Here is a 274553-nt window from a genome sequence, read left to right as displayed (position 1 = left end):
CAATATTTTGTTTTTAAGACAAGACATCACTATATCAGACTCAGTCACTGTCACACATGTGTCTCAGAAAGCTGTAGATCTCTCATTTATGGCAGCATGACCTGCTTTGTATATACTTTTATTGGTCCTTTGGTCAGCTTTCAGTAAGTAAAGCACATTTCAGGACAGGAGTCAGTAGAACTTTTCTGTTTTTGTACAGTTCATCCTTGCAAGTGCATTGTCTAATAATAATGACAACCTTAAACTATTTTATCTATACACTTTGCTGTACGTTTTCAGTCAATATAATTTTATATATTGAGTCAATATATAATTTTTTAGAATTTAAGTATCTGTTAGTCAGATATTTTTGCTATGTTTTTGTACAGTTCAATTTACCATTTTGCACTAGTGTTCTATTTAAAAAAAAATAGTGTAAGGACAGGAGTCAATAGAATTCTTACTGTTTTTGTACAGATTGGTCTGATGTATGTCACCCAGATTTCCATAAAATGACAGGTGAATAAAGTAATGACTTTAATCTATACACCTTTCTGTCAGTATTCATATAATATTCCAAAATATGTTAAAATACAAGGATAGCAGTCAAACAAATTTTTGTCCTTTTTCGGTTATCTCTAGCTTAAAGGTGAACTAAGTAACTTTTTTTACCTTAACTGAACAGCTACAACAGGAGTCATTGGAATGGTTATATTACTTATTTCGGGTTGAATGGTGGTCGTTTCGCACCCCCCTGGTGCCCTTGAGCGGAAAATTCGCACTTGTAACTTTGAGACGGCGGGCCGCCGGCCGCCGCATCAGGAAGTATCGCGTGATATCAGGTCTCGCGATGTAAACAATTGCTTTACGGCCAAAAGAAATCTGCTCAAATACTGTCATTATTGCGCTCCCTCACACTGTCCCGAACCCGAAGGAAGAAGACGTTTTAAAGAATGTCCCATCTGCTTTGATGTCGTTGATCTACTAGCCTCTGGTGTCTGAGAATCGCCAACGAGGTTTTACAACAGTGTTGTCAAATATCTATTCCGAAGCTGTGGGGGGAGCTCTAGAGAGAAACCTGCGAGCAAAAAGCGAGAATACAGCGAAGAAATCCCGAAGCTACTGAGTGCTGCTTTAAGTTACAAGTGCTCTTCTGTAGCTTCCGTATTATCATCATCCATGTTCATTAAAGACTTTGTTATTTCTGCATCAGCATTAGGATCTGTCATAATTCCTGTCTTGTGTTCCCCTTGTCTTGTGTGGACTTTTGTCATTTCCTTTCCTGTGCCATGTTTTGTAGTCCTTTGTAGTTTTTCTTGTTTATTAGTCTTCCCAGGTGTTTCTGTTTAACCACGGCCCCTTGTTATCTTGTTTAGCTTGTTTGCCTGTGTATTTATGCCCTGTGTCTAGTTCAGTCCTTGTGAATTCTTGATGTTGTATGTTCCCTAGTCTGATTTTGTCAAGTTTTGAGTTTATTTAATAAAGTGTGTTGCATGTGGATCCTGCTTCCTCCTATGTTTCAACCGCATCGTTACAGAAGAACTCACCAAAGATGGATCCAGCAGTCACCCTGGTCCGACTATGCCAAGGGACTCACTCACTCGAGGACCACACTTCTAAGACTTTTTGATCATTGCAAACATCACTGACCTCCCTGACTTTGCTTTGATGTTTTTTGTTTTTTTCTATGGACTCAACAACCAGGTACAATCCAAACTCATCCATCACGGAGGGTCCTCGAGGGTCACTGAGTGAGTTCCTGGTAAGCGGCTCAACTTTTACTGTGGGTTTGGTGGACGAGGAGTCCCGCAACCCCACAGTGCCCGCCAAATCTGAGTCTCTCCACTTCATGCCTCCCAAGTCTGAGTCTCCTTACGTCATGTCTGCCAAGTCTGAGTATCTTCAAGTCATGCCTGCTCACACACCATGTCTGCGGTGCCTGTGTCTTCGGACAAGATGGCTGCCGTGCCAGAGTCAGCTCTGGAAGATGCAGCGCTGATGTTAGTGGCCACAGCTATTTTGTGTATGTGGGCAACATACACATCAGCTACAACCCGTGAGCCCTCGGTCGAGTTGGCCACCACCACGCCAGAGTCTCGTTCCAAGATGGCCGCCGCCACGCCAGAGTCTTCAGCAGAGATGGCTGACCACGCCTTAACCTGAGCCCTCAGCAGAGATGGCCGTCGCCACGCCTGAACCTGAGCCCTCAGCAGAGATGGCCACCATTGCCAGGTCCTGTTCCATTCCCCTGCATGGGCCTGGCCCTCCATCCCTCCCCCCGGACCGCCTCTGCTCCACCACCCTCCTGGACTGTTTCTTGAGGAGCGTCTGGAATCCGCTCCTTAAGTGGGGAGCTCTGTTATAATTCCTGTCTTGTGTTCCCCTTGTCTTGTGTGGACTTTTGTCATTTCCTTTCCTGTGCCATGTTTTGTAGTCCTTTGTAGTTTTTCTTGTTTATAAGTCTTCCCAGGTGTTTCTGTTTAACCATGCCCCCTTGTTGTCTTGTTTAGCTTGTTTAAAGGGGTCATGACATGGTTTTTTCTTTTCTTTTATTGTGTTCCCTTAGGTGCAATTATAGTATTACTATAGTTTTTTGGACAAAAAAACGTTTAAAATTGAGTGATTTATGACCTTTTCCCACCCTGTTTCTCATGCTCTGATTCAAACAGTCTGTTTTGAGGGTGTTTCCCCTTTAAGAGTTCAGTGTTAACACCCACTGTTATGATTGGATAACGTCAGTGCCTATGCATCAATTGTTAACGCCCCCTTGTCAAAACGTGCGGATTTTGCGGAGCTGTGTTTACCGTTACCATAGTAACGGGTGATGTGTGCGAGGCGATGGAGATTGCAATGATGTTTGAGTCGGAATCAGAGGAAATGAACCATCAACACAACTAAGAATGTATCTGCCCGTCCACATAGAAAGTGTGAAACTATTTTGTCAGTTTAACAGCATACATCTTTAAATAGCCTAAGGGGCATGAACATGACGGTCATAAAACAATAAGTAGGCTAAAAAACACAGTGATTATTCATAATGAATTAAACTGCAATTAACGTTTTAAAAAAGTTTTAAGTTTTAAATAGCCTACATTATTTACAGTTTGCGTCGTCGTTGTGTAGCCCAGAATAGTCCACACGGCCTTATCTTGTACAAAAGTTTTCTGGCAAAGCCAGCATCAAACTGCGATTGTTCTCAACTGTCACTCATCCTTGAAATGTGGAGAACACACACTTAAATTAACACTGTCGTGACTGGGACGTCCGCGAAAAATAAACTGCATCCATCTTCCCCTGACGTCTGGATCTTTCAGCAGCGTATATTATTCAAACATGTTGTTTGTCCACAGCCAGGAACAGCACATCTGCGTGACATCGCAATCTTCTTGTAAACAGACCCACTCGCTGCATGTCGACTGAACACATGTGAAGCGCGTGACAGATGCGATGATGAAATGAGGCGTAGTTATCTTGCGCTTGAAGCGTAGTTGTCTACGCTAGAGGCGGTCATATGCAAACGACTGCTACGTCACTTCGTACCGTGACGTCACTTCATACCATGGATCCAGAACGAGCTGTATTTAGAGCTTGATTAAATAAATGATTCGTTTATAATGGGGAGGACGTCTTAAGCTATGAAACTTGCAGGATGTTTTAATGGTACAAAGACCTCTTATATGCCAAAAGATCAAGGCAAATTTGGTTTCTCATGTCATGACCCCTTTAAGCCCTGTGTCTAGTTCAGTCTTTGAGTTCTTGATGTTGTATGTTGGTTGTCCTGTTCCCTAGTCTGAGTCAAATTTTGTCAAGTTTTGAGTTTATTTAATAAAGTGTGTTGCACATGGATCCTGCTTCCTCCTATGTTTCAACTGCATCGTTACAGGATCACTTCATTCATGCATGTGACAGATAGCAGTCAATAAAATTTTGCTGTGTATTTTGTACAGATTCTCCTGATGCTACAGCTGTTGCCAAATGTTTGGGACGAGACATAAATTGTGTTTGGCAAAGTTTTTCTGGTGTCGATTTACATTGTTTCTAGATTATTGTGCAGAGTGATCATATGCATTTAAAATAACTGAAAAAAGCTTAATAGCCCTGTACACAAAGTGAGGCCAAGATTGTGGACAAAAGGCCTGGGCTGTGTTTCCCAAAAAGCATTGTAAGCCTAAATTGATTGTAGAGACCATTGGTGGCTATTGATTTACGATCAACTTAGGCTTACAACGCTTTTGGGAAATGCAGCCCTAGTGTCAAGAAGGGCAGCAAAGAAGCCACTTCTCTCCAAGAAAACATCAAGGGCTGACTAAAATTCAGCAGAAGACTAGTGCAAAGTTATTGTTTTTTGAGACAATGTTTGACTGTTTGAGACATCTGGAAAAATTAATTGTCCAGAGAAGAAAAGGGTGATACAAAGCTGATAATCAATTTGGAAATACAACAGAAATGTTAATATTATAAAAAGCTTGTCCAAAATAGAGCTACTTCCACTTTTCAGATCTACTGCATTTAATTTTTTTTTTTTTTTTTTTACAGAGGAAACCTGTTAAGTGTTAAGATGCATTCACTGGTATGCATGTGTCTCAGAAAGCTGTAGCTCTCTAATCTATGACAGAATGATGAACCTGCTTTATATCCTTTTATTGGTCCTTTGGTCAGCTTTCAGTAAGTGGATCACAAATGTATTGCCTTTTAATGATAAGTGCATAATCTAATGACTTTGATCTTAAATCTATTTATTTTAATAGCTTTTTTATTGCCAATGTGTGTACAGCTTGTAACGTACTTAAAAAAAAAAACTTAAACGAGACTTTCCCAGACTTCCTAGGTTGTCTACGAAAGCCTGTAAACTGATTTTTATTTAAAGGACTCGGGACGTTTTTACTGGGAAAATCAAATAGATGTGACGTTAATGCATTCTCCCGAGAGCATCTCTTCCATTCTATGACACATGAAATTAATGCTTATACAATGTGTTCAGGATAATGCAGAAAGAGCTATTCTGTACTGTAATGTCAATGTGTCATGCTGAGAAAAGGGATTAATTTAAACTATTGTCTCACATTGCTAGATCTATGGTCTATAGTCTCACATTTATAATCAAACTATCGTAACACTGTAATTTTAATGACCTCATCTGTCGACATGATGCCGGTGAACTGCAGAGCTTTTGCAAACACATCCACACAGCTACGATCAAATGCTTTCTTAACTGCTCTGTCATTTTTGTTGCATTTATTTTGTTATTGAGAGGAAAGCATGCAACACATACAGTATTTACATATTCATCTAAATGTCTCTCTCAGCAGCGTGGAGATGTTCGTTAACAGTATACCGCTGCAAAGTTATTTGCAACTTCTTTTTACTTCTATGCAAAGAAGTCACATTCAGTCTTTTGTAAGTAACGAATGCACGAGTCGAGTGTGAGAACGAGCAATAAGTTGCAGCTGCAGTTCACTTAATGACCACTGGTATAGATAATAACAAAGGTTTCTAAATTCTACATATAGCCCCTTTAAAACTTTTTTTTTAAAATTAACTAAAGGTGAAATAAAATTTTAAATAAGCTGCATACATACATTTACATTTGGCAGCTGCTTTTATCCAAAGCATTTCAAGGTACACATTTACATTCTTATCAGTTCTTGCTTTCCCTGGGAATTGAACCCATAACCTTGGCGTTGCAAACACCAATGCGCTACTGTTTGAGCTACAGGAAAGTGCCTAAACAGTGTCTAATAATGATGTCTGGACCAAGACATTTAGCTACAGTTGATGAGCACATATATTTTTAGTGAAAACATTATCATACCTTATCATAGATAAACACAGATCCACAAATACACAGGGGAATCCAGACACATGTGCAACAATTTAACACATGCACCGGATGAATGCACAGGGTTTTTTTTCTTACTATACAATCAACAAATATGCAAAAATCATTAAGTAATTTAATGCACAAATAAATGCTGAGCCAGTTATATTCAGATGTCTGTCTTAAGTCTCATAAAAAAGAAAATCACAAGAGGTTTAGGAACGTTTTTTGCACCACAGATATGAAACTATTACATTTTTCTTGATTTGAACCCTTGAGTGCTGTCTTTTAGTGTGTCTGATTGTGACTGTGTCATTTTTCATATATTCAGATAGTACCAGCTCCTTCCTTATCTACAACGAGGACCACAACAAATGTGTGTATGCCGCGAGTGCTACTGTAGTGCTGACTGCGCCATGCGACGCATCTTTCACAGATCAGCATTTCCAATGGATTTCCTCTTCACGAATCATCAGCCTCGCTTTTAGTCTCTGCTTGGAGGCCGAGAAGATCGAAGACAGGTCCAAAGTTATCCTTCTGCCCTGCAATGAATCTAACCCCGGACAAACCTGGGAATGTAAAGATGAGACCTTGTTTGGATTGAAGGGACATCCACTGCACTTGAACTATGGAAATGATAAGCAAAATGTGATGCTGTTTAATGGAACAGGTGTTTGGAGTCGCTGGCTGATTTATGGGACTGACAAAGATTTGTGTTCTCGTGGATATCAAGGTATGACCAAAACAGCCATTAAGACCTTTATAATAATGGCTGCAAAATGTTAAATTAATTTCCAATATGCCTATTATGAATTTCATTTCTTTATGTTCTGCAGAGATGGCTAGTGATCCAAATGGGAAACCATGCTATTTCCCTTTTAAGTTTAATGGAGATGTGTATGCTGAGTGCACTGTGTGGATGGCAGCTAAAATGACTAGCTAAAATGAATAGCTAAAATTGGAAGAAAAAAAAAATCTGTTTAATATTCACATCAGTAGCCCAATCAGCACTTTAGGATACACATATTATTTCTGAATCACCTGACTATCATTTCTGCAATTTCATTGGTTTAGATTAGGAAACCTGAATGTAGCAGTAGCAGTGATGATACTTGCCTTTAATCAAAGTACTTAGTAAAAATATACCATTAAACACATATTTAAAATCAATAGTCTTTATGCCGTTTTTAACGTTAATTCATGCTGGTGTGTTTTATTTCAGATGCCCCTGTGCCCAACATCACAGTGTATGGGCAGATGCAGGACAGAGAGCACGTGATAGTGATGTGTTCATTTGGCTGGAGGTTCACTAAGAGCTCTTTCCAGCTGTCAGTGGCGGGTGAACACAACTACACACTGAAGAACCCACTGTGTTATTCAGATAAAAAGTGTGTGTTTGATGTGAAAGTGAGTCCACCTGTTTCCTTCACCTGTGTGCATGAGATTAATTCTGCGGTGAACCGTCAGAGTGAGACTTACACAGATCATCATGAGGAAGGAGTATCTTTATTCTACATCTGCTTTACCTCCTGCATTGCTATTGGTCTCGTCATCATGACTGTGGCAATGATCGTGACCACCATCAGGAGCAAATAAAGGTGGTGTGTTAACCAGTTAGTGACAGTCAGATCAAAATCTATAAATTAAAATAATGAAAATGCATACATGTATAAATGCATATGTGCTGAGAGCATATCTAAATGCTTTGTTATGCAATTAAATTTATTTCCTTAAAAGAAGCTCAAAGTTTAACATGCAGGTTTTGCTTTTCTGAGCTGAAGATGCAAGTTTCTCTTCCTCAATCTTATTTCTGATGACAATAATGGCATTACATATGCCTACAGATCTCAATATAGTTCCCTGCATGCGTTTCTACAGTTGGTGTGAGATTCATTTTGACATGCAATGCTATTAAGGTGTTCGGAAAGAAGTACTTTAAGTTCCTCCTTGTGTTCACTTCTTTGTCTGGTATTGTTTGTGTTTAGCACACTGTCTTGCATTGTTGGCTTTTTTGTTAGTACTTGTTTAATAAACCTTGGATTTATCTTCGTCTTCTGTGGATATCAGTGTTACAAGAACATTGTGAGATACAAATTAGGGATGGGCAAATGAAGCCTCATGAAGCACTGAGGCTTTCCCCTGAATGTTTCGGGAAAAGATTCAAAGCATCAAGAGTGTCAAAAAACAGCGCCTTCTTGTGGCAGGTAAAATTTATAGCAGCCATGTTTATGCGCAGTTGAGTGCGCAGCGCCGTTGTTTTATCCATTATGCACAAATAAAGTCTGACCACGCTAAATGTTCAGTTTTCGGATAATATAATTCACATATTAAAGTGTGGCAATAAATTAAATGCAACAATTATATATGTTTGTATAACAAACCAAGAATATAAATTTAAATTAATATTATGCTACATTATGATGACTGTTATATTAAGACTTTACATCATTTAAAATATATTTTAGAATCTACTTTCCTCATTTGTAGATCATTTAAATAAAAATGTCTGCGAAATTAATTCGTGTTTTTCTGCTGTTTTCTTACAGCTGTAGCTTCTGACTAGATCCAGTAGGGGGCAGAAGTGGTTTACTACTGCTGAGTGGCGTAATTGCCTTAAAGGGATAGTTCACCCACAAATGAAAATTCTGACATTAATTACTCAGCTTCTGTTAATGTCTGCTGAATCTGATCAATGGTTAAATGTGAATAAAAGCCTAATGCTGGGTACACACCAAAAGATTTTTGACATCTTATAAGATTTTCAAAATGTGACAGACCACAAACATGAGGACAAAAAATCCTAGATTTAAGCGTTTTGCTCCTATAGTGTGTGGTGTGCCATGATGTGACAAAGACAGCACACCACACACAAACAGATTTTCAACCAGGGTCTCGACTATGAACACAGGAAATCTCGCAAAATATCGTGAGACTTCAGAATAAGCATGACGGACAACATGCAGGAAGAAATTGCGATAGTGTTTGGAATGATTTTCACAGAAAATTCACGTGAAAAAACCATTGTACCTACCATTGTATATAACCTTTTATACAGAAATATATTCATTCTTTATTGTCTTTATTTATTCTTTATTAGATTTATTGTCTCTTTAGAAAAAGTTATTTAATCCCTCTATAGAACCTCACTGAACCCTTAACACTCAGCTTCTTTTTTTTTTTTTTTTTTTGGATTTTAAGAATTACAATTACAGTCAGGGGGGTACAAAGAGTAAAGCCGATAAACAAACATAAAAAGACATTCATAAACAGTGACAAACTTAAAAGTTAAACAAAAATTTGAAAATGTTTACAGATTGAAACGCACTTTGCAGCTTTCTTATTTTTCAAACCCAATTGTGTTTAGGTATTGTAAAATTTCTGCACTTAAAATGAAAAACAAAGGCTTGTTTCCTCGAAATTTACACTTATGAATACTAAATCTTAACATTAAGCTTCCTGCAAGTGTGTGTGTGTGTGTGTGTGAGAGAGAGAGAATGACCGTGTCTTCCATCATCTCGCTTTCTGATTGGATATTGTTTTGTTTCACGTGCTAATCTCCAGAGCGTGCGCGCGTTTGTCCTCGGGGTTCCCCCCACACATCAGGATTTCTGATCGTAAATATTAAACGTTTAATATTTACGATTCACGATCGGAGCGGCTCCGACGTTCTTCCGAGCAGGTTCGGACACTCTAATACACCTCACACCAAGGGAAAATCTGATAAAATAATCTGTTAAACCATCAAGATAATCGGGACATAGCTAGGATTGTCGGAAGGGGGGAAATCGGCCCAAAATCAGCCCGATTATCTTTTGGTGTGTACCCAGCATAAATTAAATAAATTAAATAATATAGGCCTAGGCCTGGTTTCACAGACAAGGCTTAGATTAAGCCAGGATTAGGTCTTAGTTTAATTAAGACATTTAAGTAGCTTTTATAAAAAACGTGCCTTAAAAAAAAAAAACATTACTGATGTGCATCTTTAGACAAAACAATGGCACTGACATGTTTTAAGATATGTCAGAGCAAGTTTCTTTCAGTAAAGACAGCTCAAACAGAGTCAAAGTGTCAGTTGCATAGACTGTCAATAGAGGGACAGAAAGCTCTTCATTTGTGTTCCGAAGATGAACGAAAGACTTGCAGGTTTGGAACGACATGAGGGTGAGTAATTAATGACAGGTTTTTTTTTTATTTTTTATTTTTTTATCTAGATTTGAAAGCATTAGATCCCACCCTCCCTTCAGAGCGTCTCCAAAGCCACGCCTCCTTCAAAACACATGAACAGAGCAGAGTCTGCAAAGTGTCATGAGAGATGGCGTTAAATTAACTCATGTCTCAAAGCACATAACATTACAATAATAATGAACGTAAGCGACTTAAAGAGCTTGGACTTGTACCACCTGTTTCACCAATTGTGCTCACCTAATCCTTGTGTGCTCTGGTCGCTTTATATTGTGCCTCTTTCTGTCATGTCTTGGTTTCATTTTGTGTGCTTTGTGGTGTATTCTTGTTTGCTTGCCTGTGTGTGTATGGGTGATTGGGTGTGTGTGTGTGGGTGGGTAAAAATAGTTCTTGTTCTAGAATTTGAACTTGATCATTTCTAGCTGTAGTGTAGGCTATCCTTTGGCTTTTTTCCTTCAAGTCTTGTTCTATGTAGATTTGAAAGATTGATTTTCCCCATTATTGTTGAATCACGGAAGCTACACCAGTTACTTTTGCCAAGAGATTTCTTATTTTTTTACATGTGTCAGCATAGGAGAGAAACAGGCATAGAAGAATAAGGCTACATGAGAGGTGGTCTTCATTCCAGATTTCTCTGTTCCCCATTTCTCTATTCCCTCACCCCATCATGCCAGCTGTACATGGTTTCTCTGTGTTTCTCCTCCCTCACGCCTCAGTTTCTCCTTCCTCTCACCCCTTCATGCCTTTATGTTTCTCTGAGTCAGTACAGTAAGGATTGAGCTTATATACACAACTCTGTGACTTACAACTTCCTTGTAAGGTATCAAAACATGTTGCTTATGTTTGAAAATGGAATGACCTCATGCTTACACATGGTACAATCCACTTTGCATATTAAGAAACTATCACTAGGTGTATACATTCATGGTACATTTGCATCAGGTGAAACATTCCTTTCCTTGTAAAGAACATGCCAACTGTACACATTTGAAGTATCATCATCAGTGGAACATCTCTGCTCAGTGAACATGTTGCCATTGCTCACATACACAAAATATAGCTCATCCCAGATCTCTGCTCAGCACACATGTACAACTTACTCTGACTTCACAAAATACATTATGAAATTATGAAAATGAATAAAGAAAAATAATACTTAAAAATAACATTAAACAATAACATTTTAGTCTTCAAGTTAGTTTTTGGATTTTATTTCTACTCTAGATTATAATTTCCAGAATCTAGTTTAGTTCCCTGTAAGTTTGTTCTTGTTTTATTTTTTGACTGCAAGTTCCAGTCATTTTATTCCTAGTTTTCTTTTCTTTTGCTTCTCTAGTCATTGTTCTGTTTCAGTGTTTATTTTTAATTTGCCTATTTAATTACTCTCTTGTGCCTTGCCTTGCCTTGTTCATTGTGAGTCTTGTGTTCGTTCCTACCTTGTGTCATGAGATTTCCTGGCCACTGACCCTCGCTGCCTGGCAGATAGACTGTGGGAGCAGACTGATCCTCAGGTGTCAAGCCTCTGGTTCTGGGAGCTTCTGCCTGGTAGCAAGACTGGTGCTACATTGAAGAGATCAGTTTCTCTGTTTCCTTGTGTTCCTGCTTGTCTTCCTCACCATCATCCCACCTGGTGCTGGCTCTTCCTCTGCAGTCCTCAAGCTCGTTGTCACCCCAGGACTGGTCTCAGTGGTCATCCTCCCTGCCTGTCATCGCGTCGTCTGCCCTGCCATATTGTTTGAACGGTTTCACGCCTCACTCTCCTTGTGGTGCCCTGTCTACAGTCTTGTCAATAAAACATCACTGCTCATTCTGCGTCTGGGTCCTCTCTGTTGCAGAACCTGACATAATTATGACATGGCGTGAATGCAGCATAAGCTTGTTGTTGTTGCTTGCTGCTTGCTAGCGGCGCTCTGTGACTGTCTGTCATGTCTAAAACTCTGCATAGCCACATCATGGAACATGCTGACGACGTGATGTTTGCGCGAGTGGACCGAATGCAACAATTGGACGAAAATGGTCCTGAGACTTCCACAGAAAATATATGTAGATTTTTATACATATACATACATTTTATATTTTTATTTATTTAGACCACTTCTATTATTAATTGCTATCAGGATATGAAGAGAGTTTCAACCGGTATAACAAAATGTGTTTACCTTTTTGCCAACCTTTTTGCCTACCCTACCTTTAAGCAATCCTAAATAACATGCGACATGAAATGTTGGTAACGCTTTAGATTACAGCCCGGAAAGTACTGCGTAATTAAAATGAAAGTACAGTGTAACTTTCGGTAATTACAGTGTACCTATAAAGTACTTACGTGTAAGTATAGGGGAACAATATGTAAAGTCTTGGGAATAAAGGTGTAACAACCAGGAAAATACTGCGTTATTAAAACGAAATTACAGTGTAACTTTCGGTAATTACAGTGTACCTATAAAGTGCGTACGTGTAAGTATAGGGGAATAATATGTAAAGTTTTGGGAATAAATGGGTAACAACCAGGAAAATAACAAATTATTTAGGCAAATTATTTAGACTGTAAGTATTCCATGTAGTAACAGGGTAAGTATGACATTGCGGGCTGTAAATTAAAGTGGTGTTTCTTACCCTCTTGTTTCATGTAGTTACAGGGTAAGTATGACATTGCGGGCTGTAAATTAAAGTGGTGCTTCTTACCCTCTTGTTTCATGTAGTTACAGGGTAAGTACAATAAAAAAACACATGTACACACACAATCTGACATCACTTGGAAAACCTTTATTTGAAAAACAACTTATTTCAAAACAGATTTACAACATAATACACTTCTTATTTATTTAATTTATTTAATTTATTATCATTTTTTTTAAATCAACTTTTCATTTCAAATTCTAAAGTCCTGACAGAAAGTAGCATGTTTTGTCCTTTTTTGTTTCTCTTGCATGGCTTCCTCCTCCTCTTGGTCCTCCTCTTTTTCTATCGTTCCACTGATTATTAGCCTAATCTTAAGGAGTCTTTTTCTATTCTGTATTATGTATTAAAAGAAAATACAGTACACCCAGAAATGTTCTCATAATTTACTCATCTTTTCGCTACCGACCAACTTTCACCAGCGAGTGCATGAGAGTCGGCTTCATAGGGGCGGCTTGAATGGGTTTCGCGTTTGGTGAAGCTTTAAGCGTTCATTGCATTCTCGCGGGAGTTTGATGTGAAACGTGCACGAGAACTGGTGTCTCTGTTCTTCTGCATGGTTTGTTTTTCATTATTATTATCTGTTATTGTTTGTATTTTGTTGTGAGCAATAATAAAAACATAAAAAAATAATAATAATTCAACATTGGTTTTTCGGTGCGCTTACGTCACGCTTTAAGCCTCTGTTATACTCCAGTTTGGACGCGTACACGACAGCTGCGCAGCTCGGACGCGGACAGCTTGTATTTATACTTTCTCTCAACCCTCTCATGAACGCGCAGGTGACAGTTGGTCGGAAGCGATAGTCTACAGTTTAAAAATGTAAAATATTTGGTATTTTTCTTACAAACGCTTATCGTTTCACTTCAGAAGAAGAGGAACAAGAGGAGGAGGAAACCAAGCAAGAGAAACAAAGTGCTGTAAATCCGTTTTGAAATAAGTTGTTTTTCAAATAAAGTTTTCCGAGTGATATCAGATTGTGTGTGTACATGTGTTTTTATTGTACTTACCCTGTAACTACATGAAACAAGAGGGTAAGAAGCCCCACTTTAATTTACAGCCCGCAATGTCATACTTACCCTGTAACTACACGGAACAAGAGGGTAAGAAACACCACTTTAATTTACAGCCCGCAATGTCATACTTACCCTGTAACTACACGGAACAAGAGGGTAAGAAACACCACTTTAATTTACAGCCCGCAATGTCATACTTACCCTGTAACTACATGGAACAAGAGTATATTTTCCCAGCATTTAAAAAAAAAAAAGTTGCAATAGTTTTACTTGCCTTGAAACTTAATCAGTGCACCTTTGCAATAATAACAAATTAGCCTACTTTATAAATGCACTGATATGTACCCCGTGATTTAAAAAAAGCCTTTATGTATTTTTGTACACTATTATTACAAAAAGGTGCAGTGTATGTACTCGCTAAATTGCTCCCAAAAGTAAGATTCTAAAATACTTAGTCTAAATAATTTGCCTAAATAATTTGTTATTTTCCTGGTTGTTACCCCTTTATTCCCAAAACTTTACATATTATTCCCCTATACTTACACGTACGCACTTTATAGGTACACTGTAATTACCGAAAGTTACACTGTAATTTCGTTTTAATAACGCAGTATTTTCCTGGTTGTTACACCTTTATTCCCAAGACTTTACATATTGTTCCCCTATACTTACACATAAGTACTTTATAGGTACACTGTAATTACCGAAAGTTACACTGTACTTTCATTTTAATTACGCAGTACTTTCCGGGCTGTAATCTAAAGCGTTACCGAAATGTTTCTTGCTTATATATATATATATATATATATATATATATATATATTTTTTTTTTTTTTTTTTATTGTACTATGTTCAGACTTTATTTAAAAAGCACATTGTTTTAGATTTTTCTTTCAGACAAAGGTGTGAAGGCCTCAAACTAAAATATCTTAGAAGTTGAGAAATGCAGACTTGATTGGTGTCATCTTTATACACTTTAGATTAGGGTCCAATTCTCAATATAAACTAACTATTGTAAGCCCGTCTATAGGTCCAATGGCTGTTTCCAAAAGGACGGGTGAAGGTTTCTGCGCATTACTATCTTTCCTTAAAAGATAGTTGAAATACATTTTCTCATATGTATTACCTCGTTATTTCATCTGACTCCATAAATGAAAAAGGTTTTAATAATATCTGAGTATAATTAAATGTGGCTGAATATTTGATTATTCAATTCAACTCTTTACTTTATATTTTACCAGTTCAGATTAGGAAACTATGTCGCTTTGAGGTCCTCACGCTGGCCGTTTATAACACGGGTCTCAAAATCAAAAACTCGCTTGTTTCGGGTCACTAAACAGAGGTAATTGACTAATAACTTAGACGGTAGCATTCATGCTTGGTTCCTATACACCCTTGGTTCCTATACATTTGAATTAAAGTAACGTTTTATTCAGACAGAGGTCATGGCCACTACTTCAGATATAAGCCGATGTACCAATGTACTTCTCTGATAGTAGCTTTGGCTTGGTCATGCCATGGTTTCCCACGTACACTTGACTAAAGTAACATTACATTAAACAGAGGTAAGACTCACCCTATTTAGGCTGGTAATCATAATTGTATAACTATAACTATGTATATGTATATGTATATGTATATATATATATATATATATATATATATATATATACACACACACACACACACACATATTGAACAGCTGAATTTATAAACATGAAATACAATTTATACTGCATATTTTATACAGTATATTTTTATACTGTATAAAATATGCAGTTGCAGTATAAATTTTATTTCATGTTTATGAATTCAGCTGTTCAAAGTACAATATGTTTGTTTTATTGAAGATCAAACCTCCTACACTCTTAAAAATAAATGTTCTAAAGGGGGGTTTTCACAGCGATGCCATAGATAGAAGTACAGTTCCCTTTCGAGAGTACTCTTGTGTTGCGTAAGTCTTAGCTTACGCTACAGGAAAACCCCTTTTCTCGAGAAGATTGAAGCCAAAAATTATCCTTTAATTTTTCTTTAATTTAAAACGCACTTGCTGCAGCAAGCAGACCTAAGCGAGACGGCTCACACGCTTATTGGCTGCTCTGCGGCAACTGCTGCAACCAATATGTCAATGAAAGCGCGACTTACGTCACAGCACGCGCTCTTCATCCAGTACCTAGCGGCGTCATTCAAAGCTGGCAATGTCACTCCTCTCAAAATGTTTCAGAGGATTCTGGGCCGCATGGCCTCGGCTTCAGCAGTGCTTCAGCTGGGTCTGCTACAAATGCGCCCCCTCCAGTACTGGCTGAAGTCCAGAGTCCCGTCTTGCGCGTGGACCTCGGGTCACTTTCGTCTCAGGGTAACCCAGGGCTGTATCGAAGCCCTGGAACCTTGGAAGGCAGCCGACTGGTACAAGTCAGGTGTCAACATGGGGACTGTCTCAAAGCTACTAAAAGTAGTCTCAACAGATGCTTCCAACCTCGGTTGGGGTGCCCTGTACGAGGGCAGGCCAACTTCCGGCCTTTGGTCAGGCCCGGAGAAATGCCTACACATAAACTGTCTAGAGATGAGAGCGATCAAGCTAGCACTGGAGTTTTTTCTCCCATACTTGAAGGGTCACCACGTCTTAGTCTGATCGGACAACATGTCAGTGGTGTCCTACATAAACCGCCAGGGCGGTATCAGATCTCGGAGCCTGTACACCATGGCCAAACGCCTTCTCGTTTGGGCTCAGCTCAACCTGCGCTGGAGTTTTTTCTCCCATACTTGAAGGGTCACCACCACGTCTTAGTCTGATCAGACAACATGTCAGTGGTGTTCTACATAAACCGCCAGGGCGGTATCAGATCTCAGAGCCTGTACACCATGGCCAAACGCCTTCTCGTTTGGGCTCAGCACAACCTGCGCTCGCTGAGAGCAGCGCACGTGCCAGGCATTCTGAACCTGGGTCCAGACATGCTATCCAGGGGCAACGTTCCCCCAGGGGAATGGTCCCTTCACCCTCAGGTGGTTCAGTTGGTATATGGAGCACCTTCGGCAGGGCAGAGGTCGACCTCTTCGCCTCAGAAGACAACGCTCATTGCCCAACATACTTCACGAAGAGCAGGGATGCGCTGGCCCACGACTGGCCCAGTCACCCGCTCTATGCGTTCCCACCAATCTCGTTGTTACCACAGGTTATCAAACGGATCAGGGAGAGCAAGTGTGCTGTGCTCCTAGTAGCTCCGCTTTGGAGGAACCAAGTGTGGTTCCCGGAGCTGATGCAGCTACTGGGGACAGCCCCGTGGCCAATCCCAGAGAGGAGGGACCTCCTCTCTCAGGCCAAGGGGACGCTCTGGCATCCCCATCCCGAGCTGTGGGCCCTGCATGTATGAGCCCTCAACGGGTACCCGTTTACCTCCCAAAAGGAGTGTTAAACACTATCACAGAGGCTAGAGCGCCCTCTACTAGGCGGCTATACGCCTTGAAATGGTCAGTGTTCTCTAGCTGGTGCTCAGCACAGAACATGGAACCACAATGCTGTGGAGTAACGGAGGTACTCTCCTTCTTCCAAGAGCTTTTGGATGCGGGTAGATCCCCCTCCAGGCTCAAAGTATACGTGTCGGCCATAGAGGCGTCTCTAGTGCCTGTGTCTGGTCAGTCACTGAGGAAAAACTACCTAGTCGTCCGTTTCCTCAGAGAGGCTAGGAGGTTAAACCTCCTTCATTTCAGTCAATGAAACCAAAGGGCAACCTCGTGTGCCACGGCTTAATATAGCCATGAGCCACGCCCATTTTGGCGGGCACGATTGGTTCGCACGTCACAGCTGCCTCTCCATAGGTTGCAGCAGTTGCCGCAGAGCAGCCAATAAGCGCGCTAGCCGTCTTGCTTAGGTCTGCTTGCTGCAGCAAGTGTGTTTTAAATTAAAGAAAAATTAAAGGATAATTTTTGGCTTCAATCTTCACGAGAAAAGGGGTTTTCCCGTAGCGTAAGCTAAGACTTACGCAACACTCATTCCCTCATCTCAGGGAACCGAGGTTACGTTAGTAACCGAGGCGTTTTCTACCATCTTGCTGAAAACGTTTCTTTAGTTATTCGGCAGACCTGCAGCCTGAACCACTGTACCCTTACACAGTTCAGACTAACTGTTAACACGCACAAAATACTGATGTGATGAGAAAATCTAATCATACATGTATATCTATGTTCTTTCATGACAGTTACTTTCCAACAATGACTACGTTGATATTATTTAGACTATGTATAAATAACATGGTGATTTCTGAAGAGGTGGAAAAATTATCAAATGACAATTGATTTGTAATTCAAGAAAATCTTTTATTTCTTTTTGAATGATGTTCATTAATATGGTTATTATAATAAATAATCAGGTAACACTTTACAATAAGGTTTTATTAGTTAACATTAGATAACTACTTTAGTTAATATTAACTAACAATGAACAATACTAATACATTATTAAAATCAAAAGTTGTATTTGTTACCATGTTAACATGCACTGTGAACTAACATGAACAAACAATGAATGACTGTATTTCTATTAACTAACATTAACATAGTTTAACCAATACTGTAATAAACGAATTGCTTATAGTTCGTGGTAGTTAATACATTAACTAATGTTAGCAAATGAGAACTTTTTGTAAAGTGTTATCAATAATTGTATTAATATCCTTGCCACCGCGTTTTGAGTAATTATTTTGATTTATATAGATCAGGGGTGTTTAGTTCATTTGAATTAACTGTGTGGTGAATTGTAAAATTATTCAATTATTATTTTTTTATTTTACAATGATGTTATCATATATACATAATTATTAACATTCAATCTTCTTCATCTTAAAAAAAAAACGTCATATACACTGGGAAAATAACGGGAACCCATTTTTACTCAAAAGCCCAACTAATGTTTATTCTGGTCTTATTCCTCTTTTTGTTGAAAGCCTTTTCTGCACAAGAGGGGTTTTTTTTGTGGAAGTTCGCCTTTTAGGCGAAAGCTCTGTAATGCGCTCTGCCATCTTGTTTTTATGCAGTGTAAGCAAAAAGTAAGCTAGTAAACTAGCAGTCTCCTTATAAAGGCCAACAGTTTCAAAGGGGCAGGGTTTATGCAGTCTGGAAAAGTATGGAATTTGACTTGAGTAATTTCCAGGTCTGTATAAGTACGGAAACATTTTTGTTTCCAGACTATGGAACTATTGCCCCTATTCAGTTTTATATACGTATATGCAGGTTTCTTCTCATCATGTAAGCGCATGTTAACACTTTTTTTTTTTTAAAGAGGGAAAAAAAAGATAAAAATATTTAGAGATGACTGTATAATTTACCATATAATGTTGAAAATAATGTTGTATGAACCGCAAAATATGGTCTGAAAAATCTAGAGAGGTTTGAAAATTTGAGTCTGAAAAGGTATGAAATGGAAAATGTATAGGAACCCTGAAGAGAGGGTACAGAGCAAATAGTTGTTTGCTGATTCTATAAGTACATTTACAGTCATATGAAAAAGAAAGGACACCCTTTAGAATTTGATGGTTTTACGTATCAGAACATAATAAAAATCATCTGGTCGTTAGCAGGTCTTAAAATGAAGTAAATACAACCTCAGATGAACAACACATGACATATTACACCGTTATGTAACAAAAACTAGGCCAAAATGGAGAAGCCATGGATGACAAACTAAGTAAAGCCTATGTTTCAATTGCTTGTAGAGCCACCCTTAACAAGCAATAATTTGAGGGAATCGTTTTATATATGACTTCATCATCGTATCAGTCTCTCGCATCATTGTGGAGGAATTTTGGCCCGCTCTTCTTTACAACGTTGCTTCAGTTCATTGAGGTTTGCAGGCATTTGTTTATCTCTCAGGTAAATTTCAGTCAGGTTGAAGACTGGACTTTGAGTGGGCCAGTACAACCTTACAGCTTGTTTCAAAGCAGTTTAACAGTGATTATAGAAAAATAATGCAACAAAGTTTGTTTCTGCTGTACAGCAGCTCTAGAAGAAAATAGTGTTATTGTCCAGCTTAATTAATTTCAGTGTTGATTCATTTCCTTTGTAAAAATCATTCGTTATTAATTTAGTTCATTGATCTAGTCGGCAGTTCTGGAGAAAACAGTGATGTCATCGCCCAGCTCAGTTCTCATACAATGTTGTCAATGCAGGCAGATCAATAATATTGTTGAATATTAAGTGTCCCCAACTAAGCAAGCCAAAAGCCAAAGGCGACGGTGGCAAGGAACCAAACCTCAGGTGACCAAATAGAAAAAAAAACCTTGGGAGAAACCAGGCTCAGTCCGGGGTCGGTTCACCTCTGGCCAACGAGCGAACAGTGTATGATTATGATTCAGGCAGCTTAACAGGTCAGAAGTCAGATTGGATCGGAACATTCAGAATATTTATCCAGTTCCATCTGGTTGAAGATTTGAGTCATTATGCCGGTATGGAGACGGGTTTGTTGAGGATCAGTGCCGATGGCTGTCGTGTTGTCTCAATCATCTCATTTAACGACATTTGTAATTCCCTGTGATTGGAACAATTGATAAATTCACCAACTTGCCAACATGAAAGGAAATGAGCAAATCATCTTTGATCGATGTTATTTTAACTAATATACCCCATGTTTTCTCTGCAATTTTTTGTAATGATATTAGCGACCATTGTGCAATATCCTGTGTGAGAAATTCTAAGATTCTTAAGAGTTCACCCAGATTTATATTTAAACAATTATTATATATTTTTTTATTTTGTTTCAATTATACCTGATGTCGTTGATGCTTTTGACTATTTTAAATCTATTTTTCTAGAAATCTGTGATAAACATAGCCTAGAAATCTAGACGCACCCTAGCGGCAGCAAAATGTATTTGCAGCCAGGGCAGTCTAGCAACTCTCCATAGACTTTCGAGCTGCAAAAACCTAAATTGGGTCAGGCCAATAACGTCGCGTATAGAGTATGCGGGGGGGGGCTTAACATATGACGACAGAGTTGCGACAGTTCCCTGGCTGCTACTTGAAAACAAAGAATGACGGCTGCTCATCGGCTTTGGCCGCGACTCTGGAGGACTTGGAGTTAAGTTTTTCTTTGAGAAAAGAGCAAAGAACGGCACTTAAGTCATTCTTAAAAAAAGGAAGATGTGTTCGGCAAAAGCTGAATCTATCAACTAGCTCCGCTGGTGGGAAAAATGCTCTGGTTGGTTGAAGCGCTGTCCTATTGCGTGCAGAGGGAATTTGAAAGACAGCTGTTTATCCCGCCCCTCGGATTGAGCGTGTCTATGGTGAGTTGCCAGACCAAACATCTTGATGTAGGTCTGGCTTGCCAGGCTATGATAAACATGCACCTTTACGTAGATTTCGGGTGAGTGGAAGGAAAAATACTTGGTTCAATGAATCCATCTCTAAACTTATTAAGAAAAGAAATGTGGCTTGGTCCAAATCAAAGAAAACAAATAGTGATGAGGACCGGTCCCACTATAGATTATTAAGGAATAAGTGTACAAAATCGATAAAAAGTTCTAAAAGTCAGTATTATCTTAATCTGATTAACATAAACATGAATGATCCTTATAAATTTAGGAAATTAACGAAATCTCTTGTAGGGTCAAATAAATGTACTAAACTTCCAAATGCTTTAAAAGTGAACCAAAGATGAATTACAGACAAGGTTAATATTGATGAAGGGTGTGGATTTTGGAATAAACTGCTGCTTCAATGTGTTATGAGTGATTATAATCAATAAGGTATTAATCAATATTTTTCCTTCTAAATATCACATGAGTTGAATGACTTCTCTAGGATTGTGAGATTTTTCTTTGTCATAGAAGTTACCAGTGTGATTACTGAAATGTTCTTTTCATGTATTCTTTAATGTCTGTATTTGATATCTGAATGCAGTAACAGTGCTCGCTTATTTAGTCCGGCTTCCAGAAATGAAATAGGGACTTGTTTTGTGTTTGAGAAAGGTCTTCAACGTGTTAAAACATATAGGGGTCACTGAAGCCAATAGTTGAAGGGACCATTTCTTTGTTAAAGCCTTACTTTCCAGTTAGAGGAACCGCTGGCATTATTGGAGATTGACTGAGTGATTGTTCTGGACATGATGGCTCCCAGCAACCCAAATCTGAGACCTGGAAGGTCACGACGTGCCTAACTTCAGGATACGAGTGTCATGTATATGTGCGGAAAATTACTATGTTTATCTATTTCTTAGCCAATCAGAAACTGCAACCTGAAGCAAGGACGTAGCTTAGACCTTGGTGTAGGGTATAACTGCTGTGATCTTTGTAACTGTAAGCGGGGCGGCCTACAACTCCTGTGTGAGTCTTGAAGCTGACTTCTGCTGATGAAACTGCAAACTATCTTCAGTAAAACTTTTCTTCAATTTATTATAATTCTGACTCCGGGTCTTCTTTCGAACATCTGGTCCTTGGGTCCTATACTGTTACCCCCTAACCCCCTAGGGATTTTATGCTTACGTTGGAAGAACTATAGCACCAGACCATATGGGACTAAATTAGAAGTATAAGTTTTGCCGCAAAGCCTGCCTCAGGCTTCCTTTTGAGACTGTCTCTGGTTCACTTCAGTTTTAAGGAGAAAATACTCAGCAATGGTGTTGATTTATGAATTTACACATGGTCTGTCTTAAAGCATATTGAAAACAACACATAGACATATAAACAACATTAAAAACTTGATTTTCACTGAAGGGGGTCTCCATATACACACAGAATGGTGTTAATTTAACAACGAAGATTTTGCTGTGTATAAAGTTAATGTTTGTCATAATAGCCACTTCTGCTTTTCACTCCTACTCTATTTTTCTTGGTAACACTTAATAGACTTCCTCTGTATTAAAACCCAGTCTCTGCCCCGCATGTGTCTCAGAAAGCTGTAGCTCTCTAACCTATGACAGCATGAACCTGCTTTATAACCTTTTATTGGTCCTTTGGTCAGCGTTCAGTAAGTGGATCACATTTCTCTGCCTCAGATTTTGTGTATATCAACTGTGTAAGGATAGGAGTCAATATAATTTTTGCTGTGTTTTTGTACAGATGCGTCTGATGCATGGGACCCAGATTACCATATAACAACAGGTGCATTAACTTTAATCTACACACTTTTCAGTTATTTGTTTTTATTCTACATGGATAGCATCAATATAATTTTGCTGTATGTTTGTACAGCTCCTCCTGATGCACGTCATACTACTACTACTTCAGTGACAGGTGCGTCATCCGATCTAATCACAGCTCCTCCTGATGCACGTCATACTACTACTACTTCAGTGACAGGTGCGTCATCCGATCTAATCACTTTAATCTGTTAGTCTTCATTTTCAAAATACTTTAAAGGATATGAGTCAATATAATTTATGTTTTTGTACCCATTCACCGGTCAATGGTACAACAGTTTACCCTTCAATGGCATCGTCTACTGACTTTAATCCATTCAATTTACTGTCAGTGTTCTTTTTTAAGAAAAATATTTTAAAGTGCAATTTAAAACTTGAGACGAACCATGACTGAAATATTTGCCTTCACTCTTAAAAAAAAGGTACCAAAGCTGTCACTGGGGCGGTATCTTTTAGGAACTAATATGCACCCTTTAGGTACAAATGTATAATTTTTGAAAAAGGACTGCCCCAGTGACAGCTTTTGTACCTTTTTTCTGGGTGGCACTGACTGACATACACTAAGCTGAGCTCATAATGTTCATGAAGCACCTTTTTTTTTTAAATCATAAAATTATCTGAGCTGTAAAAAAAAAAAAAAAAAAATCAGGGCAGCTCTAATACCTATATGCAATTTTGGAGGGAACATATGGAGAGCATTAAAAATAATAAAATATAAATATAAGATTAGTAATTTATTACATCTTTATCAAAATTGTTTTTTTTGTTTGTGCAAAAACGTTTACATTTTTACAAGTATACAAAGTTTATGATAGTTAAAAATGTTTCATTGTGACTTATTGAATACTGTTTCCAGTTCCAAGTCTCTAGTCGGTTTAATCTCAATAGCTGTTTATGAGCACTATTCATGTTTAGCACACCTTTAAAGCGGTCATGTACTGAATTTGTTTTATACATTATTTTAACAAATTCCGTTAGAATAAAATCTGAACCATGACCGCTGTTGAGTACTGCTAGGACGGGGAACTGTGACTCTGGATCGGTCCCATTGAAGCCACTGACTTATGTCAGCCATACGGCACTCATTCCTTCAGAATGGCGGAATGGGCATTTGTTTGTTCCCATTCGAAAGGGAAAGTCTTGGGTTACGAATGTAACCATGGTTCCCTGAGAAGGTGAACGAGACACTGCGTCCCATTGCCATGCTTCAGGCATGCCTGCCCACGTCTCCTTCAGACAAGAAAAGGATAACATGTACTACAGGTGCCCTATTTATACTCTACTCACACCAGTAGTGACATCATAGGCTGTTGCTGGCCAATGTAATTGTAGTGTTTTGAAACATGCTTTAGACACTGGACATGCCAGAAGCATTCCCCATTAGCGTCCTAGACGTAGTCTCGTTCCCCTTCTCAGGGAACCATGGTTGCATTCATAACCTGTTTTTATAGCACAGTGGGATCAAGGAAAATTCATCAAGGAAAGTTTTCATGACACTTAAGCTAAACTTCTGAAAAGTATATATTTTTTATTTTTGCATCTTTATATCTATATATTATTTTTGCACTTTAAAGTATACTACTATGTTCCTATGTAGGCTATTCATTTTTGTACTTGAAATAAACCTTAAAGTAGATTTGAAGTAAATTCCTATGCACACTACCAGTGGACTACACAAAAATTCACATACCTGTGACTACAGTTTTCTTTATAAATAAATATTTTCATTTTTCAAACAATGCAAGTTTATAAGACAGTATATAAAACTGTGAAAAAAGTATGTAATAGGCTACTCAATCAAAAGAGAAAACACAACTACAAGCCAAGTATACAGTACTTAGAAAATTTAATTATACTTTGAAAACAGTTTGTAGCCCTGCAAGGAACGAAAACAAAACTGAGAAAGGAATGAAATTTTAACAGGAACATAAAAATAAAATCAAGTTTAATCGTTCTGAACAGAAACACTTTTTTGACCGGGCAATAATGTTAAATTATCATTATATTTAATATTTTAAGTCTAGTTTTTTTTAGTTGATTAAGTTTACAAAGTATGTAATGTGTTGCCTTTAGTGTCTGATATCATTTTCCATACATTCAGAAACCAGCTCCTTCCTTATCTACAACGAGGACCACAACAAATGTCTGTCAGTCGTGAGTGCTAATGTAGAGGCTGCACCATGTGATGAATCATCTAAGGCACAGCATTTCCGATGGATTTCCTCTTCACGAATCATCAGCCTCTCTTATAGTCTCTGCTTGGGGGCCGAGAAGATCGAAAACGGCGCCAAAATTATCCTTCTGCCCTGCAATGAATCTAACCCCAGACAAACCTGGGAATGTAAAGATGAGAACTTGTTTGGATTGAAGGGACATCCACTGCACTTGAACTATGGAAATAATACGAAAAATATGATGCTGTTTAATGGAACAGGTGTTTGGAGTCGCTGGCTGATTTATGGGACCGAAGAAAATTTGTGTTCTCATGGATATCAAGGTACGACCAAAAGTCCACCTAACAGATATTTGGACAACCATTAAGCCCTTTATAATGATAAAATGTAACATTCATATTTAATGTCTATTGTGAATTTCCCTGTGTGATGTTAGCATTTGTTAAACTAGGTGACAGACTTCAGTGTCCTTATTGTCATTTTAGTTGTTTAGATCAAATTCTTAAACCATTCTAAATTAAAATTAAACCCTTAATTTCATTTGTTTATGTTCCACAGAGATATCTAGTATAGGTGGTAATTCATTTGGGAAACCATGCCATTTCCCTTTTAAGTTTGGTGACAAGTGGTACGCTGAGTGCACTGTGGATGGCAGGGAAGATGGTCTGCTGTGGTGTTCCACAGAAAAAAATTACAACATCGCTGGAAAGTGGGGCTTCTGCCCCCCAAAAAGTAAGACAACACAGCTATATTCACTAAAGAAACATTTCCATTTTAATGACTACACTGAAAAATGTTATGTGCTATTTACTTAAAAATATCATGTGTAATTTTTTTTATTCTACAAGGATTGCATCAATATAATTTTGCTGTATGTTTGTACAGCTTCTCCTGATGCATGGCATACTACTACTACTTCAGTGACAGGTGCGTCATCCGATTTAATCACTTTAATCTGTCAGTTTTCATTTTCAAAATACTTTAAAGGATATGAGTCAATATAATTTATGTTTTTGTACCCATTCACCGGTCAATGGTACAACAGTTTACCCTTCAATGTCTACTGACTTTAATCTATACCATTTACTGTCAGTGTTCTTTTTTAAGAAAAATATTTTAAAGTCTTAAAAATTGAGACGAACCATGACTGAAATATTTGCCTGCACTCTCAATAAAAGGTAATAAAGCTGTCACTGGGGCGGTATCTATTAAAATCTAATATGTACGGAGCCCCTAAAGGGATGTGGTGGTGGAAAAAATTTAGGATGGGATAATTATATATTTTTTTCAAATCTTTTGCGTTCCCACGCAAAATTTTTGTGTTCCCTCGCAAAGTTATTTGCACTCCCACGCAAAACCTGTTGTGACCTCGGTTGATGAATTGCCATTTAATTCACTTTCGTGTTGGTTTCAAGAGAGAGACAGGGAGGTTGCCGCTTGGATTTTACTTCATGAAAGTTGCATAGATACAGATTTTTTGGCTTTAAAATTTGTGTGGTAACCGTTTTATAAAAGCAATAAGGTACTCTAGGCAAGTGCTGTATCGTGAATGAGTCACGGATGAAGGGGTTACTCCGCTTTGCGTCATGCCTAACAACACCGTTCAGCCGTGACTTATGCACAATACAGCACAGCCTCTCGTACCTTATTGCTTACATATATATTAAATATATATGTATATATATTATATATATGTATATATATTATATATACACACACAATTAAACACCATGTTGTATTGTATTGTTGTATATAAAAGATTAAGTGCTATGCATAGGCTGTATTGGCTGATTAGAGGGCAAATACCAGACTGTCACTCTTATTGGCTCCTTAAATACATAAAACATTAGCCTTTATAAACATTGTGGTTTTTTTTTAATAATGAAAACACTACTAATTTAAAGAACCAGTTCTTTATTTATCCTTCCACTGCAAACAAGCAGAGGTCATTTAATGCTATATTCAAATATCATTAATTTGTGTATTGGGTGAAATAGAAAACATGCTTTAATGTTCAAAAAGTACATTATTTTTCATTTATTGTACATTATTGTACATTTCCGTCGACCCAGTGCGTTGTGATAGGCCGAGCACCTCAAGCAGTACACAAGCCACGGTTCAGCTGCACTTGACAAACACCGCCAGTTTGAGAAGACAGCATAATGCATCTATGTTTGTCATGTTGTTTTCACCACAAATTATAAGCAGAGAACAGAGGATCCTGTTTGTAAGCATAAATCCATCTCTGCACTTTAGATCGCAAGAACAACAAACAATATTCATTAGGCCTACTCTACACACTGCACAAAACTCTGCATTTGAACAGTCAATAGCAAATACTTTAACAAATAATAAAACATACTTACAGGGTCTGATTCAGAAACGCCAGATTGCCCTAGCAAAGTTGGAATTGTTATTTTAGCCTTTGTGCACAGCCGGCCTTGTACTCTCTCACAGGTTTAGGAAACTGTCCACCGTAAAACATTTTTTTGGTTGTACTGTTCTGGAATATTGTTGCTTTTGCATAGAAACACAGCGTCTTACGGTATGGCGATGACAACACTACTACTACAACTGAAGCCACACCTTCTTTCTTTGCGTATACAAATATTTCCACATAGTGACGTATGTGTCACATGTCTGTGGTGTATGTTTGGACTTTCGGTTTGTGTTTTGATTTGTTCCTGTTTTCCTTTGTTCTTTTCCCGCTACTCCTTCGTTTCCATGGTCACGGTCATTATCAGTTCAGTTTTATCACCTGTTTAGTCATCATCATCATCATCATATGCATATCTCTGTCGAACCGTTACTCCGATGGATTTCAAACTCGACAGCTGTCTGGGCACGAGTAAGTGCAGTGCCAAGTTTGACGTTGTTTGGATGAGAAATGCAAAAGATATCATTAAATATATGGTAAAAGAAGCACTTAGAAGGTTGTGGTTTAAAAATAAACATTCTGACATAATCACTCTGTCAGCTACAATGTTTACTTCTGAATATTATAGTATAAACGTGATAAATCCATTTTGATTAATCTTAATAAAAAAATGTGTTTTCTTTACCAAGAAAGTGGCAAGATGAAAACCACTATTTTCTGTTTCAAACTTTCACATAGCATCTTTAGGTTAATAACATAAATAATTCAAATCCAGATTTAGATTTTCAAAGATTTATTATAAAAACTGATTATTTTTTCCCAAAAATGCAATTAATCCATTGAATCAATATAAAAGTTATTTTTCATATTGAAACTGTTGAAAATACACAACAAAGTAAGTTGATCCACATATGACAGCCTCTGAACTCGGTCAATACTAATCTTATATACAGGCACGAACTGGACTAAACATAGGCTAACGTTACATTCAATCAGCCATCGCTAAGAAATACCTCCTGAACTTTTTTGACGTAAAATGGCTTGGTCCTGCTCGGTTTTCGTTGACTTTGAGTAGGCTACAAGAATTTAAAGTTTTTTAAAAGATCCCCTGGGGTTAACGTGTCAGCATTCAACAGAAGTTTGACGCTGTCATGTGAGAACAAGCAACAGTCGGCATTTCTCTTCCTCCCGCGTGCCTCATCTTCTTAATCTCCTCACGTAAATGATTAGATTTCGATGGCTTACGTTTCTTCCCTGCAGCAGAAATCACCACAGGTTCATCAATGCCGTCAAATGTATTTTTTTTTTGTTTGTTTGTTTGTTGATCAAAAAGTACAAAGTAGATAATAAAACTAGGAGTCCGGGTGTATTCAAAGCGCCGCCGTTACTGTTTACAATGCGTGGAATGGTGCGCTGTGAATGGTTGAGCGGATTTATCGCATTCTGCAGAGAAAGGAGACTGGCGTTTGTCGCGGTTTGGAAAGAAAGTGAGAAAACATGACAGAATAACACGGCGGGCGGTGTGTGTGTGGCGAGCTGTAGGCTACCTAACGGGAAAGGTGCAAAAAATAAAGAAGCGCCGACGCAAAAAATATGACGTCGACGTAGGGATGCGCGGTATATCGGTACTGCAAAAATACCGGTATATATTATATTTCAAACGGTACAATATCATAATTTTGCTCACTTCGGTATTTGATGCGCTGCTGTTTCGAAGTTCACTGCTAGGCGGCAGTGCGCTACCCAAACTGACGCGGGTCACGCAAAACCGGCAAACGGTGACAACGGAGGAACACGATGGATCAAACAGATGAAACTCATTCTACACGCCCGAAATGAATAAATAAAGAGAGCAATAGGAGTGAAATATGACATTACTTTGCCTACAAAAGTAATGAGAAAGGTGAAGCAACAGACCTCAATGCACCACTGTACAAACGCTGCTTTAAATATTAGCCACGGGAGGCAACACATCAAATCTGGCTAACGTTGACCACTTGTCACTTGATCATCCTGACTTGTTCAAAGAGTTCAGAGATCGACACGTGAGTCCGTCATTCAACTGATTTAATTTAGACTTTTATTCACAGCGCACACAGAGCTTATCAATTAAATATGACACGGTAAACACGAAAGCTCAAATGTGCTTTCATGACACGCTAGAACCAATGAAGTTTAGTTCTCATAATTTTTTTGCACTTTCAAACAATCATATATTAATTGAATTTGAATGAATAAAGAGATTAGTGATAGTAAAATGAAAGGCATATCTATCACTGCTGCTGTAGCGACCGACTGAGGAATCAGCTGAGAGAGAGTAATATAGTAATATGGATATTACTAATATGAATGTTAGAGTAACACTTTACATTTAAGCTACATTTGTCAACATTCATTAGGTAACCTGACCTGACAGTATTATAGCATTTATTAATCTAGAATAGATCAATCCGTAATTATTATTTAAATATACTAATACATGTTTAGCATGTTAACATTACTTTATGCATTAAACTAATATGAACCCAAACCAAACAGTAATCAAACCAAGATGAATAAATGCTATAAATGCTGATAATTCTCTGTTGATGCATGACAGCTAATGGTTTACATTTCATTTCATTATTCTATTATTATTCTATATTAATCAATTATTATAGATAATAGATATTAACCTATTTTAATTGTATCATTTCAGGTGTCCTTTTCTTTTTTTTCTTTTTTTTTTTAAATCAAAATTTAACCTACTGTAAGTTCCCTGACTGTTTTTTATTTATTAAATTTTTTTGTAAACATTTTGATAACTTTTTGTTTGCACATTCGGTGCAGCAGAGTTTCAAGCAGTGTTTTTTAATAAAACTGTTTCAATTCACTTAATATTTGAGGCTGGTTATTTGTCACCCGTGGTATCGATTTAGTATCGATACCGAGGTATTAGGTTCTGGTACCGTACCGAAACCAAAATTGTGGTATCGAGCCATCCCTACGTCGACGTAATTTTGACGTCGAAGCGTCGACATCATCGACGCCCCGCTACAGCTCTAGTGTTGCTACCTTCCTTCATCCTCGTCTGCCTTCCTGCAACCACCTGTGACAGAACCACCTTCGTGGTGAACTTAGTTCGTCGAGCCGCCACTAGCCCCCTCAATGATGAAACCCTCAAGCTGCTTTTCTGGATCGGGGCCAATTTCCGCCAAGCCATCGACCTCCCAAACATCGATGGACTGAAATGGAGGGAAGCCATCAGCAGGTGTTTGGTAAGCGTCTCGATCCAGAGAACAACCATCATCACTGGCAGCCGCCGAGACCACCCTTCCAGTGTCTCGTCCCGCCGAGACCACCCTTCCAGAGTCTCGTCCCGCCGAGACCACCCTTCCAGAGTCTCGTCCCGCCCTTCCAGAGTCTCGTCCCGCCCTTCCAGAGTCTCGTCCCGCCCTTCCAGAGTCTCGTCCCGCCCTTCCAGAGTCTCATCCCGCCGAGACCACCCTTCCAGAGTCTCGTCCCACCTAGACCACCATTCCAGAGTCTCATCCCACCGAGACCACCCTTCCAGAGTCTTGTCCTGCCGAGACCACCCTTATAGAGCTTCTTCACGTCATGCCTGTCAAGCCTTCGGCAAAGATGGCTGCCACCTGAGCCCTCTGCAAAGATGGCTGCTGCCTGAGCCTTGAGCCAGGATGTCTGCCACCACGTCAAGACCTGTTCCTGTCCCTAGACCTGTTCCTGCCCCAAGAACTGTTCATGTTCCTAGACCTGCATCTGTCCCCGAGTCTGCGTCTGTCAGTCTTCGTCTGATCTCCGTTATATTTAGTGTTGCTACCTGTTCTGATGTCCTGTGTTTAATTACATTAAACCTTCGTTTTTGAAAATGCATCCTCATCTCCGTCTGCCTTCCTGCAACCACCCGTGACCGTATGTGAGAGAGAATTCAATCAAAGCGTTTTAGCTCTGGATCTGCCTTCTCTTTTAGATAGAAAGTACATTTTTATGGGAGACTTTGAGCTTTGTAACTTTGCAAATCTTATACATGCACAAACAGCTAAAACAATAGACTGAACAGGTTTTCTGCGTCTGTCCCCGAGCCTGCGTCTGATTTTTAAGTTCTGTCAGACTTCGTCCGATCTCCGTTATATTTTGTGTTGCTACCTGTTCTGCTGTCCTGTGTTTAATTACATTAAACCTTCGTCTTTGAAAATGTATCCTCGTCTCTGTCTGCCTTCCTGCAACCACTCGTGACAGTATTATATGTGAGGGAGAATTCAATCAAAGCATTTTAGCTCTGCATCTGCCTTCTCTTTTAGATAGAAAGAACATTTTTATGGGAGACTTTGAGCTTTGTAACTTTGCAAATCTTATACATGCACAAACAGCTAAAACGATCAACTGAACAGGGGTAAAATGAAATTCCAAATATGTGACTAGTGATATACTCAGGAGTGCACATAACTGGTGAGCACGCGTGGTAAAAATAAACAATGCACAGTAGAAAATGTGGAGGGAAGTGCTTTTGAGTACTAACTTTTTTGGGGACAGGAACACGTTTACTTGCTGAAGTAGAATTTTTCTCCATCTCTGGTAAGATAGCAATTATAAGCCTAGTTATTAAACATCTTTCTAGTTCGTTTTATCTAGGGCACTATGATTTCCGTGATGCAGACAGAATCCAGTAATAAAACGGAATTTACTGTATAATGTAGAATTTCACAGAATTTTCAAATTGTTGATGAATAAATAAAATAATAAAAAACTTTGAGATATCAATCTGCATATGCAAGGGACATAGGTTATGCTCATCTTTGGTAGCTCATTTGAAGGTATCTTGAGTAAATAGGCTCTATATTTAATAAAGCACATACAAAAGACCTGAACCAGAAGCAATGCAATCTGTTTTGCAGAATACAGAAGTTAAGATGTGCTTAAAGTCCCTGTAAAGGCAATTCTAAAAAAAAAAATCTAAACACATTAGAAATGTTAGAAATGTTTTGCTAAAACATATTACAAAGACTGTGAACTGTGAAGTACTGAATTGTGGAGTTAGACCGTTAAACAGTTTTTCACCATTGCTGTGTTCCGGATTTTTTGGGCGGGGCTAAAACGGGGGCTCGATGACGCACTGGAGCCCCTGACGCTGGCCCCTCCCCTAACAATATAAATAGAGCACATTCACATCAATTTGCCGATCGCGAGTTACTGGCAGCAGTACTGTTAGTTACTACCATAGATATCATATAAAGGCTTTATATGATATCTATGGTTACTACAGCCTACAGTTTGCTACTATGCCTCGTCACAGAAATGCATATAACCTGGATGCGATCACGTACAAAACAGATCGGTGTCCTTATTTAAATTTCCGAAAAACTAACGTATCACATCAACAAGAGGTGGACTAATTTTGTGAAGAGCCACCTTGGAGAGCTGAGGATCACCGCCAAAACCCGCCTCTGTAGTGATCATTTTACACAGGATAGTTTTATAAACTTTCTCCGGAGACAACTGGGATTCACTGATAATCCGCTGTTACTGGTGAATGGGGCCGAGCCGACTATCTCCCGCCTCGGTGTTCATACTCCCGTCGCGCCAACAACTGGTGCCATCGTTGGCAGTGCGTGCCCACCAATGAGTATAAGTTGCCTTGTGTGCTTATGTTATAATTATAGTAGGTAGTCCAGGCTCGAACATGAACATGTACATGTAACACAATTAAGATGCTAGGAGCATCCATTCCGGCTGTAGCGGTGATGACAGACAGTTGAGTGTGGCGACGGTAGCTTTCCCGTGAGTGGGAATGGTTTCAGTGCAGCCAGCGGACACGCCCCCAGCGTTTGAGAGCAGAGACTCCTGCTCATTTTTTCAAGATTTTGATAGCTTATTTTATGTACTTGCCGGCTTTTTTTATCATGCAAATTTGGCTGGGTGGCTAATAACACATTTTTCTGTGGTGTGACAAACTCAGAACACATACTTAATTTTGACTTTACAGGGACTTTAACCCCTATTCATTGGCTGATGGTGCAAAAGTTCATAAAAGGCTGCATCGCACCACACTTATAGGCACTTGGGGCTATACATTTTTAATTTAAAGTACTTTTTGGCATGATTGTGTTTATACTATACTATACACTAACAGTTAATGACAAGAAAATGAAATATAACATAACATAATAAACAAAATCTCACCAGAATTTCTTACTTCAGTGGACGATCAGTCTCGGCCTGTTGTTCCCATTGTGTTGTGACGCAGCATCTAATTTTTTTAGCTTATTAAGTTTACACAGGTTGTAATGTGTTGCATTTTACAGTGTCTGATATAATTTTCCATACATTCAGAAACCAGCTCCTTCCTTATCTACAACGAGGACCACAACAAATGTGTGACAGTCGTGAGCGCTAATGTAGAGGCTGCACCATGTGATGAATCATCTAAGGCACAGCATTTCCGATGGATTTCCTCTTCACGAATCATCAGCCTCTCTAATAGTCTCTGCTTGGGGGCCGAGAAGATCGAAAACTGGACCAAAATTATCCTTCTGCCCTGCAATGAATCTAACCCCAGACAAACCTGGGAATGTAAAGATGAGAACTTGTTTGGATTGAAGGGACATCCACTACACTTGAACTATGGAAATAATACGAAAAATGTGATGCTGTTTAATGGAACAGGTGTTTGGAGTCGCTGGCTGATTTATGGGACCGAAGAAAATTTGTGTTCTCGTGGATATCAAGGTATGACAACCAAACATCCACCTAACAGATATTTGGACAACCATTAAGCCCTTTATAATGATAAAATGTAACATTCATATTTAATGTCTATTGTGAATTTCCCTGTGTGATGTTAGCATTTGTTAAACTAGGTGACAGATTTCAGTGTCCTTATTGTCATTTTAGTTGTTTAGATCAAATTCTTAAACCGTTTTAAATTAAACTTAAACCCTTAATTTCATTTATGTTCCACAGAGATATCTAGTATAGGTGGTAATTCATGTGGGAAACCATGCCATTTCCCTTTTAAGTTTGGTGACAAGTGGTACGCTGAGTGCACTGTGGATGGCAGGGAAGATGGTCTGCTGTGGTGTTCCACAGAAAAAGATTTCAACATCGCTGAAAAGTGGGGCTTCTGCCCCCCAAAAAGTAAGACAACACAGCTATATTCACTAAAGAAACATTTCCATTTTAATGACTACACTGTGAAAAATGGTATGTGCTATTTACTTAAAAATATCATGTGTAATACTTTTAATATGATTTTTTGGAGTAGTTTGTTTAATGCACTGGCATTAGCAAAGCTTACTTGACTACACTTAGCAAAACATAGAATATGCTTTATATAATATGAGTTATATAATAAAAGGGCAGGCTCTCCTACATTACTACCACATTCTAAATTAAACAAATGAAAAAAAAATTAAAAAAAAAATTAAAACGCTCGAAGCACTGAGAAAACATTTTGTTCTGGTGGCTGGCAGGAAGTCTGGCCCAGTGCAACCAGCCCAGTATAGCAACAGCTCACTTCTGATGAGTGGAAGAGGAGTTTAAAAAAGCTGCCAGGCGGCAGCACACTTGACAAATCAGCGGTGATCTTAAGCTCAAAAGGAAAACATCGAAAAGCATAGGCTACACAAATATAATTAAACACAATGAAAAAGAAAGATAATAAACTTTTTATTTTTTTATTTTTTTATTTCACGATACTGGAATTTCTAACTGATACAGTACCTCAATACCTTAAAATATCAATATTCACTACCATTTTCACTACCACAGGGGAAACGTCAGGGTTCTGTCACGTATGTCTAGTTCATTTCTTGGTTTTGTGACAGAGCTCTGACACTCCTGTTTTGTCTGAGCTCGAAATAGAAACCGCGCAAGCTCTTGTCTGTGCCTTGTTTCATGTGCCGGACGTGGTGTTTGGATCCCAGCACTTCGGTCTAGTTTGGCTTCGTTTCTGTCGGGATTCGGACTTTGCGTGTTTGTATTCTGTTGTGAGCGCACAGGATGAGCTTACGCTCGTTCTCGTGCGCTCTGTCTTGTGTGAGCGTGCGGTTTAGAGTTCGCTCAGGCCTTACGCTCTTCTGTCCGTGTGTGTTGTTTTGTTTTGTGTAGCACGCAGTTCGTGTTTACATCAGCCACGTGCTTTCATGTCATGTATTGTCTTGTACTGTGTAGCACGCAGCTTGTGTTTTACACTAGCTGTGTGCTTTCATGTTGTCATGTTTTGTGTTCTCATTACCTGCGTGTGTTTATGTCTCGTTTTGTGTGAGCACAAATTATGATTGTGATTTGCTTTACTGGCCATGTGCTTGTAATCAAATAGTCTTCACTGTAAAAATCAAATACAGATTAATGTGAGTGTGAGTGATTTTCTCTTTGTCTTTTGTTCTTTGATTAAAGGTAGGGTAGGCAATTTCAGAGAGGCTAGCAATAGCAAGCTAGTTTTGAAAGCATGAGTCTGCAAAGCATTACGAGATGAGAGACGGTGTTAAATTACCTCTTGTCTCAAAGCATATAACATTATAATAATAATGAACGTAAACAACTTACAGAGCTCTTACTTGTACCACCTGACAACTGCAGATTCATTTCAGCGCTGATAGTGTTGCCATAGAAATGCATAAATCCAAGTAGGAGGACGTGAACAGCTCCGGGTAGAACGTCACGGGTTGCCATCTTGTAATTACGGTTACGACATGGCGTGAAATAATCTGTTTTGGTTCAGGATGAACTGTAAAAGATGGCTGTTATTTGTTTTTGGCGCTCAGTGACTGTCTGTCTACAACTCTGCATAGCCTTATGTAACGCACTGATGATGTGTGATGTCTGCGCGAGCAGGTGTGTGGAGGTATGGAAAAACATAGGTTGACAGGCAGGTACTGTAGGACATCCTACCAACTACCATTGCATTCGGATCGAATTGAATGATTGGAGAGAAAAAAATTGGTCCTAAGACTTCCATTGAAGATATATGTACATGCCTACATGTTTTAATATTTAGACCACTTCTATTATTGATTGCTATCAGATGTGAAGAGAGTTTCAACCAGTATAAAAAAAATTGCAAACCCAAACTTTTACATGAGAAATGGCAGCAGGTTTATTAGGCTGCTGTCATTTTAAGAGCTTATGCACAGATCCAATATACCATTACACAACATGCAATTTCTCATACTATTACGTTCCAAAACTGACTGTGTTCACCTGAGTACTTGCCAAAACGGGCCATTTGACATCATTTTGAGTGTATTTGACAGTTCAAGCTAAAAAATAAAAAATATGTTACCTTCTCCCACCCGCTACATTCATGTTTTGTCCCACCCCCACCCGCAAAAGCCAACATAAAAGTATAAATAGATTTTTTTCCGTACCTCCATGAAATACTTTCAAGTTAGCCTACATGTCGCCACCACCTACACATCAGCATAAATGCTCCCGATACATTATTTGTTATTAAAGCAATAACATTCACAAACCACTGTTAATTTAACATAAAAGCAAATTTGGCATGACAGAACGCGCGTAAAGTGCGCTCCCTTAATAATTCCTTAAAAGCTGACATCTCAGTTCATTGCGATCTCACAAATCTCTGTTATTATCAATGAAGCTGACTGCACAATGAATCTTTCCCAATATCTACAATTTGTTTGTTATAATTAGAGGATTTGCCAGCATGCAGAATTCAGCTCTGAACAAAAAGTCTGTTTTAAGCGGTGAGGGGATTTTATCTTAAATGCATCTGACTGGCCATTGCGTTCAAGAAATCATCACATATGTCTGTGATTGGCTACATTGTTCAACGTTGTAAACATGTTATAAATAGAAACTCTGGCCTGTAAATCGTTTCTATTTCATTTTGGTTGTTCTTGTTGCTTTTGTGCAACAGATGAATTACAGTTTATTAGTTTTTAGATATGAGTCCCGTGAATCGTTTTATTCTCCCGCAACCCGCATACACACGAGCACCTTTCCGCCTGCACTCGGCCATGGGGATGGGCGATACCACGTTTTCGATGCGATACCGATACTTTCAAGGCCAGTATCGCCGATACCAATACGATACCTCTAAACTGAACTTTTACATTTAAATTTTTTTTTAATTATTGAATTACTAAAAAGTTAAATGGCTAATGATACCCACTTAACATTATATTTAAAAGGCATTTTAACATACAATACACCTTAATTGGAACTTATTTAGAACTTTGGAACTTTTAACATTCAATTTAAAATTATTTAATTGCATAAACTATGTAGGCTACAATTTCAATTAGGGCTGCTCGATCATGGGAAAAATCATAATCACGATTATTTTGGTCAATATTGAAATCACGATTATGTAACACGATTATTTCACATGACTGGGAACGTGTTGCATTTATTAAAAAGACACGGTAACACTTTACAATAATGTTAATTAGTTAACATTAGTTAATGTATTAACTAACATGAACTAACAATGAGAAAAACATTTGTTACAGTATTTATTAATCTTGTTTAATGCTAGTTAATAAAAATACAGCTGTTCATTGTTTGTTCATGTTAGTTTACAGTGCATTAACTAATGTTAACAAATACAACCTTTCATTTTAATAACGTATTGGTAAATGGTGAAATTAATATTAACTAAGATGCTGTAGAATTATTGTTCAGTATTAGTTAAATTTTAACAAAGGAAGTTAGTTATAATGCTAATTAATGAACCTTATTGTAAAGTGTTACCAAAGACACCTTTCAACAATTCTTAAAAATCGAAATGTGAACATTGATTGTACTTTTTGACCTATTAAAATAAATAATGTAACAGATAATACTTCAATGAGTATTTTAATAATTCCCGCAGGTCTACCACTTATAATGCGGGAAATTCCCCACAAACATTGATTCACTTTAGCATGTAGATTGTATGAATATCTTAAATGAATCCACACAGATTATAAAATCAAATCAATAATTTTAAAACTTTCTCCGAGACGCAATTTCACAAACCGCGTGAGTGTTCAGCGGCGCTGCGTCTCCTCTCTCTCTCTCTGCCTCTCTGAATGTGCTGGACAAAAGCAAGCGTCGAAACTACACTTTCGCGTTTATGAGTCGGGACATGATGGAATTGTCACTTGTACAATCGGGCCAGCATTGCATCGTAACTAAAGTTTATCATTTTCACTTCTTTTTAAGTCTTATCAGTTTAAACATTCAAGCTGAGAGAGTTTACGGCATCGGGAGGGGCGGATGTGCGCGTGCGCGCGTCATTCAGAACACAAGACAAAATAAGAGCGTTCTTTTAAAACAGAAAATGGCAAAATAATCGTTTTTACTCGATTATACTAATTTGGTGATCGTTGGGAGCAAAAATCGAAATTGAAATTGAAATTCAATTAATTGCACAGCCCTAATTTCAATTTGTTTATTGTGAAATAACTCAAACATATTATGTTTTTCTGTGTTATGTTAAGCATTGTTCTGTGCGTTTCCCAAAAGCATTAATGGTTTCTTATGATACTTTTGGGAAACGCAGCCCTGTTTGAATGCAGTCAGCAATGTGTGTGAATGCTCTCTGTGATTGATTGGTTCTGACTTGCAGCTTTTGCATGTGTTCAGATGAGCAGGAAAATAGTTCTACTACACAATTATTCACTAACATAGGTTAGTGATTTTTATTTGAGTATCGATACATTTGATACTCGATGTCAGTATCGGTATATCAATGGGCTACTTCATATCGATATGCCCATCCCTACTCGGCCATCAAATCTAGTCCCACGCCGCACTCTGTTGCGTTGGGTCCTGCGGTATTCCTGCGGGAGTACATGCCATTTATATAGAATGATGGGTGAGCGCGAAAAACTGTGGGAATGAGTAAAATTATAACCAATACTCGCAACCCAGTGCCGAAATTTAGAACCTAACACCAACACTATTCAACTGGAGTGAATGAGACGAGTGAATAAGATATTATATATATATATATATATATATATATATAATATTTTTAGTTTCATCTCTCAGTTTGATGAACAAAAAATTAATAAGCATGATGTGTGTTTTATTTCAGATGCCCCAGTGCCCAGCATCGCAGTGTATGGGCACATGCAGGACAGAGAGCACGTGATAGTGATGTGTTCATTTGGCTGGAGGTTCACTAAGAGTTCTTTCCAGCTGTCAGTGGCGGGTGAACACAACTACACACTGAAGTACCCACTGTGTTATTCAGATGAAGAGTGTGTGTTTGATGTGAAAGTGAGTCCACCTGTTTCCTTCACCTGTGTGCATAAGATTAATTCTGCGGTGAACCATCAGAGTGAGACGTACACCTACAGCCCATCTGGTAAAGCATACTATAACATTAATGTATTCTAATTCTAATGCTCTGTTTTGCTGACATGTTGAATTTTGATCAATGTCAATTTAATCGAAACACTTTAAAAAAAAAGTGGTTTAATACAGTGGTGTACAAGTACTGGCTCATTATTTCATGTTCTGTAATTTATTAATATTATTAAATAATTTATTAATTAATTTAATGTTCATGTTTCGTTAATTGTAAAAAGTAAACAAATTGCTGTGTTTCTCTGTTTTACTGAAGCTCAAGCCACCAACATGAACACAACATATAACCAGACACAGAGTAAGTCAGCAGATTTGTTGTTTGATGCTTCTTAATTTTGATTACTGATTTATTTATTTTTTTAATGAATGAAGGTATGGATAATTTCTTTCTTATTAGTTATAGTTTAGATAAGCAATTACATTTTTCTAATGGTTTAGTGGTTATAAATACAGCTTTTCAAAATTGTAAAAAGTTAAAAATACAACTTTGTATGTGTATCTTATAAATCTTATAGAAACTCAAACCCCCAACATGACATGAGCGTTTGAGCTTCTATTGGATATATGAAAATATTACAAGACACAGAGAGTAATAAAGGCTCGTTCACACCAAGGACGATAACTATAAAGATAGTTCTAAAAATCGTGTGTGTGTGTGTGTGTGTGTGTGTATTTATTTATAGGGGATAGTGCTAGGAAGAAGTGGATCAACATTCGAGATGCCTATCATCCAGTTTCGCTACTTTGAAACCGCAACGCGCGCGAATAGAATAAAAAGATCGTTATCGTTATCGCTAATTTAGTTATCATTATAGCTATCGTTCTTGGTGTGAACGGGCCTTAAGTCAGTGGATTTACAGTGTTTTATTAATGTATTATTTTGGTTATTAAAGTAACAGCTTATTTATTAATTTATTTCAATTTAAAATGAAAAATTACCAGCACTATATGTTTCAAAGACATGCCCCACTTATTGTTTATTAGCATTCCTAAATTACAGTGAGACCTACAGTTGTAATCATAATTATTCAACCCCCATTGCAAATCAGGTTTATAGGCAAAACTTACAGACTTTCAGCTGTTTGCAATGAACAAATCAAACAAAAACAATTGAAATAGCTTAACACAACAAATGTTTCAAGTTGTTTCCCCAAATTCAACAGAAAATGCAACTTTTAATGACTTTTTAATGAGAGCCTTTGGGGCAGATTTCAGACTGCCCCGCTTATTTATTTATTTACCTCACGTAAACCTTCCTCCAGACCAAGATGATATTAGTCCGCTTCAGTTGTGTATTTTAGTCTGCATCAGGTTAGTAACTAGTTGGCATGTCTGTAGTAGCGCATCAAATAAATGAACGTATAAATCCTTTAGTTTAAACATGCAGTAAATAGCCTTCATATAGTACAGTTGTGTTTTTTTTATGTTTGTTCTGAGAATAAACATGACTTTATAACGCAAGGATGTTAGACCTCTGCCAAAAGTGCTTTTTGTTCAGCGATCAGAATATAAAACTTCCAAAATGTTTATCATAAACTAGTGTTAAGACCCAGAATCTGCCCTACCAAACTTAACGGTCAGGAGCCACTACTGATATTTAGTCAATCTGGAAAAACATATCTTGTGCCCTGTATGTCTCAAAGCCTGTGAGTGTAATTGTATTTTTTTTCTGTACATACATGTTGCTTGTGTTTGCTTTCAGATATTGTTGAAGATCAGCATGAGAAAGGAGTCTCTTTATTCTACATGGGCTTTTTCTCCTGCATTGCTGTTGGTCTCGTCATCATGACTGTGGCAATGATCATCAGGAGCAAAGCTAAAAGTATGTGTGTTCCATCCAATTCACTCATCTTCATGTCTAATATTCATAGCTTTGTGTTTTGCCACATTGTTTTGCATTTGTTTCAACAGGTTCAGTGATTGAATGATAATACTATCTAGATGTACAAGAAGACGTCAGAGTTTCATAAGAGGAAAGAAGAGGCAACCAATCAATTAATCGATTCAGATTAATCAAATCATTTTCTGCATGCTGAACTGTAATACTCTTAAGTAAAAGTAAAAGTAAAAAATTACTATAATTTAAAAGTAAAATACCTATCATATTAATTTGATCTACATCTTATTTTAAACAAATTTTTTCTTTTTTCTTTTACTGAATTCATAACCATGAATTAAATCTCTATTCTCTACTGTTCTGCAATTACACTATCACTGGCTTTTTATTATTCTGGTTCACTTTTGAAGGTCTGTATTGAAAATATTTGTGGCTTTGGCCTTTAACTTTTTTCTCATTTGTAAGTAATTTAGAAGTGTGTGCAAAATGAATAAATAAGTTTTGCATACTATGCATTTTACATAAATATATATTTTATGTTCTTATGTGTTTCTTTACATATTTACATTTTACATGCTTTTTACTACAGTATGTCTTGTAATAATAATAATTATTATAATAATATTACTACTACTACTAGGCTACTACTACAAAATTCTGAAAAAAACTTAGTCACTTGCATTTTTGATTATACTGCACAATAAAAAAAGGTACTGCCAAATACCGAAATTGTGAATTGTCATTATTTTGTTCAGCCAGACATTATTTACCCATTGATCTGATTTTTCAGATTGCAGTAGAAAATTTTCACCATCTTTACCATGCAAAATCACAAGCACACTCACACTCTCTCTCTCGCTCTCTCTCCAGAGTAACAGTGAAGCTCCTCCCTCTCTCTCTCTCTCTCTGCTGGTGTTCAGTGGCAGCCTATCTCTTCACTGCAGAGGCAGCTACATTCTCTCTTATTTCTGCCAAGCAACACATGCAGCAACAAAGAATCACAAACGGCAGTTGTGCAGTAATACTAATGTAATGCGGTCACAGGTGTATGTTTGAGTAATTTACAAGGACTTTAATGATACAAGATAAAGAACAGCGATGTTTGATGGTGGAAAGACTTTGTGAACACCCAAATGATGTGCTGCACTTTGACAACAAAACTCCACAAATAACAAATAACTACAGACTCCTATGAAATAAACAGATCATGCTTTGCCTTTTCAACCAAGCTTATCAAAACTCCACTTAATGAAAACCACCACCTATTTTGTTTCAACATTTTAGTCTCAGTTATTTATATTATCTGAGTTTTTCCGTTTTACTTCACAGAAGCTGTTAGCGTGTCGTTGGTTGCTTGGTAACAGACCTGAGAGTTGATTACCGAACTCGATGGAGGGGTTTAAAGTCCAACTAAAATCAAAATTGACCCTATTTACTTTGTTAGCGCATATTACTAGTCTTGTGGTGAAAAATTAATCTGTGCAAGTTAATACACAGAAAAAAAATTGTTTGCCGTCATAATCTTTAATCAAAGTCTTAAAAGTTACTTCCGGTCTGGAATGGCGTTCCTTCTCTGATGATGTAGGTTTGACGGCTTGGGTTGGGAAACGCTTAACCACTCCCCTCAAAGTCTGTTATGAGCAGAGATGGAGAGGAGGAGCGCTAGAGTAAAACCCTGCCCTCTGTTCAATATTCCTTTTCGCTGGGAAATACGTCACAACACTGGAGAAAAGTCGTTTGCATCTTCCGGTTCACGCGGACTTTAAGATCTCCAAACTACAGATAAGATGATATTTTGTTAGATAGGATAAGAATCCTAAATCAACATAAGATTTGCTACTGTAATACAAATTTTTGAAAAATTCTAAATTAACTTATCAGATCTTGACTTAAGAAAGTTTCTAGGACCACATGTCTGTGCTTCAATATAACGGACTCAAGTATTCTTACTGATAGCCCTAATTATATTACATGATTACTTTTAGGAAATAAAAAGTTAATTTGAGATTTTCTATTACATTTTACGTGAGGCAGTTTTATAACTGTGTATTGCAGCAACTTTATTTTCATATTAGGATGAATTGCGTACCATTCCTTATTTGTATGTTTAGGTAAAAATGTCTTCTAAATGAATTAATATAAAAATAAATGCTTCACTACTGCTGTAGCTTTAATTTCTTTCTACATCAGAGGGCAGCAGCTGTATATTATATTACACAAATGTTTTTTACATTTAGATCATAACGATAACTTGCATGAATTACTAGAGAATGTGAATTGCAGGTAAGCCTGTCGCGATAGTCAAATCAATTAATCGCACGAAAAAAAAAAATGAGTTCCATAATTTTTCCGGCCGCGATAATTCCATTTGCATGCTTGTTTGTTTTCCTCGTCTCTCTCTCTCTCTACCTAAGAGACTGGATGACCACTCTCGGTTCCTTCGCGTATATGAGGAGTAAACTCTCTTGTCAGTTGCATGGTCTTTGTGTGGGGAGGCGCCGCGCGGCGCTTGTCAGTCACATGGTCTTTGTATGGGAAAGCGCCGGCGGGACTGCTTGCGGCGACTGCCGGGAGAGAGAGAGAAGACGCTAGTTGTGAGTTGGAGAAAAAAAAAGAAGATGGAATTGGTTTCAAAGCTAAACGCGACAGCGAGCCCGATCTCATGAAAATGCGTATCTATACCACGAATGTTAGTTTGTGAGTTTTTCAGTGCGTAGCATATACGCGCAATAAAGTGCGTCTCCATCTTCCCGACAGTACACAATCACTCGGGCGTTTAGTCGACAAAGTAACAGGAGGACAGTGCAAAATGGTGTGATATGGCCTGTTGAGGCTTTTTTTTTGTTGTTTACAAAGGTCCTAACTGGCAGTTTTGCCTGTTATGGAATGTATCACTATTTATGTCTGAGCCTAATGTTTAATATTTTTTGAAGTGCAATTTTGTTTACATCCATTGTTTTCGGTATTTATTCAAGTGAATTTTCTTTGTTAACAGACACTGAGAGTCCATTGCTTTTATTGTTTTTGGTTGTTTTGTTCATTTTTTGTGGATATTTAAAATGTTTTCCGTATTCAGTGTTTAATATTCTTTAGAAATAAAAGTTTATAGATCTTTGAAAAGGTGTACCTGCATTATTATGCCATATCATTATATTAGATGAAAATGGTCTCAGAACGACAATATTATCGTTTATCGCAATAATTTCTTGGACAATTTATCGTCCAGAAAAATTTGTTATCGTGACAGGCCTAATTGCAAGTTAATTACAATTGATGATACATGAACTAATACATACATACAAAATATGTCGCAAAAAAAAAATGGATGTTGTATTTCAGGAACAGGGAAATGAATATGACAAATAGTCCATTTATATATAATTATCCATAGGAGACTCATTTGAATTCTCTACTATGCTTCACTATATAGTTCTAGATAACATCAGAATATTCTAAAGAATATCAAGATGTCAATCTAAAAAAAAAAAAATAAAAAAAAAAGTGTGACGACATCATACCACAACAGTTACACCAAGCCCCAAACCATAAGCTATGTGTACAGACACGTGTTGAAGTGTTGCAAAGTTAATCAATGCAGTGCCACTGGAAACAATGATAATGGCCACTTCCTGAGCTCACAATTTGTGCAATAGGCGTTTTACTTCTTCAAAATGTAAATATTTGTGTGAGTGGTTTCTTTCCTTAACATTTTGATACAAGAATATTTGGTATATATGTAACTGTACTATTTAATTTCTTTATGAAAACTTTTGCTACATTATAACTTAGGCCTCTTTTCTGAAAAACTACTTTTTTGGAAATAAAGTGAAGTAAAAACCCAAACTCAGCTACTGCACAACATCCTTGGAAGCACAAAGTTCTTTCTGTTGCTGTTTAGCTGCTTAGCCTTACATAAAACATGAGAATTTTGTGAATGCATTATATAGAATAAGTAAATAAATTATCTATACTTTCACAAGTTGAATGAATTTCCAAGGTTTCTTTTATTCAGAGAAATGTGCTATTTTGTATAAACCCTATTATGGTTTAACAGCAAATTCTGCCTGTGAGTATTAAATCATTTGATTCGTAATTTATATTTTTGATATTGAATGAGAATTATATTAGATTGTTTAAATTGTGTCTTGATCAAGATGTTCAGTTTTTCACCAGCATCTTGCTGTGTGTTATTTTCAGATGTCCCAGTGTCCACTATTACAGTTTACTAACAGATGGAAGACAGAAGGACCTTTGTAATGGTTATGTGTGTGTCTGGAATGATGTGTATGCTGTTACTTCCTGGTTGTCAGTGGAAAGTGATCATAACCATACATTGAATAAAAAAGCATGTATTTTCAATGAATCGTGTGTGTTTGTGGTAAAAGTGATCATGCAGTGATCATGACCACCAGTGGTGTAGTGGTAAAAAAAGAGGTGGGTAAACTATAAATTTTGGTGGACCACGACGTGGTCACCCGGTAAGGTGGGCCACTGCCTACTGGTATATGTGTATCCTGATGACATCGCTATAGGCTATTATTTGATGGTACTACCAAGGGTATCACTGGTTGTTCCCTCATCATAGGTCACACAATCAGTATTCAATTCATACATTGATCTAAGTTCTTGTTAAAGAGACTCAAAAAGGAATAATATGGTTGAAATCTATAAAGTTTACTAAATGAGAAAACAGAGAAAACAAAAATATTTAAGAGAGATCGAGAGGGAGGCTTATATCCAGGGCTTCCAATGCAATGCACTTGTAGCCTACATATGATTAGGGATTTGGGATTATTTTCATAGTTGATTAATCTGTTGAATATTTCCTCGATTAATTGATTAGTTGTTTGGTCTATCAGAAAAATGTGGATCAGTGTTTCCCTGTAGAGGGAAAGTCTTTAACCTGGTGCAGGCTTGATTCCCTCTGAATCTCTTGTACAGTTGGGTTTTGACATGCTCCCTACATTAAACCAGCTGCCTGTAATGAATAAAAATATAAACTTATAAATATAAAAATATATTTTTTTAAAAATCGCTTTTTTTGCATCGTTTTAATGATTTCCTGTTGCGGCTGCGATCAAGTTTCATTCTCGCGCAGCTTGTTTAGTAACTTCAGGAGCGTGTGTTTTCTGCTATGTATGTGCGCCATTCTCTTTGTTCCGTGTGTGTGTGTGTGTCGCGCGCTGCGCTCTCTGCTCCGTGTTTGCGCGCTGCGCGTTCTGCTCTGTAGTTAACGGCCCAAATGCTCGAATCGTGCCGATCGGCAATCACGCACTGGGAAAGCAAAGTCCGCTCAAATAATGTGAAATTTAGAGGTGGATAAACGCAATGTAGAGGTGGATAAACGCAGGTGGAGGTGGGCAAACGCTATTTACAAATTTTGGGAGGTGCGTAAACGGCGTTTACGTGCGTTTAGCCTCCACTACATCCCTGATGACCACCATCAGGAGCAAAGCTAAAGGTGTGTGTTTCACAGTAACTTTACAGTCTACAGAATTCCTCATTATGAATACAGCAAATATCAAATCCTCATATTTTTTACAACAAAACTATAGAAGACAAGTCATGGTCCTTTAGGATGACCTGTATGTGTTCAAGATTGACAAGAACTGCAAGAATTGACAGTATACACACTAAAGCCCTATAGGTGGTTTGCAGTCACGTGATTGTGATGACGCGCGAAATTCAGATGGAGGGCAGGAAGTGAAGAGCGGAATGGGCGAGATGGAGGAAAGTCCGTACTGGACTACTTTTGACGCTATTACAAGAGAAATATACAACAAAAAAAATCTAAACATATGTTGGACGTGATCCTTACGTTATGAAGAGGAGCTGTTTCAACTGAATTGAAAGATTTTTCCTGTAACGTTACGAATTTGTCTTCAGTTACAGGGGTAACTTACAAACTCAAAGAAAAGAAGAAACAATTACTTTGACTTTACAAAGTTCAGAAACTGGTACGTTACACAAACATAGCCACATAAGTTAATTCACCTTTGACAAAGTGATCACTGCACACACAGGCATTTTCCGACGTAGGTTTGCAAGCCATTTTTTCCCGGCGTTTTTCGGTCAATTTCTTGCCTTTTTCCCCCTTATGAACAACAACTTTTGGTACTCGATAAAAACTCCTCGTGGTTTCATCGATTTGAGCAACCATAAACGACGCAAAACATAGGCATTTTGAGTTTGTTATAGTGGTTCTAAATGTAGCAAATCACTTCCTGCCCTCCATCTGCATTTCGCGCCATGGCAACGCAGTGAGGTGACGTCATATGCAAACAAGCTATTCGCACGGGATTAGTATTACCTAGGGACCTCCAGTAATTTGTAATAATCGCAGAGGTCGTCTGTGATTTTTATCCCGTGCGAATCTGCCATGTCTGTAAAAATGTCTGTAAAAATTCCCCCGAAAATTACCTACCGTATTTCGGCCAATACAGGGGTCCTCTGATAATACCAGTCCCGTGCGAATCCCCATGTCTGTGATTTGGGCCGTTTTTCTGTGAGCCTATCGTTTCCTAAAGAACGTAATAACCATTGTGGGCCGTTTAACAGTCCATTTTACGTCTGTATTAAAACTATATTAACAATAAAATCTCTCGATATGCTCTACTCCAATCCGATTATAGTTTTTCTCCAATAAAAACTATGAAGTGCTGCAAAAGAGAAAACAAACTACAGTAAAGACGTGATCCGGAAGCTCAACTCGGACCGTTGTCATGGAAACGTCAAATTAAGCAGCATTTTGGCGCAACATGGAAGCTCTTTTGGAAAGTTTGGACGCTTTTTGTGGTAGTGTAATTTAGTAGTCTGTATCGTGGAGCATTTCTTTGTCTCACACGGCCTCTAAAGACGTCCATCCTGTAAGTATCTCAAGAAAATCAAAGTGTGAAAGAGTAAAAATGATATAAAATGAAAAACCAAATAAAATGAATAGAAAAACAAGCCTATCGCGACGTTTCGGTATTTATAATACCTTCTTCAGGCAGGCTTGTTGTAAATATGGACAAAGAATAAAAGAAAAAGAAGATATATTATATATTTATACAATAATATGATATTCTATAATATATAATATATTTCTCTAATAAATTGGTTTTAAATAAGTTCTTTTTTTGAATTGCAATACTGCAGCGCGATCTTCGTTTCAGCACGTTCAGCTAGTGAAGTGTGAATGGGTGGGCGCACGCTGTAAAGTCCGTAAACTCAAGGGAATTACGAACATTTATTTGCCCGTGTGAATGAGCCACCAAAAACACAGACGTCAGGGGGTAATTTCTTAATTACAGAGGTCCAGGGGTAATACTAATCCCGTGCGAATAGGGCTTAAGAGACTAACCCTGAATATGTTTCAGTTCAAAATGGCGGGCGGCGGCTTGGCAGGAGCCGCAGGTGTGCTCACCAAACTTTTATGTCTGTTTTCATCCGCACCGTCTCAAGTGGCTGAAAAATGCTATGATCGTAACCATATTACAAAAAACAAGTACCGGTATGTACCGAGGACTGAGGACTTAATACAGCGATCCGCCTTTTTGGTCTACATTATAGTGTTGCTGATCCTTTCTGTCCGCGGCTGTGAGATCAATCAGTTGATCTCACGAGACACCGCACTACTACCAACACAACCTGTTATACACAATGAATGGAGCCGATTTACCGATTTATACACGGCAATAGGCTACTACGGGATGGAAGAGCAACAGCACCATGTGAGCAAACCAACACTGCGAGTGATAGATCTAAAGTTCCACGCTCTTACAGAAAGCTGCTCACGTACCTGTTCGCTACACTTCTCCTTGCTGGCGATGTCCAGCTGAACCCAGGACTCGTCGTGGTGCAAGATCTACCCCCGTCCCCCGGCGAGCACGCTCGTAACTCCAGGTAATGCCGACCAACAGAGACACTCACATGGAAACCCGGCGGTTACAAAACACTTCAACATCGGCCTCTTCCAAACTGTTCAGCACTCCAAAATTATTTGGGACCCACGCGCAAAGCCGAGGGGCCTCATCGGAGGTCACCTTAACATTCGTAGTGTAAGAGTAAAAATGGAACAACTAGGAAAAACTTTTTACTGACTCAAATTTGGACTATTTCTGTCTGTCTGAAACATGGTTATCCAAATCGTCACCCGTAGCCTCGTTCACAATGCCTGGCTACAAGGTTTTCAGAAAGGACAGAAACAAGGGAAGAGGCGGCGGGCTACTTATGTATGTGAGAGATAATATTAGATGTGAACAAATTGATCTAACATGTGTAAATGAACTTGAATGTATTGCCATTACTATTACTCTCTCTCAGCAAATGTCATTTAATGTGATTGGCGTGTATAGACCACTGTCATATGATGTCACGTTTTATGAAAATTTTAAGAACCTGCTTAAATTATTGGACACAAAGAATGAATGTATAGTTCTGGGCGATTTAAATTGGGCTGAAAAAGCAACTAGAAAAAAGTTAAAAGCACTTACAGACAAGTTCGAACTGACTCAATTAATAGATGGACCCACACGAATAACAAACGTCTCAAAAACACAAATTGATCTCATTTTCAGTAACAAACCAGAGAGAATTATAAAATCTTATAATCTTCTCACTGGTTTGTCAGATCATAACATGACTCTTATTGCAAGGAAATTAACAAAAAAACAGATTATTTACCAACGAGAGAGAATCAAAAACTCCTATGGAATAAGGAAACATGACATGAATGCACTCAAGGAAGAACTAAGTCAAACTGACTGGAGAGATGTTTTACTCACAGATGATATAGATGCCTCCTGTGAGTCCTTCATTGGTACAATAAATAGACTTAAAGAAAAATATGCAAAAACTTTTAAAAATAGACGGAGTAAGGGCAACCTACCATGGTTTAATGACCATTTGTGGGACCTGATGAAAAACCATGACTTTGCCTTGAGTTGAAAGTAGCTCTGAAGTCTAAATTAATTACTGACAGACAAATTTTTACAAACCTTCGTAATAAAGTAGTCAATGAACTAAGGAAAGCAAAAAAGGCAAAGTTCTTTATAGACATTATTAAAGACGGAAAAGGAAATAGTAAATTGATATGGAGCAACATAAATAAACTAATAAAGAAAGACAACAAGCAAAATCAGGGAAATGGACATGAGTTGAAAATTAATGGAATTTTAAATAATGATCCCAGTGAAATAGCTTCTGCATTTAATACTTATTTTACCGCATCAGTGCAGAATTTATCTGACACTTTTGGTGCAAGAATTAAAAATATAGCAACACCAGATTATAATAAGACCATTTTTAAGATAACTGAAGTTCCTGAAAATAAAATTTGTAAGACACTAAGCACTTTAAAGTTCTCAAAGGCAAAAGATACATTCAAGTGGGATTCAATATTGCTAAAGAACAATATTCACTCCCTCAGCACCCCCATTACACACCTAGTTAATTTATCGATAAAGCAATCAATTTTTCCAACTGCCTGGAAAAATGCAGTGTTAGTTCCGATTTTCAAGGCAGGGGAACCTACTGATGTAGCTAACTATAGACCCATCAGCATTTTGCCGGTGGCATCAAAGATTGCAGAAAAAGTGGTAACTGAGCAGCAGTTAACCGACCTTCTAAATTCTGGACAAATACTTCATCCAATGCAATTTGGTTTTAGGAAAAAATACTCGACCGAAATGGCTACCTGCTATTTTGTTGAAAAAAATCAAATCAAAATTAGACAGTGGGAGTGCTGTAGGAGCTGTTTTTCTGGATTTAAAAAAAGCTTATACAGTAAATCATAATGTTCTTCTCTATAAGTTGTCAAACTTTAATTTTTCTGATGATGCTATGAAATGGATGGAGTCCTATCTCACCATGAGAAGACAAAGCACCAGAGTTGGGAACAAAATGTCATCATTCAGTAACTGTTCTGTTGGCGTCCCGCAAGGCTCAGTCTTAGGCCCTTTGTTATTCAGTCTATATGTTAACGACCTACCACTAGCATGTCCTGAAGTTGACACCCAAATGTATGCAGATGACACGGTCATTCTGGCACATGGAAGAGACAGATATGAAGTGGCAACCAAATTAACAGCAGCAATGGCAAAAATTGCCATCTGGCTCTCTGAGTCTTGCATGACACTTAACGTCAGTAAAACTGCGTGTATGTATTTTTATATAAGGAAAAATGAAAATCAGCCAGATGTCGTTGTAAATGGGGAAAAAATCCAGATTGTGTCACACTTTAAATATCTGGGAGTTACTCTTGATTCACAGTTGTCTTTTAAGAAACATATATAGCAGGTTTGTAATACTGTTAAATTTAATTTAAGAAATTTTAGACACATTCGTAATCAGTTACCTCTAGATGCTGCCAAATTGTACATGCACTCAATGATTTTCTCACATTTTACATACTGCATCACAAGCTGGTCACAAACCGGAAAAACAATACTTGCTCCTCTACAAACGCTATATAAACAAACTCTCAAAGTATTAGACAAAAAGCCATCAGGTTATCACTACTGCAATATCATTCAAAAGCACAAACTCTTGACTTTTGAAAATGTTATGCGCTTTGCCAATGTTTGTTTAGTGTACAGAGTAATTAATAATCTGGCTGCGCCCCCATTAGAGGAGTTCATATCATTGCTCTCAGTCGGAGAACAACCAGGGCGACCAGTAGAGGTCACTGTGCCGTACAGCACAGACGTACTGAGTTTGGCAGATCAGCCTTCTCTATCAGAGCCTCTAAGTACTGGAACTCAGTCCCAAACGAGATTAGAGACATCAGTACATTTACTTATTTTAAATATAAAATTATGGCTAAAATCTATACAATCATGTACCCATTAATCAAACTCAAAAAACTCATTTTTTGTCGTATCCTAACACTGCATTGTTGTGTCTATTAATATTGCACTTTATTTTGTTCTGTTGTTTTGTTTTATTGTGTTTTTAATAATGTGAAACTTTGTTGTTGTCTGAAAGGCTACAGTACTTGCGTGATGATGTTTTATGGTATATTTATATGTGTTTGTTGGATTAATTGTATGTTACCTCTTCCTGCCCAGGGACTACAGATGAAATTTAGCTTGTAGCTAATTCTGGTATGGCTGAGTGCCTTGCACTGTCCCTGTTAAATAAACAAACAAAAAAAACAAAAAAACAGGTCCTACCATGACATTTACCAAAGACAATGAGAATGCATAAAGAAATGTGCAACTTTCTGAAAGAAGAACAGTCGAGAAGGCAAAAGAAACAAACCAAGAATATAAATTTTAATTAATATTATGCTACATTATGAGGACTGTTACATTAAGACTTTACATCATTTAAAATATATTTTAAAATCTACTTTCCTCATTTGTAGATCATTTAACCCTCTGGGGTCTGAGGTGTTTTCTGGGTCCTGGAGGTGTTCTGACATTTGTGCTTATTTCTGTTACTTGTGACATTTTCATGGCTAAAGTCTGATTACACTGTATTCAGCACAAACTCTGCTACAATAATATATCAGCAGCATGTATGTAAAAGTTTGTAGTTTTGAGATAATGACATTTATGCGTGGTTTGTGAAAATACAAAAAAAAATTTGTCACTGAAATAAGGTCATGAAACCCCTACTGATTATTTCTTCACAAGATTTTTGAAAATTGTATCACGTAGCCTAGAATATTTGCTCCAAAACTATGTGAAAATCATCCTGACTGCTCATTCAGAGAAGACAATATATTGATTTAAAATTTCTAAGACGTGTTTTGTGTGAGAAAGCTTTATGCGAAAGGGGCGTGATCACCTCATTAATATGTAAGCTTTTCACACCTGAGAAAGACAAAGACACTCCCCTAATGGCCCTATTAGGAGCTATCAGGCCCTATCATTCTGAACATTGCCTTAAAGCAGGGGTCGCCAACTGGTGGACTCTGGTCCAAATCCGGACCGCGAAGCCTTTTGACAAATTGAAATAAATAAATAAATGCCGCTATTTTCTGATAAAATCACAATTATTACAGGCACATCAAAGTCAGCTCAGTAGAGCCATTTGGGTCTTACAGCGCAACGGGTTGCTATGGTTGCTACTATATTTACTATGCTCACTGTTGCTACGTTCAGACGCGTAGTCATGCTTGCAGTGAAGAGAGCAGAGAGCGCGCAGATAGATGAAACTTTCAGCGAGTGAAAAACACAGACAGATAAAAACTTTCAGTAAGTGAAAAACAATGGCATTTTCAAAAATTAGTAAAGTTGACGCTGAAAACCGAGTTTTCCAAGATGAATGGGTGGAAAAACATGCATTTATTCTTCATGCATCAAGCTGTACGAGGCCTGTGTGTCTCATTTGCTCTGAGTCGCAGTTGATAATGGCCACTTCCTGACCTCACAATTTGTGCAATAGGCGTTTTACTTCTTCAAAATGTAAATATTTGTGTGAGTGGTTTCTTTCCTTTTACATTTTGATACAAGAATATTTGGTATATATTTAACTGTACTATTTAATTTCTTTATGATAACTTTTGCTACATTATAACATAGGCCTTGTTTATGAAAAACTACTTTTTTGGAAATAAAGGGAAGTAAAAACCCAAACCCAGCTACTGCACAACATCCTTGGAAGCACAAAGTTCTTTCTTTTGCTGTGTAGCTGCTCAGCCTTACATAAAACATGAGAATTTTGGGAATGCATTATATAAAATAAGTAAATAAATAATGTGTAATGCACAAGTTGAATGAATTTCCAAGGTTTCTTTTATCCAGAGAAATGTGCTATTTTGTATAAACCCTATTATGGTTTAACAGCAAATTCTGCCTGTGAGTATTAAATCATTTGATTCGTAATTTATATTTTTGATATTGAATGAGAATTATACATGTGAACAGAAATGTAACGTGGAAAAATACGCATTTATTCTTCATGCATCGAGCTGTATGAAGCCTGTGTGTCTGAGTCTGTCGCGGTTGTCAAAAGAGGAAACATTAAATGTCATTACGAAGCTAAACATAGACACTTTGAAGAAACTTATCCTCAGCAGTCCGAGGGTAAGGGCACGGAAAATAAATGAGCTCAAAGCCCAGTATGAGCGAGCGATCTACACGGGTCCTCTCTCACTCATTCACTGCCCAACAACAAGCATTTGAGTGTTCACTGAGAATACAGTGGATTTTAGGTAAACATAGCAAGCCCTTTACAAATGGTGAAATAGTAAAGGAGTGCATGGAGGCTGCATGTGAAACACTTTTAGATGGAAAAGAAAGACATGAACTGAGAGAAAAAATTAAATAAACCCCAATTTCAGCTGCAACAGCCACAAGAAGAGCTTAAATGTTAGCAGAGGATGTGGTCACAACTTGATGCTGCTATTCAGACTGCACATTGCATAGCTTTGGTAGTTGATGAATCGGCTGATATTAATGACAATGCTCAGCTTGTGGTGTACATCAGATTTTACCATGCAGAGAAGAAAGATTTCATTGAGGACATCTTAGGTGTCACAGCACTTACAACACACACACCAAAAAAAAACCCACTTTAGTTTTCCTTTTAAGTTGTTATAATGTTCAGTGCAGATTTTGACATGAAGGCATTTTGCACAGTTTTCCTTTATCATATTTCTGTTTATATATGTCTGCTTATACATATGAAAAGACATGTTTATCCATAACATTATTTTTTGTTAAAAAAAAAAAAAAAAAATTGTATCTACACTCATTTCTTTAGTCTGGTAAAACCCATTAATTCATATTTTTAGGTATATAATTGTCCGGCCATCAATTCATATTTTTAGGTATATAATTGTCCGGACCTCGGCTGGTGAGGAGTTCATTTACTGAACCTCAAGCAATTTTAGTTGAAGACCCCTGCCTTAAAGGAACACTCCACCGTTTTTTTAAATATGGCTTATTCACCTTCTTTCCTACATTTAGATAGGTGGGCAAATGCATTTTTGTCTCAGTGCATGCATTGTTTTAGTTTGACAGGGTCGGCGCTAGCTTAGCTTAATGAATGGAATCCTTTGTTGCCAGCTAGCATGTCCTGAGTAAAAATGATTTAAAAAAAACACCTAATTACTTCTTGTGGCCTGCGTATTCACAACGAGTACAAATAGCGATGCAGATTAACACTAGGCGATTTCCTAGGCAGATATTGACTTGGGACTATATTAGGGGGAAGCACAGGCGAAGCACTGCTACTTGGGCGCAGAGATATCACGCAACACATGAAATCCCACAACTTGTGAATACAGGTATAATATGGGTCGATCTATACACGCGTCATGTTTAAAATAATCACTTACTCTGTGGACAGCTGTCCATTTGGTCCATTCGGCGTGGGGCGTTTTTTCCAGTTCACTTTATCACACCGGAAAAAATTAAATCGAGTACAGCAGGATGGATCAACGCCGTGAAATCCTAGGTAGCTGTGACACAACTGCGGGCACACTCATCTTGATCTCATACGTTGAGCCTGGTCATCGATGGCAGTAACTTGTCCCACTCGCCACAGCACAGACACTATTTCAGTCGGCATAGATTGCCATATTCCCCCACATTCACACCACCAGTTTGTGTTGGCTCTCAACCTCATGTCCTCAGGCTGTTGAGCGATCGCAACCTCCTCCTCCTGTCGTTTTATTTCCAAAGCACGCAGCTCATCTTCTGAAAACTCTGGTTCATAGAGGTATGGCTCTGGATCTTGACTGTCTGAGAAGTCCCCCTCTTCGTCTCTCACAAAATCAGCCATGTTCATCGCCATTCATGTACTGTAGGAAAAATAGCCAGATACCGCCGACCTTGTCAAACTAAAACAATGCATGCACTGAGACAAAAATGCATTGTCCACCTATCTAAATGTAGGAAAGAAGGTGAATAAGCCTTATTTCAAAAAACGGCTGAGTGTTCCTTTAAAGGGATAGTTCACCCAAAAATTTTAATTGTCATTAATTACTCAGCTTCTGTTTATGTCCGCTGATCAATGGTTAAATGTAAATAAAATATGTGTGTGTAGGAGAGAAACAGGCATAGAAGAATAAGGCTAAGGTGGTCTTCATTCTAGATTTCTTTGTTCCCCATTTCTCTATTCCCTCACCCCATCATGCCAGCTGTACATGGTTTCTCTGTGTTTCTCCTCCCTCATGCCTCAGTTTCTCCTTCCTCTCACCCCGTCATGCCTTTGTTTCCCTGAGTCAGTACAGTAAGGATTGAGCTTATATACACCACTCTGGGACTTGCAACTTCCTTGTAAGGTAGCAAAACATGTTGCTTATGTTTAAAATGGAATGTATACCTCATGCTTACCCATACAGAAAAAAAAAATTTGAAATATATTTTAAAGTGTTAAAAATATATTTGGCATATATTCCAAATACATTGAAATATATTTGCATTGTTGTTCACATATATTTATCATTTTTAAATATATTCTGAAATATAACAAAAATATATGATGTTAAGTGTGAAATATTACATTTATAACATGTAAAATGTAAACAAATGTAAAACAATGTAAAATATATGACAAAATATATGGTCATAAAATGTTTAGCTTGCTAAAGAAGGGTCGAAAATGTATTTTGATCATAGAAATTCCTCTACCTTTTCCCCTATACACAACAGTAGGCTACCATATTTCACTACTGTATTATGACACACAGCTATAATAAATACTGTACTTACATTTAAATGACTGCAATGTAAAATGACAGATAGTTGCTTTCCTAGGACTATTAGGCCATATTAGGTGGCACGTACCTACCACTAAGTGCAATTATTAGATTTATTGTTGTTTTATTGACATCTTTCCTGAAGTCATTTAAATACTGAAAATATGCACAATATTTATGATGCAAGTATAAAAGTGGCACTCCAACAGTGAAGTACACTTAAACAATAGATAGAACTCAGTGTCTAACACTGCATACACACTATTAAATAACTGTATTCAATTCTGTAAAAATAGGGGGAAAAACTCTGCATTCTGTGTGTTATGCAGTGCTCAAGCAAGTGGTAAAATATTTAACAATGTACTTATGTTAAAATCGCAAACATTTTAAATTAAAACTTAAAATGGACAAAAACAGCCGACTCCCATGCCTTTTCTTTTGCATTTAAATTTTAATACAAATAAATCTTGCATGTCACAAATAACTTGTTTTTCCACCTCCACGAATGAGACGAGTGTTGTTCATTATGTCGCCTTGTTGAGGTAAATTGTAGTTTTCCTTGCTTTACCCCGGTGACCCGGTCTTAAAGTAAAAAGACGACTGTGAAAAAAAAAAGAAGTATTTAATTAAATACATTTACTGTATGGTGAGATTACTACATTTTATTTAATTAAACGCATTTATGGTGAGATTATTATATTTTCATGTCAATCTGTGTTCATTTTGACCACGAACCATGCGCTGTCACTTTAATTTAGCGCGTGCAGCACGACTCGGTGTGGAAACGATCGCTGCACTGCTGTATACGCACCGCACCTGGAATGCATTGCCGGACCGCATCCGCGTGCAGTGTGAAAGCTCTAACCTGTTAACATGGGTACGGAAAAAAAATACGCACTGCATACGGAGTATGTGTGAAACGGGCGTTAGGGTTTGATGAAACAGGTTGGAGCAAAACACAGGTGTCACAAAGGCCTCTGACACGCATAGCCTAGACTTTTAGGGCAGAAAAATGAAGAAGTATTCAGAAGAAGCCAATCAGTTCAAACACAATAGGATTTCCTTGCTTTACCCCGGTCTTAAAGTAAAAAGATGACAGTGAAAAATAGTAGTATTTTAATTAAATACATTTAAAAATTAAAATAAAATTTATTCTATTTTATTTTATTAAATGCATTTATGGTGAGATTATTATATTTTCATGTCAATCTGTGTTCATTTTGACCACGAACTATGCGCTGTCACTTTAATTCAGCGCGTACAGCACGACTCTGTGCGGAAACGATCGCTGCACTGCTGTATACGACAATTCACCATGACGTCACAACAGTAATAGACGTTCTTCCGGGTGGCAAAAGCCGAAGCGTTCCTATGGCAACGCTAGTAAATTACTTGGAAGGGAGGCCCACCATCGACAATAAAAATTTAATAAAAATAAAAAATGTATTTAAATATAATGCATTTTTTTATCATAATAACAACTGTGTTTAACCCTCTGATGGTCTATTTATGTCTACACTTGAGGTTTTTGGGGTCTCTAGAGACCCCAGACAATAACATTTAATTTTGTAACAAGATAATAGTTTTTTTTTTTACAAATGTAATTTTATTCTGTTTGTTAATGTTTTTACTCAACATTTGTTCAGTTTTTGGAGAATTTATGATATTTTTTTAATTTCTATAAATAAATAAATAAATAAATAAATAAATATTTAAATAGCCTTTTTACAAAAAAACAGCATTTGATGTAAAATTCACTTTATAAAAGACCCAGATTTCTAACTTTCATTCATGGGGATAACATGGATAATTTTAAATGGTTTAATGTAACATTTTTGCCCATTTTTGGGAAAATGCAGTTTTAAAATAAAAAATAATAATTTTAACCACTATATGGCTATAGAGCTCCAGTATATGCTATTTGCTATTAGACTACCTGAAATATATCTTTTCACAAGTTGGATTCAGTTGGATTCATATCTAAATATTATAAAAATCACAATTATAACAAAAATAAAATATTTTTGTCAAAGTTTAGCATTTTTTTGTACCAAAAAAAAACCAGTTTTTCAATAATGTTACATTATGATTAGAACCAAACCTGAACAAAATGTTACAAAGAGAAATGTTGGAGTCTTAAGATTTTATCATTTATTTCAATCATTTATTTTTCATCTAATTCTAGATTCTAGACACACACACAATTGTGTGTGTGTGTGTGTGTGTGTGTGTGTGTGTGTGTGTGTGTGTGTGTGTGTGTGTGTCTGAGAGATAAAGAGAGAGAGAGAGTGTGTGAGTACACATTGTCGATGTGCCAGTGTCACCACACCACTTTATATTTGTAGTGGTTCTGCATTTTGGATGATTTTATTTGACAAATTATAGCCTTACAAATGTTCCTGTGTGTGTGTATGCGTGTATGTGTGTGTGTGTGCGTGTATGTGTGTGTGTGTTTACATTTTCAATGTGTCAGTGTCACCAATTTATTTTTGTGGTGGTACTGCATTTTGGATAATTTTATTTGACAAATTATAGCCTTACAAATGTTCCTGTGTGTGTGTGTGTGTGTGTGTGTGTGTGTGTGTGTGTGTGTGTGAGAGAGAGAGAGAGAGTGTGTGAGTACACATTGTCGGTGTCAGTGTCACCACTTTATATTTGTGTTGGTTCTGCATTTTGGATGATTTTATTTGACAAATTATAGCCTTACAAAAGTGTGTGTGTGTGTGTGTGTGTGTGTGTGTGTACATTTTCAATGTGTCAGTGTCACCAATTTATTTTTGTGGTGGTACTGCATTTTGGATGATTTTATTTTACAAATGATAAGAGAACAGTTTTATTAGTCTCAAAAATGTATTCATCTATATGTGTGTGTGTGTGTGTGTGTGTGTGTGTGTGTGTGTGTGTGTGTGTGTGTGTGTGTGTGTGTACACGCGTGTTGTGAGCAATATAATTTAGCATTGTGGATGTTTTTTGCATTGGTGGAAGTGTGCCACTTAATTTGTGCCATTTCTGTCGATGTGTTCTGCGTTGTTTCTGATTTTGATGATGAATTTTGTCTATTTTGATTGCGACGAGTGTCACAATTTTTGTCACGCTAACATAAAAACAGATATCATTCCAATTTAATTTTTTTTTTTGTAGATCTAGAAAGTGTTGAGAGCCGTAGAAGGTTTCATACCATTTGGACAAAGGGAACATTTTTTTTAATTTGAGTAAAAGTCATTTGGGGTCCCAAAAGACCCCATAAACCATCAGAGGGTTAATGATATAAGTAAAAAATATAATAAATATGTAATATAGTAGGCCTACACATAATTAGCAAAATACTCTCTATAGCTCTTTTTTTCTAGCCAAAATAACGTGCTATATAGCCTATCATGGACATTAAATGGCTTTCCTGAGGTAAATGTTATGTGACAATTGTTCTCCAGCTGTTATATTGACCTTTGCGCGGTTGAAAAACACTGACTGGTCGATATTATGTATGAGGAATATACATTTCGGTGTGATGGGTGAAAAAAATGTATGTGTGGCGTCAGAGCGAGTGAAAAGTGACAATTGCGTGAGTCTCACGGTGAATGCGTGAGAGTGGGCAGCCCTCTTTTACTTCAGGCAGTGACTGGCAATGAGTCTCTTCATCAAAAGAGACAAGTTTACTAATATTAGTCTCGAATTTCCCCGGCGGAAGATAAATGCTCTTCTGTGATTTTGTAGATGGACCGTTTTGAGAATACACGAAGCAGAGTTGAAGGGCAAGCAGGGTTGGCAGCAGAAATGTAAACGTTGGATGAATCATATCATTTAGGGGATTTCCTACTTTTGACGACACGACGTCCACTCGCTATAACCTCCTCACCCACAGGAAATCGATGAAACCCCTACACCTTTTGCTGTATATCTGGCAGCGCAACCCCAAACACAACACGTTTTCATCATCGTTTCAACTTTGATCAACAACAATGTTTTTAACTATGTAACTGTTGCAGTCGCCGGCTGGATCTCTTCAGTTAGTCAGTGGAAGCCGCTCGCGTTCTGCCACCCGGAAGTTACTCGGTGCCTATCGTTTACAAACATTCTGAAAAGGCCTATATGCACCGCACCTGGAACGCATTGCCGGACCGCATCCGCATGCAGTGTGAAAGCTCTAACCTGTTAACATGGGTGCAGAAAAAAAATACGCACCGCATACGCACTGCAAACGGAGTATGTGTGAAACGGGCGTAACTATCAGTGAAGATTCAAGATAGACTTTGCTGTAAAAAACACATAAGATTTCAATTGGATCACTAATCATTCACATGGGCCACTGGTGCTTGGACCCCGATGATTGACGCTTGCAGCTATACTTATATTGTATATAGGCCTACCTTATATAAATATTACTTTTACATGCATTTGATGATAGGTAGACTTGCAGATCACCTAAAATTAGGGAGCATTCCTGTGAGTGTTAGGACAGTTTTCTTAAGGGTGAAGTCTTCGTCTATCCACTGGGCAGTGGGCTCAACATGCTAACAGGACTCACGCTTGATGTCCAAATGTCCGTGGTGAAGCTAATGTGACTAGCGCCTGCGAGGAGCTTTTCAATGTGACTGGCAACAACACTATGGAGCTCAGGTAAGGCCACATCAGAAAAGTAGCGCCGGCTAGGCATAGCACACCACGGCTCTAGGTACATCATTAGCCTGCTGAAGCCAACGTCTTCCACCACGCTGAACGGCTGGTTATCAAGAGCAATAAATTCAGTTATTTTGTCGTTAAGCTCTTTTACCTTTGGGTGGTTGCTGCTGTATTTTCTAGCTTTGTCAAAGGACTTAAGCAGAGGCTGCTGTTGGGTTTTTGCCGGCATTTTTTCCTTCTTACTTTTCAAAACGTCTTGGTGCTGCTCAGGATGACGGCTCTTAAGATGCGTAATCATATTTGTAGTGTTGAAAGAGTGTTGTTTTACACCTCCTTGCATTACTTGTGCTTTACAAATACTGCAAATAGCAAGTTTGTTATCTGTTTGACAGATCTCGAAATGCCTCCACACAGCTGACATGTTGGAAGTTTAAGTTGCTGGCGCTCATGCTACGTTCACGGTCGTCACGTGCGCATAGGAACCACGCCCCCCCCCCCCCTATCGGCTAGGCTCATCGGCAGAAATATTCATATCTGCCGATGCCGATGATGGTCCTTTTAAGCTTTTATCAGCCGATACCGATGTTGTGCCGATATCATTGTGCATCCCTACCTAAAATATATTCAGTGGATGACTAAAGTACACACATGGCATTGCTGATGTCCAAACAGAATAAGCTTTACTTTCAATTTAAATACTTTTAATCCTGTGTGATTTTAAAGTTAAGTGATCTTAAAATGACAGACTTATAAGGAGTTCTAGTTTGCATTTATTACAGTTTTATGACAATTGTGTGTGGTATATGTGATACCAGGGCAAATGTCACTGTCTAAAAACTGTGATCTTGTGGTTGTGTGTACGGAGCTGCATGTCCAGATCACCACAAAGAACAAATGTGCACGCAAGCATCTATAAACGGTGTAAAAATGAAGAGCTATATCCAGATATTGTGTAAAAATATTTCAATGATAAAATGATACTGTTTGCTGCCTTAATACATCTTAAAATTAGCCTGATTTTAGAAACCCAGCAGCAATGGAAATAGAAAATTAATGTTTGTCTTGAGAGGCACTTCTGCTTTGCCTCATCTACTCTGCCTTTCTTTTGTTAAGACAAAGAGGAAGTCAGTGTCAGACTCAGTTACTGTCACTCAGAAAGCTGTAGATCTCAAATCTATGACAGCATGAATCTGCTTTATCTCCTTTTATTGGTCCTTTGGTCTGCTTTCAGTAAGTGCATCAAATTTCTTTGCTTAAGATTTTGTCTCTATCTACTGTAAGGTTTGGAGTTAATAACATTTTTGCTGTGTTTTTGCACCGAAATAACCGTATGACAGGTGCATCATATAATGACTTTAATCTATACATGTTTCTGTCAGTAAAATATATCAAAATATTTTAGAATACAAGGATAGCAGTCAATATGTTATTATTATTAAAAAAACCCGCATGTGTCTCAGAAAGCTGTAGCTCTCTAATCTATGACAGCATGAACCTGCTTTATATCCTTTTATTGGTCCTTTGGTCAGCGTTCAGTAAGTGGATCACATTTCTCTGCCTCAGATTTTGTGTATATCAACTATGTGTAAGGATAGGAGTCAATATAATTGTTGCTGTGTTTTTCTACAGATGCGTCTGATGCATGGGATTACAATATAACAACAGGTGCATTAACTTTAATCTCTACACTTTTCAGTTATTTTTTTTATTCTACAAGGATTGCATCAATATAATTTTGCTGTATGTTTGTACAGATTCTCCTGATGGACATCATAATGCTACTACTAATACTTCAGTGACAGGTGCGTCATCCAATCGAATCACTTTAATCTGTCAGTCTTCATTTTCGAAATACTTTAAAGGATATGAGTCAATATAATTTGTGTTTTTGAACCCATTCACGGTCAATGGTACAACAGTTTACCCTTCAATGGCATCGTCTACTGACTTTAATCTATACAATTTACTGTCAGTGTTCTTTTTTAAGAAAAATATTTTAAAGTGCATTTAAAACTTGAGATGAACCATGACTGAAATATTTGCCTGCACTCTTAAAAGGTACCAAAGCTGTCACTGGGGCGGTATCTTTTAGGAACTAATATGCACCCTTTAGGTACAAATGTATACTTTTTGAAAAAGGACTGCCCCAGTGACAGCTTTTGTACCTTTTTCTGGGTGGCACTGACTGACATACACTAAGCTGAGCTCATAATGTTTATGAAGCACCTTTTTTTTTTAATCATAAAATTATCTGAGCTGTAAAAAAAAAAATATTTCAGGGCATCAATAATACCCATATGCAATTTCGGAGGGAACATATGGAGAGCATTAAAAATAATAAAATATAAATATAAGATTAATCTTATCAAATCAAATCTTAATCAAAAACTTTACACTATCCACATTATTGCCCGAGCGCGTTTGACCCCCAAAGTCTGATTCGTTTGACTAGTGTGATTGCTCCGTACCGTACCCGGGCACGGTTAGAAGGTGGAAGCTTGGAAGAGGTGGGCCAGAGAACGGTTCAGTTGGGTTCGGGCGCATGTAGTGTGATCGCTAACAGCAACTACTTTTGTGTGCAGCAGCTGTGTGCTCCTGTCATCATTACAACAGCAACATCTTCTATTACTATTTGGATAGTACACTTTTCAATTGATTCGAGTATATTTAGGTTTTTAACAGGTCTGGTTCTCACTTTCTTGATGAACAGGAATTGTAGTTTGTGAGTAAAGCTGCAAATTCCTCCATCAAAGTCAGCTGCCTCTGTAATAATCTTCTGATATGTGCAGCACAATCAAGTGAAAATCACTGTGTGGCATAAATAATAAATCTATCAGGCAGTCTATTAGCGAAAGCACTACTGAGAGTGCTGGAGCCTAGAGACCAAATCATATTATAGGTTTTGCAATGGTTGTAGCCTTAGCTGGCAGCTCCCATTGGTCATTTAGGATGAGCATTGAGTAGAACCTTCCCGTTTTTGGGCAAGGTCCTCCGCTCCCTGTAATGTTTTTTTTTTAAAGTGTCTGCAGATATTATTGGCAATCCTGTTGAGTCGATTTTTTGAGTCTATCCACTAATGCAGGGGTGTCAAACTCATTTTCACTGAGGGCCACTTCAGCATTATGGCTGCCCTCAAAGGGCCGGTTGTAACTGTAAGACTTTTAAAATGTTAATATATTGTCTCTTTATTTGATTATTACTTATTTAAGTTACAAATATTGTATATGCATTTGCAGGGGTGTTTCTAGGTTTTAAAAACATCAGGGGATGAGCCCGAAACATCAGGGGCTGGGTAATAATGATTTGATACAGAGAATAATGTATATTTTATATATGCAGGGGCAAACTGGCTAAAAAAAATTCAGCCCTGGCACTGTAGCCACACCAGCACACATTACCACACAGTCATGCGTATTCAAATGTGAGGTAGTTATAAAATTTGGATTTCTCGGACCTACATGTGCATTTTAAGGTGTTTAAAGGCCAAACATTTTAATTTGGATAACAATAGCTTTAAAAGCATGTCAGTGGGCAGTAGCATAAATTATTTGTCAAGATAACAGATTCTTAAAAATGAGAATGAGGATAAATGTTGCAATGAATGATCCACACTACAAAATGGAAATGCAGAATGTTTCTGCTTATTGTTGACAATACACAATCACATATTCCAAACAGGAATGGCTTTAAATGAGAAATCTTTCAAGGATTATTTTGCACAGATGTTACATTTCAATCAAACACCAGTGCAATCTTTTTGTGTCCAGAGGCAAATGAGCAATTTATATTAACATTAAAGATTGGTTTCAGCAACTTGTTTCTTTCCTGAGTTAATCGATGTTTTTGCCACTAATCAGTTTAAAGTTCAATTGTTCACTCATAAAGACAGTCACTTGTCGCCACCTACTGGGCTTAATGATGCAAGTGGCGCAAACACAGACAAGCGGAGTGATACAAATGGTGAAAAGGCTAATACTGGTACCTATATTAAAATAATAAAAAATATCAATATATTATTCTTCAATCAGTTCTATGTTCTAACTACCGGTTATAGCTAAAGTTTTTGAATTTATGGTAAATGATCAAATTAAAGAATATCTAATTAGTCATAATATTTTAAACGCATTTCCGTCAGGTTTTAGAGCGGGCCATAGTTCGACAAGTACTACACCTGTTACTAATGATTTAATCATTGCTCTCGATTAAAGACAGTACCGTGCTGCCTTTTTTGTTGATTTGACAAAAGCATTTGAATAAGTGGATCATACCATACTGTTACAGAGGCTTAAAAGTCTAGGTTTCGGCCTCGAGTTAGTTTAAAAACTATTTATCTGATGGAACAACTCAATTTCAATGTTGCTGTAGTAGATAATTACACCTCATCCGTGTAAACTGTGAAGAAGGGTGTTACAAGGTTCTTAACTGGCACCACTTCTTTTTTCTATTTATATAATGAATTATGAATAAAATCTGCAAAGTTAAATTTTTATGCTGACGATACAATTATTTATTCAACTGCATCCTCTGTCTCAAGTTATTGAAATGCTTCAGGGGCCGGTTGCATAAACTGCTTATGGCGCTTTTCCACTGCATGATACGGCTCGGTTCGGCTCGGTACGGTTCGACTCGGCACGGAACGGTTCGGCTCGCTTCGCTTTTCCACTGTGCGGTACGACTCGGCTCGGTACGGTTCGGTTCGCTTTAGCTCAGTTGCTTTTCCACTGCAGTTAGTACCGCTTCAAAGTGGGTGGGACTGATCGTTATAGTTGCCGTCTCTACTGCCATGACATCATCATATTAAATGCGAATTTTTCATTCCGGGTTTCCCCATCCGCTCCTCGGCAACCAACGTCTGCACGTTGCAGAACGTCTGCACCTCGTCCAATGACCACGATTCAGCCATTTCTTTTTTTTAAGTTTATACTATTTTTTTGAAGCAAATACTTTTAAAACAGGCGCTACAGCGTTGGCTGTTGTCTACTGGCTATTTAAATCTAGCGGGTTTAGTGTCTCGTGTTGTAAATACAATGACGCTGGTAGTGATGATTCTGTCTGACCAATCAGTGATCTGCAGTGTTTCCACGTCACATTTTAGTATCGGTACGGTACGCTTGGAACCTCAACAGAGGTGGTACCATTTAAAGCGAGCCGAAGCGAGCCGTACCGTACCGTACCATGCAGTGGAAATGCGTCATAAGTGAGCCGTACTGAACCGAGCCGTACCGTACCATGCAGTGGAAAAGCGCCAAAGCGTGCCGTACCGAACCGAGCCGTACCGTACCATGCAGTGGAAAAGCGCCAAAGCGTGCCGTACCGAACCGAGCCGTACCGTACCATGCAGTGGAAAAGCGCCATTAGACTAGTCGTAAAGATTAGTCGTAAAGATTAGTCATCACTTTTTTTTTTATTAAAATTGTTCATACTGTTTTAAGTCAATTATGTACACTGGCCTAATTTGATACTAAAAAGTAAGACTGATTGCTCCTTGACTAACTGCTAGTTGGTCATATTAGCATTTAAGTCTTAACATAATGGCTAGGCCTAATGTTTATGCAACCGGCCCCAGGATCCTTTCTATACTTTTCTAGCCTGGGTGCCAGCCCGAACCCCGCCCACAATATTTTTTGGTCGGGAAGTTCGGTCTGGACTCGCTCCGTTGAGGAGCTATTATGCCCGAACAAAAATTGTTCGGACCAATCAAATTGTCAGGGCGGGCTTTATACGATGATGGACAGATAAGCAACGGTAACGTCATCATCCACGTCATCAACGAGCGCTTGGGTTGAATTCAAATGACTGCCGCTGAAGAATTGAGATTTCACGAGTTCACGCTTACAAATAAGTCAGATAGAATAAATGCATATTTGGCGTGCTGTCTGAGGAGAGGCTTCGGGCTCGGTATTCGGCCTGAACCCAAAGTACTCCCCCCGTATTCCTGGCTGTGGAAGAACAAGCCAAGAGTGAGTGCAGGGATGCTGAAAACTGTCATGTTAGGTGAGTTGACCGAGTGAATAAATATATGCTTTCCTCTCATGCTGATAGACGGTTGATTGGATTGATTATTTGAATGTGCTCCTCCTGAAATTTGTTTATAAAACATCATGTGTAGATTCCGCCATCGCGTCTGTTATAGAAGATATCGACAGCGCATTAATTTTAAAAGAGGAACAGAGAACCGCGATCGGAAACATGAATGAAAAACATACGTCACTTACTCCGTTGCTCTGATTGGTTGTAGGTCTATCCAATTGAGTGCAGAGGAATTTTTTTTCCTGGTTCGGTTGAAACACGCCCCATAATCAAAGCTCAATGGAGAAGTATCAGACTCACATTCTGACTAGAATTGAGTATGACGACGTCAGGCTAATACTTTTCAGCTTACTTTACTAAAACTGAAATTAGTTTTAAATGTAAACAAAACAAAGTATATTATTTTTACACGCAGCTGTTTTATGATCACTGCTCTTTCTATTTTACTATGGATGATCTGCATATAGAAAGAGTAACAACTTACAAGTATTTAGGAATATGGCTTGATGAGAAGTTGGCCTTTGATTCTCATTCTGATTACTTGGTAAAAAAGACTTCAACCAAGATTGGGTTTTCTTTTTCGGCGAAAAAAATATGCAGAGTACTTTTTTACTCATTTTAGACTATGGTGATGTTATTTATATGCATGCTTATTTATATTTATGTATTAACCCTTAATCACTCCTAAAAAAGGACAACACTTAAGGTCTTTGGGGTCATTTTGACCCCAAACTTTTAAAGAGCGATTGCGTAAGGAAATATACATTTTTTTATATGGAAAACTATATATTTTTTTTATTTACTTCTCAACTATACATTTATGCTGTGTTTTTGTGGAAATTTTGAAGTTTTTTACCTATTTACTGCACAATTACATAACTAGGCCATAAATTGGCTCATGAAAAATTATTTTTTAAAGAAAGAAAATCACTTAAATGATGATCTTAATTAAATCTAAATAGTTTTTGGACATTGCTCTAAGTGTTAGGGATAGAATACTGACATCTGCTGGTTTGTGGAAAAACTTTAGACATTATAATTAAAGAAAGAAAGTGCAATGACCACATATATCCAATAGAGGGCCATAGAGACTCATTCATTTTCACTTCATTGTTCTTGATGCTTCAACTTCTCCTCACAACTTTATGATATATATTTTGTGAATATTTATTTAAACATTTTGAAATACATAAAAAATATGTAGTTTTGTCAGAGTTAGAATTTGTTGTTTTCTGATATATTTTGAATTATCTGCTTTTGCAAATTATTATACATACATTTGCAGAAACATTACAAGTCACCACTATGACATGACTGTAATGTGTGTGTGTGTGTGTGTGTGTGTGTGTGTGTGTGTGTGTGTGTGTGTGTGTGTGTGTGTGTGTGTGTGTGTGTGTGTGTGTGTGTGTGTGTGTGTGTGTGTGTGTGTGTGTGTGTACAAGCTCCATGTTGCATATGTGACATTTTTCAGATTTATGCCAGTTTAGTTGATTTTATTTGCCAATTTCTATAAAAATGCTCTCTGTTCCAGTGACATACATGTGTGTGTTTGTGTGTGTGTATGAGATTGAAAGTTCGTTCCACTTTGGGTTTATGCTCTAGGACCAGACCTTCATTTAAATGTAATTTTTTTTTAGATTTATGCCAGTCTTGTTTATTTTAATTGCCACTTTCTGTGAAAATGCTCTCTGTTGCAGTCACATACATCTGTGTGTTTGTGTGTGTGTGTGTGTATGTGTGTGTATGAGACAGAAAGTTCGTTCTACTTTTTATTTATGCTCTAGGACCAGACCTTGGTTTATTTGTAGAATTTTTCAGATTTATAATGGATTTACTGTTATTTTTTTGACAAACAAAATTAAAAAAAAGTAATTTTTTTCATTTTCCCATTCATTTTCAATGTGGGGTCATTTTGACCCCAAAGACCTTAAAAGGTAAAAAAAAATTGACTTTGATTGCGTTCGTTGTGTTGTACGACGCGAGGGAGCTTCAAAGAGCTCTGAATTATGGCTTTGCAAATATTGCATTTTGCGGTCTTGCTCTGCGGTGTTTCCAGTGTTAAGTATTTCCACACAGCGGACGTTGTTGGCTAGCCACAAACTGCGGAATGGATTTCCTGAGCGGGGGCGTGTCTCATATCTCTGTCTCATTGAGCTGCGCCTCCGTTCAGAAAATCCATTCCGCAGTTTGCAGTCAGCTAGCAGACTCGCCCGCGGGAATCACTCACTTTTGGAGTCATTTCAGCAGACAACGTTAAAGCGCAGACATGACTCATGGATAGGGGTGGGCGATATCTCGATATTTACGATATATCGAGATTTTTTTTTAACTCGATATGGATTTTGACATATCGTATATATCGATATATTGTTTATATTTAATTCTGATTTCGCCACTTTGCTTGTTTGCCTTCTCTGTGCTGTGCTCGCCCCCGCCCTCCTCTGCTTTTGTTCCCCCTCCCCTCGCGTGTTGTCTCCTATTTTTTTACTGTCTATGGTTGTCTCATTCAAGTTAAATGATTCAACCAACCAAGTCCCCCGAGTCCGGTCACGCACATGATCAATCTTTCCCCGCCTAGCGAGTGCTTGAAGTGCGTCAGAAACAGCGCGCGCGCGATCAGTTGTTGTTCGTAATTTGTTGTGTAGCGTCGCCTCTCGCCGCATTGCTTTTGTTTTAGGGCGCTTAACACACTCACACTTAACATGCTCCCCTGTAGAAACGGGCCTGGCAGCTCGCGCCAGGTCTAGACACGGTGAAAGTTTCCTGATTGTGACGGATGGCCGAATTTTGGAAACGTTTGAATTATTTTGTTATTTCAACAGAACGAATAGAGAGTATTCGCAACGCAACGGATTGAAGCGCGCGTCGAGTGAAGACAATGCAGTGTGTGCGCGAGCCACACGAGTAAACACTGTATCTGCGCCACTGATCGCAGTGGCAACGAGCACTTTGATCACTTGATAAAAAAAAAACACATTTCAGCGCTAGTATCTTATTTAAAAAACGAACGAAATGAATGCTCTGCCAGTTAACTGGAGATGTTTTATTTAGAGAATTTGTAGAATTGGTACATTCAGGACGGAGGGGGAGACGGGGGAGCTTTACAGGGGGTATGACTTATCTAAATGAGATGTAAATGAGCCCTATTGTCATTCCCAGAAGGGTGAGAACTTGCCAATCTTTAGAAGCAGATTTCTACCATTTCAGTTTTTTTGAGTGCCTACCTTCAAATGGCCACAACTTCTCCAAATATTATCAGATTTCCATGTGTTACACATCGTTGGAAAGCTTGAATACTACACTTTCAGAATATGTGAATAACTCAAAATGCCCCAGAACCGACTTGTGTCCCTACTTTCCGTGACTGGTCACATATTTGTGTATTATTAGAAGGTTTACTCATGTGAAATGAGTAAAGGGTTATATGTAACATATGACAATCTTTTGTTATTCGTGAATGTTTATATGTAATGTGTGGCAACCTTCATTATTCTAATTTATTATTTGTATTATTTGTTAACCTTTTTTTTTTTTTTTTTTAATGTGGAGTGTTTTTATGTTCTAAAAAAGCAATAAAAAATAAGTATAAAATTTTTTTATCTAATAACCTTAATCTATTTAATATACACACTTTTCTGTAATTATTCTTTATTCTGTATTCAGTTAGTACAATTTTATATAATCTGCATATTATTTTATATATTCAGTCAATATATAATTTTTATACATTTTAAAATAATATCTGTCAGTCAATAAATTTATTTTTACTGTTTTTTTTTCCCTGTGACATCCGATGCATGGCGTATTACAGGTTACCCATCAACACCAGGTGCCTCATATAATGACTATTTTCTGAACATAAAATCATCTGTGCTGATCAATAATGTAATAGATTTGGTCTCTTTTTATATTTAGGAGCATCTTCAAAGCCCTGTGCTGGGTACTGGTACAATAAACCATGTTATTGGGCCACTAGTAAGTGTGCAGATAATAATATTCATATATTATCTTATACTTTACATTCAGCTGTTCAAAACGTTTCTCTGTTTCATTGCAGCTCAACCCAGCGACACGAGCCCACCGCATTACCAGACACAGAGTAAGTCCGCAGATTTGCACTCTTGCACTGATGCATAATTTTGGGTATCAAAGTAAGATGACTTATTTACTGTATATATTTTTTTATGTGAAATGAATGAACATTACTAAAGCACCATATTGGTACATCACAGGTAGATCTCATTTCCTTCTTATTAGTTATATTTAGTTTCTAAATTTTCCTAATGGTTTAAATGGTCGTAAATTCTGCTCTTCAAACTGTAAAAATAAAAATAAATAAAACTGTGTGACTCTCTTTATCTTAATTAAGCTCAAAACCCCTACAAGAGGAGACTGTATTACCAGACGCCAAGTAACTCAGCAGGTGATGTATTGATGAATAATTTTGGCTATTAAAGAAAGAACTGTATTTTATATTGTTCTAGAAAAAAATACAAGCATTATAAGAATACATTTTACAATAACTCCACAAATGCAGCCGGTCTGGTTAATGTTCAGTTAGGCCTATCTTGAATTAATCAATGCAAGTTTTTAGTCTTTTGTTTCTGCACCAGCATTCTCAACCATCTTTTTATATATATATTAGGGATGCTCATTTCGATTAATTTTCCCGACCGACAACCGGCACTCTTTAATCGATTATTAACCGTTAACTGATAAGATTCAAAATAAAAATGACGCGTATCTGTGACCCTTTAAAAAAATAGTTTTTTTTTTTTTTTTTAAAGGGTTTATTTTTACGTGCAAACAGCAGCATACAGAACAGATCAACAACAGAACCTGGATTCAGTTTAAATTTTCACGCACCTGCAGCATTTCTGACAGTGAGAGAAAAACAGAACAAAATAATACAAATAAAAAACAAAATAGGCCTACACTAAATATATTTTTTAAACTTAAATAATTAACAAATTAAGATGACAAAAAGAAAACACTGAATCCGTTTGAACAAAGCTTTCAAAAACCGGATTTTTTTTAATAAAAATAGCAGCCCTACACCAACACCTTGTCTAATTTTTATTTAAAAAAAGCAACATATCAATCAACGTGATGTGGGGTCAGTCTGGAGCGCAGCCTGTTGACAGTCAAACGCGAAGTGTATATTCGCATCGCGTTATTTACTCGCTCTAGATTACTCGCGGGATGTTTTTCTTGTTTTTCGCGTCACTCGCGAATAAAAATATACCGCGCAAAGGAGTGTGTCATCATCATCAACAACAACACAATTTCTTTCTGCCATAATTTTTCCGTCATGTCTGAAATAAATGATATTGCTGCTCTGTACTTGTTGTGGAAGTCCCAAATACGGAGGAAAGCCAAACGCCGACGTGTCTGGGACTGGGTTCACATCACCATCCAGAGGCGCACTCAACTCGGTGAATTTCACCTCTTCACGCAAATTTTCTGCTCGAGTTGAAATTTTTCAACTTGTCTTGCGTGGAAGACGCGATTGAGGCCATTATCGAGCTTTCGCGGCAAACGCGTCGCCCAATTCGCGTCATTCGCGTCTTTGCATTGACTTTGTATGCAATCTACTCGCGCAAATAATTAAATTCGCGTTTGGTGTGAACACGCCATTAGACCCGCGGCTGAAAACACCCTCTCCTATGGGACGGATCGATGTCCCGGGAATACACAGGTAACGTCTCGCTAGAGACGTGTGTGGTTGCGCGTGTCTACGCGCTCCGTGAGTTAATAAATATAAGCTATATAGTATTTTATTTTTCAACCATGCAGCAAAAAAAAAAAAAAAAAAAAAAAGCTTTAAAAAAAAAACGTTTTAAACCGTTTAACTGATAGTATTAATCGGTCAAAATTTTTACTTTCGGTTAACGGTTAAACGGTCAATATGAGCATCCCTAATATATATATATATATATATATATATATATATATATATATATATATATATATATATATATATATATATACATACACACACACACACACACACATGTATGCAGTAGAATTTTTTAAACATTATTATTTTAAACCGTTCATCTTGACTGTCAGTTTAGAGAACAGTTTTGAATTAATAAGCATGTCAATGTTATTTCAGATGCCCCAGTGCCCAACATCACAGTGTTTGGGCAGATGCAGGACAGAGAGCACGTGATAGTGATGTGTTCATTTGGCAGGAGGTTCATTGAGAGCTCTTTCCAGCTGTCAGTGGCACACAACTACAGACTGAAGAACCCACTGTGTTATTCAAATGAAAAGTGTGTGTTTGAAGTGAAAGTGAGTCCACCTGTTTCCTTCACCTGTGTGCATGAGATTAATTCTGCGGTGAACCGTCAGAGTGAGACGTACACCTACAGCCCATCTGGTAAGACATACTGTGAATACACTACAAATTACATTTTCAAAAGTACTGTAATCTTAATGCGGTTATGATGGCATGTTAGATTTTTGCACCTTAACATATGTCAATGTACCTAAACACTTTAAAATTATAGATTTTTCCTGTAGAGTGTTTAATGAGGTTTCCAATGGATTAATGGCAGTAAAACAGTGGCATATTAGTACTGTTGCATTATGTCATGTTCAGTAATTGTAAAAAGTACATTTAAGCTCAGCCCAGTGACACGAGCACAACGTATTACCAGACGCAGAGCAAGTCAGCATTATTGATTTTTAATTTTTGATTTTTAAAATTTCTATTTAATACTAATAAACTTTACCAGCCATATGGTCGCATTGAAGGTATGTATAATTTAATTTAATGGCATTTAGTTAACCCTAAAGAAAAATAAATATACTAAAATGTATTTGAAACTTTATACTAAGTATACAAATACATTTATATTTATGTACATAATATCCTGCAATTGCACTTTTAATATACTAAATTGAAATGCTAAAAGTCTGCTTAATTGGAATAACTAATTTTGTACTCATGTACTTTAGTTATCCGGAAATAGTGCTGAGGTCCAACTAAAGCTATACTTAAGTTTATTTGATTTTGCTACAGTGGAACTATTGCAAATATACTTTAGGTACACTTTAAATATCTTGCATTTAAAGAATTAGGCTATATTATACAGTGATCATACTATCCTTAATAACAGTGATATATTAAAACACATTTTAGGCTTAATTTTAGGAAATGTGCATTGTGCAATAAAGAAGTACTCTAAATAAAGTTAATTATATTTATATCAGTGTCAAGCGAATGAAGTGATATGTCAGTAAATATGTTAATGGATTTGTAGTAGGCTATACTTAGTATGAAATAAATGTATTTTAAATACATTTTCGTATAGGTTTTTTTCACTAGGGAAGTCACTTAAATTTTTCTTGTAACAGTTTAATGGCTATAAATACAGCTTTTCAAAATTGTAAAAAGTAAATAAAAAATAAAAATAAAAATAAAAAATCTTTAAGCTCAAAACACCCCCATCATGAGCATGTTGTATTACAACACGCAGAGTAAGTCAGCAGATTTGCTGTTGTACTAATGCATCATTTTTGGTTATTAAAAGTAAGAATTGATTGTTTTTATTTATTTATTTATTTATTTATTAATGAAATTAATCAACATTACTAATCACCATATATGGGCACATCAATTACAGCGAGATCTATACAGTCTATCTGGTAAAACATAAATATGCTACAAATGGCACTTTCATTAAAGATAAAAGAAGTATTGTAATCCTAATGCCTAATACTTGCATGTTGGATCCAGGCTCTTTGAAATAAATGTCATACTGTATGGGGCAACCCTGTGTGTCTCAAGACCTGGGAGTGTAAATGTATATTTTTTCTATTACAGAAAAATCACATGAATTTCCCATGTTTTCCACAAGTGATCACAGATTACACATGGGAACTGTTCCAAAACCACATGTTTCCCATATGTAAAGTATGTGTTGCACATGTGAAATTCATGTGGTTTTGCTGGTCCATGTATTTGCTTTCAGATTTTTCTGCAGTCTTGGATCATCATGAGGAAGGAGTATCTTCATTCTATATTGGCTTTTTCTCCTTCATTGTTGTTGGTCTCGTCATCATGACTGCAGCCGTGATCATGGCCACCTTTAAGAGCAATGCTAAAGGTGTGCATTTCACCCAAACAACTCATATTTCTGATATTCATTTGCACATATAAAACTACTGTATACATAATTTATGTTGTAGCATTTGGTTTTAGAAAAGCTCAAAAGAACAAGAAAACATCTCAAAAGAGGTCTTTTTTTGTCACAAGAAAAAGATATTAAACCTGTTATAGTACGACAAATACATTTTTTTCAACTTATTTCAATATCGTGATAATACATACCGTGATAAAAGCTTTAGCAATTATCGCAACATGAAAATTTGATATCACATGCCTACCCTGGAGTTGGTTCTCCCTCCACACACGTTTATTTAGCTGTGTGTTTTGCCACATTTATGCTGCTGTACACAACACAATCTTAAACTGTTGCATCAAATCAGAAACAAAATCAGCAGAATACATTTGTTTTTCAACAGGTTCAAAGATTACTGGGGCAGCTGACGACTATACGAATGTATAAGAAGGCATCAGAGTTTCTGAAGAGGAAAGAATGGACAACTAATCAATGAATCAATCAATTCAGATTAATTAAATCATTTTCTGCATGCTGAACTGTAATACTCAAACTCAATACTCTTTACTTTCAACATTCAAGTAAAATCCTTATTTCATAGACACACTGTAATCCCAATGTTCAAAAAAATGACAGAAGGCACGAGCAATTCATAACAATGAATTAGATCTCTATTCTCTGCTGTTCCGCAATTACACCTTTTCACTGGCTTTTTATGCTGGGGTACTCCTGAAATTCAGCATTGCAAATATTTTTGTATTTTGCTTTTTCCCCTTATTTGCTTGCAATTTAGATAGAAGTGTGTGTGAAAAATGAATATATACATTTTATGGATCCTATGCGTTTGACATAAATTCATATTTTATGTTCTTAAGTGTGAAAGTGTGAAGTGTACTTGCATTTGTATTGTTTTTACTAGATTTGTTTATTATTATTTTTCCTACTAAAGTCTTATAAATGTCTTGCATTTTTTACATTTTTTTATTGCACAATAAAAATAAAATAAAAAGTAAAATATTGCCAAATACCAATATTGTGAATAATTATTATTTTGTACAGCCAGGCATTAGTTACCCATTTACATACATGTTCATTACTAAACTCAGTACTGCAGTAGAAATCTTTCACCATCTGTAACATGCCATATCACGAGCACAGTATCTCTCTCCAGAGTAACAGTGAAGCTCCTCCCTCCCTCCCTCCCTCCCTCCCTCCCTCCCTCCCTCCCTCCCTCTCTCTCTCCCTCTCTCCCTCTCTCCCTCTCTCCCTCTGTCTATCTGTGCTGGTGTTCAGTGGCAGCGTATCTCTTCACTGCAGAGGCAGCTACATTCTCTCCTTCAGGATGTCGGGCCTTCTGACCAACTCTGTTCTGCTTTTCCTCTCTCTGACGCTGTTCCAGATCCTCACACCAGAGGCAAAGGTAAAGCAAACACCACACCAGACCCTCATCACGTGTGTTCGGTGAGACCGATTCCTCTATAGCTACATTTTAACCTGCATGTTTTCTTCCTTTTTGCCTCCATGCAGTTAGAATAAAGGTTTGAATTGACTGGTAAATGCTGATTTCATTCCGTTTCATTACTATTTCATTTTGAATATTTGTATCATTGCACATGGATTATTGTGAATATGGGAAAGTACACTGTGTACTATTTAGCTGCTTTTTATATGTTACGCTGCGTGTTCATTTCTGCTGAACTGATCGAGATCACTCGAGCCAGATTGCGTGAAATAGGGCGTACAAATCATCATTGCCTGGCAACAACAGAGCATAATCAACAGGGCTTTACTGGCGAATAGAATCCTCATTAAATTCTGGAAAATTCTGGAAATTTCTCTGAAAGGCAGTGTCCAGAAATGGAGGCTCTTGCAAACAACCCAAGATCACATTAAATATTACATGCATCGTTCAATTACAGAGCTCTATGTTATTTTATGATGAGAGATAGCATTTGTTGATTCTTCTGCTCTATTGCTGATTAAACCAGGACTGTACTATATTTTGTCATTAACTAAATGTAGGTCTATTCAGAGATTTTAAACATAGAATTATTCTATTTAATTAAATAACAAGTGTTAGCATTACAACAAGTCTTATTTGCAACAATAGGTCTCTAGGTCTCTAGATCTCTAGATAATGTATTGCAGCACTGATGCATTGGAGAGATCTGTGGGCAGCTGTTGTGAATTAAAGTAACTAGTAGAGTTTGTTTTGACCATCTGTTGCACTCATTAGCGTGTGCGCTCAGGTTTCAGCACCACGGACAGCGGCCGTCACTGATACAGAGCTGAATATAAAAGCCACAGTGATTTTGGAAATGTGTGAAGGATTATGGGCCGTATCTGAAGGACAACACAGGACAAAATCAATAGTAGAGGAAGCACAATCTCATTAGCAGAACAAACAGCCAGTCTTTCACTCCGAGCGGAGGAGGAACGCTGCCATGGCAACAGCTTTCAAAGAGCACACACAGTTTTCTCACATCCATCCATCCATTCATACTATCCATCTAGGCCTATACTGTAAAAATGCTTATGCTTCATGTGGCATAACTGATTTTTTTTAAAGAAAAAGAAAAATTTATATGTTTAATAAATATATAAAAAAAAATTATTTAAGCGGCACTATATATATATTAGGGCTTTGACTTTTGCCCAAAAATTATATTCGAAGTTCGTTTGTTTATTAATATTCGAATATTTATTCATTATATTTTGACCATTAAAATGCCTTCAGTAAGACATTATGTTGGTATCAAACTTAAGTTGTATATGTTCTGTCCACCAGAGGGCAGTGTATCAGTCAATGTCAATAGTCAGGCAATGATGTTTTCAGAAGAAAAACACAAGGTCACGACTGTTTGTTTTTTTAATTAAAAAATGGACTTTGTCCTTACTCGTGATTTTTCCCTGTTTCTTTGGTAACCCAAAGTAGCGCCACACGTTGCTTTCAAATTGTCAGGAGTGTAGATTTAAAACTCCTCGTCAGGCGTGGTTGTTGTAGGCGTTGGCGCGGCCATTGTTTTGGTATACAAAATAGGCGCTAACCAGGACGCTAACGTCACCTACCGGAGCCCAGATGACCAATAATAGCCTTGCTAATGAGCTCGCGATTCACAACTTCACCAGGCATGAAAAAGCCTCGGAATCTGATTGAAAACAACGTTTACAAGCAAACACATGTACAAAAAATAATGCCCATAACAGGTTCGAATATTAAAGGATGCCTAATATTCGTACAAATATCTTTTTTTTTTTAAATATTCAAATTATATTCGAATAACGAAGTTCGGAGTCAAAGCCCTAATATATATATTAATTAATTCATTAATTTTTATTTCAGCTTTAGTTTTAGTAATTATCTTCAGTAATAATTAATTTTAGTATTTATTTCAATTAGTTCCCATGACAACATTTCTATATGTGCTTTTTAAATTTTATTTCAGCTTTAGTTTTTAAGTAATTATTATTAGTAATAATTAGTGCTGTCAAATCGGTTAATCACACCTAACATAAAAGTTTGTAAATAAATAAATAAATAAATATATATACAGTGTGTATATATACACAAACAGCAAACATGTTTTATTGCAGACTTATGTTAGATGTGATTAATTGATTTGACAGCACTAGTGTTAATAATATTAGTATTTTTACATTTCTAATTCTAATATTTGTTATTTTATTTCAATTACTGAAAATGATTTTTAATAGTTTTAGTTGACAGTAACAACACTGATTGGCTTACACTTAAACCATACTGTAAAATGTTTTAATGTAAACAGTTTATGTTACACTATTAATATTAATAATCTCTAGTACGTTTTACAATGACACACAACTGCAAACTGATGTGACGCACTTTGGCTGGAGTCTGCGGGAGTTTAACTAGCAGAGGGTGTTTGTAACTTTGCAGAAAGTTGTTCATGTTAGAAATCTCTCCATTGGTGCAGTAATGCGGAGTAGAGCAGATGGTAAGGAACCAGAGGACATCAACACCACTTGAACTCATGGACAACAAGATCTTCCCACCACCCACACACACACACACACACACACACGTCATAATGCGCCAGAGTGAGTCATCAAATACCCTCGCACATCAGCGCCCAGAGGAATCCTGTTCCTTTAGTTTCATACGTCACTATCTACCTCATTTATTATGAATCATAACAGCCCTGAAATACCACACAAAGCTCAAACTGAAGAACTGACTCAACACAGAAACTGTTTCATTTATCATTCTGACACAACTGATGCAGAATATGATTTACAATAACACAAATCTTGCACAGAGGGTAGTTTTTGAACACCACTGCTAGTTGTCTCTCAGCACTCGCTTTGCGATTTCAAATTACGCTGCACACAGAGGGTGAAGGCAATGTCGTGACTCAGCACTTCGTGTCTAACCTCAGGCTTGAGCTGAGCAGTTCAGTGGCTAACATGAATAGAGAAACAGATTTAAGGCTCTCTAGACAATCAATCACAGCTGAATCGCAGGTCTCCTGTCAGTAATGGCTGACATAGATCATCAGAGCCAGTGACAGAACTAATATACGCTGAAGAGGAGCTGGTTACTCATACTGTCAGAATGTGCTTGCTTTGCACACTACAGTGATTTCAGCTTCTTGAAAAGCATCTTTCTTTTCTTCTCAATAGTGTGCGAGGGTAATTGAATGCCTGATTCACTGTGGATGGAGAGAAGTGTGAGGATGAGAACAGAAGAGAGGAGAGGAAAACGTGCTGACTAACGCTTCCTCTGAATTAAATGTGGCGAACTGTGACGAATGCATGAATGATTAGTATGTAAAGTGTCACATTGAAGAGGGAGGTGTGTGTTTCTGTGCTCTCAGAGGCAGATGTACTTCAGAACGTACAACATATTCTACCCTTACTGGCTGCCATTCATCATACAGTTTGTCCTCTGAATATATTAACGGCTAAATAAGATTCAATTACATTATTAAATTGCATTAAATTATTAACAATACAGAATTTAATTGCATTAATTCAAAATTTGTAATAGATGATTTCAGTCAATTTGGTCATTTCCACTAAATTTTAAAAATAATAATAAAATAAAAGTTACAAATAATGAAATAAAAAAATGCAACTGAAATCGCTCAGAGCATCTATAACCATTTTTAATTAATTCAATTTCAGACCCAGACAAATGCATCACAAATTTACTGTCATAGACCAAAAATGTATACTATGAATTCCTGAGCCCCATTCCATCATTATTGCTATAGATGATGTAAGCGATTTCAGTCACTACAGTACAAACTTTGTTGTTGTTTTTTACTAACAATCAGAGCTTGACATTAGCCTTTTTGCTCACCAGCCACTGTGGCTAGAGGTTTCCAAAATTACTAGCCACAATTTTGACATCGATACCATGGGGAAAAACTGCCATATAGATATTTTTAATTTTATTCATAATTTAGCAGCAGGTATATTAGGCTGCCGTCACTTTAAAGCCCATCGGAATCAAAATGTAAGTTTTTTTTTAGCCCTTAGGATGAATAATGTTAGCCTTAATGTTATAAATAAGCTGGTGTGTTCCAAAACAATGACAAAATTTGCATTTAGGAGATATTGCATTCAAAACTTACAGTCTCTGACTTCCGCTAAAATGGTTCACGGATTTTTATGACGTCAACGCAGACTTCAGCTTCTCATCATCACATCTTCTGTCCAATCAAATGCTCTCTAGAATCTTAGGCGTCCCGCCCCCCATGCTATAAACACAACCTGGCAGAGTAACATATACTCTGGGATATTGTTCATTTCGAGTAGGAGTGACTGTCAGGCACGTCAGAAAGCGAGTAACTTTAGAAAACTGGATCAGTGCTGACTCTGTTTTGAACGATTCAGTTTGATTTGGTGAATTGGTTCACAAAAAAAGAACCGGTTCAAAAGAACGATTCGTTTACAAACCGGACATCACTACCGTTGTCACGTCACGGAGCATTATGGGTTGGATATGTGTGTTCGGTTGCTCAAATGCTCAAGTTTTATTCCGTTTTCAGAATGAAATGGCAAGAATTTATTCACACCTCCAACGTTACCATTGAATACAACGTATCAGCGCTCAGTTTCATTTCCATGGTGCTGTCAAGTACAACTCGCAGTCTGTGAGGAAAACGAAATGCTATTGGCTATTTGAAAAGGGGGAGGAGCCATTCAATATGTCCCGCCTTAGCTTCCTGTTTCAGTGGAAATTAACACATCATACATAGCTGTGCGTTTCAAGGCACTTCAGTGGGTCTTTAAGACCTGACACACGGATCCACTATACTGTTACATGCGTTTTCTTTCTCAACTGTTTACATTTACTTAAAACATACCTGACTGTGTTTACGTGAATACTTGCCAACACCCATAGTATATGCTGGTGCATAGGCTATTGAAGTAATTACGTCTGTGTTTATTGATGCTATTACATCAATGTCCCACTAAAGGTGTACACAGTGTTACGAATGTTAAGGAAGCAAGTGCATTAAAAGACGACTAACAGTCTGCTCTCCTCATGTTTTTTATGTAAAAAACACGTATAGAAACCAACGACAAGACCGGCATTTTTACATTATTTGTGTGTATTTGACTGTTTAAGCGGAATAAGCAGGAAACAAATAACTCAATTTAGTACTGAGCAGCTTTATGTGCGCGCACTTTGGGTGAGAGCATAAAATCTGCGGGAATGAGTAAAATTATGCGCAATACGCGTAATCCCAACTGAAATTCAAGGCCTGTAACACCAACAATATTCATCCGGAGCACAAGAAACGAGTGAGGAGAGATTTGTGTGTCAACAACTCACTGTCGGAGAGATGAGAGAGCGTAAAATTAGTATTGGAGAGCGTTTCAGATATTTCAGTATAACGTTAGATAGCGAAGTATCGAAAAATCTATATATATTTTTGACAACACTACATTGCACTTAGTTTATTATTTCAGATGCCTTTTTAAAAGACTACAATTCCAAAATGTATAGTTATATAAATTTCAACACGCCAAGGACTGCATTAACGTTAACTGCTGAAATCCACCCTAATTTGGCGGGTGTTAATGTCAAGGCCTAACCAAAATAAAAATAAAGTTTAGCTGAAACTGCCAAAATGATTGAAATCGATTATAGCATGTTTATCCATTCATGTAATTTCATCAATTTAACGCTGGCTAAACCAAAACCCTGCCCACCAAAGACATGTCACCAGTCAACGGAACTAATCTTGCGGCGCCATATACAGAGTAACGTTAGACCATTATAAACATAAACATTTATGAATGGAGAGCCCCATTCCATCTTCCATCTACTTACCACTGTGCAGACTCCATCCTCCACTCCATCATATCACTGAAAATGCAGCTCTGTCGTTCAGCCTCACTTGTTTCGATGTTTCTCTTCTTCACCTGGAGTTGTTCATCTCTAACCTAATAAAAGTTTTTCAACGGCTCTGATTCAAACGAAAGGTGATACTGAACACTGATTGGCTTGAATGGGCGTCATTTGAAAACTGATTGGCGTCATTTGAATATTCTGATTGGCCAGTTTAGTAAGTAGAAGCGTTTTTTTTTTTTTTCTCCTCTAAAATTCAAATTTGAACAATCGTTCCTTCAGTGATTAAAAACGCGCCTGATTTACAGCGTACTAAAGAAAAACGTAGTGTAATTGACCTATTTTTGTTCGTTATAGGGTTTAAAATATGGGACACATGATAAAGATTGGTTAGGCAGATTTAAAAATGTATTAACAAAATAATGAAAAATGATATGTGTGTGTGTGTGTGTGTGTGTGTGTGTGTGTGTGTGTGTGTGTGTGAGTGTGTGTGTGCGAGCGTTTATTAGTATATATATAGGGCCTGTGTGTGTGTAAGATAATATACTGTAGCTTTACAAATGGTATTTAAGAGTGCAATGCATGTAAATAAAAGTTATTTGTACCAAAATGTGTTGTTTATATTGCTTTAACATGGAAACAGAAGACATTTTTCACCAATCAGCTGTTGGGTTTGTCTTCCTCCCTCTGTTTCTCAGCCTCTCTCTGCCATGCGTGGCGGAGGTCGCAGCTTTGACAGCCAGGCAGGAGGAGTGCGTCTCCGAAGAGACCTGCGGGATTCAGTGCCCTACGAGGCCCAGATGATGGCTTATCCAGCTGCTGACTTCAAGAGTCGGAGCAATGATCTGTACTACCAGCCAGAGGTCCTGAGAGCTCAAGGTCTGGGTCAGGCCCTCCAGCGCTTGGTGGAGAACGATCAGAGGCGGGAACAAGAAGCAGCTTATCTGGCATCAATGCTGCGTCTCCTTAACCAAGCACAGAACAACGGACAGGGCAAACCAGAGGAAGATGAGGAGGATGAGGGGGATTTCCAGGCACCGTACCCTCCGGACTACGATGAGACCGAGCAGGCCGTGAGCATGGCCAAGCCCCAGGGCCTTCTGGATCCTCAGCTTACTCAGGCTCTACTCAACCGCTACAAGCAGGAGAGACTGATGCAGGCTGGACTCGCTCCGACAACCAACAGGATTCCAGAGAGAGAGCAGGACAAAGACCAAGAGATGCTTAGGTAACGGAAACCAAACCAAGGCCTCAGAGTCAGGGTTATTAACTATTACAAACCTTTTTGTTCATTAAAATAAAGTTGAAACATATATATTGTTACTAGCTGGAAATAAAATAAAATAAAATATTAAATTATAAATTAATTAATAAATGAACTAAAATACATTAAAAATAGATTAAACATAAATAGTAATGTTACAAAAATAAACAATAATAACAAAAATAAAATAAATCTTGAAAATATAGTTAAAAAAAAAACGGTAACACTTTACTATAAGGTTTGTTAGTTAACATTAGTTAACTACATTAGTTAACATGAATTAATAATGAACAGCTGTATTTTTATTAAGTAACGTTAACAAAGATTAACAAACACAGTAACAAATGGATTGCTCATGGTTGGTTCATGTTAGTTAATACATTAACTAATGTTAACTAATAAACCTTATTGTAAAGTGTTACCAAAAAAGCTAATTCAAAATATTAATACAAAAATATAAATATTAGATGAAAACCCAAACTAAAAGTAAAACTAAATCATATTTTAAAAACTAAAACTAAATGACAAAAGCACATAACAAAATTGCTACAAATATTAAACTAAAATTAAAATGATATCTGAAAATAAAGAAATAAAAGCTAATTTTATTAAAGCAAAACATTTCATGTTAACTTTAAGCAAACAAACAACAGTATTTCTGTCTTTGCATTGTTAAGGTACCTTGTTGAGAAGATCCTCTCCGGCTTGGCATCGGGTGGCAGTCAGGGAGGCCCTTCAAACCAGCGTGCCAAACGGGACCTGAGCGCCGTGGAGCGATCCGGAGGCCCCGTCCTAAAACGCTCCCGCCGCTCCCTAGACTCCGCCCCCGTCCCCCAGGTGGAGGCGTCACTGCTGAGGGTGAAAAGACTCGATGACGACGACGAGGATGACGACAGAACCTCACATGTCGGCCTGCAGAGAATGAAGCGCATAGACACTGACCTGCCGCCCCCCAAAAAAACCAGCCGCAAGCGCAGAGCCCTGACCTTCGACCCCGCCATGATCGCACAGCACATCCTCCAGTACCTGCCAGCCTGAAAGAGTGCATGTGAGAGTCAGAGGAAAACAAGGGAAATGTGGGGAGGGGAAATAGAAGGAAATCTAGACAGACAAAGCGAGCTTACAGATACGCCAGCATTCATTGTCATCTGCCTAAATCTAATCTAATCAGGCCTGCTTGCCAAGGTACTCTGATATGATGTTACTCTGTTTCGATGTTATACTATAATAAATTCCACACACATAACAGCTTATGGAATATGCTTTTTGTTTTCCTTCTTTCTTGCCACATTGTACAAGCCTTTTTAATACCTGTTGGTAACCAGATAAGGCTGCTGGTCTCTCACTCAGTTCTTAAAAACAAAACCACAGCTTGACCAGGGTCATGCAAGAGTGCGTTTAGGTGACGTTTCTCATGTGAGTTTCTAAGGGCCATTTACATCTCAGCAACCCAGAATCCCTGAGCTTCTCCACAGGTTAAAGGAGCGTTTGCTGGTTCTGCTCCTATCATGCTCCGTATATCCTCGTGTATCAGAGCTTTACAGCTGTCTGTGGGTGTGGAGAACCTCTTTACCCCATTTTCAGATTATAAGCTCACATTGTACTTTCTGCGGTTAATATGGCTCTATATGGAAAATAAAGCCATTTCTAGGTTTCTGTATTGAATATTTCCTGTAATAATGAACATAAATTCACCTATAAAACAGCTACCCATTGATAATTCACAACTTAAACATTGTGAAATCTAATTTACACTACCATTAAAAGTTTGGGGTTTATTTTTTGGTCAATAAGTTAATACTTGTATTCAACAGGGATGCATTAAACTGATCAAAAGTGACAGTAATGTTACAAAAGATTTCAATTTCAAATAAATTACGTTCTTATGAATTTTCTATTCATCGTTGACACCGTTTTCAGATATTCACTGAATGACTGTTTTCAACATTGATAATAAGAAATGTTTCTTGAGCACCAAATCAGCTTATTAGAAAGATTTCTTAAGAATCACATGAAATATATTTCCATATTAATAAATATATCAAAAATATATGTTCATCATGTGTACAATACAACATATTAAAACTAAAGATTGTTATTTTAAATTGAAATAATATTTAATAATATTACTGTATTTCTGATCAAATAACTGCAGACTTGTTGAGAACTCCAAACTTTTGAACAGAAGTGACAAAGACATTTACATCCAAAAAGCAATGAATCTACACAGAACAAAACCCGAACATCAACCAATGAAACTGCTTAATCCAGAATCAGTCAATTCCACTTTTTTATTTGATTTCCCAAATTAATTTAATTTTTATTTACAGTAACAGTACAGTAACAGTACCAGATGGAAGACATACCTAAATCTACTACTACATCTATTGTATGTTCTTTTAGAAATGACATTTTTGTTTGAAACAAATGATTGAGAAACAAAAATCTCTGAAATATGATATTTATTGCAGAAGATATCTGGTACAGGTTTAAACAGCACAACACATCAGATCAGCTGCTTTATACAGCAATAAGCAGCACTATGTGAGTTTAGGCTCGTCTAAATGTAAAACAGTGAGTTTCCTGTCCTCTCTTTCTCTGATTGGCTGTTATAGTGGTGTGTCATCTTAATGTCATTTGCATCCTATCCGAGCTTGATGGAATGTTTTTTGTCCTCCTTGGCTTGGCTTTGAAACACTTTGTCTGATAATAACTAATCACTGTCCCAACTTTCATGCCCTCTGGGTTTGTAATCTGACTATATGAATTTGTGAAGGAATATGAGTATAGTGCTCTGAGTATATAAACGCTTTTCGATATTCGTGCGGTCATAAAATCTTGTACAAAAATACATATCTCTGCACTGCAAGTTTTGTCAAACAACAAAAATCACTGTACGTGCTAATAAAGTGTATGTGAACACCAACAGTTTGTTTAGAGCTTTGCATTGCTTTTTAACTGGAAGTGGATTAGAAATTACATCACATTTAACATTTAATGCATTGGCTTAATAAAATCACACAAGCACAACAAAGTCACGACTAAGAAAAGGACTTACGTATGTTTAAACGGTGGGTGAAGACGATTCAGACGGCATGTCGATTAAAGTCGGCATAAAACAGAAGTTGCAGTTGACTTTACTACCATATTGCGACATTTCCATAGAAACATAATAATCACAGCAATAATGATCCAATCTTTAAATAGGCAAATAGACAATTTGCCTATTTAAATCCAAACAGTGACGTTTTTCAGGGCCGGGCAGTGTATATGTGTGTGTGTGTGTGTGTGTGTGTGTGTGATCTGTATAGACCAGAAGCATGCAGTAAGAAAATAAATAGGTCAACAATAAAACTAATTAAACAGATATATAGAATAACACTTTAATTTAGGGTCCAATTCTCACTGTTAACCTGTTGCTTATTAGCATGCATATTATATTGACTGTTTATTGTTATAAAGCACATATCAATGCCTTCCGCATGACCATATTCTACATCTCAATACCTTAATAAACTTAACAACTAATTTACTAACATTAATTCTTTATTGAGGCAAAAGTCATCGTTAATAGTGAGAATTGGACCCTAATCTGATGTATGACTGAATTATAACACTGAAACTGTGACTACATCTTCAGATCTCATCTTTAATTCATGCACAAGAAATGTCCAGAACACAGAACCAAACATCAAACATCATGTAACAACATTCATTTTGTCTGTTAAACTTGGACTTATAACTCAAATATAAATGCACTAAAGAAAATAACCTTTCCTCTTCTCTATTTGAAGCCACCATTATTAGATCAGACTAATGTTCCTCCGTCAGGGGAGAAAGGACTCGGTTGCCAGGTGACTGTTTCTACGCAGACAGGTTTATGTAAGCTGACTTCACAGGATGATGACGACGTTTCATGTCATCATTACTTGTCGAGAGTGAAGTTCACAGACGACGTGATGAAACGGCCACCTGAGAGGGTGAGAAAGAACAGTGATGTGAGCTGGAGAAGAGAGAGGGTTGAATGCTGGTGTCCATTAAAAACATAAACTAGATTCCAGTCTTACCAGCAGTTTCTGGCTCAGGCCTCTTTCATGCTGCCAGTAACAAGCCAGTCACTGAGGAGAGAGCAGAAAACAGCATGATTGAAACATCTGGATGTAGAGGATAACATGATGATGAATAGGCAAATTAAAGAATTTAGCAAATTAAGAAAGCAAGAAGTACAGCTCCACATATCACCTTATTACCACAGTATCACAATCAAAAGGAAAGTCAGTTTTGTGTATGTCTGTATTAAAAGAAGAATTATTTGCCAACATTTATTAATATGAATATGTTAGAATATTATATGATTAATTATATTAATATATAATATATATGGGTTTTATATTGGCATATATCTTTTTTTGTAACATTTATATTCTATTATAATATTTATTAATATTTTGAATTATTATTTTCATTTTAGTTGTAGTAATTTTGTTAATATAAGTTTTAGTTTTTATTAAAATACTACTATTTAGCTTGATCTTTATTTCAGTTTAGTTTTGGTCATTTTAGCAATTTTATCTCCAACTTCATTTAATATTTATGTTTTATTTAATATCAGCTTTATTTTATTTTTTATTTTTATTTAACAATAACAATAATGAAGTAAAAAAAAGCATAAAACATTTATATTTGAATGTAATATAATGTAATATATATTAAGTTTTTTTATAATTTAGTTTAAAAATCATGCTAACTAAACTCTCTTAAAATGGTCTGTAAAACATGAATTGATTTTCCATTTACCATCACCATCCTTGGCATTTTCTGGCAGCAGGGCATCTTGGCGGTTCCCTAATACAAACGCAAGCATGGAAAGTATGCCGGCATCCAGGACCCCCAGCATGGCCAGTATGTACGCCCAGTGAACGGAGCAGTTCCCTGGGGAGAAACTACTCACACGCTCCCCGCACAGCGCCCGCATCTCAGCACACGCCCAGGAGTCTGGGAACAACACACACGCCAGGGCCAAACAGAAGCCTGGGGACAGAGAGACAGAGAGAGAGAGAGAGAGAGAGACCGAGAGAGAGAGAGAGAGAGAGAGAGAGATAATGTGCTGCTTAGCAATATCAGATTTCCAGTCAAGAAGGCCACATTTCAGTGTGGAGAGATTCTCAATATAATATAGCTCTGCAAAGAGGCTGTTATTGAAGGATGGCAGTGCAAACTATATAGGATTCGACAGCAAACCTACAGCCTGTGACCCCAGAGCCTCATTTAACATGCAAAGAGGTTAGCCAATCATAAACAAGCTCATTTACATCCTTCAGAAGTCTTAAAGGTACAATAGCAAAAACGGCATGTTTAACTCTTAGGGTCATAAATCATAAGTAAGGGTCATGAGAAAATGAATTATGATGTTTTTGGTGCAAAAAAACCCTGAATAACTTGAGGAACCTGAAAAACTGCTTTAAAAAATATATTATATGAGCTCTTTAGAGGAAATCACAAGCTTACTTACTACACTCATCTCTGGATCATACTGTATTTCACCTCAAAATCTCTCTCTCTCTCTCTCTCTCTCTCTATATATATATATATATATATATATCATAGAAGTTTCTACCTCCATGTGAAACCATTCATTCATTATTTTAATGAGAATGAGTACAAAAAATACAAAAGAGGAAAAATGTGTGATTGCATTACAGTAATGACTGTTTGAGGGAAAATGAATTGCTTGATTGTAATGAAAACTGTGTCACAATGCAAAACAACTTAATGGTCCTAAAACAGGCTTCTTTTTATACCAAGAAATTAAATTTGATTTAAATTATATATATATATATTGGAGTCCGTAAGATTTAATACTTCTATTAAGCTAGGAGTGACAGACATTTATAATGTTAAAGAAGATTTCTATTTTATATAAATGTTTTATCTCATGTTTATCTAAACCTAATTTTACAAATGCAACACTTTCCACAAAAATATTAAGCAGCACAAAAACAATCAGAAATGTTTCTTGAGCATCAAATCAGCATTTTAGAAGGATTTCTGAAGGATCATGTGACACTGAAGACTGGAGTAATGATGCTGAAAATGTAAAATATATCCAGAGAGAACACAATTCTTTTAAATGGTAATATCTCACGATATTCCAGTTTTTACTGCCTTTGGTGAGCATGAGAGACTTCTTTGACCTGAAGAAGCGGCTCACCTGCTGTGAGCTGCAGCCAAGCACAGATCTTATAGACCGTTGCTGTGTTGCAGAAGCGGAACAGACACAGGCAGCCCACGCTGGCCCACACCATGGTGAGAGACATGCACACCAGCACAGCGGGAGACTGGAAGGCAGGGAGAGGGGTCAGGGTGTGAAGAGACCCACGGCATTCTGGGACGGGCCAGTCAGTCTCCATGCAGACCTCAAAGAGGCCCAGCGTCCCGCTCGGAGGGGCCGGTCCTCCTCCGCGGTAGTGCAGCTCTCGAGTGCCAACCCAGGACGGCTGGATGAGAATGACCACCTCGATGATAGCGAAGCAGAGCGTACAGATGGCCCACAGCACGCCCACCGCCCGCGCGCTCCGGATGAACTCGGTCTGATACAGACGGGACACCTCAGGCGAGTGATGCTGCATGCTGGACACAGCGGCGGCACGAATAAACTCGCTTCTGTTTAATATAAGACGAAAGAATCAACATATTATGCACTCCAGTGACATTCTGCGAAACACAAAAGAAGATATTTTGAAGAATGTTGGTAGGAAAACAGTTTGGTTCCCATTGACTTCCATTGTGTTTGTTGTCCATACAGTGTAAGTCAAAGGGAACCGATGCAGTTTGGTTTACCAACATTCTTCACAATATCTTCTTTTGTGTTTCACAGAAGAAAGTTATTCGCACAGGTTTGGGACGACATGGATTCATTTTACTCATTGGGTCTCTAAGAGTTTAGAAAATTTAGATTTTCCCCCTGTAACCGTATTTGATTTAAGGTCCTGACTGAGTATTTATTTTTAATTTTTTTCATACAAAATCAGTTTTTACTCATTATTATTTGAAATGTTACCCTTTGAAATCTGTACCCATGGTTCAATGATTGTATCATATGATAATAATATGGTACTTTGAAAAATACTATTCTACTAAAATTCATGTACCATATTTTTTACGGTAACACTTTAAAATAAGGTACTATTGTATTAGTTAATGGTAGTTAATGGATTAAGTTAACAAACAAAGAGAAAATAATTTGTTACAGAACTTATTATTCTTTGTTAATGTTAATAAAAATACAACTGTTCATTGTTAGCTCAAGTCCATTAAATAATATTACCATATATTAATAAGGTATAAGTAAATGTTGAAATTACCATTAACTAAGATTAATAAATGTTTTAGACTTCTTAGTTTATGTTAACTAATGCAGTTAACTATAATTGAACCTTATTGTAAAGCGATACCGTTTTAATATAGTACTCTGTGGTAATACCGTTTATACTTTTTTGTAAGTGGATCATATTCATTTACATTACACTTCCGGAGCATGTCCATAAAAAACATGGTGTTACCATGGTACGAAGTACAACCACAGTAATTTTAACCCTAAAATATCACAAAGCATTGCCAAATGATAAAAAGGGACATGATGCACAAAAGAACATCTAAGAAAGCGAATGCCTACAGGAAAACGAGCACAAAAACCTGATCTCAACATGGTAAACGATGTAAAATAGATGGATGAAGGGTGATTCACCTCTCTGCTCTGGCTGATTCCAGGTCTCTTCCTCCAGAAACAGGAACTGGGTGACAAAATCACATTCAAATTTAATTACTGGAGAGCAGCATCATGTAAAAGCGTGGGAGTGAGTGAAAGAGAGATATTTACCTGAATGGAGGGATTGTTCTCCTCCTCTTGCTCCCGGTAGGATCACGGCAGGATGTGCGACATTAAAAACAGGCCCACGCTGGCTGCAACCATCTTCCTCGCACATATGGAGGGAGAAGAGAGTGGGAGAGGGGAGGGGGAGCGCAGGGCCATTCTGATTGGGGGGAGGGTCTCTGCGTGTACACACAAATACACACGCAATAGCAATGCAATCCAATGATGCACACACAATGAGAAAAGAGTTACAGCTCATTGATTGTAAAAAGCATTACATTCCATGCAGAGATGAAAGAGGAATTGAGAGAAGAACACATGGTGCAGAAGTGATGCATTTCAGATGAGTGAAAGATAAATAACACAGAAAGACAGCAGCAGAGAAATAGAGGTTTGAATGGTCAAAGGAAGAAGCTCATCTGTGCATCATTTAGCAGGTTCACTGACAGCATATGCTGTATATGTATGTATGTATGTGTATATATATATATATAATAACATTGATAAGATTTAAGATTGTATAATGCAGAAAAATATTAATGTCATATATATTACAGTATAAATTGCTATATATATATGTGTGTATAAAATGTATGTAATAATGTGTAATACTAATAATAATATAATACATATTTTTGTGTTTTTTGGTACATTATGATAATGAAAATTAAGGGATAATTGTCATTAATTGTCGTGAAAATAATGCAAAAAATATTTAATGATCATAAAATATATAAAAACAAATATCTTTTTTATTTATTTTTGCTTTGGGAAGAAATGCACTGAACATGTTTTTGGCAGGTATTATGCTCTTTATCTTATAACAAATGTGACCATAGAAAGAACTGGCTTTTAAGAACATGGAACATACAGGTTTTATTTAGATTGCGACATGTACCAACGGTTACAAAGTGAGAGTTTCCAAACGTTTGTCTCACTATACTTGTGCAAAAAATAACAATGGAAATATACAAAAACACAGAATATCTCGGTTATATAGTCTTCAGACACTGTTTTGGGAAATATTGCACTTTTTATTGCTTTAAGCTTAAGGTTGTTTTGTAATTTCCACAGGTTGAATGTCTTGTCCTGGAGTGATACAATGAAAACAGGAATGCTTCACAACAGTGCAGTGCAAACACTGTTGGCTGTGCATTGAAAATGCGAAACACTAAATACTACAGTTGGTGCCGTGCTTCTGCAATAACTTAAAAAAATACTATATCAATTTGCAGAGAGTGCACCTTTTAAAAATGGATTTTCTTTAACATGAAACAAATTCTATTAATAAAATTTTTATTTTGGCAGATAAACCTCATAATGGGTACAATGATAATCTATGAAATACGTTTTAGACACAATTAAGGAAGAAAGACAGATGAACTGAAAAAAACTTGCTTCCACTGCAGCTCAGTTTGGTGTTATTTTCACTGCATTTATATGCATGCAAACAACACACACAACACACACACACACACACACACACTTCCTTCTCTCTGTTGGTTTAGCTTAGAGGAGAAATCTCCTCTCCAAACTTCACGAGGTGAGCAGCGTTTTTGGCTTCATGGAGCACCTGTGAGTGCAGATACAGACAGACAGTCACACAGCTGTTTGTGCATGTGTCTTAAAAATGTGCTGTTTTTCTAAATCCATCCCATCTTTGGAAAACATACAGTCACGCAGAGTCAAGTAGCAGTAATGTCAGAATAGATAAATGAAATGCGCATATCAATCTTATGAAGTACATCATTTATTCATGTTGCGGATCAACATTAATGTTAACAGCAGATTACAGGCCCGTGATCTGGGCGGCACCTACCTTGTTGTGGATGTATGACTCACAAGCGTAGCACCAGACAGACAGATCCGCGAAGCTCAGCACCAGAGGGTGACCCGACACCTGCCCGTGGGTCACCATGTGCTGGTTCACATAACGCCCGCAGAGCACCTGAAAAAAAGAGGAAAAAAACTCTAAATAAAAGCACACTTTGCCGAGGGCTTGTGCAGTGTCTTTATGCAGAGGAACCTCAAGCTATAACGCTCCTTTTGTTGGCAGAGGCTATTTACACTAACTCCGCCCACTGACTCCTGGTTGGGCCAGACAAAATTTCGGAAGACGCTAGATTGTCAACAGTACCAATAGTGAAGGGGTAAGGCGAGTGGCAGAAAGCTTTAAAGCAAATCGACCCGAGTTCGAATCCGCCTATAAAATAAAGCATTTATTTTCCATCAAAATTTAGAAAATATTCGAAAAGTGGAAATAAAGTGGCTAACGTGCGTTTAATAATAAAGAGTTTATCGGTTAGGGTTAGGAGTAGGTGTAGGGAGGGCTTTATTGTCCCAATAAGGCGGCATCCATTTAATAATTTTAATAAATATAATCATTTACACTATGTTATTATTGCATACCATTTAATGTACAACAACACTGAGGTGCAAATAGTATCTGCCACTAGCATCTAAGTATTTACACTTAACCTATTGCAAAGAAAATAATAATATATTTTTTAAATAGCATCTATCGCTAAGTAAATGTCGCTATTTTAATTTAGAGCAAATAGCCTCTGCCTTGTATAGAAGTTTTATTCGTGTAAATGTTCGCAGATTTCACACGCGGTTAGTGGATGAGACCCAATGTGCACCACTGTCAGCAGTGGGAAATCTAAATCATTCTAAACCTCAATATGTTGTGATTTCGAGCGTTGTTAGCTGTTACCTTGTAGCAGAAGAGGCAGATCCAGTTTTCAGCATCACCTCCACACTCTTCACACGGCAGGAAGACATCAATGCCACCTGCGGGCACCGGTCGCACTGACTCCAAGTGTGGGCACCATGGCAACGGGTTCACCACATACATGCCGTCCTAGCAACAGAGTAAAACTGAATGAGACGACAGACTGAAAACAAGTAATCTAAAATTCTGCTACTCCAGTGGTTCCCAAACCTGTCCTGGAGTACCCCCAACACTGCACGTTTTCTTTGTCTCCCTACTTAAACACACCTGATTCAACTCATCAGCTCATTAACCTATGTGATAATGAGCTGATGAGTTGAATCAGGTGTGTTTGATTAGGGAGACAAAGAAAACGTGCAGTGTTGGGGGTACTCCAGGACAGGTTTGGGAACCATTCTATATATATGAGCCACATTTATCTGCATTGTTATTATGCTACCATGAACACATTTACCACATCCGTGGGTTGTTGTCCGAAGACCTCTATGACTGTCTTCACAGTGTTACCACAAGCAGCATCCAGACCACAGTTCTCCTGCTCATACATGCCAGCTGGATTTCCAGTGACCGCAGACACTCGGATCGACTGGTCCTGGTAAACAGAGCATGTTTAATGACTGAATACATTATGAGTCACCAAAACATACTGCTAATGACATTTGAGATTGCCTACAGGTGTCTCTGCTTTTACAGCTGTAATCTCTGCATGTGTGCTGTCTCCATCTCCGCCTTTCTCAGACGAGGGTTTCAGGGGTGATTCTGACTCCTGGCCTGATGAATTCCTCTGTGGGTTGGGTTTCACCTTACGTCTGGCTCCTCCAATTGCAACTGACGCTGGGCTGGTGTTCGATGAGGTACTTGTGTTGAGATTCAGAGAAAGCAGATCCTCAGTGAGCCCATCAAGGCCGGACTGCTCAAGATTGTGCGGTTTCTGTCCGGGACTCTGAGCGGGGGTGGGCTGGCGAGGCGATTTCTTGCCCTTGCCTACCGATGCCCGCTTGCCTTTCGGTTTAGGAGACGGCAAAGACAAACGAAGTGACTCTGGAACTGATATAAACAAACAAGCAAAGCATTTTGCATTAAAATAATCATAATTTTCGTACATTTTTTAAATTCTTCAGATATGATATTGATGTGAAGTGCATGTCAGTCTCAGTTCTGAGATTGCAAACTCACTCTGTATTCTCAGGGAGCTCCAGAAGGGGGCGTGGGCACGCAGGACGTTGTTGATGGTGACAGCAGCGCTGGTCTTGGGAGGGGGCAGATGGTCTAGAAGTGGAGGGGAGTCTCCCAGCAACATACTGGTGCACATGGACATGGACTCAGAGATGGAGGTGAGGTTATATCCTCCCTATGGTGAAGAGGGTTAGATGACATCATTAACCAGTGTGTAGGACATACACTACTGTTCAACAGTTTGGAGCCGACTTTTTAATGTTTTAGTAAGAAGTTTCTTATTCGTACCAAGGTTGCATTTATTTGATCAAAAATAGAGGAAAAAACGTAATATTGTGAAATATTATTACAATTTAAAATAAGTGTTTTGTGTATTTTAAGATTTAATTTATTCCTCTGATGCAAATCTGAATCAGCATCATTGCTCCGGTCTTCAGTGTCACATGATCCTTCAGAAATCATTCTAATATTCTGATTTGCTGCTCAAGAAACATTTATTATTATTATCAATGAAAATAATGCTGCTTAATATTTTTGTGGAAACTGTGATGCACTTTTTTCAGGATTATTTGATAAGTAGAAACAGCATTCTATTTGAAATTGTGGCTTGCAGACATTGCAAATGTCTTCACTGTCACTTTTGATTCAATTTAATGCATCCTTTCTGATTGATTAAGTATTAATTATATATGATCAGCCAGGTCAATTAATCATCTGATCTCAAAGGTCATTTTGAGATTGGGTATTAACCCTGGCCAGTGGTTGGTTCAAAAATCGTTTTGTACAAGTTCCAAAATCTACTAAGTGTTGTCAATGAATAAACATTTTAACATGAACATTTAAAGAAATATTATTTAAGATATCAACTCATTTTATTATAAAGAAATTACGGCTACCATCAGGCACCATGTTCTCGAGATATTGACATCAGCATTGGCCACTGAAAAACTCAACAGTAGAAAGTGTAAACATTGTGAATGTGAGAGTGAATATAACCCACCTCCAGTATGACTAGCACTCTTCCTGCTGCCAGACCCATCAACTGATGGGTGAAGTGGGCATAGCCCTCTGGGGTCACCTGATACCCTCCTAACGGATCACCCCGTGCCGCATCAAACCCAGCAGACACCAGCACCAGCTCTGGGGCAAACTAGAACACAGACAACACCACTCACTTAGTATTTAACACCAAACAACACATGCTTTGGTCATCAGGTAAAAATTAGCATATTTTACCTCTCTGGCTATTGGCATAACTAAGTGATGGAAAGCTGCCATGTATTCTGGGTCTCCCATCTTTCCTCCATTCCAGGGGATGTTGACATTGTATCCTCTGCCTTTCCCCTGCCCCACTTTATTATAGTTAGCATCCTCCGAGTTGGGGAAAAACGTCCCGTCTTCATAACGATGCAGAGAAATGTACAGGACGCTGGAAAAAGTGAAAGACATTGGTTAAAAACCAATGCTTATGCGACTGATCTAATAAAATACATATTTATTTATAAATCAATTGACAACATTAAGAGGATCCATTACCCTTGTCTATTCACCCAGACTATTTTATAAAACAAATGAGCCCTTTTTGCCATTTCGAAATGTTCATGGTTATGAGGTCACATTATGCTACTTTGCAAACAGGCTGTTATTAAAAGATGGCGCAGCTAAACACTATATTGGACCTGATTACAAATCTAAGTTGTTACTTATAAAAATGCAAAGAGGTTGGCCAATCAAACACAAGGTCATTTGCATACAGAAGTCTCTTTGTTACATTAGTAAATACAGAGAAAAATGTCAAAAATTCTCATGCAAACTAAAATACTACTTTATTGGTGAAAGGAACATCTTAAATTATAAATGGACTTCTTATGGACACCTGACTTTGGAATACATACCAGAGTTATTTTAGTATTATTTATATACTATTACAGTATATATTAATATTTTGATAATATTAATACTTCAACTTAAATTTTAAGTTTCATCTAATTTATATTTTATATTACTTCAGATTTATTTAAATGAACAAAAATAAATTTTGACTGTTTTAGTTAACAATAACAGCACTGATCCAGACCACTATATGTACTAATATGAGATTATAGTGGGACTAACTATGGGACTGGACAAACCTGTCATCCTCCTCAAAGATGTGCTGTGTGCCGTTTCCATGATGAACATCCCAATCGAGGATGAGGACACGCAGGGATTTGTGCGTGATGCTCTGGGCATAGCGTGCGGTCAAAGCGGCCGTATTAAAGAAACAGAAACCACAAGCTGTGTCTTTCTCTGCATGATGACCGGGAGGACGGACTATGGCCACGCTGTTTCTCACCTACAGGACCAAAGAAAGAATTGAGGACACCTGGGAGCAAATTCAAGCAGTAATGTTCTAGTATACTTTATACTGAGACATGTAAAAGACACAAAAAGACAGACCTGGCCTGTGAGTATGGCCTGTACGGAGTTAAAGCATGAGCCGGCGGCCATCAGGGCACAGGTGTAGCTCTCATTATTGATGAAGATAGAGTTGTAATCGTTCCCCATTCGGTGTAGATCTCTAGGTTTCATGTGCTCCGTACTCTTAATAGTGCTTATGTGATCAGAACTAGCACAAGAAAGATAAACAGACGTGAATTAAATCAAATGCAATGTTGCATTAGTTTTACTAATCCAGATTTGTATATCATTATTTATTTACTCATCTGAATGCATTTCACCTGTGACAGAGCGCCAGCTCTTCTTCTGTTGCCAAGCGAGCTGGTATCCGATGGCAACGGGACAGCAGGCCCAACTCCTCATGTCGGGAAAAGATCCGTGAAATTCTCTGAGGGAGCTCTGGATGATGACTGTAGGAATCAATACATCCTCATCTTATTTATGCACAACCAAATAATCAAAACACACAAGTGAGAAAATTTTAATTTTTCAGCTGTGTCACGGGGATATTGTGGTGTTTATGTCATTAAGCAGCAGTCACTCTCACCCATCCCACATGTTCTGATGAAGCATCATTCTCTGGTCATAAACTAGCCCAGTGATCGGAGAGGAAACCTTCACTTCTGCACATACTGGAGCGGGCAGGGGAGGGACACCGGACAGAGGACCCCCCTCTAAAGGTCATCAAACACACATTCAAGAGCTAAGAAAACACACAAATCTTTCACCAAGGTGCCAACTGTACCAAATGACTGGGAGTTTGAATGCTTGTGCAAATGTGATGTTGGGTAGTGTTTATTGGTTTGCAGCTGAACGCTTTCTTTTTATCTGAAGATGACAGGATAATATAATGTCCCAGTGTAATCTCAATGACCAATGCATTTCCATGCTGTTTCCAATAATTTAATAATTGATATATGGGCAAAAAAAAAAAAAGGGCTTTGGTCAGGACAAATTTTTGGACAGAAAATTAGCTACATTTAAGAAAATGCACTACTTAAAAAGAAATTTTTGCCAGAATATGGGAAGTTTGATTCAGAGTGGTTAAGCAGAGTTGTGTGTAGTGATGAATCACAATGAAACACGAGTTGCATGGTGATGCTCCAGAGGGGTGTCTTCAAAAATCTGGTGAGAAATATAATAAATGCATCTCTACCACAGTGAAGCATGGAGGAAGAGGTGGCATTGTGTGGGGAGACTTTTTAGCTGCTGTATTGGTGAGCTTCTTCACTGTGATGTTTTATAAACGCTTCAGAGTACAGGGAAATGTTGCAGAATGGCTTCCTTCCCACAACTGAAAAGTTGTCATCTAAAGAGGAATGATCAGATGTTTTTTTCAACAAGACAATGATCCTGCCCAAATTGCAAAGACAACCAAGAATTGGTTTGAGAACAAGTCCATCAGGCTCATGTTTTGGCCTGGTCAGAGTCCAGATTTGAACCCTTAAGTGAATATTTGGTCTCACATTAAAGTTAAACAAACTGGGAGACTTTTTTTCCATTACTCATGAACTGTTTCAAGTCATTAGCATTGAGTGGAACAACACTGACTCTTTTTCCTGTAAAAAAAAACTATCTGCAATTTTCATAACACACTTTTCATATGAACTATATTTATAAATAGTTTTCATTATGTTTCATGAGTGCACCAACACAATATGGTGATCTGATTTGTTTATTTGTAAATAAAAATTCTTGGTTCCTACCAAAAGTCTGAAGACTCTTCCAAAATGGATACAAGGCAGAGATGGTCTTTGAGATGGAGTTCAGGGCACTGCAATAAAACCACAGGAAAAAAACACAGCAAATAGGGTGTCACAGAGAGAAATATAAGAAAATGTAGGCAGATGTGCTACTCAGTTCACTCACCTCTCACTCGGAGCACCAGGAGAGGTCAGATGAGGGCAAGGGTCACCCAGCAGTGACCTCACACTAGCGCAAACACCCTCTGCTGTGGACTCGAGGTTATACCCACCCTAACAGATGAAATACTGTGTGTGAGATGTGAATTACAAAGAAGAATATTTAGTTCTCTTAAGGCATAATATGATCATACCTCCAGAGCCAGCACGAGTCGGCCCTGTGCTACACCTTTCAGCATATGGGTCAGGATGGAGAAACATTGTGGACTCACTTGCATCTCACCCTAGATACACAGAACGTTTTAAATAATTAACATAATTGAATGAGGTTTGGAAAATGATATTAAAGGAATGAAGCTGAGCATCCTACCTTTGGATCACCGATCACAGAGTCAAAGCCGGCCGCCACTAACACCAGTTGAGGCTGAAACTGTGCAGCACAAACACAAGAGATATCGATATATTATTTCTTTATCATAAAGTTAGTTGATATCAAAGGAGACATACAACCAATTTTAAATAATATTTCTTTAAATGTTCATGTTAAAATGTTTATTCATTGACAACACTGTTAGTATATTTTGGAAGCAACCACTTGTCAATTATTGGCCAGGGTTAATACCCAATCTCTTAAATGACCTAAATATCAGATGATTAGACGATAACACATTCAATCTGATGTGCAGGTGACCGATACGAAAGGTGTACCTCATACGCCACAGGCAGGAGGAGCTGCTGGAAAGCTGTGATGTAATCTCCATCCTCCATCCCTACCTGGAGTTAAATAAAGAGATCAGGACACATTCAGCACCAGCCTACAACGGCCATATTCTACCACACTTCTGTAGCATTTTATTTTTTCATTTAAAGTCCACTATAATGTTAGTCAAGGTTGGAATTTAGTTTTAAATGATCTGTAAATCGGTTAACCTCTCGAAATGAGTCACATGAACACTGAGGTGTACCTTGTTCCAGGGCAGGTTGATATTGTAGCCCTGTCCTGCTCCTGAACCCACCGAGCTGCTGTCAGACTCCTTGAGATGCGGCCAGAACGAGCCATCTTCATATCTGTGCACTGAGAAATACAGCACACTGCCACACAGGAGGACAGAGGTTAGATGCTCTTTAAATGACAGACATTAGCTGCGTCCCAAATGACACACTATACACTATGTACCTACTATGCACCATGTACATCTGTGTAGTGTGTACATTTTATAAGGTTAATTTGTTATTCACTGTTGAGTCTGATAGCCCCTCCCCCTCCTCTACATAATTAAAGCTGTGACAGTTGAGTTCATGAAGTACATCAAGTGTCCAACATTCCACACTTTTTCGATTCATTGATTTCATCATCTGGGTATATAAAGTGTACTTTTTCTATTTGGATTTCTCACACTTTATTTATACTAAAAAACGTCATAGAATAGTGCACAAGCACGCAAATTGAGATGCATCTATTTATAAAGAACATTTGTAATATGATGTGCTGGTGCAGACAAATGTACCTGGGATCCTCTTCAAAAATATACTGGATTCCCTGTCCATGATGCACGTCCCAATCCACAATTAGAACTCTGTATGATTGGAAAAGCAACCATCCATGTTATAGATTCTCAAACCATAAACTTCATTAAAGACAACGTGAAAATGCATTTGAAACACATTCAACTTCTGTAATGTGACATTTTTGAAATTTTCAGTGGGAAATAATCCAGAACCAGACTTGATTTTATCAATCAGAATTTGATTGGATCATTAGGTTAATCTGACTGATATTACTGGCTAATATTTGAGTATGTCAAAGTCAATTGGTGGCAAAAGTCATTACATTTGATGAAAGACTTTGAAAACATTTCATCACTAGATCAAAAATGCTACAATGAATTGCTGACAACAAGACCAGTAAAATATATCAAGAAACGAAATAAAGTCAATATCATATTTGACCCCCGGCTTCATAGACAAGGCTTAAATCAAGTCCCAGACTAAAATGCATGTTTTAACTGAAAGCAACTTGCACAGGCATATCTTAAAATATGTCCGTGCCATTGTTTTGTCTCAAGATGAACACCAGTAATGTTTATAAAAGCTAATTAAATGTCCTAATTGAACTAAGGCCTAATCCTGACTTAATCTTAGCCCAGTCTGTGAAACCAGGCCATGAAGTGTTAATTAATGTATGATGCTAAAGCAAAATGCAGACTCTCACCGTTCAACTCCATGCTGTTTTTGAGCGTAGCGCGCCGCTATGGCCAGATTATTAAACATACAGTAGCCGTTCATCTTATCTGCCTGAGCGTGGTGACCCGGAGGCCTGTGAATATAGGGGGGGGGGAAACAGTAACTGTCAATGAATAAATCAATATAAAATAAAAAACAAAGAGATATTAGTACTGTTGAGAAGAACAGATGCAACAAGACCTGTTGATGGAGAAGCCATTACGCAGCTGTGATGTCATCACTTTATCCACCAGCTGGAGAACTGATCCCACCGCCAGACAGGCAGAGGTGAAAAATTCCTGATGGAATAAAAAAAATGCATTCTTTCTTATTTTGTTTTATAAAACAGTCGCCATGCTGCATGGAAACCATAAAATAATGAGTTTGGCCAAAGAATAGTTTATTCTTATTATTATCAAAGTCCCTTTTAAGGAAAGTCTGTTCACTTGGTGGCCATACATGCAACGCATCCAGGTCCTTTCTACTTGAATGGAGAAATTCCCTAAAACTGTTTTCCACACAAATTACATATTTCTAAATATTTACATAACCTTCCCCATAAATGTTATTTCATATGCTCAAATAGCATTAAAAAAGCTTATATTTAAGACTGGACCAGCCAATGCGTGAAGTGCTATCCTGAGAGCATCTCAATTGGCTCTTTAATTTATAAGGCGGGACTTGTTCTGCCTTTATTGCGCATTGCGCTTTCTTCCACTCTTAATAATGAGAACATCATCTTTATGAAACTTTGAAGTCTTTTATCATGTTGCTTTTGTCATCATTTGATAAAAGCACTTCATAACTTAGATTCATGATTAAGAACATTCCTTATGGTCAATATTGGATGGTGAATATGGTCAGTATTGATTTCATGTTGACTTTAAGAAATATCAGTGCATGTACTGGATAATGATTTGGATTTTTATGAACAATTAAACACTGGAACTGGAATCAGCATACAGTAAATTCCAGGACTGGAAAAGACATGTGATTGGGTGACTTACAGGATGCAGGTAGACAGAGTCGTATTTATCAGAGAGAGACTTCAGCTCCTCCTCTGTCATTTTCTGTGTGGATTTCATCAGCTCTACATAATCCTTTCTATAATACACAACACATTTCCCCATGTCACATAAGATAATCGTAAAACAAAACCAACAGTATTTATTTAATCATGCGTATAAACTTACGTATGAGCGAGTAATAGCTCATCTTCTGTTACAGCTCTGGCCTGAAACGCAAAGTTAAACTATTTAAAACTGCTCAAAGACAGGAGGAATTGTAAAATAATATCCCTACAGGAGTGTCTCTACCTCTACTCGTACACAGCGTCCCAGCACCCCCTCCGTCTCCAGTGTCTCCATTACAGTGCTCACTCTCGCTGGACACTCTGCGTGACTGCAAAAAACATCCAATCCGCTGTTATTTAAGAACTTTTATAATCCTATACTTTTAACTATTTGAAATAAAATTAAATATCAAGAATAAGTGCAGCTTTTATTGACGCAATGACAACAAATACTTTTTTTTGCCTACAAATACTTTGATACTTTCCATTTTGTTTAATTTTAACGCATCTATACATGTATGCACAAACTTAACGCATAAGACCAGAAGATTCTGTCGTTTGCTTCATAGCATCCACTGGAGAGTCTTAAAGTCAAAAATCAAAATTGACAGTATTTATTACAAATGATTTATTTTTGTTCATATGCCCTCGTAATATTTAATCAAAATAACTTCCCCTCCCACTGATGACGTTTACTGACATGTGGGCCGGACAACCTGTCACTCATATGAGGTCACAGCAATAGCAAATGAGAACGATGCAACGATCCAATGAATTCCCGAAGGACAAAATTAAGTCCCACCCTACAATTTTTCTTTTTTCACTTGGATATACATCAAATAGGGAGGAAAAGACTATCTGAACTTCTGTTTCATGCTGACGCATGACTCTCTCTTTACTAAAATTCAAAATTAGATGCCAGAATTCTGACAGAATTTTCCTTTTTGAGCAAACTATTGTCAATAATAATTGAACCATTCTGAAGCATCACCTGGCATCCCAGAGGCAGTGAAAGTGAGTGAAGGCATCTATATAGACAAGACCCGTTCCTGTTGGTTTAGTCTTCCCACACACATCCTAAAACAGATGGCAAGAACAAAGAAAACAGCTGTTTCAAAAGCACTCTCTCTCTCTGAGCATGCAATCCCACAGTGATAAAAAATATTACATGCACATTACTGAATTTGAAAGGGATAGTACTCCCAAAAAATCTGTCATTAATTACTCACCCTTGTGTCATTCCAAATCCGTAAGACTTTAGTTCATCTTTGGAACACAAATGAAAATCGTTATTGATGAAATCTGAGAGCTTTCTGTCCCTCCATTGACAACTACCCAACTACCACTTTGACGCTTCAAAAAGTTCAGAAAGAGATTGTAAAAGTAATCCATATGAATTGAACGGTTAGATCCAAAGTTTCTGAAGAGACACAATCGAATCATCGGTTCTTGCTGAAGCTCAAAAGTGCTGCGTAACACGAGAATGAACCTCGTTGGTTCTTGCTGAAGCTCAAAAGTGCTGCGTAACACGAGAATGAACCTCATTGGTTCTTGCTGAAGCTCAAAAGTGCTACGTAACACGAGAATGAACCTCATTGGTTCTTGCAGAAGCTCAAAAGTGCTGCGTAACACAAGAATGAACCTCATTGGTTCTTGCTGAAGCTCAAACGTGCTGCGTAACACGAGAATGAACCTCATTGGTTCTTGCAGAAGCTCAAAAGTGCTGCGTAACACGAGAATGAACCTCGTTGGTTCTTGCTGAAGCTCAAAAGTGCTGCGTAACACGAGAATGAACCTCGTTGGTTCTTGCAGAAGCTCAAAAGTGCTGCGTAACACGAGAATGAACCTCATTGGTTCTTGCAGAAGCTCAAAAGTGCTGCGTAACACGAGAATGAACCTCATTGGTTCTTGCAGAAGCTCAAAAGTGCTGCGTAACACGAGAATGAACCTCATTGGTTCTTGCAGAAGCTCAAAAGTGCTGCGTAACACGAGAATGAACCTCATTGGTTCTTGCAGAAGCTCAAAAGTGCTGCGTAACACGAGAATGAACCTCATTGGTTCTTGCAGAAGCTCAAAAGTGCTGTGAAACACGAGAATGAACCTCATTGGTTCTTGCTGAAGCTCAAAAGTGCTGCGTAACACGAGAATGAACCTCATTGGTTCTTGCAGAAGCTCAAAAGTGCTGCGTAACACAAGAATGAACCTCATTGGTTCTTGCTGAAGCTCAAACGTGCTGCGTAACACGAGAATGAACCTCATTGGTTCTTGCAGAAGCTCAAAAGTGCTGCGTAACACGAGAATGAACCTCGTTGGTTCTTGCTGAAGCTCAAAAGTGCTGCGTAACACGAGAATGAACCTCATTGGTTCTTGCAGAAGCTCAAAAGTGCTGCGTAACACGAGAATGAACCTCGTTGGTTCTTGCAGAAGCTCAAAAGTGCTGCGTAACACGAGAATGAACCTCATTGGTTCTTGCAGAAGCTCAAAAGTGCTGCGTAACACGAGAATGAACCTCATTGGTTCCTGCAGAAGCTCAAAAGTGCTGCGTAACACGAGAATGAACCTCATTGGTTCTTGCTGAAGCTCAAAAGTGCTGCGTAACACGAGAATGAACCTCGTTGGTTCTTGCAGAAGCTCAAAAGTGCTGCGTAACACGAGAATGAACCTCATTGGTTCTTGCAGAAGCTCAAAAGTGCTGCGTAACACGAGAATGAACCTCATTGGTTCTTGCAGAAGCTCAAAAGTGCTGCGTAACACGAGAATGAACCTCGTTGGTTCTTGCTGAAGCTCAAAAGTGCTGCGTAACACGAGAATGAACCTCATTGGTTCTTGCAGAAGCTCAAAAGTGCTGCGTAACACGAGAATGAACCTCATTGGTTCTTGCAGAAGCTCAAAAGTGCTGCGTAACACGAGAATGAACCTCATTGGTTCTTGCAGAAGCTCAAAAGTGCTGCGTAACACGAGAATGAACCTCATTGGTTCTTGCAGAAGCTCAAAAGTGCTGCGTAACACGAGAATGAACCTCATTGGTTCTTGCTGAAGCTCAAAAGTGCTGCGTAACACGAGAATGAACCTCATTGGTTCTTGCAGAAGCTCAAAAGTGCTGCGTAACACGAGAATGAACCTCATTGGTTCTTGCAGAAGCTCAAAAGTGCTGCGTAACACGAGAATGAACCTCATTGGTTCTTGCAGAAGCTCAAAAGTGCTGCGTAACACGAGAATGAACCTCGTTGGTTCTTGCTGAAGCTCAAACGTGCTGCGTAACACGAGAATGAACCTCATTGGTTCTCACACGTCAAGCGAACATGCTTGAGCTTCGGTTTATCATAACAGATGTGTGTGCTGATGAATGTTTATATGCAGAGGTGTAAAGTCCAGGGGTCAGAAAGTAAAAGTCCTGCCATATGTGTATTCCATCCATGAACTCAGCCAGCTGATTTCACTAATTAGTTCTCCTGGCTGAAAAACTGTGCTAATTAGCAAAGCCAGGTGATTGGAACAAAATACAGAGGAGGACTTTTACTTTCTGAACCTGGACTTTACACCTCTGTCTATTTGTGAATAAAAGCCTAAATTATGTCGGTTTATCATATAAAGCGATCAAGTCTCTTCAGAAATTTTTTACTAAACTGCTCAATTCATATGGATTAGTTTTACGATCTCGTTACGAACTTTTTGAAGCGTCAGAGTGGTAGTTGAGTAGCTGTCAATGGAGCTCTCAGATTTCATCGAAAATATCTTCAATTTGTGTTCCAAAGATTAACTAAAGTCTTACGGACTTGGATTGGAATGACATGGGGGTGAGTAATTAATGACAGAATTTTCATTTTTGGGTGACCTATTCCTTTAATAATCAACTCCATACACAACACCATAAACGTGCATCACTGCCAATGTTGGGGAGTTACTTTGAAATGGTCTTGCCACACTATAAGTCACTTGTAATTTAAAGTAGTTAAGTACAGTAAAGCTAGCCTTTTGAGAACATAAGCTACATGACAAGACAAAAACTGGGAGAATTGGTCAGGAGAAAAATTATGTTGCAATGACAAAAATCTTAATCTTTCATTCATGCAAAATATATTTAGCTTGTGTATATATATTTTTTTGTTGTTGTTGAGAAATATCAAACAGACATTTTTTGACAGGTTTTAAGAGTAAACAATTTAAGAGAATGACTGTGATTTAGTGTTTATTTACCAGGTTTTGTAGATCATTGCTCATCTCCTCCACTTTGCTCCGGTCCATTCTACCCTTCCTCCGTGCCTCCTGTAAACTCTTCTTATGGTTCGGGTTGTTGTTTTCTCTCTGAAGAGCACAAAGGTATTTTAGAGAGAGTTACACACAGCAGAGGAAAACACTCTCAAAACAGGAATCCAAATAAAGCACTAGCACCCACACCTGACCTTTAAAAATTTTAAAAACAAAGCACGACACTGTGTAAATCAAGTGGGCAAACTTCACGAGTATCTGTGGATTATTAACTACTCATGTACACACTGATTATAACACGCAACACAACATCTTGTCATATGGACCCAGGGCTGACTTGCAAGTTGCAACGCCACTGTAATGGAGTGTAAACATTCTCTCACTTTGGTTTCTGGTGTTCCTCTTGAAGAACGAGTAGAACCTTTGGAATCTGGAACAGGATCCATCAGTGGAGGATTTTACAGATCCACACCAAAGACCTTGAAAAGTGTGAGTGACAGGTGCTCAAAACATCTACATCAAAAGTTCCAACTTGGGTAAACTGCATGTATAAGAAAGTTCAGTTATATGAAGATTTAATAGTTTAATAATAAAACAGAGGTCATCCCAGATGCTACACCTGTTTTTATTGTATATGCAGAATAAATGACCCATACATTTGCTGTGTAAAGTTGTGTTTAAGTGTGGCTACGCATGACATATATATCACCGGATGGCTATTTTAAGGGATTTCATTTTTGTTTTGTGATTCTGTATTACTAACATAATAATAATAAAACCAATACACAAAATTAATCAAAAGAAAAAGTTACTAATTAATAACTGAAAACAAAATACAATCATCCACCCATTCTGCTTCTGAATCATTCCACTCCACAAATTCAATATCAAGATCAAAATATTTAATGAGATTAGCAAAACAGACCATGTCATTTTCTTTCTTAAAAATAACGCCTAGAAAATGTCAAAAAGTGACAGATGTCACAAGAATACATAACAGGTTTTACTTACTGCTTTCAGAAATGTGTGAGGTGTATGAGAAGAGAAGAGAAGAACAGAACTGTTGTCAGATTTTTATGTCGTTGGCAAAAAAAAAACACTTTGAAATTTTAAGAAAAAGACGGAGCTGCCAGTCATTTGAGCCTCAAGCTTTTTGCTTTCTTAAGTTTCCGTGGCTGTTGTTATTCTCTGGATTGGACATAAAAGTGGAAAATGGACGTAGCAAAATGGGGACCGCATAGCAAAAACAACTGCAAGGTAAATATGCATTAAGGTGGATACGAAAGAAAACACAATGTTCTTATTTGGAGATGCTAAAGGCTAACCCACGCCCAACTCTGCACCGCAGAAGCGCAGATGTCGCTAAGAACTACTTTCTATGAGACATAAAGCGGTTCCTCCGCTACGGGGCGCGTGAAGGCTCAGACTCAGACAGCAGAATGTGACAGTGGAGTTACATTCAGCTGTCAGCACGTCTCACTGGCAGCATTACAACTCTTATTTAAGCGTATAAGCGTAAAACATGCCATTTCAAATCAAGTGGTTTATAGGAAAATCCTTCACACCACTGTCTATAAAATTATCATTTGTGATCGGTCCATTGCTGACAGTGCTGATCTCGTCGATGGGTTCATCTGAATAATTGACCTGCAAAACTTGGTCCAGTGAATAGAGAATGTGACTTTACTATGTGAACTAGTGAACAGTTAAAACACACGTCGCAAACAGCTTAGCTCCGCTCCTTTTAGGATTCATTTTTAAGTCAAGTCAAAGAAGTTCAACTGCCATTCTTCCCACTTATTTTTCTACGAGCAGGCGCACTAAAATTACGTCAGCAAAAACGCACAGCGCGTGCTCGCTGTAGTCTGTGCTGCAACGCAGGAGGTCACTGTTGCATATTTAACGAGCGTTAACAGGAAAAAGTGTTTATTTCGCTTGGCACAAGAGATTTTACATAATAATTATATTCTCAAAAAAGAAATAAATAAATCCAGAGATATGAACACAATTTACCTGTACACCCTGTTTCTTTTTATTTATCTATTGTTTTCTGTTTTCTTTTTTCTCAATTTATGTAAGGGGTCAGGGGCCAAACTGCACAGACAATATTCAAAGCATCCCATATGGGAGTTTGCAAACTGAGCTTCTCAAGGGAGTTCTAGGGGGACTGTGAAAAAAAAAAAGAAGAAGGTGAATTTTCCTGTGTATTTATAAAATAAATAACGGTGAATTCAGGTTGATTGGGACACTTTTTTTGGGGAAAAGTGGAGATAAGTTTAAAAAAAAGAAGATAAGTAAATAAGTAAATCAATAAATCTAATTAAAAAACAAAACAGAAAATTATTAAAATAATAAATAAATCATGAAAATTACAAATAAAAAATAATTAATAGCCAAAATCTAACAATACAGTATACTGAGTAGAAAAAAACATGATAAATGTAATGTAATGTAGGTTAATGTAATGTAATAGAAGTTAAATATAATATTTCACACATATTTATAATATTAATTTTTCACTGTATAAATTATACATGAAAATATATAGCTTTCTTTTACATTTTGTGTGGTACCCTCGCACAAGGATGATCAAATTCGGGGGTCCGTTGCATCTAAAAAATGTAAAACACCTAGGCTAAGCTATTTTCAGTCATTTTGCTGTAATTATGACAAATCTGCTTGTTGTCAAACTTTTCTATTAACAGAAACTGGTGGATTATTGATATATTAAATTAAAAGAAACTGTATGTTCTTCAATAAAATTATAAGTTATTGATGGGGTGGGAGGAGAGAAGAAATGAGACAGCTTACATCTTGATGTTGTTTTTTTAGCATTTTAATTTAGATTAGAGTTCAATTATTTGAATATATTAATTTAATATCTTAATCATCCTGCGGACCCCTATAAGAACCAGTGCTCTATAAAACAGTCTGCACTGATAAAACAACTACAATAATTACATTTTCCAAGTTATATTTCATCAGAATGCACGGTTACTTTTGAATGGCCGTCAGAGGAGTAAGACGCGTTTACTATGGGGTCAGTGGGGTCAACCAGCAGTTTCTTGACCCATTGGTGCAGTCCATCAAAAGTAATGTGTAATGATGACAAACTAATCATACCTGCGAGAACATTTGGTTACACTTTATTTTGATTATCCACTTTAGACATTCTACAGACTATAAGCAACTTTGCAACTACATGTCACCTAACTCTCATTAGAGTATTAGTAGACTGTTAGGTTTGGGTTAGTAGAATAAGTTGACATGTAGTTGCAAAGTTACTTATAGTCAGTAGAATTTCTGTTGAGGGAACATCAAAATAAAGCGTCATCAGATATTAAGCAGTCTACTAATCCTCTAATGACTGCTAGTTGACATGTAGTTGCAAAGTTACTTATAGTTATAGTAAATGTCAAAAGTGGAGCGTCGAAATAAAGTGTTACCGTACATTTTCTTATAAAACTTTTCCATAAAAAACTCTCTTTTCAAAATTTGTATTTCATGCCAAACAAAATTAGCTTCCAGTCAGACTATTTATAATGTGATCAACAGTTTGCACACAGGCAGTTTAGTCAGGCTCTTCTAGAGGAGGGCTCTGACCTTGTGACCTGTGCAGATCAGATGTGATTGTGTGTCTTTGCTAGTCTGTTTACATGAATGGAAAAGAGTTTGCAAGCGCGAGCGCGGCGGAGCTGGTGAGCGCTAACGCTAACGTACAGGCCTGTACGTGTTGGTTGGACCTGTCCTGTGGTTGCTAATCTCTCCGAGTCACTCAGTACCATTTCCCCCTCACTATGGTGCCGACTCCACCAGATAACACGGCTTCACCCTGAATGGAGGAAGCCGATGACAGAAAAAAGCGAATGATGTGCCTCGTGTACCAGGCTCTAAAAGCTTGCAGCCTTCTTCTGTGCATCTCCTTTTCCCTTCTGCACTTTTTTTTAATAGAGTCCGGAAAACCAGAAGCCGCCTGCGTTGCACAATGAGGCTCCACTAGAAGCCAAGGGAGCAGAGCTATGTGGTCAACCGTGAGAGATGGAAACAGATGGAGGAGAGGGAGGGGCCCTATCTGAGATATCATCACCAACCAGAGTAAAACTGAGACACAAATCCATATTTCACACCGCTGAGCCGTTTTTCCAAACCGGCATGGAAGAATTCACTCAGTGATGCCAATTTATTAACTCAAAGAGGCTGGGGAAATATTGTGCATGTGTTTGGGTGAATATCGTGGGCCTTTCTTGACACTCAATCTGATGACAGGTTGGTCAGCGTTATGATTTTTGACTGGAAAGCAACCACATAGCAACATCTTAATAACGCTCAGAACACATTAGCAACTGCATAGCAAATGGCAACCTCACACAACATCCGATCATTGTGCAGTGAGTTTTGCACGGGCAATCCTCACAAAAATACAAAGATCTGTCATGAAACTCTATCATCCGCAGGCTGATAGGCCCTTAATTCAATCTGCTTGCATATGGCAGAAATGTAGTTTTAATGAATATCAAGAATGATACTGTACGGTTTGGGAAGCGACATGATTAGTTTATTATGCGCAAGGTGGAAATTTATATTTAGCTTGTGACCCTGGACCACAAAACCAGTCACATGGGTACATTTTTTTAAAATTGAGATGTATACATCATCTGAAAGCTGAATAAATAAGCTGTCCATTGATGTATGGTTTGTTAGGATAGGACAATCTCAGAAAATCTGGAATCTGAGGGTGCAAAAAAATCGAAACATTGAGAAAATCACCTTTAAAATTGTCCATTTATGTTCTCGATTGTGCTGCATTCACTTAAAAAAATAACTGTTTTATATATTTAGGGTAGGAAATTTACTAAATATCTTCATGGAACATGGTCTTTACTTAATATCCTAATGATTTTTGGCATAAAGGAAAAAGCGATAATTTTGACCCATACAATGTATTGTTGGCTATTGCCACAAATATACCTGTGCTACTTGTGATTGGTTTTGTGATCACATATAGACATCAACTTACATAGAGAGAGAGAGAGAGAAGTACAAAACAAAACATTTTATCATTCACACACACACAAATATTTCAACAGAGAGAAATAATAAAGTTGAACATCTATCAATTTGCCTTTGACTTGCAAAACTAAGCTATGCTATAATTTGCCAACTCTCACTCATTCAGCGTGAGACTCACTCTCGCAATTGACACTTTTCACACGCTCTCACGTTTCACAACATCCATTTTCTCACGCAGAGGAAAAATCGCGAAGAAGAGGACACTGACACCGACAGACAAGACAAGACAAGACAGATCGCTGGCGCCTCAGTTCAATCGGCCCGTGAACCGATCATCTCAGATTAGCTACCCTTACTCTTTACTAGTTAATAGTAAATAAACACGAATGAACAATAGGTATGTTGAAAGATACAGTAGCCTACAACTTACCGAAATGTATATGCCTCATCATAATATCGATCAATCAGTGTTTTTCACCCGTGGAAATGGTCAATAAAGCAGCTGGAGAACATATGTGACATAACGTTACATGGACAGACCATCCAGTTGGCTAGAAAAATTTGGGTTACACTTTATTTTAAGGTGTCAGTATTACAGTGTAATTACACATTTAAGTAGCCTACTGAGTAATAATAATTAACTACATGTACTTACTAGGCTATAGGGTTAGGACTAGGATGAACGTTTGGTTTAGGGTTAATTGCATGTAATTATAAATAATTTATAGTTATTACTACAGTAATTACATGTAACATAACAACGACACTGTAAAATAGTGTTACCAAAATTTGCTATAGAGAGTATTTTGCTCAATTTTGCACCAATGCTATATTTTCTAAATGTCATAATCATTTGTTAACAAACAAGTATTCATTGCTTCAATGAGCTCATTGTTTCTGCATTAAATTATTACATTGTTTAAATTAATACATTTTTAGCTAACTGTGACTTTGTATGTACATTTCTGAAAAACTTAACTTGGACAGTTACCTCTGATAACAGATCACTCTAAATTGTAATGTGGACTCATGCACTTTCTGTAAAGCTGCTTTGAAATGATGTGTATTGTGAACAATTCTGTCTTACCAAATGTTTTGAATTGGCACTAAACAGCTCATATGAGTAATGGACTGTGACATTACTAAACTGTACCCTTTACTAGCTGCATCACCGCACTATGGAAAGTGCTGGATTTGCATGTGCTGTCATCACACATTGTAACGGTCTAACTCCCACTACGAGCTAATTCATCCAAGCAGCAGAGCTCACAATGGTGCCATAGAAAAACCACGTCAGATTGAAACGTCTGTTGAGATGCAGTGATGTTAAGGAGCCTCGCCGTGTCGATACAGAGACTCTGTTCGGCCGTCAATAACAGCAAATGCAAAGAGAAAAGGGGCTTCATGTAAACTTTTATTTGTAAACATATATTTCCTGTAAAACACTTTAAAACACATGCAACAGTTACAAATGCTGAAAAAAAGAAAGTTGTTAAAGAAAAGTGGGTACAAACACTGAAAAAAATAAATGTAGTCTATATATAAACTACTGTACATATGTTTGGGGCGAGTAAGATTATTCAATGTTTTAGAGAGAAGTCTCTTATGCTCACCAAGGCTGCATGTATTTGATCAAAAAAATATTATTACAGTTTAAATTAACTCTTTTCTATTTGAATATATTGTAAAATGTGATTTATTCCTGTGATGCAAAGCTGACTTTTCAGCATCTTACTCCATGTTCGTAGAAACCATGATATATTTTTCAGGATTCTTTGATATATAGAAAGTCCAAAAGAACAGCATTTATTTGAAATAGAAATCTTTTGTAGCATTATAAATGTCTTTACTGTCACTTGATCAATGTAATGATCCACTAATTCTTCACAAAGTGTCATGATGCTTTTCTAACTTGATAAGTGTGTCAATTTGTGACTTTAATGTCCAAATATATATTTTAGGGCAACTATATATTCCCCTCATGCTTTTTTCATGCATCCACATCTGTAAAGTTTCCAAGTGTGTTTATGATGAGTATCTGAACAGATGGCTGGGCAGTGTTGAGTGTTTTGTACATAGTCTTTTGTCCAGTTCCTCTCACATCATGCTGGGTAGGATGGCAGCCGACGGGTGGTATGGGTAGGGCAGGGTGGCGTGGCTGGGGAAGGCAGCTGTGGGCGGCAGTGAATGGGAAGAATGACTATAGACCCCCAGAGCTCCTGGACTCTGAGGATACATGTCGAAATACTGATCAGAGGCAGGATTCTTCGAAAAATCCCAATAGAGATTCTCCTCTGCAGTGCTAAACTTCTTCCCTTTTCTGCTCTTGCTGGACACTTTACGGTTGCGTGTCTGAATGCCTTCCTTCTTCATAGTCAGCGGTCTGTTCACCTGATGAGGATGATTGAAAATATTAAGCACAAAATTGCAGTTAAAGGTGCAGTATGTAATATTGACAGCTAGTGGTTGAAATGGGTACTGCAGTCCAAATTCAAACTATTGGAGAGAGTTGTTTCCCCGTCCTCCTCAGACTCGACGCTCACGCGGGTTTCCAGATTGAGGACACACAACAGGAGCGAGCGCAGTTGACAATGGAAGGTGAAGAGACTTAAACACTGTAAGATGATGAGTTGATTTATCCGCGTTTTAGTATACTCCCGTTCATGCCGAGGCTTTTTAAGGTCAGGTAGAATCTGCAATATCTGACATAGTTTGTTTGCTGGTTTCAATGGCTGCAATATGTTGTGTTTTCCTCCAACTGGAAACCCGGAGAGTTGAAACACTATTGGGTGAATTGGCAGTGGGCGGATTCACACGGATCAAAACAAAAACAGACTTTTCGACACGGAACGCACATTTCAAAGTAAAATAACTGGCTTTAGCATTGATTTTTAGGGAAACAATGCATGTTTTGTAAATGTCTTCAAACAAATTATGGTATTTGTATGCTTTAGTACAGTCAAAAACTTACATACATGCTATGTGTGATTGCTGTGCCATTAGCTGTACCAATTGGAATTGCAAAAATAATGACAAATGGGTTGAAATTGGTGGAAAAAAGTTAGTTGAAATGTTGATGCATGATGTTTTGAAAGTGCCACAGAATTCCAGGAAGTAACAGTTCATTGGGGTTTTTGTGCACTGTTTTAGCACTGGATCCACAAAAAGAAGTTATGCAAATCAGGTAACGGCACAAATGCTGCCAAAAATGTTCTGCTAGGTTTTGAGTGACAACACAAATTCGTCCACTAAAATGATAGAAATCAGCTTTTACTAAATTATTAGTATTAGGCATTTTAATACACAAACAGTCAAGTAAAATGAGTGAAACTGCTCACATTGTGAAGCTTGAAATAGAGTCCGCAAGCGTTACACACGGGCTCTCCGCTGGCGTTGCGTCTCCACAGTGTGGTGGTGCTGGTCTGGCAGTTTGCACATTGAGTTCCTATTCGCTTACTGATGACCTACAGAAAGAGAGACGAAGGCTAGAGTCACTCTGCGTCTTATAAACAGTGACAGAAAAGTGACGAAAAGATTTCTATTTTAAATAAACATCAAACATCTTTCTATGTATCACATAAAACAAATGTATCACAGTTTCCACAAAAATATTAAGCAGCACAACTGTTTTCAACATTGATAATATTAGGAGCAAATCAGCATATTAGAATGATTTCTGAAGGATCATGTGACACTGAAGACTGGAGTAATGATGCTGAAAATTCAGATTTGCATCACAGGAATAAATTACATTTTAAAATAGATTAGGATAGAAAAAGAGTTCTGTTTTCACAATATTAAAGTTTTTACTGTATTTATGATCAAATAAATGTAGCCTTCTTTGTAACTTCTCTTGATTATCAGTGAACTGAGTATCAGTGAGGCGTACCAGTCTCTTTTTGGGGCGGATGAGAGGCCTGTTCTGTCGGTTCATCTTTTGGTACAGTCCGCAGGCATTGCAGAGGTAGTGGCCCGTTCCATCACGCCGCCACAGAGGGGTGGCAGTGGCCCCGCAGTTCACACACTCACGCGTATCTGTTACCACAAAAGTTTGGAGACGATGTTTAATTTACATAATGAAACGTACACTCTAAAGGTTCCAGTTAGAATGCTAACAGACTAATGTCACTCAAGAACCTGTTTAATTTCCACAAACAACTGTTTTTTTTTTTAGTTCTTTAGTAAGCCATCTATGTACTGGTGCTTTATAGTTTTTAGTCATGTGACTGGCACAAAAAAAACAAAAAACAAACAGATGGCCAAACCATCTATAGAAATACAGCACAGGCCTGTCATTTCTGTTTTAAGCCACAAATATTCAGATCACCTCGTAAAAGAAGAAGAAAGTTAAACAAAACAATGGGACGTTCAAAAAATCTAATTCAAATATACACCTTATTGATGATACATACAAATATAAACTCAAAGAGCTCACACTAAATTGTCTTTATAATGGATTTCTATGGGAAAATGCTTAAAACGTGTTGCATTCATTTTCTGGATTAGTTTCGTTAAATAAGGAGTATATTGAATTTGGTCCTGTAATTTCATCAACCATTTTTTAATAATGATTTTCTATGGGAAAAGTGATGTACACTGAATTTGGTGTTTTAATATCACTCTCTTAGTACATTAGTACCTGGTAAAAATATAATTCATTCATATAAGATTGTGACATCATGTCAAACTATGAACAGATTTCAGAAACCGAGGTGCTGATCTGAAGAACCTATAAGAACCTTATTTTTTAACACATTTTTACTAAAATACCAGAATTTGTATTATTATTATTTACTTTTTAAAATGTCTTTATTATATTTGTTGGGATGGGAAAGTTCTAATCGTTCGGTATTTTGTGTTGTTCGTTTGGATGCTATTTTAGAGGTTCCTAATTTTGTTGTGTAAGTTTCGTACAATAAGTTTACATTAATCCAAAGTCAAAAAAACACTTTAATTTTCTCATAATATACGTTTGCAGCATCACCTCTTTTCTCAAAGTGTCTAAAAACCGGTTTGATCAAGGATTCAGTCTTTCTAAACTCCTCCTTTCCGAGAGCCTACTCCGCTCTGATTGGTCAGATGGCTTAGTCTTGTTGTGATTGGTCGACAGCTTAAGTGCCTCAAAGTAAACGCTCATTACCATATCTGAATTCCTCAGCACTAGTTACAGTGATGCGAACAGCAACGTATCAATTCTCAGTCCTCAATCATTGGAAGTGCAGAAAACTGCGTCTTCTCGACATGTCAAAAACACGAACCAAACCATCCCTGGCCTCAGCTACAACTACAGAGTGTGAGGGTCAAAATAGACGTCGTTCATGGGCAGCCAAAGAAGACCACAGACATTATGCAAATTTGAAACAAACCTATGTATGTTTGAACAGGAAGCAAGACTGCAATAAGTTCAGAATCGATTCTTTCTTTTGGGAGACAATAATTCAATGTATCGTGAACTTTGAACTTTTACATTCAGCTATATTACACACAATCACATCACGAAAGGTTTGACTCTAGGTCAACACCAGCGCCAGCCCACATTACCTGCCTGTTATGATACTTCCTCACCTAAAGGGGAGAATCTCATCTTGCTGCATAATTTCGGTGAGAAGGACGAGGGAGCGTAGAGAGCTGAACTGTTGTAATCTTGCGTGAAGCTCCCGTAGGGACTGATGTGGGCCAGTGACTGCGAGTGTGCTTTTGAGGAGTGTGTGTGAGCATACACACCGCTCACTGAAGGGTTTAGAGGAAACATCCCGCCAAATGCCTCACCTCCTCCAGGAGGACTCAATCTCTCTCCTTTCACACTCTCCTTCTGGTCCAGGACAGGGGAGGGAAGGGCCGAACGAGGCGGTCTGGCGGAGGTGAGGGACGTGGAGACATGGAAGGACGGGGAGGACGTCTTGGAAAATGCACTGCCGTGCCAGGACGACGGGGATGATGGGAAGATGTTGGTTAGAGAGGATCCGTTTGAACCTTCAAGCCAGGACAGGTTGCCGAGGAATGGAGAGGAGTAAACGGGATATACTGAGGAAGAGAGGGAGGAATACTCAAAGAAAGCAACTGAAATCAGGAAAATGACAAGTTTCTAGAGTTAAAAAGAGTGTTTTGATAGCACCACAGAGACATAGAATTGATACTTTTAAGGAAGACCATTAAATGACTTCTCTGCATATTAAACTGCATAAATGTAAACTGGTATGAGTAAGTATATGTTATTTAGTAAGAGTAAGAGAAAATATTTGGACATCAACTGTATCACTTACATTTCAAAAGTAACAGTTTAATGTAGATGTCGACTCTTTCCTTGTATTGAGTCGACTAGAAAATCGATTTTTTTAAATGAAACTTTTACTTAAAACAGTCAATGGCATTCATTTTAGTGTATCTGGTTAAAGCTAGGGTCATCATTTGTCCTTCTGAAAAGACAATGTATTTGAAATACAACCAGTGCTGAAGTTTTTATGAAATGAGTTTGAAAATATTAGCTTGGGTTTAACATCTGGTGCATCAAAGTTACTAAAGCACAATTAAATCAGCAATAGTTTTAGTTTCACTAACTTTATGGCTAGATCATTTGACTTACTGACAGTCCCATACTTTCACATTTAATTTCTCTGTACTAGAGGGTCCTTTACGGAAGCGTATTGCATTCACTTGAGGAAAAATAATCTACTCTGTTTTTATGAATTAACGAGTTAATTATCTCAGAATTACGAGATCATTTTTCATGAATAAAAATGTATTTGCTCTGTTTTTCTGAATTATTGAGTTAATTATCTCAGAATTATGAGATGATTTTTCATAAAAAAATATTTTGTTCTGTTTTTCTGAATTAACGAGTTAATTATCTCAGAATTACGAGATCATTTTTAATGAATAAAAGTTTTTGCTGTTTTTCTGAATTATTGAGTTAATTATCTCAGAATTATGAGATAATTTTTCATAAAAAAATATTTTTTTCTGTTTTTCTGAATTAACGAGTTAATTATCTCAGAATTACGAGATCATTTTTAATGAATAAAAGTTTTTGCTGTTTTTCTGAATTATTGAGTTAATTATCTCAGAATTATGAGATCATTTTTCATAAAAAAATATTTTGTTCTGTTTTTCTGAATTAACGAGTTAATTATCTCAGAATTACGAGATAATTTTTAATGAATAAAAGTTTTTGCTGTTTTTCTGAATTATTGAGTTAATTATCTCAGAATTCTGAGATAACTTTTCATAAAAAAATATTTTGTTCTGTTTTTCTGAATTAACGAGTTAATTATCTCAGAATTATGAGATAAAGTCATTAATTCAGAAAAAGAGCAAAAACTTTTTATTCATGAAAAATTATCTCGTAATTCTGAGATAATTAACTCGTTAATTCAGAAAAACAGAGTAGATTATTTTTCCTCAAGTGAATGCAATACGCTTCCGTAGTCCTTTTTATACTATTTATACTTTGGTTCTTTAAGTTATCATGTAAATATCATGGTATATGAATATGGTATCTTTTCAGTGCTACAGTACAGTATACGCTACGGTTCCAAAGTTTAGGGTCAGTAAGCTTTTTTTTTTTTTTTTAAAGAAATTAATACTTTTATTTAGCAAAATTGATGAAATGTGACAGTAAAGACATTTATAATGTTACAAAAGTTACACTTTCTATTTATCAAAAAATACTGAAAACAAATGCATCACTGTTTCCACAAAAATATTAAGTAGAACAACAGTTTTTTCAACAATGATTATAATAAGAGACGTTTCTTGTGCAGCAAATCGCCATATTAGAATGATTTCTGAAGGATCATGTGACTTAAGACTAGAGTAATGACGCTGAAAAGTCAGGAATAAAATGCATTTAAAAATATATTCAAATAGAAAACGGTAGGTAGTGTACTGTACATCAAAGTACCATGTGAATCTATATCTGTACCATGATACTCCCACAATAACTTTTTTGATGGTGCGCTGTCACTGACCTGGGCTGTGTTGAAAAGCTCCAGATGGGCGGCCGTGGATGGGGCTGGTGAACACACAGGGCAAGCCGCCGTGATCCGCATCAGCCCAGGGGAACATCGAGCCCTCCTCAGCGTGGACCAGATAGCTGGAGTCAGGAGGGTAAGTGGGCATCACCTCTGATGCCAACATGGAGGACGATACCCAGCGAGTCTGCTCAACGGAGCTCTCCATGTCTATCAGCAACACCTTTTGTACTGCATGAAAAGTAGATGATTAATTATGGAAAATGAACGAACATGGACAATCTTGTGTATACAATAATATTTTCAATATATTTTTATTTTTGAATTGGCATGTTAAAGTGTGGTGCAATGCAGGAAGTCATCCAAATTATGCCTTAATTTTGCCAATAAGAACAATTTTAATAGCATTATGTGTATTGTTTAATAGTTTTAATAATTGCAATAGATTGCATCAGTTTAAAGGCAATAAGAATTTGGGAATCAAACTGCAATCACAATAACATTTATTCTATGAACACAAATTTTTTTTTTAAATATATATTTCAAGTCAGATTCTCACAAAAACCATGCTTTCAAAACCCTTCTACAGTATCTTTAATAAGTGATACTGGTGTGAAGTGCACAACAACTCAACAGCAGTGTCAGTCACAACTTTCCATTTAACAGAAAATACATCTAGCATCAAATTACTCTAAAAACAAGATAAGCATCACTTGCATTGTTTGATTAGCTAATCTGGCTGTAGATATGGTAATGTAGATCATAATAAGGCATACCTGAGCTTATCTGTTCAGTCTGCAGAACAGGTGTCTGTGATGAAGGTGAGCACTGCTGATGGGCAGAACTTTATGTGTGAAGATTTCTGAGCTCTGGCATTGTGGGTGATTGAGGTTACACATGTGGATGCAGTGGGTGGAGCCAAAGAGAGGTCCACTTCAGCAAATGTGGTGCCTCATAAGTGCAAATGCACAAAAAAAGCCTGGAAATATCCCACATAATTTGAAAATCTACTAAAAGTCTGCATTGCAAATTACAATAACAAATATGCAAAGCCAACAAAGAGCAAAAAGGCCAAGACCAACTACTCAGATCAATCAAAAATGCATGTATGTTTAGGGCTTTAGGATAAGACTTTCTCCTCTTCCATGGAACAGTGGTTTTTTTTTTTTTTCATACAATGGAAATATATAACTAGTATGTTAAATATAAACTATTATGTATATAAACTATTTGTTTCTGTTAATTGAAATAAAGCTGAAATAAAAGTTGAAAAAGTTAAACTTATTTCAGTTTATTATTATTATTATATGCACATTTTTGTTTAGTTTAAGTTGAAGCACTGCTAAATTATTAACTGGAAATAAATAAAAACAAACCTAAATAGCAATATTAAATAATAATAATAATAATAATAATAATAAAATAACATGAAAAAACATAAAATAATTAAAAATGTATCTAAAAATAACATAACCTAATTCAAAATATGAATAAAATTAAATATAAATAATAAATAAAATACATATATATATATATATATATAGAAAGTACAAAAGTATAAAGAAATAACCCTCAAAATGGAAATTCTGTCATCTATTTCTCTATTACGTTGAACACAAAAGATATTCTGAAAAACGTTGCCATCCAAACAACATTGGAGAACATTTACTTTCATTGTATGAACAAAAAAACACTGTTCCACAGAGGAGTGAAACTCATAGTTTTGGAACAACATGATAGTGAATACATTTGAACTAAACTTAATATAAGCTCTATGAATTAACGCCAAGCAAGTGATGGAACAAAAGGGAAAGTGGAGCCAATAAAAGATGCAAAGCACAGCTTAATATGTAACACAAGAGGACAGTTGAGCTGATTGCACAAATGCAAATAGAGACAAATGCTGCAATCATTCTAAAGATGCAGAGCCTGGCCACATGCACACAGAGCAGGGCTGTGGAAGTCATTTGTTAATCAAAGCGAACCGTTTTCTTTCCTTTTGTTCGTTCGGTTTGAGGGAAAATTAAAGTGGTCAATCATGCTTGTGTGTTCAAGAGTCTGTCGTTTAACGAAAAAAATGTCAAGTATAACAGACTACAGATATCTAAAAAAAAAAGATGACAGATATGCCCCACTTCCATTTAGTTCTGGTTTAGTTTATTTTACATTTCACATTACAGTTACACTATTTGCATCCTCCTTTGAGGGAGATGTTGTGTGATGTTGTATTTGCACAAGTGATTTACAACTATGACTGTGTTAGTGGTTAAAAACCATTAAGAAAAATCTATAAAACAATGCTAAGACTGCTTATAGCACTTTTAATAGAAACTAGGTGTTTGCATGTTCACTGATAAGGCTAGTTTCCTCCACCGCTTTTCAACAATGATCATTTAAAAGGTAGAATGGTTCTTTATTAATATTAACGGTGTTAACGAGGGTTAAAACGCTTGGAGAAGGTATGATTTGTAATGTTTTCGAAAGAAAGTCTCTTCTGCTCAGCAAATGTATATTCTGCTCATTTATTTGATCAAAAATACAGTAAAAACAGTAACATTGTGGAATTTTATTACAATTTAAAGTGCTATTTATTCCTGTGATGTTTCAGCATCATTACTCCAGTCTTCAGTGTCACATGATCCTTCAGAAATCATTCTAATATGATGATTTGCTGCTCAAGACTTTCACTTTTGATTAATTTAATGCATCCTTGCTGAATTAAAGTATAATTTCTTTTCTTTTTAAATCTCACTGACCCCAAACTTTTGAACGATAGTGTGTGATTAAAAACTAGTTACCTGCTGATTTGTCCTTTTTGCCCTAAACCGCATGACCAGACCTGTTCTAGTACATCGGTTTCTATCTGATCACTGTATAAAGTTGCGCCTAACTGAATAAAAACCCAGATCAGTTCATTTACACTGGCTGGTGTTAAATGATAAGGTTAATGGTTGTTGAGCAAGAAGGAAGAACGTTTTTTTTTTGTTTCCATTTTCATTTTACAGTTCCACTGAAGTGGAGTGAGTGATACAGCTTGAGATGCAATCAATTCAAATAAGCTACTCCTGTAATGTGTATAGTAAAATGTGCCGTACACATTTAAACAGAAATATTTCAAGAAATTTAAACATGTACCATGAAATTTACACACACCAAGTATACTTAAGAAACGACCATATTATATAGCCTATTTCTGTATGTTATAATAAATACTTTGAACGTTTTATTTCTCTTTTCATCGTCCTTAAACATGAAATAAATGAGCCTGACTTAATGGGCCACTTCCTGGTTTGAAAGAGTACAAACCCCCTGGATTTCATAAACAGCTCCACGCATGCCTTTGGATCCGACTCGGGTCCACCAAGCTCTCGTGTAAGGGTCGATCCACTGTGAATTCGTGAGGCGGTTGCATGCGCTGTCTGGAGTGCTTTCCTCCACGCTGTGGGATGGGGAGCTCTGAATGATGAGCCGGGAGAGGGTCCGTGAAAAAATACGGATGGAGCAAAGCCTGAGGAAACAGACAGGGCGTTATTAGTGTTATTAGAGTTAGACTGAATCAATCTGTACAAAGCTTCAGATGCGCACCTGACTAGCACTGATCCTCTGCTTGGACGGATAGACGAGGAACTTCTTCAGGAGGTCCACAGCTTGTGGTGACGTGTCAGGTACGATTTCCTCCAAAGGAATCGGTGGGTTTTCTTTAAATGTGATCTTATTGTAGTCTGGTAGGTCTGTTATTTCCTAGATTTGGTACATCAACACAAAAACTTTAGGAGAACGGTTGTGCATCAGGTCATTCTAAACAGGCGTAGTGGATGTGAAAGCGAGAGCTCACGGGCCAGACTTTCTGGTTGGGAGTTCCCAGCACTCGGAGCACACAGCACAACTGCTCAATGTCATTCTCTCCGGGGAAAAGCGGAGAGTTATTCAACAGCTCCCCGAAAATGCAGCCGACTGCCCTGAAACAAGCCAGAGGAAAGACACTCACACCAGCTGGATGTAGGATGAGCACTACTGCCATCTAGTGAAACTTGAGGCAAGACAGAGAATTCTCAACAACAACAAAAATAGGAAATATTTGTTTTTATAAGAATATGCATTATGAAATCTGACATTAGACACAAATGTAAACTATACATTTCACATTTACAGACTGAAGAATTGCATAAGACATTGGATATTCAAACAAACTGCTTTTTTTTTGTTTTTTTTTTATGTAGTACAGTGATTTTTAATAACATTTTATTACCTGGATGTTTTAGAAAGTCATGAATTTACATAGACAAAATACACTCGATATGTTTACAGTAATTATACCCGATTATAAAATAGATAGAACTGATAAATACTAATACTTGCTAATAAAAGTAAAATAAAATATAAAAAAAGGCAATTTTTTAGATTTACTCAATTTTAGTTTTAGTTTTAATTAAATAGCAAGGAAGGTAAATAACACAAAGTATAGTGTTATAAATGTAAAAGTATAGTGTTATAAACCCTCGCAGCAGCACAAATTTTTATAACTTAATTTAATAAGGTAATATAACCCAATATAGAGCGTTATAAAAGTATGGTCCGGTCGATGTTTATTAATTATAATAAACTCAGCAATATTCCTAAAGTAAATTTTAGATTCATGTCGATTTTGCGAATAAACTGAGAATATCATTCTAAAAATTCTTACCAGAGATCAACTCCTTCATCATATTTTCTGGCACCATACAAAAGTTCTGGTGCTCTGTACCATCTGAAACACAGCACAGCAAATATTTTTAGCCATATGATTTAGGCTTTGGGTTAAAGCTAGAACAAATATAGATTTGACTTTAAAGGAATGGTTCATCTTAAAATGAAAATTCAGTCATCATTTACCCTGGTTTTGTTCTAATGCCGTATGCATTTCTCTCTTTTTGGGACCACAAAGGGAGAAATTTAAAAAAAATAATCTCACGCTCGTCCATATAATGGAAGTGAATGTATCAAGCTTTTAAAAAAAGATGCAGAAGTATCATAGAATTATCCCATGTGACGTGTGCCGTATATCCCAAGGGTTCTGGCGGTATAAGATAGGGTTTAGTAAAAAACAAACAGAAATTCAATGTATTTTAACACAAATCCTGTCCTTGGCCATTGGTCTTCTGTGCAGGGTGTACGTTCCTGACACATTATTAGCACGGCAGTTCACTCCGACTCACCCAGAAAAAGCACACAAGCTGTGAGAAATCAAGATTCATACAAACGCTACATGTAAAATCTCCAGACCAGGATGTTGGTTGTCAGATGACGGTCAGAATGACAGTAGACAAATGTGAACGCGATAACATCTTGTGGCGACAAACACAATGGATATATTCACATCTGAGAAGAAAGTACATAGATTGTATGCATTTCACGTAGCGTTTTGTATTAACCTTGATTTCTCACAACTTGTGTGCTTTGAGTCGGAGTGAACAGCGGCGCTAATAAAGCGTCATCATGAATAAAGCGTTCCATGCACTGAAGACCAGCGGTCTAGGTCAGGATTTTTGTTAAATAATACATTATATTTCAGTTTGTTTAACACCAAACCCTATCGTATTCCTCCAGAACACTCGGGATATGAGACGTGTGTGTCACATGGGATCATTCTGTGATACTTGTGTGTGAGCAAGACTTTTAAATCTCCTTTTGTGGTCCGAAAAAGAAAGGGCATACGGTATTAGAACAACACCAGAGTGAGTAAATCCCGAACAAACCCTTTAAGTGAACTATCACCTGGTGGCCACTTGGTGACTGTACAGACGATCTCCTTCATTTGAAAAGAGCCTCGCCAGACCAAAGTCAGCGATCTTCAGGTGACCCGTTGAGCTGATTAGAAGATTTGCAGGCTTCAGATCCTACACACACAAAAAACATTCAGAGCACGGATAAAAAAGGAACATGTAAAGTAAAGCACAGATTTATCTGGGGACAAATGTAATGGTGTAAGGAACACAGTTTCACCCTGTGCATGATAGAGTTCTCGTGGCAGAAAGCCACTCCTTTCAGCAGCATCATCATGTAACCTTTGACCTGGGATGCGGTGAGAGGACGCTGGGAATTCCGAATGACTTCTGACAGGTCAGATAACATGTACTCAAACACCAGGACAAAGCCTGTGCCGTGAGGGAAGACATCCTTCAGCTTCACCACCTATAGAGATGGTTAAAATCAGAAATAAAAGTATGTCTAGATCAAATTATGAAAATATAAATTAATGTGTATTTCCAAATCATCATAGAATTTCCACCACAAAAAAAGTATTTTGACAAGATTAAATTTAAGATGAAAGTCACAATAATGACATAAAAGACAAAAAAGTTCTAAATATGGATATTTTTCTTATAAAAATGCATCACTCTGCTTCAGAAAGCCTTCATCATAACCCCCTGGAGCCATATGGATTACTTTTATGATGGATGGATGCGCTTTTTTGGAGCTTAAAAAACTCATTGTAAAATCTCATTATAAAGCTTGGAAGAGACATGATATTTTTTTTATATAATTCCGATTGTGTTTGGCTGAAAGAATAAAGTCATATACACCTAGGATGGATTGAGGGTGAGTAAATTATGGGATAATTTTCATTTTTGGGTGAACCCTTTAATCTGGTAAATATGACTTTGTATGTCATGACTTAAAATGTCCTCATTTCAAACTTTTGTCATAATTATGACTTTCATCTAAAAAAATGACTCTCTCATCAATTAGTATGTCTTAATTTCGACTTTTCATTGTCAATTTTGACTTTCAACTCATAAATATGACTTAGTGTGTCTGTGTGTCATCATTTCATGTCATAAATATGTTTACGAAAGCATTTTGCGAGTTGCAAAAGAGATCCTCTTCACTACACAAGTCTCCAGTGATCAGTGTGTCTGTGTCTCACTCACATATTGGTTGTCCTCAATCTCTTGCAGGGCTTTGATTTCTCTCAGGGCCTGGTTTGGAATACCATCTTCAAGTTTTCGCAAAGCGACTTTTTTCAAAGCCACGGTCTCTCCTGTCTGAACACATCAACAGATAAAGCGGTGCAAACAGAGGCATGTAAGTTAGTGAGACACAGAGTTATTATCCTTCACACAGGATGAATGCAGGTGTAGACGGTCTTACCTCGATGTGTTTGGCTTTGAAAACAATCCCGTGAGCGCCTTCCCCAATCCGACCCAGAATACTGTACTGATCCATTCCACTGCTGGACAACTAGCCGGCTAGCAAAGCAGAGATGTACCTTTGTTTGCCATTCACACACTGGCAAATATTCAGCAACGTAACAGAGCAAAATAATAACCGAATGGAAACAATAGCGAGATCACTGATCTATATAATGTCATTCTATATCGATCAGTTTAGAAGAGATCATCTGTGCTAGAATCCGATGACGCTCCGCTGCAGCTGATGGCAGTTGCCATGGACATCGTTTCTGTACGGCAAGCTAGCGAAGACAAAAATCTTATTAGAACGACCACGTATTGTGACTTATTCTTACAAACCACGCAAATAAAAGCGGACTAAAAAAATATCTTCCAGCTAAAAACGAATAATAATAATATAAAATAAAAAATTTAATTGAATTTAAATTTCGAGCGGTCTGATCCTGGTGGCACGTGTCACATTTTTTAGCGCAAGTATGGATGGACAAATCAGAAATGATTGCGCTACTGTACAAATATATTTAGGCTAATTTTATAGATTTCTTGAGTTGATTTACATTCGTATGCCAGGTGCCAGTATTTTGAAAGTAACACAAAAGATTATGATTTTGTGTCGTACAAATGGCTCCAGAGTAATGAGTAGTAAATATATATACATTTTCCGTTAAAACGTGACAAAAAGCTGATTGAAAGTTTAAACTAGTGCTGTCAAATCGATTTATTTGCTATTAATACACCTAACATACGTTTTTTTTAAAACATATTTGTATATTTTGTGTGTGTGCGTGTCTGTATTATGTATATAATATTGTTTATATTATGTAAACAAAACCTTTTTTTGTGATTTTTTCTGATCTGTGATTTGTTAGCAGTCTAAACCCAATTTTGTCCAACCTTTTTCTAAATACATGCTGTACACTCATGACTCAAAGTCTTAAGCAAAATGCGTGTCAATAGACATATTTGAGGTCAAATACAGTACATTTTCAATACCAAAAAAAAACCCCAAACAACACTTACTCTTCTGAATGAGTAAAATTGATGTTAAAATCCCAAAGCCACTTCTCTTCTTTTTCCTGATTCATATAATCTTTAATCTCTTGGTGGTCATCTATATTTCTTGTACATAACATTTATTAAAACAAGACAATAAGACAAAATTAGCAACACAAATGACAAAAACGCTAAATTAACAGCAGGCAAAACAAGACGAATGAACACAGAGACAGAATTCCATTACTTTTATATGTCAAGACACAAAAGCAATCAATAGATGACAACATGTAAAAACATTTTGTTACAGATAATTATATAAAAAAAGGCAAAGAGATTTTCGTTTTACGTCTTGCTACGTGAAAGAACTAATTTACAACGGAGTTCAAACTCTGGCTAAGCCAACAATCCATCTTTTCCCAAACTAGAAACAGGAACAAACTGTTTCTACCTTCCATTAAAAAAAACAAAACAAAACAATACTCATCAAAACCTCTCCTTAATTTCCACCTATTTAGCATTTACACAGGCCTGCGTCCCTAAACATCATCTCCAAAAGCCCAAACAGTCCGCAAAGAATGAAAATGGTTCAAACTTTTGCTGCACAGCTTGAGAATCCCAATTCGTATCCATCGACTCACAAAACCAAGCATATAAAAGAAATGTGAGATTCAGAAAAGCAAATTTACAGGAAATGTAGACTATTGACAAGAGGGGGGAAAGGTTTTTTCTGCAGCAGGATCCTATAAATGCCAAAAAATAAAATGCTGAGAGGAAAAAAGGGTGGAAGAAGCATCAAAGTTGTCAAAAGTGGGTCATTGTCCAGAACAAATACATATATTTTACACTACAATTCCCAAAATAAAGATTCATGACATGAACACGAGATGTGAAACACTGTGGCCCTAAGACAAGCCGCCAAGTGTCAAATCCATAAGCATGGAGACTGCAGGAATGAGCGGTGAACATGTTGAGAAGAGGTGAGGTTTAAAACTGCCCTGAAGCACACAATGAGGAAAAACCTTTCTTAAAAAAAAAAAAAAATTACAAAAATAAACCACACACAAAGACCTCCTGTATCAATCATTTACTATTTTTGGGGATTTTTTTCTCTCTCTCTTTATACAAGATCTGGTTGCCGCAATGCAAAAAGTAGTATGCTTTTCATCTACATAGATTGAAGTCCTTTTAGTCTTCAGCGTTGCAGTCCTCAATTGTCCCTCACAGCAAATGTACGAACACACAGTGATGGAAAAACAGGCTACTGAACTCGAAGTGAATGAATAATTACAGATTCTCCGAATGAACTGAGTCTTTTCCCTCACAAGCATCACCAAGTGCTGATAGTTTTCATTTTATTGTGATGTTTCCCCTGCGCCGTTTTTGTCGTCCGCACTCCCTCTTCCGTACATCAGTCTCCTTTCAGCACGTTTGAATCATACAGACTTGGCCAAATAATGAAATCATCGACAAACTGACAAGAGCAAAGTTATTTTTCTGTTTATCTATTGCTTGTATTGAAATAAGCTTAAAAAATAAATGAATACCAAGGGAGGCAAACAAAGATTGAACATCTGATTATACAGTTATAATGAGACTGAACGCTGCCATTGGAATCTCTTTACACAAAATTGTCAGGAGAGCAAATGTATGTGCTTTTGAGGAGGAACATTTATGTGTTTTTTTAAAAATACAGTTGGAAATAAGGCGTCCATGGCACCAACATGTCCAGTGATGGGAGCAGATTTCTCAAAAATGGAAACAAACTGTTTTCCTTTTTTTGGCTGCAGTTTCCTTCCATTTCGTTGCAGAGGATGGAATGGTGTGAGAAGTGGAAGCAGGAAGGTCATTCAGCAGGAAGTGGATTTCAGTCATGGTTCTGCACATGATGAGGGCGGAGTCAGGGGTCACGGTGAGCTCTCACTGGTCAGATCTGGCCTTCTTTGGACCAGCGCCTTTCCTGCAAAGGGCAAAGAAATTATCCGTTTCAATAAAACGCATCAGGTTTGGGATATGACAGGCTAGCGTTGTTCATTTTGAAATGGAAACAAACTCACATATCAGGTGACGAGACCGGCCTCTTTGCTGCAGGTTTGGCCGCAGAGCCATCTTTACTGGTTTCTGCAAACAATATTTAAATAAAAAATATTTTTTTAAATCCATTCCACAGATTAAAGATGCGTGTAAGGGCGTTTTCACACCTGTAGATCAGGTTTGTTCCGAAACATGGATTAAAATTGTTACAATGAGCGATTTCTTCTTGGTTTGGTTAGCTTTCACAAGGCAACATTTTAAAACGAACCAACATGAGTTAATAGAAGTCAAGAGCGGGTAAACTTCCTGTTGGTCAGTGTGCAATTGGTTATGTTTCAGGATTCGTCTCGTAGCGGTCGTCGGTCAGGATGGTCAGACAACCGCTCCACGGACTGATTATGACTTTCTTTGTAACTGTTATTATATTACTTTCTCATTTTTACCAAGAATCAAGGCTTCATCTGTATTTTTGGTTTGGCCAGTTGTTCTGAAATATGTTTGTCCGACCAAATTTTAACAAGGCATTTCACTTCGGCTACCTCTGTTATTTTGGTGAGGATCCGAGCGCAATTGCCATGACAATTCCAAAGCGACAACTCCAAACGAGCCAGGTGTGTAAACGCCCTAATAGACCCTTTTCACATTTCTGGGGTTCTCAGAAGTTGTTATAGTAGGTTAAACTTCTATAGTGGTGAACTGAAACAACAAATTTGTTGTGTACCCATGTACATAAAAAAAAAAATCTTTGCTAGATTTACCATGTGGAAGTCATCACAGTCTGTGAAAAGTGTCACCAAAACATTTCCTCACCTTGTAGCCACCTGACTTGCGTGGCGGGGCCGTAGCCCTTCTCATTGCGGGCGGCGATGCGGAAGATGATGGCGGGTTTGGTGGTGTAATCGATGTGGGCGTTGGAGAGACTAGACGACTGCACTAGGCAGGACGGGTTGGGACCACAGTACACCCGCATAAAGGCAAGCTGAGCCGGAGTAGATGCTTTCGCCTCGACCGTCTGCGAGCTCTGGATGGCCAGATACACTGAATACTCAATGATCTTCCCTGATGTTACTGATGGAGGCTCCCAGGTCAGGTGGGCACCATCGGGGCTCTGAAGAGAGAGGAAAACTTATTTCAGTCACCAAGACAAAATATAAATCAAATGCCACACAGAATAAATTAGAAGCAAATAATCAAAAAAAAAAAAAAAACACATGTAGATCAAGCACAAGCTGTTTGCAGTCACCAACCTTGCTGATTTTGATGGCACACGGTGCTCCAGGGAAGCCAGGTAAGCAGGTCTTAAACGCAGAGACCTCAGAGAATGTTCCACGGCCGCACGCATTGACACCGGCCACGCGAAACTTGTACGCAGTGCCTGGAGACAGTTCGATCTTCTTCATTCGGCTGTAGTCTGGGATTGTGCCAGAATCATCCTGCAACGTCAAGAGGATTAGTGGTAGTCTCATTTGGATTTTTTTAAAGGCCAATGTCGGAATCTTGGAGAGCACGGTGACCGATATACACACATTAAATATCACACTATTTAATAAAATAAATGCATTAATAAAATGCAATTTGCATTTATATTTATTTGGTTCAAGACACTGGGATAAGCTCCACCCTTCCTGTGGCCTTACAGAAGACAAGCGGTTTGGAGAATAGACTTTTATATTTACATGTTTATATTAATGTTACAAAATAAGAAATAAACTATTTAAATTTTAAAGTTATACTTTAGACAGCAACTTTGTCAAATTTATGTGATCAATCCTATTATATTATTTTTCATAATTAAAGTTATAATCAGCAGTGCACTCGGTAATCACAATTAAGCACTCTGGGAATAATTTTCTCAAAATATATCGCCCACCATATCGGTATTGGCCAATAAGAAAATTTGAATGATATATTAAAGCTGATAAATAATGGATTATTTTACTTTAGCTGAGACACTTCAGATGCACGCTGTTTGCCATGATGGGTTCTGAATTGCTTAAAATATGATTGGAATCACTTTTGCAGTGCAAGTCTGTCATATTTACAATTGTGTGCTTGGGACATGGCTTTTAATGGTGAGACTTGTTTTTGTATCAGGCTCTAAAACTTATATAAAAATTATGGTTTAGATTCATTGGCCAATATATCGGTTATCGGCTTTCAAATAGAAAGAATTATCGGTTATTGGTATCACCCCTGACAAGTGTTATGACTTAATTAGATGCTACTTTAAAGACTTTATATTAATCCATATTTGATTAATGTTGTTGTTATATGTAACAAATATTATAGAATTTGTTGTAATATATAACAAATATTATCAAATTTATATTTCTATTATTGTTAAATAAAGGCCGTAAAAGTTCTCAGCACTTTCAAAATAAAAGTCCAGTTTCTGACTCTTGTTGGCTAAACAGTAAAAATTAACGGCCTTAGCGATATCTCTATCAATCAGGTATAGCGTATTTCAATTTGTGCTAAATAACACTTCCTTTTCCAATAAAGGAAATAGTTTTAAGACACAACATTTACAGCACCTTGATTACTACTTACATCAGTAACTGCTGAATCGTCAGCTGGTACATAATAGTGAGTGACAACCATGTTTGTGACCTTAACGAATCCAACATCAAACCACTGATTCTCTTTCTTCACTGGAGGCCTCACGACTGCTGGAGGCGCTTCTTGCTTCTACAATAAAAACAACTGGTTGAACAATAGTCTGAAATAGGTATCGGTGCAGTAATCATCAAGTACCACTGGTGAACTCACCCCAGCTGCTGATTCAATCCCATTGGCCACCTCAGCTAAAGCAGTGGCTGCTTGCATCTTGGCAGGGCTGGCGACCAAAATCGGCTGCGATGGTGCAAAAGTACTTGATGGGGCTAGAGCTGTCAAGAAAGAGGGACATTTTTTTGCATGCACCAAAAACCAACACATTTGGATCGTAAATGCATAAACCAAATTATTATGATAGTCATATAGGGAATTTTTTATTTTTATTTTTTTTTTTGTCGTCATCTACTGAATTTTTCGTATACAACGAAAGGAATACAAACAAATTTCCCTATTTCCCCTATTTCAGGAATACAAACAAACGCAAGCATGCACACACACTGACATCCACACGCACAGACACACACACACACGCGCACACGCATACATACACGCACAGACACACACACACACACACACACAGACACACACATACACAAACACACACACAGACAGACATGCACATACTACTACTTTTTTTAGGTATCACAGCCATATACCCGATTTACCAATACCCAATGTGTTATGCTTGGGCAGTATACTAATGAGGTGGGTGGGACATGTTTCATGCCATGTTAGATCACATCCTGAGAGTCTACGCTTTCAGAAAATATATAGTTTATATAGTTGAATCAGTTTTCTCTTCATGGTACAGACCAAAATGTATTATGTGTACACTTTCTTCACCTAAATCCATAAAATCCCATTAATTTCAATGGGACATTTACTTAAGTGTTCTACTAGGTACAGTGGGAATGAGTTTAATTTTGTTTTGTTTTTTGTTTAAAAAGCTGTTTGTTGTTACCAATGTAGCATGAAAAAGACTTGCTTGAACACAATAAGTGTGTTTTTGAAACTCATTTTTATAATACATTATGTAGGGAAAACCACTGTTATGAATGTGACATTTTCACATTACGGATGTTAAGTGTCTAAACTAATGACTTTTGATATAAAACTTAAATAGTAATAGCAAATAATTACAAAACTCTAAATTATCCATGATCCACAGGAATACTCCAGACAGTCTTTTAAAATATACAACTTATATACATAAACACGCAATACAGTCAAATTGCTCCACGTCATTTATTTTTGTGGAAAGCCAGTGCAGGCCTGAGCGGCGGTCATATTTTGTACCGCCATGCGGTACATCTAGTTAGGAAAACTTATTCAAATAAACTTAATTTTTTAGTTTGTGCAATTAAAAACAAATCATTTAAAACTAGAAAAGCATCTCTTACTCTCTGCAGAAGTGCGTGGAAGGAGAGAGGCCACAGCTCTCGTAACAGCGGTTGCCATCTCATGGCCATTACTCTCAGACGCTGGGTCGTTGAGGCTGTCAGCTGGTGCCAAGCCTTCGGTGGGCAGCGCAGCTGCGGCTGCTTCAGCACTTAACTGCTGGGCTGCAGCCGCCTGCGCCTCCTGGAGCTGCTGCTGTTGCTGAACTAGAGCAGCGAGCTCCTGCTGGGTCAAAACGATAGGGATGGTGGTGGATTGGTGCCCGTCATGACCTGCGTCTCCCGCACCTGAAACAGAAAGTCTTGCTGAGAATTCAAAGTATACCGTATCCATCATAACGTTAAGCATATGGCAGCGTGTCGCACACTTACTGAGCACAGCCTGCTGAGCCGCCTGTAGGACAGCCTGGATGGCGAGGGCCTGCGCTTCTTCTGTTGCCGCAGCCTGTGCCGCAGCCTCAGCCGCTGCCGTCACAGCCAGCTCTTCTGGGGTCAGTCCAGTCACCATGAGGGTAGTTTGCTGTCCTTCTGCAGACATCAACTCCTGGGGAAGAGCGAGTGCTTCTGAGTCTTGAGCAGCTAGACTCATCGCTTCTGCAGCATCCACACCGGCCTCCATCTGCTTTACCGAGAAAACAGGGAATTGTTTAATATTTGCACATTTGTTTAGGGTTAGTAAGATTTTATTCAGTGAGGAAGTATTGAACTGAACAAAAGTGACAGTAAAGACATTTATAATGTCACAAAAGAATTCGATTTCAAATAAATGCTGCTTTGATTTTCATTCATCAAAGAATCCTGAAATATCCAACACTGTTTCCACAAAAATATTATTTTGCACAAGAACAGTAAAAACATACCGCAAATCAGCGTATTAAGGCCTGTTCACACCGGGACGAATTTCGCGCGCGATATTCGCCGACGTTTAACGCCTCGTGACTAAACAAAGGGCGCCAATGTGAGTGTGCACACCGACGCGAAAAACGCCACGCGTAAAAGCGTCATTTTTTAAAAAACGCCTCGGGTTCGTTTTTTTGGTTTGACGCGCCGCGTCAAAAACTATCCGACCAATGAGATTGGCGCTTTTGCTCACATGTCTGGAGCTTCTGAAGTTACAGTAAAACACAATTTGGGGGCGCTCAAACACAAAACGGTCTTGCCGAGCACACATACAGGCGAAGAAGATAGCGTCTACACTGCTGGGAAGAAATAAGACGAGGAAGATGCAAGGCAAGATGAATGTAGAGCTGCTGGCCTCGTTGGTGTCGGAACATAAAGAACTATATGACAAACGCGACTACAAAAATCTTGATAAAAGAGAACTGTTATGGAGTGGTGTTGCAGAGCAAATGGGCCTTGATGGTGAGTTTCATTTTACTTATTGTCTTTCATGTACATAGGCTTGTAACTTTTTCCCACGAACGTTTGACAATCGCGCCATCTAATGTCAGGGAATGAATTTGCATGTTCACTCGGCTCATCGTCAGCGAAAATCGCTTGGGTGTGAACACAAAAAACGCGTTGAAAAACGCTGGCGAATAACGCGCGCCGATATTCGTCCCGGTGTGTAAGGCCCTTTAGAATGATTTCTGAAGGAGCATGTGACGCTGAAGGCTGGAGTAATGATGCTGAAAATTCAGCTTTGATCACAGGAATAAATTACATTTTAAAATATATTCAAATAGAAAACATTTTAAATTGTAATATTTCACAATATTACTGTGTACTGTATTTTTGATCAAATAAATGCAGCCTTGAGCATAAGACACAAAAAGACTTCTTTCAAAAGCATTAAAAAAATCTTACCAACTTCAAACTTTTGAACAGTAGTGTATATACCAATGTATAATGTGTATATATATGGTTTTAAAACAAAAATTCAAATATACAAGGTATAAACAAGGTTTGCAATGCAAAAGCTCTTTTTAAAAATAGTCTATTGAATTTAAGGGTCAAAAAAGGTGGGGAAAAAAAAGAAGTCTTTAACTGTTTTGGTGAAAGAAACAATGACTAATTTTGTAAGCGAATGGAAAAAAAGCATCATAAAAGTGTAGATTAACAAAATCACATCATATGCATTTATCTCTAAACCATATGATTATAAAAGCCTGTATACCTCAGCCTGATCTCCTTGACCTGGCTGTGCTTCCATGGCAACATGAACCTGTAGCATGGTGCCCTCATCACCCGCTGCACTTTCATCTATGGCAACGACCCTGATGGCTCCCTCTTCACTCAGCTCTCCCTGACACACGGTCTGCATGGGCTCTTCTCCCGCTGCTACGGCCTCTGCGCTGGTCTGCTCCATGGCCTCCGCCTCTCCCGGGACCTCAGCCACTACCGCAGATCCGGCCATAGACGAAATCTCCTGCATTGAGTGAGAAAACAATCAGAAATAGAGAACAAGACAGACAAAATAAATAGAGCACATATCTGCATGTATTAGAACAGAATATTTACATATTAATTAATGTATTTGTAAACTACTATTTTGCAATACTAATAAGTAAGGCTATCATCAAAAATCTGCCCAGCACTGCAGCTTTTTCTAGCCGAAATGTTCCCAATTAGACAGGAAGGGACTGTCTGTATATGTAAAACGACTAAGCAGCTTTTATGCTCCATCTTTAATAGTATCAGAGACAACCTTGAGAGCAAAGTGGAATATAAATGTGCGTCAGGCCCAGGAAATTGCATAAAGCCAGCCGATCAGATTAGAAGCGTGGTCATACCGGTACTGATGGTCCTGGAGTGGGCGTGGCCTGTGTTACTGTGGTGATGGCTCTGCTCTGTGTTGTGGGATTGGCTGGTTCTGTAGATGACGTGGGTTCTGAGCTGGTGCCGCTGTCACTCTGTCCATCACCGCCCTGCTGGGCTAGAGGACAAACACAGATAAGCTCAATTATTAGGGGTGCTCTGAAACTCTGACATTGACAGACAATAATAATTAATGCTGATAACTGCTTTATAATACGATGACCAATATTATAAATCTATACGTTTTCTTTTAGAAGTGTTCACACTGGAGCAGCATTCAAATATTATAAGTAAAATAGGCATCAGAACATTTACAGTACAAAAGATGGATAATCTATTTAGTACTCTAGAAAGCATGCAAATTGGGGGAGAAATACCCCTGATATTAACAGGTTTAAATGTCTGGCTAAAAATAAAAAAGTGCCCTTGGTTGCATATACTTTGTAGAAGAAAGTTGTATACAGAAATAAAACAAGCCCTGATATTAACAGCTTTTAAGGTCTGATTAATCAGTGTGTACTGTAGGGGTGTTGAATGGGTCACTTGACAGTTTCAAGCGCTTTTAGTATTTACTAGTGTTTATTAGTTCTAAATGCTCCTGTCGTCTTCTGTGTTCAGACTTAAGTTTTATTTTACTACATTCAGGAAGAGAACTTTCTTGGAGCAGTTTATATATCTGACTACTTGTATTCATTGACGAAAATGTAGCAGTAATATTGCACGAGCAGTAATATTGCAACGCATCGTGATGCATCCTGATATTGAATCGAATCGTGACACCAGTGACGATTAACACCCCTATCCGTTTGGAGAAGCTAGTCGATGCATTCCGTTTTAAAGGGGTGGTATAATGTCCTTTTCGCAAGATGTAAAATAAGTCTTTGATGTCCCCAGAGTGTGTATGTGAAGTTTTAGCTCAAAATACCCCACAGATATTTTTATATAGCTTGTTAAAATGGTCACTTTTTGAGGGTGAGCAAAAACACGCCGTTTTTGTGTCTGTCCCTTTAAACGCAAATGAGCTGCTGCTCCCGGCACAGAGGGCGGAGTTTCAACAGCTTGTGTCCTTTTACCTCACACAAACATGCACTGAAAATTTGAAAAACTTTTAGCCTTTTATGTTCAAACCGGAGTCAGACAATGATGGAGAGACTCAAGAAGAAGTGACAACATGTAGAATGCAACAGGACATTTCTGAATGGTTAGTTGATGAATTTATGTAGCTTATGTGTAGTTATCTTCTAGTCATGACAATCTATAAATCGCGTTCCCGGGGGCGGGGTTTATGTAAATTTTAGGGTTTGTGATGTCACTAACCCGGGAGGAATGTCGTGTAGTCCCTACCAGCCGTTTCTTGTAGTCTTCGAAAAGCAATTTCTTTGAAAAGCAATTTCTTTAAAAGCAAATATCTCCCTTGCTTTGAACTTTGAGCGTTGTAACTTTGCAGATGTTGTTTATGCTCAAACAGCAACATTACACACTAACTAAAGTTAGGAAAGTGAAATCATAATCAACCATCCCTTTAAAAACAAATAATTATTATTATTTATTATATAATTATATTTAACATACTTTAACAACAAAATTAACCAAAATTATTATGTTCATATTTACATTAAAACAATAATCTTTAAGTGTTATATAGATAAATACCTGTTCCTTCTCCAGTTTCTAAGTTGCTTGTAGAAGTGGTGGCTGTGTTGGTGGTGCCCGTTTCGTGTGTTTCACAGGGTGGATTGGAACACACAATTTGCACAGCGCCGTTTTGTCCAGCACCAATAGAAGACGAGGACTGGGTTGGTGTGTTGGTGGTGCCAGTTTCATGTGTTTCACAGGGAGGATTGGAGCAAACTTTTTGCACAGTGCCACTCTGTCCTGCACCCATAGTAGATGAGGCCTGGGTCGGTGTGTTGGTGGTGCCCGTTTCGTGTGTTTCACAGGGAGGATTGGAACACACTTTTTGCACGGTGCCACTCTGTCCTGCACCCATAGTAGATGAGGCCTGGGTCGGTGTGTTGGTGGTGCCCGTTTCGTGTGTTTCACAGGGAGGATTGGAACACACTTTTTGCGCGGTGCCACTCTGTCCTGCACCCATAGTCGATGAGGCCTGGGTCGGTGTGTTGGTAGTGCCCGTTTCGTGTGTTTCACAGGGAGGATTGGAACACACTTTTTGCGCGGTGCCACTCTGTCCTGCACCCATAGTCGATGAGGCCTGGGTCGGTGTGTTGGTGGTGCCCGTTTCGTGTGTTTCACAGGGAGGATCGGAGCTCACCCTCTCCACAACATTGGTTTGCCCACTTTCCATACTGGAGCTTGACTGTGCAGCAGTATCAGTCGTGCCCGTTTCATGTGTCTCACAGGGTGGTTTTGAGCAGACCTGCTGTGCGTCACCAGACTCAGCTGAAGTGTCCGTCTCTTGCGTTTCACTTGTAGGGCTGGAGCAAACAGGTATCATAGTAGAGGAGATGGAAGCTTGGCTCTTCTTGGAGCTCTGCACCGTACCCGTCTGATCAGAGCCCATGTTGGAGCGGGCGGTAGTAGAGGTGTTGGTGGTACCCGTGCGGAGAGTCTCCTGCCGCATGGCACCAGCACCGCCCTCTGTGGCGGGCGTTTCTGTTTCTGAACCAGAAGCTGAGGATGTAGCTGACGAAGAACCATCTGTCTTGCTGTTCACGGTGCCCATCTTTTGAGAGCCCATGTTGCAGCTGGCAGTAGTGGCTGTGTTGGTGGTGCCCGTATCATGCGTCTCTGAGGGTGGATTGGTGCAGACCTGCTGTGCCCTGCCCATGTTCGCAGAGGCGGTGGTTGCTGTGTTGGTGGTGCCTGTTTCATGCATCTCACACGGAGGGTTGGAACAAATCTGTCCAGTGCCCATTTTGGCAGAAGCCGTTGTCGCAGTGTTGGTTGTACCAGTCTCATGGGTCTCACATGGTGGGTTGGAACAAATCTGTCCAGTGCCCATTTTGGCAGAAGCCGTTGTCGCAGTGTTGGTTGTACCAGTCTCATGGGTCTCACATGGTGGGTTGGAGCAGACCAGTGTCACGGTGGTAGCACCGTCGCCAGCGCCGTCACCAGCATCAGCACCAGTGGTGGAGGGCTGCTCTGAGGTGGGAGAGGCCAGGATGGAGACAGGAAGATCCTGTGCAGGCTGGGCTTCAGCACCACTTGGAGTCGTGATCAGGGTTACTTGAGTAGGCTGGGGTGCCGACTGAAAGGAAAAATAAACATTATGAAATGGATTATTAATTGGATGAATGAATAAATAATAAAATTATTTTACTATAATAAATAATTTCTTAATAATAATAATATTTATATACTGTTATTTATACTCATTTATATAAATACAAAAAACAAATATACACAACTGATAAAAATAGGTAGCAACTTATAATTATTGTTATTTTGCACTACTGTTTAAAAATAAGGGTTTGTAAAATGTATTAAATTTATGCTTATGCTCACCAAGGCTGCATTAATTTGATCATAAATCCAGTAAGCATTAACATTTCAAATAGCAGTTATCTATTTTAATATATTTTAAACAATTTATTTATTCCTGTGACAGCTAAACAAAATTCTCATATTGAAAACAATTGTGCTGCTTAATATTTTTGAGGAAACAATGATACATTTTTTTCATGATTTTTTTTTTGTATTAATTGAAAGGTAAAAAGAGCAGCAATTATTTTGAAATAGAAATCTTTTGTAAGATTATAAATGTTACAATGACTCACTTGTATTGTAGCGGTGGCGTGGCTGGTCTGGGCAGCAGATACAGTGATAGCCGTGGGATTGATCACCTGGCTGGACAATGTGGCGATGGAGGCAAGTGTGGTGACAGGAGTAGCCAGGCTGGCATTAGCACTTACCACATTGACCCCTGCCGCACTAGTTGATACAGTACCAGTTACTGTTCCCAGAGTTGTGACTCCTAAATTCAAAGAGGTCATTAATGATATGAAGAATAACAATTTCGCTCTAATTTGCATAAAACTACACCTCAGAGAAAGTTTACAGCCTGAATATTCATACCCGTGGTGCCTTTGACGACCAGTGTGGTAACCGTCGGTTTGCCGGCAGACACAGTGCCTGGTGAAACCAGACGCACTCCGCCCATAGGCAAAGTGCGCAGGATAGTGCCAGGCTGTCCTGGTGCCCCCTTCAGGACCACCTGAGAGCAAATAAAACATTCAGGGACCAATCAAAAGATTAAATTAAATCTACAGTATATGAGCTTAAATGTGCATAAAACAGAGAACAAATGGGCCTCACCTGTGTGACTCCCTGTTGTCCTGCACCTGCTGTTAGCTTAGGCACAGCTGTTATGATTTTCCCCGGAGTACCAGTGCCAGGAGTAACAACCTTTGTGGTGATATATGTGATGGGTGACTTAATGCCAGTACTGCTAGTCACACCTAGCAACGAGACAGGGTATCATAACAGGAAATCATGTGAGCTTGCAACGATGCGTAAAAAAACAGATCTGTTAGTTAGTTATAAACAACATAACAGGGTTGTGAGGCTCAACTCAAAATGCATAAACAACCTCAGATTCAATAGAACTAAAATCTCTTTAAATGTACGATTACATATGGGATGAACAGTCAGTTGTAAAACAGACCTGTTGCTCCTTGTTGTATAGCAGACATAGGAATTGTTTTAATAATGGTGGTGCCTGGTTTGTTGGCGGTATTTGGAGAGACACTGCTGATGCCCAGGATAGTAGGTTTGGTGCCAGCCCCTCCTGCCTGGGTAGTTGTAATGATTGTGGTGGGCTTGCCATCAGCAGATGTGACCAGTTTCAGGATGGTACCAGCAGGCAGAGGAGTCTTTGTCTGAGAAAAAGTGGGGGAACAAGCATAAATAACAATATAGAAAATTCACAACACAATTTATTTTAAGTAATGTACGTGCTTCAAATGAGCAGCACTACTGACTTGAATTAGAGTGACAGGACTGCCTCCAGCCTGTCCGGTGACCGCAGATGTTTGTACTGGTTTGGTCTGGACAACAGACATCATCTTCCCAAGGCTGGAGATCTGAGAACAGTAAAGGGTTATTACTGAGTATAACAAAATGAAATAATAGAGTCCAGATTTATAGAGTCAAAACACTATGGCTGCACATTTTCAGAGAAAAATATTCAAACTGTGATTTTTCTGATAAAAAAAAAGGTGATTAAAAATAAACAAAACAGAGCTTCACAATTTAGCTAAAACTTTTGTGAATACATACCAATAAGTATAGTTTTGTAATTATAATTATTATGATTATTACAAAATAAACTAAATAAGAAATATTACTATTGTATTTCAATGTAATAAAAATGAGTGTTAATGAAAAATAATTTTATTTTAAAAGTACAAATACTAATGCTTATGGCTGAAAACTACACGGGAAAAAATTATGTTAATACAAAAATAAGAAATATATTTTCAGCTATAGTAGGTGTATTTACTGTAACAGTAGCATTCATGTAATGTAAAAATAAAACACTACATTGACTTCACTGTGTAAATTAAATATACACTGACTCTCACAGCTACTGAAGTTATTGTCACGAGCATTGAGTGATTTCCTTTATTTTGTTGTTTGATTAACATTTATGACAGGATTAATTGGCTGCTGTCACTTCCTCATTTACATTACAAATGATTCCAATAAAATGTTTTCCTCCCATGTGGCACAGATCGGATATGACCCACGAACTGGATTCTGATATTTTCAGATCGGCTTCAGACCTCATTTTAATGTAGAAATAATCTGATATATCGGATATGTGCATTTGCGTCTGCCATGTAAGTGAAAAAGCGACTGCGACGAATGACGTCACCAACCACCACTTTTATCTAATGCAAATGAAACATCTATAGCTGTATTTATATAGACTAGCAGAGTATTAATTTAGTTTGTTTGTGTTAAATAAGTTTGTTTTTGAAACCATGCCGAGTGCTCGTTGCCGCTGTTATCGGTGACTTTTGCCTAGACGAGAGCTGGTCTTGGCAAGTATTCATGTAAACACAGTCAGTTTTAAGTGAACACAAACATCTAGCCAAGTTAATGTCAAGCCCTGCACTCAATATATAAATGACTGTTTATGTAAACCTTGTGTGTATTTGACAGTTTAAGCAAAATAAGACGCAAAAGAGAACTTCAGTACTCATGCGCTGTTTGACAGGCTTTTAGTGTGCGTGCGCTTTGGGTGCAAGTGTAAATAAAAAGTTTTAACTGGCAGGGCTTTAAAACGCATACAAAATCAAATGATAAACTTATGTGATGGAGAAGTTTATAGTTTATAAGCGCTTCTCATTACAAGTTTGGGAAAATGGTTGCATGTTATAAGCGACCCAAACTAAGAGGAGATGCAGAGATGTGTTTGTGTGGAAAAAAAAAGGACTGAACTAAAACACTGGTTCATGAGCTGCTTGCATGTAAATGAATTAACAGTTTCATGCTTCACTCTAAAACATGCAGCGCATGTGTGATACACACTGTGAAACACACTGATCCATATTGTGATTTCCGTTTTTATTTTGATCAATCGAGCTGCCATACTTTTTGTTTTGTAATTTTTTTTTTACCTTTATCCAGATATTACAGTTGGAAGAAGTAAAGTAAAGTGGGAGAGAGCGGGTTGTATCGGGAAAGGACTATGAGTCAATATTTGATCTCAGGTTGCCCGAAGCGCAATAGCCTCTTGGGCAGCGCTGCGATACGTTAGTGCAATCGGTTCCAACAAGCATTTTTTCTTTTAAAGATTTATTTTTGACGTTTTTGCCTTGTACTAGGATAGGACAGTTGCTAGACAGGAAGTGCTGTGGGAGAGAGAGAGAGAAAGAGAGAGAGAGAGAGAGAGAGAGAGAGAGAGAGAGAGAGAGAGAGAGAGAGAGAGAGAGAGAGAGAGAGAGAGAGAGAGAGAGAGAGAGAGAGAGAGAGAGAGAGAGAGAGAGAGAGAGAGAGAGAGAGAGAGAGAGAGAGAGAGAGAGAGAGGGAAAGGTCTATGAGCCAGGACTCGAACTCGGGTCGCCTGAAGCACAACGGCGCACTTGCCCACGAGGCTATCAGCGCCGACAAGCAGCCCTATTTTTAAGCATAGAAAATCAGATGTGGTGTTGTTCTTACCAGAGCACCGCTGCTACCCATTGTGATAGGGCTCTTAACTAGGGTTATAGTTTTGGTGACTCCTCCGACCATGGTGGTAACAACCTGGGCCTGCTGGGCTACGGTTACTGTGCCTGATTTGTGCACAGTGATGATTGGTCGATTCGGAGTGTTGGGAGTAGAGATAGAGGAAGTGCCGACCTGGGCTGCAGCTGTTTTCAGCATTCGGGTCGCAGGATTAGTAACCTGGAGTGGAAGTAGGAACAAAGACACATTAAATCACAAATAGCTACAAGACAGGAAGCGTATAATCAGGATGAATCATGTCCGGAAGGATGCCAGAAAGGGAAGTTGATTCTATGTGTGTCTTAGCATTTTAGAACTAAAATGTTTTTATCCAAAGCACTTTCTGATTACCTATAGCACAACATCAGATTAGATATAGCTAACAGGACGGTATACACGAGCTGGTATTAGGGGTGATTGTAAGGTGCCATTAAGAAAAACTACCTTTGGTCAGCTATCTTTGGCTTTTAGAGGAACACATGAATGGAATAGACTTCCAACGGAGTTGAAAGAATTAAAACAAATAACAGGTCATTGTGGTTTCTCAAAAAAGCTGAAAAGATGGTTAATGTTAAATCAAAATTGTGAACATTTATAGGTATTCTGGTATGGTCGTTTTTTATTTGTTATTTTTCTGTATTGTGCTGTATATGTCCTTAACATCAACCTGCAGAAGGGACAACGGATGAAAATTAGCCAGTGTTGGCTAAATCTGTCGCATTTTACATATGGTTATGGTATTATTAATGTGTACTGTCCTTGATTAAATAAATAAAAAATAAAAAATATATACTTTGCAGGACAGTGGGTCTCCAGGGGTAGGGTTGAAGACTTCTGCTTTATAATGTTTATTCAAAGATCTGGTTACTCGAGATGACACTTACCATTACAGGTGAAGCTACTTTGACAGTAGCCGGCAGAGTTGTGGATCCAGGAGTAACATTGACGGTTTTCATGATGGTGGCTCCAGCTGGAACATTTAGCACAGTGGAAGAGGGCGGGATCTTCTGTGTGGCGGCTGCAGCTGCAGCCAAAGCAGCCATTCCACTCATCTGAGGGCTGCTGCCCATTGGCTAGAGACAGAAACAGTTACAGTGCATTTAAGGTTTAAATGCAAATTTAACACTGGACACTAAAATTGAAGACAGGGCTTGCACGATTTGGGGAGGAACAGAATTGTGATTTTCCCCCTCCTGTGCTTGTTTATAGGGCTGCACAATTTGGCCAAAATGTGTGGTTTTATATCAATATGACTATAAATAAATGTATAATAAATTATATCAATAACTATTTTATTAAGTTTTGTTAGTTAATATAGAAAAATACTAAAAAGAAGAAAAAAATGTATTGTAATATTGCACTGTAAAATAAAGTATTTAATAATGCATACATTTTATTTTACACTACAACTGTAACATTTACAATTATTCAATTAGCTACTAAAGCAGCCTTTGTGACACTGCGATTTAAGTTTTATTTTGATTAATCGTGCAGCCCTAATTTAAGATTTATATTGATCGTCTACATACCGTCCCCTGGGTGCTCTGTGCGGGGACAACCATGCGGACACCTGCAGGAAGTGATGTAACAGTGACTGGGGATTTTCCTCCAGGAGTGGCCTGACGCACTGTAACGACTGACGTCCCGGGGGTCGAATGAGGCGCTGCCACTTTAAGAATAGCTGGAATGAAAAGAATAAGTTAGGGTTGGTAATATCACAAATAGTTATTAGTATTATTATTTACAGAAAGTAAAACACTGCACAGCAGTCTGCAAATTGCAAAAAGCCATTCATTAAGTAATTTGTACCTGGTCCACGAGGTGAGGCTGCAAGCGGGCTGGTTGGCATGGCGGTTGTGGGGGAAGGGACTTGTGGCACCAGTGTGACCCCAGAGAGGGGCATGCTCTGAGCTGCAGGAGCAGCAGTGGCGGGCACCGGACTCCTAGGCGAGTTGATGGGTAAAGACTGGATGGGGTTGACTGTTGGCGATGTGGCAGCTGTTGCAGCAGGGATGTCGTATTTCTGTAGCTGCAGCAGGTAAGTGTCGGCGGTAGGCACTGCCCCCCAGCTCACCTCCAGAGAGTTAGTGTTGGCACGGACCAGCTGAACACGTGATGGGGGCTGAGGACGATCTGATAGCAAAATACGAGATTATGCATTTTAAATGTTGTTTGAGATGGTAATACTAGGGGTGGGAATCTTTAGGCAACTCATGATCTGATTCTGGAACGATCTACACTTTTTTCATATTAATTAGGGAGTTCTTATAAAACGTGTGCATTTTTATTAATTACGTTTTTAAATAATTACACATTAATAAATCAGGACAAATGTGTGTTAAGAACTATTAACTAACTAAATATAACTAAGTAGACAAGTCACCTTTATGTATATATTGTTTTATACAATATATTAGAGCTGCATGATTCTGGATAAACTGAGAATAAAATGTAAAAAAAATTGTTTAAAAGAGATCATGATTCATGATCCAGTTTTTAAAAAATAAAAAATTTTGAATATAATTTTTTTTAATCGGTTTGAATAAATGATTAAATTACTCGCTCAAAGACTTCACTTGTTTGAACATATCAGATGTGTTGTCTTGTCCTTAAGGCCTGGGACACACCAAAACCGTTATTGACGCATCATAAAGCATTGGGAGATGCAAGTTAATTTAACCACTTATACAGTCGTGCTCCTTCAGAACAAACAGACAAAAGTGCATGTGAGCTTTAGAAAGCAGACATCTATCAGCAAGTGAGTTATGTGCATCAAATTTATACTGCATTCCAAACTGTATAAATTATGCTTTCTCAGAGTATTTGGAAGGGAAAACACTGAAATACATTGTTAAAAATTAAGCTCAGAATTGATTCTCAGGTTTTCAGAACCGAATCAGTCGTTGAAGATCGAGACGCATCTAAGAATGGATTTTTATCAACTCAACTCACCTGTCTCCAAATACCACAGATCTTTGCAGCAAACTTGGTTGTTCCAGGCTTTGCGATAGCCGTCCCTTCCACTCCAGACGTACAGCCTATTGTTAATAGCAACAGAGCAGTGTCCAGCTCTGGCCCGTGGGATATTATCCTCCAGAGTGTCCATCAAGATTGTTTCCCACGACATCGAGTCTGAAGGAAAAGGTCAAGATCAGCAATGATAAAACACATAAGCTGTGAACTATGAGCAGAGGAAGCATTTTAAGTAATCAGAGACAGTTCTCTTTTAACCCGATAAAGCCCACTCTATCATATTTGATACAGAAATTGCTAAGGCCTCTAAATAATCAACATGACCAAAACTTTGCTGAAAAACCTCAATCTACTACATGCCTTTTGTAGTCTAATTAATAGGGCTGTCAAAATGGCTGAAGAACTAAAGGTTTTTTTAATTTAAATATTACTAATATTCTAATTTAAAAGGCATAATTTCAGTTAGGGGAAGAAAGCTTTTGGTGCAATGAGCAAAATATAAAAGGCACTGCATACATTTTTTTTGTCAAAGCAATGATATAACATGACGGTGCAAAAATAAAGTGCATAACGTTTAAGATCTTCTTTGCATTGAGCTTCTCTATTTCTGCAATGTTTTGAATAAACAACGCAGCAGCTCCGCATCTAGTGGGTTTAACTGGACAGGCTAACAAAAGCAAAACACAATAACGACTCTTACACCATCACATCTCATGTACCAGTGATACAGCTGCCAGACGCACACCTAAAATTCAAATACACCATTTTTGCATTCGAATGTGGATTTTTTTTTTTTTATTCGATGAATATTCGAAATTCAAGTTTTAATTTGACAGCCCTAACACTTCATTTTTTAGCAAAAGGCATTTTAGTATAATTCTAAAAGCATCCACCTTCAGGTTGTGGTACAAGTGTAAACTATTTTTTTTTTTTTTTTTTTTTACAGATTTTCTAAAGGTTTACTTGATTACACAATTTTTAATAGAAAAATCATGTTAAAATCTAAGTATCAAATATCATACATCAGGCTTTTGAGGAACATTTATTTGTACATCTCCCAATCATCATTGTAATGCATTTCATTGTTTTGACCACAATAAAATCTACAGAGCTTTGATCATAACACTAAGCATTTAAATATAATTTTACTAAGATATGTAACTGGGAACTATAGAGCGACAAGAACTATTTATACAGTATGCATTACGCAAGTAGTCTGCTATACTATTATAAAAATCTAATAGATTTACATTATTTTTGGCCATATGAATATCAGAAACTGCATCAAGTTGCATATTTTGCTCAATTTAGGCCTCAATAAAATAGAGCCCTTTTTATTTAAAGGTGCAGCAAGCGTTAACACCTAAAAAAACAATGTATTTATTGTTAATATTTGCTGGGTGTATGTGCTGAAAAACATATTGTGTTTGTACATAGTCCTGGCTGCATAAATAGGAGAAAAAAATGAAGTGGATCAGACCAATCCACAGAGCACCAAAACATTATTGTAGCCAATCAGCAATAGGGGGCGTATCCACTCATGATGGGGGAGGAGAGAGTGAGCTAAAGTGAGATTTGAATGTTGAAAGAAAGACTGTAGAAAGTGAGATGGCTGAGATATTACCGAAGAGAAAAAGGTCAGAGGAAGATAACTGGAAATAAATGGGTTACGATCAGGCAAGAGCTAGGATCTGCATCAATATTGGAAAATATTTCCAGCACTAGAGATAATGTTAGAGAGCGGGAATTAAGGCCCGAAAACAGCAACCAAGGTTGCTTTGCTTTTATTTTGCGCACGACTCCGCTTCCGAAGATGTCCAACTTTACAATTACAAAACAAGCCTACAATAGCAAAGATAAGCCTTTAAAAAAATTAACTAAAAAGATAATTCTCGATACTAAATGAAATTATTTAATGAAATTGTTGTTTAATTTAGTTTTATATACATGTTCTCCATATTTTGTTCTAATGTCACAAGTAATAATCTCAAGGTTTACTGGGTGTTAGACGATTCTTTGTTTCTTTTGCAGTGTGGGTTTGGTGAAGTGTAATCAAAACAAACATCGTCACATGTGTTACCTTACTTCTCACCGCTGCTTCCTGCTGGTTTAGAGCAGAGGTCCCCAACCCCCGGGCCGCGGACCGGTACCGGTCCGTGGGACATTTGGTACCGGGCCTCACAGAAAGAATAACTTAACGTATTTTCCGGACTATAAATCGCTCCGGAGTATATGTCGCATCAGTAAAAAAATGCGTCATGAAGAAGAAAAAACATAATATAGCCTAAGTCGCATTAATTTAGAAATGTAGCCTATTTCACAAAAAAAAAAAAATAATAATAATAATAATAATAATAATTGTTCGGATGGGACAGTTCACCCTTACGGACGTGAGCGCTCTGAAAGCGGCACAAAAAGACTGCTTTAAAACTTTCACAGAGACCTCAGACAGAAAGCAAAAAGCCTGTCTTTAAATTGTATTTCGTTTTGTATTAATTGTATCTTAATTTTAATCAATGTTTCATCACCCAATTGCCTGGATTTAATAAGAAGTAAATATAATAGAAAATATTTAATCAGGACACGGAGGCGCGGGCGGCGGGCGCGTGAACTGGAGCTGATCTCATAAATTAACCGAAATTCAGCGTATAAGGTAGCCTACTTGCCTCACAGACCTGAGACATAGAAAGCTTGAAATGTCTAATTTTAAACAGAACAATTCAAAACAAAAGAAAACTGACTGTTCTCTGCTTATGTAATTCGTATGAAATGTGCATTTCTCTCTGGCGCGTTCACTAGGCATACTGCGAAGATCGAGTCAGCATTGTCAACTTCATCTTTGCACAGAAAACACTTGTTTATTATTAAACAATTAAAATGTCTCCTGCTATATTTTACATATTCATAATCATTAATTTTGGTTCTTAAAATCGGTTCTTTGTGACAGCTTTTAGGTGCTTTATTGGCAGCGCCACCCTTACATCGCATCAGCACCGTAAACATGGAGATTTTTTTTCTTTTGGGGGGCTTTTTGTTTGTGTTCAGGCTTTCTCAGTTGTCTTTAGGCGCGATATTACGAGTACCCTGCTAATAAAATTGCAAGTAAGCCTACACATTGGATTCGCGTTTATTATTATATTTAATTATTTTTTATATATTTTTTATATTTTGTTGTATTTATCCGCCGCACCTTAAAGGCCGGTCCGTGAAAATATTGTCTGATATTAAACCGGTCCGTGGCGCAAAAAAGGTTGGGGACCGCTGGTTTAGAGGACAATTACTATGAGTCGCCATATGCGTTTTTAAGAATAGCACAGCGCCGAGTGCGTCAAGTATTAATGCCTCGTCCGTTTGGGGATGAGCACGCGCAATCAGCGGAGGCTCGCGGTGGGTAGCCAGGTAAAAATATAAACAAGACTTTAGTGGATCCTGTGTTGCACAGCGTGTTTGTTATTTTGGGGGCGGAGCAATTAAGGGAGAGGTGTGTTTGTTTGTCGATTTCAAATATTAACAGTGTGTCTCAGAAATCGCTTGCTGCACCTTAAACATACCTAGATTTAAGCAGGCCAAAGTGTTAGTGCACTTCCACTCCTTCTCGTGTGTGGCTACTTTGACATCATCCATAACCAGAGGGACCCATCCACCAAACACAAACATCCTACAAACACATGAGACCAAAGTTAGTGAAGTCCACACCAAAGTCACTATTAAAGTAAACATGGAAAGGCATTCACAACACATTTTTCTTCTGTGAGGTAAAAACTAAAAACTGTGGGAGGTACTTAATTTTATTCACTTCCAAAAGGAAATTTGTTATTTAAATGCAAGATAATTTAAACAAACAACTGTTTTAATGGTCAACCAATGTAAATTTTTTTTAATGGCCATTGCAGATGCCGATATTCGATATAAAGCCGATCATTTGCCAGGTTCGCTGAATGCCAACGCTATATGAGCAGCACTTGCCTTTCTATTATGAATTACAAACGCAATAATAGTTTTTCATACACGGTTTACTTTAAGACAGTAAACGGGGGGAGGCACTATCATACTTGGCAGACATGAGGGAGTCGCTATCAATATGCGGGGAATTTAAATCACTTTTGAATGTGCTCTCGCTTTTCACTTTCGAATTCGCAGTCACGCATACTCTGTGTATAGGGAGCGGCGGTACTGACCCCACATTTTACAAGATTAGATATTTGTCATTGACGCTCAGGATCTGTTGCGCACCAAATCCTCTGCCATCGTCTTGTCAGTCATCTCTCCTTACTCTCGTCACGTGATAAGTGAAATCTGACTCCTGCTGCACTGTGCTGCGACTCTGCAGCTCGTGCTGTATGGAGCAAGCAGACGCTTTCAGTTTATAATTGTAGCATCCATCGTCCAACTTAACTAAATAAGGTTTTTATTTCTATAAAAAAGCTAAACGACAGTGGGGGCGGATGATGTAATCAGTGTATGGCCGAAACACCGTGTAACACAGACTACCGCAGCAAGCCTACTCTGAAAGTAATTTATGATTCGATGTCACCTTAAATTCTGCACCCAAAATGCAGTACTGGTTTCTCATCAATCATTTCCAATCTTGAAGACAGTCAATGTTTAAATGAACATCGTAATGTTCAAACAAGCTTGAGAAAGTTATTTAACTTACTTGTTGGTTATAGTGGTGGCAGAGTGGAGACTACGGGGCAAAGGTGCCGCTCCACTTATGGCAGGTTTGTTCCAGGTTAAAGTATCTGCAAAACAGAGTGAGCGCAATTTAAGCCAATTCATAGTTTTCCCTTGATATCACACACCCTTATAGGAACGATCACCTGGAGCAGATAAACCCAGAATATAAACGCAACACGCGTTTCCATTAGGGGTGGAACGGTACACAGAAGTCACGGTTCGGTACGAGTACAATGGAGGGAAAAGCAAAACAAAAATGTAGAAGGCAATTTTGTTTATTTTTTTAACAGGATGTACCACCAAAGGAAAATAAGTGTCTTACGCCTTGTATTTTTTAAATAAGTTTTATTAATAAAGTAAAGGCATAGAACCAGTTTATTTGTAGTGCATTGACAATAGTTTTATATAATTAGTTTATTAATTAAATTAATAAAAAGACAAAAAGACCTTGAGATATGTTTGATAATCGTACCTGAATGAATTTAAAATTAATTTGCAATATTTCAAAATTTTAATTAACACTAACTTTATTCTCATCTGAATTATAAATAATGTATTTCTGTATAAAATAATACTACCATTAAAAACATTTTCTATGTTCACATCAATGTAGAATGTGTAACTTGCTGTGTTGGGTGACAGTTGTAGGTTACAGTTTGACAAGAGTTTACAGTTTGACAAAAGCACAATGTTGTGTTTTATTGCGAGTGTACACAAATATAAGTAAACACTTATGCAGTTTGAATGATGTTCTATGAACAAAATGACGGAGTATGTTTTTTGTTTCCACTGTTCGATCACGCCCGCGCCTCTCTCTCTCTCTCTCACAAACACACACACACACACACACAACATATTCCAGCATTGCAATCTTGACATCACAGCCTGTGAGGTAAAGCGGAGATACAGATTACGTGTCCCTAAAGAACCCGCGTATCTAACAGTAGTTCCGCATTACATTAATTAATTTGCATGCGTTCATTTTCTGGGGTCATCTGCTTGCCTGTATATAGTATGCATGATTAAAATGGTGTATACTTAATTTGATACTTTATCACTGTTTTAGTACATTAAGTGTTTTTCATAACCAGGGCTCCAGACTGCGACCAATTGGTCGCATTTTGCGACCATTTTTTTCTGCTGGCGCGACCACAGCGTTGCCGAGCAGCGAATGCAAACAAAATGAAAGCGGAACGAAAATGCGCTACTTATTTATGCTTCACGGACCGTTTATTAGTTCGGACCAACAACAGACAGCGCAGCGCCCCGAACTTGCCAGTCGCGGGCCGATCTCGATCTCGCAACACTGTTACTAGGAGATCCAGACTCTGGAGATCCAGTGAAGAAATCCATTGAATTCGCCTCAGAATTAATAACATCATCGCTGCGAGATCCAGTGAGAAACATTCCGATTCGGCGCAGAGTTCTCTGTTATAAACCATAGATATCAGATCAAACAGCGCTGACATGGAAACCAGGAGAAACACTTACAGAAGGCTTTAAGTCCACAAATCAGCAACATTCACCATGGATTTAGTCTAATGTAGTAATAACTCTAACCATAACTATGGTATTGGGACAGAAATAGTCAAACGCTTACAAGTAACTTACTACGCATCTTTTTTTAGCACTTCAAATCTATAATATTATATATAAATGTTATTTTTAATGTGATGACCTACACAATTTTTGTTCATCCTTCAAAGATTGTCTAAAAATGTTAAGATGTAGGAAATCTTTTTCTTTTTTTTATAAAATAAATAAAAATAAAAATAAAAATTACCATTGTAAACAGTAGGATGCTTATTGGCTATTTTGACTCCCTAATATCAATTTTCTCTCTCGTTTTGCTTTTTAATTAATATTAAGACATTATGAATGATAATAATTAAAGAAAATTTCATCTACACCCTAAATTAAGCTTAGTGCTTTATTGCCAGCCCCAGTGCTATCAGATTTTTGTAGAACTCAGTGGCTCTGGTGCTGCTGCCCTCAGATGTTAGTCTGGAGCCTGTGAACTTAAAATAAAACTGCACATTGTAATATCTGTACGTTAAGCCTATTTATTATTAAAGAATTGGTCAGTATTACAGTTATTTTGTGGGTAATTTAAATAATTGCATTGCAAGCTGATTTAAGGTGTGCAACTAAATTTTCTGCTTGCACTCCTAAAATGTTCAGTCAGGGGCTACAGCGCTCCAAGTAAAAAAAGTTAGTCTGGAGCCCTGATAACAATGTCCTGCTGTTTTAAGTGATAGAAATACTGCAGCAGGTGCTGTATATGGATCACAAATGCTCAAAACTTACACTTTGTTGGGTTTTAGTTTTCCTTCTATTGAGAGGTGATCTACATGCTTGTTGATTGAAACAGATAAAAAATTGACAGGCCTGTGTTGCAGTTCTATGAATGTTTTGCCTTCCAGGCCTCCGTTTCAGTCACGTGACTGAAAACTATGAATACTTTCTCTCACCTATGTCTAAAGTCCAGAGGTCTCCAAGACGGCAACCACTCATGCCGCCGTAGATGATGAGACGAGACTTTTTGGACGTTTTCTCTGTGTAGACAACAGCAGTGTGGCTCTCGCGAGGAGGGGGAAGCACACCGTACGTAATAGGGATGTCCCAGCCTGCTATGTTTGACCCCGGGCGTAGTTCGAGTGTGTAGAGGTCATTCAGGTATCTGGTGTAAAAATGGAGAAATAAATCAACTGTGGATCTGCTGCTCAAACATTCATGAATTAGTTTGGTTCTGTCTTTTACCTGGGAATATTGTTTTTGGGATCTTCACTGTCATTTGCCAGTCCACCAAACAAGTAGCATTTGTTTCCAACAAGAGAAAAGCTGTGTCCCAGGCGAGGACATGGTGGTGGGCCATTTTTGGGGGCTTTGGGCTTTAAACGTTTCCACTCCCATCTACTGGCCTGTTTGAAGTATTTGACAGAAATTAGAGAAATATTAGAAACGTTAGGGCTGATGCTATGAGAAAGAGGTAATGAAAACAACAGCATCGTCTTTTAAGCTCTACCTTTGAGATTTAAAGATGGTGCTGATAGGCTTACCTGTAGTTCATAAAGATCGTTGCTGTATTTTCCGTACTCAACCATGCCCCCAAACACAAGAAGTCTCGTGCCGTCACACACAAATCCATATGCAGCGCAGCCGGGAGGAATGTCACCCCTGACAGCAGGAATAAACCACTGATTGGTGGCTGTTGAGAAACACATAGTTGCGTCATTGTGGTTCAGATGAATAAAGTTCTTTCAGTGGCGTCTTGCAATGCATCACATTCTTTCAGTCTGTTCTGAACATGGTAATTAGTTAACTAAAACATTTTCGTTAACTGAAAAATGAAAACGTTAAACAATTAAATAATATTTCAGCTCAGCATTTCTCATTTTAATTTAGTTTAACTGTGTAAAAAAATTAAAAACAACTACTAAAATAAAAATAAATAAAAAAACGAATTCAAAATATTAAATCTGTAACAGCATCTAGTATAGACACTATAATAGTATCTCAATGAATGATACTGGTTCTGCATAATTACAAACAGCTTCCAATGAGCAACATGCAAATGTAGGGCATCTTTAAATCATGATCTTAATAATAATATATAGTATTTATATATATTTTCAATGTAAAACTATGCTTTTTGGAGTGAATCTACTTCTTACTGGTTCATAACATTCCCCAGACGTATCAAAATTTTCCAACACTATTTAAAAATCACTAAAATGATCCACATCAGAAATTCCGTGAATCACAAACTCTTCCATTCATCCTAGAAGTATTCACTATTCACATGGAAATGCGGGAAATACTGTGGGCGGGGCGTGTGTGTTGTGATGACGTAGGTGGCGTTCTTTTAACCCGCCATTTCTCTTTGCATTTTTCTTGGCGTGCCAGTTCCAGTGCTTGGCTAGTGCTGTAGCGTTAGCTGGCTAGCTGACACATAAACATCTTAAAACAAAACAACTCCATCGTGCACACAAGTGCAACGTCATATTCTGCAGATGATGCACCCAAATTAAGTGCGCTAATGTTAGTGCAAACACTAACGTTACTTGACGGTGTGAGTTTTGAATTGCACAAGCAAGTGTACTATTATTGTGTGCACATTCTTTACGGCTAGTTAGCTTAGGTAGCTGATCACTTATGCAGATTTGGTCTAGCCGCTAACTGCGCTAATGCACCTGGCTAACATTGTATATGTAAGCAATTAGTACAGAAATTATTGCTAAACAAAAATAGAAGCAGCTGTGTAAACCTGCATAAATGCAACAATATGTTAGCTGTCAAACAGCGGTTGTAAAAACCAAAACAACACATCTGACCACCAAGACATAGCAGAACGGATTTGGCTAATAACATAAGTGAGCTAAATGCTACTGAAATACAACGCAAGTACGTGCACAAATAACCGCTTTATTATAAAAGAATAGCATCCTTACCTGTATTATAGACGTGCAGCTCATCCACAATGCCTTCATTCCCTCCGCCGAACACCACCATCAGCTCTTTAATGGCCACAGCTCGGTGTCCGTGTCTCGGGCGAGGAACCGGGCCAGACCAGCCCAAAACCCTCTTCCAGCGCGGCTGCAGAACCGAGGTGCCTGAAGAAGCCATGTCCAGTTCTCTAGCGAAACACAAATCCCACGCACAGCGCTGCTTTTAGTTCGGATTTCAACAGCATTCGTGTGTCAAAATCTCTGTGCTAACCGGATTAGCCCGCTAGTACAAGGTAGCCTCGCGCGAGCTAACTAGGTCACCAAATTGTGCTCGAATTCCACAAGCTTATTTCTGGCCAAATGCTGCTCCAAATGTACTAAAAATCCCGTTATAGCAAATATTAGTGTTTGTGCGCTTCGGAAACCAAAAGTATAGCGTGTGATTAATGTTGGCCGGTTAGCATGTTAGCCGCTCAAATCTGCGCGAACCGCCATTTTAGCGGCAAAAGACGCTTTTCATCACGAGAAGAAAATAAATAGACGGACGCCGGCGGCTGAAGAAACGCGAATTCCGGGAGAAATAAAGGAAAATAACTACAAATACACAACATCACATGCAGGTGGGCTCCTGTGTATTTTTTTCTTGAATCTCCGTATAGTGAACGAAAAAGCATGTTTGGGTTAAATGTCTCTAAGAAAAAAAGAAAAGCTCGATGAGGATGTGTATGCCGCCATCTTGCAGAAGCTAGCTAAACGCTACCAGCACGAGCGCCTAGTTAGCTGCTAACGGGGCTAAGCTAACACATACAAGCTAGTGAACAAAAATGGGCGGTGGAAAAAATCTAACGCATACAAGCTAGTGAATAGAAATGGGCGGTGGGAAAAATTAAATAAATAAATAGTAAAAAAGAAAAAGTGACGGTAAAAAAAAAACACACGTACAAGCTAGTGTATAGAAATGGTTGATATAAACAAATAAAAAAATAGGTATATTTTAAAAAAAATACAAGCTTGTGAATATAAATGGGCGGTGGAAAAATAAATAAATAGTAAAAAATAAAATAAGTGACGGTAAAAAAAAAAAATAATCAAACACATATACAAGCTAATGTATAGAATTGAGCTATGGAAACCAATAATATAAAATAATAGGTGGCGACAAAAAAAAAAGAGTGATTAGAAAAGAGTGGTGAAAATAATAAATCATTTTTAAAAATGGGAGGCGAAAAAAATTTCCCCAAAAAATGTGTCTAAAAAATAAAGTAACAAACGGACGACGATCTCCAAAAAAGTATCAAAATATTGAAGGTAATATCACGGAAATCATACCATAAAACTATAAGGCGCATAAAAAAAATAATAAAAAGAAGCGCGCATGAGATTTAAATTTGTTAAAGGACATTAAAAAAAACATACGTTTAAAGTGCGCATTAAAATAAATGCTGATAGAGGTTAATATCGTAGGTTTATGTGATATGTGCATTTTTCATGCCTCTCTTGTCTGGGTGCCGCCATCTTGATAAACAATCCAAACAATCCACCCCTCTGGAAAAAAAGCTTAGTGCTTTTTTAATCATCCAAATGCATTTATATATTTATAAAGAAATACACCATATTACTTTTAAATATATACATTTTCTTGCTACAAAACTGCGCTGAGAAGACTAAAAAGAAGAACGTACATCGGCTGCTGCTGTTGTTAGCTATTAGCCGCATTAGCACTCTATCTAAAATGTTCAATGAGATCCAGGGCAGCCAGATAGCTTCAATGCTAAATAGCTCATTACAACATTGCAAATTCTACATACTCATTTGGCACAACAGAGAAAATGTTACATGTTTCATGTTTATTTACTGTTAGAATTGCAAATGGCATTTTATTCGAGATGCACAGTTCAATAACCTGTGTTATTGTTTCGTCTCTGGCTACTCGCTTAGCTTCCCTCAAGAAAAATGGCGGATGTACCGTTAGCCGTCACAGAAAGCTGCAAAATATTCGGATTCTGTCATTGCCTGGCACAAAAATACTTACTCGTTCCGATTCGTTAACTTAATTTTAAAATCACGAGAGAGGACTCAGAGAACGAATTCAACCCTGGGTGCGCCTTTCACTGTAGATATTGCTAACTCTACATCTTTTCATGCCGCCCAGGAAGCCGCCATCTTCTTGACAACTGACAAGCGCTCAATAGTTCAGCCTCTAGAGCGCGCGCATCCCTACTGTATGCTCTCAGATATTTTTTGGGAAGATATGACTTGCACTCTTAAAAATAAAGGTTACAAAAGGTGTTTTTTGCAACGATGCAATAGAAGAACCACAAGAAACTTTGAACAGTTATTAAAAGAACCTTTTTTTTTTTACTTGAGGCTATAATTATTATTATTTTTGGGTGAAATGGAAAGGTTCCATGGATCTTCGTTGATCCACAGATGCCAGTAAAGAACCTTTATTTTTGAGAGTGTATTAGTTGAAATCTGTCTACTTTTTCTGGAAAGCAACCATATTGTGTTTAGAATGTTGTTGGATGACAAAAAGGCAAAATATTTTCATAATTGTTGATTTTGGGTAAATTCTTTATCCATAAATTGAATAAGTGTATGAAGGCAAAACTGTATTTCTCTGTATTTAAACATAATCTTTGCAACAATGTTCTGTCATATAGGCTATGAATAGTAAACCGGCTAGGAAATTTGCTGGGATGATAGGCTATGAGACTAATTTTTTTGGAAGATGAATGAAAAGATCCGTCTTTGTTCATTTGTACATTGTTTTCCCAAATTGTATTGGTGTGTCTTGCTTATTTATTTGGCACTTATGAATGCCATTATATTTTTTGTTCAATAAAAAAATCCTACCATCACATTTCATTCACTCATCAACCATATGCTCTGCAATCTGGAATAGATTACTGGTTTACACCCAAATACCATACATTTTATAGTGTGTTGTAAAACTTTATAGTTTGAATTAGAATGTACATGTTTAGTTTTTTTCCACAGCTATGCCCTGTTGTCTTTTTGCGCAATTTGACAAAATCACTGCTTGATTGCACACGTGCAAAAAAATATTCTACCCACAAATGATATTTACCTTGAATTGTCAACTTTTTTCACACGTTTTTAATGTATTTACTTGAGCAAAGTCAATAAAATACAAAGAGTTATTAGAATGTAGAATATAAATGAATTATCTAAATACATGTACATAATCCGTATATCTCTAACAGTGTAAATTACATCTATATATTTAAAAAAAAAAATATGAATAAGTTTCACATAAATATTGAAATGTTTTATTTCACTTGTCATAGTTTTAAACATGTCATCAGATTGAAAGTTTGGGTCTGGGAAAAGGGAACAAAAATAAATTAAGGGAAAAAATTTGCTAGTTTTGTGATCTTTAATGTGATCTCCATATAATAATAAGAATATAAAAAGGTGGAAATGTAATAAAAAAAACAACCCTTGGGACATAGAAACATCTATTATAGAATATATACATACAGAAATAAGGTAAAATATATATATGTGTATTATGTAACAAACTACGGTAAAACAGCAATTTTTCCAGTAAATCTTACATAATGATTTCTCTAATATTCATGATCTCTGCATGAAAAAAATGATCTAATAATAATATAATTCATGTAAATAGCATAACACTCTCGCATAAGAGTTATATTCCATTCACAAAAACCCAGTGTTTTGATAAATGATCTAAACTTTCAAAACAGATTTCAATACAAAAACATTTTTTCAAGTAAAAACATTTTTACAAGTCAGTGTTTACAATAAATAATAACATAAGCAAAAATTAAGAGTGTGAATCAAAAGAAGCTTTTTGGATCTTTAAAAAGCAATGGGCTAAATGTAGAAATATTGAATACTCTGATGGAAACGTATGCTGCGTTTCACGTAAAGCTGTTATATTATTGCTGTTGGTTTGCTGACAGTTAAAAAATAAAATGTGCATAATGAAAACTGCACAGGCTAAATGTTTAATTCAATTTATACAACAATCACTAGTTAGTACCATAGAAATAGATGAGTCATTAATGTTAAATAGTATGTAGGTGTTTTAACCATAAACCATACACTTGACTTTATGCTATAAAAAAGCCATTTGCCACTGAGAACTAAGCCAAAAACAACAGACAAGACATTAGATCGCCAAAATAACAGGCGTATAACAATAAATTATGCACTTTTATATCTTTCATTCAAGATTCACAGGTTCACAACTTCAGAGCTTTCATTATCCGTACCACTTTTCACTTGCCATTACCATAAATAAAAAAATACCTTTGGTCGAGGTATTTATGGAGGTAATTTCTCTACCATAACCGTAAAAAAAAAAAAAAGTACCATAAAGATTATAATACCATAATTCATGAATATTTTGTATAATATTTGAACAATTGTTGGGCGCTTTCTGCCAAACAGCCAGTGTTAAACTGCAGCCGGTGACTGCATGTTGATTCCAGATGTCTCACTTGCAAACTCATCACTCTCTTCTGGCTCCCTTGTTTGAGCACTCATCCCTCGGTCTACAAAATAATGAAAATATGTATGTATATTATTTAAATTCAATTAACAGGTAACTTCTATAAGCACAAAAAAATTTTGTCTCAACACATTTTGGAAAGATCCTCTTCCGTCTTTTTAACTCAATATTAAGTAACTTGCATTTGTTATGTAGATTAAATTATTATAACGTCACAACAAGAAACTGCACTGAGTCCTTCAGACAAGAAGCCTTAAGTCATCTCTGCAGAACTAATCTGTTATGCACTGAATAATGTTTGTTAATGCTAATGAAAATTATAATGAAGTGGTTTATAGTGATGAAATATTTGTGGCTTTAATAAATGCATGAGCTCCACACACACAAACATACACACACCAAAAAAAAAAGAAACTTCCTCTCACTTTCAACTTCTTAAATTGTAAATATTTGTATGAACATAAAAAGATTCAACAACAGACATAAAGTGAACAAATTTCACAGACATTTAACGAACAGAAATGCAATAATGAGTCTCTGGACAATATCAAATATATCAAATGTAACAGTCAGCATGTTGTGTGACCAACAGCTGCTTAAAGTACTACGGTGCACCTCATCCTCATAGACATGCAAGTTCTCTAACGTCTAACATGTGGCTTGGCACTAGGAGGACGATCAGCTGTCCTTCCTGTCTCCCATTAAGCACTGTCTTAGGCGTCTTACATCACAGACATTGCTCTGATCACATCTGCAGTCCTCATGCCTCCTGCAGCAGGACTATGGCATGTTCACGCAGGTGATCAGGGACCCTAGCCATCTTTCTCCTGGTGTTTATCCAGATTCAGTAGAAAGCTTTCTTTAGCGTCCCAAGTTAGAACTGTGACCTTTCCTGCCTAACGTCTGAAAACTCTTAGTGTCTTAAGGACTTTTCCGCAGGTGCAATTTTTTATGGTTCATTGTAAAACATTGTTTAAACCGTTTCCAATAATGGTCAGTAAAGTTTATTTGGATTTTACAAAATTATATATACAATACAGTATCCTGAAAAAGGGACGTTTCTTTTTTGCTGAGTTTATATATATATAGTATTTGTTCAATTGTATTTGTTGGACGTGTATCAGTTTGTTGAAAGCATTCAAATAATACATACAAAATGTGTCTATTGCTTACTGGGCTTGGTTAGATAATGGGGGTCTTGTATTCGGCCTTATATTTGTCACTACAGTAGCGCTTTAAGTTATAAATGGCAATTTGTGACCTGATGCATTCAAAGTACCGATCAAACAGATGCGTTCATGATAACCAACATCCATGACTATACTACATGGGTCATTAATCAGCTCAGCTTGAATGAAATTCCTTCTTAAAGGGATACTCCACTTTTTTTGGAAATAGGCTCATTTTACAACTCCCCCAGAGTTAAACAGTTGAGTTTTATCATTTTGGAATCCATTCAGCCGATCTCCAGGTCTGGCGGTACCATTTGTAGCATAGCTTAGCATAATGAATTGAACCGGACAAGACCATTAGCATCTCTCTCAAAAAAATTAACAAAGAGTTTCGATATTTTTCCTATTTAAAACTTGACTCTTCTGTAGTTAAATCGTGTACTAAAACCGACGGAAAATGAAAAGTTGCGATTTTCTAGGCTGATATGGCTAGGAACTATACTCTCATTCCTGCGTAATAATCAAGAAACTTTGCTGCAGTACCATGAGTCCAGCAGGCGTAATGATATGATGCAGCGCATGCCGCCTGATAATAGGCTACCGAGCTGGGGACTATTATCAGGCGCTGCGTCATATCATTAAGCCTGCTGGACTCATGGTACTGCAGCAAAGTTTCTTGATCGAAACTCTTTGTTAATTTTTTTGAGAAAGATGCTAATGGTCTTGTCCGGTTCAATTCATTATGCTAAGCTATGCTAAAAGTGGTACCGCCAGACCCGGAGATCGGCTGAATGGATTCCAAAATGATAAAACTCAACTGTTTAACTCTGGGGGAGTTGTAAAATGAGCCTATTTCCAAAAAAAGTGGAGTATCCCTTTAAAGCAGCTTCACGTGTTACCTGAAGAACCCAGAACTGTCCCCACCAAACATTTGTTTGTATACAGTTGTGGAATCCATTTACAATTGATTTGGACACTTACATAACGAGTCTCCTGATGATAGCAGATCAGAAGTTAAAATCCTCCCCTCTTCATAAAGCTCTATTTTATCAACCAGTCGCTGCCTCACAGGGTTGATAAACACTTTCTGGTCCGAAAAATCTGTAAAGATTCAGACAGAGAATGAAACACGGACCAGCAGAAAGATATAACAACATACATTCAAAAAAATGCTTATTTAAATATTTATGATGTTCCTAATCTATCGGTTTAAATAACAAATATTACCTTCATTCGGACTGGACTGTGATGGGTTTTCCTCTAAAGAACTGCTTATTTTAGTGCTCTGAACACCACAGGCCCCACATGACGGCGACTCAGGTCTGCTACAGTGACTTGTCAAGTACTGAGAGAAGCCTTGACTCTCATCTGATTCACATGGCATGCCAGAGGAATGTGAAGCCCATGATTCAGCATTCAACTCTGACTCGGAGCAGCTAGACCGAGTCATTTCAGAGGCCAAGGTGGGAAAGATAGGCTTGTGAAGGCAGGGGTATGTGTTCTCTTGAGGGTGGAGTTTGGAGAACTGATGGGCGAGAGAGTCCAGGGAGCTGTTGTCGGAGCGCAGAGGCTCAGGGGTGGATGGGTGAGATGATTCAGGAGATATTCCGACCATGGTCGATCTGCCAGAGGTATTCAACCCTGAATGCACATCTTGAAGTGCTTTGAACACCTATAAAACACCAATAGAGCCAGAATAAGTCTATAATTCTAACTAAAACATATTATTATGAAGGGGTATTATTGTTTCTAAAAATGTCCAATTGTTAGCCAGAAATATATTTCGTGACTACTTCCCATTCAAAAAGTTCAGAAGTTTGGAGTAATTAAGATCTAATTCATGTTTTTGAAAGAAGCATCTCACCAAGGATGCATTTACTTTATCAGAAATACAGTAGAAACATTAATATTGTGAAATATTTTATTCTATTTAAAATAACTTATTACAAACAAATAGCATTTGAATAGATTCTCCTACTTCTCTCATGGGAGGCCTCTTCTTCCTCCGTCGTTCCAAACATTGACATGCCAATTGTGAAATTTCCATTGATCCATGAGGGTTAGGTGAGTCTTTAGTTATTAATCGAGGATCCAGATGTTTCCTGCAGATGTTCTCCGCTGCGTGAGCATAGGACAGCTCCCGCGAGTGCTTCCCTTTGCTGAAATTTCTCCCATCATCTTCCTCCTCTTTAACCAGATCTTTCTGTGGAAAATAACAGATTTAATCACCCGCCATTAACACCAACTCTACACTAACAAAATGTTACTATAATATGACTTCAGCTCTTCTCACCAAGTAAACAGCTTTGGATTGGCCTTCGACCTCAAGAGCCTGCCGTCCAGTAAGTATCTCTAGCATGACCTGCGGTACGAGAGAAACTGTGTTACTTTATGAAAGATGGAAAGCCGAAAGACGTTTGCAGCATCTGTTTACGAACATTAAAGATGATCAAATTAAGGGTGGGTCCTTCTTTAAAAAAATAAATAAAATAAAAACCCATAAGTGGATCAAAAAGTATTTTTTTACATTGGCCTTGGAAACACTGGAAAGTGAGCTGAAATCTCATTAGGTGTGATGGAGTCTCAGTCCATTTTCAATTTACAATGGGTTCTTTTTTTGTGGCTCTCAGCCCACTTGAATGTTATTGCAATAGAATATTATTGATGAGGATGATGGTGAACTTGAGTACAATCAGGTGGTCGAAGTTATAATAACTTTTTGCTATTAAAGGGGTAGTTCACCTCAAAACGAAAATTCTGTCATCATTCCAAACCTGTAAGACTTTCGTTCATCTTCGGAACACAAATGTAGATATTTTTAATGAAATCTGAGAGATTTCGGTCCTTCCATTGAGAGCTACGCAACTACCACTTTGACGCTTCAAAAAGTTCATGAAGAGATCGTAAAACTAATCCATATGAATCAAGCAGTTTAGTCCAAATTTTTGTCCAAATATGGTAAACAGAATTAATTGTATTACATCCACACATATAAACATTCATCAGGGCACACGTCAGATATGGTAAACAGAAGCTCAATCATGTTTGCTTGACGTGTGAGAACCAATGAGGTTCATTCTCGTGTTACGAAGCACGTTTGAGCTTCAGCAAGAACCAATGAGGTTTGTTCTCAAGCGTCAAGCAGGTTTGTTTAAGTTCGCTGATCAACGTTTATATGTGAATAAAAACCTAAATTAAATCTGCTCATCATATAAAGCCATTGAGGCTCTTCAGAAAATGTGGACTAAACCGCTCAATTCATATGGATTAGTTTTATGAATTTACTTTTTGAAACCTCAAAGTGGTAGTTGAAAAGACTGTCTATGGAGGGACAGAAAGATCTCAGATTTCATAAAAAATATCTTTATTTGTGTTCCGAAGATGAATGTCAGAATTTTCATTTTTGGGTGAACTATCCCTACAATGAGACTTTGCTTTCACAGTGCATGTCTTGAAAGACGCATCTCACCACTCCAAAGCTGTAGATGTCGATCTCCACTCCTAGCTGTCCATCCTTCAGGTATTCTTCTGGGAGGTATGCAAGAGTTCCCCGTACCGTTGCAGTCTGAGCCACCGTGGACGTTTTGCCTGGGGTTTTGCTGGGGCTCCAACATAAACGCGCCAATCCAAAGTCCCCCAGCTTGGGCTCCAGGTGATCCCCTAAAAGGATGTTAGAGCTGAGGGAAGATGACTGGTTTGTGAAAGAAGCCTGATGCATCCCTAATGGTTAACATGAAACCAACACATAATGTAATTTGCAACGCATTTTATTCATTTGACTTATGTGAACAATATATTCAACAAAAAGGAAAAATGGGGCTGCAGTTGATTTTATCTTAGTGTGAGAATTCATGCTTGAAAATGTCCCTTTTTCTGGTGCTGGTGTTTTAACGAAACCAGTAGCAATCAAGTGAACGGACCCAAAAGCTTGAAGTTATTTTGTTTTTCATTTCCCATCCCAATCTAAAAGTACTTTGCGCCCATCACATTTGTAAAACCTGAAGTCACCGCACTCACATTGCACTAAAGGCACCAGCGGAGAATGAATCTGTGTACGTGAAAACTGATCTAAAGCCCTGAGTTGAATGGGTCAATATGATTCCAACCCTTTATGCAACAACAGTGTGATTCTCAGAAGCTCAAGCTATGATGTTTGGCTTTTTAGAGAGAATTTTCAGTAATGTCTAAGTCATTTCAAAGTCACCTGTTTGCAATTGTATACAAGCAAAAAAAAGTTAGATAAAAAACCCCATAATTACTGCATTTTCTGTCACTTTCACTGAACTCACAATAATCCAGATCAAACACTGCTGATTCAAAAAGTCTAAAGATCTAAACTTCAACGAGCCTAAACATACACTACCATTCTAGTCTCTTATGCGAACCAAGACTGTATTTATTTGATCAAATATACAGTTTTTACTGTATCCGAAACAGTCATTCCGAAATATTACTATAATTTTAAATAACAGTTTTCTTTTTTGTTATATTTTAAAATGTGATTTATTTCTGTGACGGCAAAGCTGAATTTTCAGCATCATTACTCCAGTCTTCGGTGTCACATGATCCTTCAGAATTCATTCTAATATGCTGATTTGGTGCTCAAGAAACATTTCGTATTATTATTAAATGTTCAAAACAGTTGAGATGCGTAATATTTTTGTAGAAACCATGACACGTTTGTTTTTTCAGGATTCTTTGATGAATGGAAGGTTCAAAAGAAAAGCTTCTTTTTTTTTTTACTGAAATCATTTGTAACATACATTATAAAATGTCTTTACTGTCATTTTTGAACAATTTAATGCATTCTTGCTGAATTAAAGTATTACATTTCTTTCAGAATAATAAAAATAAAAAAAAAATACTGACCACAAACTTTTGAATGGTATGGTTCATGTGGTTTACATGTTCTTGCACTCACCTCTTGATATCTCCATGAATAAGTGCAGGTGAGCAAGAATGCAGGTACTGAATAGCTTTCGCAGTGCCCAGTACCACATTAACACGCTGTGACCAAGAGAGGGCGTTGCTGTCCTGAAAGAAACAAGCATCGTGAATAACACAGACCTATGCCTTGAAAGAGTTAGATCACATAGAATTAACTTGTGTCATCATTTACTTACCTTCAAGGTATTCCAAACACAAATGACTTGTTTAGTGACAAATGATTTGACAAGTGAGATTTAAGTTCACACTCAATTCTGATTTATCGCTCAGATTGATTATTTTTTTGTATAGCTGTTCACATTGTGGTTTTAAATGTGGCCAATATCAGATTCCAGTGTGAACAGATCATGGTCCCGAACTGACCCGCATGTGCAAGAGAACAATAAAAAGATGTCACGCAGCACGCTGTCATACAGAAATAAACAAGGACGACATTAAAGTAAGTGATTCCGTGTTTATTTATAGTGTGATCTGCCACGGAAGCCACAAGCCAGCGAATCTGTGCGCAGACGATATAAAAAACAAAGAAGTTTGTATATAGAGCTGTCACAGTAATACTTACAAGTTCTGAACTTCTGACACATCACTGTCCTTCACTCACTACCTTTCGCAACTGTCTTAACTTCGGGTATTTAAAATCTTTGAAGTGATTTCCATGAACGCAGAATTATGACGAATGTTGCTCTAGAGTGGCGTAAAAGTCGCATGAATTAAGATATGACGGTTCAGACTGCGGTCGCATTGCAAAACATCTGACCAGTATCAGATTTAGGACTAGAAGTGGCCAAATCAGAATTAAAAAGATCAGATTCCATGTTGTTTGTCACATTTGAGCAAAAAAAAAAAACTGATTTGGACCACAATTACCTGCAGTCTGACCACTACCATAGTGACACATGCCATATCTTGTCATTGACGTCAAACTTTGCGCAATAAGTTGTGATGCACAATATTTGAATGTACAGGCCTGCAAATGAGATTTGACAGAGGAGATGATTTTCAGCTAATGAGTTTTATCGTATGACTTCAGAACACTTAAAACATGAGTCATACAAACTGCTTTTAGTGGTGTGTTTTTTTTGTTGTGGTTGACAGCCTTGCCCCATATTCACTTTCACATTATGTCATTCAGGTTTGTAAAAGCATGAGGGTGAGTAAAATGATGAAAGAAGTTTCATTTTGAATGAACTACGCCTTCAAGTGACATACTAAATCATGAAGCCGAGCCTTAGCAAAAGTGGTAACTCACCTTACAGCGTAGTTGGTCCTCTAAAGAGCCTTTCGGCATATAAACATATATGAGACAGTAAGTTTGTCCTTCTATACAGTAGCCAACAAAGTCCATTATGTTGGGATGCCTGTATCTGCGGAATAAGAAAACATGTTAGATTGTATTACTTAACATTTAATGAGAGCATTATAGTAGCTGAAGGAAGCAAGGCTTGAAAGTGCGGCTGAAAAATGTGTCATAAAAAAAAAAGAAGAAACAACAGGATGACAACTAACCACAAAAAAGATTTGGAGGATAGGCTGGAGACTTTCATTTTTTGCTCATGAAGAGGTGTTGTGCATAAAAAACAATCAAATTTCAAGCGGGTAAGTCCCATTCTGCACTTCTTTTGAACAAACATAAATGATTCATAGCCAGATTGAAAAAAGCTGGTTGAAGGCTAGCCCACACTAAAAGATGTTTCAAATCTTATCAGTCTTTTAAAATGTGAGAGACCACAAACATGACTATAAAAAAATATAAAAAAACCCCAGATTTAATAGTTTTGTTTCCATCGTGTGTGGAGTGCCGCAATGTGACCAAGCACATCACACATTAACAGGTTCCAGTCACAAACAACAAGTCCAGACTGTGAACACGGGGTCAAACGTGAATTTAGAGTAAACAAACATGGCAGACCACAAGCAAGAAGAAATGGCGATAATAGTGTTTGGACTGCTTTTTACAGAACATTACAGAAAAGTCTGAATGAGGTTGTGTTATGCTTCGGTCTTCCGTCAGCCAGCTTTCTGATTGGGTATCGTTTCATTCCATGTGACAACCTAGAGTGTGTGCACGTTTGTCCTCTAGGATTCCACCACATAAAAAAATATTCAACATTCTTCAAAGTTCTTCAGAGCAGATTCAATTACTCTTAACACACCTCACCCCACCGGAAAATCTGAAGATAATCTGTAGAACCATCAAGATATTTGGGACTTTACCTAGGATTGTCGGAAGGGGAGAATTGGGCCCAAAATAGTCTCAATCATCTTGTAGTGTGTGGCAGCCTTTAGACAAATCAGGAAAGACAGATTTGAAGCACGAGAGAAGGAAGCATAAGCCAGAGGAGCAGAGGATGGACAGACAGTTTCTTACTGTGAGAGTTTTTCCACTTCCGTCCTGAAACTTTCCTTCACGACATTCCAATCCAAATGAGAGTCCTGCTCCGAACATCCAAATTGAAAAAGAGAGAGAAAAGGACATGGATGTTTGAGACACCGAATGACTCAACGAGCAAACTCTCATAGATGTTTGTTTTAGTACCTCTTTCAGCTTCTTCACAGCAAACTCAGTGTTTCTCATCACAGCTTGATACACGTGCCCGAAACCTCCTTCACCAATCTGCTTGCATGGGGAAAAGTTGCATGTGCCTCTCTGTATTTCCTCAAACGGCCAGCTCATCGCAGTGGAGTAAAGCGGCGGGTGATCCACACGGTTCTTGCACGGGCACTGTGAACAAACACAAAAGTGTCAGTGGATTAAGAAACTGAAAGGAAGAAAAATATGATGACTAAAGGAAGAGTCATGCTGACTAATGCCTAGACAACACTACAAAAACAGAGTGACTGCTCAAAAAGTCTTTTTTTTATTAATACTTTTAATGGCTGAATTTTTTTTAATCAAATAAAGCACCTCTTCCGCTATATTTGAGGTTCTTGACTCAGTGGAGTCCAGATCGGGCGGTGGAGGGCTAGGCTTGGGTAGAGGCCTGATTTCTGGAAAAACAAAACAGCTATATTAAAAATATATAATTTTACCACAGATATCATCAGGAGCAAGCACTGTAGAAAGTATAAGATGTTACCGTGAACAGGGTACTCTTTGACAAAGCTGACTGTACTGGGTTGACATGCAGTGGCTTGTGGTACCGTTGAAGCTGACTGCTGCTCCGAACTAGACTGCGGTTTACGTCTACCTTTGGAAATGCATACAAAAGAACATTAATGGATTTGTTATCCAACTATGATAAATTGCACAAAACTGAAATATATCAGTTGGTACATTTTTTCTCTAAAATTACAGATCTAGAATACGGTGTTTTTTAGTATTATTTAAGTACTAGTGCAAAAAATGCCCGTGCAAAATCAGTTTTTGTGTGTGTTTTTAGTAATTGTTGGTTTGGTGTGTGCTCATTGTTACAATTACACAGCAAAAGTTCAGTGACATTTTTATTTGTGCATGGTAGAAAGCACACAGTGAACTCCGAGAAAAAGTTATGCTTGAGCAAACAGTTTGTGAATAGGCAACTACAATGATGCTGGTGAAAGAGACTGTGAACGCATTGAATAGGATATGTTTAGTTGGTGAATAGCATAGGCTACTATTACACAGTAGCGATAACGTTAAGCGCACCAGAATGAAATATAATATTCAGAAGTAAACAGCATAGCTGACTTACAGATTCAGTTTACAACCACAAATGAATAAGCGCCTCGATTCAGGGAGCAGTGCAAAGTGCCCGTGCAAAATCAGTTTTTGTGTGTGTTTTTAGTAATTGTTGGTTTCTTGGTAAAGAAAACACATTTTTACTCAAATTAATCAAAATGGATTTATCACGTTTTGGAACCAAACTATAATATTCAGAAGTAAACAGTGTAGCTGACAGATTGTCAGAATGTTTATTTTTAAACCACAACCTTCTAAAAATGATATATTTAACGATATCTTTTGCATTTCTCATCCAAACAACGTCAAACTTGGCACTGCACTTACTCGTGCCCGTAGCGAGACACCTGTTGAGTTTGAAATCCATCGGACTAACGGTTCGAGAGATATGCGGTTAACAGACACACACACACAGACAGACAGACAGACACACAGACGTTTCTGTAATTTATAGATAGATATTATTTATTTATTTTGAATTCGCTTTTATTTTAAAATTTTCAGTTTTCATTTTAAATTTAGTTTAAGTTTTAGTCACTTTGTTATGTGCTTGTCATGTTATATTATATTTAGCTTTCATTTATTTTTATTTCAGGTTTAATATTTCAACTTAAACTTATTTATTTCAGATGGTTACAAAGGCAATATTTCTATTTTCTTTTTTATTCCTTACAGTTCTCTTAATTTTAGTATTTTTATCTAACATCTAAAGTTGTGTGTGTATTTATTTACATAATTAAATGCTGTATATAATTTCAGCTTTATTTAAATCACCAAAAACGATTTGAAATAATTTAAGTAAACACTAACAACACTGCTCTAATAGTATTAATGAAGATAGACAACAAAAATAGGACAAAATCTTAAAAACATTTTTTTTAGGGAATCTAAAGCAAATATAGTGTATAGACAGCTTCATTTCAATCTCATTTGCAATTAAATTAGTCATTATAACAAATATATCTGCATTCTCTTTCTTTCTCTCTCAGTGTGTGTGACCACAGCAGAGACATGTCACATTTGACAGCATTGTGCTTGTTTCTTATTCACAACTTAAATGTGAAACGCTGGGGGTTCCTTGACAATAAAGTGCATGAACAAAGACGATGAAGTGAGTTTCATAACAACCACGAAACACATCTGATAATCTGTCTGGTTAGGGCATCAGATGTGGTGGAGACAACAGAAGCAAGCAAATGAACACATACAATGAGAGAAAAAAAGAAAAAAAACCATGCATACATTCAAGGATGATATCACGGGGCCGAAACCACTGCAAGCCTTCAAGAATCTGCACCAATTCCCCAACTGTCCCATTACGACAGCCCCATTTGTGCATGAGGATGTCTGTGCGCCTGGGGCTTTGTTCCAAAAGGCGTAGTTCAGTCTGATCAGATATTACCCGTGAAGCTGCAATGGACATAAAAGCACTTTTTAAGTTTAGTTTCCACCAAAATACCTTAGTTATTACTACAGCAAAAAATAAAATAAACATAACAAATATGGAATCATTCATGCCAAAACTTGAAAGAATCCTAATTATGTAGTCGTAGCTGATCACATTATTAAGTTCTAGCTGATATACTAAAAATGGACAACATAGCCATAAAAATGAACTTATTTCAACTAATTCCCAATCCCAGATGATTCCACATTGAGGAAAAGAGCAAATACAGCTGTGATTTAGCCATGTGACTTATCAAATCTCAGCATCTCACCTGAATGAATGGACACAACATAACGCTCCAAACAACACCAGTAAACCATGTCCTCTGCCGAACAAATTTTGTTTTTACAAACTTTTCATATTAATCATATTAATTCATTTCCCCGTTTATTTTACTCCAATATCAATAATCATCAGGCCACGGCAACAATCATGACACTTAGCATAACATTCTAGTTACCTCGAATACATTAATAAAAACAAAACAAATATCACTACAGAGATTTACAAAAGTTATTCACAACTAAACGAAACAAACAAACCCTTGCTGTAAAGAAATAAACGTTTCACAAACTGAACAGAAACTTTTGACGTCACCGCTCAGATGGCTAACAGTGAGTTAGCGAGTGCGCTAATGCTCTAGTGTTCGAGTTAAATAAATAAAACACTATAAACAAAGATAAACACATTAATCTTACCGAACAATATCCAGTCTGAGTGTGAAAGTGAGTCCATAATCCGTGTAAAGTGACTCATAACACACGCGGGTAACTTGTACAGAAACTCCTTGTCAAACTCCGCTCCAGACATTTTCAAAAACCCTCGGTGTTTTAACTGACTTTATTAGATGTGTAAGTCCTGTCTCTCTCTCTCTCTTTTAATCAGCTCTGATATTGCTTTACGTGGTTCTTAAACACAGGAGTTTCTTGCGGCTGTCACTTGCATTAGTGGTCTTGTTTTCTTCTACCACAGCCGTCACGAATCGTATTAATGGCGATTGCCTGGCAGTGGCTCATAAATATTTATTGCGTCACCTATTGTAAGGATGCGTCATCTGCTTAATATTCATGAGCTTCACCGCACGGAAAGATTGCACTCCTGACTACCGCTTTTTTTTATTTCTTCTCTTTTCATTTTCCCCTTTTTTTTGGTCATTTCTATTGTATTGTGAAGCATGTGATATGTTGTTCTGATGTAATATGGAAGTTACTAATGTGCATGCTATTTGTTGATAATAAAGCATAAAAAAACAGCAACTGTAATATTCGGGGGGAAAACTGAACTGACTACCGTCCAACTTTCTAACGTCAGCAGTTCATATCCGCTTCCAGAGGCCCACGTCACATTACATTTATTAACAATCACAGTCATCACCTTCACCATAGTATTTAAGTTCTTAAAATCTTTCGCCACTTCGTATAACTTACTCACATCTTCCATTTCCTTTTTTCCACATTTAGTAATAGGGTAAATTTCCCCTGTGCTCAAAAGTGCTGTTATTTCAATATGGTGGATTCAGCGATACACTATTTTTTTCCCCTCTGGAACATATTTACGTTGCATTTATTAGTGATAATTAAAGGTGAACTCAGTATAAAATCTAATCAAGCGTTTTTGTTTGAAGTTAAACTGCAAAAATCTCAGAGAAAAAAAAATCCCCCAGCGAAAATGAAACATTACTATTTCAGATTGCGGTTATCAGTGCTTTTCCTAGTTTCATTCACGTTCCTTTTCTCACATTATTCAATTATAGAGACAACAAAGCCCTAATGATGAGCAAAATCTGACTCGTCTTATAATGATAACAACACTTAACATCGTGTTTTGTTTATGATGTGAGTGAAATAAATGTTAAAGACAGAGAGCAGGTAAATGTTGTTTACTATTGTGTATCTGTTACATACGGCAAACAAATGATACAGTAACACAGTACTATAAAAGTAGACACAAACTATACTTTTCACTTTCAGGAAGGCAAGGACTCAGCTTGGCAGATGGCGAATAACCACTGACACTTAGTCTGTAGGATTGTTTGGTTAAAATAACATTTTTTTTTTTTTTAGATACATACTACCCATCCCTTTTATTTAAAACTAAATTAAAAAATAATATGAAAACAAAACAGCTTTGGACAAAGGTAAAAAATACATACAAAAAGTGAATGGGTGTTCTGCCGGGAAACATACTTTATAAAGTGCAGATCTTAGACTCATCCTTCCGGTCAAGGTTGAAGTATTTTTTTTGTCATAAAATGTCATGTTTGGATTGGAAGATTATGTTTGAGGCCAAGTTTTTGTTTTGTTTTACGGTTATGTTAAAATGGAGAATATTTCCCAACAAACACACGTCACTCATTAATCTGTGAAACATTCAACATATCAGGGATGAAAAACATCAAAATCCTATCGCTTTTTACATCATCAATATTGCCCAAATACATCTTCCTATAATGTTATCCTTTTTTTTTTCTCCTCAATTAAGAAAATAAAGCAAGGCAAACATGTTCTTGATTTCTATAAATCCTTAATACATCCAAAGCACTGAATACCAACAAGAGGCAAACACAGGACTCAGAATAAAAATACAACTACAGTATAAAGATAAATTCTATTACTGAAACTTCAAGGCACAAGACTATGTTAAATAGACCATGAACTTTCTACCACGGTGGAACTGGAATCTATTTCTTATAGTTTAACTTCCGTTTCATTTGACTTTAAATTGTCCTTCTTGCACGATTCAAAGTGCTGCATTTTAGTTAATAAGGGTACATTTCTTTTTACTTCAGGTTCTACTTGTTTAACAGAGTACAAATAAGAGACATACTAAAGAAGAAAAACTCATATCGGATCTGCTGGGTATACTATCATACTATTGCTATCAAGATAAAAATGGTCTATTTCCAATGTTGGATTTAGAATGTAAAAAAAAAAAAAAAAAAAAAAATGCTAATAATAAAAATAAATCTAACACCGAAATCTACAAATTACTCTAGCCACTACAATTGTTGATACAGCGGCATATGAAGCCCAAACTCAGCTACCAGTTAAATCATTAAAACAAAAAAACAAATACTTCAATTAAATAAATCTGTTCATATTAAACAGACCGAAGTGCACAGCTAGCCTTCATTGAACAAACACATTCAGTATTTTATACCTCATGAAAACCTTCGGATCCGGTTAGTGTGGTTTGGGCTCAGCTCTTGAGAGTGCTGTTTGAAAACATCTTATATATAATAGTAAAGGGCAAGCAATGTCCTATCTTCTAATGGCAATCATGCATATTGATACATGTTCACGTACATAGCATGTATTTTTGGCTACAGGGACACAAGGACATTCCAAAGCATATTTCACTGCCAGAGGCACAAATAACCCAAACAAACAAGAAAATAAAACAAACAAACCAACATATAAATAATAAAAGTAATTTTCTTATTCTGTCTTCACCCATTTGTAGGGCTCCATTTTTGTCAGTGGGCTTTGAGCGCTACAAAAGGCAAGAAGTTCATAAAGCAGAGGGTTTTTAACAATACATCATTTCTAGGTGGGCACAAAGGTCCAGCTGATGGAAGAAAAAAAAAAAAAGTACATCGATGAAACCTCTAGTTACAAAACACACACACACACACACACACCAGTGCACATCCTACCTATGAAAAATGACCAAATAAAATCCAAGCATTTGAGTGAATTCACCTTCCGCGTTGCTTCGTTGGGATAAAGGGGTTTCTTTAGAATCAAAGGTCACTTCAACCACCTTAGTAAGTCTCCCAAAATAAAGGCACTACCCTTTCTGTTTCAGCCAGACTGATGCAGCTTGTGAGTCGACACTTTAAAACTAAGAGTTGTCGTGACTTCAATTCATGTCTGGAGGTTTCTTTCCGTCTGCGTTATTCTTAACCTGTACCGCTGAGAATGTGCTTGCAGAGCTCAAGCTAAAGGAATCCATTCTGCTCCCTCCATTCTCCTGCTGGAGTTTAGTCAGACCGGGGCGACGTTCACCGCAGACAGGTCACAACGTCAGCCGCCGGTTAAGTGAGCGCTCGAACTCTGACGAGGACGGAGAGCGGAGCCGGTGGTGTTTGACAACACTTTAAGGTCTCTTGTTAGACCTCAAGCAATTAAACTGAGTTTGCCTTTACGGCGAGGACCAGACCACTGCGTTCCTCTGACGTGAAAACCCATTTCCTTTATCTGCTTTTGACTACTTGAAATGATTACATAGCCCTTGTTTCCGAGCGGAAACGCTCTTGTGTTCTCTGTGCCCCTTCCCAGTGAGGGTCGAGGGAGCAAGGGGCCTGGAGGAAGAGAATGGAGACACTTTCATTCTCAGCAATATTTGAGGGGAAAATGAAAAGATGCAATGCTCCTTGTGATTGTCAATTCTAATTTAATCTCTCCATTTAGAGACGTTTGCTTTACACGAGATACCAAGAGGCTACTCTTAAAGCACACTCGAGAAAAACGGACCGGTGAGCTCTCTCTCTCTCACATGCATTTGAACCCCTTATCGACCGCAAATATCAAAAACATCTCCCTCTAGCTGAACTAACAGACGAAAAGATTACTGAGTGTTATGACGTGTATCAGCATTTATGTCGGTGGAAATGCACATTCATCACCCAAACCACAATAAACATGAATGGATAAGATTTAACACACAGACAAAACTGATTGGGATACTTTGGGGAATAAAAAGGCAAGCCATCTCACTCTGGGACTATTCAAATTTCAAAACAACAACTGCAATATCTAGAATATAAAATATTCATAATTGTGATGCCATCAGATTCAGGGGTCTATGAAGATTGGTTATGCATTTATAAATACAGTGGCGTAGCGGACAGGCAGTGTGTGTCTGCGATAACCTCTAACCTCTCTTGTCTCCCCGAGCCCAGTGACTTTTAACAGAGCCTCTAAGCGTGTGCGGTGGGTTCGGTGGGGGGGAATTGAGAACGAATGGGGGGAAATTCGCGATGCCTCCATTGCGTAATGATTGGATATGTTTGGTTTATGCAATAAATCCCGCCTCTTGTTTTTGTGTGTGTTCCGCGTTCTGTCAGAATCAACAAAATGATGGCGTTACTGGGAAGATTAATTCAAAAAAGTAAGTAAACAACTCCGCCACTTAAGATATCACTGCTTTATGTCACGTCGAAATCAAACTTGAAGTGGCCTGAGAACATGATGACTGTGGGGGCTTTTAGTGAGCGAACAGTTTGGTGAAATTAAAGATACATCTTCGTGTCTGTGACAGTGTTTAGCGAGCTCGATGACTGATGATACGAAAATAAGTTGACTAGTAAAAAAAAGAATGGCTTAACATCAATTCACAAATTCACTGCCTTTCATATTATTTTGGAATAAATGTAAAATTGCTTAAAACACTAACTTGATGAGATTTAAACGTGGTTTTAATAAATAGAACATTAATTACATTGTTAATGTAAAAAAAAAAATACAAAATTGAATTGTATTTGTTTTTTTAATGTAATGTAAAATAATATTTAACCAGGAAAATTTGATAACATTAAGTGTAACTGGGATCTGAATTTACATTCATCATTTCAGAACACCACTGCACGCCACTGATATATATATACATAACCAAATGAGTTGGTTTTAATATATATAAAATATGTGGGTCTGCATTAGAGCAGATTTGACAGTCAAATGTCATGACGTTTACTAACTTTACTGCCTTTGCCCCCATACAATATTTATTGGCCATAAATATGTGATATCAAATACTGTGAGTGAAATGTAGCCGTTATTTGCTAATTTTATGATTTAGTATATGAGGGGTGTTTTTTTACAGAGAAAGCAAAACTAAACAAAAGTATGGCTCTTTATAATGACATTAAACATGCATTCTATGCTAACATACATCTGAAGAAAGGTACAACCTCCGGACATGAAACAGAAGTCTGTGCAATGCTAGAAACAATATATGCAACAAAAAAAAAGAAAAAGAAAAGTTTGCTTCTCACAATTCCAAAATAATAATAATAATAATAGTTTTAAAAGTAAGGTGCATTTCATCTAGGAGAAGAAGCGAAAATGGAACAGAAAAAGTGCTGTAAAATTTCTGTAAAATCCTAAATGTTACATAAACAAAGAAGAACTTCCTCAGTTTGGTTCAAAATTTCTTTAGAATTGAGTTTCATTCTATCCTAATCATATATATATATAATATTATAGTTAATTACTAAGACACTCATTGTCCGATATTGCAAAAAACAATTGCTGCATGGAGCCATAATGTGCAGTCCTTCTTTTTGACAGCTAATTCTTTGTAATTTTGAAGACTTTAGATTAGAAAACTAATGGAAATATTTCACGATGGCATTGAGTTGAAATGTACGCAGGTTTTCTTTCCTTTCTTTGTTTCATAATTCAAAATATATACGTTTCTAAAACGTTTGACCCTCATCAATAGTGCTGTACCTGGTTTTAGAAACCTTTATGTGTAGGAAAGACAATGTCGGAGTACTGTAATAAATAGCACGCAAAGCACGCAAACATCAGCAACCCATGCATTTGACACAACTACAGCCTGACGAGACATTATATAAATATATAGCGATCTATTAACTTTCCTGTCGGAATCATTTTTAGAACAGCAGCTCTATGGTATATTAATCTATAACCACACAGTAAAACCAAACGCTACATTTGAAATGGTATGCTTTTTTTTTTTTTTTGTTAGGGATCTGTGTCACAAGGACACAAGGCCACTATTTAAATTGTACTTAATGGGAAAAAGCAGGTAAACGTAACAAACTCCTTTTCTAATATTCTTTTCCTTGAGTTAACATCTACTCCAGACGCTACACTGGACTGTGCTTTCAATATTCCCCAACAAATACATTTGTGCTTTATCCTCCCCACCAAAGAAAATGAAAAATAGAGCTGTCCGCTCTAGTTGCATTTTCTCAGGCACATCCGAAACGGTGATTAGGTTAAAACAAACTACTCATAATTAATATACATATGTGCGCTAAAAATACCAACAAGGCAAAAGGAAATAATACTACTGAATTCAATTGATCTTCACAGGTCAACAGGCTGGAAATGTCATCTTGGCACAAACCCACAACTAGGAAGTTCTTTTCTGTCTGAGTTAAGCTAGCGTTTTTTAATTCAAATGCTGCGACAGCTGCGTCCGACTCAAATGGAAAGGTGGAGATCGGAAATGTGGCCCTTTTTTTTTCCTTCAGCTCGCTTTCTTTACGTCTGATTTGCCCCTTCATTTTATGACACAAAAGGGAGAACACACTGATAGGACACCTTTTTGCTAGGGTTGAGATGACATGACTATGAGGCATTTTAGTTCTTTCGAGAGCAATCTGATCAGAAAGTTTCACTTACTATGGCGTGTGACTTGTGCATCCATTACCACTTGAGTGTGTTTCTACTTCCTACAAGCACTGACAAAGGAATAACGGGTCTAAGTGAGTGCTAAGATATACTAATACAAAGATATAGTGGGAAATAAAAGGGAAACCATAAAGAAAAAGGTTAGCAGAGAATTCATCCGGAAGCAAGAGAATTATCGCCTCGCGTCCAACCCACAGAGAGAACGAGACACAACAGCTGCCTTTTGTTTCAGTACGTTTACATTTTTGTATATTTTTGTTTCCTTTTTCTTTTTTCCTCAGTAAAAAAGAACGAAAAATCACTCGGTCTTGCTGCGACCTTCCTCCGCTTCTTCACGCGCAACGCCTCTGCCGATCGGTCACTTAGTCAGTCAGCTCACTGGTTCGCTCACTTGTGTCCGGGACTCGACCGTTTCCTCTCGGCTCGGCCTCGGGACGGCGGAGGGAGGAACAATGTCTCTCATCTCCTTGCCTTCTCCCATCACAGTCGTCTGCTGCCCTCTCAGGTCAGCGGAGGCCATCTTGCTTGCGTTCTGAGCGTCCCTGCTTGAGGAGCTGTCAGTTCTCGCCTCCTCTCTGCAGGCCACGTGCTCCGCTTTCGGCCTGGAGGTGCTTAAGTCCTGGGGTTCGTTTTCCATGGTTGCAGGCGCCGGCGGCCCCCCGTGCGTGGAGTGACCCAGGGAGAGCTGGTGAGCCTGCGGAGTGTAGGTGGAGGGCGGCATGGCCTGCAGGTGGTGGTGTTGGTGGTGGTGATGATGGTGGTGGTGTTTAAAGTGCTGCCCTCGCTGATCTCTCTTCTTGTGACTCTTCAGTCCTCCGCCGCTGGTTGCCGTTCCGCTGCCGCTGCTGCTGCTGCCGTTCCCTGGGTCTGTGGATGCCTCTTTGTGCTTCCGGCCGGGATGCTTGTGAGGCCTCTGTCCCGTTTCTACCTCCTCACCTGTAGGGGTCACAGTTGATGTAATCAGTCGTTTTGCAAACGTCTCCGTCGGTGTGGTTCCAGAGGTGGTAGATCCCTCCAACTCCTCCAAAGTCTCTCGAGTTTTGCGTTTCTTGATAGGAAGCGCCCTCTCCTGAACAGGCTTTAAGGAAGACTCCTTCTGAGCTTTTTTCTTGGCCTCTGCGGTGAGAATGGCCGCGGCGGCGTACGCGGCGGCTGAGCCTGTCCCCACCGCCGACTGCGAAGCAGCTGCTGGCTTGCGGCCACGTTTTTTGGGGGTGCTCGGCGGTTCCTGTTCCGATTTCCGTTTGCGCCCTCGGCGCACTTTGGCAACTGCCGCTTGCCCCAATGGAGCCCCGGGTTCAGTTTTAGGGGCAACAAAGGGCATCTTTACAAGGAGTTTTCCCGGACTCTTTTCTACGACACGCTTTACCGCCACCCCTTCCGTTGCCTGCCGTACCTTGCCACTGCCTTTTGGGCGGCCCCTCCCACGACCGGAGGGTTTGACCACTTTGGGCTTCTTTGGCGGTCTCTTTTCTCTACGAGATGGGCTTCCTCGGCCCGTGACTGTGAAGTCAAAGTCATTGGGATCCGTGGTGGTATCGCCCACCTTTTGGAAGTACGCCATGAGCTCCACTTTGGAGCGGAAGGCTTTCCCTTCTGGGCTGAAAAATAAAAACAAACACATTACTATGAAATGACAGTAATTTAATATCAATTTGAAAGAACATTTGAACTTGAGAAAGTCTATGTGTGCAAAATTTGCAACCATACAAGTACATCATACGCACATGTGGTACAAATCTGAATATTTTCTTTGATTTCATGTTTATTCTTATTGAGCATGCTTTAAAATAAAGTATTGTGGGAACTGTGACACATCAGTCAGTGTTCAACAGCATGCACCCTTATTCATCATGTCAAATTATTTGGAAGAATAATAAACTTCACGTCCTTTGATTATTTAGCCATACAACAAAATCTTGTAAATCAAGCTCTAAAACACAAATCTCTGTGTCCCCGACCAGTGTAATGCACAGCTCTCTCTTTCTACACATGCAATTCAGATTTATTAAATAACTAATGAGTTAATATATCAAGCTTCAAATACTGCTGGGACAAGTTACGCAAACTTGCCTTGGCAACTAGCTAAAAAAAAAAAAAAAAAATATGTATATACTTTATATTTTATTTCCATTAAGGTTTATTTTATTTTAAGTAACGAAAATGTTTTTTTTTAATGGTCTTAGTTTTAGTTGGCAATACTATACCCAGCTATAAATCAGACTTCGAGACTTCAACAACAATAAAATGGGAGGGATTCTTACTCAAAACATTAACATATTAGTAAGTAACATTGGTATGACGTTGTTTGGGCCAAAACAATTTAATTCATAATGTTACAACTACATATACATATTGTGAGAGACCTCACAAGCTGGCTTTGGCATGATGGGTAGAAGTACTTAGTATAAATAATCTAGTATATGTGTAAATAAAATCGTTATAAATAAAAAAATAAAAAAAGTCAAACGGGGAATATAGGACATCAACTGAGGCCGTAACTGGTTTTCCAGTGTTGACAGCTTTAGTTTTGTTGTGTTTGCAACATGCCGCCTCGTGAATCTTTTAATTAGTAGTCAGTGACTCTTTAATAATGACTGATTTGTTGCATCTGCCGTTTGGAATGCAACCTTGTGAAAGGAATATCATCACAGTTGCTCTCAAAAAAAGTCCTAACTTCCTGTAACTTGTACTAACTTGATCAGGTAGACATCAAATTTGCCAGCAGATCGCCCCGACTTGCGCTGTTTCAGCTTGCGCGTCCAACCTTGAGGCAGTGAAGGGTCGTCATACAGTGGGCCTCTGTCCCGAATGATGGAGCGCCGCTGCTTGGCTGATGCGGAAGATTCTGGAGCGCTGAGAGCAGCTCCAACTTCGGGGTCAATGGGTTCAGACTTCCCTGCCTCCGCCTGTTGTCCGACATCCCCCTGCGTAAAGAGGCGCGGGGGAGGAGGAACAGATACTGTGGCCTCGAGTTTTTCCACATCTTGCCGTTCCTTTTTGTTTTTCTTCTGCTTCTGTGTCTTGTCTTTTGAGCCCTCCTGGTCTTCATTCTTGTCCTCACCTCTGCTGACAACACAAGAGATAAGTGGCACACTGAGACAGGATGACAGTATTACGGGTCTGTATTCTAGTCAAGCGCATGTCTAAATGTCTATGAGGTATTTCACTGGACAGAGTGCTGCATTTGCATGTTAGCCATCATCAATTCAATAGTTTGGCTTCAAAGCATGCTCATTTTCAGGTCACACAAGCTCGATTAAATACCACCACCAAGCAGGCGGGAAGTGGCCTGAATTTAAAGTGTTAGCGTAAAACTTAGCTGACGCAATTCGCATCTTAACATCTCTGGACGTCATCCTCAGGATGTCTATTTCGTAATTTCAGATTAAACAAGTTCAATTTGATTTCTACTGTGCATACAAACACACGGAAATCACCCTGGAGGTGTAAAGAGGCGTGTGTCTAACAAAACCAAAACGTGGAGGCAAAACCACCACGTGGAGGCTGAATCATTGTCTTCAGGCGATGAAGGAATTTCCCACCTGTCTGTGGCTTGTCCCTCAAGCGGACAAACTCTTTGTGTTTTTTACCAAAGAGATTACTGATCGACTTCATTTTCCTTACTACTTTGCAGATTAGTCTAAATACGTATGTTTTTGTCATGACCACATGGTGGCTTGGTGTTTGAGAAACGAACAATGAACAAAATATTAAAACCTATTAAAACATCACATCACAATAAACAAAAAATATACATTGTGAACTAAATCATTTCCGTATCTCCAGCAACTGAGATTTAAAGGTATAGCGGTGGATCTTCCCGAATTTTAGATAAGACCCGCCCTCTCCACTTTTTGAAAAGTTTGATTGATTCACCAGAATGATTGATAATTAGGAGGACCAATAGTATAGGTGATCCACCCGGAAGTAAAAAATCCTCCGCTATACCTTTAAGAGAAAAAAATAACTAACCAAAATAAGTTTTTTATATATATAATTATTCTATGTATATTTTATTTCTTTAGTCATCGTTCAGAACCGCTTCCCTAGTTTTGGGATACAAAACTTCCACAACAAAACCAGATTTAAAGGACACTGTTTTTACTAGATTTCATTTAAGTTACTCTGTCAGGGTGGAGAGACTGGGATCATTGTAACAGAACCAGCATGTTCTAAGCTCAAATGTTGTGTCACTTTCAATAATAGTGCAGTGTTAAAATTGAGAAGACAAAAGTCAAGTGATGAACGCATTCATGAAGTTTACCGGGTAGATAAAGCTGGAATGACTGGTTAATCTGTTCTTTTATGTTACACTCACTTAAACCATCAATAACAGTCGGCAAAAAAAAGAAAAACACACCACAATCACAAATATATATATATTTTTTTTAAAGATTATTCAAGTTTCATGTGTACGAAATAGCACATCATTATACTATATTGCAAAGAAAGATGCATATTTCAATTCTATCTAGCCGATTTTTGAGTATAGGATCATTCCGTGTCAACTCGGGTACCCGGCTAAACATTTTCATTTTGATCTTTTTTTTCTGGTGAAAGAAATGCATAAAAGAAGAAAGCAAAAATATTAAATGTCGTGAATGTATATTCACTGTTTTGTCGAGGGTGGTCAAAATTACAATTTTCACACACTCTCCGTATCTGGGATTGAACCATATAGGGCCTTTAAAATGAAGTGTTTGATAACAACCAAAATCTAAAAGGATATTAAAATATCTAATACATCTTGAGTTACAGGCATGCAAACTTGATGCAAAAAACACAAGAAGTGCTTTTCCCCATTTTTGACCTGTCACCGTTGGCATACAATTGCAACAAAGATTTCTAAAGTCAACAGATTTAACTAAATGACCAAACAATCTCTGTGTAAATATAAAATAATGATGTTGCCATCTTTTTAAAAGTAATTTTTACCCCCCTGTAATCTGGCTCCAAATCTCATGTGAAAATTGTCATTTTGACCCTCCCTCTACAAGACATTGCATTACCCAGTTTGTCTTTCTTCAGAAAAAAATATGAATAAAATAAAATATTTGAGCCGGGGAAGCTTCTGAAATTTGGTTGATTTGACATGGAAATGACCCTAGACACACTGCTCATAGTACGCATATTTTCAGTATGCAAGTGAAGTATAACTAGCATATTTAACTTGCACTATACAGCCTGAGCAAATTATGTGGAGTAGCATTTCCCACAATGCAATTTTTTACCAGTTTCAAACTTTAGTAGAGCGCAACAGTTCCAGTTCCAGAAGCAGAAATCACATTTTCTCCACAGAGGAACTGATTTGTAACAATAACATAAACATTTCAAGAGCTCAGCGACTGTTAAGCGATCATATCTTATATACTTCTTCTTTTTAAATGGATTATTAATTTTTTTTAAATTTACATCTGAAATGCGGGTGAAAAAAAACGACACTATCCACAATCTTGAAATGAGATCCACACATTATCATTTATGTGGAAATGGAAACCGTGGTAAAAGAGTTCAGCAGCGACCGCCCACTCCCATAAAGCCCTGCAAATGACATGATCAAGTCTGTCTTCCCTAATCTCAAAATAAGTGTATTTCCATATGAATATTCTGGCGTATACATAACTTAGAATGTAATGTTTTTACTAATAATCAATCTGTTTTAGTTCGCATGTTTGCCTTATTCAATCATGTCATTCACAATGCTTTATCGGATGACTGAGTATATAATGTTGAGGGTCTAGCGGATCAGGCAACTTTGATATGATCTGAATGCTTGATGATTGACAAGAGATAAAGAATCCTTCAACCAATCAGGATCAAGAAAGGTGATAGTAAAACAAAACAAAAAAATGTGGTTTCTTTCTAGTTGATATAGTTGATGTATTCACTTTTGAATAAAACAACAAAGTCACAGGTATAGTGGAGGATCTTTCCGAATTTTAGATAAGACCCGCCCTCTCCACTTTTTGAATAAGTTTGATTGATTCACCAGAATGATTGACAATTAGGAGGACCAATAGTATAGGTGATCCACCCGGAAGTAAAAAATCCTCCATTATACCTTTAAATAAACACGAACAAAACGCGTCCCTGTCCTGCGCTACATCTTCAGTGACACAACATTTACTAGACTTATTGATTTATATCTTTGAGAGCAAGTGTCATGCAAATACATGTCTGCAAACACTTTGTTAATAAAGAATTCAAGAAAATACAGTAATAATAATGTTATTTTAGGCAAATCTCAAATTATTTCATATCAAATGCCTGTTGTGCAAAAACAAAACAGCATCAATTCATCACATTTGTTGACATAAAACACTTTTGTCAAGTTCACATGCCCTGTGGTGTGTGACTTGCAAAACTCCATTCATAAATATTTTACATAGCATTTTTCTACATTTTACATAAATACTATGCATGCAACTTTTATGACCTGAAAAATGAGAAACTACATCCATATTTGTACTAAGGACTAAAGGACTAAAAGGACTAAAAATCAGTCAAACCGCAGGACCATTTATTGTGAAAGTTATTGTTAACAGTCACAGGACATACTATAAACACTTTCCCTACACATTAAAACCGTGTTACTTCATTTTACAACTTAATGTTGTAAATTACAACTTAAAATGTGCAACTTCTTGTTGTGTTACATGCTCCATGAGTTTATCACTAGGGCAGATACTAGTTCGTTTGGCATAGATAAGATTAGGGGTGGGCAATATGACCAAAATCTTATATCACGATATGAGTCATTTTATTTCACGATAACGATATATATCACAATATAGTTCTTTTTGCTTTAAATAAGGTTTTTATGATTTAAAAAAAAAAAAAAAAAAAAAAAAACACAAGCTTATTGAAGACAAGTAAACAGTCAGTGATAAAATAAGAACAAAAAAATAGGACAAAACTACAGTAGAACAAAGAGACAAATGAAATAGACCTACCTGAAAAACTTCTAGCATTAAATAAGAAATACTACAGAAATTGTAAAAAGTCAAGTCAAGTCAAAAGTAATTAAATGTACAAAAAAAAACGCTGCGTAGTTCACTGTGTAAATTAAATATAAATGTATTCTTATTAAAGTAACAAAAGTGATTCAGTCAGAAGCAGCGAGTTATTTTCTCGTTTGATTAACATTAACGACAGGTATATTAGGCTACTGTCACTGCACTGATAAACTCAACTGTTTACATTCACTTCAGACATAAATGACTGTGGATACTTCCATTCTGACACATAAGTGTGTGTATTTGGTCTGGTCAAGCCCAATAAAGTGTCAAAAAGTACAGTATTCACATGCTCTATGAGCAGCAGCTTCACACAGCACACGATCGAACACAACACGAGTTCTCTTTCGCTGCTTATTGCGCTTCAATCACTTGTTTTAAAACAGCAATGCTTAAAAATGCATTCAAAATGATAAGCTTTTATGACCACACAGCACAGCAACATCACGTGAACGCAACTGCAATAGAGACGATAGTCCAAAATCTTTTCTAGATTCTACCGGTTAATAGTGTCTTACCGGTATATCGCCCACCCCTAGATGAGATATTCGGTTCATTAGCCATGAAATAATTTATGACCTTATGCATGAACTAACCATTTATGAGATGAACACCACCACCACACTGTAAGTTTTTCTTTAAGTCACAACTTATCAGGGGCAGGTCAATTAAAGAATCACGATGAAAGCTAATTGTTATTGGGCATTATTAAGTTTCACATTATTGTGCACAGGAGGCCTTGAAACTCAGATGGAAATCAATTAATATCTGCATTAGACAGCTCATGTTCTGATCTTACATGGTTCACCCAAAAATGATAATAATCCCATAATTTACTCACCCACAAGCAATCCTAGGTGTATGACTTTCTTCTTTCAGCTAATCACAATCAAAGTTATATTAAAAAAAATTATCCTAGCTCTTCCAAGCTTTATAATGGGGAGTGAATGGAGCCTGAGTTTGTTTCTGAAGCTACAAAAAAAACACATCCATCCATCATAAAAGTAATCCATACGGCTCCAGACGGTTAATAAAGGCCTTCTGAAGCAAACCGATGCGGTTTTGTGAGAAAAATATCCATATTTATAATGACATTTCCCTTTAAAAATTCAAATTTTAGACTTCTAATTCGTGACCGCCGTTTTGTTTTGCTCTATCCTCTGCGCTTTTGCGTTCGTCAATACGTCATGCGTCGGGTCAGAGGTCACTTAAACAAGACTCGCGAGCGGCCGTTACCGTAAGCCAGTGATTATAGTTTAAAAAGTTATAAAAATGGATATTTATCTTACAAAAATGCATCACTTCGCTTCAGAAGGCCTTTATTAACCCCCTGGAGCCGTATGGACTACTTTTATGATGGATGGATGTGCTTTTAGGAGCTTCAAAAACTCTATTCACTCCCATTATAACGTTTGGAAGAGCCAGGATATTTATTAATACAACTCCGGTTGTGTTTGGCTGAAAGAAGAAAGTCACATAAACCTAGGGTGGCTTGAGGGTGAGTAAATTATGGGATAATTTTCATTTTTGGGTGAACTAACCCTTTAAGAACAATTCATAAATAGGAACAAGTAAGATAAGAACAAAATATACCATGCTGGACATTCATCAAGGATCGTGTTTAGCCAGCATGAACAACTGTGGTTGAAGTCAGAAAGATTATAACATGTTTATTGGAACTTTCTAATGAGTGAAAAATATATTTGCCCCATTTCAAACAACATTATAGTTTAGTGACCACATTACTTCCATGATAAACGTTAAAAAATAATAATCAGTTTTGGATAAAACTATAAAATATTCCAAATTCAACGTCATCTAGACCAAATGACCCAGTACCTGCCCTTGTAATTCATGGAGCATGCAACAACAGCAGCAAGAAGTTGCACAGGATTCAAGTTCAGCCTTCGAGACATGTCACAAGTGTGTGTCAAAGACATGAGCAAGTGTGTTTTCCGTGTTACTCCGTTTGTGCAAAATAGCCTTGCGGTCGACCACACACACGCACATATAGACAAATATGATGCTGCTAGATCCGTTAGCTGGTTACCGGAAGTCAGCAGCTCAACAATATCACCAGTCTGCTATCACATGGGAGTGCCTTGTGCACTGCTAAAGCAAGCTGCTCACTATCTATTTCAGTTTCCAGTGATGCGAGAAGAACAACAGTCACAAAAACAGTGTTTTGCACCTGGAGTTACATGGTTTGCATGCTGCAGGGGCAAAATGAGCAGCAATAACAACACAGACACACACGCAGTGACATCAGACAGAGAAATAGCACATTGGCCAACTTGCTTGCATATGCAAACTTGGTACCTGATGATGTACAGCAACCTACACGGCGCCACACCACAACACTGAACTAAAACGCATCTTAACCTCGTTTCTAAGCACTTAGTCAAGTAATTCCACGCCAGGACAGGCATAATCTATCTGGAGCAAATCTCATTTCGGTCCCTTGCCTTGTCCTGCAGCGCCACAACACAAGCAAGCTAACTTACTTCAGTCTGCTGTTTTTGACAGCTAGCGAACACTTCGAATTAAACAACACGGGAGCGGCGTAACATTCACGCGAAAGAGACACGAATATCAGCAAAACAAAACATGTGTGCGTCCAAACCCCCTAGGCAGCCATTCGCGCTACATTTTAGAGGAGTTTTTGAAGTAACGCCAGAAATCGACAGCAAACACACACATTGGGATAAAGCGCGCAGCTCTCGTGCCGCACAATGTGTCCGTTGATCGTGGAAAAAGAGCGGGAGAAATACGAGTGACGTATTCTCAACGCCTTCGCGGGCTAGCGCGGCTAACATTCCCCCCTCAGCCTGCCTGACAAAATATCACAGCGACGATCAAAACCTACGCCATCGCCGCTCGCGACGCCTGACATTGGAAGCCGTGACAATGGGAATGGATGCGGTTCACACTTACAGTCTCTCCTCTCCGCTCTCTGCGGCGGCCATTTTTATTTAAATAAATAAATTTCCAAAAAATCACGCAACATCTTTGTGGGTACCCCTCACCCTCCTCTCCCACTCCCTCTAACACAACACCATCCGTCGGACGTGAGTTCTCGCGAGAGGTGGGGTGGAAGGGAAAGGGGGTAACGAGTTCGTTCTCGCGAGAGCTGAGAAGTGGATATAACTAGAGAGGGGAACAACGTCCAGGGCGAGGAAAGCTGCATTGCACACCAGAATAACAGTGCATAACTGTATTATTTCGTTCTGTGATAAAGCCCTGTTTCCTTAAGATAAATTCATATCAAGGTTTTGAATGTGTTTTCAGATATTTTTGTCTTGTGATAAAAGTGCAGATTTAAAAAACCCTTTTCAAACAGGTCTGCACCTCATATAGGGAAGACTAGTCTTCCACTAATAAACAAGGAAACAAATTATGAATTAAATAAAACAATTTTTTAAATGAACAAAAAAAACTTTTAAAATTGAATAGACATTTGCAGTTTTATCTAATTCACACACACACACACACACACACACACACACACACACACACACACACACACACACACACACACACATTGTGTTTGCATGTTTTTTTGGGGACTTTCCATAGACATCATGATTTTTATAGCTACTGTATAAACTGAATGCTATCCCTTTACACTAGCCCTATACCCTAAAGCCTACCCATCACAGAAAACTTTCTGCATTTTTACATTTTCAAAAAAAAACAACAACAACAACAACAACCACTTAGTAGCCTATATGATTTATAAGCTGTTTTCCTCATGGGGACCAAAAATGACAAGGATTTCGGATATTGCCAACTAATGTGGGGACATTTTGTCTCTATAGGGTTTACCAGGACACCACACACATTCTTGTACATCTATCTTTATGAGGACATTCATTGACACAATGCATTCTCTTGCCGCTTACCCTAACCTTACCCATCACAACTAAGTGCCTAACCTTAACCCTTACCCTAAACCTACCCTTAACCTAATTATAACCTTATCCCTAAAACCAAGTCTTGACCCTCAAACAGGCCTTTAACAGGTCTCAGAAAGTGAGGACCGGCCATTATGTCCTCACTTTACTCTCTTTGTCCTCACTCCAATGGTCTAAAACTCAAACTGGTCCTCACAAAGATAGTTGTACAACACACACACACACACACATTTCTGGCATGAAACTCTAGATGGTGCAGGCTGATAAGTCTTTTACTCATTTGGTAGACCACATCATTATCTACATCGCACAGCTGATTGGTTGCTGTTGCATCAGCATCCAATGAGCTGCGGCTCAACCTTCAAACAAATACTGGGGTGTTGCTGGTACGCTTTCAAAAACCCTCCACCCTTCCCAGCTCCACCTGTATAGATCTGCTACAGCGATGTGTTATTTAATGTATGTTTCATGTGCAGTAGCAGCATGTCTTACATGCTCACAGCAATGTCTGTGAATGTATTAGCAGTAGCAAGTCTCATACTTACTCTGCAGCAGCAGAGTAGCATATCTATTCCGCCAAGACCAAATACATTAACATTGCCATATCCATTACCATGCCAGTCTCTATTACCATACCAATTTCCCGAGAGTTGTCATGACAGACTGACATTTCCATGTGAACAATCAACAAGTGCATGCTGTGGGGTGATGTTTGCATGGTTGAAGTGTGTAATTATTTTTTTTCCAACTTCCTCTTTTGACACATGAATGTGATAATGAGGTAAGAAAAAAAATCAAAAGAGGAATTGAGAGTACTAGGGTTTGTCCCATGTCTTTTCTCAGATGGCTATAAACGTGGTATATTGAGACTTGGCAGAAAGCAGAAAATAAATACACAAATAACTGTTACCTTTAAAATGTATTCAACATCAATGCGCACGATAGCATCAATAAACACTCTCATTTCAAATATATGTCCCGTCCATGTTTAGATTTTACATGGTAAGATTTTTAGAGATTTGGATTTCTGTTTTAGCTTTTGGAGTTGTTGGGACTGTTTTTTTAACATTCAGTTGAGCTTAGTTTTGTCCTCCTGCAATCAGAAAACACTTGCTTGGGTACACACTTGCTGTTGAAACAGTGTGAAATATGTATAACAGTGAAAACAGAATAAATCTGACAGCTAATGTCTTGAGAGGCACTAAATCCATAGACCTACCCATCACGACAGATCAATGAAATAGAAAAAAATAAACAGATGACTGCACTACCAGGACATATAGGCCTATTGGATCCACATTTTAAATCTGGGGCATTTTTGTCATTTTCAATAGAAATTTTACAGCAGGCACTGCTTCATTTCTGACCTTTCCTGGAAGACACACAAAAAAGTTGTGATGGAGTGATATAATGCAAGGCCTAACAGGTCTCCATTTTTAGATGCGGTGGTACTTCCTTCTCAGTACCAAAAACTTGTAACATTTGTAACACATTTTAACAAACAATTAAATTTTTTGGTCCCCATGAGAAAAACAGCTTATAAATAATAGTGATGTTTTTTGAAAATGTAAAAATGCAGAAAGTTTTCTGTGATGTGTTGGTTCAAAAGTTCAAAAGGGTCAATGAGATTTTTTTTTTTTAAATGTTTTTGTCTCATGCTCACCAAGGCTACATTTATTTGATCAAAAATACAGTAAACACAGTGTATTATTGAAATGTATATATATTTTTTTGTTGTTGTTGGTGGCAAATGAATATATAATCAACAAACGCTTTAGTGAAGGTTGAACCTATGGCCTACATAATGATGTATACAATGATGCATATAATTTTATGATTGTGAATGAATTTACACAAAATTGCACAAAATTAAAAACATTTTACACAATATTTGACCCATAATTCACTCTCTCTCTCTCTCACACACACACACACACACGCACACTCATGTTTTATGGGGACTTTCCATAGACATAAAGATTGTACAAACTGTATATTCTCTCCCCTTACACTAACCCTACCCCTCTTCTGCAAACGTATCAAACTGACTTAAGATTGAACCTAGCGTGGACTAACGCAACCACAGGCCACATTCACTCAGCCTGTAGGCGGAACCACATCCATGGTGGTTAATGAGACAAATGAACTGAACGCTCAACGCTGGCGTGGTGCGCGTGCTGTGAAGCTTTTGGGTTTTTGTATTAGTCATATAATACAGATTATTTCTTTTAAATCACCTCTGTTGTGTGTTCATAAACTCCACGCGGTCTGCAATGTGGACCACGGCATTTTTGGGCATCGCAGTTGTTGTCTGTGCCGTGAGTAGCGATAGAAGTTTAGAGGACAAGGGCCGCGTGGAATTACTGCGAGTGCGTGAACTGTCGCAGCAGCCGCGTTATGGCGCGTGTTGGTCTCGAGCGCTGGAGAAAATACAGTCAAGCTGCAAAGATTTCAGTGATGATGTGCAGAGCAAGATTGCCTTGTCCTTCACACACTGCCACCTGCAAAGGTCAAGAGCTCATTTTACAGGAATCAACTGAAACTCGTTGAACCAGCTAAAGGTTGTTAGGTGGTTTAAGAAGATCTCGTAGCCTGGCCAAGCTGGTTTTCATCTGATCACCCATCCTGACTAATTCCCAAAACGCCAACAGATCAGACTGGGAGATCTGCAAACCAGTTTAGCCTCGTTTGAGCTCCATTTAGGCTAGTTTAGTCTGTCATAGATCTATCTATCTGTATATCTGTCTTTATATGTCTATCGTTCTATTCGTATCTCTATTTATCTGTCTGTCTATTGCTCTCTATCATCCATCCAGAAGACATTTATCATAGTCTTTTCCCTGCTGTCTATGACTGTATCCGAACTGAACCAGTTGAGAAGCACTAGTTTAGCCACAGTGTTGTGGCTTCATTCAACATACAATTTTCCCTGTATTCTGTCTCTAATTTTATTGCAGGTCAGGTCGTAGTTTCCCAGAGTGTCCTGAAGGCAGTGATGTCAAAACCTGCACACAAGACATGGATCCTGTGGCCTTCAACACCTACACTGAGTTTTTTACCCATGCACACAGTATATGTCATTATTTGCAGAGTGAGCGCTGGCAACAAAGAGCTGAGAACACCATTTACAGGTACAAAGGTCCCTAGGTGCATATTTCGAATATGAAGGGTATTTATGTGTATAAAATATTAACGTAAGCCGATGTTCATCTGTGTTTCAGGTTGACTGAGAGTTCAGCAGGGGTGGCGGAGCAGTTGGCATCTACCCAGCGGATGGCAGAAGATCTGGTTGTGGCCCAAAGTGCCGCGCTGAAATCCCAGGAGAGCATCCTTCGCAATGGAGAGGAACTCAAGAGCACCCTGCAGGACTCAACTCAAGGTGCTGGTTACTATCTAAATGAGAAGTGAATATGCTTATGGAAGTGTGTCATTTGGTTTAGAATCACTGACAGTAAAAGAGTTCGCAATAAAATGTCAAAATATACATTTAAAATAGAAAGATAATACTGTTGAGGTAATCTGAGAAACTTTCATGGCATGTAGTTAATAGGGATGCTACTATGATGTTGAAATTCTGGCCAGTATATGGATGTATAATGTATAGTATAAAAATACAATTTATTTTAAAATTTGATAGAATTACATTTAACAGTATTATTAATGTTTTTAAAGAAGGTAATTTAAATGTGAAAACTGGGAAAATTAGTGTGAATAATGAAACATTCAATATCAGTAATAAAAAAAAACCCCTAACTTTAATATTTGCTGATAATGACTAATATGTTACCAATATATCCCTAGCAGAGGCGGCCTTTGCAATTCAAAGGCCTGTTTCAAAGAAACAGTTGGAGGCCCCCATATAAGAAAAAAAAAAAGTCAGACAAGCATTTCATGCAGTGCGACTGCAATTAATTTATTATTCTACAATGGTATCTCATATTTCACTCATAATAGTCTATTTATAAATGCATTGTATCTACCACTATCTACGCATTCTATCTCTTTAAACCATTGTGAAATTCTACTTTTAAATATGAAACTTAACTGCCAGTAGGTGGCGGTAACTCATTGTCTTAACGAGTGAGTCATTGAATTATTCACTCAATCGATTCGTTCAAAATGCCTGATTCATTCAGGTATGAGTGAGTCGTTGAGTCATTCATTAGAATGATTTGTTCAAAAACATGGATTCATTCAGTAAGGAAACATCCCTGTGTTGCTCGGAGACATGCAATGGCTCTGTTGTGGATTTGTTTGGAATTATTTTTATTGGAGAAATAAAGCAAAAACAGACAATATTCTGAGTCTAGAACGTAAGTCACCTAATATTAACTTATTGTTCATTGAACTGTTGAATAAAATGAATGACATCTGCAAACATGCTGATATTCGGGAAAACAGCACTCTTGCTCATATGATATTACTTAACTAGCTAAATTCTGAACTCGCACAGAGACCCTGGCGTCTGCACGGCGTGATGGCGGGGCTTTTTTCTAGCACAATCCGAGGCCCCCTTACTTTTTATTACAGTTCTTGCAAGTTTCTGCAATTAATTAAATTTATTCTGCAATTAATTCGCGCTTAACCACTTAACATGCAGACTCCATTCCAACTGTTTTGTAGATCATTTTAGTCTAATTTGAGCATGTTGTAGAGATGAGGCAATCACTGCAAATAAAACTGAAGCATGTGCTTGACCTCAATTTGTCTTCTCTTTTAGTTCATTCTTTGCATGTGTGCTATAATCCAAACTGAGCTAAAATGCTTGAATGTTTCAGGACTGAAAGATGTATTTGTGGAGATGAGGCATTCTGCGCAGGAGCAGCAGGTGGCATTTGCGGAAATCTTTAACCGCGTAGCGTTCCTCCAGAGCTTCATCATGTCTGAGACTCACACGTTTAGTTCCCTCTTCTACAACGCTCTGGGCATTGGCGCCTCTTATCTTCTGACCTCTGTGCGACGTACAGCTGGAGCCAGGTGAGTATAAACCAGTCAGTCAGTGCCGACAGTGCTTGTAGAATAGATAATGCTGTAGGAATAGTCAAAAGATTATAATTTGTATAATTATAGAGTTTTTTGCCAAAGTATAAATGAGTTTTTCATGACCTTTTCAGACCCTTTTCTGAAGAATTAAATGGCCCTTTTTTCCCTATTTTTGTTTAAATCTCTATGCATCTGAAATGAGAAATGGTGCTTCACTTTTAGTCAGAAGCTACAGGTTTTGTAACAATGTTGTTTTTAACTGTCATATCCTTCAATAACAGCCTGTATTATATTGTGAGATGATCACAAAACAATCCACACTGAAATGTGCCATTCAGACTGTTAAAGGGGTCATATTATACTTTTTTTTATATCTTCAACTTTCTTGTGTAATGTTGCTGTTGTTTCTTATTCTTAAGAAATAGTTATTCTCTATTCCCTGAGAATTGTAATTGAGTTTTCTTCTGGGAACGTACACACCACAGAATTCCTTCCTTCTTTCGTAAAGAAATCAAAAGTTTTGAGAGTGAACTCAGTGTTTCTTGAGAGAATGCAAAAGCATTAAAATGAATTTTTCCTCCCATCACCATGTCCCAGTAGGGTTTCCGTAGCCATGTGATCCACAACAAAAACAAACAAATATACATGCAACAAGGGATGCAATTGTTAGAAACTACTTGACTTGACTCATCTCTGATGATTGTGCCAATGTTGTTTATATACAGCAATTTAAAAAAATAGATATATCTTTTTTTATATATATTAATTTAGTTTGATATTGACAGTTGTTTGGGGGATAATTGTATGCCTTTTTTTTTTACTGTACTGTTAATGGGTAGCCTAATGTCTACTTCTAATTTATTTCTTTAACGGTTAAACAGCAAAATAAAATTATAAATGTGTGTATACATTACAATATACGAATGTTGTATTTTTTTTACCAGTTTTGTTATTTGTGGCTGGAATCCACTCTTCTGCTGGGATCAGGATAATCCTGTATTTTATAATCCAAATTTAGGATTTAAGGATTTTAAATTTAGGAAGGTCCAGGATTTAGTAATCCTACTAAAATGAACAGCACAAACTGATGATTTGATTCAGATCAAAACCAAGATTGGTGCCTGGTTTCACAGACCAGGCTTAAGCCTAGTCTCAGATTAAAATGCATGTGTGAGCTGTCTTAACTGAAAGCAACTTGCACTGACATATCTTTAAAAAAATACACACCAGTAATGTAAGACACGTTTAAAGGAATTCACTCAAGGCCTGCTCCTGGCTTAAAGGAGAACTCCGGTCAATTTTCACACTGAGCTAATTTTTTTGTACATTTGGAGTGCTGTCAATACAGAGAACAACGACAAAAATCGGTGTTGCCTACACCGTGTTATTCTCTTTTTAAAATTTGCACCCTGTTGACTTCAATGGGGCAATGTTTAAACCTGCTTTTAGCCTCTTAACATCCTTGATGTGTCATTACAAGTGCACAGCCATGTGAGTGATTCCTTCAGAGTGAACGCGAGTCAATCTGACTGCAGTAGATGTGAAAGATATGAATAAAAATGATGTTTATTCAGCCAGCGCAAATACCTGTATTTACATCCTGTTTTCGGTCGAAGTCCATAGTAATCGATTGTCGAGTTCACGCGCATTGGTTTAGTACCTATGATCACGCGCGTGAACTCGACAATCGATTACTATGGACTTCGACCGAAAACAGGATGTAAATACAGGTATTTGCGCTGGCTGAATAAACATCATTTTTATTCATATCTTTCACATCTACTGCAGTCAGATTGACTCGCGTTCACTCTGAAGGAATCACTCACATGGCTGTGCACTTGTAATGACACATCAAGGATGTTAAGAGGCTAAAAGCAGGTTTAAACATTGCCCCATTGAAGTCAACAGGGTGCAAATTTTAAAAAGAGAATAACACGGTGTAGGCAACACCGATTTTTGTCGTTGTTCTCTGTATTGACAGCACTCCAAATTTACAAAAAAATGAGCTCAATGTTAAAATTGACCGGAGTTCTCCTTTAATCTAAGCCCTGTCTGTGAAACCAGGCCTAGATTTTGTGATTAAATTTTCTTTTAAACAACCCATTTTCAAGATTTGATCCAACTGATAGCCGGAATCCAATCAGATTACTTTTGAACAACTGGGCACAGAATCTTCTGCAAGTTTGGAAAAAGCCGTTTAAGAAGCTTATTTCCAATAAATTGTCTCTTTTTGGACTGGGAGGTTGTTTTGAAGTTTGAGTGTGTTTCTCAGTACAATGACCTTAATATTGACCTTTTTAATAAAAAGTACTCCGACATTGACATCGATGCATCATGTTTCATTTTAGATTTTTCCTTTTTGGGCTCGTGGCTTTGAATATATACCTTGAAAGGATGATCTGTAAGACGGTGTTGGAAAATGAAGACCATGGTTTTCAACAGATGGTAAGACGGTCCAGTAATGTAAATGGTATAATCTTGTTTCTTGTTTACATGCCTAATTTACGGTCGGGTTTTTAACCATTGTTTTGATCAACTTTGTGTTTTTTTGTTTCTGTGAGTGTGACAAAGAGGCTGAAGTTTGTCTTTCTTTCTTGCTATTGAACATTAAATGTTCCCCTCTTCTTAAAATCTTTTTTTAATCTGTTTTGTGCAGTGTTACAGAGTAATTGTGCTTGGGCCTAAACCATGGTTTACTTTCTTGCACATTGTTAATATGTACAGTTGCATTCAAGTTATTCAACCCCCATTGCAAATCAGGTTTATTGGCAAACTTTACAGACTTTCAGCTGTTTGCAATGAACAATTCAAACAAAAGTAATTGAAATCGCTTAACACAACAAATGGTTCAAGTGGTTTCCCCAAATTCAACAGAATTTTGTTACTGCGTAAGTCATTAAAAGTTGCATTTTCAATCATATTCTCTGTCCCTTGTATTAGTATGTTAATTGCATAAACAAGAGTGTTGCACTTGATTTGATTTCTTTAAACGACAACAAAAACCCTCCCTGGAACCCTGATATGTAAAAAAACATTTTTAAAGTCAACACCGCCACAATTGTATAGGTTTAAAATGTGTGGAATTAAATAATAAAAAATGAATCTGCATACTGTCAATCATGGTTTTATTGGGATTTTTTTGCATAGGAGAAAATCACTTTTTTAGTTGGGCTTCTAAGAAAAACCATGGTCATTGTCGGCTGCCTTGTTCTGCTGTACTTTTCTCTGCGCTACCGGAATATCAGCCGAGAGAGTCTTGAAATCCTCAAGGAGCTCAAAGAGACCCGCTCTGATCTTCAGCAGGCCTTGCAGAAAGCAGGTATCTCCAAGAGAGCAGGTTCATTGATATTTAAAGGGTTTAGTTCCAGAATCTGTTCTTGATCTTTAACGTGATACCTTCTAGAATGTATCTCGGCGTCTGTGGATGAATGGAAGAGATCCAGACGAAAACACTGGGAAAGCAAGTGGGAGGAGAGAGATGACAGTTTAGTGATTCTGCATCCCTCTAGCGTCGTGAGTGCGGCCCTGTCGACGTTCTCTCCGTCTCATGACAGTAAGCACTGCTTCCAAAAGTGTTGGCATTTTAATCTGAGCAGGAGTCAATCTGCATGTTTCACAAGGTGACTTGTGCTCAGATGGTGATGTAAATTTGTTTTATGAAAGATATGCAGTTCAGCATTATGTAATATGGATTAATATTTCAGCTATCACTCTAATATGTTGAACTAGCCTTAAACAGGGTTTCCGTGGGACTTAAAAAGTCTTAATTCGCCTTTACACAAATAAAGCTCTGAAATCAAAGCAGAAAGTCATGGGATTAAATGTTGCATGCATTGCTTCCTCCTTCAGTGTTTTTGTCCTGATTCCAATACGAATATAGAAACATCTTTAAATCAAGGTGCATTTACTTTGAGATGCAAATGTACAATGAAGTCTTGGCAACCTGAGCAAAATCAAGTGAGTTTATACTTGAAACAAAAACAAATATCTGTCAATGAGTTATGAAAACATCCCTATGAATGAAGTAGATTTTTCTGATTGCATTGACAGATATTTGTTCTGCTTTTAATTATAAACTTGCTTCATTTTGATCAATTTCACAGAAAGCTAACTTTATATTTTGTTGTTTTGCATATCATGTAAATGTATCTTGATTTAAGAATCGTTAGACAGTTGTCAATTTATTCCTTACATTTTCAAGTTTTTGATTACAAAATCAAGTTTTTAATGTTGTTTATATGTCTGTGTGGTGTTTTTGATATGCTTTGAGACAAACCCAGTGCAAATGCATAAGTCAGCACCATTGCTGAGTATTTTCTCCTTAAAACAGTCTCAAAACTGTGGTTTGAAATCAAGCCACAAACTACCTTGCAACCAATCACCTCAACTTGTGAATCTGTGAGCTGGTGTGACTGGAGGCGGGGCTCATTTGCATATTCATAGAACTGCATATACTAAATGAGGCTAGGGTGTAGAGTTGCATTCAAGCTATTTTAAGGCATGAAGATTTTTTTTTTTTTTCAGGGAAAAAAACGTTTAAATATGTCATTTTGGCGATCAAAGATGAGTTTTAAGTGATAAAATTATTGAAAATAATTACCTTCATAAAACCTGCAGAAACCCTGTTAAATGAATCCTAATTCCAATGCAAATTTGTATTGTCATCATCAGCCAGACATCACGAGACACAGTGCACCTCAGAAGCCCTGAAGAGACGTCAGCGGCGCGCCTCAGGGTCTCGTTCGCGGATGTCTTCCGCCACGGTCTACAGTGTGCTGGTGGATGACAATGAGGTACTGTTGCACAACAATACATCAATTGTATTAATGTTTCAGGGATATTTCTGTCATTGTTTACTCACCCTAATGTGGTTTCATTCCAGGAAGTTTATTATTAAATAACTTCTGGAGGAAGTTTTTGATAATGGCCCCTTTAATACAAAGTTCTGTCATGAAACTCTAGCAATTGTGCATGTCTATTGCAAAAACTGCAGGGCACGTATTGTCCAGCTGTGGATTTGATTGCAAATGTCCGTTTGCTAATATATTTGCATCGTTTCCCCAGCAGCCGAGGTATAGCCTGAGAAGTCGGAAATCTTTGTGCGGTTCAGAAGTTAGCCGAGTGAAGGACTGATGCAGAATATCTGGAAAATGTTTTATTGCTAATCACTGGACCAGATCTTTGGATGGCAGAGATGCCAGATCATCAGAAAGAACTGAACCCTTTGAAAGGTCAGAAAGATCAAGGACGTTTCATCTGTTCTTAATGTATGTTGTTTTTATTGTTTTGTTTTTAAATATCCAATAAATAAATTCCAGTGTAGCGATTTAAGAAACTGTCCGTTTTAACTACTGTATCAGAAAACCTGTTCCCCTTTACTATGAGTTTGACAGGTAAATTGTTTATCTGACTTTCTAAGCAAGACTGACATCTAATGGTCAAACTGTGTAATTGACGCCACCAATTATAGAAAAGGCTCAAACCACCTTCCTAGTCAAATACTGTAGTTAGTGGTGGGTAGGTCCTTTTTTGCTCTTTTTAAGTCAAAAATGGATTGAATTCTGTACTATATGACAGATGCAGGAATAGATTTGAAATCGTGTGAACCTCATTATACCTGCAATGATGATAAACATCCAAAAAACGCATTGCGTAGAGAGACGTGTGAAGAGATCCAGTCCTGCAGCTGGACAGAATCTACTGGCTCAACTCAACTTGTATAAACATTACAGAGTTTGATGGCGCTCTTTCCACCCATAACATGTTCATTTATGGGAAAACACACTCAGAAGGTTCACGCTGCTGACAGAAAGGCAAAGGGTCGGGGTAATATCAAAAAAACCTGTCATGGGCTTGTCAAAGTAATTTTTTACTCTGAGATAACAAGAATTGAAAAAGATATTATATTGCTTACAGGAAATCTTTTGGTTAGGACCATTGAGTTTTGTTTTTACACATTTTCATGACAAATTGAGTTATTAAATTAATGTTGGACATTTAAAAAAATATATTTTTTATATTTAAGAATGCGATTGGACATGCAAGTTGAATCTTAAATGCAGTCATAATTCATTTACACAATGAATCATGTGCCATAAAAGGTTATATGACAATGGAGTGCTATTAACCTAATGACACCCAATTATATCCGCCCAAATGCAAAACTGGCTAAAAGTTGAATCGGAGTATTTTTTTCTCTCTCTTTTTTTTTTCTTCTCCCTCTGAAACCTCTTCAACTTGAGCTACTGGTGCAATGTAGGTCAAATGGGACGAGTCCATGTTTACAACCACTTCAGCTCTTCTCCAAAATCCACATATTTTTATGGGGTGTAAATGTTTAATTTATGAAATATAAACGATCTTCCCGATTAGGACACACAGGAGTTTCTTTTCATGAAGGGGGAACGTTCAAATCCTTTGAAAGTCTTTCCTCTGCCTCAGATTTCAAGCACAAACCCTTAGGAAAAGAAAGGGAGAGAGGGAGAAAAAAAAATGAGAAACAGACTTTGGGAAAAGAGGAGAGAGAGATGGAGGGGGTTGAAGCTCGGTTTCATATGTCCTGGTGGAGGAGGAGAAGGAGGAGGTGGTTTTCAGTTTAACACACTTTGGCGTTGTCGAGTCCCACAAAAGAACGGACGAGCAACCGGTGGAGAGCGACAAGAGCGGAATTGTAACATTGCAACATTGTAACAATGGAACGTTGCGACAATGTAACATTTGTTTAGCGTTCGAATCCCGCTTAAAAGACGCCGACAGTCGGAGGAGTTTTCAAACCGCGAATGTGAATTGTGTTTAAAGCAGCTGAGTGTGCATATTTTTGGATACGGTTATTCCGAAAGGAAACGGAGGGGAAACCCGTTGGAATAAGAACGACAATATGCGGCGCCTTAAAGAAGTTTAACGGGAAAGTTCGTTTTAAAACGCGAATGTCACTAACAGAACCAATGTGGTTATTCAAAGCTGTTTTGCGTTGGAAACGTCACGTAAAAATGTCAATCTCTTCTGATATGGATTCATAATGTCTGTACGTTATTCATTGCGTCTGTTTGTGTACATTCTGTGAGCGCCTATGAAGGATGACCGTAAGACTGCAAATGGCATAAGAGGATGATTGCTTTTCATAAAGGTCACTGCGTATTGGGAGTTCTTTATATCACATTTGCTTGGACTTGTGTGTGGTTCTGGTTAAACTGATCGTTGATGGCTGTTTCTGTTGCTCAAAGCGACTTGGATCGGATTGACTCTCCACCGGCTGATCAGGGGGGATCGATCTGCCTTATCCAGCATCTACAGGAGGAGGAGGAGGCCGTCGGGACACAAGAGTGGCTGGTGGTTTTGCACCTGGACTATTTTGAAGATACGGCTTTTATATCTGGACCTGGAATATAGAGCCCGTTCCCTGGAAATAGCTCGCATCTTGTGCCCTATATGCCTGCGTGAGGGTTTTGCAGGCAGGGATGCAGTTGAATCGACCCAAGAGCGCGCATCTCATCAGCTCCTCCAGTCCGCACAATTCATCCTCCTATTCCAACCAGTTCAAAAGCATGCGCTTCTCTTACCACATCAGCAGCGGCTTATCCAGTCCACAGCCAGCCCTGCGCAGAACAGGTGAGTCTGGATCTTAAATGACACCATATGCTCTGATCACAATTTTATTTCCTTAAAGCAAGAGTGTTTTGGTTTCTCATGCAGTACTGCCAGTGCCAAAGCATCATTACACATAACAGACTCAGATGCATGCAAACGTAGATGTGTCAGTGACAAATAAGGATGAAGGAGAATTCTTAGAAAAATTTAGCTTAAGGTGCCAACCTCTTGGAAAAGTAATATTTGCATTGTTGTGTTAATATTTTTGTTGTTTAAGCCATTTAAAAAAAAAAGTGATTTATTGCCTCTATAAAAATGTCAAGTGATGTAACCAACGTTTTCAAATATATTTGTTCAAGTTTGAATCATACGTTTTCTTCACGATTACTGTATTTAACCTGAACACGACTTTTCAAAAAAAGGGTAAAAAATATGTTTTAATATCACAGTCATGAGGTCCTGTCTGTTTTGATGGTTTTCTTGTCACATGATGACAAAATGACTTCCTGTGTGTTGGTTATGCCACACTGACTTTAATTTGGGTCACAATTGAAATATTTTGCCATACTTCAGCCTTTTAATATCAATCTGTATGGTTACATCACCTTGACCATTTTTACTTAAACTTTTTTATTTTTAATTTTGAAACAAAAATGTTTTGTGTGTGTGATATAGTTGAGTTGCCTTTTTAGTGTATATTTGATGGACTTAAACAACAAAAACGAGCATCACATCATTGATCCAAACGTAGATAAAAATCTGATAAAAACCAAAGCTTGCAGGTTAAAACCCCACAAGGGTAGATACACAAACTATGTCCGTTGTGTCCTTGAGTAAGACACTTAACCTCCAGGGACTCCAGAAGGAGAGAACCTGTAGTAAATGTAGGATAAATGAGTGTATTATGGATTTTTTTGGTTGTTTTTTTGTTAAAGTTCTACAATTTACTACAATTGTTACCTCAACACTCCAGAACAAAAAAAATCACACTTCAATCAATCACGTAACAGCCCGGCATGACAATGTTGACAACAGATATAAGTAATATTCATATAGAGAAAATGTGCCCAACATTGTGACACATTACCCTAATTCACCCAACTGTAAATTGCTTTGGACAAAAGCTTCATCTAAAGGGCAAAATAGTAACGCATTTGTGTTGATGTAAACCGAAACATTGATGTTGAATACTTGGAATGCTTGATGTTGAAACGCTCTTGACTCCGGATGTCTTTAAGACTAGAAAAATGCCACCACTCCAGTCCTTGTGTCTACTATGTTGTGTAGGCGCTTGTACGGTTGATTCCCAGAAAAATCACCTTTACACTATATTAAGCTGGTTTGAATGATTACTGTGATTTAATGATTAAATCAGCATTTGTCTTATTTATCCTGCACAACACTGAAGCAATTGTGCTCTGAATGAATGTGCTTGAAGACAAGGTCATCAGTCACAGTGGCATAATGTATTATCCTGCCAGCGCACGTTTGTCTCAGAGGACAGCATGTCACTAAATCAATGCCCTACCAGCAGACTGACATTTTCATGTGATTCCCATTCAAAGGAGATCATATAGGCTACATGTATAAAGAGCATGCAGTGAGTATCTTGATGAAACCGTTTGCAGTAGCCACAGTCTATGTAGAGAAAGGGTGTTTGTGATGCAGTTCGTCAGATGTTCGTTGTGCATGTAATGATATTCACATGCTCCGCTGCTCACTTGCTGATAAGGCAACAGCAGAGACCTTGAAGCGAAGCCTCGTCGTCCTCGTGTGTCTTTTTGAGGCTACGCTGCCATGTTTGTACTCGACTGTGTGGTTACTTGAGGTTCTGTCTGTTTTGGATATTTACTCAAGCACTGCACTGTGAAATCCAATTAAATGTGTCTGGAGTTCAGTTCAGTTCAGTGGGTTGCATGTGTGTTGTTGACCACCATACTTGCTAGTGGCTTTTAGAAACGTGGCTGATGCACTGGAAGGCCAAACGCGTGAAGCGCCGTCCCTGGTGAAGGTCTTCTTTAATAACTAGTGGTGTTTGCTCAATCCATTACTGTTGCTCATGGTTTGGGTTAGGGATTTGTACAAACCCTTGACATTGGTGATTGTACATGAATGGTGCTGTAAATTGTGTGGGTTACATAGCTATTGTTCTGCAGTGCATGATGATATCTTGTGCAGTCAGTCTGTGTTTGAAGAGCACATCATGAATAATCTGATGTTGACCTTAAAGAAGGGAGAATAAACGTGGAGTAGAAATATCACTGTCTGTTGCTGACTGAACACAAGAGGATCAAACGAACCTGGATTATAGAGCGCTCGAACGAGAACAGTTTCCATTATCACTCATAAAAATAGCATGTAGGCTGTTATTTTGAAGCGTTTTTATCCTCATTGCATATGACCGTAACAGATGGGGTCGTGACTCGTCGTGGGGGTTTTGTTCACACGTTTAAGGTTATTACTCTAAAATGCATTCAGATCTGCAATCAATATAACTGGATCGCTCTTAAAGCGATAGATTTGCTGTTTAAAAGAGGCCTAGCTGGAGACATCAGTGAATGGGTTTAATCATGTGCATTCTTAGCATTGATTTTTATCAAAAGGTTGGGGTTTGAAAGAGTCTCTTCGACTCACCAAGGCTGCATTTATTTGATTACTAATGCAGTCAAAACAGTAATATTGTGAAATAGGATTACAATTATGTGAATATATTGTAAAATGTAATTTATTCCTGTGATCAAAGCTGAATTTTCAGCATACATGATACTTTGCATGTGTGTATATAGTGTAACATTTTTATTCTTACTGTTGATAAATTGAACGCATCTTTGCTACATAAAAGTATTATTTTACTAAAAAATACTTTTGCTTGTATATTAGTACCAACTGACATCAGTGTTTTTTTTGTTTCGTTTTTTGACTTAGCATGTTTTCTAAAGTACATTGGAGAACCATGAAAATGATCATAAATCATTCAGTACCATGGTGGTATTATCATTTGATACCATTAATGTACCATGATATCGCCAGAGGAAGGTCTCAGTGGGAAGTTGTGCTTGCCTTCATTTTAAGAATACATTATTCTGTTGTAGAAATAATTGCAGAAACCATATTTTCACACCATATTTTCTCTGTCTCTGAGTTTGTTTGCCTTGGATGAAGGAGTTTTGCTGGAAAATGTAGGAATGTGAGGGAAGAACGTGTTGCAAATACTTGGATCCGTCTATTCTTAAAAGGGTGTGTATCTGATCAGCGCTCGAGTACGATCAGCCCCACAACTCCCATGATCATTGTCACATAGTTTTGGAAGACAATCTCATCTCCTCCCAGACTGATATCACGAGTAGCTGTGAGCGAGAAAACTGCAGCTCCTTCGGTTCTGATCATTCTGAGCGGCTGCTGTTATTATGACAGTGTGAAAGCGCAACAGTTCTCATTGGTCAACTGCCAACTCGGTAGATGAGTAGGAAGTCTGTCTGGCTGCTCGGCCTGGCGCTCTGTGGAGAATTACACTTGTGTGAATGAGCCAAACTCCCTGTAAATCTCCAGAGCGCCGTTAAAGAAACAGTTCTCGAGATGTATCCATATATAGGTTGGGAAAGGAGGAGACCGACTCTGTACTGGGAGATTGTGCTTTAGGAAGTCCCATATGCAAAACAGACCCACGCACATGACCCTCTAGGCCTCTTTTATAAACGCAGAGTATGGGACAAGACAGTACGTTTACTTTACCTCGCCCTAGTTTGATTGCTGTGCAATAGAGCACAACAGCCAGGTTTCCAGAAGTAAATATCACAATCATTTTGCTCCTCAGAGAAAATGATTTTTAACAGTAACATATAAACCTTTGAAGATAGACTTGCTATGAAATACGAGGTTGTTAAACGATGATATGTGTTTCTGTGACAGCCACAAATAAGTGTGATAAATTACGGCGGTAAACACCCGCCCACTCCCATGAAGCACTGTTGGTGACATAATCGAGTCAATCTTCCTAAACCCCCAAACTACTTAAAGTCTCAAACTACTTATATGTTTGTACATAAGTGCAATAAATTAAAAAATATATTGTTTTTATAACCAATGAAGTATGAATCAAGTTTTACTTTATTTATTTGCCTCAATTAAAAGTTTGTAATTTTGTGATTCATTTCGGAGCTGGTTGGTTTGTTTCATGGTTTAGAGCTCTTTATTAAAAGTTTTTCTATTCCAATGGAGAAAATGAATTGGGGAAATAAACATCCCCTTTCAAGGTCATTGAAAATTTGGACGATTACTGTTGTGCTCTATCATCTTTGCCGAGTAACAAATTATGTGTGACGTCTAGTCAAAAATGTTGTTTTATTAATAAGTGCAGCCTATACAATGAAAGTCTTCATGCAGAACTTGAAGGATAAAACTATTCTCTTTATATTGTTTTTCCAAGTTTCTCTAGAAAAGTCTGATTCGTTTTGGCAGAATCATTGATAGAAAGAAATTTGATCAGATAGAAATGTGAAATCTTAAATCTTGGCCTTCATAAATGCTTTGCTGACCTCAGCCTCTGGAACAATGGCAGCAGAACTATGCCTTCAATTCAGCAGACGTACCCCTTTAAGACGTTTATAAACGCCCACATGCTCATATAAAAGCCATCTGGAGGAGAGATTAGATTACTCTGAGGTGGTTGTTTCCATTCTGGATGTGTGTCTTCATTTCCAATATTATGAATTGTGAAAATTGTATGTTTGCACACTTTGTAGCACTAAATGACCTTCCAACCCATACATTTACGCATCACAGTAATTAGTATTTTGGGTTAGAGAATTTAACAAACCCATAAGTATTAAACTTTGGTGTGTGAATAGTTGATGTGTAGGCCATATATTGATGTAATAGTGTATGTATATGAAAGATACATTAAATAAGCATAAGAAACTGTCCAAATGTTTTTGTCTCATTACTGGATTAGGAAAGAAATCATGTCCAAGAACCTCAAGAGCCTAAAGAAGCCTAACATACTTTTATTATTGGTACAGACTAGTACAAGTCTATCATTCATTTCCATAAGCACATTCAAATTATGGGTCATCTAGTCATCCAAAAACAGACTACTTTAAGTTTTTTTTCTTATACACTACCGTTCAAACATTTACAAATGTTTTTGAAAGAAGTCTCTTATGCTCACCAAGGCTGCATTTATTTGTTCAAAAATACTGTAAAAACAGCAATATTGTGAAATATTATTTAAATTTTGAATAACTAGTTTCTATTTTAATTTATTTAAAAATGTAATTTATTCCTGTGATGCAAAGCTGAATTTTCCGCATCATTACTGATGACTTCAGTGTCACATGATCCTTCAGAAATCGTTTTAAAATGCTGATTTACTGCTCAAGAAACATGTATTTATTATTATTATTATTGAAAACAGCTGTGCTGTTTAATATTTTTGTGGAAACTCCTTTTTTTTTTTTTTATGAAAAATTCAAAAGAACAGCATTTATATGACAGAGGAATCTTTTTTTGTGACATTATAAAAAATTACTGTCACATGATCAAATTAATGCATCCTTGTCATATCTCATAGTTGCACTCGGTTCAAATTAAAAATATCCGATCAAGACCATCTACAGTTACTGGTGTTCCTCAGGGCTCTGTTTTGGGCCCGCTTCTATTCATTATCTACTTACTCCCTCTTGGCCACATTTTCAGGAAATATGGTATCCATTTTCACTGTTCCTCTAATGAGACCCAGCTCTACCTGTCTTCCAAACCCTCTGGCTCTTTTCCTCCACCTTTGACCATCTGTTTAGCTGAAATTAAAGCTAAAGCTGACTTTTTAAAACTCAATAGTGATAAAACTGAGGTCCTACTTGTTGGCACAAGATCTACTCTAACTAAATCAGTCTGGGTGTCATTCTGGATAGCACACATGTTAATAATATTACGCGTGCTACATACTTTCACCTCTGTAATATTAATCAACGCTGCAATCTTTATCCATGCACTGGTTACTTCACGTATCGATTATTGCAACGCTCTTCTTACTGGTCCTCCTTCCAAACCTCTCTATAAACTTCAGTTATTTCAGAAGTCTGTGGCTTTTGTTCTTTCTAGAACTCCTTCTACTGAGCACATTTCCCCAACTCTCCAGCAACTACACTGGCTTCCAGTAAAGTATCGCATTGATTTCAAAATTCTGCTTCTCACATTCAAGGCAATTCACATCTCGCTCCTCCATACTTTACTGATCTTCTTCATATTTATACCCCTTCGCGCGCTCTAAGATCTTCACTCTCACTTTCTCTTGTCACCACGTATACGCCTAACTACCGTGGGAGCTAGAACTTTTAGCTATGCGGCCCCTCGCCTGTGGAATTCTCTCTTTCTCTTTCAATATTCATAATAGTGTCAGTCTGCATACTTTCAAATCCCATCTTAAGACCTACCTTTTTACCCAGGCTTTTTTATTACCTACTTTTATTAGCCTGTATTGTATTCTACTGTATCTATGAAGCATGTGTGCTGTTATGTATTTGTATTCTGTGATGCTAATGGGATTGTTTTTATTTATTTATTTTCTTTAATTCTTTAATATATTACTGTTTTGATTGCTTGTAAGGTTGACCTTGGGTGTTATGAAAGGCACTGTTAAATAAAATGCATTATTATTATTATTTGTTGAATAAAAGTCTTAATTTCTTTTCTTCTTTTTTTTTTTAAAAAGTAGTGTTAATTTTTTAGTTTTAAGCCATCAGAAAAACTGACATTGGCATAATGAATATCCATACGTGTCGATTGGGTTTTACCTTAAATTGGGTTTATGACCTTTTACTGATAAAATACCTAGTTTAAGGTGTTGACATGACCTCACAAGCTGTTGTGTTAAGCATAATTGTAATGTTAATGCACTCATTGTGAATTAAATAGATTCTTTTGGAAACAAAACAGTTCCCTCGTGCTCAAGTAGTTATTTTTTTATTAAATGGAGAGAAATTGCAAATACAGAGGAAAAGGCAGTGTAGCAGAGAGTTTATCTGATTATAGTTTCACTTTAGCATGTTGATTTATCAGCCCTGCGTAATATTTAGACATGGTCTACACTTTCTTTATTGTTGTAGAGTAGCGTGATTTGGAGCCTTTGGGGAAATAAACAGTGGAGTGAATGGAGCAACTGGGAGCTGTGTTGATGAAGCTTTACTGTTCTGTTTTTCTTGTTAGGATCCCATAAAAGTCTCTCTATTGGTTTTTGCATGTTTTCATTTTTGTTTCATAATTGCATCCACATTTCGTGCTGTGCAGGATATGAAATAAACACAAACGGAGTTGGAAAAGTAAAAAAAAAAAAAAAAAAATCAGGATCAAACTGTTTCAGGTGTGTTTCAGAGCAACCGTCTTCACAAAGCAAAATGGATGTTTAAAAAGTTTCATATTTTAAAGGGATAATTCACCCCAAAATTTTTATTCTCTCATTTACTCACCCTCATGCCTTCCCTGAAGCATATGATTTTCTTCAGATAAACACAAACAAAGATTCTTATGACAAAAATCCATCTCTGTGAGTCCATATAATGCAAGTGAATGGCTGCTGCTTGGCTGACGCTTGATAAACCACACACAGCGATTGTAGGGAGAATCCATACGACCCCAGTGGATGAATCAGTGTCGATAGGTCTGTGCATACGAACAATCATAAGAGTGAGACGTGACGATCTATCATTTTACTTCAGAAGACATTGATTCATCCACTCGGGTTCACAATTTTTCAAGTGTCAGCTGAGCGATGGCCATTCAATGGCATTATATGGACTCACAGAGATGGTTTATTTTCCTAAAAATCTAAATTTGTGTTTAGCTGAAGAAAGAAAGTCATATGCATCGGAGATGGCATGAGTGTAACTAAATGATATAGAGAGGTTTTGGGAGAGCTATCCCTTTAAAGTTAGTGTTTGTATGAGCACTTGTAATGGTGATGCTTTGCACACAGCAAACACTGATATAGTTTCCACTTCTGTTGCGCTTCCAGAAGGTCCATAGTTTCATAAAAACAGCACAGTTGTACGTAAAGAGTTAAATGATGAGAAAATACAGCTATCAAAGAGCACTGACAGGCATTTCGGTCACACATGCACCACTCACGGGTATAAATAGAAACCTCAGAGGTTTGGCCAGGGCTCACGGAGAAGAACCGGAGGGACACAGCCATGATGTTACAGAAAAAGCAATGGTCGTTCATGGGAGTCGTCAGTTTCACCAAATCCTGCTCAAGCTAAAGTGCGTTTACTAGTCAACCCCCAACCCCATAAGAATGAGATTTTGCCCTTGAGCAAGACACTTGACCTTTGCTTCTCCTAAACCACATGACCTCTAGTCCCCTTAGGGCGCTTTTTTTATATTTCCCCAGTGATGTCGAGGTTATCATAGGAGTTCTATATTATGTAAACCCTGGGTGAGTAATGCATGTGATAGCCTGAAGCGGATGTGATGAATCGCAGTGCCGACTGAGCGAACAGTCTTTAGCAGGTACTGTGCGAGTGTTAGCTAGCTGTGAACAAAGTGACAGCGTGACAGTCTGAGCGAGATGCTATTACTGTTCTCTCACCTTCCGCTTCCCTTTCCTTCCTTCTTAATTCAGTGAAAAACACTTGCACCTTGTGGCTGCTTCGTATCTGTTTAAATGCAAAGGCAAATTGAATAAACCAGGACCTGTAGTTCTCTTAGGTGGAGGATAGCTAATAGGGAAACAGATACAGGGGAATATTTCTTGTACACTTTATGCATGGGCTGGTATTGTATTTTATTATATTATTGTATTTTTATTATGTTTTTTATTATTTTACTTTATTGTACTTTTTTTTGTTATAGTACAGTATTTTGTCATTACTTTTAAAAATAAAAGAATACATTTATAAATGTAAAGATTATTTTTCCCTGCCTTTTTTTTTATTATTTTTTATTTCCATTTATTTTTTTATGTATTTTTATTACTTTTTTTATATATATATATATATATATATATATATATATATATATATATATATATATATATATATATATATATATATATATATATATGAAAGTCACATCACAGACATATTTCCTATTTTCCAAAGACGTTATTGTATTTCCTATTGAAACAGGAAGTTTGGACAGGACATATTTTCCCACTTTTTCATGGATCTTTTAAACGTCCCATTTTGTAATTTGTTTTTAAATTGTCTTAAATGTATTTTTGCTGTTTTTCAAGTGCCCTTTATGCCCCAAACATTCAAACTTATTATATATTTTTACTATATATATATATATATATATATATATATATATATATATAATAATGTAAAATAAATGGTGTGAATATGTATTGATTGTGTATTGATTATCAATGTAAACGAAAAGCTTATCAAATTAGCCTCAGGAGTAGTAAAAATGTAGAAATTTGCTCCATGGAATATTGTCAAGTAAAACACAAAATAAGAAATGTGATAAAAAAAAACCCATATATATATATATATATATATATATATATATATATATATATATATATATATATATATATATATATATATATATAATAATATATGTGTGTGTGTGTTTATAGAAAATCACAATTTTCTTCTGATGCAAATATGTCTACTGTTGAACATTGTTAGTGGACGTGGACTAAATAAACTAGTGAGAATAGTGATTTAAGAGATAGTGATTGCACATGTTTGAAGAAAGACCCTTAAATGAATAAGACTGCATATGGAGTGTGTGTGTGCGTGTGCTAAAATGCTATCTGCTCCTGCAGCTGTAGGCAGAGGATGAGACGAGGGAAAATCAAGGGAAAGTGAAGACAGTGTGTCACTGTGTCAGCGTGTGGGAATGCCGTGCTGCTGTTTGAAACCACGGACAACGTGGCAGGACTCAGGAGAAAGAGAGCGGAAGCTCTAATCGCTCGAGAGGGAGCTTTAACCCACTCGCTCAAATCCTGGACGCTTTAATCTGCTCAAGTAAACGGGGAGGGCTTGATAAGTACAGAGATGGGTTTCAAAATCACAAGCTGATTAGACGGCTCACGAGAGAGAGAGACGAATGTGTGTCTGGAGAGAGAGGAGGGGGGGAGGGAGGAGGGGGCGTCTTCGGTCTCTGCTTCTCCACAGCAGAAAATGTAATGAGAGAGGCAGACAAAATACAACATGTGACCTCTTAACCACGTTTTTTTCCAGCAGTGAAGGGATGAGAGAAATGCATGCACTCCATGGATTTTCCTATACGTGTAGCATTTTATGCATTTCTTTCAGCATGGTCCGCATCCAAGTCCACGTGTGCACTGGTGTCGATGTATTAATGACAAAACCATATGAGATAGACCGGTGAATCATATTCATTGTGCTCACTGATCCATAAGCCTTATTCATGATAAGAGCAAAATGAATTTCTGTTTTCTATGTAAATTGTCTCATTCAATTCAGCGCAGCAGTTAATGTAGAAATGTGTGCATTTGGGGGATGCTTTTATCCAAAGTGACTTGCATACATTTGATCAGCTCATGCATTCTCTGGGAATGAAACATGATGTTTGAGCTGTGGGAACACTTGCTCGTTTCATGAATGTTCCTTTGTTTTGGATATAACTTTTTATGCAGTGGGTAATATAACTGTTTGTGAATGTAAAAGGTCTGTAAAGATTCAAAGTGCAGGAATAATTGAGTTATTGTCTCCCAAAAGAAAAACAAAACAATTCTGAACTGCCTGAAACGAGTCGTCTTAATTCCTGCACAAACCTATGTAGGTTTCGTAACAAATTTGCATAATGCCAGTCTATGGTCTTCATTGGCTGCCCACAGACAACACCTTTGATCCTCATACACTGTATGTAACTGAGGCCTGGAAGAGTTCATGTCTGGTTCATGTTGTCAACATTTTCGGCTCTGAGAAAGCAAATCCACTCCGGCTGGAATTGATGCACTATATACGTTCGGCTCTCTCGGCTCCATGACTTTAAGATTGTCATTATGAGACTCAGACTCAAAGTCAAAGATCACTGAACCCACATTCCAGCCCCGTCTGAGCTGAACAAAGCATTGCATTCCTGACCGCTCGGAGAAGAGCTCATCTATACACACACAATAGTATCAGAATTGAAATAGAAGCATGGAACGCTTGTAACCGAAGCAAGATGGATTTTCTTTGCAAGAGATAAGTGAAGCTACTCGCTGTAAAAATCAATGGCATCATAAATCTTTTACTCCTCATGCACCGTTCTGAAGGTTTTCCTTGAATATCTGCAACCCGGTTCAATCCCTGAGAGAGATGCTTTGAGCAGGTTTGGTTTAAGGGAAGACCGTAGATCGCAGAGGTGTGGCGTTATCTTAAGCCGTTTACAACAGAAAGCGCTTTTGGAGGAAAACTGATAAAACCTTTCCGTGTCCTTTTGAAGTTTATCAGGAATCTGCTTATTTAACCCTGGTTTACATACATTGTTCACATAATTCTGGTTAGTAGGGTGCTAAAAACTGAGTTGCATTGTAAATGCTAACTGCGTATTATTTACAGTCACTTGAAAGTCAGCTGAGGCTTGTTTTGAAACGGACCGGATGTTATTAATCATGTTTTTAGGATCATGCGTTCTCACCAGCGAGCACACGACCAGCCCCCTCTATCTGAGAGTGTTGTTAGACATCTGCTAAAGGGGGCGTAACCAATCCAGCCCTCTGGGAGTGAGTTCGGCATGTCAGCAAGCAAACAGCTGAGACTCTCAAGGCCTCATTCGGCCCTACAGTACGGCGCTCACACCAGCTCCATTACAGACACAAGACCCTCCAGCCCACCGTAATCCACTTGTCCTTCACTATGCCTGTGTTCAGAATAGCATGTTGTACACTACTCTTACTATTTGTGCAGTATGCAGCTGTGCAAATGTTTGGTGTGCATGCATGGAATATCTGAATGGCCTTCTATATTTGTATTGCCCTTCATTTGGTCTTCCGTTTCCAGTGTGATTCTTGAACCGGAAACATTATTTAGACATTATTTGTACAGAAAATTGGATTTAAAATGAGGGGTTTTTTTTTCTCCGATTAAACATTCAAATTCATGAGACCATGACAGTGTTGTTTACACTAGTGTTCAAGAGTTTGAGGTTGGTAAGATTTTTTTAATGTTTTTGAAAGAAGTCTCTTATGCTCACCAACGCTGCATTTATTTGATCAAAAATACAGTAAAAGTAGTAATATTGTTAAATATTTTTGCTATATAGAAGAATGTTTTCTATACACTTAAAGTGTAATTTATTCCTGTGATCAAAGCTGAATGTCCAGCATCATTACTCTAGTCTTCAGTGTCTCATGATCCTTCAGAAATTATTCTTAATATTATTATTATTATCATTAATGTTGAAAAACCGTTGTGCCGCTTAATAATTTCTTTCAGGTTTCTTTGATGAATAGAAAGAATTTGACAATATTTCTATTTGACAATAGAAATATTTGAAATGGAAATCTTTTGTACACTGAAAAATGAGTTTGCAAATTAATTTTCATTTAGAAATGATTAGTAAATATCACAAATATTTCAAAGAAGTGGTCGTTTAAAAAAATGCCTGTACTGTCACCTTTGATCAATTTGATGCATCCTTCTTGAACTATTAATTATTTTATTTTATATATATATATATATATATATATATATATATATATATAAAGAGATGAAGAGTTCAGATGCAAAAGCCTCTAAGTGCCATCTGAAATTTTCTTCTAGATTGATAATTTTTATCAAGCTCGTATATTTAAATTCAGTAATTTCACTTAAATGGCAATGAAAATTACCTATTTATTGTCATTTAAGTGAAATTACTAAACTTAAATATACAAGCTTGATAAAAATTATCATTCTAGAAGAAAATTTCAGATGGCACTTAGAGGCTCTTCATATATATATATATAGTGAAGTGTAGTATACTTAAAATTCATTCTGCACAAGCCCCATGTGTGTTAATTACACTAAGGTGATGTGTGTATTTGTTGAGAGGCCAATAATAGTGCAATGAATGCAGGGAGTGAAGGTCAACCCCATTAACCCTTAGCTCATCCCTCCTGTTACTAACAAAAAAAACAGTGAACTGTCCTGCTAGTCTCTTATGTTCATCCTGTTGTCGATGTGTTATTGCCTTGAGATAAACACAAGAGGACGAATACACCTCCAGAGATGATTTTAATAATTTAACACTGGGAATTTATAAATGGCTCACTCATACTTGCAGTGCTGTTGCGCTATTATTAGTGCTGTTTTCTAAGACAAGCATCACTATTATTATTATTATTATTGCGTAATAACGTGTAAGATTAGAGATTTAAACAAACACCTGAGTATTAAAGTATTAAACATTGCCTGCGTTTCTGCTACATACATGAATCATACCTCAAATCATGTGCTTTAATTGGTGTGCTGTTATAGATTTTATTGTTATGTTTTTAGATTTCTTTTATGTATGTATGGATGTATTTTTCATTTATTTATTTATTTCTATTTTCTATTTTATTTATTATTTTTATTGCATTTATTATTTTTATTGCATTTTTTTAGCCACTCACATTATTATTTTTAAATATGATATGATACACCTGGAAAGCAGTGCATGCTTTTAATAAGCTTCTAAATATGAATGCTGTTTTCCAGTGCACGTGAGTCACTGGCCTGTGGGATTTAGACTTGTGATGCCGTCAGTGAGCATGCGCACTGTGCAGAAGTCATAATAATGGGCCGGGTGACAGTAGGCAGATGGCCTTCTCTCTAGGGAAATCAGTGGGGTAAATCTCTCCATTTAAAGCCTACAACCTGTGCCATGGTCTCAGAGAGCAACAGCACTGTGGACCCAGCAGGGGTGAGGAAAATGAAACGGAGAGAGAGAGAGAGAAAGGGCAAACCCCGTGCCACGTAATCGCAAGTCATTCTCTGTGCGAGAGGATTATTCAGACCTTTGACAATGGGGAAATACTGCCATCACAGATCAGCCTAGATGCACGCTATAGCGTGATGTGTCTTGTCTGGAGGGAAGTTGTGTGTAAATTGTGTGACCTCAGAGATCAGCCGACTAGTTTCTTTACCTGATGTCAGAGAATTTGTTGTGACACACTTTTATATTCTGTGTCAGGATTTATTATTGTGTTCTCATCCTCTACTCCATGTCCTGAATTGAATGTTAATCCGGCTTGAAACCCATCTGGATGGATAATTTTGCAGTGGTTTATCTCGACACCAGAAGCATTTGCTAAGTCATTGTGCTTTACGTTACTGGAGGTCCACCGTCCAAGATTTCAGAAACCCACAACTTTGAGTACTCATGTACTTTTTATTGTATATTCATATATACTACCATATATTTTTTTAGAAATATTTTGTATCTAATGCAATGAAACTTTTACTGTCGAAACGGTCTGAAGACAATGAGAGTAACATTTTTTTTTTTTTACTAGACAATATTCACCTCTAAATTATGCAACATTTATGTCTATATAAAATAATACAAAATATTATAAAAAATCCCTTCCATTTGATTTTCAATTAATAGTGTTTAATGGTATAAGAGCCACTAGATGCCTATATACCAGCCTGTGTGTTCCCTAGTTGCTTATAAGAGTATTTTCAGACATAATTACTTCTATTAGGTTTTGCATTTGCATAAAGTGCCTTGCAAAAGTATTCACACCCCTTAATTTTTTCCCACATTTTATGTTGCAGACTTACGCTAAACTGCTTTAAATTACTTTTTCTTCTTCTTTCATATCAATCTACACTACATACACCATAATTACAAAGCAAAAAAATGGATTTGTGATAACTTTGTAAATTGATAAAAAAAACAAAAAAAAACTGGATTAATTACTTTGCATAAGTATTCATACCCTTTTCTGGGACACTTGAAATTTGAGCATTCCAATTTCACTTGTAGATGTTACTACACTTTTAATGGAGTTAACCTGTGCAAATTCAATTGAATGCACATGATTTGGAAAGGCACACACCTCTCAATAAAAGGTCTAACAGCTGCAAATATATATCCAAGTCATGAGGCCTGTACAGCTCAGAGATAGGATTGTGGCAAGACAGATCTGGGGAAGATCTGATTACTAAAAAAATCTGCTTCATTGAAGGTTCAGAACCATGAAGCCTTATTAATCCTTTATGGAAGAAGTTATGGAACAACCAGGACTCTTCCAAGAGCTTCCAAGAGCAATCAATGGAGAAGAACCTTGGTTAGAGGGGTGACCAAGAAAGCTGATGATCACTCTGGTTGAGCTCCATGATCATATATGAAGATTTGAGAAACTTTATAACTGGGTTATATGCCAGACTCAAGCCTCTCCTCAGTGAAGACACACGAAAACCCACTTGGAATTTGCACAAAAGCACCTAAAGGTGTTTCTCAGACCGTGAGAAACCGCAATCTCTGGTCTGATGAGCATCATGTATAGAGGAAATGCACTGCTCATCACTTGCTCAATATCACCCCAACAGTAGCAGCATCATGCTGTGGGGGTCTGGTGGACTCGTCGGGGTAGAAGGCAAACTCAGTGCAGCAAAATATAGAGATAGCCTTAATGAAAAGCTAGTCCAGATCATTCAGAACCTCAGACTCGGCTGAAGGTTCACCTTTCAACAGGACAATGAACCTAAGCATAAGACAATGCAAAAGTGGCTTTTAATAAGCCATTATCTTCTCAGTTCTCGCGCATGCATCGTGGCGCTCTCGTGAACTCACAATCGAGGCCCACATGGAAGAAATGAGGAGTTGAATGAAGTCGTTATTTTTGGGGGGGTTTAAGGTTGAGCCACTGTAGTCACTTGGACTATTTTAACGATGTCTTTCCTAACTTTTCTGAGCCGGCAGATGCAATTACCATGAAGGAGTGAGCCAGCTCTCAAATTTCATCAAAAATATCTTAATTTGTGTTCCGAAGATGAACGAAAGTCTTACAGGGTTGGAACAACATGACGGTGAGGAATTACTGACAGAATTCCTCATTTTTGAGTGAACTGACCCTTTAAGTGTTATGGTTTCTTTTCTTCATTTTCCTACGAGTGGCTTGTCTCCTCCCCCTCATACAGTCTCTGGCTAAACTCAGTAAATGTAGATGATGACAGACAGGGTCATGTGCGTGATCATTGGTGATGGCTATTTTTAAGAGAACCTAATTACACACTGCCACACATGCGGTTTAATTATAAGAGGGTTATTCCATGAGTCACAGGCCCTTGATCTGTCCAAACCTTACACTTCAAATGCATCAGTTCAATTAATCACATCAACCTAGATATAGATATTTAACCTAGATAACCAATTATGTGTATGTATGTGTATATATATATATATATATATATATATTGGTTTTTGATTGGTGATATATTGGTGATTGGACCTTTTGTATTTTTGTACTTTTATTTATTTGTAAGTGTGCAGCTCAACTGGTAAAGGACGCACTTACACAAAAGTAACAGTACTTCCATGTTTTTTTTAATTTATTATTTCTTTTTTTATTTTATTTCTTTTTTTTTATATACCATGGTACTACTATATTTTTCTTAGAAATACCTTGGAGAACATTAATTTTAGCAGGCCTGCTGTGGTGTATATCAAAGTACCATAGTAGTATTATCTGATATCATCACTGTATTGCCATAGTGTTTAACATAGTCTAGCAATGCCAAGGTCATTAGTTGATTCCCAGCAAATGCACATGAATGTATTTCTTCTATAAATTATGCATCCTAATATTTATTAAAATGTGTTCCTTGAATGAACTAAGTTGCCTAGGGTAAGATAATTTGTCAAACAAATAAACATGATGCAGATGTAATAAAACATGGTGTATGTCAAAATACCATATAGCATTGCCAAGGCACTTTTTTGTATAGTCTCCAGTATGTAGAATTTAGAACAGCAAATACTGACACAAATGACACAATAATTGTAGCATTTTGGCTTTGAATGATAATATTAGCTGTATCACAATATATACAGTCCAAATTAAACCCTCTAAACTGTTGTCAAGGAAACAGAGCTGAGGATGGTAAAGATGATGGTGAGGGGAGGAGGGACCCGGTCCTGCTGCTGCTGTGTGCATGTGTGTGTGTGTCAGGGCAGTCAGCAAGGGGTGGGGGGCGCGAGGGTGCATTTTATTTCCTTATTATATCCGCATTTTCGGTGTCATCATGGCCACCGCTGCAAAAACCTCTCAAATATTCGATTTAGTGTCGTTTTGGCGTCATTAACTTGTGTTTTGCGGTGGGTTTGTGTTGTAATCACGCGTTGGTTTTGAGGCGCTGGAGATGCGCGTGAGAGCGCAGATCCTCCTCGCGCCTTAGATCGTTCGCCGGTGGACTGGAGGAGCAACCGGAATTGCGTTTTATTTAGCGTTAATCCTATTGATTTGATTTTTATTTCGTCCTTGAGTGATTGGGGGGGATTGTGTCTCCCCGTTCTGTATTTTAATGACTGGTTTCGTATTTTGCTGCGCGATGTACATGGATAAAACCAGTGTGCTTCGGGGTAAGAACCGTTTTTGCTTCTCATATTCTATTTCGCCATATTAGGCGTAATACTGGTTTTATGAACGGAATCGTACTAACTGTTTGGAAATATGCAATGTTGTATGTTTGCTCATGCAACATCATATACTAGCCTACACCATCATGGCCGGAATATCATACATGCATGTTCAATAGTTCAGTGTGTCAGTATGTAAAGTGGGTGTATTCACCATCTGCTGTCTTTTCATTAATAATTTGCATTGACATTGGATTATTTTTAGCATGCATTGTCATAAGATGTGTATTTTAGGTTTGGATGAAATTTGAATGCCTTTTATTCCGATTTTTTTTCTTCTTTTGGTGGAGGGGGATGGGTTTTTACATGCAAGAGGGTCATTTTAATGACATACACCTGTGATAGATAAGCACGTCAATGCACATGATAAATCACACCAACATGCACATTTTGAATTGTCTGTGCCGTGCTGCTGGCGCTTCACATACATTTTGCAGGCTGGTGCATCACTGCCTGCTGCACACGGATGCAGGGAGACATGCAGTGCAGCCTGACATGTAGACGTGTGTGTGTGCGGTTGAGTCTACAGGGGTCTACTACTGCTGTCGCCGACCCCTGCGCTTGCAGTATGCATGCTTTTTGAAGGTTATTTGATGATGCAAAGACAGCATACACCTGTCATCATTAGGGAATGTGAGCTGTAGGTGTTTCCATGTTTTTGTCAGGGTTTGGCTATGTGAAATGCAATGTCTGTTTCTTCATACCGTGTCTGATGAGCTGACAATCTGTTATTTTAGGGACTGTATGATACATCAAAACAATGCCTGTTGTCAGCTTTCCACAGAGTGGGTGTGCCTGACTACAGGATCCATTTCAGCAATGCGTTCCTTTAGTCTGCTGCATTTCGGAAATGAATGAACTACTCTTCCGAAAATCCATTCATCCAACTTTCTTCGTCACAAGCATTCCCCTTAAAACAATGTTAACTTTCATGGCATTGCTTATGCTTTAGTTTCATGCAATGCATTGAATTATGTGTGGATTTGTTTAGATTGATATAGAAAAGTTTGGAATAGTTAAGATTTTTTAAAACATCTTTGAAAGAAGTCTCTTATGCTCAGCAATGCTGCATTTATTTGATCAAAAATACAGTAAAATATGCTGACTTGGTGCACAACTGTTTTTAAAGTCCCCATGAAATCAAAATGGGCTTTTAGTATGAATATGTTAGCCTTACTGTTATCTATAAGCTAGTGTGCTTCAAACCAATAACAAAATTCGCATTTAGTAAGCATTCAAAACTTACAGTCTCTCACTTCCGCCAATATGGATCAATGCTTTTGATTACATCACTCTGCACTTCAGCTTCATCAAATCATTAGATTTTCTGTCTAATCAAATGCTCTCTAGAATCCGAAACTCGGCCCCCTATTATAAATAGACACTAAAGCTGCGGCTGAAATCGGTCACTTGTTCACACATTTACTTTTTCCTATATGTTGATTTTGAATGGCACATAGTGCAATATAGATGGGATAGGGAACGATTCAGACAGTGTAAATATGTTTTCCATTGGGGCGAATGAAGTCTGGTTTTATTAGTGTCACATGAACCGCCGCAGCTCCGGTCCAGGGGCATGATAGCACAGAGCGGATCATGTGGGCGAGTCGGCGCAGACCAGAAAACATATCAGACCCATTTGAATTCTGCACAGTATGCTATATTTTAAAGCGATATGGAGGAGTTTAGGAGGAGAAACTGTTCGCGATTAAGAGGAAACGGCGGCTTTACCGAGCTCAACGGCTCTGGCCGAGCTGTAAAATAAACTAAACGCTATTGGCTATTCTTAAAAAGGGGAGGAGTGTTCGATATGTCCCGCCCTATTGCGCGTTTCAGTGGGCCCTTTAATTTAGCTAATAATAAGAAATGTTTCTTGAGCATCAAATCAGCATATCAGAATGATTTCTGAAGGATCATGTGACACTGAAGACTGGAGTAATGATGCTGAAAATTCAGCTTTGTCATCACAGGAATAAACAGCACTTTAAAATATATTAAAATAAAAAACTGTGTATTTAAATTGCAATAATATTTCACAATATTACTGTTTTTACTGTATTTTGATTCAATTCACATTTATTTGTATAGCGCTTTTCACAATACACAGCTTTACAGAAAGTGCATGAGTCCACATTACAATTTAGAGTGATCAGTTATGAGGTAACTGTCTAAGTTATGTATCTCATAAATGCATAAAAATCACAGTTGGCTAAACATTTTATTAATTTAAACAATGTAATAATGTAAGGCAGAAAGAATGAGCTCATTGAAGTAATGAATGCTTGTTTGTTAACATATGATTATGACATATAGAAGATAGCATTGGTGCATGTTGATTCAGAGTTTGTATCGTCTGAAGTCCTCGCAGGAGCTGATCAATTAAATGCAGCCTTGGTGAGCAGAATAGACTAGAATAGAAAAAAAAAGCTTAATTATTCCAAACTTGTGACCGGTAGTATAGGAGAATGACAGACAGATGTGTGCAGTGGTGTTTTGCTGATGTCTGACCCATTAACAGAAGTCGTCGACGCCTGGTACATGATTGACCATCTGTAGTTCTGACTGCAGTATTTTTCTTAAAGATTCCAGTAATGTTTCCCTGCAGATTTTTGGAAAGCCTTTCGGGTGCTGTAATAGACTGGTTTTTCCACTTCACAGGCTGTGCATTGTTATTCAGTGTCATCTGTGCTTGCGTTTTAGCTGTGTTTAGATGAGAGCGAGTCTTTGCTGAGGCTCAGCTTGTGTGTGTAGCGACGGCGCGTTGACTGTCCTGTCAGTGCACAAGCTCCTGATCACGATAAAAATAGTCCGTTTCAACACATCCCTCGGCTCATGGTGGAATAGATATTATCAAAGAGAAAGTTTGTTTTCACTGCTGTTTTTCGTAGCCATGGCGGCCTGATGTTTGCTGTTACGCTTTCTGTTCCCTGCATGTCGAGATGAGCAGGTATAAAATCTCGGAGGAGCCCGTTCCCATTCCATATCGGAGTTCATAAAATATTCATGGAAAGTCACATAAGACAGATGAATCAGCAAAGTGATGTGGTTCTAAATGTCTTATTGATCCTGAGTTGACTGACAGGCACAGGGATTCTGACTGGTCATGTTATTGTAACACGAGGAAGCCCTAATCTATAGACATCTCCCAACAGGCCGGCACATCTCTAACCACAAGCATCCTATTTTATCTTTGTTCCAAAACATAGGCAGCATTTTAAGGCTTTGTCTGATGCTAAGAGTTTTGCAAGGTATAGGTCACATGATTGCTGCCTTCTAAGATACACTGAAAAAAATAAGAATATTTGGTGTAGAATTTATTTTGAACAATTTTCACTCAGAAATTGCTAGTAAATTTGACTGAAATAGTATTTTCTTGTAAAATATTCTCCAATAATCTTTTTTCTTCTTCTTTTGGGCAAATCGTTAAGTAAGAGATCTTCCTCAGAAAAAAAGTCATTAAATACTGAAAGATATAGATGAATTTGAGATGAATTTCACACAGTATTTGTGATGTTGTTGTTACCTTTCAAAAGTTTGGGGCCGGTAAGATTTGTGAAAGTTTTTGAAAGAAGTCTCTTGTGCAAAAATGCAGTAAAAACAGTAATATTGTGTATATGTTATTATGTGATGCAAAGCTGAATTTTCGGCATCATTACTCAAGTCTTCAGTGTCACATGATCCTTCAGAAATCATTCTAATATGCAGATTTACTGCTCAAGAAACATTTCTTATTATTATCATTGTTAAAGTCTGTGTAGAGAGAATGGTGTCGTCTTGGCGGCCCTAATTTAAAAACAAATGATCGTTGTGACGGAAGCGAATCAATCAAAACTAACTTTAGCTGGAAAATAACTTTATTAAAGAACCGCTATAAAGCCAAACCAATCTTACGTTAAATTATACATTTATCTCTGTAAAGCTGCTTTGAGACAATCTACATTGTTAAAAGCGCTATATAAATGAAGATGACTTGACTTGACTTGACTTGAAACTTGTTTGTGCTGCTTAATATTTTTGTGGAAACCCTGATACATTTTTTTTCATGATTCGTTAATGAATAGACAGCGTTTATATCAAAAGTCTTTAGCCTACTGTCTTTAATGTAAAGCATCCTTTATGAATAAAAGTATCAAAAAAATAAATAAATAATAATAATCTAGCTGAGAAGGAAGCCACATGGTTTGAATACACTCTCCAGACTTCACGTTGAGTGTAAAGCCAGTGAATATGTGTCTGACAAGCTGAAAAGTGTATCATCATTCAAATAAGAGTGTTTCTGTGTTTTGTGTAGTGTAGACATCAATCTGAATTGTGAAGGTGTATCTGCCATCCTGAGATCAGACCCAAGGGGTGGAGATTTCTGCAGAGGTTGTCAAATGCGAGTCCGCTGTGTCTCATTGCCTAGACAGCAATACCTCCAGCGTACCAGAGCTCGTATTTTACAGGCCTCTTGCCACCATTTAGGAGAAGAATTTGACCTTGGTCCTAATGTGTGAATATCTGCAACAGTCACTTCCTTACAGTGCAGGTGCAGGGTTCATCATGTTTGCTCTCCGTCTCCTGATTTCACGCTCAAAGTTTGACCCCCTTTGGTTTTAGCCATGTTGGCACTTTCTCTCAGGTGTGAGCTTAACTAATTAACTGCTCATTAACATATTGCTAAACAGTTGTATAGATTTACTGGGGACTTTGATTTTTGATTGGAAATCTTTCTAGTCGATTGTCATTGAAATGCAAACGGCTGCAGTCAATAGGCTCAATCTGGCTCTGAATGTCTTCAAAGTGGTGGTGTTAGGGAGGCTGGTGAGGCAGATGTTTTATTGAATCATGGGTAATTCAGATTACAGACTTCCATCACAGGAGCTTCCCATTTGAGTTTCTTAAAGGGATAGTTCACCAGAAAAGGGAAATTCTGTCATCATTTATTCACCCTCATGTCGTTTCAAAAGATGTATGCATTTTAGAGGCACCTCACGATCGGATCCGATTCCAAAATATTCTTGATATACATTTTTTTTCTTATTCATTCATTTATTGATTGATTGAGTTAATCGACTGTCAATGATATTTAAGTTTTATTATAGTCTTATTAATATTTTGAATTAGCTTTTATTTATTTATTTGTTCATTTTAGTTTAATATTTTGTCATTTCGTTATATGCTTTTGTATAATATTTTTTAAATATTGCTATTTAAGTTTAATTTATTTAAGTTTTAGTTTTTATTGCCAAGGCAATATTTCAAATTTTCATTTAGTTTAAGTTTTTCAACTAATATTTATATATATATATATATATATATATATTCAGCTGTATTTAAATTAACATATATGTTTTTAATAGTTTTAGTTAACAATAATAACCCTTCTTTGAATATCAAATGTATTTATGCATTTTTTTATTACATAATTATAATTGCTTTTCAATATAGCATCAAAACATACACTACAAGCAAATATAAAATAATAAAGAAACACATTTCAAGCAATAATCAAAATTGAATCGGAATCGTTGAAGACAAAATCGTGATAATCTTTTTTTTTTTACTCCCACTCTTAGTTTCTTTTGTACAAAACGAAATACTATATTTTTAAAGAAGATCTGAGAAGATCACAAAGCATTTTGGGACCAGGGCCAGTCAACAAGCTCCTAAAAAAGACTAAAAAGTGGCCTAAATTTCCTGAACATCTTAACATTTGTTTTTCATATAGATTAGGAATAACATGAGGGTGAAGACAAAAATGACTTATTCCTTTAATAAACTGCAGCCAAAGCACTTCATGGATTAATCTCGAGTCTCTGAATAGAAGAGCAGAACAGCATATTTTACCCCAGTAGTATGTCTGTCTCTCCTTTATCCTCATGGCCCTAAAAGCCCCATGTCTGCACTTTATGCCTTCAGGAGAAATGGAGCATGAAAATATCAGTCAGTCAGAAGTAAACTTCTCAAAAGAGAAGATGCTTGTATGAAGCGTATTTCAGCAGTGCTTTATTTTTGATGACATTCAGTTTGCAGTATGAGCATGCATTGCTAGTAATCATTAAAACTCATGCGTTTGGCTGTACAGGAGGAATTTTTCTGTTTAGATGTCTCAGTGACATTGCGGCTTGATTGACTTCAGGCTTTGTGCCAGTAAATGGAAATATTTTTCTCTCTCTCTGTCTGCTATGGAAAAAGACCATATGAAAAATATTTAGATTCTTTTTGAATAGAAATTTAAGATTGACTGAATGACTGAGGAAGCACTATTATTTATCGTGGCATTACTATTGCTCATAGGGTTATGCATTTGATCAAACTCATAAAACTAAAGGGATGGTTCAACCAAAAATGAAAATTCTGCCATTATTTACTCATTGACCATAGTATTTTTTTTCCTACTATGGTTGTCAGTGGGGGGGGGCAAGATCTTCTTGATTACAAACATTCTTCCAAATATCTTTCTCAAGTCCCTTTCATGCCCGGTACACATTGTACGATTTTGGGCTGTCCCAGACGAAAGATGACCAATCGTGGAGGTTTCTGTGGCCGTGGCTCCTAAACAGTGGTCCTACGTCGCACAGTGAGAGAGGTTCAAAGATGGCCGTTGTCACTGTCTTGCGACCAAAGATAGTCTGCGATCATTTTCTGACAGTGTCAGATCATCTCACAGTGTGTTTGCTGCTACGACCCACTGATCAACGCGACGTGCCGCTTAAACTTAAAATCATCTTACTTCAAGCTCCATTTGCAAAATTGGCATGCCAAGTTAGCCTCTTTTCCCTAGCCATGATCATAACAATAATCCACATTCTCCTCTTTCGCATCCTCCTCTTTTTTTCAGCGCACATAAAAAACACAATTGGCAAGTGCGATTCATCTTGATCTATTTGTTTACCACTAGCGCATGCTGATGATGTTTTATTAATCTATACTAACTTGTGTCGTGGCCTACGATTCAACAATGTGATTTGTAAAGATCTTATAGGATTGCCGAAATTGCACAGTCTGTATAGCAGGCATAAGGCATATCATTTCACTCGGTGGCCATCTTTAAAACGCCTCTCGGACAGCTATTCTATAGTCATGTGAGTGCAGCTCTTATCTATTTGAATGGGGAAACATCAAATTGTCCAAAGCTGTTCACTAAGATTACGATTACATTTCATATTTGAAATCACCAATGAAATCTGACATGCTCAAATCATGACAAAAAACTGCAATTTTTCAGGCTGGACCAGCCAATGTACACGTGCGATCATAAGCGCGCAAAATGGCCTTTGGCTATTTTATTTAAAAAGACTTATTTCGCCATATTGTGCTTTGCAATTTCTCCCATTCATAGTAATATGAGTGCATCATCTTTGTATATCTAGTCTTTGGCTTAACTTACTGTACTAAAATAACTAAATAATGACAAAAACACAAAATCCGAACTAATTGAAAATATTCATAAATATGAATAAAATCTACAATATCACTCGATTATATGCCTACTTAAAAGAGCACTTTAGCAACCATAGCATAGTATAGTCCTGCTATTTGCAACAAAAGAAGACCATTACTAAAAAAAAACTAATTTCAAAGGCAGATATCGTGTTTTGGATGGGCCTGTTCTTTTGATACATATTTAATCCGTCCCGACTCAAATGGGCTTGTAGGTCACAGCACACATCCCTTTCCCATACAGGACCGTTTCAGAGCACATGGGAAAAACAACATGCGCTGCAAATCCAAAACTGCGGCTAGGATAACTCTGGTTTCTCCTTCGCTAGACTTTCTTCACCTTTAAGTAATTTTGCTGGAGCATGTGGAAGTCATTTCAGCCCCCTGCCTGCACTAGCTGGTATGAGTGTCACCATATGGAAGCAATTAGCTCTTTGTAGGGGGACAGACGGGCTTTTTTTAAAATGGCAACGTCATCTAGACAGCGGGTCTGCCCAACATCTGACCCGTCCGTGCAACTTTAAGAAATTCCGACTCAATTTATTTCCTGTCCGCGCTCATTTTAATATCAAATTCCACTTTTGATCATTTTAATATCAAAGCCCATGCTCAAATCGCATTTACGTGTGCTTCGTTTGTAGCGTGTTTAAGCTCTGAATTTTGTTATGTCACTAGATCCATCTCAAAATGTGTTACACCGATTGAGCTGAACAGGCAAACATACACAGTCGAGACTGGCACTTTAACACACTGACCTACTTAACACACGATGGCACAACAAGGGCGCAGACCGCTCAACTGCTAACCCAGAAGTCTTTTTTACACAGTTTGATGTCATGGTCACATTGTCAGCACAAACAAGTGAATAATTTAAGCCCAAGATTGATGTGGAGTATTTACTTGGACTTATCTCAGGATCTGGACTTTATTGACCCAGAGGTGATTTGTGTGAAAACTTGTAGTACATTTATGCTTTCTGGCATCACTCAGCCCAACTGTAATCCATTACACCCAGCCGGCTCCATTAAATTAGGCTGAATTGAATTTGCCCGTCTTGTTTTCTTCTCTCCTGTTGGTTCTTTAAGTGTTTGCTGTCTGAGATGATCATGCTAGTAATGATGAGCGTAAGACACGAGGGTACCCACTAACCAGTTAGTTTTTAAATCAACTTTTTGAATGGATCTACTAGCCTTGTATTGAACTTTTTGCATTATTGAAAAAAGTATGAAACTTTTAAAAAACTAATATTTTTGTCCAAATTAAAATTGAGTTATTTACACTACTATTCAAAAGTTTGGGGTCAGGTCGTTTTTTTAAAAGAAATTAATACTTTTATTCAGAAATGATGCATTAAATGAATGAAAAGTGACATTAAAGACATTAACAATGTTAATAAATGCTACTATTTTAAACTTTCTATTCATCTAAGAATCCTGAAAATATTAAGCAGCACAACTGTTTTCAACATTGATTATTATAAGAAATGTTTCTTGACACAGCAAAACCGCATATTAGAATAATTTCTGAAGGATCATGTGACACTGAAGACTGGAGTAATGATGCTGAAAAAACGTACCGACCCCAGACTTTTGAACGTGACTGAATCTGTATTTTCCGCATATTAGTGATAAACAATACAAGTCATTATGGCACATAATATGAAACAGTCAGTCTCTCTGGTAAACTGATCATAAATACATTATAATGTTGTATTTCCTCATCATTTTGCTGACTTTTTCAAATGTTGTTCTGGGAAAAAAAACTCGAAAATCATCCTAGAAAATATTTGGATGGTAAATGTTGTTAGGAGATGTATGAACCGTGACAGATATGCTATTTTGGTCATGAATTTGAATTACTCGTGTCACTTACAAGTAACCGTTGTTTCATTTCATTTATTCACATTTTCAACCCTGATCGGAACTCATTGTATTGTCTACAAAAACTGCTTTTATATCACAAAGCTCTGGCTATGAAAGAGAGAGTGGTGTATTTTAACTCAGCCTAAATTTGGCCAAAATCTACTCAAATGAAACCAATAACAAGACATTAACTTCAGTTATTGGTTGTAATTGATTAAGAGCATTAGGCTTGGTTTATTCCCTTTATTCAGATTCTCTGAATCAAAGCAAGTCTGCACTCTCTCTTTCTGTCAGGCCTGTCCACATCCAGTCCGCGGCTCCTAACCAAGAGTCTGTCCCTTGAGCCAGGCCCCTGCCTTGGAGCCCACGAGACCCCGCAGCACCTCTGCTCTGACCCTGGACCCCTGGAACCACAGCACTGCAATGGCACAACTGAGAACGGACCTCAGGATGTCCCGCCTCCACCCCCTAAGACACGCCCACCTTTACCTGGGCCAAAGCCTCAAGGTATGTTCTGTACATTTAAAGGGATAGTTCACCCAAAAATAAAAATTCTGGCATAATTTACGGTTACACTTTTTTTTAAGGTGTCATTGTTACAGTGTAATTATACATTTAAGTAATATTAACGACATGTAGGGTTTGGGTAGGATTAGAATTTAGTTGAGGGTTAGTTGCATGTAATTATGCATAATTTACTGTTGTTACTATGGTAAGTATATGTAACAAGGACGCTGTAAAATAAAGTGTTACCTAATTCACTCACCCTCTTGAATAAACCAGCATGAAATCCATGTTGGTCCAGGCGGATATATGCTGGTTAGAGCTGGTGTAGTGCTGGTCTAGCTGGTGGAACTCAAACTGAACTGGTGTAGCTGGTCCACCAGCACTCCCACTTCCCATGCTAGTCCCAGCATGGAAAACCAGTTCGAACATACAGTAAACAAGGGCATCCGGGCTCTAAAAAGGACAAACTGGCAACTTTTATGCTATTTATCAAGTCTTCTGAAGCCATACAATAAGTTAATGTGAAGTACAGAGGTAAATGTGTTATGATTGATTGAAATAGGCACATTTGCAAATGAGATTTGAGAGATACACTACCTTTCAAAAGTTAAGGGTCGGTTCGAATTTTGTTATATTTTTGAAAGAAGTCTCTTATGTTCACCAAGGCTGCATTTATTTGATCAAAGAAAGACACAATAAAACACTGAAATATTATTCCTGTGATGCAAAGCTGAATTTTCAGCATCATTACTCCAGGCTTCAGTGTCACATGATCCTTCAGAAATTATTCTAATATGCTGATTTGATACTGATTATTTTGTGCTGCTTAATATTTTTGTGGAAACCGTGATCATTTTTCTTTGATGAATAGAATGTTCAAAAGAACAGCATTTTTTTTAAATAGATTTTTTTGTAAAAAATTTCACTAGTAAATTAATACATTTAGTAATAAATTAATAAAAGTATTAATAAAAAAAATAATTGGGATGACTAATTTAATGTTTACTGTATGACCTCATGATTAATTTATGATTTAATATGATATACAATTATAATGCAATCTAATAAAAGTACTTGTTATTCTACCCGGTTGTTCTAATTTAATATCTGTGTCTTTCTGTGGTGCAGTCATGTGATCGTACAGTCTCACTGTATTGATTTCTGTATTGATTTTGTCTCGTTCAGTGCCCCCGAAACCCCCTCATCTACAGCAGCAGGGCGCTCGACGGCCACGCCCCCCGGACAAGCCCCTCCCTCCCCCGCCCTGCCGCCCACTCCCCGCTGACCCTCGCCAATCACGCGCCACTTTACCGAGAGCAGAGGGAAGCTCCTCCCCCACTTGTGTCCTCTCGCTCATTGAGAAGTTTGAGAGGTAAGAGAACACAACAGTCGAGTGGTTGTCGCTGAAGCCCGTTTTTTGCGATTATGGTAGATTTATTATTCATAACTACAGTCAGATTTGATTTGGTGCTCTCAAGTAATGATATCTCCGTTTGTTGATCACAGGTAAACAAGAAGTTAAATCTTTCTTCTCACTGCAAACAAATATTTTATTAATCAGTATTTTTGTCTTGTTTTCCAGTAAAAAAAATTAAACATCCTTAAAAACAAGATGACCTTGAGAAACAGAATTGCATTAGATATTAAGATTTTTTCAGAGAATATAGCTATAGGTTCTAATTTTTAAGCATAAATCTTATTAAATTTGATTTATTATTTATTTACTCTAGTTATAATTTAATTTAACTTGCCAATATAAGTAAGGATTAATTCAATTTATGTTCCCCGAAAACAAATCTTAATATTTAATGCAATTTGGCTTCTCAGGTAAACTTATGTTGTCTTAAGGATATTAAGATATTTTTTTTAAAACAAGACAAAAATTATTATTATTTTTTTTTATGTGGTGCTCACAATGTGATGTGTTTTTTATATTTATAGACATATACACATTTTTTGTGCCTTTTTCCAGGGAGCAGATCATCGTGGTTCCAGATATCACAGGCGGAGTGATGTGTACCCCACGGGTCCCGGACCAGCAAGCCGCTCCTGGGTCATTTAGCCCTCCACCATCGGAGTTCATCCTGCCCTGCACGTCCCTTCAGGAACCACTAGAGGCGCCGCTGGCCGAGGAGGAGGTCGAGAAAGTAGAAAAAGAGGAGGAAGACGAGGTGGACGAAACCGAGGAGGATGACAGTGAACTTGGGGCGTCCTGCTCAGAAAAGCGTCTCTCTATGGAATCAGGCTACGGTGCCTCTGATAAACTGCTGGACAATATGGAGATGAGGGACCTCACAGCCAACCAATCAGAAATCCCCTCAGAACGCTTGTCCCTCCCACCTTCACAGATGGATGGGAAGCTGGCCAATAGAGACAGCGGTATTGACAGTATCAGCTCGCCCTCACACAGTGAGGAGCTGTGCTTTGTTGGGGATGAGGATCGGGTCGGTCACGAGAGGGAGATTTGCCCGTGCAGCCCAGGGCCCGGGCTTCCTTGCGCCTATGCCGAGGGGCCCGGAGGAGAGGGGGCCAGCGGTGTGGAGGGCGGCAGAGACTCGGAGGGAGACAGTGATATGGAAGAGGGCAGCGGTGACGAGAGTGAGATGAACCCAATGGCTCTACAACCTCTGCCTAAAGCTGAACGACAAGACTCATCTGAGGTGAGTAGAAGTGTGTTCTTCAGAGACCGTGCCTACTATTCATTTATACGGTGAGATTGATCTTACTCTTAGTTACCTCTGTATTACCAAAGACTCATTTACATATGGTTTACATAAACACATATATGCAGTATGTTCTTCAGAGACCATGCCTGTCATTAATTCATTGATTAATTTATAAGGTGAGGAAATGATTAAATAACTTATCAAAGATTGATCTTACTCTTGGGTACCTCTGTATTACCAAAGACACATTTACATATAGTTTACATATAATTTACATAAACACATATATGCAGTATACATAAACAGCTTAATTAACTCTAAGGGATAAATACATTTGGTGCAAGAAAAAAAATAAAAAAAAAATATATATATATATATATATATATATACAGTGAGGAAAATAAGTATTTGAACACCCTGCTATTTTGCAAGTTCTCCCACTTGGAAATCATGGAGGGGTCTGAAATTGTCATCGTAGGTGCATGTCCACTGTGAGAGACATAATCTAAAAAAAAAATCCAGAAATCACAATGTATGATTTTTTAACTATTTATTTGTATGATACAGCTGCAAATAAGTATTTGAACACCTGTCTATCAGCTAGAATTCTGACCCTCAAAGACCTGTTAGTCTGCCTTTAAAATGTCCACCTCCACTCCATTTATTATCCTAAATTAGATGCACCTGTTTGAGGTCGTTAGCTGCATAAAGACACCTGTCCACCCCATACAATCAGTAAGAATCCAACTACTAACATGGCCAAGACCAAAGAGCTGTCCAAAGACACTAGAGACAAAATTGTACACCTCCACAAGGCTGGAAAGGGCTACGGGGAAATTGCCAAGCAGTTTGGTGAAAAAAGGTCCACTGTTGGAGCAATCATTAGAAAATGGAAGAAGCTAAACATGACTGTCAATCTCGCTCGGACTGGGGCTCCATGCAAGATCTCACCTCGTGGGGTCTCAATGATCCTAAGAAAGGTAAGAAATCAGCCCAGAGCTACACGGGAGGAGCTGGTCAATGACCTGAAAAGAGCTGGGACCACCGTTTCCAAGGTTACTGTTGGTTATACACTAAGACGTCATGGTTTGAAATCATGCATGGCACGGAAGGTTCCCCTGCTTAAACCAGCACATGTCAAGGCCCGTCTTAAGTTTGCCAATGACCATTTGGATGATCCAGAGGAGTCATGGGAGAAAGTCATGTGGTCAGATGAGACCAAAATAGACCTTTTTGGTCATAATTCCACTAAACGTGTTTGGAGGAAGAAGAATGATGAGTACCATCCCAAGAACACCATCCCTACTGTGAAGCATGGGGGTGGTAGCATCATGCTTTGGGGGTGTTTTTCTGCACATGGGACAGGGCGACTGCACTGTATTAAGGAGAGGATGACCGGGGCCATGTATTGCGAGATTTTGGGGAACCTCCTCCTTCCCTCAGTTAGAGCATTGAAGATGGGTCGAGGCTGGGTCTTCCAACATGACAATGACCCGAAGCACACAGCCAGGATAACCAAGGAGTGGCTCTGTAAGAAGCATATCAAGGTTCTGGCGTGGCCTAGCCAGTCTCCAGACCTAAACCCAATAGAGAATCTTTGGAGGGAGCTCCAACTCCGTGTTTCTCAGCGACAGCCCAGAAACCTGACTGATCTAGAGAAGATCTGTGTGGAGGAGTGGGCCAAAATCCCTCCTGCAGTGTGTGCAAACCTGGTGAAAAACTACAGGAAACATTTGACCTCTGTAATTGCAAACAAAGGCTACTGTACCAAATATTAACATTGATTTTCTCAGGCGTTCAAATACTTATTTGCAGCTGTATCATACAAATAAATTGTTAAAAAATCATACATTGTGATTTCTGGATTTTTTTTTTTTAGATTATGTCTCTCACAGTGGACATGCACCTACGATGACAATTTCAGACCCCTCCATGATTTCTAAGTGGGAGAACTTGCAAAATAGCAGGGTGTTCAAATACTTATTTTCCTCACTGTATATATATATATATATATATATATATCATACGGTATATTATTATTATATTACATATATATTTTATTTATATTTTATTACACTAATGTTCAAAAGTTTGTGGTCAGATAAAAAAAAGTGATTAATACTTTTATTCAGCAAGGATGCATTAAATTGATCAAAACTGACATTTATATTGTTACAAAAATTCTATTTAAAATGTACTTTTTTATACATTAAAAAAATACTAGGAAAAATGTATCAGGGGTTTAAAAAATTCAGCTTTGCATCACAGAAATAAATTACTTTTTAAAATATATTCAAATAGAAAACAGCTATTTTAAATTTTAATGTATTTTTGCAGCCTTGGTGAGACTATTTTGCCTATTTTGTGTGTTTGTGTGTGTATATATATATATATACACGCACACACACGCACTTAATTTTAAAGTTCTTACTATTAAAAGCACACACGTCAGTCCATCTTGTTGTCACAGGTGTGTCCAAACTGTCATCATTCAGCCAACATGTTCTGGTTTCACAGCTGTCGTTCCAGCAGCGGGTGTTTAACATTGCTAATGAGCTGCTGCATACGGAGAAGGCCTACGTGTCCAGACTGCACCTCCTGGACCAGGTGTTCTGCGCCCAGCTGATGGAGGAAGCCCGAGCTCGCAGCTCCTTCCCCTGCGAGGTGGTCATGGGCATCTTCTCCAACATCTGCTCCATCTACTGCTTCCACCAGCAGTTCCTGCTGCCCGCGCTGGAGAAACGCATGGAGGAATGGTGAGAAAGACAGAAATGGTCTGTGAGACTGATTTTACTATGGTTAAGAGGTAATGTTACCCCCTAACTAATGTTTTATCTTGCCGTCAAGACAAATGTATTTGTATACACATTGCAGCTTTACAGAAATTCATGATGTTAATGTTTATTATATGTTAATATCTTAATGCCTTCCAGTCACATTTAGCAGATTAGAGCTGAGCGATAATGCAGTTGAATTTTGCCACGATACAAGCAATCATGCAGTTAAGATTTGCTATATATTATACACTACTCAGCCAAAAATAAGTCACTGTTTGGATTTAAATAGGCAAATGCTTAAGAGTCAATGATATGATCATTATTGCAGTGATTATTATGTTTCTGGCATTCATATGTTTGGCAACAGTTCTTCTAAACCCTAATTGATGGAGTGTGTAGCTTTTCATTTCTTAAACAAACATGTAGGAAGACACATCATGGCCATATTACAGGATGACAATGTCAAGATCAAGCTCAAATTGTGAAAGAATGGTTGTGAGGAGCATGAAGAATAATTTTCTCCTGACAAACTCATTGAAAGTCTTTGGGATGTGCTGGAGGAGACTTTACAGAGTGCTGGACTCTTGTATTGTCAATACAACATCTTGACCAAAAATTGATGCACCTCTTGATAAAAAATAAATGATGTGATGTTCTTTCCATCAAGAGGTGCATACATTTTTGGTCAGTTTTTTTGAGTGAATTAAAAAAATCAGGCATTTGAGATTTAACATATAGTATGTATTGCTTTATATAAGTGTCCTGCATGTATGAGGATATAAAGAGCTGGGCGATAATATGGTTACATAAAAACATGTTAATGCTCTATATAATTAATAGTAACCCCAGTAAAAATGATATTATTTTTGATAAGCCTAATTATATTTCAGACCTGGCTCATTAATAGAGTATTAAACTGATGTGTTGTCAAAGTGGTTGACTATTTTACAATGGTTTTTACAGTAGCTCATGCAATCAGATTTTAGAGATGGAACTATAATTTTTCTTTTTGACAACTAGAAAAGTTTGGATGTGTTTTGAATTCAGAATTTAAGCAGATAGAAGCCACATATGTGTTTTCACAGAGTAAACTCTGTAAACCCTCTCCCCTCAGGGATCTGAACCCCCGCATCGGGGACATCCTGCAGAAACTGGCACCTTTCCTGAAGATGTATGGCGAGTATGTGAAAAACTTTGACAGGGCCATGGAGCTCGTGAACACCTGGATGCAGCGCTCCTCTCAGTTCAAAGCCATCATCCACAACATCCAGGTATCAGAGTGGGAACTTTAAATGCGTTGTGCTATGCTAAGGATGCAATGCTCTGTAATAAGAAAAAGCAGCGATATATATGAGGGAGGCAGGACTGTCGTGATTGGTCTATCAACTGACAGATGTGGTGTAATTGGACAAAATTCGAATTGTGATAATGTCACGCCAGAGATTGTTTGCTATTAACAGTTATATTCTGTATTATAAATTTTAAGGCCAGACAAGTAGTTTGTTGAGGGTTGGTTTGTAGGGAAGGACTACACGCCTGCACATATATTCAAACACGCATACCTATAGACTGAACTCGTAATACGCATGTGCACGCCATCAGCGTTCTCACATGTTTGCGTTTGCGCAGAGAGAACTTAAGAGTTTTCTGTTAAACGGTGTTGTGTTAGCGGCCCCTAAGTTAATAACTAATGATCGTTGCGACGGAAGTGAATCAATCAAAACTAACTTTAGCTGGACAATAACTTTATTCTAGAGCTGCTATGAAGCCAAAACAATCTCTGTTACTTTAATTTTCTATTATCACTGTAAAGCCACTTTGGAACAATCTGCATTGTTAAATGATGACTTGACTTGACTTGACTAATTGGTGCTTCCAGGATTGGTCACGCCTGAGGCGTTTCCCATAGTGAGATATCGAACAAATCTTTGAAAGAGAACATTCAAATCATGTATAAATATTTGAAGTATAACATCTGTATGAGTTGCTCTCCTCGGTTGAACACAAAAGAAGATATATTGAATAGAATGTTGGTAACCAGACAGTTGACGGTAACCATTGACTTCCATAGTATTTTTTTACTACTATAAAAGTCAGTGGTTACCGTCAACGGTCTGGTTACCAACATTCTATTCAATATATCTTCTTTTGTGTTCAACCGAGGAGAGCAACTCATACAGGTTTGGAACAACTTGAGGGTGAGTAAAATTATAAATTAAGAAATATTAATTAAGAAATATGCAAAAATGTTGACAAAAAAAATTATATTTAGAGGTAGCTCAATCATGTGGAAGATTGCCTATGTTAAGCTGTGCGGCGTTATTGTGATATGCAAGTCATATTAAAAGTTGCTGCAAATGAACTACATTTTATTGAAATCAGAGCAACACTGACATGACAACAATGACAACAATCTCAAAAAAAGCACAACATTTTCAACAATCCCTCATTTCTGATGCTCAGCAGCCAGTGTTGACTTTTTGCAGTCTGGATAGATCCGTCGGTGATCTTCCACCACATGAAGGAGAAACTGCGATTGTTCTTCAGAGTGTGTGAGATAGCCATTGTATTCTTGAATCAGAGCCACTCCTCTCTCGGCGTGATCATTGACTACTTTCATTGCATGTATGGTTGCCTGTGCCTCCTGATAATCTGCTTGATTCGGCCAAAGTTCCGGGTCAGTTTCAAGGAACGTAATGTCATTTTTTAAACCAAAAAATGTGCTCTAAACCCAAACAATAACCAAGGTGATCATCAATAGAAATATGTATTGATTCCACCAGGAAAGGTAAATCTGCTAAACCAAGTCATGGATGGATTCATTTGGATTTAGTTTCTACAATAAGTAAACTGAGATATGTATCTAAAATACATATTTAGGAATATATGGTGCAGTAGATGCTTTTATGGAGATTTTTTGGGGAATTTTACTAGCCAGGTACAATACCAATTCAAATGATCTGTTTTTACGAAAATCATCAAAATCTCAGAAAGCTATTGAGCTACCAGTAATTATTATATTACTGCCATAAAAATTGGCATGCTGTATTTTCTTAGATAAAGGAACAATTTGAAGGGTTAAGAGCATGACAATTGGAGACTTTAAAAATGAGGACCACCCTACTACACATATGCAATGGACTTTTGAGTGGCGTATCTAAAATGCTACTACTAGAGTTTAAAACACAGCGAATATATTGAATAGATTTTCTGAATATCAAGTAAGTGTGAAACGACAATTGGAGCTGGAATAAAATTTCTCTTAAAAATTCAAATTGTGATAATGTCACGGCAGAGATTGTCTGCTATTAACAGTCAGATGTGGCGAGTACTGTTGACGATCACACTCTCTGATGAAATGTGTGAAAACCCCCTCACCGTTATAATGAGTGTTAATTGCACGCAACCCTGCATAATTCACACCCGACGACTGAATGAACAGAGCGTGTGTTAGTCATACAGTGATCTCATTCTCCAGGTGCACTCCACCAAATCCACCTTCACAGTCTGAGACAAGAGCGTTCGTGTTAAAAATAACGAGAGCGCTCCCAACGGCTCCGCGGTGATTGAGTGCGTCAGATGAAAGAGTGAATCGCTGTGGGTGCGGGATTGTTTTTGGGGAGTTGTAGGTTATGGTGAATACTAATGGCGCCCCAATCAGGCCTGGTGCTGCACTTCAAACGTCTCTGGTTGCCACTGTGTGAAGAATATCAAGAGTGTGCGAGGCCCAGTGCCTGAGATCACAGGACTGCTGTAAGGAGATCAGGCATGTCATGGGCTCCATCACGCAAGGCTTACACTACCAGTGAATTATCTTGTTTGTGTTCGGCAGTGCTTTGGGAGTTTGCCTTATTGTTAAAGACAACATGAAACCGCATTCATTCAATACATTTAACTTGTTGAAACATGATGTATTTCAGAGTGAAACTAAATATTCATTGGGAAATAATCTAGGCGGAGACTAGCAGGATTTGATTGCATTGTGAAAAGGAAAATGTTTTAAAATATTGCGCAAGAATTTGAGTAAACCTCTAATTTTAAGTATTAAACATTGAGAAAAGCAATATTACAGTCTAGTAACCACATAGTAACATACTATATATACACACACACACACACACACACACACACACACACACACATATATATATGTATATTATTACAGCATTTTACAACATAATATATATATATATATATATATATATATATATATATATATATATGTTGTAAAATGCTGTAATATAAAAAGTAAAGATGCTTGTATATATATTTTAATATATAGTTATATATAATATATTTTAATGAAAACTAGTTTTCTTTTATTTTTATATATATATATATATATATATATATATATATATATATATATATATACTTTAGTAATATGAATAATATATCTTGTATTTTAATATGTATTTGAATGAGAGCTTTTCCTTATAATTATGTGCCACATATGAATTGTGCAAAATAAGTGTGTAAATAGAGTCTCGATTCATGTTGTTTTTAAGGTCTCAGTCTTTGCAAATGTTCTGCATTTGTGTGTGGGAATGGATCGGTGCATATTTTCTTTTTAGTCATCGTATTCTTTTGGGTGTGTATTGCAGAAAGAGGAGATGTGTGGGAATCTTACCCTACAGCACCACATGTTGGAGCCTGTGCAGAGGATCCCTCGCTACGAGCTCCTGCTCAAAGACTATCTGCACCGCCTGCCAGAAGACGCGGACGACTTCAAAGACGCTCAGAGTGAGTGCAGAACGGCAGAACGCTGAAATGGGCCTTATCTCCTCCACTGACCACAGCAGCCCGCTTTCTGTTTCATTTCAACTGTTCGTGCATGTGCCTGGAAATATTTCAGTCAAAAGACTCATGCAAGCTTGACAGACCAAGATAAAAGGCAAAATGGAAAAATGACACCTTGTGAATATCAAGACCTTACTCCTTTTTTCTTTTCAGAATCTCTGGAGCTGATCGCCACAGCGGCAGAACATTCAAACGCTGCCATCAGGAAAATGGTGAGTGGATTTCAGATGAACCACGGCACCACAGATCAACACCACACTCCAACTGGGGTGAAAACCAGCACTGCCACTTAACATCCCTTTGTAATTAAGCATGGTCGCCTCTTTAATGTGCAGTCTGTTTTAGAAAGTCTCTCATTTGAAGCTGTTAATTGCCTATGTTTTTTTATGTTCTTCATTTTGAGACATGAGATACCTCCCTCCCTGTGGAACTGACCCAAACAGACAATAGCTGTGTTTCCATACACCTATTTTAATGCGAATTTTGGGATATCGCATAAAAAAAAACACTGTATGGAAATGCCAAGATATGCATACATTCTAAAAATGTGCATAAAAACAGTATTCGCTCAATTGAGGTGGATAATTTTTTATTCGATAAGTCAACATGGAAACACATTTACAGAATACATCCCCAATGTGCAATAAATATTATACTGTAAGAGGCAAAGAGGATGTCTGAAAGAGGCTACTATACTGTAATATAATTCATAACACATACACAACTAATTGGTTAGCTAGCACAGATTGTAATCTGAAAACATCCCATATTAGAAAGATTTACATCAGATTCAAGTTACCAATACTTTTATTCAAGATTTACATTATAAAAGTCTCAATTTCAATCACCACATCAACTCAGAACAAATGGTATCAGTCCAGTTTCTCGCTTTAACTCATCTCAACTCAACTTTTATTTATAAAGCACTTTCAAAACCATTAGAATGGACCAAAGTGCTGTCCATGAGTAATCAATAACTCTAAAATGCATACAAACATTAAGTTACATTAAAACAGGACACAAGAGAATCAAACAACAAATCACATGACCTCGACAGAGGATGTGATTGGAGAAGTAGACTAACTAGCATCTCAGATGTTGGTTTGGTCATTCTGAAATGCCTGAGCCAAAGTCTGTCATCAAAGTAATTTGGTTTAACTCCCTCCCAGAAGTGTATCACATGATTGCTTTCCCAAACACCAGGCATCCGAACGCAAGATAACATGACAGCACGTTCTGAGACGCAAGTCATTTATAATGTATGAAAAAAGAGACACAGTGGCTTCCCGATAGCAGCGACTTCCATTTTATCACTGATATTTTGCGGCAATTTCCCAGAAAGTGATGATTTCGCAAAGGTTTTTATGCGATGCGAAGTTAAATTCGTAACTTTGGATGGAAACATAGCTACTGTCGAATTTGATCAGCTTGGATGCTCACTGCAAATGAATGATAAATGTCTCTACAAACGTGTGAATGTTTTGTCTCTCAGGAGCGCATGAGAAAGCTGTTGAAGGTGTACGAGTTGCTCGGTGGAGAAGAGGACATCGTTAACCCGACTAATGAGCTCATTAAAGAGGGACACATCCTGAAACTGTCAGCTAAAAATGGGACATCACAGGATCGATACCTCATTCTGGTGAGTCAAACATGCCAAAGCTGTTTCACTAGTTGAGCTAAACATACTGTAAATGATTCCTCAAAATGATTTCTTTCTGTAAATGTAGTAAATGTAGTTCTTTGGTCAATCATGCATGTTTAACGTTGTTCTCCTCTCTCTGAAGTTCAATGACCGGTTGTTGTACTGCGTCCCTAAACTGAGGCTGATAGGACAGAAATTTGGAGTGAGAGCGAGGATTGATGTCGACGGCATGGAGGTTTCGACGTGTTTTTATCTTGTTTACAGTGTCATGTTCACAATAAATCTGCTGTTATCAAACGGTGGATTCACTCTGCATTGTTTCACAGCTGAAGGAGACCAGCAGCATGAACGTCCCACGAACCTTTCTGGTATCCGGAAAACAACGTTCGCTTGAACTGCAAGCAAGGTACGGCTTAGGGAATGTGCTTCATCTGCTTAAAAAATCAAATCTGAGGTTGATTGACAACCACAGAAATGTTGTCCGAGCTTTTGGGGATTAGGAGAAAATACCCGAGAAAAGCATACGAGCCATTGAAAAACAAGAGAAATATGTGCGGCTTTTGGGATTTTACAATGTTTGTCGTTTTCATTTTCACCAGGACGGAAGAAGAGAAGAGAGATTGGATTCAGGTAATCTTTTCTCCTCCCGCACGTCACATCGCAGGTTCTCACATCTCTCCACCATAACTCTCCCGCTTACATTTTTCTCATCTTTTCTTTCTTGCTCACTTTCTCACAGGCAATCCAGGCCACTATACAGAGACACGAACAGACGCTCGAGACGTTCCGTATGCTCAACTGCTCGTTCCGGGAGGAGGACTTCACTCCTCCCAACTCTCCAGTTAGTTTTGATTTCATCACTCGCAGTGTTGTTATTGTCAACTAAATCTAAAATGGCACAAAAATGTATCTGAAATAAAGTGTAAATATTGGATGTAAAACTTAAAAAACTAGAAATAGAAATAGAATAGAATAGAAATGTTGCCACCAAAACTAAAACAAAAATTTCTAAAAGCTAATTATAAATATTAAACTATAAGTGACAGCAAAAGCACATAACAAAATTACTAAAACTGTAAATAAAAAAAATATTAATAAATACTATAATAGTATATGAATAATACTATACGTTTAGGGGGTCCAGGGACCTCTAGGGGGTCAAGAGAAAAATATTGTAAATAAATGAATACAATTTCTAAATATAATACATTTTAACATCTTACATTTTTTACATTTTAAATCATTTTATTATGCTTTTCTAAACACCGGTTGTAAATCATGAGATTAATCAAATGTTTTTATTTTTATAATGTGAAGTACAACATGTTCCTGGTCAACATCTTTGTTGATCCTGGAACAACATTCCGATCAACTAATCGGATTTGAGGGACAAGTTTACAGTTCATGTCAAGTTTAGGCTTACAACCAGGGTTAGGTGCTTCTACATCAGTGTTATTCACTATCAGTTCCCACTGATTTTAGGGATAACTTATGTGTAGGGTTAGGTTTAGGGGTAGGGATATAGATATAGATATGGTTAGGACAACATTTTCAGAATATGTTGATCCAGGAACATGTCCTACTTGGCAAATCAGGATGACTAGATAATATAAAAAGTGTATTACTACACTTATACTATTATATACTACTAAATAATAATATATTAAATCCCAGATAATAGTTCATAATATGTTAATATGTTCCACAAATGGGTCTTTATGCATAAAAATATATAGCTGCCTTTATATATTAGGAAGGGTATTATATCCCTCACAAAGGGTTTGCCATATTTGGGGCTCTGTGGCATCAAAAGTTTTAAAAATCCCAGATCTATGTGAATAAATGCATAATACAGTGTCCCCAATGAGCCTTTTGATGCTCAAGTCACACTTAAATATGCATGAATGTCATTGCATTAGTTAACAAAATTTCAAATCAAGTGGCAAAACTTCAAAGCAAACCTCTTTAAAGAAGACACTTGCTCTAATGCAATGGCTTTTAGGTGTGGGTTAGGTGTGTGAATACTTAATGCAGCCACTGCAGAATTCTCTGATCGTGTTTTGCTTTCAGAATTGCACAGAGCTTGGAAAGAGAGCGCCCACTCCAATCCGGGAGAAAGAGGTCACACTGTGCATGAAGTGTCAGGAGCCTTTTAACTCTATTACCAAAAGACGGCATCACTGCAAAGCCTGCGGACACGTACGTTACACAGCACCATAACTCTGTAAGTCCACATGCTCCTGATGCAGTGGGCTGACGTGGGTCTTGATTTCAGGTGGTGTGTGGAAAGTGTTCGGAGTTCCGCGCCCGTTTGTTGTACGATAACAACCGAGCCAACCGTGTGTGTATAGACTGCTACACCATGCTAGTGGGAGTGCCGCCCTCTCCTGCCAGTCTGAGCAACAGCACACAGAGACGTCGCTCCATTCTAGAGGTAAAGTAAAGGTCACGCTCTAAATGGGCACTTCTTTAAGGAAATAGCAGTGCTTGCAAAGAAGAAGTGTTAATGCTTTAGGTAAACCTAAGGTACTGGTCAAAAGTTTGGGATCATTAACATTTTTTTATGTTTTCGAAACAAGTCTCTTATGCGCACCAAAGCTGTGTTTATTTGATCAAAAATACAGTTAAAACAGTAATATTGTGAAATATTATTAAAAATTGTAAAATTGTATTTCAGTATATATGTCATTTATTCCTGTAATGCAAAGCTGAATTTTCAGCATCATTAACTCCAGTCTTCAGTGTCACATGATCCTTCAGAAATCATCCTAATATGGTGATTTGCTGCTCAAGAAACATTTCTTATTATAATCATTCATTTTTTTATGTTTTTATTTTTGCTGCTTAATATTTTTGTGTAAATGGTGATACACTACCATTTAAAAGTTTGGGGGTAAGTAAGGTATTTAAATGAATACTTTTATTCAGCAAGGACGCATTAAATTAAAGTCCAACTGAAATCAAAATTGACCCTATTTACTTTGTTAGCGCATATTACTAGTCTTGTGATGAAAAATTTATCCGTGCAAGTTAATACACAGAAAAAAATTGTTTGCCGTCGTAATCTTTAATCAAAGTCTGAAAAGTTACTTCCGGTCTGGAATGGCGTTCCTTCTCTGATGACGTAGGTTTGACGGCTTGGGTTGGGAAACGCTTAACCACTCCCCTCAAACCGTTAGTCTGTTATGAGCAGAGATGGAGAGGAGGAGCGCTAGAGTAAAACCCTGCCCTCTGTTCAATATTCCTTTTCACTGGGAAATATGTCACAACACTGGAGAAAAGTCGTTTGCAACTTCCGGTTCACGGGGACTTTAAGATCAAAATGCTACGGACATTTTTTATTTCATATAAATGGTGTTCTTTTGATCATTTTATTAATAAAAGATTAATTAAAAAAATTATCACGGTTTCCACAAAAATATTAAGCAGCAAAAACCAACACTGATAATAATTTAAAAAAATGACTAAATAATTGAGCTCCAATAATAATTGATAATAAATGAGCACCAAATCAGAATATTAGAATGATTTCTGAAGGATCATGTTACACTGAAAACTTTGCTTTGCACTGGAATAAATGAAATTGTAATATTTCACTGTATTACTGTTTTACTGTATTTGATCAAATAAATGCAGCCTTAGTGAGTATAAGAGACCTCTTTCAAAAACATTTTAAAAATTATTCCAAACTTTTGACTGGTAGTATAGCTATATGGCTAAATAGATGCAAGAAAGGAGAAGACAAGACTATGAAAAATATGAAAAGTACTAGTTGTTGACTAGTAGAAATGACAGTAACTGTAACTTGTTCTCCCCCTCGTACAGAAACAGGCCTCAGTGGCGGCTGAGAACAGTGTGCTGTGTAGTTTCCTACATCATATGGAGAAGGGAAGCGGCCGTGGATGGCAGAAGGCCTGGTTCGTCATCCCTGAAAATGAACCACTGGTGCTGTATATCTATGGTGCTCCACAGGTAAGTCTGCAGTAACCAACCCACAGGTTTATGCACATCTATTATGAAAATGTGTGTAACTGTAAAATACGGATGTGGTTTCTTATTTTTTTATTTTTTGCATTTACGAGAAGAATATTAACCGCCATGACTGCATGTACACCTGGATTATCATTTTCATGCCTGATGTGTCCTGCACAGAAGCAAAGGACTTCATACTCACCTGTCAATCAACCATTCTGTTAAAACAAAGGTTTTGAACTTTGCCTGTTCCATGTGGATTTTAAAGAAATGACCCATATAATCAAAAGGTTTGGAAAAGCCTAAATATATACATTACCAATCAGAAGTTTGGGGTCACTAAGATTTTTAAAAAACTTTTATTCAGCAAGGATGCATTAACTTGATCAAAGATGAGAAACATGCATTTCTAATGTTACAAAAGATTTCTATTTCAAATAAATGCGGTTCTTTTGAGCTTTCTATTCAAAAGAAGCCTGAAAAATGTTTCATGGTTTTTTCACAAAAATATGAAGCAGCACAACTGTTTTCAACAACTGTTTACTTGAGCAACAAAGGAAGGATCATGTGACACTGAAGATGGGAGTTATGATGCTGAAAATCCAGCTTTGTCATTGCAGAAATGAATTATATTTGAAAATAAGAGTTATTTGGAATTGTAATAACATTTGACAATATTAATGTTTTTACTGTATTTTTGAACAAATAAATACAGCCTTCGTGAGCAGAAGAGACTCTTTCTAAAACATTAAAAATCTTACCAACCCTAAACTTTTAAACAGTAGTGAACATGCACAAGACATCACAGAATTTGCTTGACGTCAGCATGAAATTTGGTCACACACGGTCACAGGAGGTTTGGCGTGCATGTTACTACCAGGAGATCTGTCTTTCGATCAGATTTCCCCAGACAGATGTTAACACCAGGTGTAAACAAGGCCTTAGTGTGCATTCCATGACTAATGTACACAGTGATCCGTTAATGGTTCACTCGGGAAGTATTGATCTTATCTTCTGTTTTTCTCTCTCCATACGCACAGGATGTCAAAGCTCAGCGCAGTATTCCCCTCATCGGATTCGAGGTGTCACTACCTGAATCGAGTGACCGTCTAGAACGTCGCTTCGCCTTCAAAATGAGCCAGAGTCATTTGACCGTTTACTTCAGTGCCGACTGTGAGGAACTGCAGCGACGTTGGATGGAGGTTTTGTCGAGAGCCGGCAGGGGTGAGGAGTTGCAGTCGAATGGTCCGATTTCCGAAGCCCTTGAAGAGGAAGGGGAGGAGACAGTACCTACAGGAGAAAGCACATGATTGGCTGAAAAATATGATATAATTTTGCACACACAAACTGTACAAATGTGACCACAGCGACAGGATATGATAGACAAAACACACACATACAGACACACACACACACTCACACACATATACCTTCTTACACACATCTGTATTAATTGTCAGTTGTAAGTTGCATGAAATATCTACAGGTACGTTTCTCTGTCTATTGCTCATCTTGTGTGAGTGACCAGTGTTTGGAACAATCTGACAAAAGCGTGCACACTTTAAAGACGACTTATCAGAGGACAAGCGATTACGTTCATCAACTCTTTCGGTCGCTAGCAGTTTCTTTGCTGAATCGACTGTTCTAGTTGTGAAGTGGTTTCTCGACTGATGCTTCTAAGGGTGTGTTCACACTTGGCAGGTTTGGTTCGATTAAAACGAACTCTGGTGCGATTGCTCTGTCGGTTCAGTTGAATGAGTGTGAACGCTACCATCTGAACCCTGGTGACACCAAACAAGCTGAAAAGATGAGTCTCTTGTCCGCTTCCAAACGAACTCTGGTGCGGTTCGACTGAAATACGAACGCCAGACGGACCGAAGACATCTAACCGAACCAAAAACAGGACACGATGTCACGAGATGTGCCCCTAAAACAGACTTTTTTCCTCGTCAAAGATGCTATGATGCCCATTACAGTTTGGCACAGGCGTCGGAAACGTCGTCGCCTTGCAGCACATCTTCGTTTGAGAGTGTAACGGAAGAATTCCTGGTGCTGTTTTGACTCCTTTATACATTTTTATAAACCCTTTGTGAGTTCTCAGCTGGTAAAAAATACCAATCATATGAACGCACATACAATGAGCCATTTAGTCTTACACACAGCATTGTTTTCAGCAAAATATTCATCATAAAAGCCTTTTTTTTTTTTTATCTTTAGCTTCGTTGTTAAAAATGACAGTGTGAATGCTTAGAGAACCAAGTCTAAATGTGTCATTTTCTTTTTGGTCCGAACCAAGAGAACCGAACTACAAGTGTGAACACACCCTGACTCGATATGGATCACACTTGGTATAGCGAAGTGAGACAGTTTGTCAGTATGGCGAGGTGGCATGAATGTTTGGCCTGGTTTTGTGAAAAGTTTAGGTGACACAGAGAGTCTACAGTAAAATACCCTAGTTTACATAACCAGAAGCAGGATGGAATGACCGATTTTGTTGAATTTAAATAAGCAAAGCAACTACGAATCCGGCCAATATTTATGGCAATAATCTGCTTGGTAAGAGGATCAAATCCTGGATTTCAGATTTCGATTACATATTAGAACATTGGCTATTGCAGTCAGCAGTGAATTGTGACAGGATTGGACACATGAAATGTTGTTTAGCTATGCAAGCCTGTGTTTATCTCTGAAACGTAGTGTGGTAATCAGCAGGAATATTTATTAAGCAGGTTCTAACCACTCAGAAACAACAGAAATATGTGCTTCCTGTTGACTCCATGGTCCTTCAGCTCAGAGAACACCACCAAATGTACTCTGCCACCTAGTGGGCGCTCATCATAACGCTCTAGGAGTGAGTGTCAGGAAACCTGTCAAGAACATGTCAGCCCAATTTTATTTTGCATAAAGTAAATGAAGCTTGTTTTAATGACCATTAAGATTTTTGTCGCATTGTTACGTTACTGTAATGTAAAATAAAATAAATTATATATTTAAATAGTAAATTATTTATAGTGTAGTATTATATGTTGTACTGTCTGTAATTTATGCTGATTTAAATAAAAGTTACAGTAATGAGAATAATGGGAATTATAATGAAAACAATGTCACAGTCTTAATGGTCCTAAAAATAAGCCGAGTTTTTCTTTTAAACAAAATAAAATCGACTTATTCGACCTGGACATGTTTATCGGTTTCTGAGAAGGAAAAACGTGTGTAAAAAGGAATTGACAGGGCTCTCCCTACAGGATAACTGAGATTTATCCTGTTGTCTGAGTGTGCATGAGTGATTTTATGAATGCAGAGGTGTTGTGAGATTTGATAAGATTGTAGGTCATGAGGGTTTGTATGAATCGGGCTAGTTTTTATCATTGAAAACTCAATGATATCCCTGCCTTATTTAGAGGGGCTTTTGATAAATATAGAATATATATAAATAAAAAACAAGGTACAAGTTTTGATGAGGATATCAACCGTTTTCAACCGTGTTGTATTTGTGTATGAAAAGTGCAAAAGATTTAAGGACGAGTTCATTTGTAAATATAACTTATTCCTCTGGGCCCAGTTTTGTGGGTTAGGTATTGTCGACGAGCTTTGGTGTTTGATCTTCGTTATGTGCAGTTTTAAATGGACTTCTGAGCATTGTGGTAAATTCCAGGTCAAGAAAAGCTTAAGACAAGTTCTCATTTTACCACTTATTCCAGAGGTAGATATTCAGTGTTTTAGAAAGAGCTTCATTTTCTTTTCCTCTTTTGAATCCAGTTTCCAAAATGTATTTGCCAATGTGAACTCATGATGACTCATTGAGAACTGCTTTTAACTCTTTGTGTTTGATATTGCTTTAATCTGGCTCTTTGTTGTCAAAGACATCGCTCGATTAAAAGTAAAGGTGAACCAGTCGGTGTGTTTCAGTCCGCCAGCCTGTCTGCTGTTTCCTTCCTCAAGGTGCAAGAGAGGACTGTTGATGCCAGTGCATGGTTTGGGAGCACTGATGGCTTTGGGACAGGGCTGCGTGTGTTAACTTCCATATGTTTACGACTTGTACTGGTCATTTCCCAGATCCTCAGTTGAGCCTGCCCGTCACTCACGCTTACGCACACACATTCATCTTCCTGCTTCTCTCAGTATTATTGTTCTTGATATCCTGCCTTACTGATATTTTGCAACCCTGTGCTTATTGTTTTTCACAATTGCTTTTTGCCAAAGTATACTGCAGAAAATGTCTATTAGATATTGAAATGTCTTTTTTTGTGTCACATTTGTATGTTTTTTTTTACTTTTCTTTTTTTTATACCAATATTTATTGTCTTTTTTACTCCTTGAGGTAATTGTAGTGAGGGTGGTATAACTCTGCGGTGAACCAAAAGATGAACACTACCAAAATACAAAGGAAAAACACTACCATTAACATTTGGGAGAATTTATAAGTTATTTGTTCTGTTTGCTCTTAAGTATGTTTTAGTCCCACACTTATAGAAAGTTTTGATCTTTTAACTGAAGTCATTTCTATTCTTCATTCCGCAGTCCACAAAATGTATTTGTAAACTGTTATTTTGAAGGGATATAATATAGAATACAGATGTAATTCTCTGTAATCTCACAAAATTAATACGTTTTAATACATTCTTCAAAAAAAGATGGAGGTTGAAATACACTGTAGTTAATTTTAGGATATCTGAACAATCGTGCATTTTTAAGCAAAGTTATCAGAACAATCTCATGTCTTTGATCTGACGTTAAGTGTCGTGTACAGAAATAGAGGTGCTATTTTATTGTTTGATCAAGGGAACAGCTTTGTGTTTTTAAAGAAATTACATGATATGATCAGGAATTCTGTGTACATGAATGAACAGGCTATATAATCAGAGTTTCTAGTGTTTAATATGGAGGAATAACACAGTGGTACTTGAAGGATTATTCTGTGTGGCAAAATCTGAGCAAGAATCATTTGGGAGAAACCATTACATTAAATGTATATATTATATATGCCCAAATCTGCATACCAAAAGACTCCATGAATAGCACAGTCTGATGATGATGATGTAATCTGTTACTACATCTGGATTTTTGACTTGAGTGTTTTAATCTTGTTCATTTTTATAATCTAGTACCAAATTCCATTTTGCCATGAGGAGGAGTACTTTGTTACACGCCAAACTTTTAAAACCTATTTATTGTAAACCAGCCTTTGGACGAGCAGGTTTCTTTTATATGGACATGTACAATGGAAGCTAAAGAGAGAAATGTTGAGGCATGGATGATTGTTTTGCTCATAAATGCTAATGATTACCTGCCTAGTGATGATCTACCATTCCCTCTCTTCTGCTGTCTGGCATCATCACAGCATGCCAAACCCGAGGAATTGAAACGAGCGCCTCCTGACCCGTTACAGGTTTTTTTTTTTTTTTTGCTGCCTCTTCATGTTGTGCACGTCTGCAACAAATCAGCAGAGAGGGATTTGTAAAACATTGCCAGATAGCCCTATAGCTGATCTTCTCAAGGACAGTAAACACCGTGTTACTTTGCTCAGAAACACTCTCTCAGAAAACCAAGAAATGGCTGCATTATGAGCTTTGATGTTTTATTTTCAAGCCTATATGCCAAACCATCACACTATATGGCACAAGTATACATGCTTTTGTGTTCCCTCATGAAACCTGGTTTATTGTACACGTTATAATATGGGAATTGCTGTTATTTCAAGTTATACTATTATTATTATTGTTGATTAAATTAGTGGCAGGCCACTGGGTACCATTGTATGTTAATATCCCAATGAAATCTGTGCAAGATCATGAAAATGTTTATGAAATAAAGTAATAAAAGAACAAATGTCGTTCATTTATTTGATCCAAATTCTGTGTTTTATTTCAGTTTGTAGATTTTAATGTCTTACTAGATGTAGGTATGTTCAAAAGGCACTTTACTTCAATAGGGTGGGATCCAAACCATAGAACAAAAGGTTACAACATCTGAGGATCGAGGAACAGGCCAAAAATGACCATTTTAAAGAGAAGATACATTTGTAATTTAAACTAGCTATATAATAGGTTATCAAACATTTCTAATAGGTCTTACAAAAACACATGATTTGTGAAATGAAATCACAGCGGTTTCATTTAATCGTCAGCATTTGTTTAAAATTAATATTCTTTTCATTTGAACACGACACCACAAAGGGACATAGAGGTTCATAATCTAAAGGATGACGAAATAGTTTGTAATGTTATATCAAAGGATGACCTAACTTTGAAGTAAACAAGTATTCTATCGTTCGTCTATTGGCTAATGTCAGTGAAGTCCCGCCCTGCTGCACAGCTATTGGCCCGCTCGTCTGTCTGTCAAGCCTCGGCTGATCATGGAGCGTCACTGTGGGGTTTTCCAGTCAGATTTTACTCCCGGAGAACAGAGCAAGATAACGCCGTGCACTGCAGTCAGTCTCTGATAGAGCAACTAAGGACTTTGGCCGCCAAGACGCATTTAATTTTCATCAAGCTCTAGCCTACACAGATAAAGAAAGCATCGATACGGACGAAAGTTAAAATTCGTGCAGTAAACATCTCGCTCGCGATCGGACAGTGCGACAGTCCTCTATTTTAACCTCTTCAGAAAACAACTGGTTTGATATAACAGTTAGTTTGTTGACTTGAGCTCAGGCGACTATCATTTTCAGTTGCTCGGTTACTCTAGCTCGTTTATTTTGCTGTTTGTAAATACCATTGCGCTCCTGGAGAAAATGTCCAGCCTGCCTTCCGTCAGACCCGAGAAGGGCCGAGTGGAAGTGGCGTTACCTGGGCAACAGGAGCAGCACGAGCGTCCCCAGACCGTCTACGTCATTCTGGACTCCTCAGCCGAGTCTGTCAATCTCATCAGGTTAGTAGTGCACGAGCATCACAGAAACTGTGACTGTGAGTGATTGTGATTGTTTTAACTGATTGTTGTTTTGGGATCCTGCAGACTGTGGACTACTAGATCATGGACAGAAATGACCTTAAGGCTACTTTGTTTAACTAGTGCATGCAGCCTCTTGACAAGTCTCGGAAGATGAACTCAACTGAATGTTGAGGCTATATAAGCAAATCAGAGAACCTGGATGCTTTTAGGTTTATGCAGTTTTATTTTTCACATAGTCCCACCTTTATTTTTGCACATAACTTGACTGTTTTTTAGTCATAAACTGTCATAAACTATTTTAGAGTTAGGTCACCCAAAAATGAATATTCTGTCATTAATCACTCATGTCGTTCCAAACCTGTAAGACTTTCATTCATCTTCGGAACACAAATGAAGATATATTTGCTGAAATCTGGGAGCTTTCTGTCCCTTCATTGACAGCTACGCAACTACCACTTTGACACTTCAAAAAGTTCATAAAGAGATAATAAAATGGATCCACATGAATTGAGCGGTTTAGTCCAAATTTTCTAAAGAGACTCGATCGCTTAATATGATGAACAGATTTAATTAGGCTTTTATTCACATATAAACGTAGATCAGCAAACATAAACAGAAGCTCAAGCGAACCTGCTTGACGCTTGAGAACAAACCTCAAATGTGCTGCGTAACCTCTCATTGGTTCTCGCACGTCAAGCGAACATGCTTGAGCTTACGTTTACTACGACTGATGTGTGAGTTGATGAAGTTTAAATGTGAATAAAAGCCTAAACACATTCTGTTCATCATATAAAGTGATCAAGTCTCTACAGAAATTTTTAACTAAACTGCTCAATTCATTTGATTTAGTTTTACGATCTCATTATGAACTTTTATGAAGTGTCAAAGTGGTAGTTGCGTAGCTGTCAATGGAGGGACAGAAAGCTCTCAGATTTCTTTAAAAATATCTTCATTTGTGTTCCGAAGATGAATGAAAGTCTTACAGGTTTGGAACGACATGAAGGTGAGTCATTAATGACAACTATCCCTACAATATTATTATGCTTAGTACCCAATGTTGAGCAGAAGTTGAGCATTGCAAAAATTATTGCAAGTCTCTAAATATTGTGTGCAGGAGGAAGAAAAGGAGGTGCGGTCAGGAAAGCTATGGAACATGAAAAAAAAATTTGTGCATGAGAATTGAAGTGTATATTTGAGTTTTCAGAATATCAAAAGAACCATCTCCTGTAATTCCTCAACCCAACCATCAAAGCCATTTCAGCCTCAACCTTTAAACCCCCCTCCTTCCCTCCTTCCCTCCCTCCCTCCCTTCCACCCTGCCAAAATAATTCCTCTGGAATGTCTGTCTGTGCTACTCTTACCCACTATAGCCGTTTAACCGGAGGCTTAGCTTAGCAGTTCTGTCCTGAGCCTCAGATTTCACGGGATATGACTCAGCAAATCTACCCACACATTTTCCCTTTCTCTTTTTTTCTGTCCATGTTTTCACTCTGCTTCCTCTCAAGTTCGTGCTTGCTGAGCGCACGCTATTTTGCTCCTTTTGTACCCAAAGGAATGTGTTTTTCATTTGCTGTCCTCAGAAAAGACATGACCACAGCCTTTTCTGTCTATAGCCCAATTACCATAAAAGTTAAGATTTTTATGTTTTACATTGCATAACGTGCTTTCAAAGTTCAATATTCTTTATTGTCACGTCATTAGATAGGTGGTAGTTGTGTTCAGTACAGTAAGAGTAAAATGAAGTATTACAACAGTACCTAAAGAAATAAGGTGCTTTCCATATATACAATATTACAATATTGCAAAAGCTTATAGTACAGCAGAACTGGAAGTATACAATACAGAAAATTAATAGGGTCAGCTAATAAAGAGAAATATAGGAAACGAAGGGAAAACATAGTATGGGAATAAATGGATTTTTATTTTAGAATTGATGCAGTGACTCCCTCTGGCGGTGACTATTGACTTTATGCTTTTGTATTTCTCTTTTCTTAGTAAAGACAAGAGTAGTTTATATTAGGGTAGTCCTCAGATAATACACACGGAAAACATAGATTAGATAAGTATATGGCAAGTTTTCTCCTGTACTAGTATTTTTTGTTGAAATGGGTGTGTTTAGCGAAAGTTTCAGCTTGAAAAGCGCGACTCTAGAAGCCGGGTAGCGTGTAGTTTTGCCTCATGAATATTAATGACTTTCCCCAGACAGCCAAGCTGGTTGGCTCAAAGGCAAGCGTGGGCGCTTGTCAGCTGGCCAATCAACGAATAGTGAAGGCTTGCCTCATGAATATTAATTACTTTCTCCGGACAGCCAAGCCGGTTGGTTAAAAGGCAAGGGTGTGCGAGTGTGCGCTAGTCAGCTGGCTAATCAACGAATAGTGAACGCTTGGTCAGTGAATATTAATTTGGTTTTCTGACTGACAGCTCCAAGCAATGTTGAATGACCTTTTTAATATCTACATGAGCTTAAGCCTTCATTATAGTAGGTTTCGTAATGTCATAATTTCACCGGAAGATAGAGGAGCTTCGCGTGCTCGGAGTGGCACAAACATGGCCACCTGGGGAAACCAAAACACAAGCGAAACGACGATGCTCTGCTCGTAAATCTCGCCTTTAGATCGTGCAAATCAGCGTGACAGCTCGTAGCAGCCCGGGATTCAGATGCTGACCATGAGCTGATGCGGTTTACAAACCGAATTTACCGGAATGGTTTCGTTTGATAACGTTTGATCCGATTACGTCACTTGGATTATTGCACTAACCAGAAGAGGCTTTAGGTATGTGATATCTGTGAAAGGTCTAAAATGCGTTTAGAGCTTTCTGAGGATAGTATTTCATACTTTATGCTCAGAGGTGATGGTGTTGTGACGGTGTGGATGTGTTTTTCACCGGTAAGATAGTGTATGTCTCTCACAAACCCTTGAGCTGCCTAGACTTTTGGGGATCAATGCCCCCCAAAAATGTTGCATAGACAGGCAAGCTGATTAGTTTTGGGCCATTTGTGCTCATTAGGGATTTACCATTGATGCCTCATGAATATGAATGTCTGTGTAGGCACACAAAATTTTGTCCATAAAAGCTCAAAATATATGCTGTCTATGTAGGCTGCCTTTTGTGAGCAACTTATGTTAGAAGACACTTATGTCCTTCTTAAACAAGTAGTATACATAATTAACACACACATGTCCTTCATACACAAGTAGAATACATAAATAATATGATTATATATATATATATATATATATATATATATATATATATATATATATATATATATATATATACATATAGTGAGTTACGGATCAGATCATTTTTCGGATCAGCAAAAAGTTCAAATATTAAAGACAAGTGAACAGACAGTAAAAAAAAGCATAGATAAATGCAATATAACAAAGTTACAGATACAGTAATGTCTAACAGGTAGTATTCAGGTACAGAAATGTTATAATTAAATGTACAATAACACTGTGTAGTCTTCACTGTATATGCTAAATATAGATGTATCTTTGTTAAAGCTGTCTTGTTATGTGATTAACATAAACGGCACAGACAGCAGCAGGTATTTATTGGCTGCTGTCACTTTAAGACCTAACTCACGGATCCAATATAATGATAAACATCCGATTTCTTTCTATTTACGTTCACTTAAAGTCACCGTGAACCAGAAGTTGCGACTGACTTCTCTTCAGTATTGTGAGGTATTTTCCAAGCGAAACAAAATATTGAATGACAAAAAATAGAGGCCGTGGCTTGTTTTTCCCTGCTGGGAATTGATTGGATCTAGAAAAGTGGGTATCCGATTCAGCTCGCTGTCAAAGCTTGCAGCAGACTGACAGTTGAAGGGGATCTTCTACCCAAGACGTCATCAGAGTCAAGTCAAGTCACCTTTATTTATATAGCGCTTTTTACAATACAGATTGTTTCAAAGCAGCTTTACAGAGATAACAGGAAAATAATGCAATAAAGTTTGTGTCTAGAAGAAAATAGCGTCACAGTCCAGCTTGAGTAAGTTCAGTGATGGAAGGCCAGTTTAGAGGGGATGTACTTTTTCCAATTTTGATCAAAGATTACAGAATTATAATTTTTTCGAATTGTTCGCCACAAGATTAGTAATGTGCACTAACAAAGTAAATGCGTAAATAGCCCATTTTGATTTCATGCCAACTTTAAGACATAACCTTTTGTGTTTATATGAATACTAACCAAGATGGGCATTTTGAGCCCCTGGCCCTTTAATCGTGAAAGTGAAAGTTCCCTATTTAGTCGTATCGCGGTGCCCAGCGGAAAGCGATTTCTATTGAGGGGGATATATATATATATATATATATATATGAAGAGGTTAGATGCAAAAGCCTCTAAGTGCCATCTGAAATTTTCTTCTAGAATGATCATTTTTATCAAGATCGTATATTTAAGTTCAATAATTTCACTTACATGGCAATGCAAATTACCTATTAATTGTCATTTAAGTGAAATTACTTAACTTAAAATATACAAGCTTTATAAAAATAATCATTCTAGAAGAAGATTTCAGATGGCACTTAAGAGGCTTTTGCATCTGAACTCTTCATATATACTGTCTTCTGTGTAAGCGGGGTTTTTCCCTCCATCAAAGTTTGTGATATATGTATTAAATGTCATATATGTATTAAATATCTATTGGGTGTTTAGTGACAGACTTTATTCATTGCAGGATGTTACAGTAAACCCCCTCCTGTTCACAGCCTCTGCATCAACATGTCAGATTATGGGAGATGTTTGTGGGCTGACGGTATGTGACGTTGGTGTGTTCTTCCCTTCTCAGTGTTGAACCCCTTCTGCCTGAGTCTGGGATCGTGGCAGATATTGAGGTGGAAGGCATTTTCTCCACCGATTCGGACACCTTCTACGAGCTCAAGAGTCAGCCCATCACCCCGAGGTGAGTCCGCCGAATGATCCGATTATATAAATATACTTCCTGTTTATATCTGTACTGTCATCTACACATTTAGATTGTATCCGCATGCTAGACATGCTTGCTTATGAGAGAACCGCAATCATATCTGATTTACTTCCTGCATGAGTTGGATGTCTAGAAGGTTTTTTTAAATCACGTTTTGCCACATACCTGTTACTTGTTTTTTTATTTAATTATTTTTTTAACACTATAATCAGCTTTACCCCGTGGGATTTTACTGGCAATGAGTTCATGTATTTCTGAATTGTTGACATATTGTACATTCTTGGTTTGCTGCATTCATTATATCACTCTCGATCACTTATCGCTCATTTTATATGAAATTATGAGTATTTTTGAGCTCGTTTGTATGAGAACTGCATGTTTTTTCTGGGGTGAGGCAGGTCAGTGCATGCTGTCCTGCAGGCGTTTAGACGGGGCGTTAGGTTTCTGTTGACAGAACTTCCCGGTGTCTGTTTCCAGGGACTTCCCAGTGATTCAGCACAAAACAAAACACCGTGATCAGTCATAATACCTCTTTCCGCAGCTCTCCTTACAAAAAAAAAACAACATATTGATTATGGAGTAATATGTTTAAGGATAGTGGGTCAGATGGTTTGTTTACTGCAAAGAATTACATAACCAAGTGTTTTTTTAAGATAAATCAATTATACAACGGTTTCAAAGTTCACACGCTGCTGTCTCCCACAGTCTCTCAGCTCTTATCTGACAGTGTGATCTGCCTGACATGGTAATCTTTGGATTTTCTTTGTAGCAAACAGTGTGTTTGAGGCAGCATGGTCTTGGCTGCTTGTTTTCTGTTCGCTCTAAGACTTCCCACAATGACTCATCACTAAAACGAGTCCGTGTGAAAGAAATGTGAAGGCCGTATTGTTGGAAATGCAAAACTGTACGGAGAGATGTTATGTTATTTTGGTAGTTGATAGCACCACACGCTAAGATACAATGACATATTTTGTTTGTATCAGTCTCATTTGCAAGTTGCTTCGGATAAAAGTGTCTGATAAAAGAATAAATGTAATTCTCGAGAGAGTTTCAGAGGCGGAGCAAGTTTTTTTTAAAATGTACTTTATTAATATTAAATTTATTTTAAAATAACAACGTTTTTTTTCTTTAAATAGCATTTGCACTGCATTTAACTTCCACAATGTGATGTATTTTAGAGCAGAAAATAATGTAGAGCAGAAAATAATGTAGAGCACGATTTGATAATATTCATCAGGATTTAATTGGATCATAAAGAGGCAATCATTTTATTGGTTTCTATATTCTCCTGCTTTGCCTCAGGCACAGAAAGATATCGATATTTTTCTTTAAAGTAGCGTGCACAATAAGACCTTTTATATAAGAAATGAACTATTTTTATTCAGTAGTTTTTGTTTGACATGACAAATAAAGTTTCATGATCTCATGAACGAGAGATCATTATTTCTGACCATCTTGTGTTTTAAGTTGCTGTTCTCATGCCGTCTGTCTTAAATTGATCTCTATCTTAGCGGTGAACTTTCAACCCTGAGTTTCAAAAATAGCATGTGGTAATATGATTACAGCACGGGGGTGTAAGCGTGGTACTCTAAGCTTATTTACCTTCTCATCGTCTGCCCCCGTAGTGGCTCTCTGCCCTCTGCTGACCCCGTGACCCCAGCCGGCTCAGTGATGACGTCACGCGTGTTGATGAGGCAAGAGCTGATGCGACAGCAGGCTCAGGACCAGGAGAGACGAGAGGCCCAGAAACAGGCGTCCAGCGCTGTACAGCGCCTTACTGATGCCACCCCTGCCATCTCCGTCGCCTCCACCCTGCCTTCCACCCCGGCCCAGGTGCCCGTGGAAGTGCTGAAGGTATCACATGAGAAATCTATAAAAAATCAACATCAAATATGATTTGGATGTTTAAATATGGTTTTAACTCATTAGGGGGAACTAAAGTTGTCTTGTGTTTGAATCCCAGGTTCAAACTCACTTGGAAAACCCTACGAAGTACCACATCCAACAAGCTCAGAGGCAACAAGTGAAGCAATACCTCTCTCACACCCTTGGCAATAAAATAGCCAATCAGACGCTGGCAACATCTCCTTCGCCCCAGCCTGCCTCCGCTCCTGAGTTGGCCCCTGCTGCCAGTAGCACTCCCAGCAGCCCACTGGCTGTGCTCAGCCTTGGATCGAACAAAGAAGAGGTACAAACTGACCCCAGATCAGATCTTTCTGTTATAGAATGTATATTGCCAATAATGTGATGGATTTAGTGAATAAAAAAAGAAAGAAATTAATACTCCTATTTAGCAAGGACGCATTAAATTGATCTAAAGTGACAGTAAAGACATTTATAGTGTTACGAAAGATTTCAGTTTCAAATAAATGCACAAAAATATGAAGCAGCACAACTGTTTTCATCATTAATAATAGTAAGAAATGTTTCTTGAGCAGCAAATCAGCATATCAGAATGATTTCTGAAGGATCATGTGACACTGAAGACTGGAGTAATGATGCTGAAAATTCAGCTTTACATCACAGGAATAAATTACAATTTAAATTATATTCAAATAGAAAAGTTATGTTTAATTGTAATCATATTGCACAGTTTTATTTATTTTTTTACTGTACTTTTGATCAAGTAAATGCATCCTTGGTGAGAATAAGAGACTTCTTTCAATGATTTTTAATCTCCAAATGATGTAAGTGTAATAGTACTAAATCATGACAATTAGGTTATTGTAAAGATAAGAGTCTTTGAGCCAATGCCATAACAAAAGATGACCCATTTACACAATCACTGACAGCATAACGTAATGCTCTGTGCTCTGGCCTACTTTCACATGCACGATTACAAAGTAATCTTTACACTCCCTACACAGTAGATTTTAGTGTTACTTGTTCCTGGCTTTATTCTAGGCTGTTGTGGGTGGTTGCCAGGGTGTTGCTATGCGGTTGCTAAGGTGTTGTTGTGAGTTTTTTTTCAGGGTGTTGCTATGCGGTTGCTAAGGTGTTGTTGTGAGTTTTTTTCAGGGTGTTTCTATGCGGTTGCTAGGGTGTTCTGTGTGGTTTTATACTGATTCCCAAAGCCTCTGTGATATTCTTGATATGGCTATGGTCCCTTCTTCAATGTAAGCCTAGGTGTACTTGTGCCTGTTTTATTGTCTGCTTGGAAAAAATCATTTTCAATACATTTTTGATTGCTTAAAAAAGCAACTGTCGCACAAACATAGACAATTATGCATTTGGCAGACAGGATTATCCAAAGAGACTAAAATAAAATTTCCTACATATATATATAAAAGGGATAATCCACAGCTAGCTCTGCATTAAATTATTTTAAGACAAGAAGCGGAGGGTAAAGTTGCCTCCGCAAAGTGCATTCAAATTATTTAAAGCACAGCTAGCCATGGATTATCCTGCTTATACCATGATCATTTGCCAGCATTGACAACTTAAAGGGATAGTTCCTAGCCATATCAGCCTAGAAAATCGCAACTTTTCCTTTTCCGTCGGTCTTAGTACACGATGTAACTACAGAAGAGTCAAGTTTTAAATAGGAAAAATATCGAAACTTTTTGTTCATGTTTTTGAGAGAGATGCTAATGGTCTTGTCCGGTTCAATTCATTATGCTAAGCTATGCTAAAAGTGGGACCCCCAGACCCGGAGATCGGCTGAATGGATTCGAAAACGGTCAAACTCAACTGTTTAACTCTGGGGGAGTTGTAAAATGAGCCTATTTCCAAAAAAAGTGGAGTATCCCTTTAACGCTGTTATTTATGTTTGCAGCGCAATATTTACCAGAGAAAGAGAGAAAGAGAGAGAGACAGAGACAGAGATATGAGATATGCGTACCTGCGTCTGTTCAGCATCTCTCTCTATTAACAGTGAAGCTGTGAGTTTAATTACTTCAAAATAGCGATGTAACCCCTTCGTTGCTGAGAAATATAATGTAGACTTTTATTAATAAAAGTCACAGGGCCGCGTTGATAACAAGTGTCTGTGCTCCTGAATGTGTCTGTGCTCCTGAATGTTTCTGTGTGCGAGTGATGTATGCGTATGTGCGTTTAAATGAAAACAGCACGTTAATATAGAACGGTGATTAAACTTACTTGGAACTACCTGTGCATTAAACACTTTTATTGCACACCTTCCAGCCAATCAGAGTTGAGTATTCAGACAGACCATTTGGCCAGATAACTTTCACTAGGATTTTACATACAGTATCTCGAATCTGCCCCAGATCTGTGGTAGTAAGATATCAGCACATCAACCGTTCACTCTCATATTCTGTATATGATATAGCTTGTGTGAGAAGTCAAAGTTTAGTGTTGTGTTATCAAACAATGCTGCATTGATAGGATAAGGTTTTATTCTCCAACCAGCTTGTGCTTTTAGGCTGCTTATTTTTCTAGTCATAGTCTGTGAATTTCACATGCTTACAAAACTGCACTAACCAGTAATTATTGTCCTAATAATCTCAAGTCTTAAGCCGTTTAGAGTATGCTAGACAACTAATTAAGTGTTTGGCTCTGAGACTCGGAAAGATTCTTTTGAAGAATTTGCCTCGCGTTTACTAAATACAATAGTGCGCTTTGTCAAGTCTGCGTGAAGTCGGCCAGACTCTCTCGGGCACTTTGCTTTTGGTACCACATTGTGCTGGTAAATATCACACTCAACGCTCAATGACCCCTGCACACTTTGCACTTGGTGTGGGCTTGGCTATTAAAGCCTTTCAGTCCTGTATTTCTCCTTCTCGATCAAAACCACTGGCTGGAAAACCCTACGATGAAATACAAGCTTGCTAAGGTTGGAGACTTTTATCAGACTTTAAATGGGATGTCTGTATTTCTCATCTCCATGTGGCCGGTGTGTCACTCTGGAAACTGCTGTGTAGTGTGTTATTTAGACTTCCTTCTGCCTCATGACTCAGCATGGAAGTCACACTTTAAAGCATATTTTTGTGCTAGGACTCAAAAACATTTGCATCTTACAAGTCCTGCTAAGCTGTTTTTTTCCTCTCTTTTCGATATGCACAGATAGAAGACGTCATTGATGACATCATCAGCCTGGAATCGAGTTTAAACGATGAATTTATGACTCTGATCGAATCGGGTTTGCAGCTTCCCAACACGGTATGTAGCAACATCCTCAATTTTATTAAGGATCAATTGGGCAACACATTCATTTCATAAGAACTGATTAGGTAAAGTTTGTTCAACTTGTTTTGCCTCACATTTTGTAACAGATCTTACATGCATAGCGTTTGTTTGTTTTTTTGGATAATTCACTGACGATGAGGAAACAGCCATTAGTCATAGTTCCCATTAATGAATTAAAGCAAATTTGTCTCCAAGAGAATCCTGCTCTGACATGCCATTGCTTTGGAAATACAATTTCGGTTTTCAAATCAGTAATTTTCTGTTGAGTCTGGGAGGAGTTCAGGTAGAGGCGCTTGTGTAACCAGTTACGATTAAAGGTTAACTTAGGCTCATGGGCTTCTGTATTGTCAGTAAGTGTTTGCATTCGGGACGTTTGGGTTTAATGTGGGCTTGAAACACTGGGAGCAAATATAAACTTCTGACACATGGCTCACAATGGGTGGGGTCACCGCGCCGCGGAGGAGTGACAGAGAGCTGCCGCGCACACACATGCAGAAACACCGGCCATTCAACTTGTGTGTGTGAACGAGCTGATTTCTGTGGCTTTTTTAATACTCCAAAAGATATTTCCCCATTTCTAAACGTCCCTTTTTACGGAGAGACACACAGAAAGAGGAAGCACTTTGCGAGTGTATAAGAGAACATGAGGATTCTGGTTTTACTGCCGGAGAATGAAAAGAAAAAGGGCCAGATTGAGGTAAATTTAGCACATTTTATCTCTCTGCCTCATTGCCTGTCTTGTCGCTATCTGTGTAAATGCTGTGTGAAGATGGTAGGTTTGTGTTTTAGTTGCTTTAGAGACAGGATGGCATGTTTTATGACGGTTTAAATAATCTTAGCATGTTGGGAGCAATCTGATGGGTTTATTTGAGCGTGTGTTGGCCAAGATATGCCTCAGAAACTTTTGATGGATTTTACATAATTGATTTTTGCACAGTTGTCACCTCATCGGTTTTACAAATCAAAAAGCCACCTTTCAGGCTAGCTCGGTTTTTAAAGATGAAGGAAATGTGTTTTCTGTTAAACCCTCATGTTTGAAACTTCAAACATATTTATGGATCTTATGTAACTGGTTTAATAATTCAAAAAATGTCTGACTTCACTCTCAGTGCAGCTATGGGTTCATTGAAGCTGGGTGATGAAATGCAAGCAGAGCCAACTTCATTTGTGAAACCATTTTTTTTTTTTTTTTTTTATTGTCACATCTAGTATGGAATTATGGTTAGATGTGTTGTGTTTTGTTTTCTCAAAAGTTTTAGTAAGCACTGACTGAGGAAGGTTTATGAATTTTTATGTTTTGACCTCCAAATTAATTTATATTTATTCATATAATTGTCCTTGCCTTTTCCAGTTTGTTCACTTTATAAATAAACATGCACACAGGAACCGTTTGGCCATTGTTAAAGATGTCGCCCTTCAGATATGAAGGTTCATTTTTGTGGTGAACTGAATGAAGGTTATCCATACGCTGCACCATGTGTGATGAGGGGGCCTCTCACTAGATAATGCCGTGGGCGGGGCCCTGATTTAATGCGTTGTGGTTGGTTTTCAACAGCTGCCAATCTCAGGAAATCTCCTGGATGTGTACAGCAGTCAGGGCATGGCGGCGCCCACCATCACCGTCAGCAACTCCTGCCCTGCAGACCTGCACAACGTCAAGAGAGAGTTTACCGGTCTGTATCTCTTGGCTGTGGCCTTCCATCTCTTTATCTCACTGCTGCTTCTTCCTCATTTCTCTGGCACTGATCCTTCACCAACCAGTCGACTCAGTCTGACTGTATCAGCAGAGTTACACACCACATTTGCCAGTTCCCAATTTCACTGCAGTTTCCAGTTAAGATCTGTTCATGCGAACACAAAAATATAATCATCGCTGGATATGATTCATTATTTTATCAGTGGTTATTTGTGCTTTTGCAGAACTTATGACTAAGTAGTTAGTGTTACCCATCATTCTTCAGTCACTGGCCAGCATGCAATAAAAAGATAATTATAGAAGTAAAACTTGTGTTTTGGTAGCAATCGTAATAAATTACCAGTGTTTTATTAGACTTTTGGAAAGATGGGAGGGCAGATATGGTTTGTGAATCTTAGGCCATGTTTACACAGCAGCAGAATACGGTTGTCTTGTATTTGAGTCCTTAATAATATGTTTACATTTACACACAGTTCAGTTGTTTACTGGAGTGACAACCACATTCTATAACCAAACTCACACGTCACACCTGTACATTTTCGGGACTCACAACTGCATTCTCTAGAAAAAACGGTCTGAACAACTGACTCCAGTCTGAACAACTGACTCCAGTCTGAACAACTGACTCCAGTCTGAACAACTGACTCCAGTTTGAACTACTGACTCCAGTCTGAACAACTGACTCCAGTCTGAACAACAACTGACTCCAGTCTGAACAACTGACTCCAGTCTGAACAACTGACTCCAGTCTGAACTACTGACTCCAGTCTGAACAACTGACTCCAATCTGAACTACTGACTCCAATCTGAACTACTGACTCCAGTCTGAACTACTGACTCCAGTCTGAACTACTGACTCCAATCTGAACTACTGACTCCAGTCTGAACAACTGACTCCAGACTGAACAACTGACTCCAGTCTGAACAACTGACTCCAGTCTGAACTACTGACTCCAGTCTGAACAACTGACTCCAATCTGAACTACTGACTCCAGTCTGAACTACTGACTCCAGTCTGAACAACTGACTCCAGTCTGAACTACTGACTCCAATCTGAACTACTGACTCCAGTCTGAACAACTGACTCCAGACTGAACAACTGACTCCAGTCTGAACAACTGACTCCAGTCTGAACAACTGACTCCAGTCTGAACAACTGACTCCAGTCTGAACAACTGACTCCAGTCTGAACAACTGACTCCAGTCTGAACTACTGACTCCAGACTGAACAACTGACTCCAGACTGAACAACTGACTCCAGACTGAACAACTGACTCCAGACTGAACAACTGACTCCAGACTGAACAACTGACTCCAGTCTGAACAACTGACTCCAGTCTGAACAACTGACTCCAGTCTGAACAACTGACTCCAGTCTGAACAACTGACTCCAGTCTGAACAACTGACTCCAGTCTGAACTACTGACTCCAGACTGAACAACTGACTCCAGACTGAACAACTGACTCCAGACTGAACAACTGACTCCAGACTGAACAACTGACTCCAGACTGAACAAAAAATACTTCCTTGTACCTCAGTTTACTATCAGAAACCAAGTTATTTGTTGGTTGATTCCCACAAAAAGTCCCACATGTCATCCAGCCCGACACCGTAGATTTTTAGATGGGACCATCTATTTGTTTGAACAATGGCATTTGTGTAGCAGTTCTGTCTGGTGCTGCTAGTGACAGAAATGAAATGTCACACTTCCCCTTTAAAATGTAATATAAATTGCCATGTTATTTGTTTTATAGATGCAGAGGCAAAAGCTGTTATGAAGGAGAGGCAGAAAAAAGACAACCATAACCAGAGTGAGTTTTGATTTCTTGAAGATTTGACCTGCAATTTGGTTTTATCTGTAAGATATGTCATTACTATCTGCACATAAAAACCTGAAGATTAACCATTGTTGGTAGTGTATAAGGAAGTAAATTACATTTCTGTTTATCTGAAACAACTTGTCTGTCTAGTTGTTCCCATCTATTTAATGTGTGTGTGTGTATGTGTGTTTTGTAGTTGAGAGAAGAAGAAGGTTCAACATTAATGACCGCATTAAGGAACTTGGAGGTCTCATTCCGAAGTCCTCTGACCCGTCAGTATCACTGCTCTCATTCTCACTTCTCTCTGGTTTTCAACAGTAATAATGTATTCAGTTAGAAAGATCATTTAAATTGTAATGACTCTGAGGTACAAAATTCTAAGACCATTAGTGTATATTTCATTTGTTTACATTATTTATTTATTTTTTGTCCTAAATGTTTTTAGTCATAGTTTTTTTTGTCTTATGTAGAGTATTTTTAGATGATTTCATTCAGTGCATGCTTCTGTAAGAGTATCTGCATGTGTTTTCTCAACAGGGAGATGCGCTGGAACAAGGGCACTATCCTAAAGGCGTCGGTCGACTACATCCGCAAGCTACAGAAGGAGCAGCAGAGAGCCAAAGAGATGGAGATGAGACAGAAGAAACTTGAACACGCCAACCGCAGTCTGCTGCTGCGCATTCAGGTATTCTGCAGCATAGATTTACACACAAACTCTATTACTATTATACTATTATAGTTTTTGTAGATATTTACAATTAGTTTTTTTTTTTTTTTTTTTTTAGTTTATATTAGTCATTTATTATGCTTTTGTCATTTTAATTATTTTGTTATATATATATATTTAGCTTTGCTAAAAGTGAAATAAAAATAAACTAATTTTAGTGCTTAAATTAGCACAACTTAAATGTGTTTATTTCAGTTAGTTGTCAAAGCAAATTTGAATTATCTATAAAGTTTTTATGGTTATTTTTTTCCCATCTAATATTTATATTTTATTTTATTTCAGATTAATTTTTAATTAACAAAAAAAACAACATTTTTAATATTTAAAAAAAGCAAACTTTTTTTAAACTTTTTTTTTTTACATGTGTAAATGTAAAATAAACTGCATAGAAAATTCCTTCTTCTCCTGATTTATTGATTGATGATGTCATTAAACTCCTTAGTGTATATTATTACATAAAATCATTCTGAACGTGATTCTAACTATGCTGTTCTTTAACGTTGAGAAAGATTTTTAGAACTATATCTTTATCGTTATCTTTGTAGTTATCGTCCTTGGTGTGAACAGACCTTAACTGTCAAAAAAATGGTACAAAAAACTAAAATGGATTTAAAGAGAGAGACACTGACAGTGGTTTAAATCACTCTCTTCTGTCAGTTTCTAGTAGTAGCAGTGTGTGCAAAACTGCTGTATCCTTGTGTATCAAGCAGCAGATAACTTTGCAATCCCGCTGGTAGTCGCCGCATCACACCATCGCTCATTTGCATAACGCTGACCTTTGTTCAACTCTCTGCTGTTTCTTTCAATGCCGAAAATCAACATTCTTATTAAAACCATAATGTCTGCAGGCCCCCCTGTCACCTTAATACGAATGTTCCTTCAGTTGTGATTGAACATGCATGTTTGTCATGTGTAAATGCCCCTATTGCAGTGTAATGACTGTGCCTGTGTGATCGACAGGAGCTGGAAATGCAGGCTCGTCTCCACGGCATGTCTTCATCTCAGATCTCTGACTCCATGCTCCAGCCGCAGACTTTAACTCTGAATCACATCCCCAGCCATGACCTCTCCAAGACCCTTTTGTCCCTCAACCAGGCCACGCCCTCTTCTTTCTTGTCTCCGCCTTCTTCTACCTCCTCAGTGGGCGGGGTGGTCACCAGCCCTCTGGACCTCGGGACACTCAGCTTCGGCGAGTTAGATGACCCCTCTGCCTCCGTGTTTAGTCCATCCCTGATGGCGGAAATGGGGTTAGGGGATATTTTGATGGATGACAGCGGCGCTCTGTCGCCTGTAGGGGGCGCCGATCCCCTGCTTTCCTCAGTCTCCCCGGGAGCGTCCAAAACCAGCAGTCGTAGAAGTAGCTTCAGCATGGAAGAAGACTTGTGATGGCTTCATTTGGGACGATAGTTTTGCTTTAAGTTGCAAATCCTGCTTGCACGCTCCATTGTCGGCCAGTAGAGGGCAGTGTAATCCCGAGGTCTTTATTAATCGCTGTACAGTAGAAGTCTCGTAAACAAGAGTTTGAGATTCTCAAGACTTTTTTTCTAGAGGTGAAAGACTTCGGGAGCAGACCCTGGTGTGTAGAGCCTCATTTATTATCTGGACATCTGATAAATATATAGAAGAATACATGTACATATAAGAGTAGATTTAGTCCTAAACATCTATTTTGTGTTTTTAATATGCAGTTGTATGAAAAGTAGCACTCTAATATTAACTCATGGACACAAACCACATGCATTTATTAGACATGTTGGGGAAAAAAAACATGCCTGAATAATAAAATATCTGATTATTTTTAGGTTCAGACCTCTCTCAAATAGTGGGCTCCAAAAGTCTGAGACTTGTGAAATATGCAATACGCAGGATTTTGAATCATAAATGAAGTAAACATATTTTAGATTCTGTATCTGTCAGCTGCTGTCATTAGAAGTGAAAAGAGACAAACCAAATGCTAAGATGTTATCAGTTTAACTTTTAACTTAAATTATTATGCTAATATACACTACTGTTCCAAAAAAAAGTTTCTTTTTTTAAAGAAATTAATACTTTTATTCAGCAAGGGTGCATTAAATTGGCAAAAATATTTCTCCATTAAAAATCACTTTTAACGGATTCCACAAAAATTTTAGGCAGCAAAAACTGTTTTCAAGATAATAATAATAATAATAATAATAATAATGATTGATACAGGGTTCCCACGGGTCCTTGAAATCCTTGAAAGTTTTTGAATCTGAATTTTTTTTTTTTTCAAGGCCCTGGAAAGTTTTTGCAAATAAACACACACAGATACAGGTCCTCGAAAGTGCTTGAATTTATTTTGTGCGAGAAGTTTTCTGGAAAAAATTCCATATTATTCCCTCAAGTCGGCTAATGTGTTATTTCGCCAACACTTCGTGGCCTATGCATACTAGCTTGCTTGATTTACGTTAGTTACGCGCATTTTCGCGTTACGTTAAGCGTTTCCCGTTAAGTGTTTTCGCACCAAACTACAACGATGGTACCTCGACATTTCATGCAAAAGTTAATATCAGATCATTTTAGAATACAGTATAGGATGTACCGAATATTCTTCAGTTTTATGCAAATCAGAAATACGACAAATAGAATATCTGATCTCTGTCATATGGCCAAAAAAAGTTTTTCTGCATAGTTGTGTTTGACCCCCCAAAAAACCTGTAACAATGTATCTTACAAGGTAACACGATGTAACCTTGCTCTCACTTGAAATGTGTCCCCACATTAAGTCCTTGAATTTGAGGATATTGGACCTGGAAAGTTCTTGAAAGGTCCTTGAATTTGAAGTTAACCAAGGTGTGGGGAACCCTGTTGATAATAATCAGAAATGTTTCTTGAGCAGCAAATCCACATATTAGAATGATTTCTGAAGGATCACGTGACACTGAAGACTGGAGTAATTTAGGAATAAATTGCGTTTTAAAATATAGAAAACAGTTATTTTAAATTGTTTGACTGTTTTAACTGTAAGTAAATAAGCATTACAAATGTTTAACGACCATTTTAACAGTAGTGTAATCTGTCATTTAAACCGTTGTATTAAATATCTCAGACCTTTGGAGCTCACTGCATGTCAGTGTTTGTCGTAGATGTAGCTCGTCAAACATAAAAGGGACAGTTGTGTTTTATTTCCCTTTTTTAAAGCTTAGAGTGTGTATCCGTGCGTTTGTTAAATGCGGCAGTAAACCAGCTCCTAAAACGTGCTTTCAATGTCCTCAGGAAAACAACATCCCGTTCAGCTCTTCTTTCATTTCCTGCTGGGGACGTTTGTGTTCTGATGTGAAACTGGTGTCGATCGTTTTCATGCATGTTTGATTTACACGGATCACCTCACTTGATGCATAAACGCACGAAAGAAACATTTAAAGCATCTGTGCCATTGTTGCGTCTCGGCCTCTGTGATGTTGATTTGATCCGACCGAGAGCGGTCGTGTGCCGATGTCAGATCGTCTATGCAAGTACTTTCATAGAGGGTTGCGTGAGCCGATGATGACCGTCGCGTTTCCTTTGACATTCAAAGACACTTCCAGCTCAGAATATTGCTGTTTGTTCTCTGCCAGAGAGCCACCAATCACATTAATGCATCATCAAACCTGTCATTATCATGAGTTTGACATTTACCACTGCGGTTTTTACATCCCTTATCAGGATTGTGATGACTTTCTGAAGTTCTGTTTTTATTTATTCCGAGTCTCGTTCTGCTGTTGATGCTTTTCATACGTGCTAATAAGGCATTAACGGACACATCCTGATTAAAAGACGCCGTTTCGGAGCCGAAAGCGATAGAAAAACAGGGTTTTATGAATCTGTACGGTGATGTATGAGTTGGTTGATTTTGGCGCGATACTTCTAGGTGACCGTGTTGAAAACAGGAAAGTGTTTCATATCACACCTGAACCATAAAATATTTTTTTTATATTAGGTTTGGCATTTTGTTTTGTTTTTTTTCACCCTGTTGTGAATAGACGGATCTGAATATGTATGTGAGTAATAGCAACTTCTTGTAGTTATGCAACATTACAGCTCATCTATATATACATTTATATAATATCTATATATTATGTGCTGATTTTGCACAGTGACTAATGTACATTCGGAAGAGTTTTATTTTACCACATATATATAAATCATGCATTTAAGATTACATAAAAATGTATTTTCACTGCTATTTAAAATGACACAAATTAGACACTGATATCCAGTGATGGACTGTTGTAGAACCTCGCTGGCAAAGAGGGAACGAGATTTTACTTTTATCAGTGTAATGAAAGAGTTAACTTGAGGATCTCTGCGGTGTAAGTGTCCCACCACAGCATTCGGTCCTAAACCATAGGGAATTACCTGTTCTGTTTTTGGCTAAATCATCAAGTACTTTTTGTATATATTTCTTTGAAGCCTCCATGTTGGATGCCCAGCGATGGGATTTGTGTTTTTTGGAGGTTGTCGTGCAGTTTCTGGCTGCTGAAATTTCCTCAATCCTGCCATCGGTTCTGTGGTCGGTGCCGTGTCGAGAGCTTTGTCTAAAAAAACATTCATTAGAAGACCTTCAAGTTCACTCTATACTGCAGAGGACTGTTAGGCAGCGTTTACATTCATCTCCTGATTATGTTCTTGATGACACCCTGTAGATGTCCACTGTCCAGTCGGACTTGAGCAAAGGGAATGTGTTAGTCTTCTGTTATGTATTTCAATATTTCCACAGTGCTTGTGGATGTTTATTCCCTGTATTTTCCTAACAACTTTGAAACAAGCAACAGTTGTGCAGATTTCTTTTTGTACTCTTGAATATATAGTTTTTTTTTTTTTTTGTTTTTTTTTTTTTACTTTTTAGGAAAAAAATTATAAATAAAGTTGTAAAACAGCTATGTATTTGTATGAGTGTTATTGTTTTCTTTCTTTCTTTCTTAAAAAAAAAAAAAAAACTTTCTGACTTTTAAGTAAATGGTTGAAAATGACCGGGTCATTTTTCATCCCACATCAAAAGTGTGAAAAAAACACTTTTTTTATATATATATATATTTTTTATATCATTAATAATTCTCATCAGATTCTCATTACTGCAATACAGTAATAAATCTTGTCCTGTTAGGATCCAATTACACTGTAAATCTGAAAAAGCAATCAGTTACATCAACACTTTTAAGTCAAGAAATTCAAAGAACTTGCATCATTTTTATATTTGAGTAAGCTAATTCATGCGTTATGTAATCTCAACTTAAATATTTTAGTAGTGGAAACTTGGCTAGCTTGTTTGAAGTCAAAAGAAAAAGAAAGTTCTAAATACTCATAAAAGTTAATTTGATTGAAGTAATTTAAGTTTGCTCTACTCAAACCAATTAACTATTTTGAGCATTAGGATTTATAATTTTTTTAATTGAACTCATAATACATTTAAGACTATACAACAAGTACTTTAATTCATTTAAATGTGTAATTTAAACAATCATATCATTTTATGTATTACAGTAATGAACACAGACCTGGGGAAAAAAATGTAAATGTGACAAAAATCATAATCCAAAAATTCCTATTCCTATCAAAATAGGCTTTTATAAATGTTTTTATTTATTTACAGTGAAATATACACTGTATATTTTATAACAGTACTTTTTTTTTTTACCTTAAGCTTACGGACATTTCTTTCAACCCTAAAACACAACGACGCAAAATACGTAACAAACTCCTTTGAGCATCGATAAGGAAAATTCCTTCACATTAACAGACTTTTCTTAGAGTGTGTTCTTGACAAGTTTTGTGAGATTCACTAAATAGCATTCACACACTGTGACTTATTATTTGACTTAAAGGGATAGTTCACTTTGAAATTAAATTTTGGTATGTTTTAGCTTATCTCAAGGGCATCCAAGATGTAGGTGTCTTTTTTTCCGCAGTAGTTTCAATTTTGATATTTTTAGGTCAAACCGTTCTTGTCTGTCAGTCATATAATGCAGGTCGATGGTCACTGTCTCAAAGAGCATGCACAGAGTCCAAATTAAAACAATTCCCCATCGTCCAAATTAAACAATTCCCCATCGTAAGTACACATTGATGGCCACGTCCAAGTGATCTGATCTGACGTGTACGCAGACTGGTGCATAGATATATACACTAGATGTCGCCTTGTCTACGGCAGTTCATTGGAACG

General features: G+C 37.7%; 13 protein-coding genes across 23 annotated transcripts; 6 read left to right on the top strand and 7 right to left on the bottom strand.

Moving 5' to 3' along the window:
* The first annotated feature begins 22519 nt into the window (after positions 1-22519).
* LOC311278941 (uncharacterized protein) lies at positions 22520-42225 on the top strand. Its single transcript, XM_084390113.1, has 12 exons — positions 22520-22625; positions 22718-22759; positions 22850-22957; positions 24899-25294; positions 25530-25703; positions 25857-25898; positions 33679-34074; positions 34309-34482; positions 39395-39667; positions 39926-39967; positions 41372-41491; positions 41581-42225. Exons 1-12 carry the CDS (start codon positions 22580-22582, stop codon positions 41595-41597), a joined length of 1830 nt encoding a protein of 609 aa, XP_084246239.1. The 5' UTR covers positions 22520-22579; the 3' UTR covers positions 41598-42225.
* Positions 42226-71603: 29378 nt separating this feature from the next.
* On the top strand, positions 71604-76941 carry LOC311278875 (uncharacterized protein). Its single transcript, XM_084389962.1, has 8 exons — positions 71604-71619; positions 71706-71765; positions 71848-71889; positions 72002-72022; positions 72160-72213; positions 73909-74175; positions 75773-75907; positions 76326-76941. The coding sequence occupies exons 6-8, from the start codon at positions 73944-73946 to the stop codon at positions 76367-76369; spliced, it is 411 nt and encodes a 136-aa protein (XP_084246088.1). The 5' UTR covers positions 71604-71619; positions 71706-71765; positions 71848-71889; positions 72002-72022; positions 72160-72213; positions 73909-73943; the 3' UTR covers positions 76370-76941.
* A 248-nt stretch (positions 76942-77189) lies between these two features.
* On the top strand, positions 77190-87452 carry pcsk1nl (proprotein convertase subtilisin/kexin type 1 inhibitor, like). Its single transcript, XM_084390248.1, has 3 exons — positions 77190-77342; positions 83963-84492; positions 85206-87452. The coding sequence occupies exons 1-3, from the start codon at positions 77265-77267 to the stop codon at positions 85564-85566; spliced, it is 969 nt and encodes a 322-aa protein (XP_084246374.1). The 5' UTR covers positions 77190-77264; the 3' UTR covers positions 85567-87452.
* Positions 86976-92758, bottom strand: lhfpl4b (LHFPL tetraspan subfamily member 4b). Its single transcript, XM_084390249.1, has 6 exons — positions 92408-92758; positions 92276-92321; positions 90740-91191; positions 89326-89559; positions 88596-88646; positions 86976-88500 (listed from the first exon to the last, which is right to left on the bottom strand). Exons 1-5 carry the CDS (start codon positions 92658-92660, stop codon positions 88621-88623), a joined length of 1011 nt encoding a protein of 336 aa, XP_084246375.1. The 5' UTR covers positions 92661-92758; the 3' UTR covers positions 86976-88500; positions 88596-88620.
* Positions 92759-93131: 373 nt separating this feature from the next.
* Positions 93132-109503, bottom strand: hdac6 (histone deacetylase 6). Its single transcript, XM_084390247.1, has 28 exons — positions 109128-109503; positions 108500-108595; positions 108105-108212; positions 104899-104984; positions 104152-104236; positions 104029-104069; positions 103843-103939; positions 103037-103134; positions 102825-102929; positions 102121-102189; positions 101578-101704; positions 101321-101386; positions 100983-101042; positions 100807-100896; positions 100620-100726; positions 100457-100524; positions 99298-99424; positions 99032-99160; positions 98751-98919; positions 98444-98646; positions 97548-97740; positions 97312-97461; positions 96312-96486; positions 95809-96182; positions 95590-95727; positions 95118-95264; positions 94221-94349; positions 93132-93974 (listed from the first exon to the last, which is right to left on the bottom strand). Exons 2-28 carry the CDS (start codon positions 108560-108562, stop codon positions 93906-93908), a joined length of 3273 nt encoding a protein of 1090 aa, XP_084246373.1. The 5' UTR covers positions 108563-108595; positions 109128-109503; the 3' UTR covers positions 93132-93905.
* Positions 109504-114527: 5024 nt separating this feature from the next.
* On the bottom strand, positions 114528-124492 carry gata1b (GATA binding protein 1b). Of its 2 annotated transcripts, none has more exons than XM_084389600.1 (6): positions 124403-124492; positions 121094-121327; positions 118692-119150; positions 117016-117161; positions 116465-116590; positions 114528-115517 (listed from the first exon to the last, which is right to left on the bottom strand). In XM_084389600.1, the coding sequence occupies exons 2-6, from the start codon at positions 121302-121304 to the stop codon at positions 115224-115226; spliced, it is 1236 nt and encodes a 411-aa protein (XP_084245726.1). In that variant the 5' UTR covers positions 121305-121327; positions 124403-124492; the 3' UTR covers positions 114528-115223. The 2 variants fall into 2 exon arrangements, with proteins under 2 accessions (XP_084245726.1, XP_084245725.1); XM_084389599.1 differs by lacking the exon at positions 124403-124492 and adding an exon at positions 121873-122062.
* cdk20 (cyclin dependent kinase 20) lies at positions 123605-128546 on the bottom strand. Its single transcript, XM_084389602.1, has 8 exons — positions 128228-128546; positions 128008-128121; positions 127079-127267; positions 126851-126972; positions 125781-125843; positions 124932-125055; positions 124682-124837; positions 123605-124604 (listed from the first exon to the last, which is right to left on the bottom strand). Exons 1-8 carry the CDS (start codon positions 128300-128302, stop codon positions 124413-124415), a joined length of 1035 nt encoding a protein of 344 aa, XP_084245728.1. The 5' UTR covers positions 128303-128546; the 3' UTR covers positions 123605-124412.
* A 948-nt stretch (positions 128547-129494) lies between these two features.
* Positions 129495-159503, bottom strand: hcfc1b (host cell factor C1b). 2 transcript variants are annotated; one of them, XM_084389446.1, is made up of 28 exons: positions 159366-159503; positions 157337-157521; positions 155945-156093; positions 155646-155806; positions 155357-155565; positions 152866-152950; positions 151760-151866; positions 148188-148367; positions 147045-147368; positions 146765-146916; positions 146120-146308; positions 145191-145415; positions 143006-143107; positions 142690-142903; positions 142341-142483; positions 142101-142239; positions 141803-141999; positions 139719-141273; positions 138041-138183; positions 137425-137676; positions 135681-135930; positions 135312-135596; positions 134065-134183; positions 133846-133983; positions 132543-132728; positions 132106-132403; positions 131319-131382; positions 129495-131221 (listed from the first exon to the last, which is right to left on the bottom strand). In XM_084389446.1, exons 2-28 carry the CDS (start codon positions 157509-157511, stop codon positions 131182-131184), a joined length of 6081 nt encoding a protein of 2026 aa, XP_084245572.1. In that variant the 5' UTR covers positions 157512-157521; positions 159366-159503; the 3' UTR covers positions 129495-131181. The 2 variants fall into 2 exon arrangements, with proteins under 2 accessions (XP_084245572.1, XP_084245573.1); XM_084389447.1 differs by having other exon boundaries at positions 135681-135927.
* Positions 159504-160444: 941 nt separating this feature from the next.
* irak1 (interleukin-1 receptor-associated kinase 1) lies at positions 160445-174073 on the bottom strand. Its single transcript, XM_084389369.1, has 14 exons — positions 173760-174073; positions 172857-173024; positions 171034-171144; positions 170862-170944; positions 170493-170678; positions 170325-170389; positions 169206-169320; positions 167931-168043; positions 166479-166686; positions 165303-165371; positions 164988-165212; positions 164237-164681; positions 163991-164110; positions 160445-161880 (listed from the first exon to the last, which is right to left on the bottom strand). The coding sequence occupies exons 1-14, from the start codon at positions 173869-173871 to the stop codon at positions 161783-161785; spliced, it is 2118 nt and encodes a 705-aa protein (XP_084245495.1). The 5' UTR covers positions 173872-174073; the 3' UTR covers positions 160445-161782.
* A 5703-nt stretch (positions 174074-179776) lies between these two features.
* mecp2 (methyl CpG binding protein 2) lies at positions 179777-190549 on the bottom strand. Its single transcript, XM_084389370.1, has 3 exons — positions 190400-190549; positions 183144-183512; positions 179777-182047 (listed from the first exon to the last, which is right to left on the bottom strand). Exons 1-3 carry the CDS (start codon positions 190429-190431, stop codon positions 180817-180819), a joined length of 1632 nt encoding a protein of 543 aa, XP_084245496.1. The 5' UTR covers positions 190432-190549; the 3' UTR covers positions 179777-180816.
* On the top strand, positions 188923-201691 carry LOC311278489 (uncharacterized protein). Of its 4 annotated transcripts, none has more exons than XM_084389376.1 (9): positions 188923-188963; positions 194337-194510; positions 194601-194758; positions 196158-196356; positions 198711-198807; positions 199510-199681; positions 199766-199915; positions 201034-201155; positions 201427-201691. In XM_084389376.1, the coding sequence occupies exons 2-9, from the start codon at positions 194398-194400 to the stop codon at positions 201493-201495; spliced, it is 1080 nt and encodes a 359-aa protein (XP_084245502.1). In that variant the 5' UTR covers positions 188923-188963; positions 194337-194397; the 3' UTR covers positions 201496-201691. The 4 variants fall into 4 exon arrangements, with proteins under 4 accessions (XP_084245502.1, XP_084245499.1, XP_084245501.1 ...); XM_084389373.1 differs by lacking the exon at positions 188923-188963 and adding an exon at positions 193458-193888; XM_084389375.1 differs by lacking the exon at positions 188923-188963 and adding an exon at positions 193459-193547.
* A 1227-nt stretch (positions 201692-202918) lies between these two features.
* Positions 202919-248621, top strand: fgd1 (FYVE, RhoGEF and PH domain containing 1). 5 transcript variants are annotated; one of them, XM_084389364.1, is made up of 17 exons: positions 202919-203970; positions 231099-231311; positions 232497-232683; positions 233284-233971; positions 236495-236733; positions 237869-238025; positions 241359-241497; positions 241708-241766; positions 243047-243193; positions 243339-243431; positions 243523-243602; positions 243796-243826; positions 243936-244037; positions 245267-245395; positions 245472-245630; positions 247022-247168; positions 248209-248621. In XM_084389364.1, the coding sequence occupies exons 1-17, from the start codon at positions 203820-203822 to the stop codon at positions 248476-248478; spliced, it is 2991 nt and encodes a 996-aa protein (XP_084245490.1). In that variant the 5' UTR covers positions 202919-203819; the 3' UTR covers positions 248479-248621. The 5 variants fall into 5 exon arrangements, with proteins under 5 accessions (XP_084245490.1, XP_084245491.1, XP_084245492.1 ...); XM_084389365.1 differs by having other exon boundaries at positions 202985-203970; positions 231153-231311; XM_084389366.1 differs by lacking the exon at positions 202919-203970 and adding an exon at positions 221331-221460.
* Positions 248622-253515: 4894 nt separating this feature from the next.
* tfe3a (transcription factor binding to IGHM enhancer 3a) lies at positions 253516-270423 on the top strand. 2 transcript variants are annotated; one of them, XM_084389371.1, is made up of 10 exons: positions 253516-254038; positions 258861-258974; positions 260624-260852; positions 260962-261186; positions 264024-264119; positions 265702-265819; positions 267598-267654; positions 267860-267935; positions 268201-268348; positions 269351-270423. In XM_084389371.1, the coding sequence occupies exons 1-10, from the start codon at positions 253902-253904 to the stop codon at positions 269774-269776; spliced, it is 1626 nt and encodes a 541-aa protein (XP_084245497.1). In that variant the 5' UTR covers positions 253516-253901; the 3' UTR covers positions 269777-270423. The 2 variants fall into 2 exon arrangements, with proteins under 2 accessions (XP_084245497.1, XP_084245498.1); XM_084389372.1 differs by lacking the exon at positions 253516-254038 and adding an exon at positions 256499-256833.
* The last annotated feature ends 4130 nt before the right edge of the window (positions 270424-274553 follow it).

The sequence above is a fragment of the Rutilus rutilus genome, assembly GCF_951802725.1.
Source record: "Rutilus rutilus genome assembly, chromosome: 19".
Taxonomy (NCBI): domain Eukaryota; kingdom Metazoa; phylum Chordata; class Actinopteri; order Cypriniformes; family Leuciscidae; genus Rutilus; species Rutilus rutilus.
This window is presented reverse-complemented; position numbering and strand designations above follow the sequence as displayed.

Bases quoted from the DNA above. Each gene is read 5' to 3' on its own strand.
- LOC311278941 (XM_084390113.1), top strand. From the start codon at position 22,580: ATGAACCTGCTTTATAACCTTTTATTGGTCCTTTGGTCAGCGTTCA. The intron at 22,760-22,849 runs GTGCATTAACTT...ATGTTTGTACAG, and splicing joins AGATTACCATATAACAACAG to CTCCTCCTGATGCACGTCAT. The intron at 34,075-34,308 runs GTATGACAACCA...TATGTTCCACAG, and splicing joins GTGTTCTCGTGGATATCAAG to AGATATCTAGTATAGGTGGT.
- LOC311278875 (XM_084389962.1), top strand. From the start codon at position 73,944: ATGCAGGACAGAGAGCACGTGATAGTGATGTGTTCATTTGGCAGGAGG. The intron at 74,176-75,772 runs GTAAGACATACT...ATTTGCTTTCAG, and splicing joins GTACACCTACAGCCCATCTG to ATTTTTCTGCAGTCTTGGAT. The intron at 75,908-76,325 runs GTGTGCATTTCA...GTTTTTCAACAG, and splicing joins CTTTAAGAGCAATGCTAAAG to GTTCAAAGATTACTGGGGCA.
- pcsk1nl (XM_084390248.1), top strand. From the start codon at position 77,265: ATGTCGGGCCTTCTGACCAACTCTGTTCTGCTTTTCCTCTCTCTGACG. The intron at 77,343-83,962 runs GTAAAGCAAACA...TCTGTTTCTCAG, and splicing joins TCCTCACACCAGAGGCAAAG to CCTCTCTCTGCCATGCGTGG. The intron at 84,493-85,205 runs GTAACGGAAACC...TGCATTGTTAAG, and splicing joins AAAGACCAAGAGATGCTTAG to GTACCTTGTTGAGAAGATCC.
- lhfpl4b (XM_084390249.1), bottom strand. From the start codon at position 92,660: ATGAGCTGTAACTCTTTTCTCATTGTGTGTGCATCATTGGATTGCATT. The intron at 92,322-92,407 runs GTAAATATCTCT...TTTGTCACCCAG, and splicing joins AGAACAATCCCTCCATTCAG to TTCCTGTTTCTGGAGGAAGA. The intron at 88,647-89,325 runs GTAAATGGAAAA...CTCTCTCCTCAG, and splicing joins AAATGCCAAGGATGGTGATG to TGACTGGCTTGTTACTGGCA.
- hdac6 (XM_084390247.1), bottom strand. From the start codon at position 108,562: ATGGATCCTGTTCCAGATTCCAAAGGTTCTACTCGTTCTTCAAGAGGA. The intron at 96,487-97,311 runs GTGGGTTATATT...TCTTCACCATAG, and splicing joins GAGTGCTAGTCATACTGGAG to GGAGGATATAACCTCACCTC. The intron at 94,350-95,117 runs GTAACAGCTAAC...TCTTTTTTTCAG, and splicing joins TCTGCCTCTTCTGCTACAAG to GTGCTCTGCGGGCGTTATGT.
- gata1b (XM_084389600.1), bottom strand. From the start codon at position 121,304: ATGGAGAGCTCCGTTGAGCAGACTCGCTGGGTATCGTCCTCCATGTTG. The intron at 119,151-121,093 runs GTCAGTGACAGC...TCTCTTCCTCAG, and splicing joins AGCTTTTCAACACAGCCCAG to TATATCCCGTTTACTCCTCT. The intron at 115,518-116,464 runs GTGAGCAGTTTC...CATCCTCATCAG, and splicing joins TCTATTTCAAGCTTCACAAT to GTGAACAGACCGCTGACTAT.
- cdk20 (XM_084389602.1), bottom strand. From the start codon at position 128,302: ATGGATCAGTACAGTATTCTGGGTCGGATTGGGGAAGGCGCTCACGGG. The intron at 125,056-125,780 runs GTAAGAATTTTT...GGCTTGTTTCAG, and splicing joins GATGAAGGAGTTGATCTCTG to GGCAGTCGGCTGCATTTTCG. The intron at 124,605-124,681 runs GTGCGCATCTGA...CTGTTTCCTCAG, and splicing joins AGAGGATCAGTGCTAGTCAG to GCTTTGCTCCATCCGTATTT.
- hcfc1b (XM_084389446.1), bottom strand. From the start codon at position 157,511: ATGGCTTCTTCAGGCACCTCGGTTCTGCAGCCGCGCTGGAAGAGGGTT. The intron at 152,951-155,356 runs GTGAGAGAAAGT...TCTGTTTTGCAG, and splicing joins CCTCTGGACTTTAGACATAG to ATACTTTAACCTGGAACAAA. The intron at 145,416-146,119 runs GTAAGTGTCATC...CTTCCACTCCAG, and splicing joins AAGTAGCTTCACCTGTAATG to GTTACTAATCCTGCGACCCG.
- irak1 (XM_084389369.1), bottom strand. From the start codon at position 173,871: ATGTCTGGAGCGGAGTTTGACAAGGAGTTTCTGTACAAGTTACCCGCG. The intron at 171,145-172,856 runs GTATGCATGGTT...GCATTTCCAAAG, and splicing joins CCGTGATATCATCCTTGAAT to GTAGACGTAAACCGCAGTCT. The intron at 168,044-169,205 runs GTGAGTTACCAC...TGTTTCTTTCAG, and splicing joins AGGACCAACTACGCTGTAAG to GACAGCAACGCCCTCTCTTG.
- mecp2 (XM_084389370.1), bottom strand. From the start codon at position 190,431: ATGGCCGCCGCAGAGAGCGGAGAGGAGAGACT. The intron at 183,513-190,399 runs GTAAGTGTGAAC...TGTTGTCAGCAG, and splicing joins GAGAGCGGAGAGGAGAGACT to AGGTGAGGACAAGAATGAAG. The intron at 182,048-183,143 runs GTTAGTACAAGT...TTTATTTTTCAG, and splicing joins TTTGATGTCTACCTGATCAA to CCCAGAAGGGAAAGCCTTCC.
- LOC311278489 (XM_084389373.1), top strand. From the start codon at position 193,653: ATGTGGACCACGGCATTTTTGGGCATCGCAGTTGTTGTCTGTGCCGTG. The intron at 198,808-199,509 runs GTAAGACGGTCC...TTTTTTGCATAG, and splicing joins ACCATGGTTTTCAACAGATG to GAGAAAATCACTTTTTTAGT. The intron at 199,916-201,033 runs GTAAGCACTGCT...TGTCATCATCAG, and splicing joins GTTCTCTCCGTCTCATGACA to CCAGACATCACGAGACACAG.
- fgd1 (XM_084389364.1), top strand. From the start codon at position 203,820: ATGCAGTTGAATCGACCCAAGAGCGCGCATCTCATCAGCTCCTCCAGT. The intron at 241,498-241,707 runs GTGAGTGCAGAA...TTTTCTTTTCAG, and splicing joins CGACTTCAAAGACGCTCAGA to AATCTCTGGAGCTGATCGCC. The intron at 243,827-243,935 runs GTAATCTTTTCT...ACTTTCTCACAG, and splicing joins AGAAGAGAGATTGGATTCAG to GCAATCCAGGCCACTATACA.
- tfe3a (XM_084389371.1), top strand. From the start codon at position 253,902: ATGTCCAGCCTGCCTTCCGTCAGACCCGAGAAGGGCCGAGTGGAAGTG. The intron at 258,975-260,623 runs GTGAGTCCGCCG...CTGCCCCCGTAG, and splicing joins AGTCAGCCCATCACCCCGAG to TGGCTCTCTGCCCTCTGCTG. The intron at 267,936-268,200 runs GTCAGTATCACT...TTTTCTCAACAG, and splicing joins ATTCCGAAGTCCTCTGACCC to GGAGATGCGCTGGAACAAGG.